The sequence below is a fragment of the Oculina patagonica genome, chromosome 7 (assembly GCF_052425735.1).
Source record: "Oculina patagonica isolate OP01 chromosome 7, crgOcupat, whole genome shotgun sequence".
Lineage (NCBI taxonomy): Eukaryota > Metazoa > Cnidaria > Anthozoa > Scleractinia > Oculinidae > Oculina > Oculina patagonica.
This window is the reverse complement of record NC_135764.1, coordinates 18492956-18769153: the sequence shown is the minus strand read 5'-3', so window position 1 is coordinate 18769153 and position 276198 is coordinate 18492956. Positions and strand designations below refer to the sequence as shown.

Here is a 276198-nt window from a genome sequence, read left to right as displayed (position 1 = left end):
ATATTTTTTTTTTCTTTATTATTTTTATTTAATCATCTAAAGCTCTATAAATTAAAAAAAATCTTAAATTCTACTCTTTTAAAACACTTACGACAAAAAATCTAAAAATTTACGGCGGAGTCAGCCAAATCCACCTTCTTCAAACATAAATCTATTCTAAACTCGTAATAATTTTTCTTATTTTTGGTGTTGGTTGGGGCCCAGTTCTCGGCGGGTCAGTTCTCGGCTTTTACGCGTTTTTTCACACTCCATTGAAGAAAAAGGTATTTCCTTCAAAGTAGACTGATTCATGTGTTTAGTATCTTGAGTTTGTCGTTCTTCGTTGAGCTCACACGTCGAGTTTACGCGGAGGTAGGTGAATTTTGCATTCCCGAAAAATTTGTTTGTTTACGGCTCCTTAAAATTCATGGATGTAGTTAATTCGTATTTTATCCGCCCCCACATGGTTTTTGGTGTGGTGATCACTTTCTGCTTTAGTAATTTGTACCGGTTTTTTTGGTCTTTTTGCGGCGTTTCGCCCCTGCTCGCTATCAGTTCGCTTGTTTTCTCTCTCGCTGAATTTTTCTTTTTACTTTTCTTTTCTCAAAATCTTGGTCCTCGGTTGCCTGCACTAGGCAACTAGGCGCGTTAAAATCCTTCTTTTCTAAAGTAAAAAAAGCCTCATAAAATAATTCTGGATGATATAAATAAATAGGTTTACAGAGTGATTTTTGATGTGAATTTGGCATTTTTTTACAGATTACGAAGCTTTTTAGTGGCCGAGAACTGGGCAAGGTGGCCGAGAACTGGGCCACAAATGGAGCTTTTATTTTTATTATTGCTCGGGCATTTTGGTCGTGCTTTACACCAAAAGCTGAATAATGTAGCTAGCTCTGGGAGAAATTTCAGTTCCTGCGGTTCTTCTGAGGTAAGAAATACAAGTTTACGTCAAAAGTGGCCGAGAACTGGGCCCCATACTGTACTTCCCCGTAAGCTTTTTTCTCTGTCCTTCCGCCGAAGCAAAAAAACACAACCTGATTACACATTAACCCAAAAGTCGACCAAGTGTGCCTGCAACGATTTCCTGTCAAAACTAAAATGAAAACATTGCGGTATGCGTCACCCATAGCGGTTTTGTAGCAACCCCAAGCTATCCCCGTCTTTTTGGCCGCGCCAGGAGACTACGCTCTAGGACGACCAAAGGGTAAACTATAAATCGGCCACGCCCGATTAAAGATTACAATACTCTGTTCCTAGGGTAAGATGGTGTATTTTTACACTAAGCTTTCTATGAATAAAACAGCCGTCTTACAAACAATGACATCTCGAAACAGGTAGCAATTCTGTTTAGCAAGTATCATTGGAGATTCCCTTCCTCACGCGTACGTACGCATATTTAGACAATTTAGAGACCATACAGAAAAATTGAAACCAAGCATGCAAGGGCCAACATTGTTTGCCTAAGCTTTACAGAAGTGCCCACTTATTGCTACTCGCATTGGGCCAAAAATATGTGTCCAATAAATGCGAAACGCATACTAGCCTGAAAGAACCCAGGGCGAATTGCACTAAGTGCATTTATCAGAATGGTCAGTAGTTTCATCATTGACACCCTAATCGGCTAGCGGCGAGAAATTGTTTGGGTATTAAAAGGAAGAAATAAAAAAGGGGCGTTTAGGTTCTTGCCAACGTTAAGACAATGTGTGGTGTGTCCACGAAATTTAGTAATGGATGAAGACAAAACTTTGGTAAAAATAAGAGTTGATCTTTTATTTTTACGTGAAATTCATAAATAACCTTTACTAACTGACACTAATAAATAAAAACATAATAAATTACAGAACACCAAAGCTAGATCATCAAACGAACAAAAGAACAAGTAATTTGTTTAAAACATTCCAAACTCGAGTATTCTATTCACTTATATTTCTCTCTCTTTCTTGTCATCAAATATTCACACAATGCTTGATTTACAATAAATATATATAAATTCATGATTTACATGGCACTTCATAAAACCTTTTTAAGGACCCAAAATACACGACGAATCCTTCTTAAGTATCTGTCATGCTACTTTACCAAACTGCGAATTTGTTTTCTTGACGTCGTGTTTATTAATAATTCTTCTCTCAATCTGAAGCTGATAATCATTACACCTGCTGCCTCCTTGTGTGAGTACCAGTGCTCTCTGGCTCCCTTGAGCCAGCACCAGGTCATTTGTCACCAGGGGAAGAAGCTTTTCAGACGATTTCGAGGCTGCCGCGGGAAGCGGGACTGGAGACCCGCGCGGCGTCCCGAATGGAGACCGTTTCCTTAATGCTGGGCTCTGGCTTCGACTCGTCGAGGGGGAACGATTTGTATTAGCAGCATGAGTTTGTCGTGAATTTCCCGCTGAAAAGGAATAAAATAAATCACTTTAAAATTTGTATCAGTTTATTCTGATCTGATCATATTAGCTCGTCTTCTACAGTTGACAAAACCCGCTCATTCTTATTTATGATACAAACAAAAAACCAAAGGCTGATAGAAATGAACAACTTTGTAAAACTTTATACCGCACTGACCAAATGGTTAGTGCATTGGAATCCGGATTGGGCAGCCTGGAGTCCAGAGAGGTCCTGAGTTGTTCAGAGGGCAACACACTTCACTTTTTCCTCTCCCCACCCAGGTGTATAAACGGATCCCGCTGAACCCAACCAGAGTGCTGGGGGGTTACCTGCGATAGACCAGCACTCCCTCCAGGGGTGGGGGGAGGGAATACTCCTAGTGACTTCATATTACAAAAACCGGAGAAAAGCACTGGCATTGATGAGCGACTTGGCTCCTTACTGGATTGCAACAGACTTAAACTTTTTGTTCTTGTTTATTCTACACGGCCGACCTTCTTCAGCAAGGGACTTTCAACTGTATGACTTACACACTTTTCATTTTACCAACTTTTTGTTTCCAAAGCAAACGCCGGGTAAGAAAAGTTCGAAGACCGTTTCTGGTTGGTTTGGATTGGTTAACAGTTTTCGTCTGCTATGTTATGAGCTTTAAATTCGTCAAAACTGTATTCAGCCTACTCAGTAATCGCGGTTTGAAAACGCTGCCTTAATTGACTTTCCAAAGTGGCACCACAAGTAGGAGTTGATCTTAACCCTGGAGAAGGGGTGTGTGTGTGTGTGTGTGTGTGGGGGGGGGGTAATATGAAGTATAGTTGGCATTACACCATTCATTGAATGGAAAGTAGAACTGTTGATACCGTTTCATGGTGTAATAAAAAATGAGAACCATTGGTAATTTAAGTGACTTTCTTTATTTTGAAGCGTTTTTGATATACATTTTTTTATTTTAAAAAAAAAAAGATTCCTCTTCAGTGGATTGTACGGAGCCATTACAATCTATCTTCCTTATGTATAACAACAACAACGACAGTACATCCGTCCTGTGACGTTCTTAACTGAATTCGTCTTTTTTTCGACAAAGACGGGCTGCTCACCGAAGCTAAATTCTAACGGTCCAAAAAAGAAACAGTTTACTTCTTCCTTTAGTATTACAGCCTACATGACGATACCACATGAAAATAAAAAAATAGTTCACGCACGTTACGTCTGTTCAGTGTATTTTATTATTTGACACTACTACTAATGTTTGAGTGCACTTCAGTGTTTAGTTCCTAGGGTCGGGTCGGAGAACAGCATGGAAACGAAAATTAATTCTTGCGTTGGAAGGAGTTTTCTCTGTTTCCATTGTCTTAGGATTCTTCAGTTGACGTACTGTTGTTACAGATTTTTGCACCTTGAAGAAAAAACAAACAAAAGCGTCATGTCGGATCAGGAAGCAAGTGTCTTATGAACCGTCTGGAAGTGAAATGCGTACCAAGTGTTTCACATCAAAAGTATCATATCAAAATTCTGAAAAAAAAGAAAACGAATAAACATACCAAAAGCAAGGCGTGGAACACGTGTACATGTCTTAAAACAACAATCTGAGTTGACATAGCAAGGATAACCTTCTAACACACAGCACTGCAGCCCTTTGAACATGCCTTAACGAGAGTGAAGGTTTTTACTTCTTTTTATATCTCTCAGTGGCTCAAGCTAAGAAAAGAAGATATGTAGCGTGGTTAGCCCGGGTTCGTTAAATCACAACATTAATTTTCACAGCATTAAAGCACATTTACAGTGGCTTTAAAGTGGCCGTGATGTGGTTTATTTGAAAAAGAAGGTCACTTGTTAGGCCTTCATGTGATGGTCTGAGCTTTGTGGTGTCGGATTAAACTAGGCGGTTTTTCACGCTAAATTAAATCATGTCAGTCAGCGTCGAATATTCATCGAACATTCTCTATGTACCAAGTAACTGCACGAGTATAAGGAAGGTATAGCTAAGATACTAGTGTAATTGACAAAAAATGAGAACAGAAAAAAAAACTTACCTCAATTCGAGGCTGTCCTGTTACCATCTCTACATGTTCATACAGCAAGACACAAATGGCAATCAGAAAAACTGCTCCTAGAAAGGGATTCGTCGAGATTTTTTCCACTTTGGTTCCTGTCACCACGTTTTCTTATCGCTTTGGTAAAATTGTCCAACAAAATATTCAGATGATCGGTAATATACATATTTCATTTACACTTGATACCTGTTTGGGATTTTATTGACGGATTTGCCGCCGGAAAACCAAAGAAAAGTGTTACTCTCAAACCAAGTGACCTCACGTCCGCTTTTGTTAGGAATATTCCTGAGAAGATTCTACCATCCTTTTGAAATAATGATGCTAAAGCCATTTATTCTCCAATATATATGAAGGGTTTCTTCCACAGTTTGTTTGTAGCGTTTTATTGGAAAGACAGAGTGAGAATAAAGTGCCTTTCTTGTTCATGAAAGCAATACAAGGACATGGTCAGCTGAGAGTGAAATTCTTGACCTGTGGATCTTGTGGTCAACCCGCCTCTGCCCACCTCTCCCATTTTAGAGACCCGCAAGAAAAGTGTCCCGTAAGATAAGCAACTGTAATTATAACAATAGAACGGGTACAGATAAAAAATACTGGACAACTGAACGTCCATTAATGCACGGAAGGAAGTTCCAAACAGTTTGAAGAAAGCCAAGACACTTAAAGCAAGCTAGCCACAATTATCATTATTACTATTATTTCAAGTTTTTTAAAAAATCCCATTGGGTTTCACCACTCGATTTCTGGAATTATTCACATCGGTAAAACAACACATTCAAAAAGTAAAAACAGGTCTTCGGATATCTTCAGGGTGAAAGAGTTAAAATCCTGTCCAAAATATCTTTTTAAAACTTTGAAGGAATTAACTTGAGGAACATTTCGTGGCAGCATTGCACTTTGTTTACGCCTGTTGGGGTTCTTTTAAATTTGTTATGTCTGAATATTTTTTTTGCCTCGCTTTATACCACTTGTTAGGACCCAAAAGATTCCCGGACTAAGAAATCTATCTCGGGCCGCCCAGAAGCCGTCGTTGTTGCCGTAACCTCACTGGCCATATCACTCTACCTTACTCACGTTGTTTTAAATGTTTTTCGTTTTCGGACACGCAGTCAGAATTGGCTGGAACTGTAGCAGTCAAAATCGTATTACGTGGCGATTCTGATACATTAATAAAATAATACTGAAAAGAAGAGGTTTATTTGCTGAAACAACAGTTTATTTTTAATTTGGAAAGATACAATTTGTTAATTGAAGGGTTTTTTTCCTTTACAAGTATGCAGGAGGAAGTCTATTTATATGTTTTGGCCATGTTTGGGTTATTTTCAAATCGAATCCCGATATGACTTGTAACAACTGACGGATGTAAAAAAATCCGGACACTTTGAGCACGTGTCCGACATCAGCATGCACAATAGAAATCAGAGCTTGCCTGCACGAAAAGCCATTAAACTAAATGCCTCAGTGAGGATATAACAATAATACGTGTGTAAGTCCGGAAGTTCTCTGAGAGCTGGCCACTGCAAATGTTCTTGAATCCGATCAGTTTAGTTCAGTATAAAAGGGTTTAGAACAATGTTGGCAAACTGCAACTGTTGTGTCTCTTTGATGTGTCCGATCATAATGCACAACTTAATCCTTTAATTGAAGCACTATAAACCCAACTCGAAGATATTGTTTTTGTTTTGTTTTGTTTCCTTTTAGAGCAATGTTTTTTGAGAAATCAATAATAGAAGCTATCCACCTAAGTTGGTTTTAGTTTATAATAACACATGTTTAGCCAGTACTGAGAAACTGTTCAACGGTGTTTGTAGCCAACTGTTTTACAGAAAATCTTTTTCTTTGCGTAGCTTGTTTTTTTTTAGGTTTTAACACATTCTTTAAAATTTCGTCAGTCCGTGGCATGAGGATTAAAAGGTTGATTAATCACTTTAATTTATGACACCCACGAACATTGTTTCCTTTCTTTCCCAACCAGAATAAAAACTGTTTTTAATAAAGAATTTCTTGCCCAGAGATTTAATAAACGACTCTAGTTATCAGATGATATTACTATCCAATTTTGTGAATTTGATTAAATTGTGGGTACAAATACAGTTGTTGTTGTTGTTGATAAGAAAGTGGCAGCTTCGGAAAGTTGTCAAGACAATCAAGACAACATGACGTCAAAGAAAAGCCATGCAGATTACTCGCTCACAAATCATTAGCCTAAAAAGGAAACAGTTTCCAAGCAAAAACAAAGAACCCGGTGGAGAGAGCGGGAAGGCGCGAAAAAAAAATTTTATCTTATTAAAGAGAGGGAGAGGGAAAAAAAAAAAAGGAAAATAAAAAAATTTTGAAAAAGATAACAAACGCCATATATTTAAAAAAATTTTCTCATCCAACAGTAAATAACTCATTCACTGAGTCATTGATAAACTCATCTACTTACCTTCAATAGCTGGTCGTGCCACATATCCCGGCACCCACCCCGCGTCTGGAAAATACTCCCACTTGGAATTAACTGACGGCCACATCTTCATCGAGCACAGCGGCGAGGGAACTGGGGACGACCTGACCATATGTGAGCGCGCTGAACCTTTGGCAGTTTCTGTGCGCGCAATGTGCCTAACAACAACATTGTCCACAATCTCCTCCCTGTATGTGCGCCAATCGCTCTGCTGAAGGTATGTTTGACACAGAATGCTATCTTGCGGATAAGTAGCAGTTAATCGTCGAAGTTTATCAAGAGTTGCAGCGTCTGAATACTTGAAGAAAATTTCCTTGGCTACTTTTATCACTTCACAGCCACCGCTGACCAGTGTGAAGCGTCTTTCCCTGGGTTTGTTCTCTTTCTTAGCCTGTCGTTTGATACTTTTCACCTTGTTGATTTCTCTTTCACCTTGTTCTGATGAAGAGCGGTCGTTTTGAGCTAAAGTTAAGCATTTATCCTCCTGCTCCAACAAAGACCACGCACCCTGTGCGAACAGAAATAGAATCATAATAACAGTAACTCTTTTTGCTTTTTTTATTACAAAAACTCTTAATATTTTGGTTATAATATGACGCTTACTGCGATTGGATGGTTAGCTATTTTATTTGAGAAAGCTCGTAAATCTTTATCAGTGAAAACCTTCACCTACAATTTCCAGGCTCTCTTTTCAGCAGTTTGGTTCTCCATATAGTTTCCATTTCTCAACTGTTTTCCTCCTGACATCACATATTAGGGAGCAGGTTGTTTTAATTTTTTTGGAGTGAGATTGATAAAGAAAAAAAAGGGAAATATATTTTAACTATTACAAGGCATATTCGGGTTATAGGGTGTACTTACAAAGTATAAAATGACTAAGGCAAGGCCGAGAAACTTCGAAATTGTCATATGGCTCTGGATCTTACAAGTTGAACATACAAAACATGCTAAGATACTATGTTACACTTACAAAGCACTGGCCTGGCCTTAGCCGGTCCACCATCATATAAACCCCAACACCAACAGTATCCTCTGCATGCTTCTCATCGACTATTCTCTCTCCCTTCTCATCGATTGCGCTACTAACTCGCGCGGGTTCGGAAGATCTTCGCGGGGGTTCGGTAGATCTTCGTGGCAGTTCGAAAGTTCGTCGCGGGGGGTCAGAAGATCTTCGCGGTGTTTCGGAAGATTGCCAGTACTCTTGACCTACACTAGACTTCTGTTTTTCTTCAACTCGGAAGGTCACTCGCCCTTTCGCTGATTTCGCCTTCGCATTTTCCGAGTGTAAGATTCCCTTTGCTGAAGTTTGACCAGTTATGTGAACTGCTGGGCGATCATCCGCGTTAAAAACGAACGACGCGGATTTTGCCTTTCTGCGCGCAGCTGGCGCATTTTCCGAGCTTTCTGCAGTTGAATCTTCTTCAGGACTGTCTAATCTTGAGGGGTATCCTTGTAAGACGATTGAGCTCAAAGAAATGTCATGGGCGTTTGGATTATAGTTAGTTGATGACAGGTCGTCTTGTATTTTCTCCATTCTGTATTTTACGGCGTGGTCGATGTACTCTTTGCAGTTGCTAAGGTCTAACAGCCTCAATACGTCACACTGTCCCTTGATTAAAAGAACAAAATAATTTGATATAGAGTTAAAGTTAAAAAAACTTATTGCTTACAGTTTTTTCTCCAGTCCATAATAAGAAGATGATTTAAAACATAACAGAGAGATAAACAGCGACAGTAAAATGATTGCCCTCTTTCTAAACCAATCACCCTTCATTTATTTTTCCCTCTATCCTTAACTTAACTGATTAGGTTAATATTGCTGATTGACCCTGATTAATACCAGAAGTACATAATGTACTTCTGTTAATACACATCAAATTTATATTCAATACCCCGGGTTCAATACCCCAAAACTTGCATGGAAGCTCCGTATTATCGCCAGAATCAACCCTTTCCGTTTCCCGGTCTTCAGAGTTCTAATAGTAATCTCTTCTCAACTTTTTCAGCACTGGATATCCCTAAAGCTCTTAATTAAGTCATCACTCTTCCCTCATCCCAGTCTCTGAGCCTTTACCTTTGTAATAAATATTATCCAGTGCAGCTTACAGGAATCATGAACGATCACTTCATCGCTGTTATAGTCCTGTAGTCTGCTCTCCTCTGCAACTTGCTTCACTACATCTTCAGGCCACGTGCTAAACACGTGATGTTCTCTGTAAGGAAATTATATCAACGAACAAGTCAATTAAAACACGAAGCACAAGTGAAGATGTAACCGATGACAGCGCGGGGTAACGTTTCAGAAGCTTTAGCCGGATTTAGCTACTCCAGAACAGCTTCAACTTTAAATTAAGCTTTTTAGTTTCTGTTGGTGCTGGTTTTTCAGTTTCTATTTTAGCTAATTTCGAGCTATATAAACATTAATTCTGTAGTAAAACGCTATAAAAACAAGTGGAGTTAACCCTTGGTTCATTTTTGGAATAGGTTTACCCTCTTTCGAACAACTAAACCCAGGGCTGTATAAATGAGTACCCGGGTGCATTTTGAAGGCATACTGGCAAAAATGCGATAAACTTGTATCCAATGCAGAAGGAGAAGCAATACCTCTCGAATGATATCGTAATTGTCTATTGACTGATGAGAGATTTGACATGAAACAGAATTTGTTAAAAAAAGAAATCATTCAAGTTTTTTGCGAGGTGTAGCCAAACGAACATACAATTTTCTTAATTCTTAATCCTCTCTTGTTCAAAATGTTTCTTACTTGAGAAGCTCCACCCTTCTTTGCATGTCTGCGTTAAAGCACAAGTCAATCTTGGCGGAGAAGAAATCTTCTCTTTCCACTGACAGTAGCTCGGTTCTCTCCAGACAAACCACAGTTGCGGCCCTTTTAAGCTCCCTTATAAAAGCCAGTTCCTGTAAACGAGGATAAGAACAATAAATATCGTGCTTCATGTAGCCTGAATTTACGTCTCTTTCTGGTCGCCTGCCCCCAGGAAGTGCCGTCTGGTGACGTCACTACCCGGAAACCGAGTAGTGTTTTTTATTGGTTGATTTAAGCAGGCGACCAGAGAGAGACGTCTAAATTCAGGCTAGCATAACTGGAGAGCTATGTACTGATAATATCAAAAATAAGATGGGAGAGATGTGTTTGGACGGCGTATCGGCTTTAGTATATATTTTACTCTCAATGTGCCTCTCTATACCCAAGAGTTTACACTACATAACCGTATTCAACCTTTTATGCGTCTGAGCTGCTATTGATGACAAATTTATTTTTTTTTTCTTTTCAAAACCAATAGACCAAAATTTATTACATAATTTATACAGTGCATATTCCATATATATCAGTGATGTATATCAGCGTCAAATGCGCTTTACGATTTATACGCATGAACGATAAAATGTCTTGCTCCGAAACCCAGCACAAAGACGGAATGGCTATTTTTTAAAAGCTCTTTTAATAATTAAGTAGTCGGACACTTCACACGCTTCCTATTTTACAATTCTTCATGCACATACCCCAAAGTAGTCCCCTCTCCTAAGCACAGCATTTTCTGTTGGTTTGGCAAATGCGCTGTGTTCATCATCATCTACTGTCACACATACTGAGCCACTGAAAATGAAGTAGAAACGCTGCGCCACGTGACCTTTTCGTATGACAACTCGACGTCGACCAAAGCTGTGAAAAAACATCAAATAGATCCAAGGTCACCATTAGCGGAGATAAATGATTTTTGTACTGCCTGGAAGTCAACTGAAGTCGAGGGTAGAGATATGGAAAGGGGCATAGTATTAGTCTTTAGAATGAAAATGTTTGCTCTGTAGGGCTAACTTGGACACCAACAGGGCGGAGGAGAAGTATTTGGTTTTAAGGATACATGTGATGGACAAAGAGAAAAACGCATTTGGGTGAAGTCCTGGAATGAAGTTACACACAGCTGACACAGTGGCATGGAGTTTACCGCACTATCGTTTAATACTCTGACTTCCTTAGAATCTTAACTTAGTTTTAACACTGTTGTAGGAACACCACAAGTTTCTTAGTTTATTTCCTTTTGTTATCTTTGCGATATAAAGCTCACTTTGATTTGCACACGTGCGTCTTCATGCCAACCTGCCTGCCCGCCTGCTTGCCTTTCTGCCTGCCTACCTACCTACCTATGCGGTACACGTGTTGGCAAACTATGAATAAGTGATTTTATAACGTTAAGACCTTTTAGTGCACGTGCAACCTGGACTTACCAGTCGTACTTCAGTGCTCCACAAATCGCTTCCTGGATCTTAGAACTGTATCTGCGAAAACCTTTAAGTTGTTTCATAAGTTTCACAATGGAGTGAATTTCCTGCTCTGTCCTTTCAGCTGGCTCTTTGCAAGTTATTTCTTTGGCCCAACCTGGCATTAGAAACTGAAAACAAGCGGATATTTTTTTTTAAATGATAGACAAACTCGAGAAACCGAACACGTATTGTTGCCTTTTGAAAATTTGGATGCTGCTTAGCTCAGTCGTTATTACACCGTAAACGGTAACCTTTTCGCAGCAATGGCTGCTTATATCTCAATCTTATTTAAACGAGTTCATTTTTCAAGTGGTATATGTTCTTATTTCGTAATACCCTCTCTAATAAGCGATCACAACTAAACTAGTCTATCTAGTAAACGAAAAATACCAAAATTGCAGTCAGGAGTTGACATAAATGCGCTTTACAAATTCTGACGCTGACTTATTTGAGCGTAAAACAATGCTCATAAACTCAAGGCTTTCGAACAAAGGAAGCTTGATCAGTTATAAACTACCTCATGGTGACATTTGTAATGCTCTGGATCAAACATTAAATTCTCCATAGCTCCCTGAGCGGCGGCGCTTTTCAAGCTGAGTGTAGCATCAGAAGTGACCTGCTTGTGTTGGCCTTTCTCTGCTGCGTAATGTACGATGCTTCGAAATGCCGTGTTACACGTCTGAATCTAGAAAGAAAACATAAGGGAGTGGTAATTTAGCCATAATTGGTTTATATCTAACCGCATGATTTGGGGAACGTAAGATCAATAACTAAGAAATAATTGCTTGATTGAGTATCCAGTAGTACAAGACAAATTACAGGAACCCAATGGGAAGTGAGGATGACCACTGTTGTCGAGGATGGTAATGGATTGCAATGCGCACATCCATGAAGACCCCATGTTCAAATGGTACCGGATCGCTTTGAAATTTTGCTAAAGATCTCTTAAGAGAAATTTTCCTGTACTACCAACTATCTCGTGAAATGTGCTCTTTCGATTCTATTTGTAAGATGTTTAAATATTAGGATAGAACAAAGAGGTTGTGCTAATCACGTTCCAGTTATAATGGTTTAACCAAAAAAAGTAGATTGGATATGCTATAGGTAATCAGGAAAAGTTCAGTACTGAATCGATAAACTTACCAGCCTTACAGCACGTCTAAATCGGTCCAGAGGCTGAAAAATAACAAAGTATGAATATAATTAATTAATCAATCACTGAATCATTTGTTCGATCGACCAATCGATCAATCAATCAATTAACAGACTCGTTAAAGAAGAAAAAAATTATATTACAAATAAAAAAAATCAGTTCCTTGAAAAGAAAATTCAAGGTTTTTTATCCGGTATTAAGGGATCCCGTAAAATAAAAAGATCAAAAGTGCGATATGTGCGAGTGTCGTGGACTTTTGTAATACTCAAGTATAATACTTTTTTGAGATGTTTTACCCCCTAGGTTCTCGGAAGATAAGATATATTCTATCTAGAAGTCGACATCTCTGGTAATGGGCCTTGAGATATGTCCTTCGCTAGAAGGCTATTTTTAGAACATTTTTTGTGCGAACCAGTAGCCAATCGCAAGGAGTTGTACATGTGATTAATGTTCTACCAACCTGGAGCTTTGCTTTTCTTTCCTTCCGAAGATTTGCCTGTGGCACGAAAAAAAAAATTAATTGTAATTTAAAGGGGCTCTGTCCTATGGCTATTTTCAGCATGCATTACTAGGAAGCTCAACAACTATATGTAGACATAGGTAACGAAACACAAGATTAGTGTTTGACTTTGTAGATATACAACCGCCTTATTGTTACAAAAAAATACGTTTATAGAAACTAAATTTCGCGAAATTTTTTGTCAAAATACTGGTCTGAATTAACAAACAGTAAGTCTCAATATTGGCAAAACTGATTTTAATTTTCTACAGCAATAGTTTCCAATGAAACTAAATAAAACCATATAAGGCATATAACAAAACGAAACTAAAAAACAGTTTGGCATTTTCCTTTCCAACAAAGTAGAGCTAGTTTGACGACTGTACCAAGATAATTATGTAGTAAACTAACGGTAACGTTGATTATTCATAACGAATTATCTAAAAGGGTATTAAAGTTCGCGTCGTTATTTTTTGCGAGAACCTTTTTTCGCGGGTCTTTAAATCGCGAAAATAAGTAACAATAAGGTAATAGGAATCCTGTTTTAAATGAGAATGACTATGGACACTGGAAAGGATGAAAGGTTAAAGCTGATGTTCTACTGAAAAAAAAAGCTTTCTGTTGGTATTTATTTCGGGTCCAAGTTTTTATTTTATGCATGGAATGAGAATAATTCTGGTGTGTTTTTTTAAGCTTTGCCCGGCTCAACATAGAACGTAACGTAACCGAAGAAAGCACCGGCTCAGTGGCAGATCTTTTCGTTGTTCTAGGTAAAGTCTGCATACGAGCCTAGTGGCCCAGTGCTGTGTGGGTCAGACGTAGCCTTGGGCAAAGACAAACGCAATTACTGGGAAACACGACATTATTCAGTAAGAACTGATAAGACGGATCAACACAAAGCGTTAATATAAACAACTTAATTGTCGAGAGCGTCGAAAGCTCTTATATCAACATAGACGCGTGAATACTCTTAATACTATTTTGAGTTGTTTTGTTGACATTTTCATCACTTCAAAACTTGATATTGGAAGTTTCTTTTACCGGTGTATATTTAACTAGCCGTATATTGTTGATTTAAATATTCACTGCGGTACAGCGATGCATGAGTAGATCCTATTTGGTTACCAACAGAGGGTTTTCATAAATTCAGTAGGTACCCCAGTTTGTACCCGTTTCCTCAGGAGAACCCGGCGGCCATATTGCGAAACCATTTGACTAAAGGAAGCAACCCTTCAATTTCCTCATGTTTCATGAGTGAATTGTTTGGATTTGTTAAAAGAAAACCGTCATCGAAAACTATAAATCTAAGCAATAATAACTTACAACTGCCTTCATCTTCTGTACAGCATGGAATATCGACCATATGAAACAAATATGAGTGTTATTTCATGCACCACCAATATAAAGCAATTATTTCAAGCATGCACAAATCTATCCTCTTTAATTTGTCCGTATCATGACCCGTTGCATTCCGTTAAAGTCTGAAACAATATGTGGGCCAGACTGGAAACGTGACAAAATCCACATCGCCATTGATTTCGATGGATATTTACCCTCTCAGAAAACACCATGCATGATATGTTCTTCTCTTTAATTATGAAAAGGATTGAACCAAACAGTGTTCAAAATTGTTTAAATAATTGACGAACTAAGTAGTCACGCGATTTGTCTGAAAAGTTCACGCGAACAAATTAAGAGTGAAACACGTTAGTTCGTGCTGGTACAATAGTATTTTGACTGAGTATAGATAAACCAAGCTCTTAGCTAGCCGGATTTTAAGTGAAGTGTGCAGATTTTCCTGCAGTATTCAGGATGAAATGTTTCAAATCATGCTCACGAAAAAGCGCTGTTGATCAAATCTTCCGGCGGTTCGCTTCAGGGAATCGTGCTTGTTGTTGTTAGATACCCATAGATACGGCAAGGGATGATCTTTGAGTAATTTGCTTCTAAAAGATTGCAAAAAACTTACCTGCTTTTGCTCGTATTCTCTAAGCCATCTTTTAGGTACATTCATCTTCATGTAATCGACATGTCGTCCTGTTTTGTGCTTTTCTAAGCGATGCCCGTTATACCAGGCGGGTTGTGAAGGCCTGCGATCATCGAACGAAGGCTTGGATGAGACAGATCTTTTTTTCTCGGGTTGCAAAGAAGTTCTTCTTGTCGCACCGATCGCCCAGGACTTGTGCTGAAGTCTCTTCCTAATATCTACAAGAGCATCTCCTGATTCACACGGACTCGCTTGATTTTGCATCTCACAACTTGAACGCCGATTGAACATGAAAGCGACATCAATACTTTTGCCTCTACGCATTCGGCGCTGCGCTTCAGTGATTTTTGGATTTTCCATATTAATCAGTGTTTTTCTTCGCTAGTGAACCATAACTTTGTACTGTTCATAAGCCTATTATGAAGGCTTTTCCAAATGCCGTTTCATTGTCTTCTGTTTTGAAACAAAGAAACTGTTTGGGTTAAAACTAATTTGCTGTTATTCCTATTGTTTACGTAACGTGGTTTTTGAACTCGCGTGGTTTCTACGCGACGCACCGTTAGACTCGCGCGCGCTTGACGTAAAACTACGAAAATCTCTTCTTTAGCCATGCAGCAGGCGCGTAGGAGGGGGGGTTCGAGGGGTTCGAACGAACCCCCTTTGGAGGTCAATAATGGAGGAATGAAAACACAATTGTTGATTTTCAGCTTTTGGCAAATAGTGAGGGAATGAAAAACAAACTTTGAATGTTGCAGCTTTTAAATTAACCTGCACGAAACCGGTAAAAGTATCGGGAAAGTATTACATTGTTAAGAGAATGGGCTCTCCCATCTTTCTCAAGCATATTAAGTATGATACACCTGTCGATCTGGACGAAATTGTCAATCTATTTCAAGGCCTCCACCCGAGGATGATGCAATTGTCAAGTTTGCTTTACGAATAGTCCTGTAGTGAATTAGTTAGTAAGTGGCCTCAATATATCCTAGTGACCTAGTATTATATGTAGTAAAAATAATCCCGTCGTTGAAAAATATTTCCTTAACAAGCGTTCGGGATTTGATAAATGGAATATCAATAGACGACCTGTTATTTTACACTCCATCGAGTTTGAAATATTGACGTGCACAATGCTGAAAATAGCATTTCCGGGCCTCTAGATTTCAAAATATTCTGGGGGGACATGCTACCAGACCCCCCTGGAGGCTCGCGCCTTCGGCGCTCGTATTTAATAACCCCCTTATAAATATTCCTGTCAATACGAACACCCTTCCAAAAACCCCAGCTACGCGCCTGTGCAGTGATTCTTTTTATTATATTCCATGAGATTTATGAAAGCTTTGATTAACCTTTTCAGTTTATCAGCTTTTCAGCAGATTCTTTTTTATGTGCGATCTTCCCTTCATAAAAAGGTCTCTCTATATAAACACGGTTGGCGGAAAAACTGCATCCTATTAAACACTATAAAGTATTTTTTTGTAATCTTCTTAATTTAGCAATCTTCTTATTTATTTAAAGTAAATTTTCGAAAATTTTTCTTCTTTTATCGATCACGTATCCCAACTTGAAAGAATCAGTTTTTTTTATCAGATATCTGTTTATGCAGGGGGAACGTCAGTGAAGGAAAGGTTACACAAAGAAAGGAATCGTGATTGAACAAAAAAAAAGTGATTGTTTTTTTTTATTTTCTACGAGGCAGAGAAAATCCACCCGCTCTTTATGAGATCTTATCAAAGAAAAATAGCCGGGATGCTTTGTCGAATGTAATAAATTCAATCACTGTTTATCGCACACGATTATTATAAGAAGGAACCAAAACGATAAACGCAAACTAAAACATTTACGCAAAGAAACTCAAACCAGTAAGACTGAAGCACAAATAGCTTGTTTTAAAAAATTGAAAACAATCTAGTCAGAGTGGTTTTGTAGTGACTTTCATAAAACCAAAACTAAACTAAGTATTAATAAAGCTGGTCAATCAAGAAACACGCTTGCAAGTAGAACAGTGAACCAATCACAACTTGAAGTTGAAACATGTGACCAGTGACAAACGCGGGAAAAAACGCACAAGGCAGGAAATATAATTTGCTCTGATTGCATCGACCACATTGCAGAGGCCCTGCCAGGGTAAATATCGACAAGCGACATGGCCCAAAAAGTAGCGACAGCAAATAAAATCAAATCGCGACAAACGACAACCCTACCTGCTTGTAAACAGGCCCTAAAACTCCCACTAATCCAAGAAATGCAGTCAAAGCCCGGGTTCACTAGGCACCAGTTCCTGTGGGGCACGTCAGATCGAGGCAAGAACTTTGGCGCGTTTTTCATGCGGTGTGATGTGGTAGCGCAGTGCTGTTCTTCGAATGTTTTGTCGTCATTTCAAGATCTTTCTTTAGAGAATATTACTGTTGTTGGTAGTCAATTGCCTTAATGGTGATCTGTCGATTACAGGGGAAGTTATCGTAAAACATTGCAGGTAAGTTTGCTCGAATATAGTTAAAACTTTACTCGAATCGAAGGCAGTGTTTATCATGCAAACTAAAATATCTTGTCGATTAGCTCAAGTTAACTTTAATTTTTGCTACTTATATAACGGGCAATTTAAACAATGTACGAACGAAACAGCATCGGCTTTCGTCGCATTATTGTTGTTAATTGTACCTATATTTAAATGAAGCATAGGCTTACATTTTATCTGATCGATCGATCGATCATATTTATATAGTGTACATATTTTTGTTTTGTGCACGTGTACAACAACCTTTAGCTTAGCTATAGCTACATTTTATGTCTAGTAAGCCTATCTTGATTGTTTTATACCGCAGAGATGGAAAATCTAAACGATTTAGGCGATTACCTAAACACTGAAATCGTTTGCACCCTTGCTGGTCTTGGATACTCGGAGGGAAGTGATTACTACAAGAGCCCAGACTGTCTTGGTAGGTTGAATATCTTGAAAGCTTCTGATAAATAAATCGCTACAGCGAGGCCGATGAAAGGCTGGGCTCACAGGGGTTTAAGATGGATGTTGATGCAATTGTGGGGGAAAAAATTGTGGGAAGTGTTCTAAATATTATTGTTTTAAGCATTTTGAATGATAAAATTGCCAGGAATCTTTCATTCAGCTGAGCATAATCTGTTACAGTTGTAGTGTAGGTTCATTAACCCCCCCCCCCCAAAAAAAAAAAAAAATTAAACAACAAGTGTGTTAATCTTCACTTACATCTGCTTTCAGTGTTATGTGCATAGCGGCTATCTTTCCACGTGCTAAACAAACGAGATGGATCAAAATCCACCAATCCGGCACATGCAGCCCACTCCCATGTCCTTACAAACTTGTAGGCTCATGTGCATGTTTGGATTAAGCAAACACCGGTGTGCATCGGTTTTGTTTGACTCATTTCAAACAGCACATCAAAAGATGATGTCGAAAGATGGATGTTAAAAGAAAGCCACTATGCATGTACCGTAAATGATCTAATAAACGCCCACTCTCAAATAAACGCCTCCCCTGAAGTGCAAATTTTGTATTAGACGCCCCTCTCTAATAAACGCCCTGTGTCTAATAGACGCCCCCCTCCAAGAATCATCTAAAAAACCAAGGAAATGCTCCATAGAGTAAAATCACACAATTAAGTTCGTTTTTTGCTTGACTTGGACATCGAAGAGGCCAACAACGCCAACATGGTTGACCCTGATGACGATAAAGAATCATCTCAAAAACCAAGGAAATGCTCCATAGAGTAAAATCACGCAATTACCGGTTAGTTAGTTTTTTGCTTGACTCGGACATCAAAGAGGCCAACAACGTCAACATGGTTGACCCTGATGACGATAAAAACGTCATTATCGAACTATGAACAACATCTCTAGGTTTTGCATTAGTGCCGATTAGATAGGTTTTGCATTAGTGCCGATTAGATTAGTCTCCTACTCACCAACTCTGTTGTGTATCTAACTCCGCTAGAAAACTACCCATCCTATTTGTTTTGTTGACGTTGTTACTGTTTAGTTGAAATAAATGCCTCTCTCTAATAAACGCCTGATATCTATTTAACGCCTCCCCTAGGACCCCAAAAATTTTATAGACGTCCCGGGCGTTTGTCAGATCATTTACATTAACACTGAAAGTTGGTATAAACACCCAAAATATGTCTTAAAGTACATCTCACCACCTTAAGCCCCCCTCCCCATAACGTTTTTGTTGTCGAGTTGTGCAGGGAATAAATCACACCTCAGGTTGCTCAGACAACCAAACTTTTATGCTGAGTTTGCATTTACACTCTACAAAATGTCTTCTCATTTCATGAGGTTCTGCTTGTCATGAGACAAGCTGATCACATGATTACGGTCACGCTTACAAAGTCACGTCACAGTTGGTTAAAGAAATGAACTTCTGGATGGGGGTTTATAAGAGAGGGGCCCTAAAAGGGAGGGTACTCAATAGATCGTTTATGGTAACTTTGTTTTTGTCTTAGTGAAAACACTGTATACTAATACAGTTAATCAGTACTCCTGTTTAAGAACACAGCCTTTAGCTGTTACCTTTCTGCTTTTTTTCCAGAGAGTCTCAAGGACTTGGTCAGGTTTTTACGTCGCGATGACACAACTTGTGAGATAAGGCGCCAGCTGGGATATTCAGAAGTCTTACAAAATGTACGTCATTCATGTCTATAAATTAATCATACTTTTAAACTGTAAGAGTCATGTATTATTTTTCTATCTGTGATGATAAATTCAAATATTTTTCTCCATATATACAAGTATAATATATTACTCAAGAAATGTAGTGCTACCTTAAAATAATTATTTTTTAAACTCTTTGATTTTAACACATAGCTAATGATTGGTTATCTTTTCAGGATCTTGTGGCAATTCTTAAAAGTTGTTCATCCAAAGAGAGAGAAATATTTGATATGGTTATAAGGTATGTACTTGTATGCAGTGCATATACCAGTAAGTATTTTAACTGAACAGCATGCAAAGAAAGTCCTGTCCGATATCCTGGGGCTACAATGTACAACAACATACAATGAAGGTTATAAATTACACATAAACTACATGTAAACAATCATGTACCTCACCACTATTACCTGATCATGGTGATGGCCAGCCACAGAGGTAGTACAGATGACAATGGCTCATTTCACATTTCCATGCTAACTATTCCTTTTTACATACATGTGTGTTTGATCAGCTGCATTTTTTAATGTTCAACAAAATATAATATCACCAGTGCAGCTTGCATGTGATGCTGTACGTGTTCATGCAACCCTCCAAGTTAAGACCATTTTAGTCGCCATGGCGAATAAAATTTTGGACCTGGCGACTAAATTGGAACTGAAGTCGCCAGCCTGGCGACTAAAATTAAGAAGAAGAATTGAAAGCGTAAGCTTAATTTAGGAAAGGAAAAAAATAAACTTGGAGGGTTGTCATGCATGTCTTGTACAATATAATTTTCTTAAATAATCTAGCACATTTTATCTTTGCTTTTTTAGACTAATGGTGAATTTGACTCAGCCAGCAGTGCTTTGTTTTGGAAATAATATTCCAGATGAGAAAACAGGCCAGCATTATTACTTGGACATTGTAACTCAACTGCAGTCATACAAAGAGGTATGATGACACTAAGACTTCCATTCCTAAATTCACTTTGGTAACAAGCTGTAAAAACTATATTCATAAATTAACCTTGGCATTAGGTCAATACATGTGAGTCGTATGTTTTGTCTGTAATTTACTCATTGTTCTTGTTGCCTCTTGTAAATGCAGGCATTCACAGAAAAGGAAGTGATGTCAGTAATTGGTAGAGAGCTTGGAAGGCTGCTTCAGATGGTATGGAGTGCATGCCAAATTCTTTTGTCTTTTCTAAGCGGCATTGTTTGTTTGTTTGCTTTGTATGGAATTTCTTAACAGGTCCTCTTATAATCAGTACAGGTCTGTTCAAGCCTAGTGGCCCATCAGGCCAGAGCTTACCCTTATTGCTTATGGTTTCCATAGCAATAAGCGACTAGGAGTATTTTTACTCCTCCCTGGAAGGGATATTAGTCCATTACAGGGTTACCCCCAGTAGTAAATTTGCCAATACTGATTTATACATCTGGGTAGAGAGAGGCACTATGACAGTAAAGTGTCCTGCAATTGAGTGCCGCAGCCAGGGCTCAACCCTGGACCGCTTGATCTGGAGTCCAGTGCACTAAAATATAAATAAATAATAAAATATTTTTATATTTATATTTAGTCCACTTCATTTTCATGAGTGATAAGCATTTTATCTGTGGTTAATATTTTTCAGGAATGGGATGACAGGCTGGAAGATGACTCTCTGTTAATTGAGAGAATTCTGTTATTAATAAGAAACATTCTTCATGTACCAGCAAACAAGCAAGTGGAGAAGGTAATAATACTTTTAGAATTCTTTTGTGCCTGAGCTTTAGTATTACCCTAAGTCATGGTGCAGGGAGCACTAAGACATCAGTGCTATTAATTGAAGGTCAGAAGGAAACATATTATTAGTACATGTATTACTATAGACTGACAGTGTAACATAAAAAAAAAATTAACACAAGTTGTCGTTATTGTTTATGACAAGAATGTCACTGCACTATTTGGGAAGCACATGTAGCCTGCTATAATAATGATTTTTTTGCAGTTATTGTTAGTAATAATAATTATAATAGTGATAATAATAATAATAATAATAATAATAATAATAATAATAATAATAATAATAATAATAATAAGAACAATAATAATAATAAGAACAATAATAATTATTATCAATACACACGGCCAAATTGAAAACCGCCTATTGAAAACACGCGCTTTGCGGGCCGCAAATGACTCCTAACGGGCTGTTAATGCATTAACGGCCCTGCAGCTGATTGGTTCTCAGTTCATCATCCGATTAACTTTAACCAATCAGCGTCGCTGACGCGGGAAAACCATTCAGGTGCGTACGCGTACAGCAAGAATCTCGAACAGTTTTTCGACAAGTGAATTGTGTTCGGTAGGAAAAATCAAAGTCTATTTGTTGTAAATGGGACAAAATACAGCCAAAAAATCGGATTTAGAAGCAAATGCACAAGGCGAAGAGACAGAGAGAGCAACTCCTTGTTGTCTTGTGGGAAACGAAACTTCGTTCACTTGAATTGTGTATCTCCGGTCGAGCTAATTTAGCGAAAACAGTTGCAGGAATTTTACACCGAAGTTCAATCGGAAAATGTAAGTTTGCAAAGTATTATTATCCATGAATCAATCCATTCCTCGTTATTTTCAGAGACACTGCAGTTAGCTCTTTTATACTACAACTACACAATAAGACATAAGCCTCAGTAGCATTGTGTAATGTATAATTTTCATTGCGACGAAGTACTTGTGTTTATATTTGAATTGAAAATCATGATGCTAACTTCATTAAACTGAATGTGTTACCTATCTGGATGTCATTTGGCCTTGTTTATTGATAATAATGATAATAAAATGACCTTTTGAGGGAATATTGTTTATTTGCTCCCTTGTAGTGTCATTTGTGGCCCTTGCGCTTTGTGCTCGGGCCACAAATGGCACTACGCTGGCGCAAATAAACAATATTCCCTCAAAAAGTCATTTTATTCCCTTATTGGGCAATATTGGATATTGGTGGGTGTGACTGTTGTTGTTTTAATTGTTATTTTAGAGAACAGATGATGATGCTAGTGTTCACGACCAGGTTATATGGTTAGTTGAGAACTTTCATGCTCAAATGTCTGTCCTCAATAGCACTCTTTTCTCATTTTTATGAACTGGCATAGACCATCTCAATCAAACCTGATTGTTTAAAGCTTTTAAACCCAAAGTTATAAACAGTGGAATCAATGGCAACCATTATTTTATGGCTCACTTTACAGCCAGAACACTCGGACCGTAAACACCAGTCCTTTTTTCCCGCTTTTTTCATGACAGCCAATCAAAGGCTTGTGTCAAAACGAGACTGCAACATTTTTTGGTCAACATCATAAGTTCAGCGCTGTTCACTTGAAAGCCATGGCGGAAGAAAAGTCAGAAGTTTGCGCTTGGTTTAAGTCGTTGTCACCAGGACTAAAGCTAAAGAGATTCAGTATCCTCAGTTCAAAAGTAGGGGATTTCGGTCAAGACGATCTCTCGTGTACCTGAAATCAGATTCTTTTCCTCGCCCGATAAACTTCTACTTGCAGAAAGACGGATACTTGAAGCGGAGATCAACATCAGTACTGAAAATAACCGCAATCCCAGAGCTCTTGAACCCAGAAACCTGTACATGACACCAGGTGCTGGCATCAACAAGCCATCTGTGGACGAATTCCGGGGATTTTCCTTGTTACAGTCATCGCCAGTATAAACGTGGAATTGGATTTCAGCAACAACACGACTCGCGTCGCCCACCGCATCCAACACATTCTTCAACACTGTCAACAACAACGCAATGGGCTGGTGTCTAGACATTTCTTGACTTTATAAACGTTACTTTTATTATGTTGTTGAACTTGAGGACACAAACTCTAAATATATAAGCTTAGTACTTTTGTCAGCTTTGTCGTGTTATTACATTCGTCGAGGAACTAAATCATGAACTATCTAAAATTGAACACAACATTATTTGGAATGATCAGTTTGTGATCTACAAGAGAAACTCGGCGCGTTTGCAATCATTTGTACACTGGTATACCAACACACTGGGCTGAAGTTTAGAACTGTTTTTTCCTTTAGATTTGCATGAAAGCTGGAAACATTTCTTGCGTTACAGTTGTGTTTACTTGAGTACAAAGTGTAAATAAAGTGCTCTTGTTGTGTTTATATTGTTCTTAGAATTTTCACTCAAGTTTGTTACATTCTTCAGAGATGAAAAATTATCGAATGCAAAATTTATCCGGAATCCAGAACACTTTTGCAGTCGTTTTATATACTTTAACATTATTTTGCCGATATTTTTATGTTTCGACGAATAGTTTCTCACGGTTTGAGCTAAAAATAACTCTGTGTAGTGCCGTGACTGTCAATTGATGTAAGCTTTTCCGTTGTTGAATATTCCTTGTTGTTGATTTAGGTTTAGCCTACATTTGCCTTCGATAAAGAAAAGAATAGCTGGTCAACAGAACTGCAACGCGAGTATAAATGATCAACCAAAAATAAAGCTTACCAGTAAAATTTGCAAGCGGTAAAGCCATTTCTTTGATTTCGATTTTACTGAAAAAACTGCCAAGGCGCTCTAAAATATTGCATTTAAACTTTTCCAGACCTTTGCTGTGATTGGGTGGTTTTGAAGAAGTAAAGATTTCATTGTTTTAGGGAGGCGCGCTGATTGGATAATCGTATAAAAAACACTAAATAAAAGTGTCAGGTGTTCATGGTTCGAGTGTCCTGACTGTAAGGGTCTATATGCAGCCCTTCAACACCCTTACAGGGCAAGGGTGATATTTAACACAAAGCTACTCACCAATTTTCACATATTAACACACCCTTTACTCCTGTCATAACTATTTTCACTGCTTGTCTCCTTTATACAGTCGAAGCTCTCTTAACGGACACTCTCGTAAGCGGACAGCTCTACTTACGGTCGCCTTGTCTGAAACCCCGTTTTTACTCCCATACAAACTCTGTATTTTTACATTCTCGTAAGCGGACATTCCCGTAAGCGGCCGCGGACACTTTCAGAGATTACGACTTAGATTTTTTCTTTGTTTTAAGCTCCCGTAAGCGGACAGCCCAAAGAAAATCCTATTGACAACCTCTGTATCTTGTTTTTATAAATCAACTTCACATCGCCATTCGTCACAATGATTTTAAAGTAATTACAGAACCATATTTCAGTGTTTGTTTTCTTGTCATCCACGTCCGTCCGGTTATTGTTAGCTGGGCAAGCTCCCGTAAGCGGCCATCTTTCCCCTTCACTTTAAGTGGCCGCTTACGAGAACCCTTCTCGTAAGCGGCCAGCTCCAGTTACGGACACTTTTTTCGCGTCCCGAGGGTGTCCGCTTACGAGAGCTTTGACTGTAGTTTAATTCAAGATCTTGTTTTATCCAAGTGCCCAGCCCAGTCCACTGCAGGTTTAATTAAATTTTGAAATTCAAAAACATACATGCTGTATATTTCTAAAATTTATCCAGGTGCTTACATGTATACAGTGTGTAAACTCATATGACCTACAACATGTAGGTAGAAGTTCTTGACCGAAACTAGATATATAACAACTACAGCCATGTTTCTCTTATCTGTGCAGGAATCTCCATGCTAATGGAATAGACGATCTTCTGCTCTTTATAGCAAGCTCTCCAGATGAGGTGAGTTATTGTTAATGTGTGGTGCCATAAATATCCATACCCACCCCACAGAAGGTAATTGGAAATTACAAGGGGGTGGGGTGAGGCCTTCCAAGGGGGGTAGCCGTGTCGCAATGTCGCTTGTTTTTGAGGACCCATGTCGCCTAACTAACAGCTGTAAATGTCACTGGACATCGTTTTTCCCACTATTGTGTTGCTGTCTTATTGTGTCCCTGTCACATTTCAGTGCTGTAATGATGCTGCTTGTCACTGTTAAAATGTTCCTGTATCGCCAGTATTCAGGGTCGTGTCGTTTGTCGCTTTAAACCCTTGGAAGGCCTCTGGGGTGGAGTCTCAATTTAAGGCAAAATTTTAAAGGAACTTATGAAGCTGGATAGTGGGGGTAGGGGGTTTAAAAAACCTTTGCGGAGGTTGTGATATTTAGAAAATAGAAATAGAAAATTAGAAAATTAGTGGGTTTCATGATTCTTTGGGGTGCTTACATGTATTCAAAGAGGGGTACTTAACCTAGGGGATACAATATTCAATATATTCTACTGTCATTTGTGTGCTTTTTACAGAGGCGATGGAGTATGCATATATTGGAAATTGTTTCACTAATGCTAAGAGAACAGGTGGGTTTTAAAATATTGTTAGAGTAGTAAATGTACACAAGTTTGCATGACATAATTATTCCTTAGAGATCATAGAAAGAAACAAAAACAATTGTTTGTTAACATACAACATATACTGGTACTTTTGGTAATTGCCTCTCCTTGATAACTGAAATATTTTGCAGTATCTCCTGTCATTTGCAGTCATATTGTGGGCTGCTTTAATTTAAGAATAACTGACATAGTACGGTATGCTGTATTTATGACAAGATTACTGCCTTTGTTCTAGAATCCTGAGAGTTTAGCCAAAGCTGGCGAGGGGAGATCAAGGACTGAAAAGAAAGACGATGAAAGGTAAGGAAATAAGGTCTTGAGGTAAAATAACCCTTTGATGATTTTCCAAGGGAACAGAAATGCTGATTGAGTGTTTGTAAAATTTTGCAATGGTGGTTTTTTGCAATTACTAAAAATGATTTACAGTGATTAAATGTGATTAACCAACACACTAGAGTTGTAGCTATTGGACTCGACTGAGTAAGTGGCCTAGGTCTGAGCGGTGTAGAAATAGCTTCCTGCAAGTTAATGCTGGGGTAACCCAACAATGGACTAGTATTCCATCCAGGAGGAGTAGACATCTCTAAGTTATTTCATGCTACAAAAACTAAAATTTTAGTGCTTCTCTAGTAAGCCACATAGGCTTGAAGGCAGACTATACACCCTTACATTTAACCCAACAAGTGAAGAGATTTAACAAAGAATAATATCAGGCTGTAGCTAACGAGCCTGGATGACATTTACTATTTACATTCAACAAGATACCAATTTGTAATAATAACAGTATTTTTTCTTTGTGTTAAATTCCTTTCACAGGCAACTTGAGATCATTCGCCAGCAAGAACTTGTAGAGAAACTTAACAATGCAAAAAAGTTTTCTGGCAGGTAGGCAATTGATATTGTTACAAATTTTATTGTGCAGATTCCAAACTGTCTCACAAAATTAATGTCCATATATAAATTTCTAGAAATATTGCAACAATTGATGATCATGTCACATTGGAAAATAAATTAATATGCGTCAGCTTTTAAATTTTACGTCAGCTAGACTAGTATTATTACTAGCTGCATCAGAGTAGATACATGTAGTCATCATTGGTAAGAGTAACTCTCAATATAACCCTGCAAAAGGCTCAGAAATAAAGAGTCCAACCACCATAAACCTCAAGTTACTTCACATGATTTAGTGCATCAGTTAAAATCGTCAGGTAATGATTACCTTATTATAGGAAATTAACAAAAAATTTTATTAACGTGAATTTCAAAAATTCGCTTTAATTTTTTTGATGATGTAATGTATATGAAATGATTCATATATGAACTGCGGATGTATATGAGAGTGATAAATGATCGTCGCAGTGAATTTCCAATTTAAGCAATTGGAATAAAGAAGCCTGAAAAAAAAATCAGGACTTCAACAGTTCGACCCGGACCTCCGCGATACCGGTGCGATGCTCTACCAACTGAGCTATTGGCCACACATTGGGAGCGAGGTCAATTGTGAGTTCACAATTGACCTCGCTCCCAATGTGTGGCTTCAATAGCTCAGTTGGTAGAGCATCGCACCTTCGCGGAGGTCACGGGTCGATCCCGTTGAGCCCTGAACTTTTTTCAGGCTTCTTTATTCCAATTGCTTAAATTGAAAATTCACTGCGACGATCATTTATCACTCCCTAATTTTTTTGATATTAATTAATATAAACAGGTTTACTATAAGCATTTAACCAGAACTTTTCTTCAATTCGCGTTAATTTTATTACGCGTACATTTTGTTCGCGTTGCTATAATGCTTCATTATATACTCCTATAATAAGGTACATTGTCAATAATGTTGACACAGTTTTCTACCCATCTTAGGCATTCCAGATTTGGAGGAACATTCTATGTGCAGAATATGAAATCTATAAATGATCAGAATCAACTCATATATCACAGACCTCTTGCTGGTGAGTGATGTTACTTTTTTGTACTCAGTTGAATTTACCTGGATGCAAGAGTGGATAGTAACAAACACCAAAAAACATACCTTGACAAAATTAACCTCTTATATGAAAAAAAAAAAAGAAATTAATACAGGGAATGGCTGGTTGCCATATTGAGTTGTTTGAGTATATTAGCCCAACTTGTATGAATATGTAAGTATGGAGCCCCCAAAAGCCCTGCACCTGTATTACTGTTCAGGAAGTTGCTACAGCTGCTACACTGTATATATGTGATCTTTGTCGAATAACCCCTTCTTTTTTCAGGTGTGTTCACGGCAGGAATACTTTTGTCTTAAATATACATGGCACTTAGTTGGTGTTGGCTGTATGAAAAAAAAAAAAACATTTATCAGCCAGTTCATTTCACCCTTTCTTGGACTAAGTTCCATGTTCTCTGAAGTCATCACGATACTTTAACCACACATGTGATAGTAGGCCACCCAACTGACCGCTGAAAGGTGGTAGAGGCATTGCTAAGACAAATGGTAACATCCATTCCTTAAACTAACTGTTATTCACATCTTAGCTTCCTCCTTTGACTCTATCTGCCAGAATATCCATTCTTTTTGTCAATCCATTCTTTTCCAATAAAGGCATCCATTGTTGATGATGGAACAGGGTTTCTGGGTCCGGTTTATGAGCACTTGGTCTTCTTATCAACTTATAAGAGGGGCTTGGTGAGCAGACAATGATTGTTAAATCCCTACTGAACAACTGCCCTTCTGAAGATAGAATATAGTCATCACTTTCGGTGCTGACTAGGTTCTAGCCACCTCATAGTCATCATATATAGGTCTATAACATCTGCTACAGGACCTAGTGGAAGTTTATTCACTTACTCCACAGATAGTTTTTGCAGATTATATAGTGTAATATTCTACCCTGGGTATTGTTATTAATGACATGGTAATAAGATATGGAGAATCGCTCTGGCCTGGGACAAGCCCAAGACCAGGCGAGGATAGGAGCTGAGGGGGTCAACCCGACTTACTCGATTAGGGGGGAGGGTGGGTAGCCAAACTCTCCACTTTCGCGGCCTCGAGTAGAGTGATGGGGTGGAGCACATGTAACCCCTTTTATAGTCTCATTTGCATAATCCCCAGGGTATTAATTACCAATGCAAATCGAGTTTGCATAGTGTAATATTCTACCCTGGGTATTGTTATTAATGACATGGTAATAAGATATGGAGAATCGCTCTGGCCTTCCCCAAGCTTACCACCATTCTCATCCTTAACACCAAAAGATGTTCACTTTTCTCACATTCGGAACTCAAAACATGACTTTACTCTTCCCAATCCTCACTAATTGTAACATAATTAACTTAAAACTAAATAATTATACTTAACGCCAATAACACTTGACAATTCTCAATTTAGAAAGCAGTGTTCCAGTGTCCAGCTTTATACTAAACATTCGGAAAGGCCTGAGAAAATCCCTTCAAATTATTAAGACGTTTGTATGACTGTCCTGATTCCAAGGGCAAGTCTGCCAGTTTTGCTGCCGCTCCCGCCGGATTCACAACTTGTCTAAGCTTGATGTAGTGTAGAGCCGTTTTACTACTTCTCCACCCCACGTGATCCATGATTTCGTGGAGGCTTACACCCTCGAGGGCTAGGGACACGGCCGCCCCACTACGAAAGCCGTGAAGAGTAAAATGGTCGCTAGATAGTTGTTTACTTAATAAGGAAGTGTAAATTTTCAGACTTGCCTGAGCGGCCGCTGACTCTAAACAATGAGGACCCACCAAATTTGATTTAGTTACCGAGCGGAAAAGGAAGCCCGGGGACAACCTTATACCCAGAAGTTTACAAATATTAAAGTACATTTCCAGACCCCGAACTGGACAAACTGATTTATTGGAACCTCGTTTAAACGCAAAAACATTGGCATCTCCTGACCTCAAAGATTTCGTCCAAACATGATTAAATAAAAATCCTGAGTCATCGGGAAAACGTAAAATATCAGATACCTTGACTTGCAATAAATCTGCTGCTCGATCACCCGCAAAAAATAAGGCCTTAAAGAGAGCTTGATCTCTCGCATAAATAAATACTTGTACCGCACTCAGCACCGAGCTATTCAAAAGCATCTTTTCTAAATAACCAGAAATAACTCTTAAATCACTTAAAATAATTGGCTCCGCTTGACGAGGCGTAATTCTAGCCCTAAGTTGTTCCTCTCGAACATCTGCAAGGTAAGTCTTTACTGAATGACAAGAAGCTGGGTTCCCCACACCAAGTAAGGAATGCCACTCTGAACCCCTGCCATGTTCAATAAATATTGCACGAAGTTTCCCAATTAACGAGTCAACTGTTCCAAAAGCAAGTCTCTTTGGACAAGCACAAGACATCCCTGTTTGAGACACTGCTGGGCAAGCCGATTGGTGGACCTTGGTTCTCCCGCCGCGATCTTTCCAAACAAGGAAGGCTTTGATATCAGCAGGAAGAGCAGAAGAAAGAGATTTTGGCGTCGACAGGCTCGCAAGGAATTGGCCAAGCTCAAGTTCCAAAGCTGATTTCTGTTTAACGTAACGAGAAGAGGATTGCTGCTGAGACAATTGCCGTAGACGCTCTGCAATGTTGCCTTCATCAATCTTACATTTCTTTGCGGGCGACTGAGCATGATCCCCAACAGATCGCCTCACATAGCCACATTGCTGGCAAAATTTGAAATGTTCGTCATTCGGGTAGCCGCATACAGGACACGCTACAGATGGAGTATATAACTTCGGGACCCTAGGCAGAGTCTGCAAGGAAACGAAATGTGGAAAATGTTACTTAAGTCCACAAGGCCTGGCACAATCTAGAAACGAGATATCCGGCATGCCCACATATTAGTCGTACATGGAGTCGGTATATAACCAGACCTCGAGGGGGGTGAGAAGGACATTCATGTCTCCCTGCTCGCCGAGGCACAGCTTGTCGGAACAACGAGCCATAAGTTCTGGCCACCAAAATAATGGAGGATTAAACTCCGGAATTATTACTGTAAAGGGGATCTTGAAGCCAAACAAAAACTTTAAAACGGGACCAATCAGGCCGAAAGGAGGAAAAACGTACGGATTAGACATCTGGCTCACAGACCGTAGATCCTGAGAAAAAAGGTTTACTCCCGCGGAACAAGGGCTAAGAAAAGGGGTAAAGTGCGGCAGAGGAATACCATTCCTACCCATAGGAGCATTCGAGTCGAGAGCCATTAAATCAAAGGAGTGTCCGCCTGATCCCCCAAATGCCTGATCCACCGCCGCAAAGGCCGCGACCGACAATTTAACATCAAGGGATGACAGTCTTCGAGAAGGCGCATCTGCCTGGTTCTCCCGGGACGGAAGGTACTGCAGGTTGAGTTGAATGTTGCGTGACGACAAAGCGAAAAACAACTGCTTTGTAACTTTCGTCAGCTGAGGTGATTTCTTACTTCCCTGCGCATTCCAGGCACCAATCATAACTTGACTATCAACATAGGCGTCAAGTCTAGCGTTACGAATTTCTTGTGGGAGCGCCTTGATAGCATAAACCAAAGCCAGCATTTCCTTAGATGATATAAAAAGCTCTCTCTGGTCTGGGTTCCAATAATCTCTAAAGCTCTGATCGCCGGATGGAAGATGTAAAACACAAGCCCAACCATGACCAGACGCGTCGGTAGAGAGAGAAACGGTGTAATGTTTTTCTTCTTTCCAAGGGAGATATTGTTTCCAATTATCCAAGAAACGCCAATAGGACAACTCCTCCTTAAGGAATTCGTTCAAGGGTACCTGGCCATTAGCAGGAGCTCTCGCAATGGCGGCACTCATTTCTCTAATAAACAGCTTTGCCATTGGCACAGCTAACGAGAAAGAAATACACTTCCCCTGGAAGCGTTGCAAGGTCTTGAGAGCCACCCAAGACTTACAAGCAAGAATGTCCTCCCTCAAAGCAGCGAAAGACTCGATCTTGCGAACAGGTATCAGAAAGGACAATTTTTCAGAATCGACAACAAGACCCAGGTACTCGAGTGCTGTAGTCGGAGTTAAAACGGACTTCTTTATGCCAATGGTATAGCCGAGCTCTACCAAAATCGAGAGAACAACAAACAAAGCTGCCCTTGCTGCAAGTAGACGATATTCCCTTGATCTGTTAAGGGGGAGCTGCGACCAAGGACCACTGGAAGTCAAAAGTTCGCCATTTAAACGGTCATCGATATATAAAGAGCAAGGGATCCCTTTAGCTCTCAGGAAGCCCGAGGCAGCAAGACCAATAGTGTGATAAATATAGGGCGAAATCTTCCATCCAAACGGCAAAGTCGTACAGACCAGCCATAAACCCCCAAAGCTAAAATCAAAATAGGTCTGGGAGTTCTCGGAAAGGAGCACGTGGTCGTAGCCAGATTTGTCGTCGCACTTGGTCATAAACGAGCCCCTGTATATAAATCTGGGTACGTCCGCCAATTTATCCAGAGAGAAGGGTATATCTCTCATCCAAAGATTCAGAAATCTGGCGTCGATGCAAAGTCTTGGTTTGGACGGTTCTACCGTTAAAGGAAGCACCAGGTAAGGGGGGTCATCCACACCAACCTCCCCCCATACTCTGAACGCTCCTGTAGAAACACGGTTAATAATCTCTCGCGATATAAAATCCGAGAACTTCCTGCACGACTCATGGTTTGGAAACCGTTTCTGTGGCGGCAAATCTGAGGAATACCTGGCTCGCTTAAAGACGCCAGAGAAAGGTCGAGCAAATTGGAGAATGTCCACTTTGTCACGAATCCACCCGCCAATACGATCAGCTAGGGGATGGCCCTCGAGAACATTATCCCACGCCCCAACGTTTTGAAGTAAGCCACCAACCGAAAAATGATCGGGATCTCTCAATTTAAATGCTTCTAACTCAGGAGCCACGCCCGAGAGCACGTCCTTCCAATGTACTACCTCCGTCACTCCCTCCTGGTCAGGAACCCCGTTTATATCCACCCAATTCGAATTGATACTCGGCTTGATTCCCTTAACCTGATTTCGAAACTCTACCCAGTGACTTGCTTGTTCCAGAATCCCTTCATTGGAGACCACAGATTTTCTCTTACGACCCACCATCTAGGTAAAAAGACGGGTTTAAATAAGGATTTACCTTAAACCAACCGAAACCAGATAAATATAAAAGCAAAGAAATCTATATGAGAAACGGGGTTCCTGACCAGGAGAGAGCGACTTCAACACGTCTGAGAGCAGAACGTCTGGTGGCTACCGAGATAAACGGTAAACCAGCAGGAGTCACTCACCCTGATCAAGAGCTATTTGAAATACAGCCAAAGAAAGAAAACGGGACAACGAAATAAAGCAAAATACTGTGACAACAAACATGACAGACATGGATATTTATTTAAGTAATCCCGAAAATACAATATTCATTAGACCATCCTGGTATGTTCACAACTCGACTTACAATTTCGGATGCTTCTGCAATCAACTAGAAAAACGACCTCTCTTTGCCAGATTCCCGGTCTGCCGATAGGGGCAATACCTCTGATAGTGACCAATTTGGTTACAAGCGAAACATCTAACCGAGGCTCGACCACCACGCCCACGACCCCTAGGCGCGAAGGGTCTAGGAGCTGCCACTCGCATAGCCTTATCAACTTTAGAAATCGAATCGAGAACCTTTTCATGATCTTTGTCGCCCAATAGGACTTGAAGATACTGCTGGAATTGAGAGTCCGGGACCCTAATTTTATCCTTCATAGCCTGCAATACCGCGTTGAAGAACCCCGACTTGGGATGTTTCGACTCTTTCGCCACAATCTTCAAATTGATAAGGTAATCCAAGGCCTTCTCCTTGCTGAACATGGGCATCTTAATGAAACTTTGCAGTTCCTCTAAAGCTGACTCAACAGAAGCCTTCTGGGAGTTCTCTAAAGTCTCCAGCCTCCGCATGACGCGTAACATGTCATCCTCTTCCTGCATAATAAAGTCAAGAGGATACGTTTATTAACAATCTTATTCTCCAAACGTTTCCCTTCCATATGTTGTACATTCAGAGCAACACGAGCAAATAAACATCATTAAACCATTATAACCATAGAAAAAACATTATTATTATTATTATTATTATTATTATTGTTATTGTTATTATTAAAACATTAGCATTAGAATTAAAGAAGGCCAAATACGTTCCGTCACATAATTACACCATACAAGCATCAAATAGAACAAAAACAGACTTTCACAGATAAGCTTTAAAATTATAAGTGCCATTTTCTGTTTCTATTTGTTTCCCTTCACTTTTTACCACGCCAACAAATCTCACGAGCACCCGCCAAAACAAAAATTTAACACGCCGAGTGGCCTAAGGCATTTACAGGAAAAACATTTTCACGCATGAAGAATTCAGAGACAACATCAACATCACGAGGCGGAGCAAACCACACAGGCAATTTAAATTCAATATCAACACAAAAGATAATTCACCTCGCCAACGAGCCTCTCAGACACATTCAAAAAACCTCACAGGTATTAACAGAACAAAAGAATCTTCCGCTACACAATCAATACCAAAAACAAATTTACCGCACAGGCAATATTAGACAAACATTTCACCGCAAAAGAAAAAACCACACAGGCAATATTAGAAAATATTTCGCCGCATCGGCAATATTAAATAAACATTTCAACGCACAGGGAAGCCACACAGGCAATATTAAACAAACATTTACCGCGCAGGCAAGCCTCACCGGCAATATTAAACCAACATTTTCGCCACACAGGCAATATTAGACAAACATATCGCCGCACAGGCAAATATTAGAACAACATTTCACCGCACAGGCATTATTAGATAAACATTTCGCCGCACAGGCAATATCAGATAGACATTTCGCCGCACAGGCAATATTAGATAGACATTTCGCCGCACAGGCAAGCCACACAGGCAATATAAAAAGCAACATTTCGCCGCACAGGCAATATCAGATAAACATAACACCGCACAGGCAATATTAGACCAACATTTCGCCGCACAGGCAATATTAGATAAACATATCACCGCACAGGCAAGCCACACAGGCAATATAAAAAACAACATTTCGCCACACAGGCATTACTAGATAAACATTTCGCCGCACAGGCAATATTAGATAGACATTTTGCCGCACAGGCAAGCCACACAGGCAATATAAAAAACAACATTTCGCCGCACAGGCAATATCAGATAAACATAACACCGCACAGGCAATATTAGACCAACATTTCGCCGCACAGGCAAGCCACACAGGCAATATTAGAACAACATTTCGCCGCAATAAAAGATAAACAAATTCACCGCACAGGCAAGCCACACAGGCAATATACTATAAACATTTCGCCACGTCAGCGAGCCTCACAGGCATTAAGTTAAAAAATAGCAAAAAACCAAGCCGCGCAGACAAACCTCACAGGCATTATCAACACAAATATCAGCCAACCAACCAAGGACTTGAAGAGTCCAAAAAGCGTAACGTTCAAACCAGAACAAAATAAAACCGTACCTCATTCGCTTGTAACACCGGTTGAGCCCCAGCGGCTGGTTGAATTTCACCCGGTTGTTGAGCCGGCGCCTGCACTGGCGGGTTCACTTGAGCTGCAATTTCTTCAGCACCGACAGCGTTAGGAACTTGATCTGCCTCAGCCATCGAGTAAGTCGGGTTGAACACAAATGCCAAACACTTCACTTTCGCGGCCTCGAGTAGAGTGATGGGGTGGAGCACATGTAACCCCTTTTTTAGTCTCATTTGCATAATCCCCAGGGTATTAATTACCAATGCAAATCGAGTTTGCATAGCAGTTGTATCACATTAAACATTTCTTCAGGAATGTTCAACAATGTAATAATGTTTTCTTTGTTACCTAGAGGTGAAAAATATGAGTTTTGATCACAATAAGACAGGACCAAAGAAGAGGAAAAAACAACTGCCAGCTAAAGAAATGGGAGAAGAGAGAAGATCTACATTGAGTATTAGGTATACTTTGTCATGTGGTGTAGCATTTAATGTGCAGCTTGCAGTTCATCATTATGATAATGCATTGAACCGCATATCTTTAAATTAATGTAAATGAGTACAAGAGATACCTGACTGGGCATTTACCAAGTTGTTTATTGCTCTTTTTAGGTTGTTTCTAAAGAACTTTTGTAAAGAGTTTTTACAAAACTGCTACAATCCTCTTATGAACATAGTAAAGGTCAGTAATTGTCACTCAAAATATGGACAGTCTTTATCCCTGATAACGTTTGGTTTGTACATGTTGCTTTAATTCATGTATCATCTAAAATCTGTTGTGTTGTTTAGGATAACATCAAACATGGAAGATCACAAGAGAATGATGAAACCTACTTCTTGTGGGCCATGAGGTTGGAGTCCTTGTTGTACTTAAACTGTTTTAACAGCAGACATGACAGAGTACTTTTTGGGTTAAAAATATTACAGAGTAGACAGTCAATTTATGCATTGACATGAAAGTATAATTAAGCCAGGGCAAGCAATTGTTATATTGAAACTAGCAAATACTAAAAATCTGAATGCAGCATTGGAGCCCAAACATTCAACAGACATTCCAGGCTTGATTGCAAATGTGCAAGAAACATGACCCAGATATCAGACTACTACAGGACCACTTAACAAGTCATTTTTAACTCTTCACTAGGTTTTTCATGGAGTTCAGCAGGCACTATGACTTTCGAGTGGATTATGTCAGGTAAAGTAGAAAACCTCCCTATCAGTGTCATCAATTAAGCAACTCGCCTAAAGGAAATGTCTTGTCAGTTGTCTATTAAACAAGTTGTTATTTGTTGTTTTAGTGAGACACTGAGTGTGGTGACCTTCACTGACATGCTAAACATCATCGTTAAATTTTATGATGGGATAGAATCAAATAAAAGTGAAGCATTTATCTGGGGACGGAGGTAAGAATAATGAAGAAACGGTTCGTACTGTCTGTGTTCTTCAGTCTTTACACGGACTGTAAGTAACTCCTGGAGCTTCTTATGTAAAGCGTTGTTTCATTAAATATAAAACCCTTGGGACATTATTCATTAAATATTTCATTAAATATAAAACCCTTGGGATGTGCTGCGTGTAGCCTGGTGTGACTGTGTGACTATGTAAGATCATTTCTAAGGTTGTTCAACCATGTACAGAATGAGTATTACAATGTGCCATTGTTTAGTTACTTGGCTAAGAACCTCAAAGTTAACACCCTTTACACCCAGAAGCAAACTACATTAGCACCTAGTGTTTTTTTATTGCAGTGTACTTCAAACTAATATTTAACACACTTCAAAAATTTCTTTAGGCTTCACCTTGCAATCCAAGCTTACAAAGAGCTGCTCATGAATGTAATATTCATGGATAAGTCTGAAGATGAGAATCTGAGAGAGAATGCTAAGATCATTAAAGGTAAACACGGACACGTTACCTCATAACTTTTTGCAAGTGATATTTCAATACATTAAGTCTACTTAACATGGACTGTGTGGAGATGTAAGAAAAGGATGGGTCCGGACATCTGTGAGTCAGCGAGCCATGCGAGCCATTTCAGTTAGCCCAAATTAACACATTGTTTAGCTTAATAGCACTCGGGTTAGCCAACATTTCAGTTACCCTACTGTTGGGTTAGCCTTAAGTTAGTTTAGGTAGTTTGAGGTTAGCCTTTTACTGGAATAAGGGATTTCTGGTTTGCATGCCTCACTGGCTTGCACTGTGTTCTAACTCATAACCAGTGGGTTAGTAACCTTGCCTCATATAAATTACAGTAAAAACTGAAGGACAAAGCATGCACTACAGGAAAGATTGTAATGAACAGATGCTGTAAATAATGCTGACAGCATCTTAAACATCAGTCAACCCTTCAGTTCTCTTTGCACTTGCTTGAAACTTGCTAGTTGTATCTTGTGATGTATTTGCACCATTTTTCTATCCTTTATGCCCATTTGATTAGATGCCTGTCTAGATTTAAAGAGCAGGTACTTTCTTGAGTTAAGATTGCACCATAATATGCGTACAGTGTAGTTTTAACAAGTTTTTTGTCCCTGATTTTTTAGGCAACATTTTCTACACACCTGAGTACAGAGATACATTTCTCTCTCTCCTGAGGAAGTTTAACATGTCACAACAGACCAAGTATGAACGAGTTTATTGCTAACTATATTGAAAGTAGTGCTTTCTGATATGCACATCTAGAAGGAAACTTTAATTTTTTTATGTGTTAGTACTTCAGCATAGCTTAAACATTTAAGAAAAATATTACAATCGATTTAGGTTTTGAAGAAGACCTGCTTTGGGTTCTTTAGTATTCATCATCACTTCAAGGATGTTTAACTTAATTTTATCAATAACTTAAAAGTGCTTGAAATTGTTTGATAGATTAAAACCTTTTCAATGTTAATGAAGTATGTAATGTTCCTTTTTCTCCAGGGGCTACCTGAGAGACTTGATTGAAGCTTTTCATATTTTCTTGAAAATGCTGGAAAAGTACTGTGCTGGAAAATCTCACATTGTGGTACAGGTAAGCTTGGATTTCAATCATAATATTAGTTTACAAATTGTGTATTTATGAGATGTGATATCACCTTTTAATTTTGATATTCAGAAAAAGAAGAAAGTTTCAAAGAAGAAGAAAAGAAATCAAAACTTAGGTAAGTTCTGTTAACAGACGTTTGGGTCATTGCTTGAATAAATTTGCATAAATCACACAGAGGGGTAAACTTAATCAATTTGCAGTAATAGATCATATTGGTATCCTCGGTATTGGACTGGAACTAGCTTACAATGGAGGCTAATGCAGGTAATCTTTTCTAATGCAAATGACTTGAAACTCTTTTCTGTGATATTCCCCCACATCAGCCTCAGTCAAATACCGAGAATACAAATATGCATGGTCTATTGTGCTTGTTTCTAAGAAAAATTTATCAATTATATTTGACTTATTCTTTTTCCAGCAGCTCCAGTAAACTTGACGGCAGAGGAAATTGAGCAGAAGTGGCAAGAATTGGCTTCTGACCTGTCAGCCACACTTCAGGGACATGCTGGGGAGATTCCTGAGTCTGCTGTCCCTTTTGATGCTGCATCGGAAATCCCTGTTGATGAACAAAAGTGAGTCACTGTAGACTAGAGACCACCTGCTGACTTGTTACCCCAAATCTAATCTCTACTAGGATAAAAACATCCAATTATATACCACATATCGTTTCCAGTCGCTGATAATATTGACCCATATTTCTCTGTTTTTATACCTAAATTGGGGGTATGAATGCTGTGTGTGGGGTTCAGTGGCCAGGGAATGCGGTAGAGCTGATAAATGCAAAAGCTCTTATTTCCATGTCGCTCATGTAGCATCTGTTTCTTGCTTTGCAAGTCACAGTACGCTTTGTTTTTGTTACAAATAATATTGATTCCCAATCCCCAGAATATAGCATTTTCCAGGAGGGTTATAGAACAACTTCTTCACTAACCATTGTTTTATTTTTAATCCCAGGACAAATGCTTTATCCCAGATTCAAGGATTGTTGAGAAATCATTTGTGTGGTGAAGCAGTGGCTTTGCTGAGAGCAGCTAGGTAAAGAATGGTCGCGTCATTACAGGCATTCTAATAATGCATTTATTGATTAATAAAACACATGCAGGCGAATTAAAGCATTGCAATTTAGTTGCATAGAAACAAAGCAGGATAGCACTGGAATAAACAGAGGAGTAATCTTTTTAAATAAACTTAGTTTTCCCAAACAAGGAGAAAATGAACAAAAATATCATATCTTCGCTATGTACCTCCAAATTCTGAGAATGTTAAAATAACATCATTAAGGACTGATTCAATCTGTTTTTCAATTACTGTACTTTATAACATATTTGTCATCATCCCAGCTTGCTGAATTTGTGTTTTTTTTTTCACTACAGAGATGTTTGGGCAGATGATGACCATTTTGGATCAGCTGGAATTAGTGCTGAAGATGAGTTCATGTGTTTGTGTGACATTATCAAAATGGATCTTCCCTCTGGTGAGTGAATGATTATTTCTTTTACATGCACTTTTAACATAAGATACATTATAAAATTATGTGCTAGGATCTTTGTAACATAAGTACCCTTAGACATAATTCAAAACTGCTGATCTGGTGGTTTTTGGTTGCGACATGTTTCTGGATAATAAAGTATTAGGTATTACTGACGCATATTATTTTATCTTTTCAGTAGCCATTCCTGCTGAAAATGAAGAAGATGAAAGAGAGGAAGAGGAAGCAAACCCAGGTCAGTGCAACATAGAGTTGGTGCCACTGAACAAACTCTTTGGAAAACAGCATTTGCTCTGGACAATCTTCGCTTTAAAAAACTGGTACCCACCTTCCATGAGCACTTTTCAACCCTATTATATTTTGAGCTGTGGCTGCTCATGCGTATCTGTGATAAATGTTGTTGGTATTTTTATCATTAAACAGAAGAGGAAGAGGTGGCGGCTGTGCAAACGCGTGAAGTGGAGTTTAGTATCCAGGATTTTCTGAACAAGTAAGTTCAAAATCAGAGTTATCTGTTGAACATTGCTAATGACTTAATACCCTACCCCTGTAATACCTAAATATTAATACCACTTAATATACGTACTAATGTAATACCCAAAACTATTTGACTGTACTTTGCCCAATGAAATTGAACAAAATGTCATTAAGGAGACAAATCTTTACCTAAAACAAAAATCCAACATTGATATGTCAGTTCTTCTCCATTGTAAGGTATCCAAAATTGCTTGCACTAATCAGTTTTAACTTCATTTTCATCACAAACTAAAACTGACTTTCGAGCTATTTTGTTGGAAATATACCCAGTGTGTCATCTGCATCTGCCATCCATATGTCACCAGTTTTTTAAAGGTTCCATTCAAATGTCGTAAAAAGATGGACTAACAGGCTTGCATTCTCTTCCTTGCTAGACTGGCCACTCCTGTTGTTCTTAAGCCATATTGCTGGCTGTTGAAACATTACAAAGAGAACAAGGAAGCAACAAACCATGCCATCATTAAGATGCTTCACCGTGTAGCTGTTGATCTAAAGACTCCAGCCATGCTTTTTCAGTTGTCACTGTTTTGCACTTTCCAGAAAATTATCTCTGATCCAGCAGCTAACCAGTATAAAGTGAGTTGAACTTTATGTTGTATATTATAATCCAACATGGTTATTACTGCTCCTAGGATTCATGAAAAACTCCTGGGATTTTAATACTTTCACCCAATGCCCAAGAAAACTCCTTGAAAATTCTCGTTTGTCTACCTACTCCTGGGAAATTCTGTAATTTTATAGTTATATTAAAAAAGCAAAATGTTTTGGCCTAATTTTGCTAATTTTTTATAGTAAATTGTATATCGAAATGTTTTCTTATAGAAAGTGCTGTTATAGCTCAATTATGAAAGTGCTGTCATAACTCAGTTGTTCAGAGGAATAATTTTTTACGCATTAAATTTCTGAGTTCGGAGTCCTGGAATTTATATATTTGTGCCCTGGAAAACCCTTGGAATTTTATCGTCTCTGAGTAGTACAAAACCCCGATCCAAATTTTGCCACAATAATTACATACAGAATATATGGTGTATTGATCATATTTTTTCTTCATTAATTTTTACTTGACAATGTATGAAACACTCTTGATTAATAGAGGGTTACAAAATAAGTCAATCAAGGAACGGACGAACAAACAAATGGCAAAGACTGCACAGAAACAGCAAAATGTAGATATGCAATAAGTTTAATAAAATTATCGTTAACACTGTCAGTAGCTGTCTAAAAGTACTCTCGAGGGATCTTTTGTTAATGCTTATAATTTGTTTTTTTTGCACAGGAAATGGTGAAGTTTTCTCGGTATATTGTTGCCAAGTTCTTTGAATTGTTACCCAAGAATCCAGTGCTGCTAGCTGAGCTTGTGGTGTGGAAGTTTGCTGGAGACTGTTATGAGATTGTGGAGGGTTATGGATCACTAGCACTGAGGTATGAAATAATCTCTGCAAATAACAGGGCTTGCACTGTATGCAAAAACATAGTGAGCTCACCTTTATTCCTTTTCTGTATTCTCTACGTTTTTTTTGCCTTAAAAACCAGGTTAAATTTTTTTTGCTGTCTTTAGTTCCTTTTTGTACATAAACATATGCGGACAGTGAATCCAAAAGAATAAAACAAAAATGTCTCTTACAAAAAGGGCAGAGGGTCAAAAGGTCTGGCTTCAATAAACAAGTTGTAGCCCTTAAATTTTTAACAGCTGAAAGTTTGCAATAAGAAACTACTTTTTAGTAGCAAACAAGATGATCGTGTTTCTCCTTCTTCCAAATGGCTTGTATTTTCTGTACTGGCATTAGTGTCTCAGATAAGACATGGGCAGGTTTATTTGACGAATTTTGGTGTCAACCATTTCTGATAAGTGGAAGCTGAGATGTAATTGACAAAAGGTTTAGGTTTCAGCAGCTGTTTGAAGAGTCAGTGATTGGCCATGGAAGCACTCTCCGGATACTACAATCACCACAACACATTAAAAAATCTATCATCTTTTTATAGATCTGCTAGTCAAAGTGCGGCGGCCTGGACATTTGAAGAGGAAGAGGAGTTAAGAGAGCTGTATGAGCAGTACAAAGGCTCAGACGGTATGTGTTGGTTGTTTTTCTCTTCTCTGGTTTGTTTGTGATCTGTTTTACTATTTGTTTCCTCAAAGTCACCTAAAATTTGTATTCTATCATTAACCAGTGTATACTTTTTATCAGACCTTGTAGATACAATTATGGAAAAGATGTCTAATGATACCAAGAGCAGGCGACAGGTAATGTATTGTGCTACATGAAACATGTTAAACCGACTGGTGCTGTCTCGGGAATTTGAAAAGCTGTCAGTAGTAATACTGTCTTAATTTTGCCTGAGGGTGCTTCAACATTTAACTCACTCCTTCCACACTGAAATTACAGAAAAGTAACAACTTGTTTAAGCATTCAAAGCTTTGGTGAATAAGGAACAGGGCTTGAGTTTGTCCACAGATTGCACTTCACCTCACCTTTTCCGAGGAATTTTTTATGTTATTTTTCAGAGGGCACATTTCGCTCCTAACAGTATAACAATAGTTGGAATACCTCTTATTAGAAATCCGCCCAACCAGATAGGCTTAGAGGGAAAAGTACTATTCCCACAAGGTGCACACTTTGTGTATTTGTTGCAGATGCCCTTAGGGATGGTAATGTTGGAGTATTAATTAGCACATAGGATTAAGTCAATAGTTGTATCACTTTAAAATTGCAGATCATGAACAAGCTGGTGTTAATGAATCTGGTTACAAATAGAAAGGAACTGCACAAGTATGTCTCGTTCTTTGCTGTCAGTTTTGAGGCTTAACTTAGGATTTTATGGAGTAATCTCAATGCAAGGGTCGTAACCATAACTCTGTTTTACCGAGTATAGAGAGCACGTCTTATTTTTTGAATTGTTTTTAGAAAACCAGCAAAGAAAGGAGTTTGGCCTGAAGAAGAAGTTGAACAACTGAGAGCTTTGTATGAAGAATACAAGAACACGGAAGAAGAAGGTAACATGGTAACTTTTGGTGAGGTGCTGTCAGGAGACTGGTGGTGTACCATCTTCTATGATGAAACCTGTTACAATGTTAAAGCTACAAATGTCTGAAATGTTCTGTTTCAACCAGTCAGAGACGAGAAAGTAAACTGTAGGAAACAATTGCATGTGATCGTCACTGTAATAACTATAAATGATGCTTAAGGTGATTCCACTGAAATAGAAGGAGTATTAAAAATTTTCTGAAACTTGGTCCAGGTAACAATTATGTTATGAGCATTAAAAAAATGAAATAAAAAATGGGGGTCACCATGCTCGTTTGAGAGAAAACGACCATTTATTTCCTTACCGAGCTTAGCCTGAAGGGAATCTCGTAGTGTTCTGTGTGCGCGCGCGCTAAATGACGCGAAAACTTATGCGCAGAAAGGATGCGCAATGCAATACCGTGGAATCACCTTAAAGTAGTCATGCACTAAGCTGCGAGACGTTGTTTCCAGGCATGCCACTCAATACATCAACTGAACATGGTTCAAAATCCCAACTGTCAATATTTGTTGTCTCGTGCCTTTTAGGAACCTTTAATACTAATTAGCTACCCTTTATTGCGTATGGTTAATCGTGCAGTTTTATTACAGTTAACAGTCCAAAAATATTTCTAGCAGGAACGGTGTAACAGGTTCTACTGTAACAATAAAATGCAATCACTATTGCGAAATTAAAGAGTAGTTTTTAGTTAGTGAGAATCTCGAGTACTTGACAACTACAACACACGTTTAAATTTAAAAGTTTACAAAAATGATTTTTTTCTCAGATATTGTGGAGAAGATCATGGAGCATATGCTTAATGCGTCAAGGACAAGACGTCAGGTAGATACTGATCTGTTTGAGTAATGTTATCACGGTCAAACTTCTTCATACGGACACTTCTAAAAGGACATTTCCCTACACATTTTATTTCAAGTGTTCTCTATTATACGGACAATGGACACAAAAACTTACTGCAGGTGGCCAAAGTTCCTCCTAACGTCTTATTATTAATTTGTATTCATTTGGGGCACAAATTGAAAATAAGCTGATCCCTTTGTAATGACGTCATACACGTATCTCAGACCTCTATTATAAGGACGTAACTCTGATACATCCAGTGTGGTTTGTTCCTTCGGTGTGGTTTGACTGTATACATCAACAAATCAACCCGTGTATTGTTACAAAAAAAATCGAAACAAAAAGAAACCCAGAAGTATTAGATATCGTGTCTGTGGTTCCTGATCGTTATCCAATCCATTTTAGTAGGTAGAGCTCTGGTGATATAAGGTGATTTTGCACTTTACAAAATTTTCCTCAAATTAAAGGACACCTCAATAACAGTTTACTGTTGTAGGAAAACACTAAACAGGAACAAGGGTGGTAATACTGCGGAAAATTTAAACAAGAAAAATGTAAACTTAATTCTTCTAGATGCGTGCCACAAATAACTAGTGACTCCATGTATGATATTTTTAGGTTGTTAACCAGCTTGTAAACATAGGGCTTGTTGAAGACCGGAAGATGCTTCGGAAGAAAAAGAAGAAGGGAAATAGAAGGAGAAAGAAGGATGATGGATTTGTAGTGGTAATTAAGTCATTGGTTATAAATATTAGCGAGGCGAGCCTTTCTCCTTCAACTAGTGTAGTGGGGTGCTTCTACCTGTAACCTTTCGCTTTTCACACTCATTTTTATCTACCTCAGGTAAATTTGAATTGGTCCAAGACTGAAATTCTTTGCCACAGTTTCAATCACGGTTGACAGGAGGGCAGTAAACACGTTGTCACTGTTAATTCACTGTTTAAGTCGTGAGATAATTTTCTGTTATTAACCTGATAAAACACAAGTAAAATGAAATAAAAGTTTCACAAATATTCATTGACTAATTCCAAGTATTGGGACATAAAAAAGATCTACATTTCCACCGCGCCATTCCTCAAAGGATCACGTCAGTCCATATAAACCTACCTGCCAGGCCTAGACATGCAAATGTTGCTTCAGTCATGTGTCCAATCAATTTCAACTCCGTTTATCGTGCTGATATCGACTTTTCTCTCTGCTTATTTGTTTTCAGGATGACGAGGATGAGGGCAATGAAAGTGAAGGTAAGTATCTGTTCAACTGTTGGGAAAGTACAAGCGTAATGTCCGTCTTGGAACTGTAACGCAACGAGCATTAATTTATCAACTCAGCAATCTGGACTTATTTGAATGGCTTCAAACAGTTCAAAATGTGGTTTTGAGTCCGTATGAAGGTTCTTACAATCAATCACTTTAACATTGAGCGAGTTTTGATTGAGTGTCGAAAATCCAAAACCAAAGTTAGCACTCTGGCCAATCACAAAGGGTACCGACAATCTAGTGAACCAATCAAAACTCGAAGCAAATAGTTTTGAACTTACTTCCGATTGGATGAGAAAATGGCGCAAGTTTTTTTAAACCAGTTACTACGCGTAGTAACCTAAAACCAAAGCTTTAAATGATTTTCAACACACTGAAGTAAAAATCGCTCTTACCATCAGTACTGTAAGCTCTGTTCTTTGGCAGAACGCCAATTGTGTCATGATACACAAACATTTCCCCCAGTGACATAAGTGTAAGCCAATTGGGCGCGTACATGAGAAAGAAAAACAGAGGTTATTGTGCAAATGGGATACATTGTTAACTATGATGATTATTTTCGTTTGTGTGAAGGTGGAAACGGTAACAACGAGGAAGGTTTTGATGTTCCGCCAAGTTCCTCATCTGACGAATCAGCTTCTGACGAGGAAGAAGAAGCTGATACTGACGCCAGTGAAGGAACACTGAATAACATCATCAGCAAGCTCAATAGTGCAGGTATCAATGCTTACAAGTTGATTTACTAGACCATAGTTGATAGCGAGAAATGGAAAGGAAGCCCAGCAAACATCAAAGGAGCAAATAGAGGCCAAGACTTGTTCGATCTTGCACATCGTTTGTTTCGCGCTCATACACTGTGCATGAATAACGTAAACGCAATGTTTCTATTGGTTAATTGCATGAACACACGTAACCACCTATTGTATTTTGTCAGGTTTTGTGCAGGGCCAAACCCCAAAATAGTAAACAAAAACATGCAGCAAAGAAATTTGACGGTTTCCTGAGCATTTCCAATTCCCTCTTTTAACTATGACTAGACAGAGTAATTTGTCTTCTGAAATCCCTACAGTAAGATAGCTGCTGATAATGATATCAGCTACGGGGGGACAAATACCGTATTCCAATCATTTGATGTTGTTTTTAGGGTTAAGTGAGCAGCTAAAGTGGATTCAGTCCAAGCTTCTCAGGACTGCAGATGATAGGGAAAGTACAGGTAAATTGACTTTTATCATTTCTTTCCACTCTACCACATGGAGACGCAAAGATCTGAAATATGGACATGGCAGTTCGGTTTCGCTCGTTGTCAATTTTCTATCAGTTCTGATCGCTATTTTCTGTTACTGTATTCCGCTTACGTTGATCATTGTAAGGAACCCTACGCTTTTCATCAAACTTCAGTCGCGATTCAGCGACTACAGGAGACGATCGAAATTCTGGCTACAGTTGACTTAACAGCTTACTGTATGTCCGAGCCTCCTGCTAATTGGAAAGGATAAAGTGCATAGGATCCGACTTCGAGTTTGGACACTATTTTTTAGCAACAATCTCTGAACGGGTTTATCCAATGTTTATTTCATTGTTTTTCATAGACAAGGAAAAATGGCAGCCACTGCCACTGGTGACCATCACAGAAGAGAATGAGGAGGCACTGGGTAACAAGCTGTTTAGACAAGCGTTAAAGAAAGTTGGTCTGAAGCCTCCAGCTAATGAACAGGTAGGTTGGATTGACAAAAGGGCTGAGCACATCCTGTCTGGTTGAAAAAAAAAATAGCAAAAATTTGATACAAAGAAGTCAATCTTCTATGTGCGCTTTGCTTTACGAATGCGGCGAGAGATTATAGTAGCGAATCTGGCCAATCGCGAAAGCAGGTTTTCTATTGTCCTCTAATTAAATGACTTCTTACGGAAGTACTAAGCGAACTGTCATTTACCACAACATAATTGATTCTATCCCCAGGAAACGTTTTGGCGAATCCCAGTTATTCTAAACCCAGAAAAGCTGCGAAGGGCAGCAAAGGACCTTGATGGAAGTGGTGCCAGTCTTGATGGAGAAGGTATCAATATTCAACTCTTGCTACCGTTTGCACCTGTGAATGGTAAAGTTTAGTACTGATACGAAGGTCACTTGCAGTGTGGGACATCTGAAGTAGGTGATGCATCAGATAGTATTCAGCCTGGACAGCGGTTTATAAAGCATTATAGACTTTGACTTGTAGTCTCAAACCCCCTTTTCAATTTTCCTTAACTGATTTCTTCGTGATTGAGCGATCGCCAGTGGTCAAAAGGGAATCCGCGAGCCTAAACAAACAAAGAACCGTCTTGGAGCCGGCCAACTAACTACCATTAATGGAGCTTACAGAAAATGCTAAGAGTGACGTTTCTGCAAAACCCATAAATGTCCAGTGACGGGAAGTGACCGTCCTCGGTTTGATTGTCTGTATAACTATTATTTTGTTCTCTCTCCATTCTTAGGTAGCAATGCAGAGCCTGTAACTCCATCAGTTAACAGTAAAAGCAAGTCACGCAAAGAGACGTTAGCTGCACTTGCTGCTGCACAGAAAAACAAAGCATCAGCATCAAGCAGGAAACGAAAGGAAAGAAACCGCTCTGCAAAGAGGAGAGGTGGAAAGGATTGGAGAAAAACTGCGAACGAACTGGCACCAGACGACAATATAGACAACGAAAGGTATCGGGAGTTACATTTTAGTGGTCAATCGCTTCTTTATTCAACTATGGTGTCACCTATGATGGCAAATACCAGAATTCACTGTAGAGCTAACTAGATTGTTATAGTAACTGTGAATCCTTAAGTGCAGAAACGTAAAATACTCGAAACAACTGAGCGTGTGTGATTGAAGCTACTCTGTGTCTATTAGAAATCCACAAGATATTAACGCGATATATCTTGCGGAAAATCAATCATTGTAAAGAAGGTCTGCCAGAGAACTATCATAAGCGATCCCAGAAAACGTTTTTTGACCTTCTTGCCATGGCCGTTGGGCACTAAACAGTCAGGCAGTATATTGTCTCAGATTTTGGCAAATGAATGTGATGTCTTTCTGTCAACAGTGACGAGGAATCACGTGACAAAGGAGGCATGGATGACAAAGAATCAGAACTGTCCCCACCCTCTGGGGAACAAAAAAGCACCAGCAAAAGAGATTCGTCGAAGAAGGGTAAGCGCCGAGTAAAGGCACTGGACGACAGTGATGAGGAGGGCACTGGAAACGAACTTCAAAATGGAGATGCTAAGTCTGGTGAGAGTGGAGACGATGAGAGGGCAGACAAAGAGAAAACAGAAGATACCACGAAGGCTACAACATTACACAGTGATGATGATGACTTAGAATACAGCAGAAATATATCTGATACTGAAGATGTAAATAACAATGCAGACAAAAGTCAAAGTGAGGCTGGGAAGAAACGGCCGAGAGATGATAACGATGATGATGGTAGTGATGACGATGACGAGGAGTTTAACTTGCCACTGAATTTTCACAAGAAAGCCAGGCGAGTTCTTGTTGATGATGATGAAGATGAAGATTAGAGAAAATGAACAATTGAATAACAAGACTTTAATTACCACAACAGTATCAACAGTACTATGATACGATTCTTGATGTTGCCATTAAATAGCTCTTACACAATCACTTGATGTGTTCTTTTTGTAAGACATTAGAACGCAGTAAGGAGAGGTCACGAGTTTAAGTTCCCATCCCCACCCCCCTCGCAACTCACTTAACTCTCACAGTTTCTCGCCCTAACTATGAGCAGCCCTCTTATTTTCTCATCCGTCGAGCGTGAAGCGAAAAGAAAAGCGCGCTGTTTTTTTCCACTCGCGCGCTCTTTTTTCCCTTCACGATCGACGGACTGAGAAAAAAAGATTGGCTGCTGGTAATCTATACCTTGCTCTCTCTCTGGGTGTACAAATGGGTGCTAAATAGCGGGAAGGAGATATACCCCTACTCCTTTCAGTGCGTCGGCCACGTGGCCCGCGAGTAAATCGTTAATTCTTCTTCTTTACGTTTTCAAGCCCCGAGAGTGCGGAGTGATTTTCGTCCACGTGGCCACTCCCTGCAACATTTGACGTGACAAAACGGCAGTAAGTATTGATGTATGTAATTATGTAACTGAAACGGCGACATAAGACGGATCAAAAAAAAAAATAAATCGTTAGGTCGTTGTGTTTGGGTTAGAGAAGAATAGCCAGTAACCAGGAAATGGCCGATTGCTGTACAATGAGGTAGTGACCACGTTGAAACCGTTGCGAGCAATGTAGCAAAAAAAAAAAAGTAAAGGTCTGCTACAAAGGATACAAAATAGGGTGGACAGGTGTAATACAGTGGCGGTTCCGGGCAGCATTGCAATTTAAAATATTCACATGATTTTATGTGCCATGTGCACATACCGTAATGATTCGATTTAGCGCCCTCCTTCCAATAAGCGCCCCCTTCCGAATAAGCACCCCCCTTCGAATGTGTTTTTGTAAATAAGCGCCCCTACTCCAATAAGCGCCCCCATTCTTATTAGCGCCCTCATTCTTATAAGCACCCCTAATATTCTAATAAGTGCCCCTATTGTGGATAACTGGCCCTATTGAAGTCACTGACGTCAACTAGATAAACTCCTGACCTTTCACCGTACAGTTCATGTATATATTTACTGTTAAAATTAAGAATTATTTTAAAAGTAACTGAACTTTTAACAATTTCTAACTGTTACAGTTCCTGTTATTGTTAGATACATTTGGTTGTTTCTCAAAAAATTAAATAAGCGCCCTGTCCCGAATAAGCGCCCTGTCTCGAATAAGCGCCCTCCCTTGAGGTGCCAAAAGTAAATGAGCGCCCCGGGCGCTAAATCGAATCATTACGGTAAATACCTTTTGTTATTAACTGTACATAGTTCTACCTGTTATCAGAAAAACCGATGACTCACAAATCGTGAAGGACATCAGTTTCTCAACTTTTATTTACATGGGAATTCACGAGTCTGCTAATGATTGTTTCTTTAATCGTGTTGTGTTTGTGAATTAAAAATGCAACTTCCTCCGTGAATTGCTAAGTTCGCCACCGACCGCTAAAAATAAGCGCCTACCGCATGCGATTCTAAGAACAATGTTCGTTGTTGCCCTTCTGTTCCATTGCAATATTGTATTTCAATTTTAGGTCGTATTTCTTTGTTATTGGCTTCTAGTCGTTGAAGAAACTGTAACACAAGTTACAATACATATTACTGCTATACATCATGTAGCAGTACTGCCATTCATTGACAGACCAGTAAATTCCTTTAACAACTGTTCAACATCCTTTCTCGTTTTCAATGTATTGGCCTTCCCTTGAAATCTTCCTTTCTTCCCTCCACCTTTGCCTTGCAGGAGGGTAGCAATCCTACAAGAAACAACAAAGCTCCGTATTCATACAGCATGTCAAAACAAACCTCGTTTCCAGGACTCTAGATTCGCGATTCTGAATTGACTGTCTGAAAGTATGGGTTTAGAGCAGTTTTCAATTGAGTGTCGTTAAACCCAAACCAAAGTAATTACTCTGGCTAATCACAAAGGACACAGACAATCCAGTGAACCAATCAAAACTCGAAGCAAATACATGTAGCTGGCACGATGCGCGGGAAAACGTGCGCGAGCGAGTCACGATTGGTTTTGGTTTTACTACTGATTGGCGGAGAAAGTGGCGCGAGATTTTTAAGCCAATCACTAAGCGTAGTAATGCAAAACCAAAGCAACGCAATTTACTTTCGACACTCAAGTGAAAACCCCTCTATCATTTGTTTGGAACAACCTTTCGGAAAATGTTCACGTGTGTCAAATTTGCATGTTAGGGCATTTTAATTTTATCATGAACCCTCCCTAATTTTATATTCCTTTGCAGTTTTGGAAAAAAGAGCAAAGCATACGAAGTAACAGCAAACAAAATGATAATCAACTAATTTTTTCGCTTGCTCGCTGACGCAGCACAACAGAAACCAATAGTTTTATTATTATATGGACGGCAATGGTTTAACTGCTACGTTTTCGGCTAGAACGAAAACGGGAGACGTTCGGATACGTGTGTCGGGTTCTTAGATCAGTAAAAACTTGTCCGAATACTTACTTAGGTCCTATCTGAGACACTTCCTTTTCATCTCCATAAAGAAGGAACTGCCCAGGCCCTTTGTCAGGTCCAACGGTCACAAGCACGGGAAGAGGCTACAAACAACAAAATATAGCTAGTTTAGTATTTGAAAGGCACCATAACATGGAATCACCGAAACATAGCCTCTGAAAAGAAATGTTTTTATTTAGGAGTAAGAGCACTAACTTGATCTGACAATTCATTCACCAGTGCATTCATGTAGTCCATGTCTCCATTTTCTCTGTAACAAAATAAAAAACACATGTGGTGTGACCTGAGATCGGGCGATCTGAACGCAGGTTTATAATAGCCAATGGCGCAGGAGAAACAATTATGAAAAATGCTCAATACTGTTCTCTGAAATTGGACATGACAAGTTTCTGCATCTATTCAGGGATTTCGGCGGAAAGCCACGTTTACAACAACAACAACAACAACAACAACAATCTTTTTTTTCGTTTTAATAAATTCTACTTGAAACATTGGTTTCTGAGTTGACAAAGACCTTGAAAGTTGATGTTTTGCAAACATCTGGTCACACATTTCCTTTTTTATGTGCGCAACAAAACAAATTTTAAACTTTTACATATCAATGAATACGATCTAAAACGAAAAAGGATACAAGCCGCAACACAGCAGCGTCTTGCATGCAGCTGGAAAACTTACAACTCAAATGAAAAGAACGAAAAGAATCAAAGTTTTCTTAGGAATTGGACTGCATTCGTACAAAATATCGGTACCGTACATATTATGCCGCAAACTTATTGATTTTTTAATCACCTGTGTATGTAAAGGTAGGTTTTTGCATCACTGGTCTTCTTCAGGTGATAAGCTTCTAACTGTGCAATCTCTTTTAGCTGAGACTTTGTAACCTAAATGTCAAGGAAAAACAAGTTAATTTAACATCAGCTAAATTTCTACTAACAGAAGTCCTTGATACATCTTGACCGTAAAGCTATTTTCCAATTAAAAGCGTTAGTCTCACCTTATTTACAGACTTGAGAGAATTTTGAATCCGATCCACAGCTACAGCATGGTCATCTGGTCCAACACTAAACCAAATGACATTTTTATTATATTTACTGATAAACTAATTACACAGTTTTTATTGGTTATATTTATAACGGCTAGCTAATAGAAACAAGATTACCCACAGAATAGAACCTGTTCACGGTACCCTCCATTTTCTCTGGTTTGTCAAGAATATAAACGGTGAGGGATTTGAATGAATGCTAAAGCTCACACGCTATAACTAAGAATAGTTGTGAGAATCATTTATGAGTACAGAAGGAAAAGAGCAACTACATTATACTACCACAATTGCCATTCAAGATCGAGCAGATCGCTTTTCACACCACAGAATAAAAACATGTTACTTCTGAATGTTTGCTTCATCTATTCTATTTCTCCATAAGGGGTCCTGTGGGGGGGGGGGGGGGATACTCATCACTTCAAGACAGTGTCCGTGTTGATCACCATAATAAGATTACCATAGACAGCTGGGCAGGTCCCACGGATATTCAGGCCTTTACTGCCTTGTAACTTTTCAAGATCACTTGCACCGTCCCTCACCTTAACAGTCTTGTCAATGATCTCTCATTATCTAAAGCCTTCCCAAGGTACTTTAAAACTCTGTCTCCTGCAATAAAGAATAGCCTGGTCCCCCCTCGCATTGATTCTGTTTCAGGGAAGAGCTTGATTACCTAAAGAAAAAAAATAAAATCTAATAATTATTTACAAGTAAAGAAAAACATTGTAAAGTCTGTAATCCAGTTACGTGTAAGCCAACTGCCATCTTCCAATAAGTGTTCTCATTACATGAAAATGACTTTCAACATTGTATTTCATTTGTTTGATTCATTGCTGACCATTAACTGTGCCTGTTTCTAGCACCTTCAGTGGGAAGTCCTAAAGTTGCTGGAGTAGAGAAACCATCTACAAATGAACTTAGTCCAGCAAACCTTTTTGTAGGAAAGATGGATTTCTGAAGTTGATTAGTGCTGTTAGAAATAAAACTTAAATTTTCCACTTCTGTATTTGGTTGGGAACACTAAAAACAGTAATAAAATTAAAAAACTTTTAAATTAAGTATTGAAAGTAAACACAACAATAACATTAAAAATTCCAGTCAACACCTGTTAAGATTAAGAATCTTAAGATACGATATTTAATGCTATCTTTGTAATTCTTGCACTATTTTCTATTAATAATAACTACTTCCATTTGTTTGGCTAAGTGCATTTTTCATTTATTTTACTCAGACAACTCTATTCAGTTATTGCTCTCTAACAAGTAGAAATTGCTATCAAGGGACCAAAGGTGGACTGGAGGGGGTGGCCTGGGGGTGGTGGAAGGTAAAAAGTTAAGAAGGTGGGAGCACCCATGAGAAGCTAGAGCTTTTAACCCCTGCACCCTGTCCCCTGTCCCACACTTCAGAAAGAGTACACCATAAAGATGCTTGATGCTAGTGTAAATAATCAGATGAGATAGATCTTATTCTCCACAAAGCTGGGGGTCTCATGAGTTAGGCAGAATAAGAAAGAAATGAGAAAATTGACAAACCTGGACTTGACTAAGATTAGTAACATGAGTACCACAACACATATTCCGGTCAATACCTGGTAATTATAAAGCAAACAAAAACAAGCCATCAAAATGTTTACTTTATAATAATTATTAGTAAATGACATTCCACAACTTTGCAACAACATCAAATTAACACTGACAATACACATAATTGTATTGTCAGTGGTACATAGAAAGTTATTGACATGTGATTTTGTATTTTGCTTTTTGTGGAGTTCCAAATAAAGGCAGTACACATACCCTACTCAACTGAAGAGCAATAAATAAACCAACATGCAGTCTCCAGTTTCAAGATTATTGGAACATGAACTCATTAAAGGACAATAAGAAAGGCCACTTAAATAACACTCGCCTGGTATTTCTATCACCCTCACTGGACCTACATGATCATCAGGAAGACCTCTGGTTGTTGCCTGATGGGTAAAATTCAGTTTAATTAATGTGTTGCTAAAAGGTTGAAAGAATTACATGTAAAAATTAATAATGATAAGTGGCACATGCATGCATATTCAGTCAGCATTAAACACAGCTTTAATCTGAGAAAGCCACCAGTAAAATTGATCGGAGGAACAATGTGGCTCATCAGTACCTGCACTCAGCTCTGGTTTCTGTAGCAGAAAGTAACTGGCAATATTGTTACCCTCCCCTCCTACCTCTGCCTGGACAGGATTGCTTGTCCACAGCAGGTTATTTTACCCCTCCCCCATCCAGGGACGGCGGAGCAGTTTTCCAGGTGGGGGGGCTGACTAGTGACTTTAAGTGGGGGGGCTTAAAAGACTCTTCTCTTAATAAGTCTTTATTTTTTCGGAAAAAGTGGGGGGGGGGGGGCTAAAGGCCCCCCAGCCTCCCCCCCCCCCCCGGCTCCGCCGTCCCTGCCATCCTGGGCAGCATTTTCTCAGCTTGCCTCTGTCAGCAATCGCCAATACCCCTGGAAACAAAGAGACCCCAAGAATGCAAAGCAATGACTCCAGCGAGGCTTGAACCTGTAAGGTTACTTAATCTGGAATCTAGTGTACTAAACAGTAGGCAACCATTGACAGTCTCTCATTAGTAAAAATAAATCAAATGTTCATGTAGTTGTGATTAATCACTTACATGTTCCAGTTCAGGACATGAAGCACTGGGATACACATGTACATTTACAGGTGTATTGTTTCTAATAATCTCATTGGCTTTCGTCTCTATCCACTCCATTTCTTCAGCTGTCAACTTTTTGCAGTTAAGTTCTATATGGGAACGTAATTTTCCCATCTCCCTGTAAATTGATCAGTTAAAATGAAATTGGTTTAAGTCACACCCTCTTTCAGTGTTTGTGCATAGCAGCTTTCTACTGAGCATGACCTTCTGAACTTGTGGGCTCAGTGGTATGCATTGGTTTTGATTGGCTCATTTCAAACAGCGCGTCAAAAGACAATGTCGAAAGATGGATGTAAAAGATAGCTATGCATGTAACACTGAAAGCAGGTGTAAAAATTTCTTTATGAATTCTTATTGAATCTCTCTTGCTGAACCTCACTAAAAAAATACTACTGGTAACTAAACAATTACCAGAGCATGTTTCCAGTAAAATACATACCAGGAAGTTGTTTCATAACCAAACTTGTTTTCAATTATTGCAGATACAAGATGCTGTCCTGAAAATGATCAAGCCAAAAAGGCAACAAATTGCAGTCAAACACACATTCTATAGTCTGTAGAATCCTAGCAAATCCTAACAATCCTTGACTGAATGGCACTAACAATAACAAAAGTACACCTGAATGTTGCTGCATGTGATCAAACCTTCTTGACCAGTCGACAACAAGATCAACCTCAGTTGCTTCTGGGATTGCTTCGGGAATGAAATGGATAGCATTTGCTCCTTGTCTTATGACCCTCATTACTTCAATGCCATTAATCTGTTGGGCAGAGAAGATATTAAGTAATATAACCTCCTTCATAAAAATCTCACATGGGCATGCAACTACCCAGGGCAAGCAAAATTTGAGAGCTATAGCTCTGAAGGGTAAGCTGTTTTTTTTTTTTTCATGCCCGGTATTGGCTATAAGCATTTTGCCAGGTACCGCTAGCCCTAGCCTTTGTTGCAGACGAATTAAACCCTGGTATAGCCGTCTGCAAACAAGTGACCAAAAGCTTGTTACACCCCCATGTGTTACCTGCATGGGTTTTCTATAATAGCCTCTGATTGGCTCTCACATATAGCCATTCTTTTGTGCACAGTGATTGGTTGAGTGGATCTTGTGAAACCATTGGTGCACTTTTGACAAATGCCAGATAACCCTTCAGGGGGTGTGTGTGTGTGGGGGGGGCAAACTTTTTGTCGCCAGTTCACAGACGGACTATACCAGGGTTTAGTTCGTCGTCTACAACACAGGCTAGGTTTAATAGCCCAAGCAATAATATCATTCACAAGCCCCCGATTAATAATGTACACTAGCAACAACGCATTTATCTATACATTTCTAATCTAAGCCTATAAAGTGAGGTAGGACAGGAGGGTGGGAGCTGGGGGAAAAAGGGGGAGGCTGGGGAAGAGAGGGTGGGAAGTGGGAGAAATTAAGAAAATTGTGCAACATTTCACTACATTGTGCAATAGAAATGGCACAAAGAGGAGAGAACCACTACAGAAAGGGGTGGGAAGCAGGACTAAAAGGTACGGGAGATGGGAGTAAAATTAATGTGAGTAAAGTGCTGCAGGAAGTTAAGGTGGCTGAATACAGTTTTTATGTGGCTCAAAGGCGCACACTACGATTTTATGCTTGACGTCATTATTGCTCGCGCAGCCTAAAATGGCGCTAGCAACTCTAAACAGAAATGAAAAAGAGTTCCATCTGTTTTACCCCGCTTTACAAAAGAATACTTCAAAATACTTTCAGATAGGTCTCGAAACCTGGGACCGAAAACAATACGACAAAAATGTGGATACACAACCGACAGAGAAGTTCAATTCTGTCTTTCATTATCGCTCGCGAAGCATAGCGTCATATTAGCGCGCACGCGCAATTTGATTCGCTTCGGAGGTTGCAAAACCCAGATTTTGATCCAGATTTTCTCGAAAACCTACCGTACAACATATTATGAAACTTTCACAATAAAATTCAAGGGGTGAACCACGTCCACGGCCAAAATTTTGAAAAAAATCTGTAAGACAGATTTTGAGCTATTTTAAAAATTGGCAAAATATTACATTTTCCTATTTTGCGAAAAATCTGTCTTACAGATTTTTTATATTATGCATGAATGATAAATCAAAGCCAATTTCTCATTTCTGAAATTTTGAGGTAGGGTCGTACGGGTAGATTTTGAGAAAAACGCCATTTAAACTACTAGTGCCAGTCCCCTCGGAAGCACACTGCCGTTCATTTAAGCTGTTTATTAGCATTTTATTTTCCAAATATCGCATTAGATGGTTTTAGGATGTAACAAACAGTGAAAAGAGAAAGACAAAACTTTTCTGGAGATTGTACAAGAGAGTTTAAGGTTGGACTGATTTGCCCTTTCAAAACTGTATTAAGCCACCTTAAGCCCTCCCCACTATAAAGAAAGATAATGCTTTGGTTAAAACTCACTGTTCCACGATCATCAGGCTGTTGATGTGATCATCCATTTTGAAAAGAAAAGAAAATCATTATATTAGCTTAAAATAACTACAAACAGCACTCTCAGTCATGAAAACTTAGCCAAACAGAGTCGCAAGCAGACATAAGTTTCCAACTTGCCTCTAGTAAACTTATGACCAAGTTTGGCCAGGACTTGCAAATACTATGTATCCAAAATCCCTAGTTGCCCATTACAGCAACTTACATCCCCTTAACTGATGAAGATCAAATTTACACCCAACAATTGACGCAGCAAGTTTTCTACCTTTTGGCCATCCAACTCAAGTAAACAAGGCCTTGTTACTTTGAGAACTAAATGACAACATGGAAGCCAATATAAATCAATCTAGCCAATCAAATTAACCCCTTTAAAATCCTTTTGTTATGATATACTGGTAGTTTAAAATGGTTGATTTGATTGGCTAGATTTAAATGTTGTTAAAATCTAGCCAATCTAATCAAAGGCCCCACCAGCTAAGAGGGACAGACAGCTCTGGGGACCTAAACTACATAAAAGCAGGTCAACAAGCGAGGGCTAAATTTACAATGTGGGGAAATTTGTGTGGCTGACGTTCTATATATTCTACTCCTCAAAAATGAAAGGGAATAAAAATATAGCCTAATTATTCTTTACCAAAATTTTTTCACATAACATTTTGTCCGCCAACTCTCACCAATGCACGGCATATCCAATTGAACGTTCAGAAATCCAACCCAGTCAAACACCAATCGTTCAATTGAGTTTGGTAATCGAACATAATCAAACTAACAGTAAAATTTGATCAATCAAACAAAATTGAACGTTTTGATTACCGAACAGTTGACAACTGTTCTCAATTGGGTTCTCTGTTGGTCAATTGGGGGGGGGGGGTACTCCTTGGAATTTTTGGTGGGGGTGTGCCACCCGCATCTCCAAATCCAGACCCAATTTCAGACCAAAATATGCCATTTTCCACAGCCGTTTTCAGACCATAGCATATGCATCAGTGCTGAACGGAAGTCAACGTAAACATGATGAATAGGTAAAAATTAGCTGGAATGATATATTTTCTATTTCTCTTTCTCTCAACAGTTACTCGCCCCGGTTGCTGGGAGAAAAAATATAAGATTATAAGCTTTTGTGAACGTTCCCCAGATAACCATACCCAATTTCAGACCAAAATGTTCAAAATCTATACCCGTTTTCAGACCAAAACGGCTCAAAAACCATACCCTTTGGGGTGGCACATACCTAATATATGGGAGTACCCCCCCCCCCCCCGCAGGTAACCAAACTCCTGTTTGCTTATATTGCGGACATTTGGATGATGTACTGTCTTCCTGATGAGTCCTACATGGTTTACTAATCGATCAAGAGACGGCCAGAGTCCAAACAAAATAGAATCGGATTGAGTTCAAAAGAGTTTGATTGGTTCGAAAATCGAACTCACATATGCTTCTTTTAAGACATACCAATTGCGTTTACTGGGTATATAAGGTTTTGAGTAATATCTAACAATAAAAACTGCTTGTTATAGCATATTGTAGTGTATTGTTAGTGAGCAATATTGTAATTTGTAAATGTAGTGTATATCTTTCAAATAGTTTTTTATTTATTGTTTTTTGCACAATCAATAACGTCTTTTTGTGTTATTTGCATCATTAAAAAAAAAAAAAAAAAAAACAGATGTTCGATTTTGTGTTCGATTTTGTTCGATTACCGAACCAAATCGACCGACTAGTGTTTTTGGTTCGATTTCGTTCGATTGGATAAGCCGGGCCCATTTCACTGCACTCACCATATAATCAAGCAGTGTAAGCCGAAACCAAGAGGTTAGAAATTCAATGAGGAATAGTTCCGAAGAAATGATATGCAGAAGAACGGTAGGTTGGCTTTAAAGGTTTCAAAAATCAAAATTTCTGTTTTTATGGAGCCGAACCCGGGCCGGAGTGGAGCAGAGGTTTATACGTCCCCCGGGTACGTCCTCACATGATCTGCATGATGCGATCGCCGCGAAAGTCTCCTGACCAGTTCAGCGACTTTCGGGACAAAGTAGCCGTCTTTTTGTGTTACAGGTTACTTACCTAATATGTTATCACGTCATAAGAACAACAATAAACCTACCTGACCTCCTCCTTCAGGAAATAACACAGTGTCCTCGAGGATGAGCTCGTAGGCATCCTTGCCGGCGAGTTTGCCGGCTCTACAAGATACCACTTTTGTCTTAAAATTTCTAAGAAAAGAATCGTGTTGACACGCAAAGACCATGCTTATTTGTCGGTGTATTAGCAAATTATTCTTCAATATATTTACGTGTAGGAAGGAATAGCTGCGACGAACTAACGGCAAAAGAATCATACAAAACTCGAGCCAAACTTTGCTCTTGTTTACGGTGTGCCAGCAACTTTCCAGCGGTTGCCGCCATAATTTATAAGTTGTAGGCATTTAATTTGAATTTCGCCGCTCCTTCACAACACAGGTCCCATGGTGTAATGGTTAGCACTCTGGACTTTGAATCCAGCGATCCGAGTTCAAATCTCGGTGGGACCTCATATTTTTTTTTTCCTTTTTTTTCTAAGGTAAATCAATATTTTTTTAGTCATGTATATCGTGGAAACATAATTTAACAAGATAACAAATATTACAATTACTTTCTGGGACGTAGGCGACCACAGAGCTAGAGGGATGTCTGAAATTCAGGCTAGCCACAAGCTAGAGAGCATCTATCTTCCTATGTAGCTCTATAAAAACTACTGAAGAGGAAATACTGGCATCATTTCTTTATTTTTATTTTATTTAATCCTCTAAATAAAATTTGATAGAGGCATCAAAATCGGGAGTCCCCTTTTCACTGTTGGTTTATCAAAAAATATGACCCTAAATTATGTTATTATTTTAATATAATAAATTTAAAAATAAATTTAACAATTTATTAGGGCACTGGGGTTGGGAGCAACATAATAGGAGTAGACACTATTTCAGCTTCACTGTACAACAGACAGCATATACAAGCCATTGGGTTTATTTTACAGGTTTCAGGCGTGCATCAGCATACAGAAAATAAAGGTTCTTGCTACTGTAGAACCTGTTTTTTTAATACATAGCATATACAAGCCATTGGGTTTATTTTACAGTTTTTTAGGCGTGCATCAGCATCAGAAATAAGGCTTGCTACTGTAGAACCTGTTTTTTTAATACATAGAAGTCATATGGTTATAAACCATATCTACTTTTTCCAGTAATTGCCATGAAATATTTTTATCACAATGAAACATGTATCAAGAGCTGATCAACCAAAGAAATCAATGCTAAAAAAATCCTGGCAGAAAATCAGGGTAGGGACCTAGGTCCATGCTCCAGCAGCCTGTCATAATTGGTGGTGGCATTTTTTTCAAACAGTCACACTACATTACCCATGATGCAACTTTGCTCACCAGGGCCCAAGGCCTGTCTCTCTCAAGAGCAGAAATATTTCATTTCTGGATCATTCATAGCCACCCAAGTACCAGAAATTCCATGTTCCTTTAACAAATTAAGATCATAATTATAATACACAGAATCCTCAAGGTAATGATCTTTATTTGTTGCAGCAGCCTTAAGACAATATGTATTATTATGTATATCAAGCTGATCACAAATTACTTGCAGTGTAACCTTGTTATTAATTTACAGTTCAGAAAGTAACCATGCTTATAACTTCAGCACTTGGCCGATCTTGAAAACCACTCACCAGATTCCTTCCTGACTGACAATCCAGAGGCCCTCAGACTCCCAGTTTAACTGGAATTTAGAAAGTTGTTTTTTGGGAGAGATGCTTACAGTCAAACCGGATGTTCTTTTGATGGGAACTTTGCAATGTTGCCGCGCAATGTTCCAATATTGATTGACAGTTTGCTTGTCGCAACTTGCAACTTTCAATTCAAATTTGCCTGAGCAAGTTGCCAAGTTCCGGTTTTCATTTTGCCGTATAAAACGAGGTTGTACCACCTTTGTTTCAAAGAAACAGAAAATAATTGCCCCGTATTCGACTGTTCGTCAACAGAATGTGAGAAATAAGCGACAGGCTTAGTTTCATTGCTAAGTTAGGAATTACGTTTCAAAATTACAAACGTAAGCCGTAACTTACGGAGCAAATTTGAATTTTTAAGCGCAATTCCAAGTTTGGCGATTTCAACTAAGCCTGTCGCTTATTTATCGCAGTCTGTTGATAAGCAGTCGACATTAGGACAATTATTTCATCCTTCTTTGAGACAGAGGTGGAATTATTATGTTTCATACGGGAAAAATGAAAACCGGAACTTGGCAACTTGCTCAGGCAAATTTGAATTGAAAGTTGCAAGTTGCGACGAGCAAACTGTCAATCAATATTGGAACATTGCGCCGCAACATTGCAAAGTTCCCATCAAAAGAACATCCGGTTTGACTGTAAGGGCCCACAGATGGATTTCTCACGCATTCCTAAGGTGCTAAAAGAACATGCCCTGTACAAGCTACTGTCGCTTTCTGTAAGCGCCAGATGTGCAAAAAAATTTCCTTTCAAGCACTTCTTCAATCTTGCTATATAAGATGAAACAATAATAAAGTCAGATTAACTTGAATCCAGAAAAAGCAGTTTTTTTCATAGTTACATGTTTCCTTATGGACAAATCAATATTTTAAATCCCTCTAAAAAAAATTTTCCATTATGAAATGAAACCCATAATTACATAGAAACAAAAATTAATAAAGATCGTGACACTATGAATGATTTTCTGATAACATGCAAAACATCAAAAACTTTAGATTTTTTCTTTATAATTTGTCCACGTGACCATGGGCGTGGCCCAATGACATCATATTTGTGTTCTGGACTGAGTAAAAGGTTCAACCATACCTAAACAAGAAAAATTGCTAAAAATACAGTGAAACCTCGATTAAACGTACCTCTATATAGCGAAGTCTTCGATATAATGAACGATAACCTTCACCCCCAGTAACAGTAAAATATATGGAAACAAACCTCAATATAAGAAACCTTGTTATAGCGAACACATTTTGCCAGTCCCTTGGCCCTTTGTTATATCAAGGTTCCTCTGTATATAACCATGAAAGTCCTTAACAACGGGTCCAAAAATATACGTCAGTGGGTCCTTAAGGTCCAGGATTTGAACCCAGGCCACATTGGGGTGAGGCAAACAATCGAGTGCACCACTGCACCATCCTCGTATCCCCAAAAATACACATTTAATTTTTTGAAAAATTTAAAAGAAATTGTTCACAACAATTCCTTTGCCCATAAGCTGAGAAACCATTCCTTGTGAAACCTGTGGATAAAAAAAGATTGCATTTATTTAAAGAGCAGATGCCATCAAACTTGTCATCAACATTTCATAGCTATAGTCTGCTGAATTTAAATGTTTCTTGAATGTAACCCTTCCAACTCACTCAAGGAAGAAGGCTACTTTATTAAACAGAGGGGAAGTACTAGTGGTGGGTTATAACCTGGGGGTGGATTTACGTCCTGGTTTTATATGACCCTGTTTAAGAGGACAAACAGAATGGTCTGATTTTCGTAAACTATTCATACATTGTCTTAAATGATATTCTTACAATGCAACGATTTCTAGCCATCTCCAGATTTTTGTACTCTGGGGGTTGGCAGGTATGCTACTTTACAAATGGATGTTCAATAAGACTGATGGTCTAGTAAAATCCTATATACAATGAGTAACTAGTACATAACAAGATTAAGAACATGGAGGTACTTACATGGCAACCCTTGATCCTAAGAAGCTTCAGCTTGCAACCTGGTGACAGGAATTCTCTAATGCTCTGATCAGTGACGTAGAAGCACCAGCTCACATCTAACTCTGTCAACTCACAAGACTGCTTTGCCAATGAAATGACACTCTTGTCTGTTACTCCATAGCAGCTACTCACATGGAGTTCTTGAAGAGTTGAGCATCTCTCACTCAAGGCCATAACACCCACATCAGAAATCTGAAAAGAATTACAATTACAGATATGAGCCAGCATTAGCTCTACAAAGATTTTAAGAAGAAATTCCCATCATTTACAAGATGTGGTCTGTCATTATGCATTTTACATATCAGAATCAAACAATCAAGTTGTCAATCAATCAATCAATGTGTAAGTTTATATTACACGGATCTTAATGCCTCTGTGGAAGGATCATTGCACAAATTCATATAAAATACTAGTAATTCCATTTTTATTTAGAGCTTTTTATGGCTGGGAAAATATAAAAATTAACAGCTCTATTTCACATCTTTCCACTGAATAACCAACTGCAGCTTAGTTTTATAAGAAACTAAAGGATATTATAGCATTTGCAATTGTACCCTTAATGTCAATATCTGTCTGGTCTGTTCTATTCCATGGGTTGGGTGGTGAGGTGAGATCATACACATGGATGGATAGCGGCTGCTATAGGCGCCTTATATGCTGATGTCCGGTCTCATCCCATAGATTTGAATTGTAATTAAAGCGCATTGATCATGAGCTTTGTAAATCAGGGCTGTCACTAATTTTTCAAGTAGGTGGGGAAATGAAAAATGTAGCCGGGGGACAAGAGTTTTCTGTTTGAGGTCGTTGTTGAGGGGAGGGGGGTAGAGTAGGGTTTAGGAAGCAAAAAAAATTGTTCCTAATACAAATTTGTTTTTATGCACTTTTTACACCACGGTAACTTACTACTTTCTCTTTCTCTATATATATGGCATTTGACAAGAATCTGACAATTTTTTTGAAAGTTATCGTTTATTTTGGGATTTGAAACGGCCTGAGTTGTAACTAAGGGCGTGACACAAAAGAGAAGTTGAGGAGGACTGGGAATGAGTGAAAGTAACTCGTGACCGAGACCAAGAACAACACGGCGTCGGGAACGTGTTGGGAACGTCAAACTGGTTTGTTTTTGTTTGTTTTTCTTGAACGAAAACCACGGCTTTGAGAACTTCACACAACGAAACTTTCTGCACTTATGTACAATGCACAGACAAGCCAATGTTTTGTCATACAAAGTACATGTAATAATGCATACAAGCCCTGTATGAGTGATCTGTGTTTATTAACATGGAGCTGATTAAAACAGCATTAAAACAGGCAAGAGGACACATGTATAATGTTGCAAGTTTACAGTTAACTGATCGCCTATTTTATTTGTGTTGAAAGTGTTCATGGTGGTGGACAAACCCCCCCCCGACCCCCGACTCCCCACCCGGACCCGGCCTGGCGGTCCACTTCCTCCCGCGTCGTCCCTCTCCCCCTCGGTCTATCTCGTCGGGCACTCACTCACTCGTCCTGGCCGTGCGCGCGCCGGGTCCTGGGAGTCGGCTGGGCGGTCGCTGGGTCAGGGTGGCTGGGGGCGGTGTCAGTGTAGTGTGTTCTGGGGGTCCGGGGTTCGGGCTGGGTGTCCTGGGGGTGTCCGGCTGGGGGTCGTGACCAGTGTTCATAGTTCAACTATGAAAAGTCCACGTGTGACTATTACTGGGTCACATGCGTCTTGTGCAATCTCCTTCATGCATCATCCCGGCGGTCGATTCGAAAGAGAAATGCTGAAGCCCAAACTGTTGTTTCTTCAGTTAAACATAATCTTACCTTGAAGCACAGCCAGAAGATAAGAAAGAATCCAGTTTTATTCGTTTATCCACTTTTGCCTTCCGTTTTTCGATGACATTTTCACGTGGAGCCGGAATCTCCGACAACAAGAGGATCCGAATGAAACTAACACTCAACATTTACGCGTTTTCAATCACAGCCTCGCATGAAATGTCAATCCCTCTCTTTAAAAGGTGAATAATAATTTGTTTTAATAAACTATTGGTTTGTTTTTATTCACAATTTTGTTATTTGATGTATTTTTCACTTTCCACGTTTTGGTTTTATATCAAAGTAGCCGGGGCTCAAACTCGTTTCAGCCGGGGAAAATCCCCGGCCCCCTGCCCTTAGTGACAGCCCTGTAAATGCGCTATATAAGCACCCATATCATCTGACTACCTGGCCAACCATTTACTGGTAAATAAATGAAAAAGCATCAAAGATCACTTGCGTACATTGAAACAGCTACTTAGATCCAACTCGGCCAATTGTTTGCAGTACCTTGCTACTTTTTTAAGCGCAGCATCAGTTACACCCTTACATCTGCTTGCAGTTAGCACAGACAGCTTGCTACAGTTCCTGGCGATCACAAACAAGTTCTCTTCTGTCACACACGGCCAACATGAATCAAGATGGAGAATTCGCAAATTGTTGGCATATGTTAGCATATGTTTCAATCCATTCTCCGTCAGAGTAGCTTCATAAGGAACAAAATCCAAACAGATCACACTTCCAAGATACTCATTCACTTGTCCTCGCCATTTTCGAGAAAGTCGTCGACACAGACACAAAGATGTCAAGTCCAACCAGCCAAGAATCTCGAAAATAATTTCATTTGGGAAAATTTGGATTATATCCGAACGTGCGAAACAGCTGTTCCTTACATCCATCTTAGTTAAAATGACTCATTCAAATTTTGATCGCTGTTTATGGTTAGTTATGTAGACGCCATTAACTCACCGTTGTACGAAAGCTTATTCACTCAATCTCCACGGCTTGATAAGGTAAATACGTCTACTATATAGGCTCTTTCTACTAGTGTGATGGTCTGTGATGCGTGATCTAAACTGATTTGCAACCTTTTTACCGGGATAGAGACAATCAAATCCCTAGATCTTGATCATCAGTTGTTCCCCTTTGCATTCTTTAAAATTTTCCGTTCAATTCGACGCAAAAGAACTCAGAAGGTACGTGCCCAGTACGTTCCTTTATGATAAATCGTTCCCAAAACGTCGAATACAAAAAGTGGCAGGCGATCGTGCCAAAACAAAATCGACTGCGGGATAGACTGGGTACAACCTTCGAACCCAGTCCACTTCTCCCTGGGTATGATCCTCCATTGAAAACTAAATATCTCTTCCAAGTCAAGCCAAGACAGTCATTCACAAAGAGGGTCCTGAAGGGGTAAAATGGGAGCTGGGATTTGCCTCTTTTTGGGCTGGGAAAATGGGATTCGTGCACTGGGACTGGGATTTTACCACTGGGAATGGGACAAACACTTTGAAAAATGGGAATGGAATTTCTCTTCTTTGTGAGACTTGCTAGTCTCTGACTCTATAATTTCACACAAATACTCGAATTATCCCACTGTGATGACACAAAAAGTCAGTATTTTTTTCAGGCTTTACGCTGCGGTCTATTTATACATGGTTGTGTGGAGATATGTAATATATCTTCGAGTGTTCAACGCGAAGGCTCACGATTGAGCGCAGCGACGAGTGAGCTATCGATTTGATAAATTTCATATCTCCAAGCAACCATGTATTATTTTGTTTATTCTATAAACCTACTAATAACGAGGTTTTTGATGATTTTCCGAAGATTTCCGACTAATTACCGAAGATTTCCGAAGATTTTCAAACTGTCATCCGAAGGTCATACGAATAAAACCAACCTCGTTCCCAGGGCTTTTCCCTTGGTGATTTAGAACTTTTCCCGCCCGTTTCAAATCACCAAGGGAAAAGCCCTGGGAACGAGGTTGGAATATTGGAAGGCTGGTACAACGAAAGGAGGGCAGGAATGTTTCCGAAAATTTTCCGAAAATTTCTGAACATTGCTGAAGATAGCTGAAGATTTCCGAGAGAAGGTCCGAAGATGTTTCAAGTAATATTGATAAACTTTGGCTCATTTACCTTTAAAACATGGCAAACTTGTCAGCACGTGATTGGTGATATGGTAATTTGAGTGATGTTCCGACTGATCATTATGAATTTGATAAAAGTCTTAGTGGTGTGGACAGTGAATATGACACAGAAGAATTCTGTCTTGATTTTGATTTCGAATCTACAGAGATGATTAGTGATGCAGAATCTGTAATACTCGATGAGATGAGAAAACTTCACAAGATACTGGTGCCATTAATGTTTCGCTTGAAATAAATTACGCAGATTGCAATATACAGTCAATATGATAAGAGGTCCAATGTGCATGTGGCATGGAATGGGAAGAAGGGGTGTCTTTACCCCAGAAACGATGAAGCCAAATTTACAGACATTATATGCACAGGTTTTTAACCTGTACTTATGGAAATGGGATTTCTTGTTTATGAACTGGGATTTGGACCAAAATTAGCCTGGGAACTGGGATTTGAAGCCTGGGAACTGGGATTTGGACCAAAATCGGGCTGGGAACTGAGATTTAGGACCCCCCTTCAGGACCCTCCACAAAGTCTGCAGTTCTTAAATAGTGTTATAACAAGTAACAGAAGCATATGCATTGATATGCTTCTGCAAGTGAATGCAATTTCATACCTGTAATGCACCTATCAATGGTGCAGGGGATTTTGACATCTAAAATGGTCTGCTGGGTTAGAAATTTAAGAGGAGATATGTGAAATTTGACATTCGCTAGGTGCCCAGGGGTGGGGAATTCTACTCTCGATTCCAAAAAATGTCAAATTCCCCTGGGGTTGTTGATAGGTGCATAAGGCCCTGTAACGGCTTCGGAACTTGATAGTCACATAAACATAACTGAATTTCACAAACATGAAATGACAAACTGCTATACTGTGCATATCCTTTTACATAACACATGCCTAATACTTAAGTGAACTGATTAATTAATCGGAGATAAATTTCAACAGGATTTTCACAAAACGGATTTGTCCTTCTGTGCGCCTGGCCCTTATTTATTTTTTGTCACTTGTCTGTCCTTTATAATGTACATCTGGTTTGAGTGACCGTATTAACAAGGTGAATTTATAAAGGTTATACGCATTGGGATTTCACAATACAGCCCGCATTAACCGGGTGGCTGTATAAACGCGCTAAAAAACGTAAACAGATTTAAACGCGCTAGAAAACGTAAACAGACGCCTGCTACGCAGGCTACATTAAACATTGTTGAAGGAGTTTTCTTATAAGAAAAGGTATGGGCGTTTCCCCGAGACAAAACGTGGCCGCATTTCGGTGTTCTCGTTATTAAATAACGAGGAGACCATAAGGCTGCCTTTGTCCTTGAATAGACAAGATTAGATAGCGTACTACATGAACGTTTGGCGACAAATTTTCGCGCAGTAATAAATTGCGAAAATTTGGTGTCGCGAAAAAAAGATTTATTTAATAAAGGAAATTGTTAAAAATATTAGTGAAAATTAAGTGTCGCGAAATCGAAATACTAGTATCGCCCTTCAAAAACCCTAATCTATTAAGTTGTCGCGAAGGCAAAAACGTTATCTGGGCGAGATAAAATAACTAAAAATCGACACAAAGGAAAGATTGCTGTACAAGTAGGATATGAAGTTTGTTTCAATTCAGATTTAGTATATTGGCCAAGGGATATTGAAATAGTAGCTATCATTCATTGCCATATCTAGAGCAGTTTTCTCAGTGCTGAGTGTCGCAAAACCAAAACCAAAGTAATTACTCTGACCAATTAAAACTCGAAGTAATCAGTTCATGTAGTCGTCACGAAGCACGCGAAAAAATCGTACGCGAGTAAACTCACAACTGGTTTTGGTTTTACTTCTAATTGGCTGAGCCGGAAAGTTCCGCGAGATTGTTGAGCCATTCAATGACTGTAGTAATGTAAAACCAAAGTAATAGCAAATTACTTTCGACACTCCACTGGTTTGGCTGGACTGATCCACGACTTAACTTTTGTACTCGTAACAATAACTGTCATGGTCAATCATGAACAATCATTTGAAACGAAACCATGTAAAAGCTAACCTGTGTCGAATGGTTTTAGTTTGCTCATGATTGGTTTAAAAAGGTATGTTGGCTGTGTTTTACTAAAATAACCTGCTGCACGACCAGTTGCAGAGCTTACAAACACAAGGCCAAAGCAAACATGAGTGACGGTCAAATCGGACTTTCACCTGGCCAGGGCTGTATGAAGCCTGAAAAAGGTACCCCTTTCGGGCGGAGCCTCCCCGTATAGGTCATTATAGGGAGTACCCCCCCCCCCCCCGGGAGTCTGGTGCAAGTCATCCGCTCTACTGTTCTGAGACCTGGCCAGCTACAAAGGCTAAACACTCTCATTTTATATCAACAAATTTTCTCTTGACTCTTGATGTCGAGTAATCCTTCTGTAGGCTTTAGATGCAGGTTGAAACAATTTTATAGACCGAAATTATCAGATCCACCGCACGCTGAGGAAAAACTACCAACTAGTGTCGAAACTAGTGCAATTAGGCTGAAGAGAGTCACGACAAGACCAATGAACAGACGCAGAGTAAGCCTATCGAGGCTTAACATCACCTGGCTGGTACCAAATGACCGTCTGAGTATGATGTAGTAACGAGTGGCATGAAGTTGGACGGGTTACACCTGGTGATTTTTTATAGGTAACATTGTGTGTGACAGATACAGCCTGGGGGTTGACCAATGAAAACCTGTGGCAAGCAGGTCCCAGCTGGGTCCCTAGCACTACTCCTCTCTTGAAAGATCTGTACACCTTGAAATGGTTTATGATACTTGTCTAACACTCAAAGCAAAGTGAAATTTTCCCGAATACTCGGCGCGAGAAGGGCCGAATAGTCCGTGACACCTGGGGTCGGATTTTGATGTATTTATTCCTCGTCACCCCACCCTTCGTCGCTTCCCGATTGCAAATAAAAACTATAATCTGCGTCACAATAGTTGGGACACTTCAGGTCAATGTATGCGTTCTTGTTTGCATCTCACCTCTCCTCTTCCTTAAACACTAACACTGGTGTCTTGAAGGAGTTATGTCATGGTATTTTAAAGTTATTTTTCTAATTACTTTCAAATTGAATAAAACCTCAAAATAACAGTTTTACAAAGCCCAAAATAAACAAGGATGGCCTCCACTGACCAAGATAAAGACAATTAAGATCGACTAACTTGAAAAAAGTGCCAATGTTTTAAAGATGCGTTGTCCGTGACGGAGCTTCCTTTAAGTTGTTCGTATCACGTTCAAACGAGGGAGAGGGAACAGTGTCCCAGCATGCATGCAGGTGGTTAAACAACCCACAGGAAACAGATTTGAGGGTTTGTCGTAAATTTAACCTTTTTCGTACCGGCTTCTTCACATGCGATACCAAGGTTGTGTGCGCCAATAATTGCAACGGATATAAGCTATGATTAGCTTGTCCCCGTTTTGTCTTAAATATCATGGTTAGCGAGTGTAATTTGGTCCAGCCTTGGAAAGGGAACAGAACTACCCTAAAGGAGCAGTGGATTTCGCTAACCACCATATCAAAGATGCTTGTTCTACGATTTTGATTCTCTTGTTACAGCAGGAGGTTTGTGTGTAAATGTCCCTTCGTATCTTCAACATACACAACGTACCACCGCGTATTTCTTGGCGAGCGCGACCAAATCACTGAATAATTATGCTTGTGTGTGGATCGGCCAGACCAAGCAACGATAACGCCCTTCTCCCTCTTGGTCCGATCCAAACACGAACAAATTCAACAATCACTCATACTGCAGTCTAACAAATTACTCAACAACATTGTCAATGTATTGAATTTTAATCATGCATTTTGCTCTCATTTTGAAGAGGTATTGGCGCTGTGCAGTAAATAACTGATGACAATCTAAAGCTTCATGAGATATGGTCAATTAGATAATTTTCACTAAATATTCCTTTGGATAATAAATAAATCGTATGGTTCTTTTTCACATTAACATGACCAACAGTTGGTCGACAAAAACAATTCTTCTCTTTCTTTCATATTTTTTCTTGAAAACTGGACGGAAGTTCTCAACAAATTACAATAAGCTTAAATATTCTATTTTACACGTCTTCCGAAAATATTAACTCCATGTAAAAATATTTCGTACAAAATTAACGAGACAAGTAGTATACAAAGCCGCACTTTGCGATAGAACCCACTGTAAGCCATATCAAAGAATTCCTAGGAATGGTCTACAGGACGACTCCCTCCCCCCTCCCCCCGTGTTAATTTTGACGTCCTTTATATACAGCAGCTGATTAGCGAAATATGGCTTGTTTAATGCTAAGCTTTGAAAACTTCTCTCTCTTTTCTATTTTTTTTCTTTTCTCGGGCTGACAAGACTGTACAAAATAAGCTCGAAATACTTCAAATAATAAATAATTCACTTAGCTGTAACAAAAAACCTTCGTAAACTTTGAACCTAAATATACATACAATTACGAACAGAGGAAAAGGTATTTAGAAGTTTTCAGTCAAGGCAGATTTTGGTGAACGTCTTTAGCAAGTGTCCTGAGTTAAGATTGTTCATTGCGTGTAGTAACTTTCATTTCATAAGATGAGTTTTAACGAAAAGATCAAAACAACAAATATATCATACACGACTGGGCATGAACGAAACCGCGATTTAGCGAAAGGAAATACCGCAAAAGCGGTGAAAATACCACAGAAAGATCAACTTTAGATCAAAAGCGAATGCATGGTGTATGGTTTTTACGCTCGCTAGGCAAGAAGTAAAAGACTTGAATAGTTAGACTGAATCAAGATAAGGACTAGAACATGAAAACCCTTAATCGTTTTTAGTTTGCTATCTAATTAATCTAGCGTGACCACTTCTATTCTCCGTCGCCCGTATTCTGTGAACGGGTCTCTGCCAAAAAAGTTCATAAGATTCCTGTCTTCGTAGTCGCTGACATAAACACAGTCGTCCTTCATGACATCCTGCTGAATGGAATCCCGCAGCTGACGAGATTTTCGCACGAGGTTCTGTAGTTGAAGCGTGCCCATTTCTGACAGCTTCATTCGGATCTTGTTGAAGTCTGACCGGTAGCCAGTTTCCAAAAACCTGGAACAAAAGAAGGAATTTGCTATCAGAGAAGACAAAACGACAACATAATGAAAAGAGCGCGCAAAAAGATTAACAAAGGCTTCTATTTTTTACAAAGGTTACTAACAATGCAAGGCGGCAAGGAGCAAATCATAACCCTGGCGGTGCAGGACCACAGTCTGAGAAGGAAACCACAAGTTTAGTGGCGGTGTAAATAATGAAACCCACAGGCAATGATAGAATTTATTTCCATAGTTTGTACTTGAGTTTCACTCAGTATAATGGGGGATTATTTGGAACAACCATAGCTAAAACGAATGCAACAAATCTCTAATCTAACTGTATATTCCCGGACTTAGCTGTGACCAATATCCTGAATAATTTGGTAAGAAATTAAAACAACAGGCGTGGTGTCAATCTAATCAGCCAAAGGAATGTACACCTCTCTTTAGTTGCGGGTTAGGGTTAATTTTCATTGGTTAAGGCCATTTTCGTGTCGCATGGCTAAGGGTCTTTGAATCCACGGGTACTGGAAAAAATTATTAAACTAGACGTCTAAACAAAGCCATTGTTATTTTCGTTTTATTATTCTGGCTGTTGATTTTGCGCGAAGTTCGTGAAAAGAAGTTGGGCGTCTGTCTTGAAACCATTAAACCTTACACATAACCAAGATACACACGCGTTTTCAAAACCAAATCAACAGCACACAGTTTCTTTACAGAAGATAAAAACAACAACAGACCAAGTTTAAAAAGTTAGGCAAAAGGCGGTCGCGCAGCTCATCACGCGCGGGACGCGTCTGCCTCGCGCTATAACACGTGTTTTTAATTTCCTTCGCCCACTCCACACGTAATCTGAAGGAAAACGTGTTTTAAATCCTTACCTTTGAACCAAGTTGGACACGCAATCGGAAGAGAAGTGAGAGGAAGATAGTTCTGATGATAAACACGCAGGTCTCAGGGGTCTCATGACGAAATCTCCAAGAAGTGTATGTAACCAACTGTTTTCCTTGAACCAGGCCACAACAATCTCCTTTCTTTCAAAGTACATCTTGAGCCGTGTGAAGTCCTCCAGGTTGCCTTTCTCCAGAAATTCCCTGAGAGAAAACGGAAGTAAATAAAGCTGTGAGCACATTTAAAGTTTGTTTACATGAAGTACAACTGAGTGAGGTTTATGCGAAAATTTTCGAAAAGCTCTCAAACGAAAGCTCCTCGGAGATAAAAACAGAATTTTTATGCTGTATTTACGACAAAAGCTTGAGAAAACGGTGTTTGGCTTGTATGAAATAGGAATAGACAACTGACGCAGTAGTTTCATTTCCTTGACGACATAGCATAGTTCTCATCCGATATCATTCCTGTTTGTCTAAAGAGTTGTTATTAACGTAAACCTCATAGCGATGAAAGATTCAGTCCGTTATTGCTATCCTGATTTTCAATTCTTTAAGAAAATCATTTTTCTCTGTTTTCTATTTTGCCCCTGTAGTTTTTCGCACTTAGAAGCTTGAAATATCGCCAGACTAATCTATTATGACTGGGCAGGCGTTAAGTTTGAAATCAAAGTCAGTGAAACCTAGCTGAAAAGTTTATAAAGAACAACATTTTATCCCTCAAATATTTGAAACATGACAGCGTACGCAGTGAGGACGTGATGAGGAAAACATTTTTTAATCCTACTCTCGCTAATATCGAACTATTCAGATAAGGACTTATAGCGTTGTTACGTTTTAATATTAAAGAATCGGCATTGATAAAAAGACGTTCTACTTGAATGAAGAAACTGAATGGTTATTTATCGAGTTCACTTAATCTGCCGGGAATGCGGTTCTTGTCACCATAACACTTAGCTCAATGCTTTCAGACTAATATAGTTTACGTAGCTCGGGGCGATTCAGTGTTATGTCAATGCAAGGTATGGCGGTCTGATGGCGATGTTGGGCTTGTGGCTTTATTATACAGATGTAATATCGCTAATTATGACTCGATTATTGTCAGAAGTTCAAATATCGGGGATCATTAAAATGTTCAAGTGCTAAGCACTCGAGAAGGCGCTTGGACGGGTTTTGTGATACTCGTTGTTTAGCACACGACCGAAAGCAAATACGTTTAAGTGACGAACAACTCACCCACTAGGGCAATATAAGTCTAAGTGTTTGTTGATTATGTGCGAAGGCTCGATACTGACGGAATACCGCGAAACCACTTGATCTCAACGAAAAAATTCAGCGTGAAGAACACAACAGTAACATTTACGGCAGGTGCTATAGATTACTAAACTAGCCGACTTACTGAGAAAAGGTTTCACGAGCAATTGAATGAAAATCAAGACATGGTAGGCGGCCCCTGAACAGGTGTCAGCTAAGTTCTGGTGTCAACTTCCTTCTAACTAACGAAACTACTGGAAAAACGTAAAGTGAAGTGTTATGCTCAGAACTAAAAGCTATTGAGTTGAAGCACTTATATGCCTTGTGAATAAACATAAAGAACGCCTCCACGTTGCTTCAAGTGGCTCATTAATTAAAATACAAACGACACAATCTCAATACCGTGAACATCAGCACCATTTTAGAAACACTGTTGCTGTTTGCGGTCTTTATTGCTGACAGCGGCTGGCTGAAATAGCCATGTTATATTCAAATTCACTAGACACAACAGCCCTTCTTTGTCACCCAAGGAATTTTCAACACAAGTATTTTGGTGAACAAGAAATTAGCCCGCGAACAGGCGCTGTCTTTCCACCCTATACCCTACAACGAAGCCTGTTCGCAGACTAACAAAAAGTGAACAGTATGGCTGTATTTGTCTTGCACATGAGTTTTCACTTTTGACAATCCACAATGGAATGTTATTGGGTAAAAATGAGCTGCCTAATCTCTTGAAAATTCAATTTGCACTCCAGCTGTGCCAACATTGCTCAAATGCAATAAAAAAGCCATCAAATTGTTTTGACGGTGGTGAATAAGTTGGATTGGTCAGTGAATATGGCGTCCCGAGAGGCCCAATACTGTTACTAGCCACAGGCAATGTTCCACAATGAACTTCACATAGCTAAACCAGATTGTGATATATGCTAAAAGAAGGAAAATACGCTTGCTAAAGAAGTTATCTGTTCTGCTATTTTTGTCTCCAAAGTTTTATGGCTGTGGTTTTTTTTAGGTTGAGCGTACTTATTCAGATTCCAATATCATTATTGAACAAGCCAGACATAAAATATTTTTCAATTTGTAACTATTATAAACGAGAACAACAATTTTACATTTTGAACAGAATATTGGAACTTATAACGTTCATTTACAGCCTGACAGCCAACAAAACTGTTATTTGGATAAAACAAGAAAACAGGAGGTTTTCTTGCCTTCAAATAAAGCTGTTTATTACTGGTGCGCCACTGAAAGCTATGTGCGATGAAAGGAAGCTGTAGTCACAGTCTAGTGGTTTCCTCGTTATTTCAAAAACAACAAGATACTGCTCTCGACTCAACAAAGTGCCTTTCTTTCCAAATATATAAACTAAGGTATGGCCACGATCTAACACTCCTTGATCAAAACAGCACACCATGGATACTCTCATAAATGCAAGAATAACAGAACGTTTTGAACTAATAAGATATTACAATTCAAAGCTTTTCATGTATTGGCTTTAGTAGTAGATAACAAACATTTTCCATTGCAAGAACACTATTTTCGTACTTTCACACAGAAATGTTACAGACAGATTGATCGAAATCTGACCAGCAACTTAGATTTCCTTGTTCAAGTACATGTAAATGCACTACAGCCAAACCAGTCAAACCAGAGAGAACCCCAGGAAGAGCAAAACCAACCAACACATGTTGCTAATTTAAAATACTAATTTGTTGCCAGGCGACATAGAGGAACAACAAGTTGATTGTGCTAATTTCACTGTGTCGCACAGCTGAGATGCTTACTTTCTGAGTTGCTTTTATAGAAGAATGAATTGGGTGATCAATTATTATTTACCTGTAACATTTGTGCCGCCTCACAACAGAAGACGGCCTGTGTTCCTTTCTGTAAGCCGTGTCATTCTGGTTTTGCCACATCCAGACTTCATGGAGTCTTTCAATGTACGGCTTTGCTTTGCTCATAAAATCATTTACAGTCAACTCAATCTCTTCTGCATGTCTTGCAAGCTGTGAAAAGTGTCAGTATTTTTCAGTTAATAGTGTAAATAAACTGAACAAAAGAACTATCTAGCACCTAGTGCAAGTGTACACAGATTGAAATGTCATAACAACATTTAAAAAAAAAGATCCTGGAAAGAGACCTGGTTTTCAACTAGTGAAGCAACAACAACATCACATAACTCTCAAAGCAAAATTGGTTGTGGTGCCACAATATTCTGATTTGTTAAACGTTCACTTACTTCGCTATTGACATACTCAAGGCACGCTCTGTAATCCTCAGCCACCATTTCACCTTGCCGCGGCACACTGAGCTTGATACTCTTGGTATCCAACCAGTTCTTGAAGTAACCACAAAAACCAGCATATGCTTCAACAGTTTGGAAACCACCTTTGAGATGACCATCTATGTACATTGCTGTGATCTGGTAAACATGCAAAGGAACAAGTAATTAGCACCATTAACACAGTAGACATTATCAAAGGGACATACCTACTAGGTGACTGAATTTTTATAAAACTTTTGAAGTCTCCAGGACAAACTCACTTCTTATCTCACTTCTAAAGAGTAAAGTTAAACAGCTACACATATCTCACTCAAAGAAAAAATTTAGGTGGACAACGTTCATTTTATATTGTTTGTTTTTTTCAATCAAATCGAACAGTAAGCACTGGAAAAAGAATCAACTCAAATTAAATTAACACCACAAATAAATTAACCAAACTTGTACATCAGAGACAACAGATTTCAAAGTTCATAGCGCATACCTGGTGTAACATGTAGCTGTGAGTTACTCTTGGCATGTGTTCTGTCAATGCTTTTAGTGCCTTTCGATTTCCAGCATCCCTGTCCTCTAAAAATTGATACCATTTCTGTTGCCGTGAAGAGTGTAAAGAAAGTTGAAAGTGTTCCTCAAGAGCTTGCCGATTTCTCAGGCATCGCTTAAGAACATAAGTCTGCATTTGCCTAATTCCACCGTGTTTTCTAACAAAAAGTTTGTATAAACTAGTCCATTCATAGTAATTAGAAGGATAGTCTTCTTGCATGTCTCTGTCTGCAAAGGAAAACAAAGACAATTACATCAGGAACAAACTTTATTGACTTTGCACATGGGAAAATAAGTCCTGACAGTTAGCAGTTCAATTGCCTGTTTATTTACACAGGGACCATTCAGTTAGAGAGAAATCAAATTTAATGTTCCTGTCACTCTGTGCTTCATTTTTGCACACAACAATGCATGCATAGTAACTTCTGCACCAGAAGGATTCATCAAAAATCGGTTCTAATAACTTTCTCAGGCAGGCAACAAGATTCATAGAAACACATTTGTAAGGAATTCAGTGGATGGCAAATTTCTGGCCTGGCCAAACCTCAATCTCTGTCCATTACCTATTGCATTTAAGTAAAAACCAAAGTCTTTATTCCTTTATTACTGGCCACATAACCACTTCTTACAGTACTACCACTCAGTAGCTACATGCAGTAGATACAGTGATCAAGATATGTAGAACTTTTCAGAGTAATGATACATGGAATCTAGCATCCTTGAACAGCATCAGATGGTGTGCTCATACTACACACAGTTTCATTTGACCTAGATCACATTGTGCACCTGGCCCCAGTTGTTCAAAATATGGTTAACGCTAACCACCAGATAAATCACTATATGGTGGATAGCGCAGAATGTTTTGTTAACAGTTACCCATGGCGATTTACAGCTTATCAGGTGGATAGCGTTATCTACCCTTTGAACAACTGGGCCCTGATACATACTCAAACAACTCTGTCTGTTTTTGAGACAGACGTGTTATTACACGCACAGCAGCCCTATAAGAATTGACTGCTATTTCAGGCACAAGTTTATACAACAATGAAAACTTACCTCTATCAGATTCATGGTAATTTGACTCTAGTTCATCATCTGTCAATCCCCATATAGACTTTGCTTGGCTTGCCGTTAAATGGCTTACACTTTGAGAAGGAGGAACAGGGTTCAACAGATACCAAACTATAACAGATGTCTTAAGTTGACTGACTGGTCTGAAAAAATTATGATCATTCTTAAGTACTTCAGCTTTGTAGAACATTTCATAGAGGTAAATGTAAGTATACTCCGGCCATCTTGTTTTGAGACCAAAATCCACCTGAAAGGAAGAAATAAATCCACAGTCAAGACCAAACAAGACTAATCTTCTGGTAAGCTGTTAATGACTTCATGATAATAAATGACAGATATGACATTAAAACAATCAGGCTAACAAGATTCCAAGACATGCCAAACCACACATAAATATGGAAAAAGAGCTGAGAAAAACTTGAATAAAGGTTAAATGTGATTGTCAAGAAGCACTGCCATGGCTTCCAGATAGAATCTGCTCACGGTGATAGGTCCCATTCTGGAAACCAGATTGATGGTTGATTGACAGGTTCAATGGGGCTCTTCTACATAGGATTAGTCTGCCTGGGGCAGCTCAAACAAATTCTGCTCTTAGAAAAATAATGATAAAAAATTGACATAATTTGCTTAGACAGGAACAGAAGTGAGCTGACACACACGTATACTCAAGGTGAACAGTTGTGCTGTTGTGTATCATAGAAAACACACATGTAGCAAGAGAACACACCTGAATATCTAAAGGAGTAACGGCATGAATGAAATACTCACAGCTTAATGATAACCACATAATTTAATCCCACAAAAATTTGCAATGCAAGACAAGCAGAAAGAGAAAAACACATCACTTTTCATTTGCTGTAAAAAGTCTACCCATGATGTTATTTAGGATCCTTCCTATGTACTCCTAACATCATAGAATTTAACTGATTGTATATGTGGCAGGAAAAAAAAAATCAGTATTGTCAAAACTGAAAATTGTTTCTAGTACATACCATGGGTTATTAGTAGTAACAACATTCACTACCCAAACTTAGAAAAATATTCAATAATCATGTCTAATGCCTGTTTTAAAGCTGAACATCAATCCTGAAGAAATTAAATAATTTAGTACTTTTAGGCTATGTTACAAACTAAAAATGAATACTGATGAAATCCTACATTCTCCTTAAAAGAATTTTGGGGGAACAAAATTAAAGATATTCAACTTGCATGATATTTTGGTCTAGAATAATTTTTTGTGATGAATGGAAAACTATGCCAAAGGAAAAAGAATTAATATCCTAATACAGCCACTGATTCAGCATGATGCCCAGAAAATATAACAGTGGTACAATTTTGTTATGCCACTGTACAAAAACGTTACTTGGATTTGCTCTGAACTTTGTAGGTCTTTCCATCAAAAGCTTGATTTTCTCCTAGATTCTCTGTTAGTTTCCCTTGAACCTAAAATAACTTGTGTCTTGTTCAGTCGAAAAATTGGAATTTTCAGCCACTGAAAGCGCAGTAAGTCAATAATAGCCTTTGGGAAAACCCCTAATGAACTGAAAACGGTTGCATGATAGAAGCGTTTCTTTTCGTTGCAAACAAAATATAGATTATGAAGAGAAAGATTGCTTATAAGATAAATAAGAAAATTACCTCCTTCCTTTAGAGGAAAAAAAATTATCTACAATTAGCGACAAGCAGGGAATTTAAAGAAAGAAACAGTAGATGTATTTCGGTGGCCAAACATGGTGCAGCTGCTATAGGCCTGGCCAGAGCAACACAAAACAATCGATTCCGGTTGCCGATAATATCGCGTAAATTTCCTTTCAAAAAGCCTCAATTTATTTATTCATGTCCTCTTGTTCAAAAAAGCTGTGCATATTTCACCACTTGGACAAGCTCTTGTACCATGCAAAATCAACACTGTGTTTACAAAAGGCACTGAAAGTCCCAAGCCAATGTGTCGGGAGCGAAAGTGAATTGATTAGAGTTGAAACGGGAGAAGGGTAGAGTGCCAAGTCCGAGCAATGACAAACGCGCGATAAAGTATCACAAGAACACAACTATTCTCTCGCAGTATTCAACACAAGCCGACTATTCAACACCAACCACTTGGGTTCAGTGAAATCGATCTCTTCATTACCATTTCAATAACCCACCAACATTACATGAAACGAGGCACGCCGACGAATAGAAACACCCTCTTTCCTCCCAACCCGGATATGCCAGGCGATGAATAGGTTCAGGCAGTTTGATCGCTCCGACAGCCTTTCTCGCTCCTCCAGTCGACAGATTCTATCGTTTTATTTACCCTTAGGCTTGAAAGAAAAATATCCAAGAGAAATAAAGCTCGAATTTCTTGGCAGCTTTCATATCTTGAATAATATATTAGACCTTAATGAAAGCACTTGCCCTCTTCGTTACTCGAATGTTTATAACGCACGAATTCTACAAAATATCACAAACGTAGCGACAAAGCAATAAAAATAGAAACATTCCTTTCTCAGTAGTGCTTGTATTGTAGAATTCCGTAAAATTTAGACGAAGAAAGGCCGCCTTTCTGTCAGATATTCTGCCCGAACGGGTACAACTACCGCATGGCATTTGGAAATCGGAAATGAAAAACTCAAGCGTTTCGCTGCGTACTTCTGGGCGAATAAAACAAAGGAGAAAGGAGAACGGCACCCCAACACTCTGATATATCATTTTCTGTGTATTTCCCTACTGAAAATTTGCTGAAAAGCCTCGAAATTAAGCCTCCGAACAAAGATCTTCCGTTCTATAAACGGGCGAAGTGAAGGACTTGTACCAAAGCGAGAATTTCTCATACTCATGAGGTAGGGGTGGCGTTCTCTTGCTTGATCGAAAAGGGCCAAAGTAACATGGCAGAATTGCAAAGAAACTCGAAACGAAACGAGATAAATACTAAAACAATGACTCGCTTCGTCGACACTAACAAAATAATTCAAAAATACCACTCACCCTGCATCGATGACGCCATATGAGATTCGAGAGGCACAGTCGGTGAAAAAGTCGGCAAGTTTTGCCCAACATTACAAGACTCCTGAAGTCCAAATACTCCAAAATAAGAACAAGAACCTCCTCGCTTAAATGAGTCAACAACGATGGCGGCAAAATAATCCTAGACTCCATTTCCTCGGGCTGAAATATCCTTGTGTTGGTTGATAATCTATGTAGAGGCGGTACGCAGTAAGTAAACCTCCCAGAGCTGGCGTTTCGGCAACTATGGGCGAATTTTTTCGCTTTAGGTGGACAAAGATTTGAGTCCAACATGCTTGATGGCATTCTATTCTCAACGGACCACACTTACGAAGGGACCCAAATGACTGCGGCCGACATAAAAGCTCTAGATAAATAGAAAAACATAAAGGATACCTCCCTGCTAATGACACAATATCTCTAAGACTAAGAAGGAAGCTTTGTTGTTTTTATATATTCTTTTGACACGTGCATTTCCCGTCGCATTACGCATGCTCACATCGGACATGACATGTTCCGAACCAATCAGCGTGGCCGGCGCGTGTTTAGAATTCTTGGTAGCTGGGCTGGTGTTCGTAATAAAACATAATTATCACAACTATCTCCACGAAAGGGAAAATAGAACGCAAAAGCTAGCGGAACAAGGGACTATAGCTAGCGGAACAGAGCACTACAGCGTGGAGAACCATTGACCTTTAGGGCCTGCTGATTGGCGTCACAATCTTCTTGTTGAATCGAGAAAGAACTCGAGTTGAGAAGATTACCGGAGTGGGCAACATATCTGTGACATTCGCCCCGAAACATAATCCCTTTATAATTTATTTAATTTCCCTCATGTTTCGAGACACAGTCAAACGCTGGCTGTAGCTGAACGCGAGACAGGGCTGTTTAGAGGCAGAAATTAATAGTTCTCGGTTTTAACTCAACTCAAACGGGTAATTTGGTGTGGTTATTCGGAGTAACGCTTTCGTTGGTTGCGACGCAACGAAGCAGCGCCTCTGAGCTTCAGTGGTTTGTCATGTATGTTCCTTCTGGTCAAAATTGCTGTTTATTTGAGCAATCCTTTATTAGACTTTGAAAGAAGGACGCTGAAACATTTAATTTCTCTTTCGATTGGGTTCAGGGTCAAATTTACATGTTAAATGTGGCAAAGCACTGGAGTGCAGTACACAGAACAGAACCGAGCAGAAACCATCGATGACGTCAAACATACACAAATCCGAATCCACGCAAATCGTTATTCTAGGAAACATCGTAAGAGAGAGAGAGTGAGTCAGCTCGGCAAAGAAAGAACTCACAAAAACGAAAGAAATGAATATTGCGCCAATGGTTGAAAACGAATGTAAATGACAATATAACCACCTTTTCGCCTCAAGGCCCTTACAATTGAAAAATTCTTTCCAATATTCTTGACAAAAGTTTCTAACCGCACTTGCGATGTTGCTCAGCTGAAAGCTTGAGCGATTCGCGCGCGCTAAAGCAAGTCCGCACGCGTTCACTTCGAACATCTAGTTCTAGCGAGGAAAAAATTTTCTTTGCAAACAGAAAGCGAATTTGTCTTTCATGATTCGCTCAAAAACACCTGAGCCAATCACGCAGCTGACGGGCCTTCCATTGTGGTTTTGTTCTTTGTTCAGCTAATAAATGAAAAGTGAAATTTTAATTACTTCCCTCGACGTTGTCACTCGTTATATTGGAACAGTGTTCGTGGAAATTTGCCTTGAGTTAGCTGGCCGACCAATGACATATTGCATCAATTAGCTAAACCGACTCGCTCGCCACCAAAACCGCCGGTGTACACCTCTACTAGCATCGCAGCCAATGAAGCTCTCACGTGGTTTCGCTTTCCACCATGGGGGCAGCTGCGCTTGCAGCCTTTCGCTTGAGCTTTTGTCACGAAAACGGGTAGATGGCCGCCATTGAAAAGAAAGAGAGAGGAAATAATTTGTGAAATTAAACATGGCATTGAGTCGTGGGCTCGGCTGGGAACAATGGTATTATCATTGAAATGTGAGGGTTAAATCCTTTTATATGCAGAACCCTGTTTTCAGGGTGGCTAAGCCAAATATGCAAATGACGTGTCAGACTGGTCGCACAGTTGATAAACTGGCCTCCAAAACGGACACTACACGCCCTCAAATGATGTTCAAAACAACGCAACTGCTGTGCCATGTAGGATGCAGACAAAGCCATCGAGAATTTGCATCTAAAAAGCTCGCTCGTTAGTATTGTAAACATGGCTATAATTGTGTTATACATCACTCGGTCCGGTCTTGAGAAATAAGCGCAAACGCGGCACGTTCTATTAATATTTAACGCAAATCACGTGACGTCATCCATTTGATAAATGCGTAATGATGCTGGCTATTGAGATGACTAATGGCCGACCTCAGGGAGTCGGACATTAGCAATACGAGCACCAACTTATTGAGACTTTTGGTGATATTGGTCTGCACAGCTGCCAAATGGCTTCGTCAAACACGCCTTACCATTCGCCTTCCGACCATCAAGTTTCAAGTACTTTGTTTTGAGCTTGTTTCCCGGCGAAGTAGGAAACTGCTGCCCACTAAAAAGTGTTTGAGATGTATCATCACACAAATACTAAAGACGGTCCTTTTTCTAATTAAAAAGAAAGAGAAACAAGGTAAAGGCGATTATCACGACAAGTTACACAAGCCCGTTTTGAATATGAATAGCAGGTCTTTATCAACAGAACGAAAGCACTTAGCAATCTAATACTCTTGCGAAGCTTCTCGAGTGAAAATAAAACACTGAAAATCAAACATCTGAAAGGTTGTGAACTCATATGCAAAGCTACATGATAACAATATACCACCAATCACCGAGCTTCAGGCTGGTGCTGATAAAACACATCAAAATATGATTATTCTTTTCTTAGCTTGGCCGATATTTTGTTCTTTATTTAATCGTCAGGTGAGAGAAAGAAACAAAAAGATGGCTTGATTGCACTCTTTGCCTTTTCCAAACACTCGTCCAAAACCATGGAAACCACAATTAATCGTGAAAGAATGATTAAATGGAGAAGTTGCCTGCGGCGTTCAAAGAGCCTTGCTTCTATAAAAAGTCCGACAGAATATCTATCATTTGAAATGATTCATTTACAAGCATGCCTCTCTTCAGGCAAAAAACTTTCATCGTTTTAGCGTGGCTTCATCCACGCGTTTTAGTCTGCTGCCACGCTCTCCGCGCGGGACTTCCGATGATAATCAAAGGTTTAGCGAAGCGGTTAATCTCGAGAAGCTCAAACGGAAAAGATATAAGACACACCCCAATGTGACGACTTCCTTGCCAGCAGATCGTGCGATGAAGCTAAAACGAAAGTCAACGCAACTGTAAACACCAGTTAATCAAGTTTTTTAATTGTTTGAAGAAAGACAAAAAGCTATGACAACAACTTCAGAGTTCTGCTGTCTTACTGAGATGATACAAGGGCGCACGTGATCGCATGTAGTATCCGCTTATCTTTATTTTAAGAACTGATTTGCGTTGAATATGGTGTTCATGTCCGATCTCATTAAATATATACCCATTACAGCGGTTGACTTTGGTATCAAAATATGAAATATGTGCAGAGAATATTCACCGGTTTGTTAAGAAAACCACACGTACGACTTTCACAAACACTGCTTGTTTTTATAGGCGGAGCAGCATTGCACTTTCCCGTACCAAATTCAACGGGTCGGTTTCCACATGGAAAAACATTATCATAAGGTCTTCACTGTGTTCGATTTCTAACTAAATCAACATTTTTGCCAATACAGTACTGATATATTTGACTTTCTCTGGGCAACGTACTCGGAAATTCATCCAACATTGGAAAATATTTGTTGGAAAGTTCTGCGAAAATAGCTATGTTAAGCCTTTTAAAAAATTCGTCTTTATGTCCCTTATCCTTGAAGTAAGTGAAGGAGCAGAAAAGTTTTTTATCGAAAGAAACTTTTTGTACACTACAAAGTGCTTATCAAACGAATTGTTTTCTCTTATAGTGTACAAGTTTTTTTTACTTCCAGTACTGGATAAAAACAATTCGCTTTCACGTAAAGCATAACTAAATAAATTTTCGACTCTTCATGGAGCCTCAAGGGTTTCGCTCTCTACATTCCCTTGGTAGCACGTAGTTCAAGATGTGGATAATTAAAAAATCCGGCTATCAGGATGCCGGTGCCCCCGCTAATTTGCCGACTTCTTGTCATGCAGTAAAAAAAAAAATAACCCTCTTCCACGCTGTTGCAAATGTGTATTCCACTCTTTGCTAATTATTGCAGTTGTTTTCAAAACTAAAATTGGATGCAGCACAAGTCAATAAAAAAGCTAGCAAAGTTGGATTTCAAAGAGTAAAAAAAAATCAGCGATATAAGAAAAAGAACACAGTCTTTGTTACTTGTTTCTCGTGTTCCGGATCCGATCCCATATTGTCACTCAGCATTCGCAGAATGACTGAGAATCTGTGTTTTGTCATTTCACATTGCATTGGATATGGTTTTAATCTAATAACTGATGCCAGTGAAAGGATTAGTTGTATTCCGCTGTTGGTATGTTATATGGTTTTAATCCACTCATCAAGAACTTCATCCCGCCGACTTCATTCCTCACCGCGCCCGTCCCTCGTGGAACCCCCGCCACGAGGAACTGATCCCGTGCAGTCGGGATGGGCGTTTGCGAGCTCTCCGCACAAATTGTGATCCGAAATTACGCAGGTAAACAGATCGTCAGACGCGGGTGAAATTGAAACTCGAGGATTTTCACTTACGATTGTCAATCGGATTAAAAATATCATAAGTGGAGCTACTCTTGATCTCTCGACCTTTCTGCCGACAGGTACACACATCGATACGGCTGTAAAAAGCTAAATATGTATTCTTTTTTTGTTGACACTCGCCAAAAAAGGAGAAAGTAACCCGGCTAGAGTATAGAGGACAGATGCCTCTGCAAGCTGATATTTCTTCTTATCTTGATAATTCAAGTATCCCGAGAGGATTCAGAGTTTGAAATACCATGGCAAACATATTTGTGAGATATATCTAGATACATGTATTAATCTTTGCCTTAAACAGCGTGCTTCGCATTCTGTCGTTTTTCGCAAGATACTCAACCACTGATAGTGACATCGTGTTTGACGGTTTTCCTGTGTGGTTGTGTGAAGTCTTGCTGTTCTTGAAACATTTTTGACATTTCAACACCAATACGCGAAAAAACACTACGGATATTTTTGTCCATGATAGAATGCTTGTATTTCAAGTCTTAATTCTTTCAGCGGAATTATCTGGATAAGGCAAACAGCACGTACCGTATTCAGGTTGGAAATTCAATTGTCTTCGGCCTAACAATGTCAACAATATGACTTACATTCCAAGACTCCTTCATTCCAAAATCTCATAAAAGAAAAACATCCATAGAGACAAGTACAAAAGGAAAGCGCCAGGTTTAAAAAAAAGGATTTGTTTTCTGAAAAAATAAAGTAAACAGCTTTCATCGTGACGGTAGCTGTTCAAATATTTCTTTTACGAAATCACTGTACGTGCGTGACGCTATGTTACTGGATGCCCCCGTTTCCGGTGTCATTACTTCCGGTATGTGCAATATTCCGTGGTTCTTATTGTACAGCGGAATAACCGTGACGTGACGTCATTTCAACATGGCGGACAAATGTGGTTTGAATGTAAACAAAACTCATCATCGCGAAGTGGAGAGAATTTCACTGATTTCTAACCCTGAAAAACTTCGAATCTATATTTTAAACCGCACAGAACCTGCAGTTTTTGATGGAGCAGCTAGGCAATGGACGTGTTCGCAATGGACACCGGCATTTTTGGCTTCCGAAGTCGGTGATCTTCGAACTAGGTTTCGATTTTCCGCCAGAGCGAACTCGTCCACGAGTGAAACTCCTTCCAAGACAGCCATTATGGAAACAGATTGCGAATTTGAGGAAGGGAGCTTTGGCGAGTTTATTCAATGGTTGAATGGCTACATTGAAAGATCGGGAAGATTGTCGCGTTTCCAAAGGTAACTAAAGACCAATTATGATAGATGATGATTTAGTATCCTGCTGTTAATTAGAAGGCACGTTTATTTTAGGCCGGGTGTGTCTCGCCATATAATAATAGAGGAATACAGGTCCAATCTCAATCATGACTGCTCTTGACCTTGCCCATACAACACAAACAAACAAATTATCTTCTGACACTCAGGAATACAATGAACCTACAACCAAAAGACGGCTTTAGGTTTGTGTATTGATTCCTCTTGGGTTAATTATTTTAATGATCGTTGAAATATTGACCAAGTGCGGGAGATCAACAACACCGCTAGCGTATAGGAAATGGCTTTCAACAACAAATGCAAATTGATGTTGGCTGACTTGTTACAGGAGTGGACAGATAGACAGCATGACGCCATTAAGGGTCAAGCAAATTGAGTGTGTTTTCACCAGGTGTCGTGTAATGCTATTGTCCAACTCGCATTAATCAATCACTTCAAGAATAAGTTCTGTGTAGAACGTGACTGGTTTAGTTGTGTTTATGATTTGAGGCCAAGGCCTGATGTTATCAGATGGTTCCCCACGAGTAAGCACTGAAGCCCAGAATTTTCGACCTAAGTGTTTGCTTTGTGATAGGAGTCTATATATAAATTCATATTTTCTATTTATGTGCACTGCATTAAAAAAAAAACTTTTAAGCTTTCTTAAAAACTTAAAAGTTTCTATTTTGTAAGGCTTTATGAATCCAGTGAGCATGCATGTAACAGACAGGGAATAAGATGCTTCCAAAAGAATATAGAGTACAATAAAAGAGTGCAAAAAGAGGCAAGAACTGTTATATATCATTTGAGAATTCAGAGATTCCAAGATCTTACAAATTACAATTAAAATTCCACAACTCAGATCTATCTTAGTCTCTTTTGGGCAAACCCTTAAATATATTCATAGAGAATGCATTCATGTTTTCATTTCAGTAAAAGTAGGTTTTCTTTGCTCATTCTTGACAATGATGGCCAAACAAATGGTTATTGCTTTAAAAAGGGATATAGAAGAAAACAGTTTTTACATACCTTGCTTTCATAACTTCATGCTTGGTAATTAATATTTCTGTACAAAAGAAAGCAGAAAGCATAATCAGATAAGTAAATGAAAGCATTGGTAAATTTGACACTAAAAAATCAAACTTCCTTTGGCTTGTAGATTCTGTCCTTGATAACATCAAATAACTGAGACTGTGATGATGGTATTAAACTAAGCTTCTTTCTGCACATGTATAGAATATTATCAGAGTAAGCAGGTAACCCATGAAACATAATCCGAGAACAAAAAATAATGTACCCTCACTGACTCTGAAAAATACCTATAACACTAGTAACATCAGTGATATTCAGGCTCAGCAAATGTATCTCAATCACTATTACCAGAAAAACATCACTGCATGTGCTGATGCATAATCTCAAGCAAACTTAGAGTTCAGTGTTGATTCTGGTCATTTCATGTTTTGAAAAACCCAATTGACTACACTTTGTGTTGAACAGTGCTAATTTTGATAAATCAAATGTCATTTTCCAACCTAAATGAAGATTATTCTCTATGAAATGACAGTCTTATGTAAATAATAAATCTGGCTGATTGTGTGCCAGTTTTTGTGTTTGCTCCCCCTGCGGGCCCCCCCCCCGCCCCCCCGGGCCTCCCCGGCCGCCCTTCTCCCGCGCTCTGCGCGGGGGGGTCCGGGGGGCCGGCCTGGGTCCGCCCGTGGTTGTCCCCGCGGTTGTCCTCCGTCCCTGCTCTCCACAAAACCTTGGGGCCTATTTTTGTTGTAGCCGTGAAGTAGGGCATGTTAATACATATATTACACAGAATGTAGTTAGCAGTGATATGCTATCTGTACCTTTTATGATAAATTCTGGTACAAGTGCTTAAGGAGTGAAGGGTTCTGACCATGATAGGATATTATCAGGGAGAATGAACAAAACACAGGAACTAAGTAGACAGATATTTTCCAAAGAAACACTTCAAAAAAGAAATTTCACTTGCCAGCTATGTACATGAGTGGACCACTGTAACAGGTTTTCCCAGCTGTTATTTCAACACAACCAATCATAGACAGATGTAAACAATGCATCTATCCTTTTTTTATAGAGCCTGTGAAGTTTAATGTGGTTAAAGTCTTTGTTAAGTGTTAACTGGCTAGTCATTCTGTTGTCTGTTAAATTGAAGAACATGCGAAGACAAATACAGAACAAACAAAGTTGGAAAATGTATGTGTGTCTGTGGAGTGGGGTGGAGGACCATTTTCTATGGTTGGTATGACAATTAATAAGCCTCTTTGCACTGTGTGAGTTTTTAAAGCCTTGCTTATCTCCCCAGCACTACACACCGGACCAACAGGGTGTCAGTCACCCAGCACTACATACTGCCAGTACTAATTTAATTGTATGATATGACTTTCTAAAACATCACATATCTCCTTTAAGCACTGTAGGCTGGACAGGATGAGTAGGGCCATGTCCAATTTGATTGTGTTTAAAAGCTTCACATCTCCCTAATGCTTCACATATGTTGACACTGCATGTTGGATTGGACACAAGTATTGGCTCTAAACCAATTAAATTTCAATCTGAAACAAATGTCAAAATCTTGGGAAAAGTCCCTGCTAAAAATTTTGTGAACCACAAATGAGTGCTCCAAGTGTATTGAGAAACATCTACCATAAAAGGAGAGAAGGAGGCTGAGGAATTTTCACAACACTTACTGATATAGAGTACAAGTGTGCTATAGGTTGAAAGTGCTTTAACATTGTATTGTTAAGTAGCACTTTTGCAGCTAGGCATTGGCTACAAGTGTTGAGACAGTGGGTACCAGAACAATTTTGACAGCATGTAACATATTTGGTAAATACAGTTAATAATTTTTTCAAGGCTTTGTGTGTGCTGCAAAACATTCTACACAAGGAGCCAGGTCTGGCTCTTCTCACCACAAGTTGTCAAATAATCAGTCACCAATAGAAACATCTACGCAAGTAATAATATTGATCTGAGCCATTTCTATTAAAACAGATAAAAATGTGATATTTTGGTTCCATGAAATTAAAACTATTTTAAAGTATGTTTATTGGTAGAGTCCATCATGTGTAACAATAAAGAGTTTTAAATGTCAGGGGTGCCCTGTTGAAGTGTGGAGTCTTCTTTGAAAGGTTCAAAGATGCCACCAGACATATCTTAATTATATAAGTCTTGGAGTTTTGTATTTTCAAAAAGCAGGTAGCTGTTTGGGTCTCCATGGCTCCTTAGAGATATTTTAAAGTAATGTCCCTTGCACAGGGGGGGGGGGGGGGGGGTAAAGGAGGTACAATAACTGCAAGGCCACACAGAAAAAGTTACAAAAACTGCAATGCCACATCAAATTCTACCAAAAAGTTCCACAAACTGCAAACCTGTTAGTTCACAAAACCATAATACTGCAGGTTGAAATAAAAATTTCCCACAAAACTGCACCAAAAATTATGCAAAATAGCAATTATGCAAAAATGGCAATAAAATGAACACCTTTATATTACAGACAGTTCACTTGGTCCCTGAGACCAGAATTCATATAAATTTCACCTCTATAATGCAAACACCCAGCTCTGCTCTTTGGTACTGAAAAAGAGATTTGATTGTGTTGCCTTTAATAGCCACCAAGCCCAGGTTTTTCAAAGGATGGATAATGCCATCTACCATATAAATTGCTAGCCAGTGGATAGCATGGTTTCTTTTGTGAACACTTATCCACAAGATAGGGGTTCATTCAGCATAGAGCGTTATCCACCCTTTGAATAATTGGGCCCAGAATGTTAGCATATGATACTGTACATATAATGGATAGGCAGTTAATATTACTGGTATTTTGTTTAATTTTCAGACACAACTTTTGGTGCTATGCAGATTACAAATACATGGCTGAATTATTCAAAGATTTCCCACATCTACGCCAGTCTGTTAACTGGGGCTGTTTTGGATTTCCTGAAAGAAGTGGCGACGAATCAACCATCTGGATTGGAAGTGCTGAAGCATCAACTCCCTGTCATGTCGATACATATGGCTGTAATTTAGTAGCACAGATTTATGGCAAAAAGAAATGGACTCTCTTTCCACCTGGTGAAACATCCAACTTGTATCCGACCAGAATTCCTTACGAGGAATCCAGTGTATTCAGTCAAGTAAACATCACTAATCCAGATTTTACCAGATTTCCAGCCTTTGCAAGTGCTGTCCGATATGAGGTATTTGCATGATTAGGTTTATGCTTCTGTTATTTGTTGCAATAATAAGGAGAATAAGTTCTGATGAATAGCATGGCCTGACAACCTGTGGCAGGGTTCAATGAATTTGCAATATTGTTGGAGACATTTAGTGCCAACTGTGGTCAGTATCCTGCTATTTTATTTAATAGAGGCTCAGTGAAAAGAAGCAACCAAAAATAGCATACAACATACAGTTATCTGAACTTCACTCAGGCTAGTTTAATAGGACTGGTAATTTTTACTGTATGCAGGAATTCAGGAGTTTCATGCAAGGTCACTTGTGTGAGACTTACCGAAGTTCTACTGTATTTCACATGATACAACTGTATTTGAAAAGTAGCAACTTATGGTCAGTGCATACATCTCCAAGTCCTTTCATAACTATATGCTTCACAAAAAGTAATGAACTTAAAACCTTGAATTCTGGTATAAACTGTAAAATAAATCTCTTTCATGTTATACATGTAGAAGGAAAAAATCTTTATAATTTTCAAATTTTCACTTGGCATGGTATGAACAAGTTACTAGTATTTTAAGGTAAGAATGTATGCTTACCAAATTGATATTAATGTTTTGTCACTGTAGGTAACTCTTAAGCCTGGGGATGTCTTGCTTGTTCCTAAGAAATGGTGGCACTATGTGGAGTCATTAGAAACTTCCATAAGCATTAACACATGGATTGAATTGGTATGTATATGTACAAGTCAAGACATATGCAATACACTTTAATTTGTGAGCTAGTCCTGAGTTTCGTTACTGATTGTCATCTGCCATTTTGACTGTCAGTTCTTAGTAATAGAAATTTGGTGGTAAATCAAGATTCCTAGCCGATAACTTTTGCTATATTTCTCATCACAGTGTACTAAAATTTGTAAGAAAAGATTAAATTTGTATCACTCTTGGAAACCTTTTGTTTTTCCATAAACTATTTTGTTAGTAATGTTGGGTCAGGGTGTATATTGGTCAGAATGTTGCACATTCCATTAATCTCAAGCATTAATTAAGAAATATTTTAATTAATATTTGAATAACATCTTATTTTGTTCTTCCATTGCATTTGTGTGTCTTGTCAGTAATGTTGAACACAGTTGACTACAGCAAAGCAAACCTTTTGTGTGTGTGCATGTTTTTACTTGTCAGATTCTGAAAGCACATGCCCAGATTGTATTTAATACTCACTGGTTTCTGACTCTTCAGTATAGTTTGCTACAAATTTAGATCAACTGATTAATTATAACATCAGCTACTATTTTAAAACACTTGATGTTGGTGAATTTAGCTTATATTCATAGCAGTTTTCTGGTTTTTGTTGACATGAATTTATTTTTCAAGCTATTATCCTCTTGATGGTACATTATTTTTAGGTACAATTAGATGTTTATTTTTATACAATGCAAATATATCTAATATCGGAACTTCAGTGTGCATCACGCCAGAGCATGCCATAGGTGATTTGCCAATCAAATGGCTTTAGTAGGGACAATGTTGTATACACTATGCTGTACTTCAAAAAATTTGTTTATCCTAAATACATGTATTATTCATGAATTCTGAGCTAATTATTTATAATTTTGATTTGTTGAACAAAGGAAAGTGATCACATTGAAAGGGTTAAGGAAGCAATGATCAGAACACTGGTAGGTAAAGAATACACTGTGCACATCAATATCTGTTTTCATCTTTAAACTGTTTTTGAAACAATCAGCGAAACCATATTCAGTCACTTGTAAGTGGGACAAATTAAGTAATGTCAAACCTTTCTGTGAGAACCCTACAACTCCATCTGAGAGACACAGCATTTAAAGGTTAAATTAAAAAATAAGATCCTCCCATCTGTACTTTGTCAGGTGTGTGCTTTGAAGAAAGAGGATGGAGCTGCTGAAGTAACGTGGGTGAACCCATCTGAGGTAAGTCCTATTAATACCTTTAGTTGTAGTCTTAGTAAATCTACATCAGTATTCTTGCTGCTATTTTTAATTATAATTTCTATAATTATTTTATTAAAGTCTTTTTTAGAAGTTTTTTCATGTTTTATCCCTAAGATGGCAAAGGTCTTATTTTATTTTATGACCTGTTTACTTGACTTGGTTTTAAACAAGCAAAGAGAAATTAGGAATTCATGACAGCTGTCAATCTTAGTGAAGTAAAAAAAAAATATTTATTATTATAAATTAAAAACAATTTAATTGTCAAACCTGCACTAATTGCCTCAGCTTCTATAACAGCCACATCTGCAATTGGTTTGGCAGTAAACTGTCCACAGGGATGCTGTTGTAGAGGGACTTAACTGTTTATAAATAATGTATTAGTCAATTCCAAGCGAGATCATGACCCCCCAGGCAAACCCCCGGGCATTTGACTTTTATCAAAATGTCTCATCGAATTCCCCACTATGTGGGCTAGTTGCACAGTCAAATGCCCCACAGGTCGGGGCTGAAATCCCATTGTGAGTTGGTTTTCTCGTTAACACTTGGTTTAAACAGACACTCATGCCCTATTAATCAGCCAATTCTAATAGGAAAAGATAAGTTGGAACTACTCTACATTAACGTAACCAAATACTAACTTCACGCGCTAGAGATCGCTAGTGTTTTATAGTACACATTTTGTCGACGGTCAAATGCCCGACCATCCAGGCTTCTGTTCGATCAAATTCCCCACTATCTGAGCCTCAGTAGCGGTCAAATGCCCAGGGGAGGGGGGATGATCTCGCTTGGAATTGACTGATACATAAAGTACAAAGATCATGATAATCAATTTACAAAATCACAGTCACAAGGGATATAGTTGTTACATTTCCACTGGGTCATCCACATAATTTATGCTTACTTTTTAATTTACAGGAAATTGGAACATATCAACAGAACATGGGTTACTTACATCAGGCACTAAGTGCTGTGAAGCAGAAGATGGGTGATACTTTGATGGCTGATAGTGAGGACACAAAATGGACCAGTAACCTGGAGGAAAGACAACAAAGAGACACTGATAAGAATAAAAGCATTTCACTGTCTACAGATGATCTTATAAACTGCATAACAACTCCTGAGGTCATTAGTTCAATGACTGATCAAGTCCTCAAAAGATATGGGATTTCCCAAACAAGTGACTTGCCACTGGAGTCCAGGCCAGCTCAGGCTAAACAAACAGTGCCACTGTGTACAGATAATGCTGACAGGCCATGCTCTGGCCTTAAACGTTGTAAACCAGATGACTCAGTGAAGTCTGAGCAGCAAGCTTCTGAGTTATTGACGCAGTCCGAGTCATCTGGTGAATGGAGAAATCCAAAGCATCTGCCATGTAAAAGAATGTGCATAGACAAGGAGAGCAATAATGAATAGTTAGAATTAGTTTGATAACTGATGTTGTGTTAAGTTATTGTTAATTAATTTATTTGGTAACTTTTTTCTAATAAAATGCTTAATTTAATATACTTCAGTCTATTGTTTGGTTATGTACTTTTAATTCTATGTTGCAAAGTGCTAGGTCGTTAAGACTATGCACAATAAAGCACAATCTGGAATGGCTGTAGAAATATTTAAGAGGCGATGTCAATTTTAAACTGGGTTTTAGTGAAACTTAATCTTGTTTTCTTCACCTTAGCTGTAACATTTTCAGGAAAATATAAGAGTAAAGGGCATTTCTGTTAAAATTAGCATGTATGAAGATTATTGTTACATTTTGTAGCTTGAGGAAAATTTGTGATGGATGGTAATTTTTTTACACATGTTGATTTCAAATCACTGTAAACATCCCACTTAAAAATGTTTTATAGCACTTGGTTTATATTTTGACAATTTATCATCAAGGGCTACATGAGCCACTAAATTTCCCTTCAATGATGCTGAAGGTCAATCATTTCAGTATACAGCTGTTTTGAGAAAGGTTGACGGAACAAGCACACCCGACAAGACTGTAAGGTGGTCCTGGTATTCATGGGAATTTTGCATATTGACCTAGAGGAATGTACAAGTTTGTATTTTTTTGCAGGTGAAGAATTTGTTTTTCCTCTCAGGAGGCCTTTTTCTGTAGCTTTACTCTTTACTTTCACTTGTTTTTGAGTTTTGAAAATTCTTCTAAAATTCAGCTTGGCTAAAAGTACCTTGTTTTGACTGTTTCCACATGTTCCAGAACGTGCAAGCCTGTCAGTAACGCAATCAGCGGCGTGTTCTTTTCGTTTACCCCTCCTCGTCGTCCTCACTTTTCTATTTTTTTTTTCCCCCTTTCTCAAACAGCTGTATACCCACCAGTGAATCCATTTCCAAATCAACATTCCGTGATAACCACTGACTAGATAGTTTGCGATTCCATCAGATTGTTTAGCGCACCAACATCGCTACCAGTTTCGTACTGTAGACTACTGTACACTTCATTATGGTTACTGTAAAATTAATAATGTGTAAGACAAGACAACAAAAACAACATTAAAGCAGATGTGTTTATTCACACTACAGAAAATACAACAGTAACAGGACAGTGAGAGGCAACAGCAACTTCAATTTTAAGGAAAATCATCATCATCTTCAGCCATCTCTTTGGCAAGTTCAAGATCTTGTTTTTCTCTTTCTCGCTGTTCCTAATGAAAAGAAAGTAATGCATCTTCATTCAATGCACAGACAAATTATTTCACCACAACTTCTGGTCTCCTTGCAGTTTATTTAACAAAATTATTCTCTACAACACTCTTTTTTGCTTTGAGGTCTTATCAATTAACAATTTTATCAATGGGAAGTAAGGTAGACAGACTGCTAATACCCAAAATAAGGTTTTGGGTATAAAATTTAATGGCAACGTCATGCCTGTCCCCACATCATCCGTTTAATTTATAATGTATAGATCTTGTATAAAGGAGTGGAATGTTGCTCTCGTGTAGTAAGAATAAATTGTTTAAAGCCCTACAGAATATTAGCAACTTCCATACCTCTAGTGATTCCAAATTCTTGCTGTAGGACTTGGGTGGAAATCGCATGGCCTGGATTGAAGAAAAAGCAAGCTTTAATTATTAATGTGATAGCTTAAATTTAATAAGTGATATGACTTTGATGCACCACCAATGTAATAGAAAAGGAAATTGAGGACCTGACTGAGTACACAGTCAAAAGTGCTGTAATACATCTCATAATGTTGCAGGTTTCATCATTAGGGATCATTAGATAGCAGTATGAGTTTGAGATTGAGTATAAGGACAACTTCTGAATTTCAATCCAGTTATGTTTCCAGCACCCTCAACCCATCCCTGTTGGTGACCAGTTGAATAGGAGACTATCAGACAAGTCAAGTCAACTTTATTTAGGCAGGGTGGCCCAATCAGCACTTGGCTGGTATCAACAGGGGCCCTGCGTAAATTATGACTACATTATAGAAAAAAATTATATGTACAAGGATTAAAACAGGAAAAAAGTGCTTAAAAAATAATCAAAGAGCTCTTCGAGCCACGACTGAATTTTTTGCCAAGTTTAAAAGTTTAGTTTTCATTCCTTGAAAATTTATGAGCAGCAGGTGATTCAAACATTTCTTTGATGCACATGATAACAGATAAACAGCGGAATGTCTATTACATTGATATAAGATATTTTCGTCTTTCGTGACTAATATGTCTGAGTAGCACACTCGTCTGGCTCTGACTGGGGAGTGAGGGCCACAGCCTCCCAGGGGATTTTTTTTTCTTTTTTCCTTTTTTCTTTCTTTTTTACCCGTAGCCTAAAATGGTTTGTTTATTAATCCTCTGTGGTGCATTGCGATATTACATCATGTGCCGTTAAGTATACGCGTACTCCGAGTGACTGTTTTTTTTTTCGGCCGCCGAAACATTTTGGGTCACGTGGGTTACAGCTGTCAAAGAAAAGGTAAACACACGTGAGCACATTCCTTTGCTTGTTGTATAACCTGCAATCAGGCATTTTTTTTCCCTTGCAAAGACGAACATCTTGATTCTCGCTCGCGCTTCAACCAGTTATCAGCCGTCAATCTTTCGCTTTCGTTACAACATGATTCAGTTGAAAGGTTTTTTATAACATTTCTTTTCCCGAAGATAGGTGTGAAATAATAACGACCGACGAGAATGTTACAGCTTTAGCTCGTGTAAAGCCCCAGTAAAGACAAAATCAGCAAGGTAGTTCTTCTAAATGTATATTTAATTTTAAAATGTTCAACCACTAAATAATTAAACAAGTCATTCTCCGGAGACTTGACATGTCTGCGGTTTTATGCAAATTCAGGTCTTGTCACGAAATTGTAATGAGTGCTGTTTTGGGATCATTCTTTGTTGTTAAACATCGTTATACATTAAACATGCTTATTTAAGTGAAAAATAATTGCTCCAAGACTGTTGATGTCGTCTCCAAACAGAAATACATCCAAAAACTGCACATATTACGATTGCAAGCCCAATATTTGATTTGCATAAAGCACAGACATTCAATCCCGCCGCATGTTCAAATTTTGGCGCGTTGCAGATCGACCAATCAGAAGTGTTTTCATTGTTTCAACGAGCTCTAAGGAATGTGCTCACGTGCGTTTACCTTTTCATTTGACAGCTGTAACCCACATGACCTAAAACACACGTCTTTGTCACCAACGGCAACTGTTTCGTGCTGTAAATAAGTATATCAGAACATATAGACTGATTCAGGTACAAATGTAAATTTTGTGCTGTTTCATCTGAAAAGCTTTTCCTTTTGTTGCGAACAAGCAGCAACGCACTGGTTTCTAGATAGTAAGATAGATCCATCTATAATGAAGCTTATGTGAAACCCGATTTAGTTTTCGAATGTTCCTACATGTATGATGCTTGCTCAACAGATATATACGAAAGAGATCGATCGTTACATCGCTTTTACGGCTCTCAATTTCCACTTTTTCGGCGGTCGAACACTTTCCACACATCATTGTCAGTCATATTTTGTTTCTTTGCTTCTTGTTTTTCTTGTAAACCCCTTTAAATTTAAAAGGCCGCCTTTATACGGCCGTCTTGCTACACTCTTTCTTCTAGTATATCTGCTGGTCAGCGGAGTTGCAATGAGATCTTTACAGATGATGGACTGACCGACTACCAACGAGTGCCATTGGGCTAGCTAGCTACTATACTCCTAAATAAATTCAGTCGTAAAAATGAGTTATAATTATTTTAAAAATTGGTGTGAAATGTGATCATCGAAAGCATAAGCACTAGGTTTAAAAAGTCATACCCATGCTCAATCTGGTACTGTGATCTAAAGGTCCCACATGTCTTGAACAAAAGAACAAGCAAACCATGGTGGGCACACAGACACTCAATAATTATTATAAATGCGGTCAGGCAAAAAAAACGGTAACAGAAAGTACCTGGCTTGCAATGAAACCTGATCAAGAATTGTTTTACTGGCATAAAAAAAAAACATGCCAGATTCTATTTCTTCATTTTGTCATTAGCTACGTTAATCATGGAATTCTTTGCATACATACCCTGACAGATTGATTATAAAGGTCCAAGCAGAAGCTAACTCGCTGGTGAAAGGCTCCTTGTGGCTCATTAGTGGAGTAGATGTCCACATTTTCCTGCAAGAATAGGCAAATTTACTCATTATGCATAGAAAATTAAATTCAAAATCTGCCTCATGTAAGATAGGAAAAGTACTCAGATATAAAAAGGAGAGTTTCTCTTGTTTAAAATATTTTTATTATTTGAAATCAAGTAAAAGAATTATGACAAACAATACAATGCTACAACGTTTATGTTAAAGTGTATCCAAAGAAGAACTTAATAGAGAAATAATTTTCATACCTTAGACTGTACATGACCTTTCTCGTGATCTATTGTAGCATCAATCACACCATCACGAATTGCCTGCAAGAAAGATAACCATTTGAATTTTTTGTTAAATTTTGCGCACAATAAGAAAGAGTAATCTGTAGAAACTTCAAAAGTGATTAGTTCATTCATTTTTTGGTGTCTTTCCATTGGCTATATGGCATATAAATTATATTATACCATCTTTTTTACATACATGTTGGCTCTTTATTGACTTAGAATTTCATAGAAAACCAACAGAATCGATCTCAAAAAACTAACAAAATAATGAGCTGTCTGTTACCTTGGCAACAATAAATTCAGCATCTTCGGGACTGTCTAGCTGAAGCTTCTGTGCAATATCAGTCAGGGAGATACGTGAATATGACAAGTTAATCATCCGAACTCCAGCCTTGATCACATTGTGACGCAACCTGGAAATCAATATATAACAAGCCTAATTAATAATAATTGCTGTACATTCTCTGTTGACAGTATGCCTGTTATAAGCACAAAAGAACAAAACAACATGAAGTGACATTATGAAGAGGCAAAACATTAACCTGATGATGAGTGTGTAAGTTTTCTCTGAAAGGAACTTCTCCTTAAACTTGTCTATCACTTGGTTAAACAGCTTCAAGTCTCCATTCAGCACAGCTGTGAATTAATGAAAAAAGTATTATAACCAGTTTTGGTTTGGAGATATTCAGATAATATTAATCTTGACTTAAGTTAATAAATAAATGTGCATGAAAGCGACATCTATATTAATTTCTGGCCGTATATTATATTAAATTAGTGAACATTGTTTGTTAATTTGATGTTTCAAAGTAGTTGTGTGTATCAATGAAAAAGGCAATCATAGAAAAATTAATAATCTCCTGCCTCTAAGTCATTAACACAGCATTTCTGTTTCTCCCCACCCAAAGTGTACCTCATCAGCAAAATACTTCATACACTCTGACAAGGGGAGACAAAATAATGGCCTAACTGGTTCTATATGAGTATAACTAAAGGTGTATTCCATTACAATTGATTGGAGGAGCCAAGAGGTACCAGAACTAAACTGTGGTTTTTGTAGCAAGAAATAACTAGAAGTATTGCTATTCCCCATGGGTGGAATGAAAGACCATTTTAGGTTAACTTCCCAGTATTAATTTTTGTGAAGTTGCTAAGTAAAGAGAGCTTGGCACTACTTGTTAAAATTTTTGAAGCTGAATCACTTGTGACATAGCTCCTTTGAAAGTTGATAAAATCATCCAGGATTAAAAGTAAAACAAGGGTTCCGTTTGTCATTGTCTTCTTTTGGCTTATTTTAAGTAATAGTTATACATTGTCCCATGGTTAATGTTGAAGAAAAACATTAATAAAAGGCATTCTATAACTAATAAAACCAAATTTGAATTTGACACCAATCCTGGATTAGCTTTAAGGTCGCGGGGGATACCTACAGCATGAATAAATTCATGAAGGGAAATTTTGCTTGACCTGCATCTTTTAAAACGCTTATTTCTCAGCTGTTATGGGTGCGATTAAGCTCAAATTTTACAGAGACATAAAGAAATAATGAAAGATTGTGAATGTCGTCTTTTATTTGGTAGATTGCATTTAACGTCGATGTTATAGCCTCGTGAGTGCCAAATTGGGAAAAACATGATTTTGTGGCAGAGTTTGCGGAACGAGTAGGAGACAGCACACTGAGATCTTCGTCAAAAACTAATCAGTCAATACCTCTAGAGTGTCATAACAGAAGCGGATTTTTTAATTTAAAGTTTGCCAGCAAATTACGGCGGTTTAAGTGCGCAAATTTGAATTTAATGTCTTCTACCTCTTTCTAAAAGTGCTCTTTTAAAATTCCGCTTCTGTTATGACACACTACAGTATTCATAGTTTACCTATCTGCAGTGGCAAGTCATGAAGTTCTGTATCCGTGCTGTATTCTCTGCCACAAAATTGTCGGAAAAGTCAAAACTTTGAGATTTCCGAAGGTGTCCCGACCTAAATACGATCATTTTGCCAAGGAGAGATGTAATTATGGTAATTATATTCCACGCTTTTATGGCGAGAACAATGCGTTTTTAAACAGGACACGATTGTTTATGCCGAATATTTTTGTGATTACTCTGAGTTGCAGAAATATTCAAATTTAAATGAAAATAAGCTCAAAGACTTCCTACAATCTATATGAACGTATATCGCTAAGTGTTGTTTAAATTGGTTAAAATATCAAAGAAACAGGAATTTTTTTACAAATCATGCGCACGCGCCCATATTTTTATCCAGTCATAAATATCTCGTAAAGTTGTCGATGTCAGTCGTTGTACTTCGTGCATACGCTTTAAATAAATGCATAATGATGAGCCTAAGGTGTCCCCCACGACCTTAATCCAGCTTTGAACCGTGTGGTGCTTCTTTTATACAACTGTAAGTACAACAAAGTAAAAGCTTAAAACTAATATCAAATACTGTCAGTAATAATACAGCTATATAATTATATGATGGGTAATAAGTTGTTATTATATAACTTAAACTAGTAAGAGAAATGCTCAAGATGTTAGTTAATTTCTGTTATAATACCTAAGTAGCAGGGTCAACTCACCTTGTGTAAGCTGGAAGTATGGAACAAGAGTTTTTCTAAGGAATGGTTCCCTGAATGTGGCTCTGTCAGGTATTTCACCAAGAAGCAGTTGAACAACAATAGCAAACTTTTGTGCCTAAAAAAGAAGTACCACAGTAGGTATTTACATTTTACTGTTTCTTATTGTATGCAACTTTCTTACCTTGTGCAGAACATTGTAAATTAAATTGCTGTTGTAGTATGTTTTCCCACTCACAATAATTTATCGTACATTAGAAACATCTTGATGACTGTGTGTGGAAGTGATCACAGGTAAAGTGGAGTGCTATTAAATTCACTTGCTCTTGGAAGCCTACCACCCTAGGTGGAAAATGATCTCCAAAGAATACAGAGGACAAAGAACTGGGTATGTATTGTTGAATGTACTTACAGTTTGCTTGAATCCATAACCAGAATGCTGTGGAGCCTTACGTATTGCCTGCAGCAGATTCTTATGAGCCTCTGAATAGTCCAGTTGAATAGCTTTGATAATACCTAATAGTTAAATTAAAAACAAGAGTAAAGCTGTATCAATATGAAGCAATTCAACTAGTGAGGTAGACTAAGCCCATGACTTAGATAGCCTGTTCATACTGGTTACACTTTACATGGAAAAATCCCTTACAGACCACAAATCAACCCTTAAGCCTGGGCCAAACGAGGATGAGAGTTGATGAGAGTTCAAACTCTTACTCTCATTTGGCATGGAACTCTCTTACACTCTCATAGATTCTTGTGTGCTTTCATCGACTTTGAACTTGGTCAAATTTTTTGTGAGAGTCGATGAGAGTTTGACAGTCTCTCATTTTCATTTAGGCCGAGTTGATGATAGTCAGTGAGGGTTGACAAAACTCTCATAAGAGTCTCCCCTCCCCTCAACTCTCATCCTTGTTTGCCCAGAGCTTTAATTTCTTCATCCTAAAATTCCTTCTGATTAGTTCCAAGCTACAGTCATGTGAACTGACCAGTATAATAGAGAAATCTTGCCCATTCATTTGTGCTTGCTGACTCTGGGAATGATGACTTGGAAACAAGCTTCTCTGCCTAAATAAACAACATAACATTATAACAGTCCTAATGCTAGCATTAAAGAAAGTTTACACCGATGAAAAAAGTTAATACGTTTAATAACATAAAATAACTTTGCAAACAATGCAGATTAATCTGAGAGTTACATCTGAATCACAATCAACAGTGTTAAGACACACCTACCGGTAACAGTCTGGCGGCTTAGCTCCTGAATTGTTCGATTTTTGATACAAGCACCAAACTTTGCGGGATTACAAGCATTCGTATACTAATCAATTCTTGATATAGTGCCAACGCCAATTTACTATTTTCAGCTAGTAAACAGCAATGAAATCTTCAGCCGAGAGGCCCCTCCCCCACAAAGTACTTCTTCTTGTACTTTTATAAACCTTTTATTGTAAGTTTTTATTCATAAATACAGATGTGAATGCTTTTAATTAGCCTTACAATTGTCATTTTTTACCATCTGTTTGAAACCAATAATTTACTAGGAAATTATTGAATGGGAAAAGATTTTTCGTTCCCCGCCCTCTGCTCCCTGGCGTCTTTCGTTTTGCGCTAGCGTCCAGGTCTCTCGCGATCGGTGAACCGTTCGCTAACAGAAGAAAAATAGAAAAATATAGGGCTGTGAACAGTCTAAATTACAGCATTTCATTCTGAATTTTGTACGTGCGACTTGATATCACTTCCTGACATATTAGTATTTGTCTTTAAACCAGGACAAACAAATATTTCACGAAATTTCATTGATTTCAATAAATTACGGTTTCCATGGAAACTGGTGCTTTTCGGGCTTGGCACTATATCTGAAAAAACTTCTGTTGGTGACCACTTTCATTGTGCCAAGTTTCATGCTTGTATCAAAAAGTGCACAATTCAACTAAAATTTCGAGCTAAGCCGCCGGACTATAAAGAGCTGAAATGCATTAAACAGTTAGAATACAGTAGGAAAAGTGTGAGAAGAGACACTCAAAATGATAGCCTTTGTAACCTGCCAATGCACTTGCTTGACTTACCTGATCATACAAGTTTAGATGAAGGTAGTTTCTTAGGAGAAGATTCAAAAGAATGGCCTACAAGAAAGAAATGCAAACACCATCAGGCCAATATTCAGTTGCAGTATACAAAACAAAGACATCTGAGTAATAGCAAACTGTGTAGATCTGTTTGGTAAACTTCATGTTCAGGCCTTATATTATTACTGACAGTAAACATCTGGCTTGTTGGTTTGAGGCTTTACTCTTTATCAACTACAGTGTATCACCCACACAAGTCCCAATCTTGTGAATATTTTGTAGATTGATCATTATAAAATAAATTTAATAAATAAATGTAAAATTATCACAAACAACAATCTAACATCCAAGTTAACACTTTACCTGTCCTTGATCATCATGCCTCAGAGTGGCTGTCCTAAGTCTGGCAAGTAGAAAACTGAAATGAAGAATATCCCATGTAAATTTGTTAGTATGTACAGTGTACACACAATGTTTACCTGTATACAAACACTGTACAAATCATAACTACAGCACTTGTGGGTGTGTTGCCATTGTCCCTAATTTCCCATGCATTGAGGATCACATATTGAAACAAAAAGCCTTGCTTGAATCCACCTACTGTACCTTCTGATTTCCTTTAGTCTGTCAACCAGTTCATAAGCACGGGAGTGGTAGAAGTAACATTTGGCCAGTAGAGGATCTAATGTCCTTCTGTTGTGTCCTAAAGATCGTTGCATCAGTAATTCTGAACATTGAATTGCCTGAAAGAAACAACAACAACAAAATCACTATAATGTTGCTGATTTGATTGACAGAAAAATAATGTTCAAAACAAAAAAATGACCTTAGAGAACACACAAAAAAAATCAAACAAAAATCAAGTAACTGAATACAAGAGAGACATTCTTACAAAAGATAGACAACTGTAAATTAGTTGATAAACTGAGATAGGTTTACATTTTTGTAACGGCTTAAAGTGTAAACAATGCCTGTAAGTTGTTGAATGATACATGTATAACTGTTTCACAGCCAACAGTGGTGTGTGACAACTTCACTGCGTGCTGGTAATGACACTGGACACAAACAGCATGTAGCAAAGTGGGAACTCTACTCTTAAATGTTATTGAAAAAATAGTCAAGTCTCAGTATAACCTATGCTATAGCCTGTGGCTGACAAAAATTCACAGAAGTGTAGTTGTCAGGTAGCCACCTAATTGAATGAAAGCTTCCAAACTGTTGCTTGGTCAAAACTTACCTCATTGTAACACTCTGTATCAATCAGATGAATTAAAACTAACAAGTGAAAATAGAATTCAACTTCTGGTAGTGCAGCAGCAGCTACCAGTCTGGCACTGCGTGGTCTGAATGGTGTTCCAGGCTCTGATTCCATTGGCTAGAATGATCATGAAAATTATAATATTATTAAATGCACTTGGATAACTGTCTTTTCCAAAGGGTGTCTAACCAATTTTCCAACAGAACTTTTAAGATTACAAAATGTCTAAAATGGTATGACAGTCCTGTGACATCTAATGTATTGTGAAATTTTACACAAAAAAAAACCAGAACCGACAGTGAACAAGATAAATGTCGTAGTTCAAAGTGAATATCAGTTCAAAGTGATTTCAAACTAGTTTGCTTTGTTTAAGAATACAAATGAAACTAGCTTGAAATCATTTTGACCTGAAATTCATTTTGAACTACAACATAAATGCAGATATCCAGGTCAGTTCACATGTTACTTAATTAATATATTGTACTTTAAAATGAATTTTGAACAAGTTTGACTTGTATTTTCCTTTGTGGATTGTGGTAATAAATCTGGAACAAAGGAAAATACACATAAAGCTATATTGTAAGAACTGACTCATTCAAGAATAAAACAACAACTGCCATATTAAAGAAGAAAGACATTGGTTGTAATTATCTGTTTTATTTTTTAACCTAGTATGAAAATGTATTGTACTTAGCCCTGAAGAATACCAACCTCATCCAGAAAAGCCAACAGCCCATCTCTTGCAACAGATGCTGTGAATAAAGTGGCAAAACATGAATTGCTTGAATTGCAAAAACAATTGGGATCATTTTATCACTTTACTACTAATTTTGAACATTTTTTACTTACAATTTGGAAAGAAGCCACAAATAAGCTTCCTGAGGATTGCATGAGATAACTTCTTCCTGGTTGTTGGAATGGACCTCAGCACACGAGTAAGAAACCGAGGCTCCTTGGACGACACTGACTTTTCTATGTACTTCACCTGCTCTTTTAAGTCTGCATAAACAAAACAAACAATGACTTATTCATTCAGCAACATAACTGGATGAAAACATATAATGAAAAATCATTATTTAAAAGCATTCAAAAATGACATTTCCACATCAGTGTATGTGTAAACAATTATTTTATTTTGTTGGTCAATATAACAATTTGTGATACAGTAAAGTTGTTCTTTCTCACTTTCTTGCATGACACTTTTACTTTGACTTATTAAATAGCAATTTAGTAGTCTCTTTCACAGCCTTTATTTGGGTCGACACTCTCAAAAACTGCTTAAACCCAAACCACATACCCTTCCTTTAGTTGTGACACAGAAGCTTTGACACCTATTAGCAAGTCGTAGATCTCTAATAGATTTACTGACTATTTTGCATGATTTGCTAACAACCAGCTCCCTTACTTCTTTGGTCGATTCGCCTATGTCTGAGGTCGCCTATTTCTATAGGCTGTTTCGCTAATGTAACGTATATATTTTGAAATGTAAAGATAGAACATAACAGAAAAGTTTCCTTTCCTACGTGTATTTTGACAGTACCATCAAATTCACTGATGGCTGTAAACAAAACTAAACGTGTCTCCATGTTTATCCAGTTTGATAGCCTACCTATGCCTAGGAAACCTAGGAGCGAAAGGACTTCGACCTAACGTTGATCGAAAGTACAACCTAGAATATTTTTAAGTGTAAGCAAAGGATGACTTCATTGCCTCTCGCGAGACGAGAATCTTGTCTCGCGAGAAACGAGATGAGGGATGGTAACTTACTTTTGAGCGGTACTGTATGTTAGCAATTTTTGAACGCAAAAAAGGTGGGTGCGAACTTGTTTAGGAGCGAAACCTTCATCATCCAAATTGACAGAGATTTCAAAATCTTTTCAGTGTTTTCTTTTCACTAGGAGAGATGTTAGCATACCAACCTTATACGCTAGCGAAACGACCTACAGCTTGTTAGCGAAATGACTTAAGACGCAGGCGAATCGACCTAAGACGTTAGCAAACTGCTCGTTAGCGAATCCACTCATAGGCGAAACGACTGCAATTTGCTGAGATATTTGATTTGTGCTGGTCATTAATTTGTAAATGTTCTAAATTTGTTATGTAAGATTTGATATGAAATGATAAGTCACATGGAAAACATGGTTAACTTGTTTTAGTCACTTTGTGTGGCTTTTTTTGTCGTTTTCACAATGATCACAACTTGATTTTCTATACAAGTAAATTATTTTTTTTTCCCCATTCCTGAATCCTGTCTCATAAAACCACCAATTCACGTGTCCCTTTCATAATTTCAATCCCCAATCTTGCTCCCTTTCCCATCTTAATTCCCGGATCTCGGCCTTGAAATAAGCCAAATCTCGGATCCCGAAAAACCATATTAAGCTTACTGTGTGTGATTAGACAAGAAATGCAACCAAATTATAATGAATGTTATTATAACAAACGACAATAATAAATGTACCTAATAACATAAAAACTTGTTAACACCAATTTTTGAAATGCATATAGTAAGAAAAATTTATAAGTAAGTCTTACTAAAGCTTTTTTTCGACCTTGAATTGGCTTATCATACCTTCTAAAACAAGTCTCTCTTTTTCTTCTTTCGAAACTTCAGCTTTCGGCTCCTCTGTTTCCGCGGCATCGTTCTGTTTGGGTGCCTCTTTCATTTCCACGTCTTGCTTTGCCATTTTAAGTTCGTTATCAGAACAACTAGTGTCTAATCTTTTGACTTTTTCTTCTCTAAACACGTTTTTATGCGACGTCCGCCATGACACTGCACAAGAAACTGCGCATACTCTCTGGGGGAGGCCGCTGACGGCGCTTTTCTGACGGCGCAACTTAAGATGGCGGCGATGGCGGCCTTTTTTGCGCGCGATGTGCGCGAACTGTTGTTTGGTTTTGCTCAGTTTTTACTCAGTTTATAATGCATTCTGAACTGGCAGAAGTTATTCCTGGTATCGGTAAGATATATGAAAATGTTTCTGTGAGAAATGTGCAATTGCCTCTGTAATGAACTGGCCTCTAAACAGTCCAGGCGTGGTGTTGCAGCCCTACTGCAGACTAGAAATTGCAGACTAAAAGTATATCTTATATATTGTGTTAATACCATTACCATTATTGAGAGATAACCGTAAAAAGGTTAACTGGAGTGTTATTCAGGCTAACCAGTGTGCTATTCAGGCTATCCGGAGTGGAGTCTTGCAAGTCTGCAGTCTGCATTTGTCAGACACCACTCCAGGCGTAGGCATCGACAAACCGAAAATCAATAACAGTCAAAGGCAATCGATATCAAATCTTGGATTGATACTGAATGCTAATAACAATCAACGAAAATCGATGAAGGAGGCTACAGTGTCTTTATATTTACATAATTTTGTTAGACTGCAATCTACGGGAGATTGCCATAAGAGAAGTCCAGGAGCGATTGCAGAATACCTGGCCGTGGCATAACACGGTATCCGGTCACCTCGCCACCACAAAATCTCGCCACCAACCAACTCGCCACCAAAACTGGTGTATTCCTCGTTCTTTAATCCATAAGCGGAGATGACTTCGCTTGATGGTGAGTTGGTTGGTGGTGAGGTGACTGGCATTCCATAACACAATAGGCACTTTCGTTATTCAATGAGATGCAAAAAAGTGGCCAGGTATTCTGCAATCTTGTCTAAATCTAAGATGAAGTTAATAGCACAGAAATGAATGGACTATAAAGAGCCTTTAATATACCACAAAATGAACTGAAATGTGATGAACACTTCGCTTGGACTAGATAAATGGATAACAAAATGCTCAAACAATGAATGCCTGTCCTGAAAAACAGTATAGAGTAAATGTTTGAACCCAGGAGTATCAGTATATTTGTATAGTGTGATCGTCCAGGTGAGAGTATTTCTGAAAAGAACTGTTGTTGGTGACTGATGTTTTGATGACCTGAGAGGAAGTCATCTTCAGAGTCAAGTGACTCTGAAGTGATTCTGACTCTAAAGATGACTTTGGCTCAAGTTGTTGAAGCATCACTCAACAGCAACAGTTCTCTTCAGAACTACTGCTCTCATGAATATGCTTAAAACAACAAGACTGCAAACTGTAAGGAATTCAAGACAAGCTGAATTACTGATTGTTATTGATTTTTGCCAAACAACTTACTCATGTGAGTTTGATTGCTATCGATTGCTGATATCAATCAATAGGTGATTGATATTGGTTGTATTGGTGGATTTCTGATATTGATTTCTGTCCACTGATTATGCCTGGAAACACTTTAAATACACAGCTCTTAGTGATTTACCTTTATAGCTATTCTTCATACATTCTAATCTAGGCTCTAGCCAGTGATCCCTCCTTATCTCATCCTCCCCTACCTTGGTGCAAATCCATTGTCTCTCAAGACATGGTGGCCAGTACTTGCTCGTAAGCAATTGAAAATGTAGCCACTCTTATTGGCGTGGTATTACAGTAAGTTCTCCAATATTTCCCCCAAGGTTTTTGGCCATCGGGAGGACATCTGCTACAAACGAATTCAAATAACATTTTTGTTCTGTTTCCACAAAGGTCTTGGCACCAAACTAAAGGGCTCTGAAGATGTGAAAAAGGGTTTGCTTCAAGAGGAAGATCCTCTGCTGGTGGAAAAAGCAACACTGCCTGTACGTGCAATGGGTATAGCAATATTTTAGCATAAATTGCAACAATTTTATTTGATGGTAGCCGGCAAATAAAATACCCTTTTTATTCTCTTAATTCTCATCACTTCCTGTATATAATTTTACTGATTATGTATAGAGAGGATATACATGTAATCACCATTTTAGAGCTCAAGCACAGCATTTTTGTTCAGGGCTGAAGGTCTAATTCAAGGGTGGTGCTAATTAGTACTTTTTCCTCTGGTGTATGGCACTTCAAGATGCTACATACCTCAACTTATATACATGTGACCTGTCCTTATTAATATGCTCATGTTTATTTTTGTCTACAGACTGGTGTGTTTGCTGTGCATGTTTTTGGCTGCCAAAACCTGTACCTGGATGCAAACTTTCCTCCTGAACACTTTGGAATTTATGTTCAAATAACAGTTGGTTCAATCACAAAATGTACATCACTACAGTCACCTTTCAAAAAGGGTCGTGTTGTGTGGGATGAGATCAAGAATTTCTCTGTCACTGTAAGTTAATCATCCAGGAAGGCACACCTTTAGATTGATGTGAGGTGAAGGCCGGGGTATTTTATTCACCAGTAGTGATTGATACATACAGTGTTATTCCATGTATGTAATAAACTTCGAGTCGTATATAGAGATTCAATTTAATTCTTATTCGTGCCTATTTACAACAACCTATACCTTGATGTCGATCGTGATGAATGTCCCTATGAATGTCGAAGACTACACAGATCTTGTAAATATAAATTAGTTAGTTTCAAATGTCAATCGCTCAGATCAAAGTTCACCACTGTACAAACAAAACATTGCATAACAAATTGCTAAAAAAACATGACAATTCATGTGGGTCCGTGTGGAAACGTGACAGTTCATGTAGGTCCAAGTGAAACATACACGAAGAAACTGACAATGTGCATAACATAAGACAGAGCTGTGCTCCAGCAGAGCCCAGGTGCCACAGTCGACTTACTTAAATTGTCTTTTGGCAACTTGTATAACTTTGCTATCTTGAAAGCTTTTAAGAGCTGGGCACCCAAGAAATCATACATAAGAGCTTTTGGGCACCTTGCAATTATACTAAGAGCACAGCTTTATTAGAGTGAATAATATTAAGAGTCATATAAAAACCAAACCTAAGCAATCACTCCAGCCAATCAAAAAGGACACATGCAATTTGGTGGACTGATTAATACTTGAAGCAAATGCATGAAGCCAGGTCGAAGCACAGGAAAAAGTGTGAGCGAGTCAGGATTGGTTTTGGTTTTGGTTTTGCTTCTTATTGGTTGAGAAAGTGGCACAAGATTTTTAAGCCAATCACTAAGCATACGTTGTTAGTAGTGATGCAAAAACCAAAGCAAACCCAAATTACTTTATTTTGATACTCAAGTGAAAAGTGCTCTAAATGAACATGGCTTTTATATTCAATCAATAAATGAATATTATAGAAAGATAAATTCCCTTCCAAGTACGACTATCTGAAGAATATGTAATAAACAGTCTCTAAATCTGGCAATAAAGGAAGTGTTTTTTTTTTGTATTCAATGTTTTACAGTAGATCCCTGTCAGTTTGGTCAAGTCATAACATACCAGGGCCGCAAATAATTTTTTTCACGTGAAAGGACATATCTCCTACTAAGACACCATCATGGTCGGCCAAAGCAAAATTGTGGTCAGACATCACACAAAAGGTTGAATTTTTATTCATTGTTGCTGTAAAATGATTTATGATCAAAAAATTGTCTGGACATCATGTCCGACCACACTTGCCATTTCATCAGACATGAGCAAATTTTGGTCCAATTATGTCCGATGACCAACTGCTATTTGCAGCCCTGACATACTGAGTTAATATTAAAAGCAAGTGGCTATACCGACAAGGTGGATATACATGCAATATAAACCAAAAGTAGTCCTGTAAATTCAAACACAGTGCAGTATAACTAATTGTTATAATTTTTAGAATATTATCATATAATGGCGTATCTTTCAGATTTCTCCTAAAGTGACCAGCTCAGTAAACAAAGTGACCATTGCTGTTGTTGGATTTGACAAACTTCAGCCAATCCCAAAGCACAAACTGCTTGGCAAAACTGAGTTTCACTTGCACAAGTTAGCTAAGGTGTGTGATTTACTTGGTTTCAGTTCATTTTTCCATGCATCTTGCCCCCAGAGTTTTCAAGGCAAGTTTTCCACTTGCACTCTTATTTCGCTTCACACACGACAAACTAAGAAAAATAAGGGACTCCTCATAGCCTAGCTAGCCAGGACAAAACATAAACTGCTGTATTATTGCATATAATATACCACGGTTCTAATAAATATGTTCCTCTCACTTAAGATCATGTATGCCTTTAACTTTTAGAAACAGTGGTCCATGGAGACATTTCAGCTGCAGAACAGAAAGAAACAGGTACATTGTATAGTGAAGAGCAACTGTAATGTTTTGTAGCTTTAAGCTTCTAAAGAAAAAAGAGCAACTATCTCCCTTCCCTAGAGTAACACAGGTTGCAGTCCTTTGAGATGAATTGCGGGGATAATTTTGCAGATTTGAAAAATATGGCAGATCGTGGATCAGCTGTGAATTTTGGCTCTGATTCCAGACACTATCTGTCTTGGAGAACTTCAATGGGATTATGCATTCTAACTTTCAGATCAGGGATCATTTGTTAGGCTTTGTTGGCGTTTTGTCTGCAATGGTATTATTTCTAACTTATAATTAACGTTAATATTATTCATGTAGGTCTACCCATGATATGTACACTGTCAAAGGCACACAGACTGAGACTGTTTCATTTTATTAAGTCTTTCTTCAATGTACTGGGTTTTTTTTCATTTTTCATTGCAGTACGCTGGAGATCTCCAACTAGAGCTTGCTTTCGCATATGGTTTATATGGTTATGGCTTGTGTGAGCAGGTAATACGCAATATACTGTAGGTTTATGTGGCTCTACACAAAACTTGGTCCTACCCTGGCTCTTAGGCCAAGAAAATCGTAGACCTCTGGCCTCACTTTGCAAGGAACAAGGACACATTAAAAACTGGATGAATATCAGTGTAGGAAAACTTGTAGAAAAAATGCAACGATACAAATAATGAAAAAAAGACATTTTTTTGGAGGGGACAAAAGCTTAGCTGTGATAGATGAAATGCCATAAGATTACAACTTGGCATTCTAGGTCTATGTAAACATTAATTTTAATTTCCACTCTAAAGTTGTAAGTTGACTGAGGCTTGGGCCCAAACAGGTTTTTAACAGGCCCCAAGTTCACAAAATTACACATCTTGAAAAAACGAAACCAATGAGATTAGACGTCAGTGAGGTATTCTGGAAAATAAGATTTATTTATATTTTCTTGTAGTCAAGAGTATATTTCTTTATACAATATAACATATCCCCTTGCTAGAGTCCTAAAGTTTAAAAGTAAAATATAGTTACTTAATCAAATGTGTACTTAATATAATATCTTTTAGCTGGAAAGCCATCATCCACCCAGATATTATGTGCAACAAAGTGCATTTCCACACATGGAACTTACGTCCAGCACGTCAGGGAACAGTTCAGGGTAGTGTACATAGAGTAGATAACTTTGTAGTTCAGATTAGTGTACGTAGGATAGATAACAGTGCAGTTCAGAGTAGAGTACAGAACAGTACATAGATTAGACATAACAACAGTTCTGGTTTTCATGTCTGAGTGGACATCAAGAACAATACTTATACCGATCTTGTGAATGAGCAATTCAAACATCATCTTTTTTGCAGTCTCGAACACAAATCCTTATCTATGAACTATATGTAACATGTATTGTTTTGTTTATTTACTATGTATTGAGAAAATCTATGCAGTTGCACGCCAAAAAAATCATCAAGGGTCATTCCACCACATTTCTCATAAAATCAGCATCCAGGGAGCAGTGTTCACTTCATTTTTCAATGTATTAATTTTGTTGTCATTGACTTTGTTCAGAATAGTGATTGTGCCCAAGAAAGTGCCACACCCAAATATCATTTCTTTCAAAGAGAAGATGACCAACTTGGAGCCAGAATTCAGCCCGTACTACTGTAAGTTTTCCAAAATTGATAGATTATATCAGAGTTTTTCCATGTGGGTGTAAACAGAGATTCCAACCCTCCTGATTTGATCGAGAGTCTCCCGATTTGATGCGTTGCCGCCCACTCTCCCAATTTTTTTTTCAGATTATTTCTCCCAATTCATCATGTTATTCTGAAAACAAGGAAAAAAGTGCTAATCTATAAATACTTTTTTGCGATCTGAGTGTAACAACAGTAAAGAAAAGCACCAAAAATGTCTGTGAAAAGAAAAGATCTTATAGAACATATCAGAAATGATGTCAAAAAGCCAGAAATGGCCCTTGAGAGAACCTAAATATGCAAAATTTCCCAGTTGGACTTGCCTAAAGACCTACCAAGAGGCTTGCAACTTCAGCGCTTAAATTACTCCCTATTTTCCTTCAAAAAGGGTTGGAATCTCTGTGTAAAATAAAGGTTGGTGTGATGGTTAAAGAGTCATACAAATTATAGTCAGACCTCTTTAATATGCCACCAAAGGGGCAAAGCTGAATGTCTGCATTATGAATTCTGGTTTCTATCATTAAATTATAGACAGCTGTTTGAATATTCAGTTTTGCTAAGTACCATTTGGAAACACGAAGAATTTGTATGGGATTGTTTTATACACTTATTGACACATGCGACAGCATTTTTGGTATTGCAGTAAGTTACTTGAATCCCAACCTAAATGCTGTAAATTACTTACAGAAACCAAAGAAATTCATTAAGTGTATCCGACTGAAGTTCTCCAGACTACATTAACTGTATGTACCATGACTGTTTTCTTGTATTTTCAGCTAAAATAAGTTTTACACCAATTGATAGCAAATCAAGACCCCTGCTTCAGCAAAAAATGACAAGGTAACAGCAAAATCTCAGTTATTATTGGTAAGGAGCCAATCACATTGGAAAACAAAAACAAAACATGACATAATTTGACATAGATTTAAATTCATATTTTTATGAATAAGCCGAGATTCTTGTAGGTTTCTTTCATATAATGTGTCATTTTTTTGTGGGCACACAGATTAAAGTATGTTGATAAAGATCATAGTCACATCATTTCGGTCCCAAGCAGACAGATGGCATAGAGAAAACCCAAACTACAGGCAAGGGTTCTTTTAGGCTTTCAAGAAAGGAAAATGAGTTAGATTAACAAGACAGAAACAGTATAATTATTATTATTATTATTAATTGTCGTCATCATCATCATCACCACCACCAGTGTTATGACACCAGTAGTACCATCCTCGGAGACCCAGGGGCAGCAAGTCGGGATGACGGGATTTTCGGGCAAAAGTTGACAACAAGTTCGGGAGAGCCCCTGGATACTTACTCTTATCTTAATCAGCAAGGAGGGCCAGCAGAGCGACACTGGCGTCTTCTTACATGAAGTTGTTTTTCTCATCGGCTTATCGTAGTTGCTTGGCCCGTGCATCAAATGATTTTTCGTGGAGAGTCTGAAAAAAATTCATTTAGGTCTAGAAAATCGCAAACTGTAGAATAGCGCAAGGAAACAAATAACTTGTTAATAATTTTTCAAGGTGGACCTATCGCATATATCGAGAATTTTTATAGCTATACGCGATACACCACTTCTAGTTTCTTGACTGTTTACAATTGTTGTTTTTGATATTTTAAGGTACAACAAACTGGTTCGGTGAGAGTAAGTGCCCAGGGGCTCTCCCGAGCTTGTTGTCAGCTTTCGCTCAAAAATCCTGTTGTCCCGACTTGCTGCCCCTGGGTCTCCGAGGATACAGTAGTACGAGCATGCTATTGTACCCTGTCTGCTTTATGGTGTCTCTTCACTGAGTGTGACACTTTGACCTTCATATTAAATTGCTATTTGATGAAATTGCTTATTGTTAGGTTGAGTCAGCTGTATTGTGATTACTCTCAACTTACTACAAGGAGTAAGAGAATCAGTTATTTACAGAGACTGCTACAGGAGAAGGTTTGTTGATAATTTTATTCACATACAAGATGATTTAGGAATAAGCTGTAGTTTGGACACAAAACAGTATAAACAGACTTGATGGGATTATGCATGAAAAAAATACCGACTGTGTGCTGAATCACAACTGATGATACTTGTAGGTGTAGGCCATTTTTACAGCACCAAACAAACTGTTAAGTGTTTTGCGAATTGAACTTCAAAAAGTACAAAATGGCATGTACAGTCAAGTTTGGTTCTGGAATTACAGAATTAATTTTAAGATAAGCAATTTCCCTTCTACATGTGATGACCTAAACTGTTGAACGGAAATAGAGCACTCTACTGAAGCTAAATTCTTTCAACACAAAAAAAGCCTCCCAAATTCCTTCAAAATTTATACTAAGTGTTACATCCCAGTAGCAGATCCAGACCTTTAGCTAAGTGGGGACCCCAGTCATTTTTCCTCGTCCCTACGGGCCTCTACTTGGTCTATAAATAAGGTGGGGACCCGGGCCCCCTGGCCCCCTCCCCTAGATCTGCCACTGCATCCTATTTTTTTAACAGAGGAAGTCTTTGTTGAGTCAAATCTTTCATTGATAGCTGCATAAGTCAAAATAAATTTCTTGTTAACTCCAACATCAATTTCTGACGGTTCAAATCCAGTGTAGGAATTCTCATGGACCATGTTTCATGGCCAATGAGTGCACTTCCTTTTTCTACATTTATTCCACAGTCTTTGTTGTTATATGTTTGACAGTAATTTTCTGTCGGTTTTCAGGACATGCATGGTACAATGGCAGGAGACCAGGACAGTGACTCTGAGGGCTCGTCAGTGGAAAACCTGGGTGACGTCACTCAGTTTGGTTTGACAGGCGCACTCGCGCAGATGGCAAACTTGACATTCATGGCAGGAGCTCCTGGTAAAGCTCTCTGATATACCTCTCAGTCCTTTGATAGAACTCAGAGGAAATCAGACTTGAAACTTTTACTTTGCTTTGTACCTTATTCTTACTTATTTTCGCGGTACTTAATTTTCGCGCTTTTCAAACAAACCGCGAAATTAAAGACCCGCGACATTTTTTTAACGTTTTTTACGTAAGTCACGCAAAATATTCCCGTTCCATTTTCGCGAAATTAAGTTCCCACAAAAACAAGTAACCATAAGTAATACGTCTTGCAACGAACTCTAACAAAGGAAAGCAAATCTGTTTGTTTGTTGTTTTTTTTAATGAAAGGTGATGTAACACGGGGAACAGTTTTTTTCGTGCAACATTGCTGCATTGCAAGTTTGGAGGCGTTTCGTCGCGTGTTACCATCCGTATTGCAAGTTGTGGAAACATGTTTCACAAAGTTGAATTCATGTTTACTTTGCACCACATGTTGCCGCAACTTGCAACACAGGTGGTAATGCGCGCAACAACTATTCTCACAGAAATGCAGCATGTTGCTTGAAAAGAGGAAAGAAAATGATGCCCGTATTACTTGGCTTTGGCTTCCAAATAATAGTTTTCCTTTCTAACATTAAAAGACTCGAAAAGAGGCGACATAAGCCAGAAAAGAATTCAGTGATAGTTAACTACAATTCCCTTGCTTATAACTGGTATTTATCAGTTGAAAAAATCCGTTTACTAGTAGTTTTCATGACTGTTTGGTAATCTTGTTTAGAACTCATACAGGAAGCCGAGAAACAGATCTCCAATGGACCTTCAGGTGCTGGTGACTCAACAGAGGTAACTCAACAAATTTGTCTATCAACATGGAGCCCTGTCGAAATGTACGTGATCAGCATACATGGTTTTTTTTATGGATAAAATGCGGTCGCCCGCTATCTCTCTGAACAAGCGGCGTCATTGATTCTTACAACAAATAACAACAGGTCACAACTACAATGCCCCTAGCTCTAGAAAGCGGTAGTGTTTATTATAAGCGAATAAAGCAGAGTTAATGTCTTCCTGCAATAAAGTGGTGTTGATCATGCAGGGGTGTTTACATGTAAGAGGGAGATTGGCGATGAGATAGGCATTGGAAACTTGTGGGGATTGGGTGGGGTGTGGGTAAAGGCTGTATTACCAATAAGTGTTAGTTTTTTTTTTCAGACTGATAATCAGCTGAGTAAAGACGAGCCAGGTAAAACCTAAATGATTCTGTTCAGTCATTGAAAGGCGGTGTGATCTACTAAGAATGTTCTCTATTTTCACTCCTAAGAGAATATTGAGCACAAAATAAACAGCGGTTTCAGCCTCTAAAAACGGATTTATGGCCTATATGACGGGCATCCCCACTACGTTCATTTGCCCACTGACGGAGGTAAAAAAAGAACGACCTGGGGGGATAGTTTGCTTTCCATAAACGAAGAAAACTCCGTCATTGCCAAGCGCTAAATCGGTAACACGGGAAACACTGCTTTACTTTTTCGGTTTTACACTTAGTGTAATCTTGATATTTGATGTTTTTCTTTTCCCTTTAAAAAAACCGTCGTTACCTTTTTTATTGACCCTCTTAGCCAAATATAATCAATATCAGTCTTGATTATTTAATGATGTCGCCTTAATCTGAGGGATATTCCACCTCGTTTTTAAGTGATTCTTGATTATTTTCTTTAAGGTGTGGCATTGGAGATTCCAGCATTACCTGGTTTATTGCAACACTTCAAACCGGTTTTGACTCCCTCAGTCTCAAGTGCAGTGGATGGCGGTGAATCATCCGGGCTATCACCTCAAATACAACAGGCTGACGGCAAGGTAAGAAGCCTGTTTTGGAACTACAATCCCAGACATAACCTCTTGGGAAGGTTGCACATATACACCGCAATTTCAAAAACTTCGACATAAATGTAGTCTCTAGGTAGCTACACAAGATGTTTGGCCCCCCCTCTCCCCCATATCAATGTTGAAGTATTTCTGAACATTATGATAGACAATATGCTGTGATTGAGGTCTGTAGGTAGACCTCAACATTGAATGAGGGGGGAGGGGAGCGCAAACTTGACGACCTTCCCAAGGGTATTGACGGGGATTGTCTGAGTCGGGCATAGAGCATAAAATATTCCATAACCCAAAAACTATGTACGCTATAAAGCTGAAGTTTGGTGTGGTCAAGGGATATAGTATATTCTTTCTTTTGGTCAAGTTGTAAGCTGAAGCAATAAAAACTTCCGATTAGGTGAAAGACGGTTTAAAAACGGTGTTGTTATTGCGTGACATGTTCTGATGTTTATAAACATTTACCTGTATGGAGTGTGTAACTTATTTGGTTAAGACGTCAAAAACCGACGTAAAATACTGAAAATACTGAAACTGTTCTCTTCATGTCTCATTTCTCCGAACTAACATTGAAAGAAATGTATACAGCCAGTAAGGAGAATTAACATAAACATCTTCGGAGTAGAAGGGTGGAATTATTCGTTTTTGGGATTTAGTATGGTTAGTTCAGTTTTATTGCGCTCTTTAAAGAACACTAGAGACAATGTCATAGTTGTTTCTAAGTGACATTATTATTTACCGTATGCGAACGTTGTGAACAGTTTCCGTGACTTCTCGCAGGCGAGGAATAGTAAACTTAATTACACTGTAAACATTTCGTCTGACAGTACTCCACAGTTCTCCATGAGAAAATCGCGCCAAAGAACGCTATTTTAAGATATTTAATGCAGCTTTTCTTAAATATAAGTTAGGCAGTGAAACTCCAAGCAAGTGAGACGAAGCTTTTATCTTGAAGTTACGTTTTTGAGTGATTTTGAACAGTACTCCATTGAAAACTCGAGTTTAAAAGATAATGAGAATGATAACATTTCATTACCTTGTTTTGATGGAGTACTGTGCGTTTTCCCCTTCATAAAGCAACATGTACTTCAAGTTTCATGCCAACGAAATATTTCTTTATAAACATTAACCACGTCCGCGTACTTTCCTGTTAAATCAACTCCGAGCGCTGTAATTTCGGAAACATTAATGGAGTACTGTTGTATTTTCCCGGAGTACTGTTGTCTGCGATACACAACTTGTTAACAAGGTGTTGACAGCTGACAATAGAGATAACATTTATTATTCGACGTTGTCCAAAACTAAGCGAGCAAAGCAGTGTCTACACGGTACTAAATTTAACTGCTCAGCTGGTGGAATTGGTCGCCAAAACCGTATGAATTTCCATCTCACATTTAACATCTCTTAATTCCAATGTTGTGAACACAACAATAATTTCCAACCGTCAATCAACTCGTCCAACTCCAATTTTATTTAATGAAAAATTAATTATGTTTACTTTGGAGAAAGTGCCTGCTAATACACAACATCGTCTGAAAATTTCATCCATTAAGATGGCTTGTAACACTTTCAATTCAGTCCGTAAAGACCCCGAGTTGTACTACCACACCCAGTCATTTCACAGACAATCCCAGACATAACCTCTTGGGAAGGTTGCACATATACACCGCAATTTCAAAAACTTCGACATAAATGTAGTCTCTAGGTAGCTACACAAGATGTTTGGCCCCCCCTCTCCCCCATATCAATGTTGAAGTATTTCTGAACATTATGATAGACAATATGCTGTGATTGAGGTCTGTAGGTAGACCTCAACATTGAATGAGGGGGGGAGGGGAGCGCAAACTTGACGACCTTCCCAAGGGTATTGACGGGGATTGTAGTTTGGGTAAACATCACTGTGAATTACATGACAAAACCGGTCTCTCTTGCAGTCGAGTACGACATTTATTGATTTGCCACTTAGGTCTTTATGGCTGTACAAACGTAATGTGTGCGTAACTGTCGAGGGTTCTGTATATTAGGTTTTCCGCCAAAGAGTCCAGAAATTTTCTTTTTTCAGAAATCCGTTTCGTTTCGGCGGATAACGGGTATATTGTGGCGAGCGCGAGATTATCAACCTGAGAATGTACTGAAAACTGCTGAATCCGAAGATATCCGATAATCTTCCAGGACTACTAGTCGGATGATCCGAAAGTTGCCGAACATGCGTGTAAGTCACCCGAACTATGCTTGACTCGGGGAATCCTTCAGTACATTCAACACTGTATCGATATGAAGAAGACACTTCATGTAAGCGACACGTTTTGTCGTGTTGCAGGTGGAAGTGACGCCAGGTGACGATGAACATGACACAGATGATGAAGCTAATATCATGGCTGCTATTGCTTCCCGTGGCCGCCGCTCTGCTGTTGTGGTATCCAAGCCATCGCAAAAAAGGAAAGCAAGTATCGACAAACGAGAGACCCCTTGATTTGGCAAAATGCACCCTTGACACGTTGTCCAGAACGAATCAAACGCGTAAATGAGACTATAGCAAGATACTTAAAAACACTGACGTTTGACATAAAAGATATGCAATTCTGTCTATTTGTTCTTTGGATGTGATTTGTTTAAATCATCTTGAAAGTTGTTGCATTTTAAAATAAAAATGATCACTTGAAACACAAACTGTCAAACTTCAGAGCTTTGTGCAGATTTCTGGGAAGTCAAATATGAGTAGTTATTTGCGTTGCGTCAATCTTGCGTTTCAACACCCCCCCCCCCCCCCCCCAAAAAAAAAAATCAAACCGAATTGATTGGCAGTGCAGCAAAAGGACAAGGTGGTACTGGGGCAGCCAGTTGGACGAACACGCTAAGTATCACGCGACACAAGGTACGTCACGGCTTCCGCTCAGTTTTGGCGCCAAACTTACGGATTGGATGACATATGCAATCTTCTCTTTCCAAATATTCTTTTTACTATTCACCGCGTATGATTCATTGAACATTTAACTTGAAAAATGTAACTGTTTAGTCATTATTCACTCCATTTTCACGCGATGTTTTTTAATCAAACGTGAGACATTGCTGTGACGTGTCTGGGGCGCGGGAAACATGTCATTCTCGGATCAAATTTTCCCGGTGCGGATCTTCGTCTTATAATTTGCGGCTTCCTCTTGTTTTACGTTGTGGTATTTTTTTAGCTCATTATCTGGAGATTCTAAGAGGCTTAATCGCTATAACTTTCTTTGCAACGTTTTCTACACCAGGAAGTTCTAAATCGTGCTCACTGAAACCTCTACTTACCTTTCAACGCTTGGAAGTTGAGTGGTGGCACGTGCTAAGATATCTCCCCACTCCGGTGTTTTTGGTGAGCTCTTTGCCAGGTACTTCCATTCCATTCTTTATTGTACCTTTTTTTTAATAAAGCGTAACTGCGTGTTACTCTTTTGATAAAGTGCGAGTCCTTTTGCTCGTAAAAGAGAATAGTGATGGTGACGTGTGTTTGTGTGCTCCGGGAAAAGTATTTCTGGGAGTCGGGAAGCGTGAAAAGTATAGCTATTAAAAGAATACAATACTTTCGAATTCTGCTGACAAATCTGTTATTCCCGCATTCCTTTAATATCAGTCAGAAATGTTGTAACCCAAAAAACGTACCAGTCTTAGAAAGGTACCTGTCCAATGTTTATTTTAAACCAGACGCCATCCGATTTAATCCTCGTCCCCCTTTAAGCCCGGACCAAACGAAGGATGAGAGTTGATGAGAGTTATTCTCATAAGAGTTTTTGTCAACTCGAATCGACCATCACCATCTCGGGTCAAACAAGAGAAAACTCTCATCGACTCTCATGAAAAAATGAGCACGTTGAACGTCGATGAAAGCGCATGATAGTTAATGAGAGTGCATGAGAGTTTCAGGCCAAACGAGAGCGAGAGTTTGAACTCTCATTAACCCCGGCTTTACAATCCTCTATTACAGCATGTGGTATTCTTATATTTCCTACATTTGTCAGCGGGAAATGCTTTTCATTAGTCACGAAGCGCTAACAATTTAATAAAAAGAGTGAATCTTTGCGCCCTTGACCTCGAAACAACTGGAAGAATTTTTGTTTTTGATATCCTAAACGTGAGCGTGAAAACAATTTAGACAAAAAAACCTTAGTTAAGCTGAACGTGTTTCTGGCTCGCTCCTCACAATAAAAGAGAAATAAAATAAATAAATAAACAAGGAAAAGAAAACAGACACTGGATGATTGCCATCTCTGTTGTTATTCCTTGAGCTAACAGTCAGGAATAAACTAGGGGGGGTGGGGGGTTAGGTCACGGCAAGCATCATGCAAAATCTTGAAAAAGATTAAATTTGAAAACGATACGTGTGAAATATTAGCGATACAACCATCAATGGGGATTTCAGAAGATTTAAGATCAAGTTTTCAATTTAATTGATTTAAACTAGAATTTTTCCGGCTCAATAATGATTTTCAAGTTGTATTAATGTTGTCAGTCTTTCTGACCGCCTGAACTGCTCTACTTCTTGTGTGTATTTCTGCTGTTTTAAACGTGTTGTTTCATTCTTTTCATCATTGTACATTTGGAGCATGCGAAACCCATATCGGGAACAAAATACATTCATCGCAAAATTTTAATGACTCCGTTTTCGGTTAGCCTTGGGCTCAAGTTTAATCCTCTCGAAAATAAAAGGATTGTATTAGGGTGTTTGGAAGTAAGCTAGGCAGAAAAAAATAAGTTTAAAATAATCTAGTGTTTTTCCTGTAGGTAACAGGAGTGACGGACCATTATCATCATGCATGTGACCCTGTCGGTTTGCGGCACGAGGTAATAAGATGTGATATCTCACATGCTTCAGTACTTCAACAATCAGTATCCATTACAACGTGCAGAAAGAATAACTAGAAAATTGTTTACACTTCGCTATGGAATCTTCAATCTTCTTGCTTTGTTTCAATAATTCGCTGAGTGTGCATTCTCCGGTTTTCCGAAGTTCCACAATGGCGGAAAGACTTGGTTTTCCGAAAAACCTCGAGTTTATGTGCCATTACAGATTCATTTCAAAAAGCTCAAGCGATATACTCCGCGGCACCTTATTGAATGCAGGCTTTTTTCCAATTACAGTTCGTGTATTAAAAGTAAAGCCCAGAAAAACCAAATAACCTGCGAACGTGTTTGTTCGTGCATGAGGTCGCAACCAGGGTTTTACTAACACCCAATTAGAGTAGGAGAATGGATCGGTAAAAGAGGGCCGGGATAGAAAAAGGTCAGGCAAGTTTAAAAAAAGACAGCAAGAAGCCAAATTAAGTTATTTATAAAAGATAGTAGTCCATTGTTACTGAGGATTTTGTTTTTGGAATATATTGTAGCCCATAAAAGTATATGCCGGTAGGAATTCGGGGGGGGGGTTGTTTCTGCGCGCGTAGTAGTATTGCGCTTTTTGAACAAATCTAAACAGGTTCATGTAAACTCTTGAACTGGTTTTACGTGGACTACCTCGTGATGTAAAACATATGTGTGTAAATTGATTGTTCGGTTTGGCACTGATGCCAAAGATTCTAAATTGGGGTCGCGTTGGTATTTGAGTTTTTGCTGGGAGATGTAGCGATAAGTGATTATGTCAGAAAGTGAATAAACCAACTGATAGAAATGCCGAGATGGTCAGCATTTGATTGTTTGTGTTGCTTGGATAGTTTTTAGCCTGGAGTGAAATGTTTGAATATCTCACGCTGCGTATACCTCAGTGTTGACGTTATAAAACATTTTTCCAAAATATCTCCTGAAACGTCGTTTACTGAAAGGGTTTCGTGTTAAATTACGTGAACCAGGATTTCCGGCTTTTCCTATCTTACATATTGCGGCACGTATACTCGCGTTTAAATTAGTAAACACACAAGCAGCGTGTTATTACACTGCTAACGCGTTTGAGTAGCGTTGAAGAAGAGTTTTGATACTCGTGACTTTGGTAAAGAATTCTCATCTGTTTTGTGGTGGAAACTAAGAAAACTACCCAGAGGAATTGCCCAATAGACATACTGTAAGTAAATAGACAGATTAATTCCTTTTGTAACGCGTTTCTTCAAATAGTTGTTTCGTAGCAATCCAAAGAAGCAGTTTCTGTTAGATCCTAATTATATTGTGCTGGAATAAGGTCGTCGAACGCATGTTGTTTATAAAATACAAGTAATAGGGGTGGGGGGGGGAGGGATGAGGTCTTCCTCGCGTTATAACATGTACAGTGCTGTGTGATGTTCTTGTTTCTTTTTTTATATACTTCAAAGTTTGTAAAAAACTCTGCCTGAGTGGTATCAAGGTTTTACCATCTCAACTTCTACAAACACTCGTACATTTTGTGACTCACGCGGAAGATAAAATCTAGAATCGTCATGTTTTGATTTGTGATCTGTTCTTCCGTTCACCGAATTTGTCATCATTACCAAGAAACAGAAGGAGCTCACAACCAACACACGTGACTTGTGATTTGTTACGTCAATTCACTTCCTTCTTGGCCGGCTGGCAACTCATTTCAAGTTTTTGGTTGTGTAACCACATGCCCAAGTTCACTAGTGTTTGTGCATTAAAACTTCATCTGAATATGTGGGCCACACAAATCGACCAGCTTATCCGACCAAACTGATTTACGATTACTTGCAGCAAAACACTGCCTATACGTGTACCGTAACATGTAACATCTCAACTTCCGCGCCCTTCACTTAGGGCGCTTTTAGTTTATCTCATCAAATCCGATTTGTTAATTTGTTTTCACTTGGTCGCCGACATGACGCAGCATACCCGTAACCCATGAGCATTTGGATTAAGGCGGTTTTGCGTTACCATGACAACTAATGCATGTCATATGGGTCAAATCTTGCGTATGGCACACGTGATAAATTTCACGAGAGAGTCCCCCCCCCCCACGGGGTATTCTTGTCGCTCTCTAAAGCGCACTTAGAGATAACATATTGACTAAAATTTTAACGAACTGCGTGGCTAAGCCTTTCGTCGGTGGTAAAAAGCGTTTTATTTCACCGTGTTGCAATGTGGATACAGTGTAGCCTCTAAGATTGCGTGACGAACACAAAGGGCATCTGCGTAGCGGACTACACTTAGAGATCAAAATGTCGGCAGCTGTTTCTTGTTGTAATCACGACTTCAATGCAGTGTGAGTAGAAAAATTGTATGCGTTATGAAAGATTTTGTGACGAACCCAGTTCCATTGTGTGTAATAAGATTGCGTGCGTCACTAAAGCATGCGTGACGAACCCAATGCCACTACACTGGCAAGAGATCAACGTAACGACAGCTGTTTTTCTCACATTTGTGATTTGTTATCACCGGTTTCGGTATTAAATATAAAGTAGTCTTTGGGCTCGTCACGAACTATCGCGTGACGAACTCAAAGATCGTATACACGCGGCTCAGTATGGAAACTACAATTTGAGCAGTAGTCTCCTATGCAGAAGTTCTTTTGGCTTGTGACGCAAAAAGAACGTCTGCGTATCAGGCTTTTCACGCAGTTAAATCAGAAAAAAATGAAACCTATAACACTACTTGTCATACACACCAACTAAGAAACAAAGGGCGGTTCTGTATTGTTAAGATCGTTGTTCAAGGACGAGCAGTCAAATTGTCTTAATTAAATTACTGTTTGCGTGTATAAAAAATATCGGCTGCCTCTCTTGACTGCAGTCAACTGATGCCTTATAGGTGCTTTACAGAGCAACGTTCATACTCACTGAGCTCACTGAGTTCAGTAGGATAGGATTAGGGGATTTTAGCTCGCAAAAACCCCGGGCCGCTAGGATACAGTTCATGCCTTTATAAATTCTGTTTCCGTATTGTCCCAGAGGTGTTCGTTCTGTCATACTGAGTTTTGGTGGTTCCTTATAAATAAGGTAGGTAAAATGTTAAAATCGTCATAAAGGTAGCAATCTGAACACGAAAGCCAGAAGAGGTTTTCCAGAAAGATCAGATGGGTCTGAGTGTTAATGAACTACGTAACTAGTTTGCTTGGATTATTCTAAAACATTATTATTATTTTGAATTGGTAAAATTCAATAGTAATTTTCTTTTTCTATTGCAATAGTGTTATAACACAAGTTTCAGCGTTTGCATTTTGCACTCTAATACTAGTTAGCAGAACGACTCGATGTCGAAACAACAGTTCATTAGTTTCTACACTGTTTTCGTCTTAACGAATCCAATACCCAGGTCATCGATATAAGTTTTCGTCATAACTGCAGGAATTTCAACACGATATTACCTATTTTACAAATCATACTAGAGATATTGAAATTAATCTTTGACGTTGAGAGAGAATCTGCCACTTTTATTCACAACGGCTCAGTCCTAATTTATATTTCTTTTTTCTGTTGATTAATTGTTTTACTGCACATCAACAGCTTTTGAACATTTTCATCGATATTTAACTGCAAGCAGAAAATTATAAAATGGTTTGTTCTGCTCGATAACGACACGGCTCACTTTAATTCCGACAGTTAACAAATCAATTCTCGTGCAATCTTCGGGACTTTTCGGTAATCTCCGACAATTTTCTTCCCAACAGATGATCAGGTCTTTTCGACCTTTTTGTTAGCACGACAGAGGGCGTGCTTTTAGTTTTTTTCTTTAGACGTTTTTTCAATGCAAAGAATTTTCAAGTTGTCATCCTGTAAGTACTGTAAATATCCCCTGTCAATTTTCCAAACATAAATTCTTTTTTTGGCAGAACTCGGCACGTGTTTAACCGCAGTTTGGAGTAATTAATAATACACAAGGATCACTTTCCGGAAAGGAATGAAGAATTGACGTACTCCGTTTTCAAAGGTCAAGGTTGTGGTGAATTGTTCTTGAATGTACGTGTAGAAAAAGTGATTTTCAACAAGGTCAATTTTTAATTGAATGCTTTAGAAGCATTCAAATTAAACTCCAGTTACAATAGTTGGTCAAGAAAGTTCTGATAACCTCACTCAGTACCAGTTTATATATGCGCTGAAGGGTTCGTCAGACTCTTGCCAAAAAGCGATCTATTGATCTGTTTTGAATTCCGGCTTTAGTCCCCCAAAATAGAAAAACCTCTTGGTTTGATACCGAATAGATCCTTATCACAGATCAAACACCCAGTAAAATTTTGCCCTTGATTACCATTGTGCGGTTTGCTATATAGAATTTCGGATGTGTGGAAAAATCATTTAGATCCAGCAGGTCTTAAAAAGGAATCTTCCGATTTACTGGCAAAGAAAGACTGACAAGTTTGTTTTGTTCAGAGGTACAGCCTATTTCTTTTACTTGGCAATTTTGTATGTTCAGAGCTAACTTCCTGTTGTTGTGTTCTATCGAGGAATGTTAGGGTGAAGGGGTGTGTGTGTGTGTGTGTGGGGGGGGGGGGGGGGGTGACAAATATGAATTCCCAAAGGCTCCGAGTGAACTACACTATTTTGTGGCAGTCATAACCCCTGGAAAATAAAATGTCTAAGAACGATTTTTGCCTTAAATCTGTTGGGAACTAATGCAATCTTCGCTTCGGAAATACGATGGAATGTATCCCTTTATCTCTTTATGTGAATTAAACTCAACACTTTTTTGAGGGGTGGGGGCTCGGCGAAATGAGGAATGTTTGGTGGTGAGGGAACGGGAGAAATAAACAGAACTGGGGACAGTTTAACAATATTATCGACCTTTCCGGATTCCGTTTGTGAAACCAACGCATTGACTTAATTCATGGGTAGTTTTGTTGTGCTCCTCTAGTGCTTATTGTGTCTTTTCCTGTCTTCCCTTGGTCAACCGTTGCCAAAATCAGAGGTAAAGTGATAGCTGTGTTTAAAATGCTTGGAAGTTTGCCATTAAAGCGTGCGTCGATCCTTGCATCGAATCAATCAATCAATCAAACTTTATTTATGGAGGGTTATCATCTGTAATAGTTTTACACACTAATAAATTTGTGGCCCTCTCTAATGTACTAATCATGGTATTCATTGTGAAAAATATTCAACTTCATAATTTGCCACTTCCTAAATTGTCGTGTGCAGTACAGAATCCGCAGTATCGCTTACCAGGTACTGCTGTATCGGTGAGTTTCCTCAGCTAGTGCAAACTAGTAGGTGAAATTACATGTTAACTTAGTTACCTCCGCATTGCTTCCTTATAGCTTCAGTAGAGTGCTATTTTAGACATGCTTTAATATACATCTGCTATGGCGGCTCTAGCTATCAGTCTTGGTCAGTGGAGAGCAACTATATGTTACACTTAGCTCTAGACACTAAAATAGGTGTGGATTCACCACTTTGGAATCATGCTTAGTTAAGTTATGGCAACAAAAGAACAAACATGATTTCGTTCCAATTTCACAGTTTCAGTATCCCCAGTAACCGTTCAGTTTTCAGCTATGTAAGAATCCCAGTAAGTAGACTTTCTACGACAAATAGCTGTCAATTTACCGAAATCCAAAACTGAAGTGTAATTATTATTTCTCTCGTAACTGAACTAGCGCTTGCAAGGGAGAACTGAAGAAGCCTAACAGTAATGTAACTTCCGTTTCTTATATAGGTGGGTTAAATAGCTTTAGTGATGCCTGCGCACTACTACATTGGGTAAGAGGGGAATTCGCTCCATCAACAACAATCAGTTCTGTTTATTATTTTCAGGCATTTATTTTGCGGACTTATCTCTGTTCACAAGGCGAGCATATAAGAAGTTTATAGTTTCGCGTTTTTCCTTTGTTGAGTTGTCAACAGAGCTAGTTTGCGGTTTCAACCTGTCCTCCAATCTATCTCGATCTACAACAATAAAAAAACCTGACGGTCCATGTAATGTAATAAGTAACGCCGACGCATTTAGTAAGACTTACGTTTGCTTAATATCTAGAGGGCGTAAAGGGCACCATTAATATGATGTATATGCACTTGAAAAAGAACTACGTGGCACTGGAATTAAAGTATCGCATGTAACCGCAAACCATTGAAGAAGAGCCATTGCCAAGAATCTGAAGAATATTGAAGTGTTTTGTTGTGCTTACTGATAATTATTGTTACCGCTGATATCAGGTTTAGACGCACCTGCAAACACTAAACGTCCTTTGCGCCTAGCGATTTCACTTGGTGCTTCTGAATGAAAACAAATGTCCTGTTTTTTGTTCGTTTCAAGTCACTTGCCATTTTCTTATACATTTTCAGTTAAGGGGATAAATTCTTTTGAGCAATGTTTAATACTTGTGAATAGCTATTTTTTTAACCAACATTTTAAAAGGCGTTCTTCAAGAACAGTTGCATGAAACTAGCTTTCTCAGTTCATTTTCTGTTTAATTCAGTTTATTTCGTTTTTCTTTTGGTACGAAGTTGTTGTACGCACGATAATGCAAGTATTTCTTGGAAGTTTGCGATCAAGCAGCCCGTAGCAATTACCACTGCATTGGGCGATAGTCACATGGAAACCTTAGGTTAACTGCACCAGTGTGTCATAAGGTACCGATAAAAAATTAAGCATTAAGCTTCAAAGGGATTAGTAAACACTGGAAATGTTTAAAATTCTTTTGCTAAATCAATTTCACCAAAAATGAGCAAACGTTTTACCGCAGGGCTGTCAAAACAATACTACAGTCGCAACACAAACTCTTTGTTAATGTCATCTGCCTCTTGGCGCTGCCTCGTCGACAAGTGTTCATATGAGTTAAACATCAAAACGTACTCTTAGCCTGTCACTATTTGAGCCTTTTGCACGACTGTTAGCCTGCGTTGCAGACGAACAAAGCCCCGTTTAAGTGCTCTAGCTTTGGATGCAGAAATTCATTTGATGTCACTTACATTCTCATATTAACTTCATTATCATGATCTCAAAGTTCAACAAAAATGTGAATACTCTGGAAAAAGCCCAAGAACTGACTGAGATATGTAAAAAAAAACTGCACTTTAACACCTGCAAGGTCAAGTAACACACGAGTTTCCGGTGACGAAAACAGATGAAAAAGATTAATAATAATGGGAAAAAGTGATGCAATAAATATGCTTGCACGTGATGTAATAATGCGATAAACCATTCGCTCTTCACATGTTGCATCTCGTATCAAATAAGAGTAAAATTTCTTTTTAAAAAGCTATGCAGCAGTGCTTTCGTGTTGTACTGTTTATTATGCTGTACAACGGGTGTTTTGGTGAAACCCTAGTGTGTCAATTCAAATAAAAAGCTGTTGAGAGGCACATTTAATGTGGATTAAGAAACGAATAAAGAAGAATGGAAAATGGGAAGTAAGGCGACAAATCTTTTAAAATCAACAAATGTGCCTTGACATTCTCACCTCATAATGTGTTAAGACCTTGAAGCTCTTTAACTGCTGAGAGATGTTTTCTTTAAAAAAAAAAATAATACTGAATAAAGAAGTAAATATTGGAACACGCAAATATTACAGTGGTATGTTGTTTTTAGCCCGTTTAAAGTTAGTTACTGGACTCTTGCTGTTCAAACGCTAAAAAAAGTTTATCAAAGTATAAATAGCATATTGATACTCCTGTTGAATACAAAGGAACTCAAATTTACCGAAACTGCAAGAAAATCGTAAGTTTCTGACTTTTTTAGTTTTTGTAACTGACAAATTCAAGATAATACTTTAATCTACGAAAATACTGAGTCTGTTGGGACGTTAGGGGGACTAGCTGAGCGAGAGGCAACAAGAGTCGGCATCAACTGCTGCTGCTGCTTCACTTATGGGCAGAGACTCGACTGACTGAAAACTTGAAGGTTCGTCAACTATATACGCTAAACTGTATCGGTGACCTCGAGACAATTCTGAGGCTTACTTAAGAAAGTGAAAAAAAAACCACAAACCTACATGAAAAAGCAACACGAAGAGCAAATGTCCAGAACTAATAGAACACGGAACTATAACCTGAACTTTGATGGTGGCCCAAGTCAATGTCAGAAAAACAAAACAAATGACCACCAATGGAGGTTATTGTTCAGAGCTAAGAAGCTTTTAATTAATAAACTAAGAAAAACAACTTGAAATCTTTGGGCGGCCTGTCGGGTCCTTAAGGAACGAAACTCGCACGATAGCTTCCGATGATAAAGAATTGATGATAACAAAGTAAAATTACTCAATTCTCAACTAATATTAAGCTACACAACAAGACACTTTCGTTCGAAATTCGTCAAAACCAACAGTTTTGGAACTGAGCTCAAACAGACTAGCCAACAAACCACGGTAACTAAAAAATCTCTTTTTCGTAAACACCGCAAGCACTTTACATAGAGCGCGCGCAGCGTTTAAGGCAGATCGTGTTTAAACTTGTTTTGTAATCCAGTTGAACCCGTAAGTCGATGTTTTAACAAAAAAAGCAATGGCCAAAAAATATCGGAAATCCTATAAGATTATTCAGATTCCAAATTCTATTTCTGCGGTAGCTAAGATAAGATCTTTACTGCACACTCACAGATCGTGCGTATAAGCATAACTCTTACAAACATACTCGGTCCCAGGCTCCCAGGCGAGCGATGGTACAGTCCAGTTTCCATTTTTTTTTTTTTTCATTCCGGATCATTTCGCCTTCTGCCAATACATAAACATGTGTGATACGGGCCATTCCTTTGATCAGGCAGATAAAACTCCAGCTCTGTTGCTTAACTTTGAAAATGCAGAAACGTAATTTGAAAACCAGAAAAATAAAACTCTAACATTAGTTGTCCCGTGAGGAGGAGCTGGAACAATGCTTAGCGTTGCCATGGCAACAACACCTTGATCACGAATTCGCGCCAATCAGGTCATCACTAAAGTCCAGATTATTCTGCTCTGCTTTATTCTTCACGTAGATTAACTTTATTTTCATTTTGGCATGTGAGCAGCTGAATTCCGGGCGTCACAGAGCGCGTGCGTGCTACTAGTTTGGTGTCACGTTTAAAACATACTTCATTTAGTTCATCCGTGAGAGCGAAGTCACATCCGTTGCGTGGTGGTGCTGTATTCGGATCCGCGCTATCCCGAAGAAGAATAGTCACAAAACAGTTTCATTGTAATCTGTACATACTGTCGCTAGCAAAAGGTTGGTGTGATTTGGTGTTTGTTTTGTCTAGACTGTTCAATGTAAGTGGACGTGTACCAAGCGCGCTTGGGTGTGTTATCTAACCGTTCAATGTTTGAGGGTTTACCAAATTATTACGCGGTTGTTTGGACTGAACAAATCTATTCTTGTACAGTTTTGCCTCCTACGCGTCATTCTTTTGTCTTTTCTCGTTTGATAGGGCACTAATAAAGTTTCGATTAACTTTTAATGCAATGCTGGTGTTTCGATTGCTGAAAATTTCTTTGGTGAATGATTTAAATCTTTATCCAGCAAGTATTTTTAGCCCAGGCTGTACCTTTTTTAACACCAAAATCTCATGGATTCTTTTTAGTTGTAAAATGGAACTGCTATATTGAGCACTGGCGACAGAACGTGTATTTCACTCGATCGTACCTCTTACGAAGTGTAAACAATTCTCTTAGGGAATTAAATACCTCTTTCACCGAGCCGTTGACAGTTTCTTGGCATGTATCATTCACATGAGGCTTGAGAAAGGCAGCCAATGTGAAAAAACGAACATAAAGATAAAAAAAATTAATTCACGGAACAAGAGGAAAGCAGTTTGAGTGAGAATTGCTGTGACGAATCTTTATAATAGGAAGCAGTTGTCATGTGGTCGGAAATGTCGCCATTTTTAGGCTCAACCCCTGGTCAAACATATTGGAAAATTTCCAGTGTTGTTACGATAGATCCGGGGGCACGCCACATGCTGCTGACTTTTTTGTTAATCTTTTCAATTAATGAGATCGAAACAGGATGTGCTTACTTTAAATAATCTCTCCAAAGAGTGAGCGTAATGGCTCTTTCTTAAGTAAGTATCAAGCTGTTCACGAGTTTGAGCAAAAGAAATTTCACTAGTTAGTGTTTTATACAGTGGGGGAGGGGGGTCTAGTCCTCCCCCCTTTAATGTTGAAATAAAAGAAATTTCACTAGTTAGTGTTGTATACAGTGGGGGAGGGGGGTCCAGTCCTCCCCCCTTTAATGTTGAAATAAAAGTGTGTGCTGAAAGCCACATTCACTTACTTTTCTCAGAAGGGAGGGCGGGATGAGTCGGCAGCAGCGACTGTAATAATATGGTTTATTGCGCTTTTTCCTGTTCCATAATGAGGGGCGGAAAGCTTGATTGAATTACAGTAAAAAGGAAAATGTGTTAACACTGCAGACAAGGCAGAATACCAATATTGGTGTATCATGCAGTTTGTTGACAGAACAAATGCCTCTCCGCTGCAAATGACCCTTAATGTTATAGTAAGATTAAAATTTAAAATTATTTCCTGGGAGTAATGTTCGCTTTTAAAAGGACTCGTTAGTCGGCACTCGCTGTTATTTCTTCTTCCCACGCAATTTAAAGAATCTCATTTGATGTTTTTTAAAACGTCTGTTCGCACTAGAAGACTCGTGATCTGCTTAGGCTGCCCAAACTAAATAACCAGAAATTTTGATGTGTTAATAGGATTATTCAGTTTTAATTAAAGAGAGTAAAGACAAAAAAGAGCGAAAAAGGTGCCAGTAAATAGTCATCTGGAACCGAGTGCTATGGCAGTGCAACCAAAATGTCCATTTTAACTTCCCTAGTTGAGCAACTACATTGTGGTAAAGTGATAGTCGTGAAGACTGCAGGGTTTTTTCAATAATATTGACCTTGCCATTTGTTCAGAAAGTGCCCTACCGATCAAAGGAAAATACACAAACATGTTTTGCATTCTGTGGTTTTTTTTATCGATATATTAGCTTTCAGTTATTTTCGGAAAAACTGAAATATTTTCTGCTCTTTTCTTTTCGTTGTATTCGATACTGCGCGTTACTAGACTTTACTACTAAGATTAAAATTGAAAGGAATTTTAATCTCTTTAAGTTCTATTTTGAGGTTATATGACTTGTGAAGTGGTGGAGGCTTTTCCTTCTTGACTCTCATTCAAGTGGCTTTGAAGTAGAGCCAAAACCGTCCTATTACAACTGACAGAAACAAACTCTTATCTTACTGGACACCAATTATCCCATAGTGCACTTGTTTTTGCGCGGGAAGCTTGCACTGGGGCGCGTGGGAGCTGGCGCGCGCATGGCGGTGAGGTTTCTCTCGTCACAGAAGCAGTGAATCTCAAATTTCTGGATTTATTGTATGATGAAAGGAAAAGCTTGTGTAATGGAAAAAGCTGTCGCGTATTTAAACAGCAAATCGCATTATGACAGTAAGCACTTTAACACAAACTCTGCGTGTATATTCACGCCATCAACAGGTGTTTGTGTGTGTTTATGTAAAAAAAGATTTAACCATACTGCTTTTTTTAATGAATTTTGTGATGGTTTAATTAGAGGAGAGCAATCCAATAAGCTTGGAATGGTATTTATTTAAAGGGGTTTATCGCATTTTTCACGTTTTAACAGCTTTGTCGCTTTTTAAATTGAGTTTTGATAGGCGTTTATTAAGTAAATAGTGCAATTCGAGTTTCAACTCGCTGAATGATGGGCCACATGTGTTTTTATAAATTGCTTGATGAAGCCAACCACATTCACTTCTCACTGAGCGCGCGCATTGGTAAGGTCCCCCTAACAAACAGACAGGCGAAAAAATACGCGAGCTGAAATAACAAGCAATTGGAACTTGTAAAAGGTATGACGAAATTTGGACAGTATTTTAAATATTGAATATTATATTAAGGGTGTAGCGCTTGTTGATTTAGAAATGTGCTGCTCATCCAGAAAAAGTTTGCGTTTAAGTATAGGAACTTGTTGAACACCCACACAGAGGTTGTAGAATGTCTTTTCAATGCTAAATCAGCCGTTTGTGTGTTTTTATTTCTCACAAAATACGTTAACGAAAGCCCTCCGTCAAGACGTTCGCTGTAGAAATTACATAACTCCGTGGCACGAGAGCTTGTAAAGTCAAGTGGTCTGCCGCCAAGACATCGCTTAATAACTTCAGATTTGCACATCAATGGTAGTTTCCTGTGTTAACGTAAGGTTAATAGCAGCAATCAAGAGCAAGCATGTCCTCTTCGCATTGTTTTCGTGCAGTGGACATAAACACAAAAGGCACTGTCTGGTCTTGTCAGACAATTGTCTTTTTTCATGTGTTGAGGCAAAAACTGTCAACAACTCAGCCACTTTGTCCGTACGCGAAGGCTAGCGAATAGATGGTTGTTGTTTTGAAAATACAACGTTTTGGTCGTTTTTCACTTTTCGCTTGTTTTTCGTGTCCTAGCCGAGTCATTCGGTGCTTTTTTTCTGCTTGTCACCGTCACAATATTGGATTGATAAACAATTGATGTTCAAGGGATAGATCTTTGAAAACAAATCAATTTTGCCAGAGTCGTGCAGGAAAAAAATGTCATTAATCGATTCAGTTTCAATTCTTGGGTTTCTTGAAATGTAAGAGGACTAAAAAGGCAGGTACAGCGAGGAAAAGAGAGAGAAAAAATTCCCCCGCAAATGCCGTGGATTCCATTTTTTGCAATTTATTTGCTTGTTTTGGGGTAAGAAAACCAATCTCGTAGGGGGTCATTGCTGAACAAAATCAATGTTTTGAAACAATTTTTCATATCAGGAGTATCATTATATGATTTGAGTTAGCTTATGTCCTTCAATACTTATTTGACGTAAATCCACTGCTCACTGGCACCAATCAACAACAGTTTAACACCGCTGTTCTCTGTAGCTCACTGCTCGGCCAAGGGAATCACCGTGTCTGGTGTTATGAATGAACCTTTGAAAAGCTTACGTGACTGTCTGATGTTCTCACTGCATGTGTCGAGTCGTCTAAACTCCTCTGCTTTTCATATGTTTTGCTTTTCAATACGGCAGACGGTGACATTATACGCGTAGTGCACAAAATCTACAACCAAGTATTACTAAGGCTTCTCTTCAAAATCAGTGTTTAAAACTTAGACTTTTATCTGGTACGTCTTGAAAACGTTCCAGAAAACAATGAAGCTAAATTAAGTTCATTTTATTCACTCAACTGGATGAAAAAGGAAAATTCGTTGTTTATGCTCACCTCTAACGAGCTCGTGAACTACCTTATAGTTACTTATTTTCGCGGGAACTTAATGTCGCGAAAATGGAACGGGCATATTTCGCGGGACCTAAATTTCGCGATTTGGCTAAAAACTCAATTTTGCGAAAATTGTAAAAATACTGGTCTGCGTTAACAAACAGTGAGTCTCAAAATTAGCACAACTGATTTTTTTCCACAGCAATAGTTTCCAATGACACGGAACAAAACTATTATAACAAAACGAAACTTAAAACAGTTTGACATGCTCTTTTGTTACAAAGTAGAGCTAGTTTGACGACTGTACCAAATAATTATGTAGTAAACTGACGGATACGTTGATTAATCAGATTAATCATGACTTATTATATGGAAGGGTATTAAACTTTAAGTTCGCGTCGTTATTTTTCGCGAGAACCTTTCTTCGCGGACTCAAATCATGTGGCAGATTTTCCGTAATTTGCCTTAAATAAAAGAAGAAAAGCGTAAACAGATGGATGCTGCATCGCAGCGCTGCGGATAGGGTGCGGTCACAGGCAGGGCTGAAACCTGGAGCGTAAACATTCAGAGGATGACCGGGAGAAGTCCTCTTCTGCAAGGCGCAAATAGTGACAATTGTTTTCTTCTGTTGAAAGATTTAAAATTCTTCGAATTGTTGCACGTAGAATATTACAAAATCTTCTAGTATAACTTTCTCACATTGTGATACTGTAACAAAAGATAAACTACCCCTAGATACCAAATGCTAGCCGAGGTGGGGAGTGTTAATATATTAAAGATTAATTTTCTCATTATAACTTTCTCATTATCGAAAAGAGAATTTCTTAAATTCCAACCTACTTCAGAGATGCTACCAAGGCAAAATGTATAAATATACCGAAAATTACAAACAGATTTCTCTAAGGATATATTACTCCTGAACAGTTTCTAAAACACTTCTTTAAAAGTTTACGTACCGTATATCGGGGATGATGACAATTGCACCAGAGTATTACATGTACATTTGCATGTCAGAAGCTGTCATTGTTTTGCTGGTCAAAAGTTCAAATTTCAAATTAATCAAAAGAATGTTGGATGAAGGCACGCATTTTGTTGTGTAGATTTATAACATTTGATACTAATTATTTAAAAAAAATTGTTGATTTCCCTTATGGTGTTATGAACACAAGGTAAAGCCTGCAAGAAAAGCTAATATGTCCAAATTGCTACTCGATTTTGTTTTATATAAGTATAACACGTCCAGTCCTTTTAGCTGCACCTTTCGTAAAACGTTTTTTTTTTTCCTCTGGGAGTAGTACGTAAGTCTTATTTGTAACTGAGAAGTGTTGGAACATGAAGGCATGTTAGTTATGATAATGTTTATTAAAGTTTATATAGCTTATTGAACCCTGTTAAACGTGCCTCCGAGCACTACACTCCAGCGAGATTCAGTGCTTAAGAAATTAGGAGAAACATCGCTTTATAAATCTTCGCAGGAATTTTTAAGCAAACAAAGGTGATATTGATGGGATTTCGTATTGCTGAAGTGCTTTAGACCAAGGCTTTCAGCACTTTCTTCAAGTTAACCCTCGTGGCGTGTGAGCTGCGCTGACGTGAACTATTGTTTTTTGTTTTGTTTTGTTTTTTAATTTTATATTTCGCACCAGAATGGCAAAACAACTTAAGTTACGCCCGTTTGAATGCGATGTCACACACAAATCGCAAATACCAGATTTGTATGAAACTCTAGCTCGATTTGTACAACTGCTCCCCGACGTTATTAACAGGAATAGAAATGTCTGTCAGGTTGAGATAAAAGAGTAGAGTAAATTACGTCAAACTTCTTTTATATCTTTCAGAGAGACGAATAAATCTAGCAGTATGGAGAAAGTGATTTTAAAGCTCATTTCACTCCTGCTGGTTTTCTTAAGAAATACGTTGGGAGAAGACCAATCAGGTATGTTTTGTTGTTTTAAATTGGTCTGGACGCATGCTATTTGTCTATGCGATCTGTGATACTCATTTTACACCACAACGCACGCCACAGATTAATTATTAATTTTGTTTGTTAATCAGGAAAATGTGATTCTCCTCTCGGCATCTCACTCCCGGACGGTAGGTGGAGTGCCTCTTCTACGTCAGACCGCGTCATGTTCAGTGCTCATCGCGGGCGCATGAACAATTCTCCAGACACTGTGGGCTGGTGCTCTTCAACTGCTAAAGAGGAGAAAGCGTTTATAGAGGTGATGGGTTCATGTATTTTTGTACAGTTTTGTTTGTCTGTTTACATAAAAAGTGACCTATAATTTAACACATGTAAAATTGGTCAATTATGTTCCCCACTCCGAGGTTGCCTCTTTTTCATCAAAGATTTCTATGAAGTGAGTGCATGGATAAGTCTGTCGTATCGTATGCCAAGTAAACCTTTCTTAGTTCTACTTCAGCTGGAACTTGAATAATTCAATGTAAGAACTCAGCCGGCAGCAATAAGAACCAACTCCGCCGCGCGTTCCCCCACCCTTTCTCTCCGATCAGCCAACCAAGTCTTCGAGCTGACAAGAGATGGAATGATTGTACTCATTGTCCTTAATGTCCGCTTATTTACAGGTTGACTTGGGTCAGAACATGCGCGTTACAGCTCTGTCCACTATTGGAGTACGAGTAAAGAACGAATCGACTGGGAACTACAGCTTCATGTACGTGTCACAGTATTTCCTGGCCTACAAACGAGAGGGAGACAAAAAATGGAGGCGTTACCATAGGAACGACGTGTCCGTTACGGTAAGAATCTACGCGTTTTTTCCAAACGGGAAGTCAGTTATTTAACTCTTTTATTTTTATTTTCAATGTCATTTCTGCCGCGAGTTTGTTGTTACATCAGGGTAATGCCCATTGCTGATGTCTCATCACTGCTTCACAGTATGTTAACACTGTAAGGAGAAAGTAGATATTAAATCACTCTTGGCTTACACGCTTGTCTTCCTCTCCTTTATCTATTTCACGGCGATATTTATACTGTATTTTCTTTCTTATCGCAGCTTATTTCAGTTAATAACTCTGGACTTCACAAGCATTATTTACAGACCCCCCGTATCGCACGCCATGTCCGACTGGTTTTTGACAAAGGAGTAGGGGACAGATGGTGTCTAAAGGTAGAAATACACGGCTGCACTTGGACCAAACATGGTAAGAGGTGACGCATTATATTGTCGTAAGGAAAACGTTTAATACTTAATGACTGCTCCCGAGGGGAAACAATGAGATTCGAAAGAAACAAGTGGTTATCCGAGGAACCAGTCATTAAGTGATTTATTATATAGCACAACGAAGAGTTAAAAAACGTCGGTGTTCGGTCAACATTGATTCGCGGGCAACAGTGCACTGTTACCCTCTGACTTCATAGATTTTGCAAGTTGTCCGTATCTTTTCGCGGGAAATAGTTTTATTGTTAGATGTCATGTGACCTCGAAGGAGCCAATGAGAGCGCGCTCTGTTGAGGGAAATTCCAGCTTTGATAACAACAATCAGTTATTATCTTGATCTTATTAACAAAAGTAGTTTTAAGCTGTCAAAGCGGGTATTTCCTCTGTCTATTTAGCTACCACTTGTCTAATTTCTACAATCTCCTTGTTTCTTCAGACGGCTTGATATCATACCGCATCTCCCAGGGAAATCTCCGCAAGAACAGACCCGGGTGGAAATCGTTACGCGACAACGGCTACGATGGCACAAGGCTTGCCTTCGGGGCGAAGATCGGAGTACTTTACCGCGGACTGGGTCAGTTAACTGACGGAGTGATCGGCCGCAATGCCGACTGGAATGACACCGGTAACCCAAACTGGATTGACTGGATTGGTTGGCAGGACTCCCTGACCGCTGACCCAACTGTCACCTTTGAATTCTCGTCGCTTCGAAAGTTCTCCAGCGTCCGTTTTCACATCCTCAACCTTCCGGGCTACCACGAGAAAATGTTATTCAGCAAGGTTGTGCTTTCCTTCTCTAGAGATGGCGAATATTTTGCTTGGAAAACAATTTATGAACCGAGCATGGCCAAGAGGACAGGAATGTGTAACAAAGCGTTTTGGATTGAAGTTAACCTCGATGGAAGCATTGGCAAACATTTGACGTGCGATTTTCTCTACTATGGCCGGTGGGTTCTAATTAGCGAGGTGGAATTCGAATCAGGTACTTAGTTTCCTTGTTTCTTTATATTTGTGAGTTCAATCATGGGATATTTTTGATGGCGTCTCGCTCTTTCCTGGGGAGGCGCAGTGTTTAGTGCGCCGGACTCAGGATCGAGCGGTCCGGGTTCGAGCCCTGGTCGGGGCACTGCCTTGTGTTCTTAGGCAAGACACTTTACTCTCATAGTGCCTCTCTCCGCCCAGGTGTATAAATAATGGCGAATTTACTAATGGGGGATAACCCTGCGATGGACTAGCAACCCATCCAGGGGGGAGGAGAAATGCTCCTGAAAAAAACCGGGATAAGCTCCGGCCTGATGAGCCACTTGGCTCAACACCAGGCTTTACCTTTTTTACCTCGCTCTTTCCTGTACTTTTTCACCGTTTGTCTTCATATTAATGATCTGTTACTGTTTTTACTGTTACCCACTGGCTTCGTTAATGAGGTTTTTATATCGTTTTTTCTCAGTTGAAATATCTCCCAGTGATATTCCCGAAAGACACAACGTGACAGTTACACCAACAACAGCAAACAACAGCATTTACGTTGTTAATACAACAGACGGGATTGTGGTCGAAGGTAAGTGGCAGGATCGTAACAGTTGATATTTTGACCAAATATATAGAGTTGTTCATGACTTGTGTCGGTTGAACTCCCTTAACCACATCGTTTTCGCAAAGGAAGCACATGCATCGAATGCGAAAAACGTTCTGAACACGGGAAAAATGAAAGGAAACGATTCACCCGCTATGCATTTGCGCGTGTCACAAAAACTCAGAATATTTCGTGCTCTTTCGGTTGTGATAAAAACTCGCTTTAATATAAATTAAAAATTACTTTTAAGGCAAAAGAACAACCCAGAACTAGTAGTTAGGAAATCCAGTACTTCTTTCATCTTCTTGATGCAATCTTATATTACTTTTCTTACACAGAATCCAGTAACGATAAACCTTCAGACAAGACCTGGGATGTAGTCATGATATGTGGTCTAGCCGCCGCAGGGGTGGTAGGAGCGTTACTGCTGTGCGTCCTAGCCGTGTTGGTGTGGCGTCGTAGAAGTCGACGCACTCGCGCTGCTGAGCAAGCGTTGAACGGCAGACCAATCAGAATAATCAATCCCAGCAAGAAAAATTCCCTGAACAGGCGGAACGACCCTGGTGCACAGGTGATGCGCTTTGAAAAGCTGAAGATGCTAGAGAAGGGAATGGAGGAGGACGAGGAAGAAGATGAAATGGATTTGATGATGGAGAAATGCAATTTGAACAACGCTAGGCACTTGGGATTGAGGGAAGAGCTGCTCAAGGGTTAGTAGATTTATTTAAACAAAAATTCTCTTACTATTCAGCAAAGATTTGGAAAAATAGTTTTGCATTCACGTTATACTACCCTTACTTTCTTCGACATTTCTCTCTCTCCTTTTCAAATTCTTTTCTGAACATTCGCCAGTTGTTAACTATTGCAAAACAAGAATACCTTTGTAAACCAAACAGAAAACGTATATGGCCCGGTTTACGTTTGATCAAGACGTGCATTGACTTACGTCACTTTGATCAAACCATGTTTTGTACATTGGCTTTTTTACGAGTGCAATAAGACCACATTATTGCTAGTTTTGGTGACGACTGGCAAATGCAATTCAATTCCAATTCACATTCAAAATTCCTTGGGGACAACTTGAGCACCAAGATGTGTTGTGACACAAGGCGTGACCTGTTTGGCGTCGTTTGTTATTAATTTATTACTGCCTTAATTTGCAGCTGACGAAGGTGCTTCCAGGAATCTCCGTCCTCAATCTAGAGAAATTTCCCTGGAGGAAGAAAAGGCCGAAGTTCTTGCTGAAATGAGAAAAATCAGCGAGAGCAGCGATGAATGAGTGCAGGTTCACAAGACACGTAACACCTGTAGCATTTTTTAGTAAAGATTCATCGCATTCAAAAGGATGCGCACTTTATAACTGATATCTGCATGGGGCGTTGTTTGGGATGTATTTCTAGCATTCCGATATAAGAAAACACACGGCCCCCACAACTACTAAAGCAAATCGCTGATGAAAGTAGCGATCCTTTCTACCTCTCAGAATATGGATATTTTGTGGGTTTTTATGCATTCCGAGCCCGAATGAATGAAAAAGCCAAGTCTAAAAACCTCCCAAGTCAAAGCTATTTATGTCAATGAAAGCAGTTGCTGACAAAATTAAGTTGCTGACAAATTCAAGTTTATTTAGGCCGTTTAGTTTTGAATTTTTTTGCTTTTGTGAAAGTTTCCCTTCTGGCAAAATTATATGCATCGGTATGTTGCCATAGTAACTGAAATACCCGTATGTGGTATTGCTGCACGTTAGTTTGTACATACGCTTTCTTAGTGCGGTCCGTAGTTTTCATAATGAAACTCAATCAGTTAATGTATAATAGGACTTGAAATAAGTCAAGAATGTACAAAACGACTTTAGTAAGAATGTAGAAAACGCGTTATCGTTGATTGAGCCAAGTTTCATTAAAATATTATCAGGAGCAGTAAATATTTATTTGATTATTAAGTTGGAGTTCGAAAATTAGCTAGGACTTAACACCGAAACATGTCTCTGGGATGTATTTTTTTTATTAATGTCGACGCCACGTAAAACATTTCTCCTCCTTGAATGGTCGATTCAGAAACACGCTGGGAATGTTGTAATCGATAAAAATTGGACAAAGAGGGATTTGCTTTGATTACGCAAGGAAAATTGAAACGCTTGTATATATAAAGATTACTTTAAACATTGTAAATACTGTTTACACACTGTGGTGAACTGCTATAAAAACAATTAGGACCTCAATTTATCAATTTCAATCTATTGTACAATATATTTTATGTATTTACAAATATTTTTTATTAGTCTGTCAAAACTGCTTGAAGTTTTATTAAAGGCTTATGCCATTCCTTGCTTAACGTTTGTGATATTTCATTAATTCCCCTAAATTTCTATTCTGTTCGTATCGAAAAATGACCGCGTACTTTTATAGTGCACTAGTTTGTGCTTGTACCGCGCCGTGATGGCCAGGGTGGGGTAGACGGCTTGAGCTCTCTTATATGAAGAGACAGTGAAATGGAGTTCCTATTCCTTAAATATTAAAGGGCGAACATTTGCTCACAACAAGAGATCTAGGTGGCTGATCCACAAAAATCAATAATAATAATAATAATAATAATAATAATAATAATAATAATAATAATAATAATAATAATAATAATAATAATAATAATAATAATAATAATAACCATTGTACGTTGTCAAAATATGGTGAAACCAATCAGGTTTTAAGGACTTGCCATAATCCTTAAACTCAGCTTTAAATTAAGCAATGCACTTTGGAAAACTCGAAACAATGTTAATTATATCAGCTAAATCTTGATCACGATTGGGACAATTTAAGTCCTGAGTCACCCAATCGATGACCTTTCCTCAATCTGCAACGTTCGTGGAATGCATAACTTATTGCGTGTGTATTTAATCTTTAATATATATTTGGAGTCATCAGAATTCATTCCTAACTATGTAAAGAAAATCAATTATTTTTTTTTTTACTTTTAATAAGAAAAGCCAAAAATTTTCTTTTAACCTCATACTAAATTATGTATGAATCATCCAATTCCTTGCAGCCTTGAAAAACTATGTTGGCTATGTTAAGGTTTAGTGAATGTGAGACTGCACTGGAGCAGTCGCGAGAGTACTAAACAATCAGGGAACTGACAAGAAGCTGGAAAGACTGCCATACTAATGTTGGTAAATATCATAATGCCAAAAAGCTTCCATTGGTGGTGTCAAAAAGAACAATTTAATAACCAGCCTGTACAAGAAATCAACTCAACTCAATCCACTGGCTAATTGGGAATAATAAAATGAAAGCTATATTCTGTGTACCCATAGCAAAGAAATACCCCATGAAAGAAAGAGACAACTGAATAACAAAGTAAACAGACTTTCAGTGACCAAGCTAACGTAGCGATTTTCAATGTTGGACAACAATCGTGGTCACAGAGAATGCGCGAGGATTTTGATATTTTGTTCATACCAGTTTTAACGATCACTTCAAATAGAATGGAAACGGGCCAATACTAAAGAGGGGACAATCCAAGATACTATTTCAGTAAAGATCCTTATCACTTGAATTCTAGAAATATCCAGTAAAAATAGTATAGTAGTGCTGTCAAGTACCGGCAGTATTCAATTGAGTGTTCAGTTCCGGGGATCCACCATGCAGAAGTGACAGGGCTACAACGAGAGCACCAGAAGACAAAGACAAAAGATAGCAATTATTTCTTTTTACCCGGTGATTTAACCAAAACAGGAGGGGTCTAAAGACCGAAAGGAATTAATTTGTCTGAAATTGTTGTGTTGATTTTAGAGTAGGACACCTGACAATCAGCCTTGCCACAAAAGAGCAAATATAACTGAGCGAACAAGCACACTGGTACGTATAAACAGCTATTACCACAGAAACACATTTGGGGAGAAAAAACTTAATTAGCATACAACAGTTATGGCGATATTATAATGGCTCAAAATATTTATTCTCCTTACCGAATCTGATTCATTGAATGTTAATAGTTGGGAGAATTTGGTAAAACATCAAGGCAATATCTTCAAGTTGAAGAGTTTCTTTGATTCCGGTCGCCTATAAGGAACACATTATCTTTACATTTGTTCTTTCTTATTAGTTTGCAAACTTTAAAAATACATTTGTTAACATAAATGAAAATTGATTTGTTTTTAATTCAAATCAGCTGGTGGCGGGCGTCTATTTTGTGCTTCAAGATCAACAAAATAATTTCATTTATTCAGTCGAAAAAACAATTCCTTTACGGGAGAAAATAACGTAATTTCAGCCACAAGGGCATCGATATTTGTGACCCAATGCTACAAATCAAATGCTACACACCTCACAGAGAAGTTTATTTTATTCCCACAATAATACCTACTTTTTTGTCTTCGTTTATTTGCAGTTTAATCTACATTTCTACTGTTCACTAACGAGTTTTCTTCTCTTCAAGCTAAACGTCTCTTCATAGGTTTTACATTATATTAAGAGGACAGTGATTTGTGTCAGGACAGCAATACTGACCACTTACATCAATATAACCACTTCAATTCTTCTTTGATCAATATCTAAGAATATTTTTCTCCTTGAATTAACTTGGGTTTCCCCAGAATTATTTTTTACGGAATCGGTGATACGCAACTCATTATTATTGCAATAATTACTTCAAAATTTCTTTCATCTTTCTTTTACGTTTTTTACCGTTTGGTACAAATGACCGAAAACTGTTTCTTTTTTCTAGCACGCTGCTAACACTCGTATTGCATGTGCGATTTCGCTATATTGCGCGCCGGACAAGTGAAAACGGAGATGTATTTTTGTCAATAGTCAGCCAGTCAGGCGGCGGCATACATTGAGATGTTACTTACTTATATCACCCTCAAGCGGACATATACTTCCTGTAATAAAGCTACAGAACGAAGCTCAAATGTAATTTTCTCAAGTTATTTACAGATAATTCACACGAAAACTTCAATTAAACGCGGACTTTGCTGGTTAGCACCTGAAATTGATTGCAAAAGAAGAACTTTTACCTGCCTTTTGGCCGGCAATTCACAATTTAATTAAAACCCACCTTTTAATAATTTTATTTAAAGGAAAACGAAACTTCTATAAAAATAAATTTCCTCGTTTTTAAAGAAAATGTTTCAAAAAGGAAAATAATTCTTTCATTTTCGTACTTAGGTTTATAACTTAAATCGACATAAAGAAGAAAACGTCTATCTTCTTGCATTTGACACTCTACCTGAGAGTAAAAAAAAAATAACTTTGTTCGATTGATTGTTTTTCAGTTGGAAACGAATTGGAATTAAATTAAAATGATATGTTTATTTCTTTTCGTTCGATTTCTTTCCCGGTATACAAAGTACTTTGTAGATTTTCGGGCAGCATTCAGTTTCCTTATCAGTTTGTAGCGGTGAATAACCCGACAGAGTCATCCATATAGTCGCGCGCGAACTCAGAAATGGGATCAGCAACGCAACAACAATCATCACCAGAAAATCAATGAGGGCAAAGTAGCGAAAAAACGTGTCCGTGCCATAGCTGCGGATCAAGATGCCTCCTATCATCTGCCCAAGGCCTCTACCCAGACCATAGTAGAGACCGTGCAAGATGCCTTGAAGTGTAGCGCCAACACGGGGAGGGGTACCGACATAGGACGCCAGAGCACACCAAACAGACGCCGAGCACAGGCCACGGAGAAACTCAATGGGTAACACAAGCCAGGGACTATTTATCGCGGAGAAGTAGTAGAACCTTAACGCGTAAATTAGAAGACCAATTGTGAGCATCTTTATGTGGCCAAAGCTTTCGAGGAAGTAGATTGAGCCGTAATACAGCGCAATGTTTGATATGCAGTGCACTGCGACCAGAGCACTAAACAGCGACGGCGACGCGCCAAGCTCGACCAAGTGAACGAACAGAAAGGTTTCCGCTGATCCCAATGCGACTCCCAGGAAAAGAGCTATGGTACCAAAGATGGAGTATTCCAGTTTGGTAAATATCTGTAGACCTTTCACCAGAGCACATTTCTCATTGACATACTTGTCTGCGTCTTGGAAGTTAAAGCGGGTTGAGACGAAAAGAGCAACAGCCATGAGAACAGCATTCACATAGAAGAAAGGTCGGTAAATGTCAAATACGTCCTCTGGGCATATATCCACCTGTTTGCGGTACTGATGCTGAACTACGGAGCCGGTAATGAAAGCTGTTATCCCCCAGCCGACTTCACCCCACAGCCGTTGCTCTCCGTAGTACTGTGGTCGATTTTCCAGGTTTTGAAACGTAGCGACATCCGCTAATGTGTTGGAGGTAGCGCCAATAAGTTCGCCGACTATAGTGATCACCAAAATAACAATGAACACCACTTTGGCATTTTTGTAAATCTTCGGATCCATTTCGGTGTAAAGGTCGAACAGCCAAGCTTCTTGCCACATCTCGGTATTTCCAATTTTAGTTGCCTTTTCTGTATTGTTGTGAAGATGAAGGTGGAATACAGTTGCGTTCTGGCCTTCTGTCATGTTTAGTTTGTTGTGTACTTCGCTCAAACAATCCACGCTTACAGGAGGGACAACAGCCACTAGAAGATTCATCACAATGTAACTAAAGAGAGCCACCAGCAGGACTGATCTGACCTTGTTGTATTTGTCTGCAATGGTTCCCAGAATGGGCGCACTAACAAACAGGCACAGTGGCTTCACAGCCAGTATAATACCAACAAAATGAGCCGGCAGCAGCAGAGAATGTTTAAAATACAGCGATAAATACGGTATGAGGCTTCCAAGCGCGGCGAAATAAAAGAAATAGAATACCTTGTAGACAAGAAGGTTTCGGTTGATTTCAACGGTCGAACGAATCCTGCCGAACCAAGCTGGCTTCTTGCTGGGCTGTTCGCTTTCCAACGGTTCAGGCGCAATGGCTTCTTCTTCGGGATTGAATAAATCCCCATAGTTTGTGCCTTCTTCGTTGGGTTGCAGTAACGTCCCTTTCTTCAGACATTATGTAGGTTAGAGTACTAACATTTTTGATTTTCCGCTTTCCACTTTTATACACGAACGTCAATCGCCCATGCCAAAAGCGCTGTAGATTGAAACCCGCGTCTGTGTATAGTTTGAAAATGTTTCGCTTGGGCAACTATGCTGAACAGATGTTTTTCGACTTTAACTCTGAGAAATTTGCATGAGCCAGATAAAAACATCCAACCGCCTTCCGCGGCGAGCGATATTTTGATGAACATTCAATGGCATATTTCACATTTCTTTCCGCCGTACTTAAAAATGATTGACAGGCAATATTTTAGACACAGGTGATCGCGATCGGATAATCAAGGCCCTTTGTGCGTCAGTGTGCTATTGTTATCAATGTGTTTGTGCTGTAGACGACCTCGGGTGATGATAAACGATCAAAATAATCTTTATTTTTTGAAAATATTCATTTCAAAGTCGCTAAACTGGCTGAAGTTTCCCGTAAAGTTCCTAGTCAGACTCTAAAAGACGTTCGTGTAGAGAAATAACGGTTAAAATGTTCAGATTTGAAATATAAATGGTCTCTTTTATGCTTTTCAAATGAGTTTTTAGAAATCCAACGACAATTAAGTTTGAATATTTATAACTTAGACATCTCAAATAAATATATATTCAAGCTGTGAAGACAAATATTCTCATTTCTTTTTCAACATAGCTTCGATTTCTCAAGGCCGCAAAAACCTCGTCAAACAAAATACTTCAGACGTACATAAATGAAATATTAAAAAAAAAATAAAATAAAGGTTTTTTTTTTTACGCGACTGGCTTATACCCAAATTGTGTACGGAAAATGAGTTACACTTGTAGACGCTTTGAACAATTAAAAGGAAGTACAATCCATCCCAATGACATTACAAACAATCATTTTCGATTTTGACTCTTTTATTAAAACATAAATTTGAAGGAGGAAAAACACTAAATAGGTTGATCATAAAATTCAAAAACATTTTATTAAACTTGGTAACCCGCGGTGAGATATTTAATTGACGACCTGCATGGCAGTTTTTTTTAAAAAGAGAAATTATTAATTTATTATACAGCAGGGTTAACCTATCTGTACCGCGCACCCAGGCAACACGTAAGAACAAAACATATTTTACTCATTTTCGTCCTAAAATCTGCCCCACTTTTCTTGAAATTGAAACGTTACTAAAGATGTCTAGAACTTAGGACTTCTGAATCAAATACATGTATTAAATAAGACTTAACAACAAAACCAAAGAACGAATACGATCTGTTTGTCAAATTAAGGTTCGTTCGCGGTCTTCTCGAAAATCAGTTGTTGATTAGCTGTCCCTTTTGCAAATGTAGGCAGACACTTAGCCTTACAGAAGAATCTAAGTAGGATGGGTCAACTGTTTTACTCTGTATGATAGAATCATGTTGTTAAACTCGAGCCAAAATTTTGGACAACACAAAATAGATTTTCTTAGACTGTGCACCCCGCATGATGTGAAACAACATAACGCGGTATTGTTATGCTACTGACATGGGCAAGTACACGTCACATTTACAATTTCATTATTTCTCAGATCAATATATTATTACCATTATATTACAAGCCCTTGAAAAGGGCTGATAATAAAATGGTGGTTTTCTTTTTATCAAACATAAAACTATGGAAGAAATCCTTTTTTCTACAATTTCACGAAAATGAGTCGGAAATATACAAATGCGGCTAACATAAAAACATAATTGTCTAATTTAACCAAAACACTTTGCAAGTAAAATAAATTTAAAATGTCCCATATATTTATGATATTTAATCTTTATGATTGGTTACCAATGATAACTCGATAACCCCCGGGGAATGTTCTCTATTATTTTCTGAAATGGACAAAATGGACTTCAAGTAAAAAAATCCTCGATTTTTTCAAAAAAAACTCTTCATTTTGGAATCGTTTTATCCATCAGAAATAATTTGTATTGACTAACTTAAACTTGCCAGGGGCTGCTATTATTCCTTCACAATAACCTACGGTTGGCGTCAGAACGACACAGCATACAGGGGAGCTTAGTGAATCCGACTCCTAAAGTAGAACAAGTAAGCTGGAGACACAACAAAGACTAAAACCCCATTTACACGCGCAAAAAAATCGGCACGGCACGGCAAATTTTTGGCACCGTGCTGACAATTTTTGGGCACGGCACTCCCAATTATCGACGTGTAAACGTACCGGTCCCAAAAAAAATGTGGCACCAGTGCCCAATTTTTTAGGGGTGCCGAGACTACCTCCAGGAGGTAGTCTCGGCACGGGTAAATCGAGGCACCGTGCCGAAAACAAGTGTGACGCATGCGTTGTTTCTACGAAAACGGCGCCACTGCGTCATTCTCGCCCCAAGAGACTTTTAGTCACGTGGTCGGCGAAAAGAGTACAAAAAAAGAAGTTCTGGGGGATAAGAATGCCACCGAGGCAGAAGATAAGAGAAAGCTCCCGCTCTAAAAAAATCACCGTAAGTCAGCCACTTCCACCATCACCGCAAAGAGCCATTTATTTTTCAGACTTTTCAATCTTCTTCTTCTGATTTCGTCAACTCCTTTCAGATGTCGATTTGTTTTGCCCCTGAACACTCTTCATTATGTTGAATGGTCGACAACTCGTTCCTTTCCGATAAAATTCGCGTTTTGCACTGAAAGCACGATGAACTATCACAGCAAAACATTTTTCTGCCATTTCTCGGCAAGGAAACCGATGGAAAGTAGGGGTGCCAAGATAAAAATTGGTACCGTGCCTAGCAGGAGAGAACCTTCTTGTTTTGGTCGTGTAAATGGGCAGTGCCGTGCCAAAATGGTTTGGTCACGGTGCCAAAAATTTGCCGTGCCGTGCCGATTTTTTTGCGCGTGTAAATGGGGTTTTAATGCTGCTTGTGGTGTTTCCAAAGGAAAACAAGATTTACTAATTTATGCCAATTATGCATGTAAAAAATTGTGACAATAGAGCCTTTAGTAGGATATTAAAATGTTTGCATGGGAATTCTACACGTACAAAGCTGGTTAAAATTCAGATGCATGTATATCTGGAGATAAAGATTATTCCGTTTAAAGGGTGCGTGACGTTATGACGCGACAACATTCGTTCGTTTTGTTCGCTCGTATAGACACCTGAATCAGTAAAGAAATGTTGACCCATTGAAAAGCATAAACGATGCAACCAAAATGTTTACTGGGAAATTGGAAAAAAAATTGTCGTCTGTGCAGAATAAACATTATTATAAGACAGGTTGCATAAATCATGCGCTGTCGTCTACCCAAAATCCCATTTGGTCTTAGGCCATCCCCTTTTTTTTTTTCTCTGTTTAGCGTCGTCCGACCGACCCAGATTTTCGCGTTTTCAAAAAAAAAAAATTTATACAGAAGGTATAAAAGGCAATGACACATTATTTTAAATAATGTTTCATCCTTTTTACGCTGTTCTTGTTTGAGTTTAACCACGACGTCGATTTTTCCTTCCTCCATTGCCGCCATGTTGACTTTGTAACCATGTCTTCTTGTTTCCAGGCTCCACGGACATTATGCTGAGGTACCGGGCCTCCTAGTTCCAGACTCCTTATCCACTTTTTTTTTTGAATTTTTTTTTTAATTCCGACCGACCGACCCAAAATCAGAAAACACATACGACGATAAACGAAAAAAAAAAGGGGTGGCCTAATATCATTCATGGTTTATGCTTCTCACAGGGTCAACGTTTGTTCAATTTGGTGGATATTCATTCATTTGGTATACATTAATAATAATAATAATAATAATAATAAAAACAATAATAATAACAATAATAAAATATAATAATAATAATAATTATAATAGTAATAATTTTTTTTATTTTTTTATTATACAATAACTTTATTTCACGCCATTATTAAAAATACAAGCACCGATAAAAAGGACTAAGAATGATAATAATAATAATAATAATAATAATAGTAATAATAATAATAATAATAATAGTTGTAAATTATGTATGTAGGCAACCAGATTAGTCAGTTCAGACTCCATGCAGAGTCATGACCAGTCTTGCCACCAAAAAACCTCATTTTCACAGATAGAAATCAATCACTGGATCATTATTTTCTTTTACAAATTTATTCCTTCTTATGTGCATAAAATTGTCTGTGCAGAATTGTGCGCTTACAACAGTGTGCAGCTGATCTTAACATTTTCCAAAAACAGCTCTGTAGCTTTGACTAGTGATAAATATGCAACTTAAATCACGCTTTACATTTCTTGTTTACAATGAAAACCAACACAAATCCACTATTCTGAGTCTGTGCTGATCAGTACCGAAACCAACATGAAAATTACAATGTCATTTAGGTGTGGTTCTTGGTACAAGTTAATGATTTATACATCATATAAAATATATATGCACAGGAGAGGATGAGTGTCATATCAGAAGTACATTACAACACATTAAGTCCATCTTGACAGATGTCTAAACTATACCACAAGACGAGTCTGCAACAAATCAGAATAGGAAAAAAACTAAATGAGTTTACAATACAGGGCCGTACCTAGGATATTTTGTCTGTGGGGGCAAGTTTTCCTGGCAGGGGCAACTTGTTTTTTTTTTAGTTTAGTTTTCCTTTTTTTTCTTTAGTTTTTTAGTTTTCCTGGCAGGGGTAATTGTTTCATTGTTAGATGCCAATGCCAGGTGACTTCAAAGTAGCCAATGAAAGCACATGCTGTTGGGAAAAAATCCTAGTTCATAACAATTTGCTATGTTAACACTTATCCACAGGATAGTGATTTATCCACTGGATAGGACTATCCACTATGATTAACCTGGCTAGCCAGAGTGACAAAAAATGCCGATTTACATACTAGTTATGCAACGCTTTCGAGTGGTATACTATGGAATATCCCACGAGTCACTTGTATTTTCTCGGTATACACACGAGCCTTTAGGCGAGTGTGTATGCCAAGAAAATACAAGTGACAAGTGGGATATTCCATAGTATACCACGAGAAAGTGTTGTGTAACTATTTTATACCATGTCATAGAAAATACGCTTACTATATTTCGTCGAGAATACAGTCGCAGCGCACTATGGGAAGGTTGGGTTGAATACCGTCGAATATACAATGGCTTTCCTGTATTCTGATTGGCTGTATTTTCTATGGCATGGTATAAATACACATAATGCATGGCACATAATAGTTTGTTAAGAACTTTAAGCAACTTGTTTGTTCAACATGCAACTAACTGGTTAACAGTGACTGTCTATGCATGTACATTGTACCCATAGGCAAGTGAGCTGACGAGTTCCTAAAAACCTTCAACAAACTATGAGTTCCTGTATGCTGGTTAAAAGTACATCATATATACATGTTGTGGTTTAATTTTATCTTTGCTTTATAATGTTTCAAACTAGTTTGATTTGACCTGTTTGTTTCAGATTATTGGAATGAATATCAGACAATGAAAAAACCGGTTTGAAAAATTTTAAACCACAACATACAAACCTGTAGGCCCAGGGGGGGGGGGGGGGGGTACTCCGGCTACACAGCCAGCGGCGTCAGCCGCGAGTGAGCCTGCATCGATCTCTGCTAATTTTTTCACTTCTACCCCGGAAACCGCAGGAACACTGATAAGTCAATTAAGTTTCACCGAAAATAGAAGTTTGACAGGAACGTTGACAGCGAATAAGCCTGATAGTTTCAGATTTATCGGGAAAATTTCCAATGCAAACTTTCCATAATGTCGGTTGCGAATGCTACACCGAAGAAATAAAGCAAGCGTCGAAAAAAACCTCTTCTTCCTTTGGTTAGAGATTTCTGCCGACTGTGTGTGTGTTCATTAAAAGTCCACTGATGGAGAGTCTGCTCGTGTAATCGCAACAGAAAATTTCTTTCAAGCGTCAAAGCAGAAAGGTTTCGCCGGTGTTATCCTCGCTTAACTGTGCTAATATGTTGGTTTACAAGTGACAGCCTCCGCGAATAAATCCGATTGAGTTTGCCAGGCTTGTGCACGGAAAATAAGAAATATGCACGAGCTGAATTCGTTTGTAGCTAAAGCGCTGCGGAAAGGGAAATCGAATGCGAAAAAAGCGAAGACCGAATTAAGCGAAACGGCGAGTACATCTCGGTTCATCAACAACCTTTTAACAGCGTATCCTGCTCCTTTTTTAGGTTAGCAGAAACAGACTAGAACTTCGCTGAAACATTAGAAATACACACACTCGACTCTCTCTCCATAATATTGTTGTTTGTTTACGACTGATTTGCGACAACCCGCGTCAAATTAAACTGAACGACTCCATGGGGATCTGATCGCACCTCATCAAACGAAACAGATTGACAGTTTTCTCACCTTTCTCGCCTTTCGGCCAATGGTATTTCACTTTGCTCAGGCAAAGCAGAAATGAAAAATATACAGAGATCAAAGCAGGCTCACTCCCCGCCTTATCGCTACGCTCGCCACTCGCGTGTGCCCCAAGGTATATTCGCGCGTGCCCCAACGTGAGCCTGCTCGCAGGCTAGCTTGTAAATGACGGGGATGATCGAAGCATTTTTTTGGGTTTAAAATTTTCGATTACGGGAGTTTTTTGGGTTGGAAAATCTGGCAAGTATTTTTTTGGGTGACTTGATTAATATAGGGGATTTTTTTGGTTATTAAAAACGAACTAAAGTGCCCTGGCACGGCCTTGGCGTTTTTATATGGTATGATGAATAAACAAACACGAGCGTTCAATTTTTATGGTTTTCTTTGCGTTAGATTACTGCCCCTCCTGGCAATTTAGGGGTAATTTGACAAGGGATTTTTTTGGGTAATGTCGCAAGACTCAGGGATTTTTTTGGGTCCTGAGTTTTGCCTCCATTCGATCATCCCCGTCATTTACAAGCCGGAGTACCCCCCTGGGCCTGTAGGCTCGATTTCAAGCCATTTTGGGAGTGGTGTGAAACGCAGGCTCATAAAATGGCTGGAAATCATGCCTAACACACCTGTAGCCTACAGGAATAAAATTAAACTAAAGAACTCCTGGTTAGTTATATAAGTGAGCACTCGATGAGGTTGTGTAATATTTGACAGTGCTCACCTGGAAATATAAAATCCAGTTCACAATTAATTGCTGATTCATTTACCAGAACTGTCTCTAGGACATATGCATCTGTCTGCCTCAGGGATATCCTTCATCACTGATTCAGCATGTCTGCCACAGCCTTGAATTGCATGTAAACAAGGAGAAAAATAATGAGAAGTGAAGCAGAACACAATTGAACTTTCTTAGGAATATTTTGATTTCTCCTGTATTATAGAAAAATTTAATCTTAATCTAGGTTTTAGTAATATTTGCAAATAAAAATCAGCGATAATAATTTCGAATGACGTTTTGATGAATCGTTCATCATTTTTAAATTCTAAAAGTCAGGTTCTTATGAGTTCTTTATATATTGAGAATGCATGTGAAAGTCTTGTTGCATATGATTAAAGACTCTACAATATGGAATGTAGGAAGTGTTAATTAAGAACTGAATAGCTTGGCTTTAATTGAGTCAGACTGAGTGTACAGTTTAGATTTCATTTCTTGGATGAGGAGCATTTCGTAAATGTAGATTAAGCATTCAAATTTCCCGCAACATTTCTTCAGGATGGTAAATTGTTCGTTAAGATCTTTGTTAATAAATTTTCCTAATTTTTATCATATTTTATATTATAGTTTGATACATATATACATGCATAGTAGGTCCACATCAGCCCTTTGGCTGCCAATTACCAACCTAATTTTGAACCTACTTATCACATAAAGCATGATGATGATGATGATGATGATGATGATGATTATGATTATGTAATGTTTTTGATATGTACCGGAAAATGTGACAAGCAATGTTGAGAGTTTCTGAGTCGCTTTAAGTTTTGAGAATTGTTCTTTCCACCATCTTGGTGTGCACATGATCCATGATATTTTGTGTCTGTTAAATCATTTAATATTTATTTTATGCACCTAAGTTGAATTGGTGTTCAAAGGAAACATCAAAATTATGTGCAAAAATACACACATTTGTACAATCTTGGGTCTATACTAAAGGAAATACATTATCAGACTTTCGGACCCTGAACACTGTTCTTCAATAAAAAGAGGCAGTGAGCATGTTTGCGAGTAGGGTGCAAATCAAATTGCTTGATCAATGAACGCAAACACACGCCTGATCGATCGATACTTGTCTTGTATCTTCTTGTATCCTGCTTCTGCGACGCCGTCGTCAGTTCGTGCTTTATTTACAAATGACTAATCCACAAAATTAGCATTTTAAGGAACACACTCTTGTTGTCTCCTCTGGAAATCCAAGATCTGGAACTCCCCCATGCCCTCGGAATTCTAATTCAAAGAACCCCCCCTTGCCCTCGGAATTCCAAAAAGCCGTCCATCGTGGTGTATGGATATTTTCTGGAACTGCCCATTCTGCTGTTTCAAGTATATGTGACGCGTGAATTTGGTTTTTCTTTGATACCCTTTTAGGAGTCAGTGACTTCAAGCAATGTTTAACTTATTTGATTTGAGAATTTTCTCTCTGTTGTGGTCCAAAAGAGGTTATGATTTGTCACTAGGTTATATAATCATTAATTTTACACTTGCTTTCAGTGACAGTGGCTAAATATCTTTGGACATCCATCTTACATACAAAACAAAGTGATCTGCATGTCGCACAGTTCACATATCAGCATGCTTATTTAAACGTGTTATATTCTCGCCTACCCTTGCATCAGGAGCGCGGTCAAAAGCACGGTAAGCCTGGCAAAACCCGGCCTGGCCGGGCTTTCCGACCTTTATGCCACGTTAGCCGTTGGATCATGTATGTTTATTGAAATTCTTTCCGCCGTGTGTGTGACGTCCGTTACACGAATTCTTGCCTATAATTTCGCTCAGGAATTGAAATAATCTCCAAACCCTTTAGGTTGCAAATTATAAGACTGTTGTAGATTGTGGATTTTTCACAGTGAATTTCCCAGGGAAATGTTATTCAACATTTCTTGTTGGCACTGATCTAATTGCAAGCTCAGTAAACTGTTCATGAAGTTCATGTGCACAGTTAGTAAAATACCGAGGTTAATCGGGAATGCATTTAATTTTTTCTACAGGCTTAAAAGAACAACGAGGAAATCTTCAATTCTAAACTGGACAATCTAGAGAGAACTGAACTTTATCATTCATCTCATGCATCAGAAGACATGCTAGCAGCTAAGTCTGTTTCTTCCTAATGTCTGAGTCAGAAACCATTTAGCCACAAGTTTTGAAGTGTTGAATTTATATGCCAGTTCAAGGAATATTAATGTTAAGACATTGTTATGAATGCGCAAAGGAATTTAATGAAAGTGTTAAGTCATCCGAAAAGTGTTGACCGAATAAAAATATATATATGTTACAATTGAGTCAGAGAGTGTTTGCAAAAAGTTAATTTTCTGAGTTTAAAGCATGCTTATACAGTACCGCTCAAATGTAAGTTGACAGTCCCTCGAGCCTCGATCCTCGAGCCTCGAGACTCGATCCTCGAAACTCGAAAATTTCGAGTTTCGAGTCTCGAGGCTCGAGGATCGAGTCTCGAGTCTCGAGGATCGAGTCTCGAGTCGAGAAAAATAATGAGCTTGTCGCTTGAATGATTCCTCGAGAATAAAATTGCTCAAGCGGGCCGCACTCTCGAAAGTTGTACTATGGAAGCCAGCGTGCCGGCTACTCATCTCTGCTGTAGCAACGCGCGCTTGGTCGTTTAATATTTCGAACCGTCCCAAAAAGTTCGAAATAGGAGCTCGAAACCGTCGATAGTGAATGAATTGGGGGAAAATCGAACCAGAAGTAACCGAGTTGGACAAATACAACCTGCGTTCAGGCGATCCTAGGGCAAACATGAAACACGTGTGCAATGTCACGCATACGATTGTTTGTGTTATGATTTAGGATACAAATATTAAACCTTAAAGTTCACTCAGTCATTTAGTTTTCTTTTGAAAAACGCAGTTACGTGTGTATGAAAGAATCTAAATCGGATACTTGCGTGCGGGGTTGTGTTACATTTATTTGCGCTGGAGTTTATTCGAAAGGTTTCAAATTACTTTTGACATATGCAAATTTTGCCAACTTTTATAACTGTGCCGCTTTAAAAAAGAAAAATTTGTATATCTTCTCTAAAGCTGTAATAATGATTAACGCCGATATCTGTGTTATAAATGAAGACAAGTTTCATTCAAGAGAATTTAGGTTTTAAGAATTTTATGCCAAATTCACAAAAAATAAAACACGCTCATTTCAAGCTAGACGCGATGGCGCGACATAAGTCTCTGTCTTGCCATTTATTTTCGGAAGGCTTCACGGCTTCGATGTTTTTCACGTGAAATGTTTCGTTTGCCGTCTACAGAATTTTTACAACTTAAATTTAAGAACCGGTTTTATTTACGGAAACTTTTGTCTGAATTTCAGTGGCGACCAGAAAGAGACGTCTGAAATTCAGGCTTCTGAAACTTGCTTGCGCGATTTTGTCGGTTCTAATTTCTACGGCTCAGCTTACAAGATTCGTGGAATTTACATCGTTTCGCATCGAATGCTTCAGATGCTGAATTACAGAACATTTTGTGAAAGAAAATAAATTTGTAGTTTTATTTGCGAAAACTCAGGATGAACTTGTAAACCAATAACTGAAATATCTTCGTGGTTGAAAACATGCACTTACGGCGGGTTGAAACATTGACAAGGGAGAGCACAAGTTTGAACTACAGATTCTTTTCACGTCCTTTTCTAAATTTAATTCGGCGATCACGGCTTTCAAGGACGAGTTTGTTTCAATACTTTTAGGTAAGTAGACGGAATTACGATCGGCGCTAATATATCGTACTGTCGAATGTTACATGTCGGGGAAGGTTTATATTTCATGCGCCGAAGGTGGACGCGAAACACTTGTACATGAGGTGCGAGCGGCTTTTATTCTTTCCTCGAGAAATAAATCGTTTCCTCGAAAGCCTTTCGAGTTATGAATATTCGAGACCGCCCTGTTTCTCGATCCTCGAGACTCGATACTCGAGACTCGATCCTCGAGACTCGAAACTCGACATGGTCGAGTTTCGAGTCTCGAGGATCGAGTTTCGAGGATCGAGTCGAGACTGTCAACTTACATTTGAGCGGTACTGTACAGTGAAACCCTGATATAACGATCTTCGATATAACGATATTTCCGATATAACGATGAATACGTTATGTCCCGGCAATAGTAAAATGTATGGGACGGAACCCCGATATAACGATTCCTCGATATAACGATATAATTTTACTGCCCCCTTGGCATATCATTATATCGGGGTTCCACTGTATTGCTTGGCCAGTCTGGCTAAAGCCTGGCTTTCAGGCCATATCCTGACCACGGTTTCCCTGGTCTGGCCAGGCCGGGCTTGCCCTGTGGCCGCGGCTTCCCCGGATTTTTTATCCCTTGGCTAGCCCGGCCAATGCCCGGCTTCTGGCCGCGCTCACCCCCGCTTTTAGGCCGGGCTTTCATCCCGGCTTTCCCCGGTCTGGCCGGGTTCCTGATGCAAGGGTAGCCAGAGCGAGGCGTGGAAACGAGAATTAAGTGTTAGTAAAAATTCAAATAAGGACGCTATCAGTAGCAACCAACACTTATCACTAGAAGCTACTCGAAGTTCGAACTAAAGGGATTTTATAGAACCAGAAAACACAAACAATTGTAAGTACGTTTGTTTCGAATTCGCGTTTATAAGAAAGCTTGTACAAACAGTGACTTGTGTATTTCGAATATTGTGTGGTTCCAGAAAATATCCATACCCCCACCACGGAGGGAATTGGAAATTCCAGAGGGGTGGGGGGGGGGGTCAAGGGCCCAGGAAAATCGGAAGAGGGGGGGTTGCCAATGAAATTACGTTTCCAGACGGTCAAGTTTGATGCAGTGCAAACTAGTTTCAAAATTGTTTCTTACCTACTCTATAAATTTTTTACATAGCAAAAATAGCATCTTGGGTTCTTGAATCACAATCGTTTTACATTTAAAAGGGGTTTTCTTTCTCTTGAAAGCACACTGAAAGCAAATAATTTCACTGAAATCATCCATGTTCGTTTGTGTGGATGCGGCCGCCATTACTTGTTACCAGTCTCCCAAAACTTGTCACGTGGTTTGAAAGAAATGCACTGGTGACAAGCGCTGCTTATTTCACGTTCGATCGAAGGTTTATTAGCGATGAAAATAGTGTAATGATGTCAGAAACTTGAGATTAACTTGTTTTAATTTGTTATTTCTGGCTATTTGTTTGTAATTTTACTGTTAAATTTTGCTTTCTCAGCGAGCATTAGTGATCACGTCTATGGTGAAACGTTTATATCAACACTTTTCAAATCTGTGTTCTGATTTAGCCGTTTTCAAAAGCGATTGGAATGAAAAGGGATGGATGGTTATACATACTACTTATTAACCGAGAGTGAGGTCATTACAGGGGAATCTCAGACCGAGGCCTTGATGTATTGACCGAGCGACAGCGAGGTCAATACATCAAGTGCGAGGCCTTTAAGCACTATATGGCCTTTATATGGCCTTTAAGCACTATTCAAAAAAAGAGTATAATCAAGGGAAAAAACACTGGAGGTAAAACTCGCTCTCGCTCTCTGTGGCTCTCTTCGCCGCTCATACTAAAGAAGTATATATTATATTTTTCTTTCAGTTATTGAAAAGATATTTATATTTTGTCAGCATTTTTTGTTGTTTTTGCCCCCTCACTAGTAGCTTTTACTCCCAACTAAAAAAACTGTCGAGCCGAGAAAAATTTTCATAATGCCCGGTCATTACAAGAAAATAATGCCCGCTCAGCAGCCAATCAGAGCGCGCGTACTATTGTAGCCATATAATAAATCAAGGTAATTATTTTGACAAGTGACTACCAGATATTATGTCTGTTTACTTTTGAGGAAATTTCTGTATTTTGTCTTCAACAGTACATGTATGTATTACATGTATTTTCCGATTGATCGGTTATACACTGTAACTGTTTACAAGAGAGGTGGCCTAAAATTTAGAGCATTGTACAATAATCTTCAATTATCTTTTTTCCAGAGGGGATGGGGGGGTATGCAATATACTTTTGGAAATTCCGGAGGGGTGGGGAGGGGGGCTTTTCTTAACAAAAACGGAAATTCCGGAGAGGTGGGGGGGTCTTACATGAAATTCACTCCGTGGTGGGGGTATGGATATTTTCTGGAACCACACATTATAATTGCAGTTGACTATGACTCTGATTCACTACTATTGATCAAATGTAGTGCAAATAAAATTCAGAGTTCTTTAAATCACTGGTGTATCTTCGAATCTTTAATAAAAGTACCGCTACAGACGAGAGCGTGAAACACAAACAAAGCAGATTTTTAGTTGAGTGAGGCACAAGGGAAGTTTGGTGAGAAGGTTTTGACGTCAAAAGGACATGGTTGTCAAGGGCAATTTGCTGTGTTTCCAATGGTAACAAATTTGCATTTTAAACTGTCTACAGCGTCTTGCTCGACAAATATCCACTTCAAATATCAAGTGCAATACTATATTACGCTTTAAAATAATAATAATAAACACAGAGTCCAATATAAAAGGAACAAATAATGAAACACGTTGTGTCTTAGCTACTAAACCTTGACGGTAACGGATTTGTGTTAAGAGTTGAACGTTGTGTTCAACAGCACGTACGAAACCACGATGTCGAAAGATGAAAGTCAAAAGACAGCCGCTATGCACGTAACACTGAAAGCGGTACGATCCTCGAGAAATTTCAATTTTGGCTAGTAAATTTATTAATGAGCAAAGTTCCTGGGCGACTTCAAGCTTGTTAAAGCAGGTTAAAGTTTAATAAACTTTACCCTCGTCCTGGACTAAGCCGTGTCAAGTCATCCTCACCCAAAAGATAAACTTCTTCAGGTTCATCAAAATTACTTACCTTTCCAAGTTGTCTTTTGACAATTGTCACACTTAACCTTGAAACACATCTTGATCGTCTTGAAATCGAAACTGTTCTCACAGTGCAGCAGCCTCGACAGCCAAGAAAACGATGAAAGATCAGATCATGGGACGACCATGAGACAGATCATACACACTGCATCAGAAGTGACAGAAGCTTCTGGAAAGCGCTGACTCATCATCGCGACGCTCGCCCCAGGGTCTTCTCGGCGGTGATCCCAAGTTTGATATACAAAAATATGGGCAATACAAGCTGTGTGGTAAATTCCCTACATATTTAACGTTTTCTTAAAAAAATTAATCGGCAGCCTCGAGAGCCCAGGAAATGATGAAAGATCATGGGACATTCTCATGGCGCTGACTCATGCTGGAGATATTAGCTGTACAAGCTACTCTGAAATCCAAGGGTAAAAAAAACATGATGATGATGATGATGATGATGGCGCTTACAGCTTCACCCCAAGGTCTTCTCGGCGGTGCTCCGAATCGAAGTTCCTAAAGCATCTGCTGTGGTTAAGTTTTAGCCTAAATTTCAGACGTTTCCTCTGATATGTACGGCGTCTTAATTTACGACATTTATTAGTGGACATCAGACACATAGTCATTGGTCTCAAGCAGAACTTCACAAATTATTGTCACAAGCAAAATATTCCGGTCAAGTTTTCCCAATTCCTCGGTTCATGTTTCGCCGAAGAAGACAAAATAACATTAATACTACAGTGAGTACCCAGTTTCTTCGCGGTTATTATTGTTTTGCGAGGATATGCAAGAAAGACTAGTGTTCTCATTCTAGAACATTTGCCTTTTTCAGGGTTTTTCTTCTGAAACAGATTTACTGATCAGGGCCAAGTTGTTCAAAGGGTAGATCACGCTAGGTAACGCTATCCACCGAGTAAAATCGCTATCCAGTGGACAACTGTCATACAAAACCTGCCTCACTATAACGTTTTCCACCCTTTAAACAACTGGGGCCTGGTCGTTTACTCCCGAGAAAGACGTCGTCTCCCTGGAGTAAGTAGCCTGCGTAGCGAGTGCGATACAAAGAATAAACGGCACGCAATGCATGCAGAAGCGATGACGTTTCATCAGGAAATTTGTCAAAAAATTAACATAAATAAAAGTAGCTGACAACTTGTGTTTTAAATTATTGTTTTTCAATATGGAGTGAGGAAAATTGGCACAAGTAACAATGTATGGCACAGTAGAGAGTTTGGTCACAAAATGAGACAGCGTGGGAGCATGGAAGTGGTGGTGGGGGGGGGGGGGGGTGAGAGAAACACTTACAGCTTGCATTATCTGACATAAGAAGAAATGTTTGACTTAGTAATTGCGCAAATTAGCATTGTGTGGATCTGTTGAAATTCAATGCAGTCGAACCTCGCTATTCGAACACGGTTAATTCGAAGTCTCCGTTATTTCGAGCTTAGATCGATTTCCCTTGGATTTACCCTTATGTTTAAAGTCATTTACTATCAGCTATTTCGAACTCGGCTATTTCGAACTGAACCTTCTTTCCCTAGATCTAAAATCAACCCCGTTCTTTCGAACTTGTCAAGAACAGAAAAGGTCAGAGCACAGATAGAAACGTTTTGCATTTTATTTGAACTCATGGAGCGGTTCACACTTGAGTGTCGAAAGTAATTCGCATTTGTTTTGGTTTTGCATGACTACGCCTAGTGACTAGTTTAAAACACTCGCACAACTTTTTCAGCCAATCAAAAGTGAAGCCAAAACCAATCGTGACTCGCTCGCGCACGTTTTCCCGCGCTTCGTGTCGGCTACATGTCTTAATTCGAGTTTTGATTGGATCACTGCATCGTTTGCGTCCTTTGTGATTGGCTAGAGCTAGTGATTACTTTGGTTTTACGACACTCAATTGAAAACTGCTCTATTACGAATTGATGTCTTGACAATACTTGACTTACGTGCAGTATCCATTACCGCTCAGTAAGGAATTCCAAGAAAATGTTATTCAATTACGCACAATGACAATACAATAATACAATGTTCTCTATTATTTTCTAAAATGGACAAAATGGACTTCAAGTAAAAAAATCCTTGATTTTTCAAAAAAAACTCTTCATTTTGGAATCGTTTTATCCATCAGAAATAATTTGTATTGACTAACTTAAACTTGCCAGGGGCTGCTATTATTCCTTCACAATAACCTACGGTTGGCGTCAGAACGACACAGCATACAGGAGAGCTTAGTGAATCCGACTCCTAAAGTAGAACAAGTAAGCTGGAGACACAACAAAGACTAAATGCTGCATGTGGTGTTTCCAAAGGAAAACAAGATTTACTAATTTATGCCAATTATGCATGTAAAAAATTGTGACAATAGAGCCTTTAGTAGGATATTAAAATGTTTGCATGGGAATTCTACACGTACAAAGCTGGTTAAAATTCAGATGCATGTATATCTGGAGATAAAGATTATTCCGTTTAAAGGGTGCGTGACGTTATGACGCGACAACATTCGTTCGTTTGTTCGCTCGTATAGACACCTGAATCAGTGAAGAAATGTTGACCCATTGAAAAGCATAAACGATGCAACCAAAATGTTTACTGGGAAATTGGAAAAAAAATTGTCGTCTGTGCAGAATAAACATTATAATAAGACAGGTTGCATAAATCATGCGCTGTCGTCTACCGAAAATCCCATTTGGTCTTATCATTCATGGTTTATGCTTCTCACAGGGTCAACGTTTGTTCAATTTGGTGGATATTCATTCATTTGGTATACATTAACTTACGAAGGTGTTTTCTTGATTACGAAGCTTTCCACGAGGCCGAAGGTAACTTCAGTGACAAAATCGACTGTATATTGCCGAAGGTAAACAAGCTGGAGGACATAGATACAAAACTGGAAAGGACGGTGTTATCGCCAACGTGAAAGCATTAGAAGAAAAAGTGAACCATTTAAGCGTCGATTTGCAAGAGATTAAAGACGCACAAGCCAAACATGGCGAGAAGATTAAGGCGTTAGAAGAAAGCAGTCAGTTCAATGACGACAGATTGAACACCGCAGAAGCGAACATTGAAAAGGCCAAAGTGGTTTCAAAAGAGTACACGGATGCAGTAAAAAAAGATTTACTCTATCTCGAAACCTACAGCAGGCGTGAGAATTTAAAATTCGCTGGAATCCCTGAACAACTTATGGAAGTCGAAGGCAGCGAACCAGCAACCGCAGAAGATACACGGAAAGTGCTGCAAGATTTTCTTCAGGAGCAATTGGGGATTACAAGCCCTGAACGCATAGAGTTTCAACGAATCCACCGGCTTGGAAAGAAAAAAGAACGTCCAAGAATGATTATCGCTAGATTCTTACGCTATGGCGACAGGGAGAGAATAATTCGCGAAGCTTTCAAGTTGAAAGATACCGATTACAAAATCTACGAAGACATCCCTCAAGAGCTTTTAGATGAGAGGAAAAAGCTGCTTCCAGTTCTGCGCAAAGCCAAAAAGGAAGGAAAACGCGCCTTTTTTAGTAAGGCTCAGCCCGACAAACTCATTATTAACGGACAAATCTATTCACCATAAACAGTTTATTTATTTGGCTAAGAAGATGTTATGTTAATTTCTGTCGCTCTTCCAGAAACTGTCAGCGTATCTGTATAAAACATGTGCGTAAGTTAACTCGATAAGGAATAATAATTACATTGTTAAAATAGAATAGCTGTCCTGATTAGGCGACACAATTAGCTTTATCGTGATTCGATCTAGGATGGTCCATACAGTTCCTCTTCTGGGACCCGAGGTAAGTGCTGCTTTATGCAGTTTTTTCTTGATTATTTCTGTCAGTGTTTTGTTGTATTTAATAGGTTCTTTTGTAGTTTTGTTCTATTTTTTTCGTCTGTCTGCATCTAATTTCCACGTTCAGATCCGGTGGCGTGTATCTAAAACAATTATCTCACTTTCTCTCAAAGAGACAGGTCTTGAATACTGTAGTATCATATCATGATCGCATTCAACAATGCCAAATTTAAAATCGTTTCGCTTAATGTTCGGGGTCTTCGCTCTCCAACTAAAAGGAAAGCAGTTTTGACATGGTTGAAAAATCAAAATGCGGATATCGCTTTTCTACAGGAGACATATAGTACCAAGGCAGTTGAAAACTTTTGGAGTTCCCAATGGGACGGCAATCTCTTTTTTGCGCATGGCACCGAACACGCCCGTGGAGTTCTAGTCTTAATTAAAAAAGATTTGGAATTTGAGTTGAAACAATCAAAGTGTGATATCAATGGTCGATTCATCCTCCTTGAGGCAATTATACAGGACTTCAAATTTTATCTTTGCAATATTTACTCACCGAATAATTCAAAGGAACAAGTCGATTTCTTCACTAACGTTAAAAATCTTCTGCAGGAGAATATTTCGGAAACGAATCCGCATATTATTTTGGGTGGCGATTTTAATATGATTTTTGATACTAGTTTAGACTGTTTTGGAGGAAACCCAAAAATTAAAGATTGTGTAAAAATAGTTAATGATATCATGGTTGAGAATGATTTAGTCGATATTTGGAGAATTCGTAATGTGGGAAAAAAACGATTTACCTGGAGAAATAGCTCTTCAAAGCTTCAAAGGCGACTTGATTTTTGGCTTGTGAGCGATAATTTGCAGGATGATGTCAAGACATCTGAAATAGGCCCTTCTATCAAAAGCGATCATTCGTCAGTTTCTCTTGTTATAGATAGTGTTGCGGAGCAAAAACATGGACCCTCCTTTTGGAAACTTAACACCAGCCTTCTTGAGGATCCCGAGTATGTACAGATGATAAACACCGAATATTATAATTGGCTGAATGAGTTTCAAGAAATTTCAGACAAAAGGGTGTTATGGGATTTAATCAAGTATAGGATACGCCAAGTCTCGATTGGATACAGCAAGAAAAAACAGAAAGAAAGGACAACTGCTTTTAAGAAATTGGAAGAGGATCTTAAAAAAGCCGAAGAACGTTGTGATCAGGATCCAACAAACCAAAATATTCAGAATCGAGAAGAATTAAAGCAAAAGTATGAGTCAATGTACGACTACATCACCCAAGGTGCGATGATAAGATCTCGTGTCAACTGGTATGAGCAGGGTGAGAAAAACAATAAATACTTCTTAAATTTGGAAAATTTTAAAAAGGGAAGGAGTGTCATAAGAAACCTTAATATAAATGGAACAGATGATTTTACCACAGACCCCAAAATAATAATGAAGGAAATTCGAGAGTTTTATTCAGACCTTTATTCGGAAAGGGTGTCAGACGAGGAGGCTGCCGCTGCATTTTTAAACAGAGCCGATATACCGAAAATAAACGAGGACCTCAAATTATCTTGCGAAGGTCTTTTAACTGTGAATGAGACTTACAACGCTCTTTTAACCTTTGCGGATAACAAAACCCCAGGGAACGATGGGTTACCAGCAGAATTTTATAAGCGGTTCTGGCCCCTACTTGGGAAACAGCTGACTCAATGTTTAAACTATTCCTTTGAATACGGTCAACTGTCGAGTTCCCAATCACAAGCTGTTATCACCTTGATACAAAAGAAAGACAGAGACAAGCGCTTTGTGAAAAATTGGCGACCTATATCTCTTATGAATGTGGACGCTAAAATTGGGTCTAAATCTATTGCAAGGCGAATCTGCAAAGTGTTACCCACTATTATTCACTCGGATCAATGTGCATATGTTAAGGACAGATTGATATCAGACGCCCTTCGCACCATAGATGACGTTATGTGGTACACAGAAATCAATAAAATTCCCGGCTGGTTAGTTGCTATTGATTTTGAAAAGGCTTTTGACTCGGTGAATGTGGAATTTTTAATTAAGGCATTAGAAGCATTCAACTTTGGCCAGACTTTTATCAAATGGATAAGAACCTTTTACAATGGAGCAAAAAGCTGTGTTATAAACAATGGGTTCACTTCACACTATTTTGATCTTCAGCGAGGAGTACGACAAGGGGATCCACTCTCCCCGTACCTGTTTATTGTTGTTATGGAAGTACTGTCGATATCCATACGAAAAGATGTGGAAATAAAAGGATTAGTGGTAGACGAGAAAGAAATTAAGCTCACTAGCTTTGCGGATGATCTTACGACGTTTTTGAAGGACATAGATTCTCTACACAAATTAATGCATAAGCTTAAGCTTTTCGGTAGCTGCTCAGGCCTCAAACCCAACATCGCAAAAACGGAGGTATTACGACTGGGTCCATCACAAAAGGATGTGGACATATACAGTATTCTTAATATTCCTAAACCGTTAGAACCGCCCAAAATTCTGGGGGTCTATTTCACGTACGATAACCGACTTAGGGATAGGCTTAATTTTGAAAATCATATTAAGTCGGTAAAGAAATTACTGGCTCAATGGAGGAGAAGAAACCTTACTATTCTGGGCAAAATCCAAGTAATAAAGTCGCACATAATCCCAAAATTTTTGTATCGTCTAACCAATACAACTGCCTCAGAAACTATTGTAAAAGAAATCAACAAAATAATGTTCAATTTTATATGGAATGGGCAAGATAAAATAAAACGTCTCGCAATAATAAACGATATCGACAAAGGGGGATTTAGGATGACTCACCTCGAATCGGCAATTGAAGCTCAAAGAATTCTGTTTTTGAAGAGATATGCTAATGATGAGAACCGCTCCTGGAAATACATTCTAGATTCTTGTTTAAAGAATGTGGGAGGAAGCTTTCTCCTGAATTGTAACTTCGATGTTTCTTCTCTCCCCGTTACTATTCCTTGCTTCTACAAGGAATGCCTTAAGTCCTGGACTACCTTGATGGAGTGGGATAACGAAACTTTAAACGGAGTGTTGGAACAGCCAATATGGAACAATAAACTTATTTGCATCCAAAACAAATCGGTCTATTACCCAGAGCTGATAAAGATGGGAATTTTAACAATTAGGAATATGCTAACTGAATCAGGAAACTTCCTTTGTTTTAATGAGTTGAAGCAGAAAGAAACAACATTAACAACGGCTAATTACTTTCTTTGGTTGGGAATCGTTCACTCCCTTCCTGGCGAGTGGCGAAGGATGATTAAGGCGGGCAATATCGGTTCATTTTCTCAACCTACACAGCCAAGGAATCTTTGTTCCGATCAGATACGTGTCAAGCTTGATGAAAATAATGTGTTTGAAATTCAAGCTTTAACTAGTAAACAAATATACAAAAAACTTGTGACCAAGAGAACAACAGAGCCAACAAGCAAAGCCAAGTTTACAGCTATCTTTTCCGAAAACAATTTGGACTGGGCAAATATCTATAAAATTTCGTTCAACTCGACACTTGATACGAGAACTAGAGCGTTTCAACTCAAAATACTTCACAGAATTCTTTTCACCAATTTATCTCTTTTTAAGATGAAAATATCCGCCACTCCACTTTGCACCTTTTGTGACTTGGAGAGCGAAACCCTTGAGCACCTTTTCGTGGACTGTGAATATGTGAAATCATTCTGGGAAGCTTTCACTGCTTGGGTTAATTCCCTAGGCATTGTTCTTAATCGACCAACTGGCCAAGAAATAATGCTCGGAATAACAGGAAATAACGACGATTGTAAGCTAGTTAATCACCTTCTAATCTTAGGGAAACAAACAGTATTTTATTGTAGACAAAAGAAGCTCTCACCAATGTTTTCATTGTTTCAGCTGCGTGTGCAGCGCATTATAGAAATTGAAAAGATAATAGCCACTAAAAGAGATAAACTATTAATACACCTGTCAAAATGGGAGAAGGTTGTACCTTTTTTTTAACTAGTTAAGCTTAGATACTCCGGTCTATCTGTTTCTTTTCTATGAATTGATGCATATTGTAATCAGTGCTTAATGTGTTTTTCAAAAGTGTAATTAGTGTAGTAATCAGTAATTTGTTAGACGCTTATTTATTCAAAAAAAAAATAATAATAATAATAATAATAATATTAACAATAATAAAATATAATGATAATAATAATAATAGTAATAATTTTTTTTACTTTTTTATTATACAATAACCTTATTTCACGCAATCATTAAAAATACAAGCACCGATAAAAAGGACTAAGAATGATGATAATAATAATAACAATAATAATAATAATAATAATAATAGTAATAATAATAATAATAATAGTTGTAAATTATGTATGTAGGCAACCAGATTAGTCAGTTCAGACTCCATGCAGAGTCATGACCAGTCTTGCCACCAAAAAACCTCATTTTCACAGATAGAAATCAATCACTGGATCATTATTTCCTTTTACAAATTTATTCCTTCTTATGTGCATAAAACTGTCTGTGCAGAATTGTGCGCTTACAACAGTGTGCAGCTGATCTTAACATTTTCCAAAAACAGCTCTGTAGCTTTGACTAGTGATAAATATGCAACTTAAATCACGCTTTACATTTCTTGTTTACAATAAAAACCAACACAAATCCACTATTCTGAGTCTGTGCTGATCAGTCCCGAAACCAACATGAAAATTACAATGTCATTTAGGTGTGGTTCTTGGTACAAGTTAATGATTTATACATCATATAAAATATATATGCACAGGAGAGGATGAGTGTCATATCAGAAGTACATTACAACACATTAAGTCCATCTTGACAGATGTCTAAACTATACCACAAGACGAGTCTGCAACAAATCAGAATAGGAAAAAAACTAAATGAGTTTACAATACAGGGCCGTACCTAGGATATTTTGTCTGTGGGGGCAAGTTTTCCTGGCAGGGGCAACTTGTTTTTTTTTTAGTTTAGTTTTCCTTTTTTTTCTTTAGTTTTTTTAGTTTTCCTGGCAGGGGTAATTGTTTCATTGTTAGATGCCAATGCCAGGTGACTTCAAAGTAGCCAATGAAAGCACATGCTGTTGGGAAAAAATTCTAGTTCATAACAATTTGCTATGTTAACACTTATCCAGAGGATAGTGATTTATCCACTGGATAGGACTATCCACTATGATTAACCTGGCCAGCCAGAGTGACAAAAAATGCCGATTTACATGTACACATAATGCATGGCACATAATACATGTAGTTTGTTAAGAACTTTAAGCAACTTGTTTGTTCAACATGCAACTAACTGGTTAACAGTGACACTGTCTATGCATGTACATTGTACCCATAGACAAGTGAGCTGACGAGTTCCTAAAAACCTTCAACAAACTATGAGTTCCTGTATGCTGGTTAAAAGCTGTACATCATATATACATGTTGTGGTTTAATTTTATCTTTGCTTTATAATGTTTCAAACCAGTTTGATTTTTATTTCCATTTGTTTCAGATTATTGGAATGAATATCAGACAATGAAAAAACCGGTTTGAAAAATTTTAAACCACAACATACAAACCTGTAGGCCCAGGGGGGGTACTCCGGCTTGTAAATGACGGGGATGATCGAAGCATTTTTTTGGGTTTGAAATTTTCGATTACGGGAGTTTTTTGGGTTGGAAAATCTGGCAAGTATTTTTTGGGTGACTTGATTAATAAAGGGGATTTTTTTGGTTATTAAAAACGAACTAAAGTGCCCTGGCACGGCCTTGGCGTTTTTATATGGTATGATGAATAAACAAACACGAGCGTGTTTGTTTATTTATTTATGGTTTTCTTTGCGTTAGATTACTGCCCCTTCTGGCAATTTAGGGGTAATTTGACAAGGGATTTTTTGGGGGGTTATTTTTTGACAAGGGATTTTTTTGGGTAATGTCGCAAGACTCAGGGATTTTTTTGGGTCCTGAGTTTTGCCTCCATTCGATCATCCCCGTCATTTACAAGCCGGAGTACCCCCCTGGGCCTGTAGGCTCGATTTCAAGCCATTTTGGGAGTGGTGTGAAACGCAGGCTCATAAAATGGCTGGAAATCATGCCTAACACACCTGTAGCCTACAGGAATAAAATTAAACTAAAGAACTCCTGGTTAGTTATATAAGTGAGCACTCGATGAGGTTGTGTAATATTTGACAGTGCTCACCTGGAAATATAAAATCCAGTTCACAATTAATTGCTGATTCATTTACCAGAACTGTCTCTAGGACATATGCATCTGTCTGCCTCAGGGATATCCTTCATCACTGATTCAGCATGTCTGCCACAGCCTTGAATTGCATGTAAACAAGGAGAAAAATAATGAGAAGTGAAGCAGAACACAATTGAACTTTCTTAGGAATATTTTGATTTCTCCTGTATTATAGAAAAATTTAATCTTAATCTAGGTTTTAGTAATATTTGCAAATAAAAATCAGCGATAATAATTTCGAATGACGTTTTGATGAATCGTTCATCATTTTTAAATTCTAAAAGTCAGGTTCTTATGAGTTCTTTATATATTGAGAATGCATGTGAAAGTCTTGTTGCATATGATTAAAGACTCTACAATATGGAATGTAGGAAGTGTTAATTAAGAACTGAATAGCTTGGCTTTAATTGAGTCAGACTGAGTGTACAGTTTAGATTTCATTTCTTGGATGAGGAGCATTTTGTAAATGTAGATTAAGCATTCAAATTTCCCGCAACATTTCTTCAGGATGGTAAATTGTTCGTTAAGATCTTTGTTAATAAATTTTCCTAATTTTTATCATATTTTATATTATAGTTTGATACATATATACATGCATAGTAGGTCCACATCAGCCCTTTGACTGCCAATTACCAACCTAATTTTGAACCTACTTATCAAATAAAGCATGATGATGATGATGATGATGATGATGATGATTATGATTATGTAATGTTTTTGATATGTACCGGAAAATGTGACAAGCAATGTTGAGAGTTTCTGAGTCGCTTTAAGTTTTGAGAATTGTTCTTTCCACCATCTTGGTGTGCACATGATCCATGATATTTTGTGTCTGTTAAATCATTTAATATTTATTTTATGCACCTAAGTTGAATTGGTGTTCAAAGGAAACATCAAAATTATGTGCAAAAATACACACATTTGTACAATCTTGGGTCTATACTAAAGGAAATACATTATCTTTCGGACCCTGAACACTGTTCTTCAATAAAAAGAGGCAGTGAGCATGTTTGCGAGTAGGGTGCAAATCAAATTGCTTGATCAATGAACGCAAACACACGCCTGATCGATCGATACTTGTCTTGTATCTTCTTGTATCCTGCTTCTGCGACGCCGTCGTCAGTTCGTGCTTTATTTACAAATGACTAATCCACAAAATTAGCATTTTAAGGAACACACTCTTGTTGTCTCCTCTGGAAATCCAAGATCTGGAACTCCCCCATGCCTTCGGAATTCCATTCGTAAGTATCCCCCCATGCCCTCGGAATTCTAATTCAAAGAACCCCCCCTTGCCCTCGGAATTCCAAAAAGCCGTCCATCGTGGTGTATGGATATTTTCTGGAACTGCCCATTCTGCTGTTTCAAGTATATGTGACGCGTGAATTTGGTTTTTCTTTGATACCCTTTTAGGAGTCAGTGACTTCAAGCAATGTTTAACTTATTTGATTTGAGAATTTCCCCTCTGTTGTGGTCCAAAAGAGGTTATGATTTGTCACTAGGTTATATAATCATTAATTTTACACTTGCTTTCAGTGACAGTGGCTAAATATCTTTTGGACATCCATCTTACATACAAAACAAAGTGATCTGCATGTCGCACAGTTCACATATCAGCATGCTTAATTAAACGTGTTATATTCTCGCCTAGCCAGAGCGAGGCGTGGAAACGAGAATTAAGTGTTAGTAAAAATTCAAATAAGGACGCTATCAGTAGCAACCAACACTTATCACTAGAAGCTACTAGAAGTTCGAACTAAAGGGATTTTATAGAACCAGAAAACACAAACAATTGTAAGTACGTTTGTTTCGAATTCACGTTTATAAGAAAGCTTGTACAAACAGTGACTTGTGTATTTCGAATATTGTGTGGTTCCAGAAAATATCCATACCCCCACCACGGAGGGAATTGGAAATTCCAGAGGGGTGGGGGGGGGTCAAGGGCCCAGGAAAATCGGAAGAGGGGGGGTTGCCAATGAAATTACGTTTCCAGACGGTCAAGTTTGATGCAGTGCAAACTAGTTTCAAAATTGTTTCTTACCTACTCTATAAATTTTTTACATAGCAAAAACAGCATCTTGGGTTCTTGAATCACAATCGTTTTACATTTAAAAGGGGTTTTCTTTCTCTTGAAAGCACACTGAAAGCAAATAATTTCACTGAAATCCTCCATGTTCGTTTGTGTGGATGCGGCCGCCATTACTTGTTACCAGTCTCCCAAAACTTGTCACGTGGTTTGAAAGAAATGCACTGGTGACAAGCGTTGCTTATTTCACGTTCGATCGAAGGTTTATTAGCGATGAAAATAGTGTAATGATGTCAGAAACTTGAGATTAACTTGTTTTAATTTGTTATTTCTGGCTATTTGTTTGTAATTTTACTGTTAAATTTTGCTTTCTCAGCGAGCATTAGTGATTTTGTGATCACGTCTATGGTGAAACGTTTATATCAACACTTTTCAAATCTGTGTTCTGATTTAGCCGTTTTCAAAAGCGATTGGAATGAAAAGGGATGGATTGTTATACATCAAGGTAATTATTTTGACAAGTGACTACCAGATATTATGTCTGTTTACTTTTGAGGAAATTTCTGTATTTTGTCTTCAACAGTACATGTATGTATTACATGTATTTTCCGATTGATCGGTTATACACTGTAACTGTTTACAAGAGAGGTGGCCTAAAATTTAGAGCATTGTACAATAATCTTCAATTATCTTTTTTCCAGAGGGGCTGGGGGGGTATGCAATATACTTTTGGAAATTCCGGAGGGGTGGGGAGGGGGGCTTTTCTTAACAAAAACGGAAATTCCGGAGAGGTGGGTGGGTCTTACATGAAATTCACTCCGTGGTGGGGGTATGGATATTTTCTGAAACCACACATTATAATTGCAGTTGACTATGACTCTGATTCACTACTATTGATCAAATGTAGTGCAAATAAAATTCAGAGTTCTTTAAATCACTGGTGTATCTTCGAATCTTCAATAAAAGTACCGCTACAGACGAGGGCGTGAAACACAAACAAAACAGATTTTTAGTTGAGTGAGGCACAAGGGAAGTTTGGTGAGAAGGTTTTGACGTCAAAAGGACATGGTTGTCAAGGGCAACTTGCTGTGTTTCCAATGGTAACAAATTTGCATTTTAAACTGTCTACTGTCTTGCTCGACAAATATCCACTTCAAATATCAAGTGCAATACTATATTACGCTTTAAAATAATAATAATAAACACAGAGTCCAATATAAAAGGAACAAATAATGAAACACGTTGTGTCTTAGCCACTAAACCTTGACGGTAACGGATTTGTGTTAAGAGTTGAACGTTGTGTTCAACAGCACGTACGAAACCACGATGTCGAAAGATGAAAGTCAAAAGACAGCCGCTATGCACGTAACACTGAAAGCGGTACGATCCTCGAGAAATTTCAATTTTGGCTAGTAAATTTATAAATGAGCAAAGTTCCTGGGCGACTTCAAGCTTGTTAAAGCAGGTTAAAGTTTAATAAACTTTACCCTCGTCCTGGACTAAGCCGTGTCAAGTCATCCTCACCCAAAAGATAAACTTCTTCATCAAAATTACTTACCTTTCCAAGTTGTCTTTTGACAATTGTCACACTTAACCTTGAAACACATCTTGATCGTCTTGAAATCGAAACTGTTCTCACAGTGCAGCAGCCTCGACAGCCAAGAAAACGATGAAAGATCAGATCATGGGACGACCATGAGACAGATCATACACACTGCATCAGAAGTGACAGAAGCTTCTGGAAAGCGCTGACTCATCATCGCGACGCTCGCCCCAGGGTCTTCTCGGCGGTGATCCCAAGTTTGATATACAACAAGCAGCTATTTCAAAAATAAATAGTGTTTCGTTTCCTGATTGCGGAAGGGTGAGAATAGTGTATCACTTAAGGAGAGGTGGGTTTGGGGTTTACTTTAATTTGGAGAAGGTCCTAGTGTATGTTGAATTTGCCAATTTATGCACGAGTGCAGAATAAAAATAAGAACTTCATATTCAGTAGTAACTTAAATTTCCATTTTAAACCTACTGTCGATTTTATGTAAAGGAGACATAATATAAACTACGTCCTGCTGCAGTTTGGCTTTCAAGAGTTCAATACAATAAATATTCTCTTTATAGAAATAGCATATTCTTTCTCTCCAAATTAAGTTTAGTGAAGGGAGCTTGCCTTTATCGTTTTTACTCATTTTTTTTTTATTTCTCAGAACACTTTTTTCTTAAAAATGCACCCGTAGCATAACTTTGAATTCACTTGGAAAAATAACTTACAGAAAAATTTAAATATATTCCTATCAATGTGGGGAAACATGAAACACAAGAGTAAAATGCAAATCAGGTAATGCAATTAATTTAAATGGTTTATTTTTTGAAAAAAAATCCTAAAAAATAATTCCATAAATAAATTTTTGTGACTACTATCTCTGATAATCAAAACAAACTTTTCGTAGATGAAACCTTTTGACAAAAACTTGAGGTTACTCCTCTGAGTTGATCATCTCATCATAAATCCAAATTCAAGACAAACCAAAACCCTTTCACAAAAAAAAAAAAGCACACTTTTCGAAGCCATTTCTTCAAATGAAATCCTTTTCACTTTAAAAGACACGAAAAAAAAAAAATTAACTATAAAAGATTTTTAAAAAATATATCGCTCCCGGTCGCTTCTTCAGCCTTGCTTGGCACTGTTTGCATTTTGGCGATACTGTGGAGTTTCGTGCGTGGCACCATATTTTCTTTTCTCTCCTGCGGTAGTAATATTGAGCGTTACATCAACTAAGGAGATTTCGACGGAGTTGCACACCTTCTATTCGCTGTCTAATTTTTGGCAGATTTCTTCCTGCTCGAATGTTTTTGCGACGCCGACGTGACACTAATCACCATTCCAGTATCCACGAACACCGTGATCGCTTTTGCGTCGAGTGGCGTGAATTTTCTTAATAGATAGGGCATCTCCCACATTTATACATTCCTCTGTTATGAAGTGAATTAACTTTGTAGTCACCTGCAAATATCACTTCTCTTTGAAGCGCACTTAAGCTCTACCGTGCGAGCAAACACGAGATACGCCAAGTCATCCCGTTTTTCTTTGCGCTTGGAAACACTGGTTGGTGGAAATTTACTTCCGTTTCAGAATAATATTAAACGCTACGAGAGCTTTCTCTAGTTTTCTTACAATACATCGCTTTAGTCAAATTAAAACCATTGCAGTCGTTAGATATTTCTGTTTGCACGATCTATTTTTTTTGGTCATGCTGAGGAATATATTTCCGATATTTGAAGAAAGGACTGTTTTTACGAAATTAATTGCCATCGGTCATACGTATTTACTTTTGGTTACGACCGCTCTTGTGATTGGATAGCAGCCCCGCGTGCAAGCAAACACGACAAGTCATCCCGTTTTTGTTTGCGCTTGCAAACACTGATTGGTGAAAATTTACTTCCGTTTCAGAAAATCGCTAGAATGTTTACTTAACAATTAAACGCTACGAGAGCTTTCTCTAGTTTTCTTACAATACATCGCTTTAATCAAACTTAAAACATTGCAGTCGTTAGATATTTCTGTTTGCAACGAATCTCAATATTTTTTTATCATGCTGAGGAATATCTTTCCGATATTTGAAGAACATGTTTTTACGAAGTTAATTGCTTTCAGTCAAACGTATTTACTTTGTGGTTACGACTGTTCTTCTGATTGGATAGTAGCCCTCACTGTGTAAATAGTTCACATCGAAGCCAAAATAATACCGTATCGTTTCTGAGGAAACGAAACAAAAATATGGGCAATACAAGCTGTGTGGTAAATTCCCTACATATTTAACGTTTTCTTAAAAAAATTAATCGGCAGCCTCGAGAGCCCAGGAAATGATGAAAGATCATGGGACATTCTCATGGCGCTGACTCATTCTGGAGATATTAGCTGTACAAGCTACTCTGAAATCCAAGGGTAAAAAAAAACATGACGATGATGATGATGATGATGGCGCTTACAGCTTCACCCCAAGGTCTTCTCGGCGGTGCTCCGAATCGAAGTTCCTAAAGCATCTGCTGTGGTTAAGTTTTAGCCTAAATTTCAGACGTTTCCTCTGATATGTACGGCGTCTTAATTTACGACATTTATTAGTGGACATCAGACACATAGTCATTGGTCTCAAGCAGAACTTGACAAATTATTGTCACAAGCAAAATATTCCGGTCAAGTTTTCCCAATTCCTCGGTTCATGTTTCGCCGAAGAAGACAAAACAAGCAGCTATTTCAAAAAGAAATAGTGTTTCGTTTCCAGATTGTTTAAGGAGAGATGGGTTTGTGGTTTACTTTAATTTGGAGAAGGTCCTAGTGTATGTTGAATTTGCCGAATTTATGCACGAGTGAAGAATAAAAAGAGCTTCATATTCAGTAGTAACTTAAATTTCCATTTAACACCCTACTGTCCACTTTATGCAAAGGAGACATAAACTACGTCCTGCTACAGTTTGGCAGAGTTCAAGTAACACATAAATATTTCTCTTTATAGAAATAGCGTGTCTTTCTCTCCAAATTAAGTTAAGTGAAGGGAGCTTGCCTTTATCGTTTTTACTCATCCAGTGAAAATTAAAATGTTTTTTTATTATTTCTGCAGAACACTTTTTTGCTTAAAAATGGCACCTGATAGCATAACTTTGAATGTTACATGAATGGAAAAATAACTTACAGGAAATATTTAAATATATTCCTATCAATGTGGGGAAACATCAAACCACAAGAGTAAAATGCAAGATCAGAGTAATGCAATTAATTTAAATGGTTTATATTTTGAAACAAACAATCCTAAAATAAATCAGTTCCATAAATAAAGTGTTTTGTGACTACTGATCTCTGATAAAATGCAAAACAACACTTTAATCGTAGATGAAATTATTACCTTTTGACAAAAAGCATGAGGTATATACTTTTCTGAGTTGATCACATGCTCAAATCAAATAAATGCCAAATTCAAGACAAACCAAGACCCTGGTCGACAAGAACAGAGATCAGAACACTGTTTCGAAGCCATTTCATCAAGATCAAATGCCTGTTGTCACTTTACAAAGACACGTAAACAATAACATTAATACTACAGTGAGTACCCAGTTTCTTCGCGGTTATTATTTTTTTTGCGAGGATATGCAAGAAAGACTAGTGTTCTCATTCTAGAACATTTGCCTTTTTCAGGTTTTTTCTTCTGAAACAGATTTACTGATCAGGGCCAAGTTGTTCAAAGGGTAGATAACGCTAGCTAACGCTATCCACCGAGTAAAATCGCTATCCAGTGGACAACTGTCATACAAAACCTGCCTCACTATAACGTTTTCCACCCTTTAAACAACTGGGGCCTGGTCGTTTACTCCCGAGAAAGACGTCGTCTCCCTGGAGTAAGTAGCCTGCGTAGCGAGTGCGATACAAAGAATAAACGGCACGCAATGCATGCAGAAGCGATGACGTTTCATCAGGAAATTTGTCAAAAAAATTAACACAAATAAAAGTAGCTGACAACTTGTGTTTTAAATTATTGTTTTTCAATATGGAGTGAGGAAAATTGGCACAAGTAACAATGTATGGCACAGTAGAGAGTTTGGTCACAAAATGAGACAGCGTGGGAGCATGGAAGTGGTGGTGGGGGGGGGGGGGTGAGAGAAACACTTACAGCTTGCATTATCTGACATAAGAAGAAATGTTTGACTTAGTAATTGCGCAAATTAGCATTGTGTGGATCTGTTGAAATTCAATGCAGTCGAACCTCGCTATTCGAACACGGTTAATTCGAAGTCTCCGTTATTTCGAGCTTAGATCGATTTCCCTTGGATTTACCCTTATGTTTGAAGTCATTTACTATCAGCTATTTCGAACTCGGCTATTTCGAACTGAGCCTTCTTTCCCTAGATCTAAAATCAACCCCGTTCTTTCGAACTTGTCAAGAACAGAAAAGGTCAGAGCACAGATAGAAACGTTTTGCATTTTATTTGAACTCATGGAGCGGTTTACACTTGAGTGTCGAAAGTAATTCGCATTTGTTTTGGTTTTGCATTACTACTCGCCTAGTGACTAGTTTAAAACACTCGCACAACTTTTTCAGCCAATCAAAAGTGAAGCCAAAACCAATCGTGACTCGCTCGCGCACGTTTTCCCGCGCTTCGTGTCGGCTACATGTCTTAATTCGAGTTTTGATTGGATCACTGCATCGTTTGCGTCCTTTGTGATTGGCTAGCTAGAGCTAGTGATTACTTTGGTTTTACGACACTTAATTGAAAACTGCTCTATTATATGGGAATTGATGTCTTGACAATACTTGACTTACGTGCAGTATCCATTACCGCTCAGTAAGGAATTCCAAGAAAATGTTATTCAATTACGCACAATTACAATACGCACTGCACTGTGGTCAACTGTTCGCTGGCTCAAATACTCATGTACAAGCTCAACTGTCCCTTTTCTGATCATTCGAAATTGAATTTAAATGTTCTGTATGTTTTACTGAGAACTGCTTGATGATTCTATTACATTAAAAGCTACTCAAAAATTCGAGAGGAAATACACTCTATGTATGTATGTATGGTACAGTCTGTTTGCTGCTGAGGGATCGAGAGGGAATTGAGATTTGAGCAAGCTATCATATTCGACAAAAGCATTAAAAAAACAAATAACAATATAATAACAGGACATTCAATTGCAAAGATCTTCGTAGCAACAGCATCTGCTGATTTTTCTGACATATAATCCATGTTATTTAATCCGTCCCTTTGTCCATATTGTATTTCATTAAAAATATTTCCTATTTTATGAATTTTTTTGCTACCCCGGCTTTTTCGAACTTTTTGTCCTTTCTGCTGGGACTTCGAAATAGTGAGGTTCGACTGTAGATGTGATATGGCAGTTATGGAGTCACAAGGATGCAAATGATACATTTTCTTTACATGTAAATGTTTTCTGTTATTGCAGTAATATTTTATTTTATTTTATATTGTTAGATTTCTCGTTGTTGTTGTTTAACAAAAGTTGCGTTATATTGTAGCGTGACATCCGTTGTAGGATATACAATACGCGCGAAAGGTCAAAGGCTGTCTTGTTTCTACTTGTTTACACCGGTCCTTCGTATTTAAAGAATGAAGAGATTTTCTGATTTGTAAATCTAATAGAACTCGTCAAGTATAAGTTGTCACTTTCGTTGATACCTTGTAATAGTCCTATCCAACTGCCCGGGATTTTTTTGCTTTGTATCTACGCAGCGATTTCTTGTTGATTTCTGTTCACATAATCTAGGAAATGTACATTAGATAGTAGTTCTGTTACATTAGCTCGTTGTGATCGCCAGATTTTTCGAATGTAATGATTACGTTTATTTTTTAGAGCCATATTTATCCAATAACGCTCAATCCAGACCCGAAAACTCCATTTAACAGCAAGAAAGAAACTGAGTTTGCCGAGGATACAATTTGCAAAGAACGGTGTAAAAACGTGTCAATTTTTTTGTTTGTTTTAGAGTTATTTTTTCTACTCTATTGGTCGTTCTTTGTTTTACGTATATTGTTCCAAAATAGCAGCATAACAAAAATTAAAAAAAGATGAAAAAACATAGAAATAATTAACGCTACTAAAATTTTTATGACAAGTTTTTGTACGTCTTGTACAGACATAGTTAATCACTAATTATTTCTCCTTTTATGTGACATTAGCTATTTGACTATTTGCATTAGTCAGTTTTAAAATAAATGCAATTGGCAAAATCTTATTAAACTTTAAAAACTAATTGCACTGTCATGTGTGTTTCCATCAATCTTTCAGTGACATTTTCCATTATTACCGCAATTTTTCAAGAACACAAAAAAGTCTTCGACAAATATCAACGTTCACTCATTCATCCTGCCGGAAAGAGCTTGGCTTGGATTGCTGCTGAAATACAACAATAACGCAAAATACCTTTTTGAATTTTACAAACTCACGTCGTTAAATTCTGCGGATCTACAGTTCTGGAAAAAGCAAAGAGATCCGGAGGGGTGGTTAAAAATACGAGGGAAACATGTCCAAAGAGCTTATCTGTCTTGGAGTCCTCCAAAAACCTGAAAACTCAAAGATTATAATCGCAAACATAACTTTAAACATTATTTTCTCCATAACAACTACATTGGAAAATCTTTTAGTTCTAGTCACAATATGGCGGAGTTCTAATTTGCAGTCACCTTCCAATATTCTGTTATGCGGCCTTGCTATATCTGATCTGTGTGTTGGACTTATCTCCGAGCCAGTTTTCACTGGGTTACAAGTTGTACTTCTCAAGAACACTGAATCTTATATCATGCGTGTTACCGACTGTACTTGCTATAATCTCTTCGTTCTTGACAGAAGTCATCCTTTTCACTGTAACAGCGATAAGCATTGACCTCTATTTAGCGATATATTACCATCTACGATATGCAGAAGTGGTTACCGAGAAGAAAGCAAAGATCGCCCTGTTTTGCTTCTGGCTGATAACTGGTCTTCACTCAATAACATGGAATCTTGGTTTTGTAACATTTTCTCAAGTGGTAGCAGTCGTAGGAACGGTTTGCCTTGTAGCATCGTTCATTTACTTGGATTAAGATTTACCGAGTGATGCGACACCACCAAGCTCAGATTCAAGATCAGATGAATACACAACGACATCGATTTAATATGGTCAGGTTCAGAAAATCCGTGGCAAATACTATGATTATTTTGTTTATTGTTCTAATTTGTCATCTTCCTTATCTGTTTTGTTCTCTTATTCTTGCCTTTAACGTTTATGATCAGTCTCCAACCTACATGTTTGTCATGTTCATTAATTCTCTTATGCTTCTGAATTCATCGCTGAATCCATTGTTGTACTGCTGGCGTTATCGCGACATTCGCGCAGCAGCTAAACAAATTATTTTAAAATTGTGCTGTCAAACGCACGGGCAGTAAGGGCTGAAGTAGCAGCAGCGTCGATCAGTCCTTAATCACGACACTAGCTAACTAACTGCACTAGCCTGCTAATCTAGAGTGCATTCGCGTTCGTTGTGGGTTAACCCGTACTCCCTAAGTTTAGAGGTAAGGGGGATATAGCCAGTTTGACGATCATAAGGTTTCTGTCAGTTGGCAACTGAGATTACGATTACATTCAATCATCAGTAAGACTTAGAACGTGACATTTTGACATGTAGTCAGTTTTGGCGAGCGCATATTTCATCTTTTAACATGGTTTCAGTTTGTTTTTAAATAACTTTGCGCCAGCTTATTTTTCATATGAATGGACTGAATGTGCAAATGTTTAGGCCACAATGTTTTGCATTCGGTTAATGTATTTCACCAAAAAACAATTTATTCAGCTGCATTTCAATAAATTACACCATTTACCAGTAAACTGATGGTTAAATTAAAATATAAAGTAATTTAGCTCCAGGTAGGTGGTGTTATATTCGTACGGTGATTGGTTGTCTCTGCATATCAAATTTTTGCGTTTATAATGTTCAGGTCATTATGACCTACTGAAGACAAGGTTTAGCTTGCTACAGTGACAAACATTGCTCAGGGTAATGAAATAAAAAACGTAGAGTGCGATATTGTAAGTCTTGTCATAAATGAATAAAAAAAAGAATAAGAAACATTGCTTTTACGGGTTCTCTTCTTGGCAAATACACTACAAAAGTTATCGTATGGGAGAAGTTTTAGCTGACATTTCCCGCCTTTATATTAATACCTTTATAAAAGCTCACCGCCAGCTTTTTCACTTTTTCAGACGTGTGCACGACTGAAGAGCAACTGAAGGCACATCTAAGACAATCAAAAAATCTTTAAGTATGTTGTGGTACTCTATTATCAGTAGCCGTTATCTTGAAGAGAAGTTCCATGTTGATCAGTCTTTATACCTTCCTTTATGAGTTAACAAAGAAAACACTCCAATTAAAAATGCACCTTTATTTCGATATGAATTACATCTCGGAAGAAACATAGTTAGCAAACTCTGGAAGAAAGGGGTCTCCAAAGAAAACAGATATATTTTTTTAAATGTTCCCTTTTCACCTTTCCTGGGGGGGGGTGTTTGGGCCCCCCGTTATAAACCAAATTTTTAAATACTGGCGGGTTTCCTTGGGGTAAAAAAGGTTTAAAAAAGCTGTCTCTGAAAAAACCAACAATTTAAAAAAAATAGTTCACATTAAAGTCTTATCAAGTCACATTGAAGTAAGGTTTAATTCGCTTACAGCACTTTCAAGTTACATTTAGCTTGTCTCGCTGACAGAGTTTTAAACCACTCAGTAGACTAACAGCAAATCAACACACCTATGCATTTCGTCTAATGACATCATAAGCAAATGTGATTCTATCTCCACTGCTGACATTAGTTTAACTAGCATTGCAGTAATTTCTTGAGATGAGTATCTTTGCAAAGGGGGATTAAGGTTTGAAAATTAATATTGGAATACTTTACTATTTTACATGTTACAAAATCTAACAAATGCAAAGTTTGAGTTTAATTTCTTGCTAGGACCGGAAGGCCAAATTCGTCTACTTGTACTCCATCCTGAAACAATCAACAAGCAGAAAGACATTACAAAACATTATTATATTGCCAGAGCTTATTAAAATGAAACGGGTGCGTGCTGTGATTGGCTAGTAGCCCCGGCCAGATTTTCCTGTAACACCCACGGGCATTGTGAGCGGCAAAACGCGTGGACGGGGGGGGGGGGGGGGAACAGTGCCATATAATAAACTCCTCACTAGCTCCAGTCAGAACGGGGAGAACATCGCCCTTTCAAGGTCATTCATGAAAGGACCCCGCTTCACCCGGTTCATACCAGGAGACCTCAGGCGACATTTTCCTTGCACTGTCCTCACGCTCAGCAATTAAAAACAAGTCACTACAATCTTCAAGCAGACCAACTAACCTGTACCATTGCTATATATAAAGGAATGCGTATGCATGTCATCTCCAGTTCAACACTTAGTGTATTACTCCCTTTAACTTCCATTTCAGATTAAAACAGTTGACATCACTTGAGGCATAAGCCCCACCCTGATCCTGTTGTTTAAACAACAAATGTAGCTGGTACAGCAGTAGAACACAATGATGCAATAGTTTCATGCAAGCTGTGTTACAGTCATACTTACAGGGCATCAAAAATACATGGAGATATACTACTTATGCGACATGTAACAAAAAACTGTAAGATCTTTCAATTCATTCATGAATAAACCAGACTTCTTGCTAATGTTGATTATTAACTAGAAGTTGAGTTACCATGACCAACTTCTACATTTTGTAACTAAAAATGCAACGCATACATGTACACTTGTATGCAGGAGTAATGACAAAGTGTACTTATGAAGTGTGATTTGCTGTTACACTGCACCTGTGTTCTTGTTCCTCCTGTATCTTTCTCCCCTGGTACAGTATCTGACGGGGCCGGAACTTCATCTAAGTAAGAGGTGTCTTCATCGAGGGCGAGATCATCTCCAAGGGCTTCTAATTCTGTGGATAACAATTATGAGAACATTTGTTAATATTTGTAAGCAAAATGTGGGGTTTGAAGAAGTAAACAAGGGCACTTCAGCCTCCCACCAATTTGGCCCAGGTTCCAATCTTGGAACTGCTGTCATATAAGGGTTGAGTTTGTTGTTGGTTCTTGTCCTTAGTCCAAGGGCTTTTCTCCAGGTTCTCCAGTTTTTTTCCCTCCACAACACTTCTAAATCCCAATTCATCCAGGAATCCAAGGGCAACAGGTTTGTCAGTCACACAACTGTAATTAATATGTGCACCCCTTCTTAAACAAAATTAATTTGATTTACCGGTACTTATTTATTAACATAAATATAATTGTTCTCTAGCAACAGGAACCCACAGCAAGCACTGTAAACCATTTTTCATCTCTCTAACCGCTCAATTTACCTTCAAGTATGACAACGGATATTGGAAAACAAACTGTCCAGTTAAGCTGTTCAACAACTAACCTGCTTCAAGGTCAGCCTCATCAATGTCCTCTGGCATTCCATACGATCTGCCCAAAGTGTCTTGAACTTCGTTAGCAACCTCTAGCATATCTGCCATGTCATCTTGAAGGTCCTAATAACATTCAGGACAGCTGTGGTTACTTGTTGTAGTTGTAATATTTTTATACCTAACATAATTGTAACGTCTTGCTGGAAGTACTTCTTTAAAACATGGTACAATGTATTATTAAAGTTGTCACTTGAAATTAAACTCTTATAAAAAAAAAACTGCTAAAATTGCAAACCTAATAGATTGCTTGAAATAGAGCAAAGAGAAACCTTTGAGGCAAACTGTGTTCACTCAATTATACCAGCAAGCCAGAAGCTAGACTGCTTTACATGCAACTTACATGTATGGCCTTCCCAACTGTTCTGAATAAGTTTACTGTACATGTAGCTAAGTGTTTACACTTGTAAACTACCGGTATACCTCAATTTCATCAAGATTGACTTTCTTGTATTCCTTTTTCATTTCTTTCAGTCCCAGCTTCATAGCGTCAACCTTAAAATAAAATGGGAAATGTAATGCTGATCTCCCCTGAACTAAATTCATGTTAATTCCCTTTTTACTCGTGAATGCATAATGAACGAGTATAGTGGGGGAAGTTGAGCCATCCGTCCATCCTTCCATCCATCGTTGTTAACATTATGCAAATTAGGTATGCTCACAGGCGCTTAGCTTTCTAAATTTCGTTTCCCTCGGCTGTGAATAAAAATACAGCTTTGCAAAGGTATCATTTCAAAGAAATAAGTGTAGAAAATACTTCACCCCTGTAAATGAGAAACAATCGTTTCCCAAACGATGAAATATTGCCTTTTCGCATATAAATCGCGAACATTCGGAAACGATGACAGTGACTTTATGTATGTGTTATTAAAAGACTGGAAGGTTTGAGCACGGCACGATTTATTAAAGAAAATCAGTAAAGAGTATCGAAACTTTATACAAGACAGATATGTATATAATATCCGTGGAAAAAAAATAAGGAGGAAAAAAGAATTTTAGCCAGGGTACGAGAGTGGATCCCGGATCACCCGCTTTAGAACGCAGAGCTGTACCACTGCGCCATCGGTTTGCTAAGCAATTAAAAGTGATGAAAAAGTAATTCTTATATCTAAGCGTCCTGTTATATGTTCACCCTCTTTAAATAAAGTTGATTATTATTATTAATCCCTATAATGAATATTTTCCATCGATACTATACTGTTCAAAGGAACAATTCAAATATATCTAACGCATTCACGAGTAGGTCATAGACCTCTTTGATTAATTTTTTTGACCATTTTTCAACAAAGTATCAAAAACATACTGTATTTCTTCAAAACTAGTATGTGAGGTTTGGTATACTCAATGTAGGAATCATTTGTGACTCAGTATCTTTGTATGAAAGAAATATTATGACACTTCTTTATTCCATAGACATACAGGTACCTTCACAAAATTTCCAAATTATAATAAATATTTTGGCATTTTGCACTGTCAGTTCTCAGAACTGGATGTAAGTTGCAGCTCAGTTTTGGTACAACCTGGAATTTTCCTTTGTTTCACATACACCACAACAAAGGCAAATACCAATTTGTACAAAGAGACTGTGAAAAATTAAACCACAACAAAAGCACCACATTTCGGCACTAGATATTGATTTTTTATTTGCGTTGGGTGGTCATTTGGACTCAAATGCTAACTTAAAGATACTTCTGATTTCAGTATTTCTGGTAAGGTCATTTGAGTGAGTACAGGGGAGTCTCAACAAAATAGAGTTTAGTCAATGCAGGCCAGTGCTGTCAACAGCTACAAACATGTACAGAAATATTAGTGCATTAATTATTGATGTACTGCCATTGTAAAAAGTGCATGGTAAAAACCTACCGTAGTTTTAGTATCTTTCATTGTTTGTGTTGCATAATTTGTCTGCTCCATGTTGAAAGATTGCTGCCGGAGATTTTCAAGTTGACTTTCATACCTGAAAGTTTCAAAGAATACACTTACCATGTTTATTCGATTGAGCGCCCTGGGCGCTTATTAAATTTTTGGACCTTGAAATTTTCACCATTTCTCGCAAGTAGGAAGTTTATTTTACAACAAAACAATGATAATATTTAATAAAACGTGAAGATGTACCAAGCCGAATTTTAACTGTTGATTGAAAGTTTCTGCAGAATACTAAGAAAACTCGGTCTTCGAGGAAGTCTCTTAGTAGTACTTAGTCAGTTTTAACCTCAATTTTGATAACAATCAAAGTACAAGTTTCTCTTGTGCAGTAATTTTTGAAGGGGGTTGGGGGTGGGCGCTTATTCGAGGCTGGGCACTTATTAACTTTTCCTACCTACAGGGTGGGCGCTTATTCAAGGTGGGTGCTTATTCGAGGTTGGGCGGTTAATCAAATAAATACGGTATATGAACCTAAATTATGAAGTTTAAATAAAACAGTGAACTGATCCAAGCACCGCAAAATTTTTTCACTGGATGCAATTTTTTTGAAGAATGTGGGGAACCTTCAGTGACAAACAATATTATGCAAAACCTTTTTCTCTAGGTAAATCAAATTCCATCATATTATTACTGAATGGTAGGAAAACTTTCTTCCAGAGTTTCATGGACGTCATGCTAAGTTATGACCCAAAATTTGTCATGAAAGAGTGCACCCAGAACAACTATGAAGCCATCTTTTATGTGACTTCAGGATGTCATGTGCAGTGCAAATTAAGACCAGAAACTGACCTCCTTTTATGCCTTCAACCACTACTTCATAATTGTAAAATACTGTAATTAAAATAATAATTATAACTTTTTCTATTTTTCATTATTTTTTGCTACTTCATATTTTAAAATATCCATAAAACCTTATCAATCGATGAGCTGTACTTACTGTTTCTTTTGCTTCAGTACTCTAAGAGCTCTTTGCTTTATCATATTCTTAAATCAAGAGCACACAAGAGTGAGTTATTTCACAACTGCAGAATACCATAAAATTCCGGTTATAAGCCCTGGTTTTGGGGGGGGTTTTTGGGGGGGGTTTTTGGGGGTAAGGGAGGGGGTTTTTTTTAAAAACCGGGGAATTTTTTTTTTTTTTAGAGGGGGGGGGGGGGGGTTTATAAGGGGGGGGGGTTTAAAAAAAATTTACGGTACAGAGATGAAAAAAAAAAAAAAAAAAATAATTTCCATTATAAAATAAATTAATTATAATAAAATTTATAAATATTTCAAATTTATCTTTTTATATGAAACAAACAAATTAATTTCTTCGCAATCTTTTTCATTTGTTGTGGCTTCCAATTTTGCCATGTTTAAAAATAGTTTCATCGTACAGCGAGCCAAGCACCCACCCCTACTCAAATATCCCAAAATATGTCCTTTGCATACACTAGTTTGTAAGCAGTTCTTAACAGTGTCAGGGTGTCCATTATTGATTTATGACAATGCATAAGTATGCAGTTCAGACAATCCTGCTTTGTGGTGCTTCTTAGATAGTTCTTTAGTTGTCGGAGGGTAGAAAATGTATGCTCTGAAGTAATCAATGACATCAATGACTAATCAGTAACATTAATGAGTAATCAAAGACATCAATGAGGCCTTGCCAGGGTAACTTCCGACAAGCGACGTGGCCCAATCAAAGATCTCTTCGAGATATCGACTTTTTTGCATGAAGTTAGTATGAATAGAAGGTTTATCCTGGGCATTGTTGTTCGAACATATCATGGAAGAATTCAAACGTCTTTCAGTTCAAGCCTTTTTTTTTATTTTCGTGGAGGAAATGCTGTATTTGTCAGTCGCGACGGCTGGGTGCTTTGCGACTCATATACTTTGGCTTGGTTAAAAATGGTAAACTTTGACGTTTGCCTTTAATCGAAATAGTTGTTTCCTTTCGAGTTAGAAAGATTTCTACTCGGCTTAATGCAGGGTTCTCGATAAAGGTTACGCACGACAGAGTTACCTTTTGTCTCGTCACGCAATCTTAACCCCACATTGAGAAGTAAATTTTCGTTTGGATATTACCAAAAGCCGCTTCTCCTCGCGTTATTCTTTACCTTACGGCTACACATGCCATTTCTAACGACCACATTTCCAGTAAAACAGTTGCTGTTTATTTTTCTAACGGCGATACATTATTTTTTGAATACATTCTTCATATATACCCACACCCCCGGCCCACACCGAAAAGAAATCCCTTGAATTGAGAACGCAAATAAATGATTATTTACTTGTGTTTAGCGTGACTAACGCAAAAGATTGTCGCGAAAACAAATCCTTTAGGTTGAATATCAGTGCCGCTTTAGTATGTGAAAGACTTGTATTAAACAGTACAAATTTCTGTTCTTAATCATTTTAGGTTAGACTGTGAAAGACTTAAACGTTGCCTTCATGGGCTGAACCACTCACATTCTCGATTAGTTGTGTCATATCTCATTTGAGATACTCATGCATAAAAATAATTGTTATATAACGTTTATACATGTGACAAGTCACGTTTTTAACACGAGTTCGCAAGTGTTGACGCAATACTAATGAGAGACCCTTTAATCACCCACAGCGGGATATGTGACAAGTCACGTCTTTAACACAAGATCGCAAGTGTTGACGCAATACTTATAAGAGACCCTTTCATCACCCACAGCGGAAAGAAATCCCTTGAGAAATTCAAACAGTCCCTTGAGAAATTAAAAAAGTCCCTTGAGAGTTAACAAGAATGTGGTTCCAAATTTTGCCCAACATAACTGCTATTCTCCTACTTTCGCTTGTAAACAAGCAAAAAAAGTCGAAAAAAGGAGCAACAACACACAAAATAAAACTGCGACAAACGACAACCCTTATGGAAAAACTTAAATTCCGACAAGGACAAGCAATTTTGCTTCAATTTAATAACCGACAGCGACATGAAGAGCGATAAAACAGCGACACGGAACATTTTTAAATTTAGACAAGCGACACGAGAACCCCCCCTGGCAGGGCCTCATCAATGAGTAATCAATTGGCTTCAAATCATCTTGTCTTTGATTAGCCATCCCTTATTCATTGATCATTGGCAATAATCAATGACTAATCAGTTGATTACTCATTGATTTCCCATGGATTACTCATTGATGTCATTGATCATCGATGAGATAAGTATAATATATTACAGGGAGTACCACCACCCCTCCCCAGAGGAAAAAGACTCCACTCAGTCATACTCGATAAACTTTTGCTTAACATATACTTTCAAATAGTTTGCGTACATGAACTAAAAGAGAACTTCGATCATATTTACTAACAAAGCAACTATAATATACAGACTACATTCTCTACACGTCTAAAAAATCTTAAGTCAGAATAAAACATTGCAAAGTCAGAATAAAACATAAGCTTATATTGCAAGAATAGCAAGAATTGTAGGTCAACATGGGGAAACAAACCTTCGATGGTCCGTCCCTCATTTTCTTCATTTGATCTTTGTATTTCATGAGCTCAGCATCAAGTTTGCTGATTTTCTTCTCTATAGACTCTCCTCTACTGTCAATCTAGAGATAAGAAAATTACCAAACAAAAACAGTGATGAACGAAGATGTTGCTGAGATCGACATGCAGCCTGGCAGACATTTTGGGTTCGATTTTGAACTACTTACGTTGGAAATAGCATCAGTGAGATTTGGTGGTGGTTCCTTAGGCTTTCCTCGGCCAAATAGCCTATTCATTTTGCAGCAAAATATACCCTTTCTTCTCTTGTTGACGAGAAATCTACTTTGCCTTTAGCCTATTTTCAATATTTCCGTCATGAAATTTGCAAGGCTCCTTGATCACGTGATCATATTCCAAATATAGATTGACAACAATGACGTTATGGTGTGATTTTTACCGTGACGTAGCCTACTAGCTATTGCTTCTTACGAGCCTGATCATCACAAAACTTCAGGAATTCAACATAAAACAAGGATGGCAAAACTCGTATTATTTCTTGCTAAAAGGATAAGACCCTGAAGAAGAAAGGCAGTGCCTTTCGAAATATTGGCGTTGAAAATATATTCCTTTACCGTTTAATCAGCCTTGCTTTTTACTTTATTTAGAATTTCATAGCTGATTCAGGAACCTCAATTAGGATCCGGTGCTTTTGTTTTGTCACTACCTCGAGATCCCAACAATTCCATTCCCATAGACTCTTGGTTTTAGGCCATCGTAACTTGATTAAAAATATAACACAAACAGCGGTGATAAACATGAAAAATCGCATTTTTATAAACTTGACGTTCGTAGTGCTAATACATTTTCAAAGTAAGACCGTTAAAATTTTGGCAACTATTTATATATTGTTATGAAAGGGGTCTGGAACCGAGACTGAGACAATTTATCTTCAGCATATTAAGTTACTGCTGAAGATCAATTGTCTCGTCGACTTCATCTCGGTTCCACCCCTTTCATAACAATATATAAATAGCTGCCAAAATTTTAACGGTCTTACTTTTGAAAATGTATGTAGCTTAGCATACGAAACGTCAAGTTTATAAAATGCGATTTTTCATAATGTTTATCACCGCTGTTTGTGTTATATTTTTAATCAAATTCCATTCCCACATGAAAATGCACTCGACACTGAAAAACCCCAGTACCCCACCCCCCAACCCGGAGCCAAAAAAAGGGAGGATAATGTCCCAGGTACAAGAGGGTGTAACCTGCGATCAGGCGTTCTTTTTGACAGTGTAGCGTGCGGCCGTTTCCTATTTCCACGCATGGAGTTAGTAGACGGCTGTGATCAACAGAACCTACGATCGATTCATTCCAAAAACTAACAAAAAACCCGTGGCGCTTATACAATTTTCGCACCACAAATGCGGCGCTTATTTAAAATTTGGAAGCTTGCTGGTCATGTTCCGATAGAACTGTCGCGCTTGTTAAAGTAATTTGTCGAAGTAAATAGAAAAAACAGACTGCTTGCACAAGTAACTGGAAAAAAGAAGGGCGTTTGTGCCGGCACGTATTACAAGAATTCTGAAAAGAGAACCCAATGGGCGAGGGGTGAAATATAATCAATTTGACTGAGAACATCGCTTTTGATGAAATGAAATTCCCAATACTGTTTTAGAGTTGTTTTGTATTGTTTTTTTTTTTTTTAGTTAAACGGAATTCCTCGAATAAGCGCAGAAGAGAAATAAACCACATATTTGGGTTTATAATGGCAAAAAGAAGCATACTAGGCAAACTTATTTTCCTCACTTGGGAACAAACAGGACGCAATGCATGCAGAAGTGAATGAATGACGTTTTCAAAAAGGTTTGTCAATAAAACTATCGTATCGGTAAATAAAAGACAACTTCTGTATCGAACAAAAGTTGCCTTATCTTGTAGCGTGACATCCATGATATGCGATGATATGCGATACTTCTCGCGAGCGAGCATACAAGGTAAAACGCTATCTCGTGATTGTTTACACAGGCCGACCACACAGACCCGAGTAGCCCCCGAGTGTATGGATACCCTTTAAGGGCCAAGACTCCGCAAACATTGTAAAGACACAGTTGAACGACCTTAGCAACCACAGTTGCCCGTATTTGTCAGTCGGAAAATTGGCCAGGACCTTCAAGAGTGTGAGACCAAACCACAGCTTGTTAACCAGCAGTGCGTAGTGCACCAGTTTAAGTGTAACCTGTGTAATACAGGGAGCTATGTTGGCTACACGTGCGGGCATTTTTTTGCATACCAGCGTGGATGGCCATACTGAAGCACGTCATCTTCTATCCTTTGTTTTTACCTGTTTGTGAAACATTTATTCCTGTTGTTAGTCCTATTTCGTTCTATTGATCATGCCCTCCCTCCCTAATCGCAGATTAGATAGATAGCAAGAGACACCACCTGATGGAATTAGTGTACTCGTCATGACGTCAACGCTTAGAATCATTCAACTAACAAAGTGGAAACAATAGAGATGTGAGGGAGTTTGTTTGTTTGCTCTAGCGTGACAAGTAAACAGTGGAAATAAGTGCAAAGTGCAACTGAGACGGTGATCGCAACACGCAATAGCTCGCTACATCTTTGCAAATTGAAAGTCGCTAGTCATGAAGGTGATTTGTGCAGGAATGAACAAAACTGGTACAAAATCAATCACCAAAGCTCTGCGCCATCTTGGATTTACGGTGTTTGACTGGGAAGAACAAACCTTTGACTTTCTGGATCACTGGGTCGATGTTTTCCAAAATGGCGTCCAGCCAGATGTCAAGCGAGTTTATCAGAATGCTGATGCAGTTGTTGATATACCTGGAAACTTTTTCTGGGATGAAATACTGGAAGCTTTTCCTGATTGTAAAGTTATACTAAGTATAAGAGAAGAGGATTCGTGGGTGAAAAGTCATGTGAATCAACGTGAAAAAGTAGAAGCTACAAGATCTCACATAATATCCATGTTATCGCCAACGGCGAGAAAGCTCTATTACGTTGCGAATTCCCAAGTTGATGCTCTTTTTGGCTCTCGTAATCCCAAATCCACCTATGTTATCAGAAAGAGATACCGTATCCACAATCACCATGTAAGGTCCACTGTTCCCGCTGACAAACTGTTGGTGTATAACGTTAAACAAGGATGGAAACCATTGTGTGATTTTTTGGGCTGCGAGGTTCCAGCAATACCCTTCCCACATGAAAATATCAATGGTGAAATAGCGAACATGCCAATGGAAATTACCAGGGCGGGTCGGCAGGTGAAATGGGAACTGCAGAGAATGGTTTTGTTAACTTTTTGTGTATTTATAATGGTTGTAGCTATAATTATGGCCATTTGAAAAAATTATTGACCATATCTACAATTTTTTCGGAAGTGTCATTACAATTTGTTGAAAAATAGGTTGTGGTAAAAACGAAACAGATTCGAGACAGTAGTGGCTATTATAGTGATGTATTCAGAATCTTGACTGTGAATACTAAATGGTTCATTTTTAAAAGGGCTATTTACTTTATTTCTTCTACATCTTAAGAATAAAAATAAATCAAAATAGAGACATTTGTGCACCGAGTCACATTTCTTGGTACAGTGTGTACTGCGATATTTATAGATTAACTGTGCGGTAAGAAAGGAACATGGGGGTTTTGTTAGACCCGGCAACTATGTTACATGTTATGTTTCAACTAAAACAAGTAACCCTGACTATACGTTAGGGCTGATAGACTTTAATTTTAAATATTTCGTCATGCACGGCCTGACTTCTTCAGGGAATGATCTCCACTGAATAAAAAACGTTGACATTTAAATACCAAGAGTATCAGCCCTACTTTTTTAGTTGTTTATTCTCAACAATTTGCTGACTAAACCCCCAGGTCCGCTACCTTTTCATTGTTCAGTTGGCCCTGGCAGAGATTCAAAGTGTTCAACAACTATGTTACAGTAGTCTGTTGTAATTTTATTTTAGGTTATGTTATCAGTGGGACTGGATAGTGACTGGACATTACGACTTTACATCAAAGTGTTTAGCATCTCCGGGGAAATGGGGGGGGGGGGGGAGCGTTAGCGTCAACACCTTGTCGAACATCATAGACTGTCCACTGATAGCTTCTCTATTGTGGTGGCGTCCAGTTTTCTTTTACCGCGTTTACGAACGAAGAAAAATAAAGGGTTGTGAACAGCCAACGAATATCAAATACGGAGGAGCTTGCTCGCAGGCTACCAGATTAACATTTGAAGCACTGCTCAACAGGAAAAATCATTCAGTCGATTAAGTGACAACAATAGAAGTGTGACAGGTGTGAGTCTTGTGTCGTAACTGCACTTATTTAACTACCGTGACAGAACAATGGAAACATTATTCGCAATAAACGCGGCCGGTGAACCAACACGCTATATCTTTGCAAATTGAAAGTAACTAGACATGAAGGTGGTTTGTGCAGGACTGGGAAAAACTGGTACAAAATCAATCACCAAAGCTCTGCGCTATCTTGGATTTACGGTGCTTGATTGGGAAGAACAAACGTTTGACTTTCTGGATCACTGGGTCGATGTTTTCCAAAATGGCGTCGAGCCAGATGTGAAGCGAGTTTATCAGAATGCTGATGCAGTTGTTGATATACCTGGAACCTTTTTCTGGGATGAAATACTGGAAGCCTTTCCTGACTGTAAAGTTATTCTAAGCCAACGAGAAGAGGATTCGTGGGTGAAAAGTCATGTCAATCAACTTGAAAAAGCAGAAGCAGCAAGATCTCACATAATATCCATGTTGTCGCCAACGGCGAGAAAGATTTATTACGTTGCGGATTCCTACATTGATGCTGTCTTTGGTTCTCGGAATACTAAATCCACCTATGTGTTCAGAAAGAGATATCGTATCCACAATCACCGTGTAAAGTCCACAGTTTCTGCTGACAAACTGTTGGTGTATAAAGTGAAGCAAGGATGGAAACCGCTGTGTGATTTCTTGGGCTGCGAGGTTCCAGCAATTTCCTTCCCACACGAAAATATCAATGGTGAAATAGCGAACATGCCAATGGAAATTACCAGGGCGGGTCGGCAGGTGAAATGGGAACTGCATAGAAGTGTTTTCGTTACTATTTTCGTGCTAGTAAATGGTTGTAGCTATAATTGTGGCCATTTGGAAAAATTATTGACCCTATCTACATTCTATTTAGTCTCCTTCGCAGCCGCTACTTGGGCTCGTCTTTCAATGGTCATATGTATACGATGAATTCTTTTTACTTATACACTTTTTCGTAATTATACCTGTCAGTGCCGTGGCAAGGGTAAAATAAGTGGGGGGCACGCGAGCGCTGGAGGCGCGAGCCGCTAGGGGGGTCTGGGGGGGGGGTGCACCCCACAGAAAATTTTGAAATCTAGAGGCTTGGAAATACTATTTTGAGCGTTCTCCAAGAGTTGTTTGTGATTTATGCAAATTGCGAATTATTTACTTTCTACACTGTCACAGCAAACCAATGCACATTGAAGAGAGTGTAACACTTGCAACATCAATTACAAAATAGAAAACCGACTGTCTCTGTATCTTGAAACCAGCAAATGTTTCGCTACATCTACGCATCGAAAATGCGTGTGGTCAGTGCTACGAAGAGAATTCTAATTTCGACCAGTTGCTAAAACTGCGTGCCAAAGAGAACTCAAAAAATGTGGACTGGTTAAGGCGCAAAGACGATAAATACACCTCTCCACTCATTCAAACTGAAATACTGAAGGCAATAGCTCTATGTATGTTGCGCGAAATATCCGAGAACATACAGAACGCTACTTTCTTTACCATTATGGGCCTGATTACATGAGCCGGGCTGGCTCGGTTTGCAGAGATCTCGGCACGTCTATTAAACGCAACAACAATCAACTTCGCGATTACATGACAACCGGGCCAGCCCGGTTAGCCGAGATCCCGGTATCGCGATGCCGGGATCTCGGCTAGCCGGGATGAAAATTGTTCATGTAATCGCGTTCACCGGGCCAGCCCGGCTAAGCGGGCCAGCATTAAATTTCTCTTCTGAGCACAAAATCCAACGAAAAAATCAATGCAACTCCTTCTAAATAGGATGCAGAGGTAAAGTAACCCATCCAGATGCATAAGTGCAAAAAATTAACCACCAAATAATTTTTTTATTGCCGGAAAAAGGTGATTAAGATCATTCGTGCTCTGATCATTTATGCTAAAACCGGGCTGAAAGTCATCTCGGCAAACCGGGCCAGCCCGGCTAACCGGGCTCATGTAATACCGGGCTGAAAGTCATCTCGGCAAACCGAGCCAGCCCGGCTCATGTAATCAGGCCCTATGGCAGACGAGACAGCGGACATTTCTAACAAAAGAACAATTAGTTGTGTGCATGCGCTGGGTGGATGAGAACTTTGCAGTTTGAATGACAAATCACGCTTTGCAAATTGCAAAATTTGCAAATTGAAAAATTTGTAAAAAATTTGTAAATTTGCAAATTGCAAAATTTGCTAGATAATTCAACTCTACTACATTCCACCGAGATTAGTTATTACGAATACATTTCCTTTGAATACATTTCGTTGAAGTGTTCTGTTCTTTTGTTCCCTTGACATTATGATTTATCTTTTGCATGATTTTATAATCCGTAAATTGTAACGCAAGATTTTCGTTCACTCGAAGGCCTACTTTATCGTTAAATGTAAAAAAGTTCCAGTGAATCAATGAGAATAAAATTTTGCGATTAATTTGTTTACATAATCGAGCTTCCGTGCTGAAAGTTTAAAGAAAATCTATCGAGCCGTTTTATAGATTATTCATAAAGCGCTTAAAACCGACAATTATCTGAAAATTACAAAACGAGTGGCCGAAAGAAAAAAACAAAATTCTCAGAATTGCGTTGTGGAAACTCAACAAAACTTTCACGACTTCGAAAGATTACTTTAATACACATTGTGGCGTTATTTGAGATTAACTTCGTATACGTAGTGTTTGTGTCTCGGCTCATTTATTATCGCTACGCAAAAAGTACAATTTGAAACATTTTTGCGATTTATTCGAAATCAAACATACAGAATTTTCTAATTCTTGAATATTTTATTTGCAGTACATCATAGTTTAAGATGCTGATATTATTTTTTAAGCGGCAAATCTGATTCACGCAAAAATCAGGTTTTACTGATTTGGTGGTTTTCTGTTTATCGTTGCCATGGAAATATCAATTACCTTAAAATATACATCAAAGTAAACTTCAATCTAAAACCAATATATGGTGTAATTTTCATATCGATCCGAGTCAGGGAAGATCGTTTAAAGGCCAATTGCAAATAGCTATGGCCCAGAAGAAAACTGTGTCGAGCCACCTTAAAACTGAACTAACCGTTCAAGTATATTAGGAAAGCGATTTTATAAAGGTTTGTGTTTTGTCGTGCGTGGTTTGCCGTTATTTGGGTCGTCACGGAACGCTTCTCCTCCCCTTGAATAGGGGGTCATCTTTCGGTTTTGTGCCTTAAAAAGAGTATTAATATTCGCTTTCTTTATCCTTAAATAGGGTCAGGGATTAAGAACCTTCGCGGCACACCCCTTTCCGAAATGTATGAGACTTTATTATGCATGGTATTAAAAATCCCTCTTCTTAAAGGGACTGTGTCACCGCTAGCTTAGTTGATTTTATGTTACTAAATATTTCCAAATCTTCGCTATGAAACTAAATGTTTACAAAGAAATTAATTCTATGATTCTAAATAACAAAACCACAGCTTCATTGCAGCCAAATGTTTCTCCCGGGCGATATAATTTAAAGTTACAAGCAGGCGAGATTAACTTCGAAAACTGTTCCGCCGGACCATATTTCAAAAACCCATATCGCAATCCGTTTCAATCTTCGACACTTTTGGCCATCCGTACCTTCTTTTGCATTTGGTGTGTTTTTTAAATATTCCTTCACTGTTTTAAGAGGTTATTTTATATATTTAAACGAACTTGATGGTCATGTCCTATGTTTAAATTTATCTAAAATCCGTGACACGGTCCCTTTAAGTGGCTGACGAGAGATGAGCCGTATTGACTAAAGCCATTAGAAGAAAGCTCTTTTTCCGTCCCATGCCCCTTCGCCCATCCTGGCAATTTTAAGTGGCTGATGGAAGATGCATTATGATGCGCCTAGTTTTAATCCAATCAGAATGCGTGACCTTCAATACCCTTCCTAGGCCGCTAGAGACCTAGATATACGGATTTCGAGTTGGATTTTCGAGTTGGATTTCGAGTTGGATTTTCGTGTTAGGATTTCGAGTTGGATTTCGAGTTGGATTTTCGAGTTAGGATTTTCGAGTCAGGATTTTTTTGACAAAGCAAAACCCATTACAAATATTTAAAGATGAACCAATAGTACGCTCGCGTGGTTGAGTATCTCGTCGCGCACGTAACTCCTCGTTCGATTCATGATTTGAAAACAAAAGTAAAAATAGCTCATAGCACATAAACTGATAAACTAGCAAAAGCAAACAGAGAAAGCATTTTTGGGGTAAAATGTTTTTCTAATAGCTCCATTGCAAAGCAATTGGACAGTTTCTTCGGTCTCTTATTTATACAGGCGTCCAAAAATTTGCATCCGACACATTCACCCCACTTTATTTCGATACAAATAACGCTAGCTTTTTAATGTAAGAATAAAATCCTACCACATTTTATAATTTCTGTGCTGACTACAAGTGCAGTTACGATATCCAACCTTTCTTAGACTGAAAATGATTATAAGAGAAATTTTAAACAAAGATTTAAATTAAAGGCTAATATCCGGTCCTGTCACTCGACGTTTAGTTATGTTAATTTCTCAATCCTAGCAACCAAAGCAATCAAGGAAAAATCCGGTGACCATTTGCAGTGTGGTTGTTTCTTGAAAAAAATATATTCTTTGCGCTTCTTGTATTTTGGAGATTTGGTACTTTGACTTGAACAACCAAGAAAAAGTTTTTTTAAAAAAAATGCCGTGATGGAAGGAAATTTGGATTGTGAGTAGGGTCTTTTGACGCATGGGATGTTTCGCACCTGGAAATCAACGCAATCGTTCTAGACTGAGCTTACAGCTTATGGGGATTTCTTGACTAATACATCAGGAGTAAAGCTGTGAGCTTCAACCAAGAATATATTAACGGAAATCTGCAGTCAAAAGAAACTGAAAATGACTTGCCAAGTCTCGCTGCAGTTGTAATTTTCTCTTCAAAATATTTTAAGATGGGAAAAATTCTAAAAGGCGGACACTGGAAAGTAAACAAGGAGCAGTTGAAAACATGGCTGCCGACAGCATATTATTACTTTTTCTATGGTGCACTGGGCTCTCTCTTTCCATTTCTGAACTTGTACTACCGAGCAGTTGGAATGGACCCGTGGCAAATCGGAATCCTCGGAGGAATTCGGCCCCTTATCGCGCTCCTGTGTGCTCCGATGTGGAGCTTTGTGTCTAATAAGTATAAAATAAGAAAAATTATACTTGTCGCCTCGCTAGTAAGCTGGATTGCTTTTACCATTCCACTTATATTTGTGCCGCATTCGTCTGCAAGTGATCAGTGCCCTTATAAAGGAAATTCTACATCAGAGCTTAGCCTTTCAGATGAAGATTCTTTGACAAATCACGAAGGGAGAAAGTTAGAACCGTCAGAGAATATTTCACTTGAAAAAGATCGCCTGTTTTCATATCAGGAACCTAACGAGTTGCAGGAACGGGAGCCAAATGGTCGCAGTGTCCAGGGACAGAGAGCGCACAGAAAGACTTCCAAAAGAAATGTTCAACAGCCTGACACGAAAAGAGCCGCATCAGGACATTCACGAATTGCTGCATTGAAAGAGCCGTTTGTCAATAGTTTTAGTATGTCGGGAATGAAATTCCAGGTCGTGACCAACACCAAAGCTGAAACAAGTCAACGTAGACCTTTTGATTTTAAATCCCGAGGTGCGCCCTACCACAACAGCAGAAAGAACCCGTATTCTGATGCAATATTCACAGAGTTGCTTTTTATTGTATTCGCAGGGGAAATTCTCCAGTCGCCAACAGATGATCTGAACACTCATTTCGATGGAACTTTCTTGGAACATTTGGGGGTTCTGTATCAGAACGTGATTAACAACAGTATCTACAGTTCTATAGGTATTGGACTCATTGCTTTCGCCACAGGTTTAACTCTCCGTTTTGCACCTAAAATAACAATCTGTGACGTTGAATACGCAAATTACCATATTGCCTTCATTATCTTCACACTACTCATGACCGTCGCCATAGCAATCTCGATCAAATTTGATTTCACATACAGAAGGCGCCGTCGCAGCTTCGAAATCAAGGAATCATTGCGGCAACTAACATCAGTAGGCAACGTCACGTTTGTATTTATTGTATTTATCATGGGGATGCTTCGAGGGGTTTTGTTTAATTTTGTTTATTGGAATATTGTGGACATAGGTGGCTCAGATCTCGTGGTAGGCTTGACGGTTGTCAGTCAGTATCTTTCCGACACAATCATGTCCCTGTCGGCTCCAATCCTAATGACGTATATGGGATATATCGGAATGGTGTACCTCGGCCTTGCCTCGTATGCCCTACGATTTCTGATCTACTCTTGGCTGAGCACCCCTGATTCCGCATGGGTTACCCCACCGGTCGAGCTTTTGCAAGGAATCTCCCATTCCACGGCTTGGTCAGCATTCCTGTTGTACATAACCAACTACACGCCGAGATCTACCTTCCCTACGGGGCTGTTTCTACTCCAGGGGTTGTATTTGGGTGTAGGAGGTAGTATTGGAGGGATCGTTGGCGGGATTTTAATCCAGGGTTTTGACACCAACGTTGCCTTCCGTCTGTTCGGCCTTGTCAGTGTACTAACCTGTCTGCTATTCGTAATGATTCAGCCGTCGGCCGAGCACGAGTATCTTCCATCTCAGGCAGACACCATTCCGTTCCTTACAGATGAGGATGATTATTCCAGCTACAGTGAAGATGAAATTTTCGATTATAGCCAACGTGGAATTGTTTACATTCCTTCCAAAAACGTTAATGAGGGAATGCTGCAAGTAAAGAAAGTAGTTTTGCCTTCATACAGTTCTCCTTTAGTGCCAATTTGTATGTCGCTGGCACAGAAAGAGTCGAAATAATGACAGCTGAGTTCAAATTATTCTAAAAGCTTGACCGAGGTTAAAGGAGCTATGTTCCGTTATTTGAAGTCGTTTTTTTAATGCACAGAATTTCTTTTAATTTGAAGGAAACCTTAAAAATAAAGTTTTGAAAGGTAGACAAACTCCAAAGAAGTAAAAACAAAACAAAAATAAAAAAGGATCGTTACAAATGACAAAGATTTTAATCTTTTAATTTTAAAAGACGGATTGCAAACGAACGAAAAAGTTGAAAAAATGAATGGCCATTTTCTGTGACGTAGCTCTTTTAATCAGTCAGTAAGCTGCAGTAAGCTGATTACATTGCAGTCCAATGGATAACTAGCTTTTTAAATAGTGCAAGTAACAACCAAAGTAGAACAATTTCTGTAAAGGGACCCGAATATCATAAGGGGAAATTTGAGGAGACACTGTCTTTTGTTAAAGTAATTTCATTTAACCCGTGAATCAATATCTATATCAATATCAGTTAGTGCGTAATAGTCAAAACTAAACATCAGAAAACGATAGAATTATTAGTGTCTAATAGTATCTAAAAGTGCAATACCTCATTCACTGGTTTAGTAAAATCACTCTATTTTATTTTTGCCAAGCTTCTATTTTTCGGTAGTAGTATTGAATCATAAGAGTTAATAAGCAATACGAATACAGATCACATTCTTTAAACGTAATCGTAAAACAAATTTGCCAGGCTCTTGTTTTCTTAATAAAGTAATATAGTGCTTTTCTTGTGGGCAAAGGCCACTTTTTTTAACAATTTGTTTTGAATGAAAAGTTACAAAGTGCACGAGAATTGATAGCCTAGAGAACAGATTTTCCAGAAGCAGAAATCAATTTGTCCTGATAACCAATCACACTGGGCCTGTTAGACACGTGACCTTGTTTGAACGTTCTTCTTTAATATTGGAGAATAGCATAGTTTACTTTGGATAAAATAATGAGAGGTAAGACACCAGAAGTCTTTTTCTGGGACCACAAAGCAAATTCAATTCCCTTTTATAGAGACTCTAGGAAGAAAGATGCTGTCTGACATCACACTCAGGAAACACGATATTTTTGGTTCAGGGCAGTAAGAGCTGTTTCCTTTGTAATTCACCAAACTATTTATGCAAATCGGATTTTCAAACTGTATATTGTCCCACAACGGAAGTCCTTAAAAAAAATTCAAAAGTTCAATTTATTTTTGTAGCCGTGAATTTTACATCAGTCTTTGCGGATGCTAATATTGACCTATGAGCTAAAAAAGTTAAAAACAACTCCGCAGCATAAAATTATGTTAACACTCAATATATTTCCACATCTTTAAAAGAGCTCACTTAAAACTAAGTGAATGAAACAATCGAGCCTAAAGTCATTTTTTTTACTGAGGAACAACATCGAAGCAACACTAGTAACAGTAACTAAAAATTGTAGACGTTTTCAGTTGGCCATTCCAGTCTGAACATCAGTAGACAAGTGCATGAAATAGCTTCTGTAACCGAGGTATGGTTTTGTTTTTACTTTGTGTGGGATTACTTGTATTTGGAATTGTGCTGTGGGAGAGGAAAATATTTCAGTTTTGAAATTTGGCGACTTTGTCGGTTCAACAATTGCCTTTGACAAAATGCATGAGATCCACCGTAAGGCTCATTTATAAAATACCTTTCTTTTTTAATTACATTAGAATCTTCTTAGTCTGTTCAATTTTGTTCTTGAAATTTAGCCAGTTCCAGTGAATAACAGTACGTTGATACTCGAGAGGAAAGGTGAAGTCAGTAGCCCTGATCAAGTCTAGAAACTTTGAGCGATTAATGAAATGGGTTGCGTTTTGAGCGACTATCAGTTGACCCAGGAACGAAATAAATGCCACCACTTTGGGAAATGCTCGTTTTATTAAAGGAAGACGAGAAGAAATATTCCCACGAGAAATAAACGACCGCAGTTTACAATGTTGGTTATGAAGGAACTAGCCATTAAATTACGAACCTGGCCTCCAAGCAAACCGATAAACAAAGGATCTTGTATTGACAGAAAAAAGCTTTGGAGAGAATGGCGACCAAGCAAACTGAATACCACAAAACCTCAAGAACAAAACACAAAACTGTGGAATATATCCAAATAAAACAACTTGGTAAAGGTTTAACTGACGTATCATGTGGAAAAGATTATTAACTGAAAATTAGACTTGCACTTTTTCCCACTCAATATTTGTGTGTGTTATAAGCTTAGTATAATCCCGGTAAAATGTCCTTGACGTATTCGATTAGTTTTTTCTTTAGCGCATTCAAGTTTTAAAATATCACTGGTAACTATAGTTACTATGTTTTGAGATCGATATATAATACTGATTTATTGCGTGCACATGATCACAAGTTTGCCATGCTGCATGATCTCCGAAACTTATGAATAGACAATCCTAGATTACACATGAAGTTTGGAAGAATACACAGCTAACTTTTTCTTACAAACTACAATTTGCTTAATTTTATGAGGTTTCGATGCTACATTAAACGAAGAGAAATAGCGATTATAATTAAACCGTGATTAAACAGTAAAACCTGACCAAAATGTATTGTTAAAGATCACTGAAGCAATCACTTATATTTTTATATCTGACGCTTCTAAAATTAGTTTTGTGTGACCAAATGTAGTGTCTTTATTTGGGAAAACCAAGGAAAAGATCGAACTTGAATTTTTCCTTTACATTTTCACTAACAACCTGCCTGTAAAGATTAAGTGCGATAATGTTTGCGGCTGCTGAGGTTTCTCAGTTTTTGAGATATTGCCGACCCTCAGATAAGACCCCCTCAAAGACACAAAATGCCTTAGTTCGAGGTTACATACATCAGCGCTCCATTAAAGACGACTAAAAACATTCCAAAAATGCCTTTCAGCTTTCCTTAATTGCCTTCTCTGAATATTCTATTAATGCTTATTTCATTCAATTTGGTGAGATATTGTGCTTTTAAGGGAAAACGAAACGTTTTACTATAAAATTCAGTGCGGCCCATATCATATTCTATCTACAAAAGGGTCGACATCAAAAAAAAGTCGACATCCTCAAAAAGGAGGCAAGGAGCTACAGTTGACTTATTTTCAAAGTAAAACCATCTTTCGAGGGCTTAGTCATAATTTGTTAAAATAATTGGCATTGTTAAATTGGAACATTTTTTCTACTCGAAATGACTCGCATGAAAAACAAGAAGCGGAATATATCACCAATTTTAGTTGTGTGCGCCCTTCTGTTGTTCCTCTGTTTTTGTCCCTACCTTTCGGGGCTGGCATTTGTGCCCAGCTCTCCGGGGTACTCAAAAAAATTTATACGGGGAGGTTCCGGCCCGAGGTCTCAACCTCTACCCTTTCATGTACCATTTTCGACAGAAAAGGCACCCTTTCGTATACTTTCGATTGGAAAATAGTACCCCTTTCACGATACCTAATACTAGGAATCACTATTCATCCACTATTCACTTGGATAAATCCTTAAAATACTAAACAGAATCGACCGCTTGGTGGCCGTTGGGTCGTTCGAAAACCTAAATGACAGTCTTCCCTTCCCTTATGCTTCAACTCGTGAAATCCCTTTCCTTTTATTATATACCTACAGCCTGAAAAAGGCACCCCTTTCGAGCGGAGTCTCCCCGTATACTATAGAGAGGGAGTACCCTCCGGGTTATAAGAAGCATTTGTTTGTAAGGATTATTTGCTGTTACCAATAAAGCAGCGAAAAACGCAAGTTGGCGTGTTATTTGAAGGCGCAGTATGGGCGGGTAATACAAAAATCGAAACCATTTTCAGGTGTTTGTATCCACACATGACTTTACTACTCACAAACGAATCCAGATGTTAAATAGACATCAATTTATTGATTAAATAAGCTTTAGTAGCTATTGGATAAATATTTAACGATAGTTAATGAGGTTTTGCATGAAGCCCCTGCTTGTGCAGAATCAGTGAGTAAGTAAAAAAAAAACAAGAGCTGGTTTACAGTATGAAGTAGAAAAAGCTGCTGTAAATGTTGCAGTCAAAGATTTTGTTTGGTCACAAGCCTATAGGGACGTTAAGATACCCCGTTGTCTGTGTATAGGTACGGATAAACTACTGGTACTCGTACCAAATCATGCACGGGTAAACCACGTTTACCCCGGAGAAACGGACCGATAGCAGCCGATGGCTACTACACATATATCGTAACTATATATGAAAATGATGGTATCCCATCCCTGTCTGTTCCCGCAATACAAATCGGGGTATCTAAAGGTCCTTATATATTATCTATAGACGAGTACCGGAATTGGACCCTACGGAATATTGGATAGACTGATCACGTGTTATTTGTTTGCTTATGACCTCCCTTTTTATTTACATTAACATTATATTTACCATTCACTCATGTATCCCTGTTGTAAGCCAACAGGTAAGGGCCTACACCGAACTGGAGTTATTTTTTCTTTTTCTTAAAGAAATGCAAATAAACAGTTACTGTGTAATAAATTATATCTAGTAATTCAACTTCCTTATCCGGGTTCTTCATTTTTGAACAACGCTTTAATACAGTAAAAATAAAGATAGTTCATTGGCAATCAAGACATGGCCGCAGTGATTGGTAATCCGAAAAGCACCATCAGTGTGGTTTACCGTGGGAGGCATTATGGTTTTTAACTCACATCAATTCGTTACAGACAATTTTGCACCATTTTTTTACATGCAAATAATTTATAACCAAGTGGAGTAAATGAAATGATTAGAGTTATTTTCGTTCATCGGGTAAGCCTCTCCCTCTCTTCTTCTGTTCAATTCACTAGTTGATGTACGTCGGTCCAACAAGCCAAAGTTACTTCGTAAAGTATCCGTAGATGTTGCACGGCTACGAGAATCTTCGGAGAGGGTCGCTAGGGACTCGGCATGGCTTCGGCTTGAATCTTCAGGGAATTCTCCTAAAGGAAGATTACTTTTATCATCAGGGCGCCGTCGGAGAAGATCTGGAGTTGATTGGCTTATTCGTAACCAGAAACCATCTGTATAATCTTTTGCAACATTTCCGGATGAATAATTCTTTCTTTGTATTTTAGTTACTATCTTACCCTTACGGAAAATTACACTGTATAATTTTGGTGAGAAAATCGGGAAAAACACAGCTGATGCGACCAGGGGATGACTTAAGGTGATCGCTCTTCCTCGAAGCAAGCTCTGTTTATCCATCGTGCAAACGATGGCTAAAACAATGAGATGCAATGTGGCAGCCAAATAAATTGCCAACGCTAAGCCTTTGGTTTCTCTAAATTGCTTGGGAAGTTTTCGGGTTTTGAAAGTGTATACAGCACACAAAGCAAGAAGGGTCAGATATAATAAATTAGTGATCAACGCACACACGTCTGTCACATTACATTGGACTACCACTTGTTCCGGTGTGTAGATTCTCAAAACACTGTCTTGGTATCTGCGACAAAAACAAGAATCATAGTCGTATCAGTTTAATGTGCAGATACTGAGTATAACAGTACAATTTGTTTTCGCCAGATACTTACGTGAAAAAGCCCCAAACTGTGGAGAAAACCACACTTAGTCCCATGATGAATCCAATCAGTCCCAGTTGGGAGCGCGTGCTGACAAATGTTGGATTCATAGTTTCACGGAGGGAAGAGTTGAAAAGACGATTCACTCTCAGAGTTTTCGAGAACATCACAGCATAACACGTGACATGACCCAAGCAGGTGTACCCTCTTAAGCTGCACACACGTTTATCTGTATAAAGAGAAAAATTATTACAACTAGCATTCTCAGTGTGCGTCTTGCCAGAAACAATAGAGTTGGAGTTCTGCCAAATTCGTTCTGTAGTTTTTTGGGTGTAATGTGATGCAATGGATGACCTTGTTCCCAATGCCTCGTGTAGTCATCTAATAAGGGGATGTGTCATATAGGCAAAGTCTTTTTGGATACACGAATGTAAATCCCTTCATCCACAAAATTAATGCTGGGTAGTTTAAAAATTGAACGGGCCCTGCAGGAATAGCAAAACTGGGTCCACCGTGCAGGTTTCCAGTACGGGATAGAGCGCAAGCTGTGTAAATCTTTCACTTAGCATCCAGTGTTAAGAATGATAGCCATATTTTATTGATATTGGGATTAACCTTTGGGAAAAAAGTTAGTAAGGCTTATCCTTGTTACTTTGAATTTCATGAGCTCAGCAAGGTTACTATCCTTTATCTAAGAGAACCGTTGCTTGTTCATGAGGGAATAAGCGTCTGCTTCTCAAATCGTGGGCTGACACTAAAATTTATTTGCTCCTTTGCCTATTAATTAAGCTTTTCAAATAATAACTTTCAGTTAATACGGTTATATCATAGCTGACAATGGGTTCATGACCAGTTTTGGAGAAATTACCTGGTGATATCAGATCTAAGAAACCCTCTCCATATGATACCATGATTCCAACCAGTAAAACACAGCTAAGCCCGCGACTGGATGCTTTGATGACTGGGTGATCCCTCCGAGTGACGAACAGGATCAGGATAAACAATGTACAGACGAGTCCAGAGGCTGAGAACAACATAGTGAAGAGGATTAAGGATGGCGACGGGTCCACGCTGACGACAGGTTGAGGCAGGCATTTTGTTTTGTTGATGTCTGGCTAAAACAAGTAAAGGATACACAAATAAGTCGAAGCCTTTTACGTCACTTGTGAGAGGTACGGTGGTCGGATCAAGCGGTCAGAGTGCAAGCCTTATCCTGGGTCATTTTGTTGTGTTCTTGGGCAAGACACTTTACTCTCACTGTGCCTCTCTCCACCGAGATGTATAAATGAGTTCACAGCGAATTAAAAAAGTAAAACATAATTCAAGATGCTCGTTTTGAATGGGCGCGCGGAATAAAATTTAGTGGTGAACAACAAAAACGATAGAGTGTTTTTGTCTTGGAACTATCGGTCTGATAGTTGCCCCTTGGAAATTTGATGCTCTTTAAACTAGCATTTAAGCCCTCGAAGCTTCGCTTTTCGGACTAATATTTGTTTTCAGAACATCACATTTCCGCAGGGCAACTATCAGCCGATTGTTCCTCGTCAGAAACACTCTATTGTTTAAAAAGAACAAGTAGCAAGTGCTAATTTAGCCTTCATGGCCAGTAAGAATTCTTCCTAAGAGCGATCATAAAATTACATAAAGTTTATAAGAGTAAAGTCTAGCTTACCATAAAACCCCGGGCACACGGCGTGCACTCTGTTTGTTTACTATTCGTAATCTCATTGGGTTTACACGGATCGCATCTCCAACAACAAGCCTCGATAGCTATTTTTCGCTCTCCTCTTTTGCAGGAACGACTGCAGTAGGTACGAGGCAGTATGTTTGTGTCCTCAAATAGCCTCATTGTAACAGGACCTGATCCATTTGTCTCAGGACCCCAGCGGCCTAACTTTACGAGGCTCCACGATTTTCCATTTTCATCTTTCTGTGGTCTTAGTAAGTCATATTCAGCTGAAACATCCCCATTTTTGTCGAATTCAACTTTTCTTCCATTTGGAGTCTCAAACGTTACGTTAAGAATAGTATCAAGCAGTGTTTTTCGTCGCTGTGATTCTAGTTGCAAACATGATATGGGATTTGAAGTATTCTTGCAAGAGTTTTTATGGATTTTGTCAAGTGCGTTGACAAAAGTATACACAGAGTTTATTACACTTTGAATGTATGTATCTGCGGAAAATGTCTCTCCCTTATAAACAGAAACAAAGACATTTTCGTGTTTTGACCTGTTAGTTTGCAGCCTGATTTCTGAAATCCATGGATTGCGACTTACGTTGTTTTCGTTTCTCCACTTTTCAAAATGTGTTGCCTTTTCATTCCGAGGAGAACATAACACCATGAATTTCGCCATTTCTTCGTTTCCATTTAAATAAACCGACATTTCAGACGAATCTCCTCCAACGAGCCATCGAAAAACGCTTTGCTTTCCGAGATTTTTCACTGCATTAAAAAGTAAACTTATATCGCTTTTGGAACAAAAGAGAACAATAACTTTGGCGTTTATTTTCTGAGTGATTTCCTTTACTATTTCATCAAATGTTGACAGTGTATCACTTTGTGAAAGTGCCTTTGATGTACCAATGCAGATGCCACGATTTTCCGCTTCTTGTGTGAAGTATTTACTTCCTTCTCTGCCAAATTCATCGTCCGAGTAAACGACAGATACATATTTTGTGCCGTTTGAAAGTAAAAGATCAACCAGGGCCCGTGCACGCACTGCATCAGAAGGGACTGTTCGTACAAAATACTTAAAACGGTTTTTGTCGCTGAGAAGTGGACTGGTAGCACCGTAGCTTACATGCGGCACCTTAAAAAGTCCAAGGAGATTTGAAACCTGAAGAGCAACACTGCTTGAGTATGGTCCTACAACTCCAACGATTGGCGGCGGTTGCGACATTGAGCACGAGGGAAGAAAATTAGACGCCTTTTCCAAAGCAATAACGTCTTTTGAACAATAATCGAGGATTTTGAATCCAAGTGAAATCCCTGGAAGGATATTTGAATTCCTGTTTGCTTCATCAATGGCGTAAATCATGGCTTCGGTAAAATAAACCGCATCTTGGGATCGCAGATCGCCGCATTTGTCATGACAAGAGTTCGGGCAATACGAATGTACGGGAAATAGTCCACCAAGAATGAGATCCCCTGTTTGGAAAGCTTCACTCCGGTTTGAGTGATGACAACTAGCCGATGACAGCATTAAATGCAAAGCGAAGACGATTCGAAAGGAATTGGCTTGGTAAATCATGGCTAATCAACAATAACGCCAACCTATTATTTGTTCCAAGCTTATACGTATGCGGAAACTTATGTCTTCTTGGTTCTAACAAAAGCCTGCCATTGCCATATGCCTCTAACTTTTCGATACATGCTTCTTGCCGAAAAACACTACTTGAAGTGATTGCAAGAAAAAATAAACGTCTTTTAAGAATTGTTTACGTTTTTATGACGCCTACGTATCCGGAAAGAAGATTGTGCCACGGCTGTGGCATATTGAAAGCGGTTACTTTGATCGCAAATAATGATACTGCTTCCCAGCATAATCGCTTTTGACATATCAGCAAATTACAAAGGCCCCCTTGGAGTTACTTTTAAATTTTTTTCCAAATTTGGGGGCGATTGCAATTGAGAAACTTTTCCATCAAGTACTGATTAATTTTGAATCGCAGTTTTAAATTTTCCATCCTTCTGAGGCTATAATTAGATGCGCAGAAATCAAACTAATTCCAGAAACATGCGGATCTAATCTGTAAAGTCGTTTTTCCGTCTTCAATAAAGAAAACAAAATTTCAATCAGGATAACACCTGCTCTTAGACGAGTAATTAAAACCGAGATCCCGTGATTGGATACATTGCATTTAGCCGTGAGAGGAGACACTTGAGCTGTTTGTTTTACAAAAGGAAATCTTCATTTACGATATGCATGATCAGGAAGCCGAAGCTATAAAAATGGTTTCAGGTATTTCACATTAATGTTTACGAAATTTGGAGTTCCACTTGAAATGTAGAGAACGTAACACTAAATTTTGATGTACATATGATGCCGCCCTATGAAGAAAAAGACAGGTCACAAATTGGTTTTCTTGCATCAAATAAATGTAATTGTTATTTTCATTACCTTTAGACAATCATAAATAATTTTTCCTTTTTTCTCAAGGATAAAGTAATTATATATCTTTTTACAGGAATAAAATAGAAAGCTCTCTTAATCTTTTGATTAATCGAAAACCCGAAATCAGGATGGTATTGTCATTTGAGTATTGGGACATGCGGTATATCGAGATGATTACATGGCCAGTTTATGTATTTTTTCCTTTCGTCATTTGAGATATTCGGATCACCGCCCGTGAAAATTTAATAAAAAATAATTTCTGACGGATCTTACTTTTACTGTGCAGAGTGAAATTTAATCATTTCTAGAAAACGATGTTGTCAAACTGAGATAATACAGATCAAGTTTTTACTATTTGTGTGTGAGAATTTTAATTAGCAGCTATTTTTACGCATACGGAATTGTAAATGTTGGGTCCATATAATTTTTGACGTTCGCTGTCATTGTTCGGTCGCGAAAAAAGCTGAAACAGAATAAACATTTCCGATTACGGAAAGTTTAACTGGCCGGACAAAGAAATCAAGGAATTCCGGCAACCAAACTAATTCAGAGTCACTGCAAAGAAAGGAGTATTAGTTAAGACAGCTCACTGTGTGAAGACAAAAATGGTCCAGACACTCTTTAAAAAATCTTAAATATGGACATATTTTATTGAACGCTTAATTTGAGTGGAGGGTAACTGAAACGATAGGTGGTGTCAAAATTGATAGTAGTACAACCGTTTGAAAGGAAAAGGGCGCTCCGATGCACCGACGTCTGGAACACATTTGCGAGGTTTGTGTGTAAAAAGGTTTGGGAAAGGAGAGGTGGAAAGGGAGGGAGAGGCGAGAGTCCTTGAAACTGCAATAAACAACCGTCAAAGGGTTCCTCTCTGTATTTGTATTTATTTATACACGTTTGTTTTACTCTAAGACAATATCAAATAAAAAATGTCACACTTTAAACGTTTACTACTTGACTTTGGCCTTGTTGATCACACACGGGTCATGTTAAATAAGTTTATGAATTGCCTCCAGTGGAAAACAGTTGTTCTTCGTTTGATTGATTTTTAACCGATTGTTTCAAAACAAATGTTATTAAAAAACTGCACATCATCTTGCAGTATATGTTGTTAGGGTCTAACAAAGCTTATCGGCTCTATATCCTCCTTCTGCATGTTCGCCAAGTAATGGGATAAGGCGGCTTCACAGCGTCTTCGAGTGTTTCGAATGTTGCTTCTTCATCATTTTACTCTAAACAGGACAAACATAGGCACAGTTGATATAAATTTCCTACTGAAGTGAAACACAAAAAGTAAGTAAAATGTTAAAGTTATTGAATTTATTTGTATCCTCTTAATCCTTAATTCTCTTGGAGAATAGGGCCATGTTTATTTATATGGGGATTCGTAAATCCAAATTTTGCAAGGGTTTTCTTGCAGCGAAAGTAGGACTAAATCTGACACTTACAAGCTATTACAAGTAGACAATTTTCAAGTCAATATGCTTTTTTTCTGAGTAAACTTATTTCTCTTTTCATTACAAATACAAAATAACAAAGAGAAAACATAGAAATAGAAGCTAAAACAGCCACGCAATTGCTGTTATTAGCAATTAACATACAGTGCTAGTTATCAGTTGATAAGTTAAGGTACAGATTTAAAATGACAGAATGGAATTGCTCTGAATGGAAGTTTTGGCGCCTCGACATTGCAAAGTGACTTTAAATAATGACAGGTTTATAAAGGTGCTTCCAGAATGGAAATAACTAAATAATAATAATAAATACTGATTTACTTAAAAATAGATATCAGGAGAACTTAAATACATGTTATAAGAGTATGCTACACCAACCTTTTTTTCCGGTACTGTCTTTCTGTCTTCCAAAAGCTGCTTGTTTGGCAGTGAACTCTTTGCAGTTTTATTGTATTGCTGCGATGTTTTATTATGTTTACTCTTGGTATCTTCCTTTTGATGTGTCTTGGAGCGCTGGGAAATAGTCTTAGATTAGAATGACTATATAGTATGTCTTTTGCATATGTTCTTTCCGATAGAGTGACTAGGAAATTGAAATACACTTGCTTGTTGTGAATTCAAAGTAGTCACGAAGAATCAATAGAGGTGCTCTTTCTTACAGCACGCTTAATTATGGTAAGTTCATTGTTATTTCATTAATCAGACACTAAAATGGAATATTTGAGTGCAGGAGTTTTGTATGTAAGTAGCTATAATAATAATAAACATAATATAAAACAAACTAGTGAAAATGATGATGATGGTGTCCGCCCAACTGAGGTAAAACTGTAACTTGAAATCGCATTTAAACGTCGTTCACTTGTGCTCGTGGTGTAATGTGTAATTGAAACTGTCAGTAAAATAAAGCCATATTGTTACCTGGAAGTCACTTGGTCTTGTTATTGTGGACTGTTTAAGGATAAAAGTAAGTCATCAGTCGGTAAGTGCTTTGTCAGTTTGTCATTGAGTGTCATAAATTATGCCTGAAAAGGATATGGAGTCTGCAAGCAATTTTCAAAAACAATAACTGCGCAAAAGAGACAAAGTTGCAAAGCATCGTATCGTACACAGACTTCTGGTGATTAACAAAAGTGCCAGCGCAAATGGAAGCAGAAGAATTGCAAGTGATTGTAGCTTACAAAGATTGCTTATTAGTGCAAGCTTAATGTGACTTAGTGTTTTTATTATCCAACTCCGCCTCGTGGAGTACAAATAACACGCGAAACGGTACATCTCATAATTAACAATTATCCTGCGCAATAATATACATACAAAAATTTCTGCATCTTCATTGGCTGAGAGCACGTCAATTAATCCCAAATAGTGCAGAAGGTTGAAGTTGAGTGCAAAAAGTTGAAATTGAGCGCAGAAAGTTGAAATTAAATTGATTGACAGGAAAGTCGGAAAGCGCGCCAAAACAAAATGGCGGCCGATGTCGGAGTGTTTGAGAGAGCAAAAATCGAGTAAAAACATAACGATTCATGAAAAGTTTGACCGATTTAACGAAAGTTATAAGTATATAAACCAAAGTACTAGGAACTGGACGTTTGTACAGCACAAGAGAGGCTTTGCAAAACTACTGAAAGCTACCAATCGTGGATTTTCTTACGCGACGGCTCGTAAAGAAGAAAGCGTGAATTAATTACAAGCGTGAATTGAAGTTGGACATTTCAGCCCAAACCAATACAACTGAATAAGGATAAAAGCACCTGATAATGCATGACAGAGAGATTTAAAATTCCCCAGCGGTATCTGGATTTTACAAAGCCTGGCATCTACGTTATGTTCAAGAACGAATCGAAAAGGTAAGCCACTGAACACGTTTTGTTTGTCATCCACTTCAAGTGAAATTTTTGTACAGGTATGTGTGTTATTAACAAGTGATCACATGATTTTTCTCGTACAATTTGGGATAAATCAGCACTCGTTAATTTTTCAAAGAATACAAATTGCACTCGCCCTACGGGCTTGTGCAATTTGGTTAGCCTTTGACAAATTTACTCGTGCTGATTTATTCCAAATTGCACTCGAAATCATGTAATTACCTATACAAATCGCACGGAATATCGCCTGATACTTAGCCGACGGTGCCGAGGCCGAGTTGGCTAAAATTAGACGATATTCAGCAAGATTGAGCAGGATAATTGTTTTATTATTCAACAAATTCTCAACAAACCACATTTCGCAGATTATTTCGATTTCGCAGATTTCGATAATTTCGCAGATGTAATTGTGCAGCGCTTTACAAGATTTCGGACGAATCTTCGCAACCTACGTATATATAGGGGAAATGGTAAAAGGGGGGGGGGGGGGGGGGGGGGGGAAAAAAAAAAAAAAAAAGAGAGAAAAAAGAATAATAAAAAAAAAAAAAAAAAAAAAAAAAAAAAAAAAAAAAAAAAAAAAAAAAAAAAGGGAGAAAAAAAAAAGGGAGAAAACAAAAAAAAAAAAAAAGGAAGAAAAATAAGAAGGAAGAAGAAAAAAAAAAAAATAAAAAAAGGGGAGCGCGCGCATCTGTTGAATAATAACGTAGGATATCTGTTATGTACGGATGAGAGATTACGTTAACATTTTGACCATATATGTGCAGCGCGCGCATTTGTTGAATAATAAATATACTTGTACCCCGCAAGTTCCATGTAGTTCTCTTATTCCTCCTTACCGCGCCAAAGATCTAAAAACGTGCAAATTCAGGACTTTAATTTGGGAAAGAAAACGTTGGATAATAAATCTTTTATTACACCTTTTCGTGTGTAGGCTCGCTAGCTGTACATTTTTACTCTATATTTCATATTTTGTCTCGCCCTACGGTACTACACTCTGAAATGTCTTATAGGATATAGACATTGGGAATTCGTGTTAGTACAAAGGGTCTGAATATGGAATTAATATTTGTTTTGAAGGTGAAACAAATGAGGAGTCAATTTACAGGACCGAGCAATGAAGAGGATGTTTACGAACATTATAAATGCCTCTTTATTGTGCGGACACCAATCATCTAACAGGGAACACAGTAATGAAACACAAAATTATTCAATATCTGTACCTTCTAAAAGACAACCAATTTCAATACAACACCCATTAAGTTTGTTTACGAGTTTATTACTATTATTACTACTTGTCCGTTAAAGACTACCATATGCTGGAGAATTATCTTAAATGACCAGTAGCATGACTATTGAAAGAGCTGTAAATTTAGCAAAGCTTTTATCGAAGAGAATAGCAGTGCCAGCGTGCCTTTGAAGAAAGCTAGGCGACAGTGAATTGGTGCATCCTCTAGTACATATATATAGGCATTTTAAGTGCTCACTGACCTTTTTAAATGACATTTGTTGTTGTCCCAACTCTGCCCCACCACCCATGGCCTGCAGCCCTGTTAGTCCTCCACCCATCATGCTTTGTAAACCTCCTTGTAGACTGCTACTTTGAAGACCGCCTCCCATCATGCCTTGTCCTTGTAGAGCACTTACACCACCACCATCGGATAACATTCCACCTTGGACTTGCTGTCCTCCTGTGAAGGCGGATGTCATGCCTTGCATTCCTTGAACATCCTGAACACCTTGCATTCCTTGTAAGGGTCCACCCCCTTGGAGGGATCCATCAGTCATGCGGCTTACCGCAGATTCACTCAATCTTCCACCGCCTCCCAATGCCGCTTGTCCTAACGCTTCCTGTCCCATTGCACCTGCCTCCATCGCCCCTCCAAAACCCGTTCTTTCTGTTCCTCCTAGAGGAGCTTGTTCCATTGGTGCTGCCTGACTTTGTCCACCCAGTTGTTGCGCCCCTTCAAGACCTCCAAAGCCTCCTATGCCGCCATTCAAATCTTGGGTTCCACGTGCTCCTAGACTACCGAGTTCCATGTTGCTTTGTTGGGAGGCTCCTCCTCTCATCTCGTTTGGTAACATTTTGTCTGCTTGATGAATGAGGCTTGAGATTTCTTTGAAGGAATTTTATAAACAAACAATTAAACGGGTCATTCAAACACACCGTTATTAAAGATGACTAACGTATTTTTTGTTCGTAGGAACAAAAAAGGAAAACCACAATTTCCATAAATTTTATGAACGGTTTGTTGAACCAACCTGGTTGTACAAAAGATGATTGTTCGGATGCATAAGGTGTAGCATATGCTTGAAAATCTCCTTCGTGGGCAGGGTTTTAATGTGTCCATCATCATGCAGGCATGCAAAAGGAAGACACGTTCAACAAGACGTCCAGTTAGAACATGCATATTAATCACAATTGTGCAATTCATTTTAAAATATAGCTATTTAAAAAACTTGTTGAACAGAAAGACTTTTTTTGGACTTTACAAATCGAAATACTTAAGAACAGACCGACAAACAACGAGCTCAAACAATTATATGTGTCAATAGCGATAGTGCTGCTGTCCATACTTGGCCCGTATACAAGCAACTTGATCGGAGATCCGGTATCATTCTTCTCTCAGCATTGTTTGAACTTGTTATGTTCGAGGCTGTCTGGTGCATTTGAAGCATACATAAAGTTTTTAAACTAATGTATTGCAAAGGAAAATAGTGAGAGGACTGGTCAAACGGAGTCGCAAGTAGACGCAATGTGAAAGCTTACTGGCAACTCCGTTTGGTCAGGACTTGCGTGCATGAGAGTTAACTTGCGTACACTGGCTTAATGGTCAGGGTCAAATTTGCACGCATGTCAGCGTAAGTTTTTCACCGTTTGGCCACCTAACATAAGTCATTGCAATGTTTGTTGTTTGCCTTAAAAACCGAATCGCAGCGCGTTAGTTCTGAAATGGCTTTTTGACAACTTGCCTGCTCTTCCGATTAAACTTGCAAGTCCACTTAGCTGCCAAACGCAAGTTTCTACGCAAGTACAACTTGCGTGTACTTGCAGCACCGTTTGGCCATGCCTTAAGGTCCTTCAATACCTTCTACTTTTGTCAACCTGATATGATTTTGTTATGATTTAGATAAGGTAACCTAAGATTAATTGAATTACTTAAGATAAATCAGTATATTAATTGGATCTTTGTACTTTCTTACTTTAAATATAAGAAAGCTCGTAAAACCCCCAGGATAAGACTGACAGGAATCGTCAACGACCTATGCCCCTCCCACAGGTAACACGACAGTACACTGATGTGCTAACCTTGGTTCTCAGAAGGATTGACTACTCCTTTTTGTTGACCTCCTACAAAGGCCATTGATTGACCACCTCTTCCTTCTTCTGGAGAGCTAGAGATTCTCTGTTGCATACCTTCTTGTTGTGCCTTTTTTACAAAAAGAAGACGGTTAACAGATTGTAGTATCAATGAAGAACCCCACGCGATATTCCAAGAACAGCAACGGATTCCAAACACTGACACTGAATAGGTGGCTATTTCTACTTTTATTTCATCTACACATTTTGGAATGAAATGGTCCCGGGGAATGGACTTCTTTTTTGTTTCAAAAGATCATGTCTGCATTTTTTAATAGTTGAATGGCCTTTTTAGAATATGTTTTCAGAACGACTTACAGCTCGAGAACAATCGAGTTCGCCAACTGCGCAAGACATTATATTTAAAATATGGGCAACTGCTATCATTTTGTTTAACGTTAATTCTTTAAAAATAGTTTTTATAGGGCTCTTCAATGATGGAACTTGTGAGACATCGACGTCAACGGCATTGACAACATTGGGTATACCAACGCACTTAGTAATGCTGCGTTAAAGAATACATGCACTTGCTGACGGAACAATGGGCTCGAAATTTCTTTGCATTCAAAATTTCTTATTGGTTATGCAGCTCGCACCTTCATCTTGCGCGTGCCTATTTTTTTTTAATCAACAAAGCACTCGTTCATTCTTACATAATGCATAGGAAATGAATCGGTTTGTTATTTATTCATAATTAATTAAAATAACTGCAACGAGCCCCCCCCCCCCCCCCCCCTTGTACTGCAACGACGACAACAAGGCAAATGTATTCTCTTACCCCTGCAGGAGCTCCACCAACCACTGAAGCACCGCCATTGCCAATTGATGCAGAACCGCGTGATGACTGGGACTCTGCTGCGATTGCACGTTGGATCTCATCCAGCTCATGAGCACTTTCAGAGGCGACCTGGGCTTGAATGCTTTGTTTCTGTCAATTTTACAAGAAACAGCTTTGTGTTATCAACGTTAAAAGTGTTTTTGTCAATGTACGTGGTATGCGATATTAATCTTTAACCTCACAGTGAACCGACATTTTTGCTTAAGGCTCTTACCGTAAAAGAATCAAGAACTGTCCGTTTTAAATGCGCACAGTACTTTGGAAAGGAACAATGGTTAAATAGAACGCATGGTCCAGTTGTTGGCTACGCTTTGTAATGAACAGTTTGGAGGCATGTTTCTTTTAAAAAAATCTCTTCAAGTCATGTTGTCCTTTGTTAATAAACATTACCTCTGCAGCGTCCTGTCTTTGGATGTTTGTGGCCCAGTTGACACCCTTTCCTCCGTCTCCCCACCCTGCTCCCCCACCTCCTCCTCCACCGCCATATCCCTCTCCTGTTTCGTATTTCTTTTCCTCTTCAGCCTCCATGGCCAAACGATCCTCCAACCTGGTGTCTTCCTTGTACGCATTGTTGTTGCCTGCAAGGTCTCCCAGCTCACCCAATCCCATCATCTTGCCCATTCCTCCTGGCTTTCGGTTCACTTTATGCTCTTTTACTCGCTTTATGTGAGGTCCTTCGTCGACGTCACTTACTAAAAAGCATAGAACCAGAATAAAATTAGCAGCGAGTTAAATTTAAGCAGTCGTTAGCTGTTTTTAATATGTCCAACAACTGAACAAGTACAATGCAAAGACCCTCACAAAACGTAGCAACACTTCAAAAGGGTAACTCATTCCAGAAGGATTTAAAAAAAGCTTTAACGCATAATTCGTAAATTTTATTAAAGGAACTTGCGACAAACACGCTTCCTTTTACCAATATCCATGATCTGCAAGGTATCAGGGCAAAAACATTACACGGTTTAGTTTTCAGTGAGTTTTGTTTTTAATTGACAGAGTTAACACCTTAACTTTCCAGTGGCAGTGACAGGGATTCCCATCATCCAAATGACTGGAGGTTTATTTTTATAAATTCGTAGTTTAGGATTATGTTTTCTGTATATTAGGTATATGATGTTATTTATTTATTTTTAATTATTTTTTAATATTGTTAATATTCTTAAACCGTAATTTTAGGTAGTATTGGAAGATGAAGAGCCACTCTTAATATTATTATTATTATTATTATTATTATTATTATTATTATTATTATTATTATTATCATTGTCATTGTTATTATTATTATTATTATTATTATTATTATTATTATCATTATTATTAATGTTATCTCGTAAAAATAAACGATGTTCACGAAATATTCGCCACATAAAAACGGCCTCCATACGCCTTGTTCTGTCGTTTTTTTATCAAGAATTATTAGACCAACACGGGACGAATAACACTGAGCAATCGTAATAAAAAGTAAAAAATTTAATAGAATAAGCCAGTGAAAACACAATGCAAATACACGAAAACTCTCCTGACCAAGACGCGACGAGTTTGGTTTTGCATCTAAATCGAATAAATAGGTGGCGAAAGTTTTTCAAACCAAACATAGAGCGTAGCATAGCAAAAGCAACAGCAATTTTAGATTGCTTCCCACTCTTAATTAAAAACGACTTATTATCTTATCTGAATATCTGAAACGAGCTGTCAAAGGAGAGAAAATGTCTGCTACTTCTTTAGAGAAATTAAATAGACATGTAAAGCGTGCCTAAATTTGCATGTTTTCTGACAGGCAGATCTGGCTTGTCTTTCCCAGTCTCATCACTGCTTCCGTGACTCGGTTCAGCCGACTCTTTGATGCTTTGAACTCTTGATTCGGCCTTATGTCCGTGCTTCACCGCATCTTGAGCGGCAAGACTAGCGTCTAACTCAGCTTTTTGTACTGCTTCTTTAACTAGAAATACAAAACACAATTTGTATTATTGAGACTTGAAAAACAACGGTTTCTCAGTAATGAGTAATGAAATCAGTCTGCCATTACAGCCTTACCCTCACAAAGGAAAATTGCCTTCTTGGCAAAAAAAAAAACGACAACGTAAAAGTACTTATCCACAGAGAAGGAGACATCAAAAACATTGAATTTGACTTGTAAGGAGTAAAATTTTGGGGTATTGTACATTTTTCTCGCTGTAAATCGTCAAGATATCGCTTGAGGTTGGACGTATTTGGGACCAAAACACATTGTGTTTTCTCGAACAACAAAGGAAAAAACAGCGATTATGTGAACGGTGTGAAGTGTCACCTGGAATGCTATCTGGGTGCAACTTCGTTATCAGGGTTCATGCATAAACTCGACCTACATCGAAGCCATAACAATAGAAGCATGCACCTCTCGCCGACTCATTCGATGCGTCCGGCATTTGTTCTCCACCTGGTGATCTGTATTCCGCATGCATCGTTCGAAAAAATTCACTCACCTTTGTCTTCCAGATTTACCGACTTTGGAGTCGCCGGATGTGCTAAGAACGAATTAAACATGAAAATATTTGTATTTTGTTGGTGTATCAGAGCCGAATTATCTAGTGATCGATAATGAACACGAATTTTCAAATGAACCCGTTAACTTAAGCAAGCAGTTCACAAATTTCATGAAGTATTTGGTGACCTTTTCATCTCAACGAACAGTCCTCGAGTTCCTTGTCTCTGAAAAGACAAATTAATTTTGCATGCGCAAAATATAAAGATAAAAGTATCAAGGAAACGTACCTTCTTCTGCTCCAGACTTTTCCGTAGAAGTTTCGAGAGGAGCCGAGAGAACTGAAGAAAAAGGGTCAATCAGAACTATTGGTTACAACTCAAAGGAACGAAATAAAATAGCCTGGATAACTGAGACCTCGACCACTCCAGATAAATCTAAAGAAGCAAACAAGCGAGCAAATAGACAAACAAACAAACCAACGAACAAACAAACATAAACAACTTCCAGGACAACAGATAACAGACAAACCAACTTACGAATGTAAAACATAAAACAAATTTTGAAGGGTCACAGAAACAAACTTGCTTCTATATGTTTGGGCACAGAAAATTTATGTCGAAGATGTCTTCAGTGTTCGTTAAGTTGGTGATTTTTAAGATAACTTTGGCTCTATTGCCACCAAAATTCGTCCAATTCTGTACCTAAGCGCCTGCTGTATCGATAGAGCGGAATTTTGGTTTCCTCAGTATTTGATTGTTCCATCGGCAAATGTTTGATGGTAAAACCATGGATCAGTTAAACTTCTTCAATTGAACATTTGAGACAAAATGTCTTCAAACATAGTTAACTCCTCTTTAACATTGTGGTGACGATATTTTGTTTCCACACTTAGCGAACACAATGACTGGCTCATTTTCTTGTCAAGTGCAATCCAAAAACACTATCTATCCATACCTGGAAAGCGACGCAGTTCCATTGTTATTATTTTTTAACAAGAGAGTAAGTAAAGTCACCTCGTTTTAAGTAAGAAAACAGGAGTTCTCGAATTATAAAATACAATGTAACACCTGTTGCACTCTCACTTTGCTTTTTCTGCTGCAATTCAAGATTGTTACTGACACTGGTCAATTTACATCCGGCCCATGGCATATGCAGACTTACGATATATATCTAAAAGCACACCTTTGTGTTGCACATCATTCAATGCATTAGAAAATAAAATAACTGATACTCTGGTGGCCATAATAGCAATTTACATTCTATCCAGACTGCTTCAGCCGTGTTGTTTCAGCCGTGTCGCGGTATAATAATTTTAAAAATGACAGCATACATATGAAGAGATTTATAACAGCGAGAAAATGGTCTCGCAGTCAGTTAAAAGACTATTGAATTAGTTTTTGTAGCAACATTTTCAATATTCATTGTTCAGTTCTGGGATGGTTTACAGGAAATCAAGTATGACAACACAACATAACCTCAACTGAATGGAGTAGGAAAACTGATAAATTGACATTATCTTCCTAACAGTAAAACATAATAATTACAGATAATAACATAAACAAATTAAACAAGACGCAACTAGGTCCGCACGGGAGACATAACTTTTGTTGCGACCTGAAGCACAGCAGGGAGATAAATACATATATCACAAACATATCTCACAACAAGTCAGCTGTATGTATATTGTTATCCAGACTTTGTTGAGTATCTGCTCATCGTTCAACTTACCTGTGTGCGACAAACATAACGTAAGGCACGTTAGAAGAAGTCTGTTGTTCATTCCACGGCCTTTCCTTCCTCGCTATTGTTTATTTATCGCAAATTTGTACCTGCTAAGAAAACGATAGAAGTTTATCACCAAAATTTATGAATGTTCTGCGAAATAATGACAGGTTTTACTGAAAAACATTTACCAAATATTAAGCGACAACAAATTGCATCGGTAAAAAGTTCTAAACGTTTCCGCTTCTTTAAGGGATTATCCCCTTTTTCGATCCTCTACACCAAATTGATTAAGAGAAGCAGGTCGTTTTACTTTGTTTGTAATGACTGTTCATTGTTTATATAATGATGCTTGTTTTCGCTACGAACGTCCACAATCTACGTTTTATATCTAAATATACATTCGTGTGGCCAAACCGTCAATAAAATAGAGACTTACCGTTCAAAAAAATAAAAATCCGAAACAAAGAGGGCTCGTAAACTTTTCCTATTTGGTCATTTCCGATAAATGACGTCATAAGAACCAAGAAAGTCTTTAAACTTTATCAAGATTAAATATTTACTACTGCGCTCTGCAGCTTTTTGAGTTCACAAAACATCGGCTTAAGAGCTAGTGAAATTAAAAACCCCAACATCAACTTTATGATTAAATCAATTGAAATTAAGGCGATAATGGTTAAAAATTACTTTAATTGCGGTAGTATTTCTAGTTTCTTTGCTTCAGGAACGCTTTAACTGTGCTCATTGTTTCGTGATTTCTCACCTGCTGACTTCGAACTTAAAAACTATGACCATTCTTGCAGATAAACTGCTTTATTACTTCGCATTGGAGATACTTTATTGTGCCATACATGCGAAAGAAGGATCGCTTTTAGTCAGTGAATGACAGGTGCGGGAATCAATGCGTGAGATTCAAAAACAAACAACAACAGAACTTTTTTGGCTTTCCATAAACGGTTCCTTTGTTTTCACGAGTATAAATAATAATAAATCACAAGCTGAAATTATAGCTTGCTCCCAATCGATCCATAGCTTATTGGTGGTGTCTGCACCTCTTGGTCACATGACCTTATGGCGGAAATGTGGCATACGACACAACGCGCATGTTCAAATTTCAAGAGCTGAATTTCGAATAACATTTTGAACATTCTAGAAACTATGTCTCTTTGTACACAAAGTCACTAGTATGTTTGCTTCTCCCTGATCATGTTTTATTATTTTCTTAGATATCCATTGTTTTTTTTTTTCGTTTTAGCTCTTAGCACGGCACTGCAAGCTCGTTTCAAGAGCCTGCGTTCCCCTTATCCAGCGGTCGGGAAACTCAATGGCTCTGGATGAATCCAAAACCGGACCCAGGAAATCCTGGTTCCGGTGCGATTGTGGATGAAATGAACAAGTTTTTAACAGCCAATCAGATTTCACAGTGTTTTTGGCGGGCTTTCAGACTAGCCCAGAGGTTCCGATCCTTGGCGCAGACCAGAAGGATCGCGGCCTCTGGGGACAAGATTGACGGCACTGTTGTCCTGCACAACATCTAAACAATCACATCTTTAGAAACAAAATTTTTATTTTACAACTTTGATACATTGATATAGTCCCGAACGAAAGATTCGAACAGTTACGCTTTTAAAAGCATTGTGGGACTGAGATTGAACTATTTTCATCAACTGATCAAATGGAGGATGATAACGTATTTCACTCGCTTTATTTTAATGCAATGTCAACACTGAAGCATCTAACTCTGGAACCACCTCTGGTTTTAGCCGAAAATATACTTCCTCTATTTTCTTTCGTCAGAGCTCCCGGCTCCCGGTCCTCAAGATAACAGTCTTCGAACTAAAGTCTGGCCTAACATGAGTCCGATTAGTTCGTGGACCATTTTTTCAAAACTAGCCTTTTACCTCGATCTGTACCACCAACCGGGACAATTTATGCAATTGTCACCCAGATTTGTCAAAATCACTGCCTATGTCCTCCCCAGAAAGCAAAACGTGTTTCACGAAACGCACTCTCCGGGTGCCCAATGAAATACTTCGTAAATCACGACGGCGAAGCCGACGACAACGTGAAGTGGAAAATTAATTTTCACCATAACTTTGCATGTTTTTAATGAAATAAACACTTTTTCAAACTCAGCAAATCTACATAATAGCTAGTATAAATTAATTTTCCACCTCACGTTGTTTTCAGGCTTCGCCATCGCGATTTCTGAAGTATTTTTGGCCTCCTTACTACCGGTATATTTATTATGAACAATGAAGATTACTTACTTTGTCCTTTACATTTATTAAACTGCCTTAGTTTTGAGAACGTTGTTCCAAGAAAAATCCATTGAAATGCAGAAATGATGTGATTCTAATGTGGTACAAGGAAAACTTGAAATATCTTGGGCTCAAACGCATAGGAGGCGTTTAAAAGTACGTCTACCTGAGGTTTGGCGCCTATTAATATGATGACAACAGGTTGAAACAAGAACGACCTGTCGCTTTAATGACTGTAAGGTATACCGTAATAGAATCTAGTTCATACGCCTCCATTCATAGCACATCAAATGAAAAAACGAGGGACAAACCAAGATAGATTTTTTATAACTTAGTTGGAGCAAAACAGGAGCCATTTTTAGCTTACAAGGCAAATGAAGCTCAAAGGTAACCTGTAGGAAGAGAGAAAATCAGCGAGTGGCTTGTGTTGGTGGCAAAACATTACGTCATTAAAAAAACTAGGACGACTAAAAGTAGCCGGTATGTCGCAAAATGTAAAAGGAGAAATGACAGTGTTTAAGACTACTGTTCCGTGTTGAAAGCGACTAGACTTCGGTTGGACGAAGGGAAACGTTTTGGTAAGTAAAAGGTCTTCTTTCTTTTGTATAACTGGGATCATTTTTTCATGGCAGGTGTCGCGGTTAAGTATCAGTTTTCTCTCTATTTACATCCCGTCGGCTGAATTTAATTCAAAACTATCAATGCGTGAGTTATGCAATGGATCGTCCCTTACTTTTGAAGATTTGCAGTCAAAGACTAACAAATAGTTTTTACCTTAATATGGAATACAAATGCTGCGTGGTTTTAAGGACGAGGAGTAGGTTCAAACGGGGGTGTTAAAATGAATTCCTTACAGTGCACGCACACGCCTTTTTGTTACAGTGCACGCACACGCCTTTTTGTTAATTTAATTGATGCTGGTTGTTATCATAAGCTGATTTTCTTTCGGTTTAGGATAAAATATCAAGCTTCACGCCATGTTTTCAAGGTAATGAAGTGGGTGGTAGTCACAGCAGTTATAGCATGTCTGGAGGTGGTCGCCGCGGGTAAGCTGAACACTTAACGCCTCATTGATCTTCTTTGTTCAAACATGTTTCCTACTTGTGTTTGACAAGATTGTCAAGTTTCGACGGGTAGTAAGACAAGATTGAAAAAAATGTAAAAAAACAGTATTGCCTAGTCATAAACATCAGGAACTTAATTATCATCCTTATTTCCATGTATGATCACTTCCTTCAAGCTGTTTCCTTGAAGTTGGTATGACAAGCTATGGCACAGTAAGGAGAAAGAAACGATTGCTCACTTTAGGGGATGAACACTCTAAGATACTGGGTGTTAATTGTCCTTGTTTCAACGGGTTTGGACCTTAACTGTTAAGCTACAGTTTTAGTTAAGCCACATAATACAAAATTTTATTTATTACTTATTAAAGTAATTTCCATGGTTAAAAATTGAAAGGGAAAAATGAAAAAAAGAAGAAAAATTATAACAAGACTGAAATTGCTGAAGGAACCATAACGAACATCGACTAATGTATTGGGGCGGATCTAGTTTCTGCAGCTATTTCAAAAATCGTAAAGTGGTGTAAAAATGATAAATCTCCTATTAACCAATCTCGTTCAGGACCGTACTAAAAGAATGTCAGCCCTCGGTTCGAACTGTCAAGACTTAGGGCCGAGGGCTTTCAGTACGGCCCTCGCGCTTGGTTAGTAAGGTATCTGTGCACTATGTTCTTTTTAGGTTCTATAAGAAGGGTGCAAAAACGTGAGATAAAAATCGACAGACGAAGCCCGTGGGAATATGGTAAGAAGATATGATGTTCAAAAGGAATGACATTCTTTCACTCCCAGCCCCCTGGACTAAGTTCGCTACAATACAGTAAAAACCTGAGAGCAAGAACCTAACATTTTTAAAGAACCTGTTAGGCAAAAATTTGCAAATTAGATACCATTTTAATAAGAACCTATTCTATTAATTTAGCCTCAAATTTGGAAACAGGTTCTTATTTTCTAAAATTGATTAAAAGTGTTTACTTTTGGGAAATAAGTTTGGGTCAGTTTGGACAAAGCTTTACTGTGCACGTATATCGTGTCATATTCTAAATGATTAGTGTTTCATTTTTACATAAGCTTTTATGTAGTGAGCAAAATTTATACAAGGAATAGGCCGAATACCACTTAATTCCCTATAAAAATATTGAATTTTTTTCATCAGAAATAAAGAACCTATTAAGAACCTATTTAGACTAAATTTGTGTTAATAACCCTTTATGTAAGAACCTGTTTAGGCTAGCCTAAAAATTAATAGGTTCGTACTTGCGGGTTAATACTGTAGTATCTTTGTGAATGGATATGGCGCTTAACATAAGTTGTGATGGTGAGAGCAAACATCAGCTTGTATGTCTAGCAGAGTTATGGTCAGCGACGTAGTTCCACATACATAACGTATCTACTACCTTGGGTACAGTAAATTGCTTATTATTAATAATGGTAATCGGTAAACAGCATTCTGGGCGTAAAGAGGTTGCCTGTCAAAAGGTTACCATCTGGTTGCGGTGTCCGCCAGGGAAGCTTCCTTCTGGGTTTCAGGGAAGACCCTTTACGGCACTAGCAAGTTATTTGGTCAAGCAAGAAGTACACAAGAACTGTGTCGTTCCTATCGAAACAGGAACCAGGGATTTGTGAAAGACTCGAAAACAAACTTCAACAGTAAGATTTAAACAGCTCTGATCGACTTGAGACCTAAACTGACATTCGAATACATAAATTATAAACTCTTAATCTTGTTTCGAAATGAGGCCTAGTGAGCATACCTCCATATGAATTAAAATGGTTTACACTTATCCAGATATACCTCATTAACAACTTTAAACATTTCTGTTGCAGCTTTACTTAAATATCTTTTGGGAGACCCAAAAGGGAACCGTAAGTACACCTTAAATTATGCAATTTCTCGGTAACAGTCGATTAAAACATTTACTGACTAGAAGTTTAGCCGGAAGAATTTTCTCCTAAATTAAATTTGTAAGTGTGTATAGTCATTTATTGCATGGAACACATTAAAGCAGGATTTTATTTGCAACTTGCACCATCACAAAGTTTAATTGAAAGCCTAATTGCTTATGTCCTTATTTCCAGCAAACACAGCAAAGGCCTTAAAAGGAGAAAAAAGAACAACAAGACTACATCGATTATGTTCAGGAAAAATTCAGTTGCGCGATGAATGGACAAAAGATAAATCAATTTACGACAAAATCATATGTGGAATGTTTACTAGAAAAGACGAGTACAAGAAACACGAAGAACACGTGGCGAGGCTTATATTGGGACAAACAGAGAAAAAGACTTTAGATGAACAAAAGAATGAACTAATTAGAGCTGTCAATCGAATGGTACATGCTGCCGGTCCTATTCCTATACTGAAGTTTAAAGCCGGCTGATGATTGTGAAAATGTTTAGTAATTATCAAGTTATTACAGGTGTTATGTGTTGGAGCATGGAACTTCAATAGTTAGTGCAGATTTTTGTCTTTGGTGAGCCGAATTGATACCACTTTAACTCTGGTGAACAAGTGTTTTGTGGCAATACATCTCTTCTTCCGGTCGAATGAACGCACTGTAAGCCAATCTGTAAATTAGAACGCGAAACCCGAACTTTTAATAATGCTAGTACTATGGGACTTAACATAGGTACAAAAGTGATGGTTCCTCAACCTGTACGTAATTAAGATTGTGTCCTTGTAGTATAAGAACGCTTTTTTAAAAAATGAGAACAAAACACTGAGCCTTGTTTTTTAGCAAGGAGTACTCTTCGATGAAGAGTACAAAAGAAGAATTTTGTTTTAGCACGCTCATTTAACTTCGCACTTTGTGGATCGGCAGCTTTTTCACGATGGTGTGATGTTATTGTCGTCTGAATAAAACAAAGGGACAGATTCATAAAATGCTGACACATATGTCAGTATTTTATGTGTCTGTCCTTTTATTTTATCCAACACGGAAGGTGTGTCGGACATGCAGGCCTAAATCGGTTAAAAAAAAATTCGACCTCATTTCTTTTATTTTTTTTTATTTCAAATAGAAGGGGACCAATTTCGTTTGATAAAAAATGTTTAAAATCTGTTCAAGCCTAGCTGCTTTTTTAACCCCTTTTTTTGGAAGTTAGGTGGGGCCCCTTTTGGTTTTTGGAGTTGCTACCTTAGTGAATTTCGTGGTACATTAAGATAATACCCCCTAGTTTACGATTTTTGAATTTCGTCACCTATCATGATTTGATTTTTGATTACGCATTGACGTTACAAATATAAATTCGTTAAACAATAACGCGGTCAGTTTAAAAAACACAGGAAAAGATTTTAAATCTAGAACCAGGAAGAGTGCTTCAGACATCTTCTGTTATATAATTACCGTGTGATTCACTGGTACAAAACGGCATTAGAGAACTACACTAAGATAGATACTAAATATACGAAGAAGAAGAAGAAGAAGAAGAAGAAGAAGAAGAAGAAGAAGAAGAAGAAGAAGAAGAAGAACAAGACGACGACGACGAAGACGAAAGGGAATAGGAACACGAGAAATATGTAAGAGATAGATGGTGGTAATAATGATGAAAACCACTGGCTCGGGCTTTTTAGTTTTTTTTTTTAGTAAGTTCAGGGTAATGATGACATCGCGCGTACCTATAGAACAATGTCTCATTTATCAACGCTTTCTTTTAACTTATTGAAGGGCGCGACACACCATGCTGAAACCAAACAAGTCTTAACTAAAAAAGGGTCGATTAGGAATTTACCGTAACTAAATTCGGCCAAAGAAAATCCGGCCTATTGGAGCAGTTACTTGATATCGCAGGATATCAGGAGAGTAGGCTAAGCTTCTGGTTCGCTAATTGCAAATTTGGCTACAGAAACTATCATAATAGGCCTTATTCATATTCTCGGTATTGGAATGGAACTAGCTTGCAATGGAGGCTAAAGCCGGTAATCTTTTCAAATGCAAATGACTTGAAGCTGTTTTTAATGATATTCTCCGGCATGAGCAAGCTAGTTCCATTTTAATACCGAGAATACCGATATGGTCTATTGATAAACGTACAGGTCTACGGAAGCTTTCAAAAATAGCCATATCTATTTCTTTGTGTACATTCTTACCCGATGGAAAAAGAAATGATTCAGTTGCAGGTTAAATGATCTGTTTTCGAGTGCTTTCATTCTTTTAATAACTTAAGAGTAAAAACAGTTCTAAAAGTGAATTAATTTTATTATAGATTTACATTCAAACGCATGGCATTCTTAATGACATCCCTCTCAACACCCGTGTTCAAGACTGCCAATTAACATTAATTAACAATGTCAACATCGTCTTATCGCCCTGATTATTCAAGTACCGATTATGATTTGCAATTTATCACCAAATATTCCTTCGATTGTGAATAATATATTTTAGCTACAGTATAACTGGTCAAATACCTAGACTATGACGGATTCACGGCTAAAGATTAAAAAATATATCTGAAATGCAAAAAGACTTTAGGGTTTATTATGTCTTTTTATGCCTATGTGCAATGAGCAAGTGTCCTGGTTTTTAACTGTTTTAATTGGTGTGATTCAATGTAGTCAAAGCGATTTATCTTTAACCTTCTTTGAGCTTTTCTTGGGCTTTGTTATTTTATTTTTCTGGTAGTGGTGTTTGTCCTTTCTGCTAGTTTTGCTTTCAAACTCTCTTCTAAATAAGCCATTAGGTGCATCACCCATACTTGTCATACCAGGATTACTCATCCCGGCGAACCCATTAATACCTCCCATTCCTTCTAATCCATTCATCCCATTGTTCATTCCTTCCATATTCGGCATACCTCCCATTCCAGCAAAACCTCCAGCTCCATCCATATTTCCAATGCCGCCCATATCGCCTAAGCCCCCTGGCATGTCATGCATTGGTCCCATACCACCTAAGCCCTCCGGCATGTTCTGCATTGGTCCCAATCCCCCCATGCCTTCCGGCATGTCATGCATCGGTCCCATACCTTCCATACCACCAGGCATAGATTGCATTGGTCCCGTATTTTGCGGCATATCCTGCATTTGACCCATCCCTCCCATCTTGTTCGTGCCAGACATGCCTCCCATGCCTCCCATGCCTCCCATGCCTCCCATCCCACCCATTCCATTCATAGCAGCCATACCGCCCATTCCTACCATTCTTCCTCCCATACCTCCTCCACCTCCTCCCATATTTGGTCTTCCTCCCGTTCCGCCATTAGCGTTTTTCCAAGCACTGGTAAATTGGTTTTGCATCTGTTTTTCAATTCCCGCCATCGCCTGCTGTTGCATTTGTTTCATTGCAGAATTCATTGCAGAATTGTAAAACATCTCGGGAGTTGCTGCATCAGTGCTCACACCTACGAGATTATAATGATATGAAATTACTACTTAAAGTGACTTTAGCCCGCCAATTTGTGTCACAGATATGTAGGGGTGTAGAATGGCAACTCGAAACTCGAGTAAACGTAGCCGATTTTTTTCTCCTTATTTACGTTTTTCGCGCTGGTTGGTCACGAAATGGGGGTTTATGAAAATAGCACTACTACAAATCGCCAAAATCCGCTATCAAGCTATCTTAATTCCGAGATTGAAATAGCCAAATATGCGCTAGGGTAATAAGTTATTCATAATTCATACTGTTCTATGGACAATTCTGCACCCCTAGGTATCGATCTTAAGCATTTTAGGCCAGAAATTATGGTATAACTGTTTGGTTGCCATGTAATAATGGCTATTTTATCCATTGGTAATAGCCACTGAACTAATCAACATGCTGTTTTCAAATCTGAAGTACGCATGTGATATTATTATTAAATATAATCAACCCAATGACCGACTATTGAAAACCGCGCAATCTGTCAACAATCAATAGTAGGCTGTTTGTGCGTGCGATACATTGTGGCCGGCATTAAAACTGAAACGTATTAAGCAAAACCATCAACATATCAGTTAATAACGTTTCATCGATATTCTATGCTAAATAGAACGGCCACTGGGTTATGGTAATTAATAATTGTATTGACTTTAATATCAGTAGGTGAATCAGACCTTCCCCCTTTTGCTAACTTTTAGGTGTTAGAAACCTCAAGCTCGCAGTCTGATTGTTAAATATGAAACACCTGAAGATGTCATAAACTAGTATGCAATAACCAATTGTTCCACTCAATCTCGCCGTACATGAACGTAACGCCGATTTGACCCTAAATCGCCTCGTCAGCTATAAGCTCATGTACAGTACCGTTTCGTGGAATAATTGCTATGTATCATTCTTTCCTGATGCCTTCTCGTACATTTTTGTTACAATAAACAATTTTTTTTGAAAAATTTAAAGGGTTTTTATTGCAGTATCTCTTTTGGTTTCATATTAAGCAGAATCTGCTATTAACTCAATGGCAAACCTTAAGAATTAGAAAAATGTTTAATATTGAAAACTTGTGTTTAAAACCTGACACAGTCTAGCACTCGTTTTATTTGTTGGTGACGTCACATACAAAAACTCTCCTCAATTTTTTGTTCAGGAGAGGCAACCGTGGTCTTTAGGAAGAGAAGAGAAGACAATCTCGAATACTCCAAAAGGAATAAAACATAACCTTCAATAAAATAGTTTTTCCTGTCGGCTAGCTGTCCTCAAAAAGCATGTTCGAAATAACAAATGTTTAGCAGTTTTTAATTAACACAGTCTTTTCCTCGTACCTAATTAAGACCTCCGCCCAATCTCTGGGTAAAAATAATGAAGTGTCTCATGCAGGTAATACGGAGGCCCTCAGCGCTTCCTTTCATGTTGTTTACCTGATGTTTTTCCTCGCTTTTCAGTCACGTCTTTCTTTGATGCCACAGATGACTGTCTTTTGTTTCCTTTGCCTATCTTGTGGCCGTTGTGTTTCACTTTATCTTTCTTGTGAGGCTTTTCAATTTTTGCTATTTTTGTTTTTCTGTCATAAGTAGCATCATAGCCGTCGTCCATTTCGTTCTCTGGGCCTTCGTTGAAGTGTTCTTCGAAGGCAGCACGTTCACGGGCGGGAACTAAATATGGCTCATCATCATCGTCGTCAAAACCCTCATCATCAAAGTCCTGCTCGTTGTCAAAGTAGCGAGGTCTGTGAAAAGGACGGAAATAAGGCATCCGCTCCCGATCTTCGTATCCTAATGGAACTTTATCTCGTCCAACTGCAGATTCGTCGATCATAGGAGCCATTGGCCCCATAGGCTCCCTTAGTTCTCCTCCAAATCCTCTCGTGAAATAAGGGTTTACTCCATGAAAGTAATCATCGTTGCTCCTGAGAGTGTCTCGTTCATACGCATTGTTGCCAAAGTTTTCCATCTCGCCCATGTCTGCCATGCGGTTGCCATACATTCCTGCCATCCCCATGTCTCCCATCCCTCCGAACCCAGCCATTCCGCCCATACCTCCCATTCCACCCATACTATCCATGCCGCCCATACCGCCCATGCCACCCATGCTGTCCATCCCTCCTCCCATTCCTCCCATACTTTGCATGCCACCCATTCCTCCCATACTTCCCATGCCTCCCATACCACCCATTCCTCCCATTCCACCCATTCCCCCCATTCCACCCATTGCTCCCATGCCTGGCATTCCTTTGGCAGCCGACATAGCAGCCTTGAATTGGTTTTGCATTTGTTCTTGTATCACTGACATAGCTTGCTGTTGCATTTGCTTCACCATCGGGTTGTCTGGCTCTTCAGAATCGTCTTTGTCTAAAATAATGAGAGGAGACCAAATTTTAAATGTAACACCTATAGCTTTTAAACAAATTAACATAAAACCTCAAGACTCAATTTTGCTAAGAAATATGTACCTGCTTCTTGACTTGGCGCTTCACTGGGTTCTATGGAAAAAAAATGTTATCTGTAATCATTGCGATAAGAACACTTGAAAAGAACACTCATTGTGGTTCGTAGAATTGGCAATGTATTTATCTTTATCGCTACTGCAATCGAACAATATACGACTTTTCTCAGTAATAGGTTGGTTGTTTGTAGATTAGCTCTTAGACACGGGTTGTGGTTAAGTAAGAAAATAGAAGAAAGTAGACCTCACCATCTGGGCTCTGAGGATGCGGCTCTGCATCACTTCCCGGGCCACTCTTGCCATCGTCTGACATTCCAACTGGCACAACTGGAGGTGCTTCTCCCTCGGCTCCACCCGGAGAAATCTTCAAATCAGGGGGAAGTTTAGGGTGGTCTGGTCCAGCAGCAATAGCCGCATAAGGATCTGTTTTGCCTTTGTCAAATGCTTTAGGATCTACGCCAGAACCACTTCCACCCTCAGAATCCTCGAGATGTGTGTCATGACTGGATGAGATATTTCCACTTGTTGTATTTGGTAGAACTGCGCTTACTAATTTGTCGATTGCTTTGAGTGTCGATGTAGTATTCAAGTCTTGAAATTGGCTGGCATTCTTAATTCCATCTCTAACTTTGCTAAGTGGGACGCCTGTTGACACTCCTGCATTGTTGCTGCTATCCAACTTACTACCTTGGTTCAACTGCGAAGCAAAATTAGTAAATTCCTTTCTGTCAGGACTCACACTACCAGGCTTTGCGGTTTTGAGCTTATGAAAGAGTCTTAACAAGTTTTTATGAATGCTTGTCTGAAGACTTTTGATTTTACTTTTGTCTTTGAGGACAGGGGCGTTGTTTGCTTCGTCCTCGACACAGTCGTCTTGTAGGGATGACTTCTTTAAAACTCTTTCAGCATCATCGGGATGTGGGATATGAGAATCACTGCTTTTCTGATGAGATTTACCGGACAAACTGCGAACTTGATTAGCGCAACCTAAAAATTGAAATAAAGACATAAAATAATATAGGATCAGATAAATGAATACGAATGGAAAGCGTTGTTGCTTGGACAGGCATGCTCTTCAATTGAAAGAATAAATCTTTGTTCGCTGCGTGGCAAAAACGTTATTTAAAGTGCCAAGTTAAGTTTATAATAAACCAAACGTTTCGGGCTCAGCCCTTCATCAGTGCTAAAGGGCTAAGCCCGAAACGTTTGGTTTATTATGAACTTAACTTGGCACTAAAATAATATAATAAAATCAGGTTTATTTTCAGTGCTTTTGAATCCCCCTTTCTGAATAATAATAAATATGTCACGATAAAATGGTCCTATTTGACGAAATTGTTATCATCCGTTTTGAAGACCAATGTATCTTGATCAGTGCATGATGTGGCCACAAACGCAAATGCGTTCAGCGTCAAATACAATTAGGCAAGTAGACTACAGCGTGAAAAGAGTTAAAATGCTATTGATATAAATGCTTTGAAGGGTTTTACATTTATTTACATCTATTGATTTATTCACATTTGTTGCAGCTTGATAAATATATAAGACAAGCTGACGATTCAAAGGGAGATTTGTGTTCCTAATAATGTGTTTCGGCGGATCTTCCCGCACAAAACTGTACATCTACTAGGAAACTTTTCATTTAACGGCAATATCGCCTTCATCCATCAGGAGAGCAACACTCTGTGTCAGTGTGAAGGCCTCGGATATGAAAGCATCTTAGGTGGACTGAAGTAATATATTATATACTTTTATGAAAAAGGGTCTTAACTTCAGAAAAGTAAAGGATGCTTAGCCATAATTACTTAGCCCGTTTTATCTTTTTGGTAGGCTGTGAGATTAAACAATAATTATGTTGACGTTATTGGGGAAGCATGCTGCCGGAAAACATAGAAATTTTGTTTCTTATTGTAACTCTACAAATATAAATACCTTTTGATGGTCTGCCACAAGAAATGTCTGCAATTAAAAAAGAAGTATGGTTTATAGAACGTCTTAAAGCATCTAGAATAAAACGCGACTACTCGAATGCTGCTTAAACTGGACTTAACGGATTTTGTTCCCCTGGCTTAAGGATAAAAGTGACGGGAAGTGCGATGGATTTTGGGGGTATGAAATAAAAACGTTTTTTTGGGAGGCAGTTAAACTAGTTTTTAGGGACGTGATTTTCCTCAGTAGAAGTGCCTTTTTATGTCGTTATGCATTCAAAGGTATGTTTAGGGACTTAACCATGTTTAGCAAGCAGAATGTGATACCGTAAAATTCCGGTTATAAGCCCCCCCCCGCTTATAAGCCCCCCCGGTTATAGGCCCATCAACCTGGAAACAAAAAAATACATCCGGTTATAAGCCCCCCCGGATATAAGCCCCCATCTACCGGATGACAGTACTGAACAGGGCTAAATGTTGCTTTTTTGTGAGTTTTTAACTTAAAAACGTATTTTGATCAACACTCCCGAGGCTCGTTTCGAAACGTTTTTTTCCTTCCGCTTATAAGCCCTCTCGAATATAAGCCCCTCCGCTTATAAGCCCACCCAAAAACCCTTACGAAGTTGTATAAGCCCAGGGCTTATAACCGGAATTCTACGGTATTCGCCATATTGGTATCTTTTGGGGTGTTAAACAACGGTTTTATTTGCGTACACCCTTTAGGTTTTCCTTGTGTACCCCTCGCCCCCGTCCCCTATGGGTCGTAGCGTATTTTAATCGCTCACTTTAAGAAGAAACTGTTTCTTAGTCTTCAGGCGATAAAGAACACCTGCTGCGTCCTTTAACGCACCAATACTTTTGTTTTCAAAATAACTGGTACCGGTTTTTCACCTGTAAACAAGATGACTGCTAAAATCAGCGAAAGGAGCATTGGACGTTTTCTTGCCATTCTTCAATTCCTCGCATCTGCTAGTAAGGCTAGTAAAAGAAAAGAACAACGTGCCTTACTAAAAACCTCTCAATAATGTTTCCATTATACTACTAAAGATCACGTCAATAACATATAAAAATGGGACTTAGATATGAAAAGAATAAGCGAAGCAACCATTAAGCCGAAGAGTATATCTAGAAATATTGAAAACAAGAATACATCTTGAATACAAGAATATATTTTGAATCGTAAAATAAATAACACTTCAGATTTTTACCATCGGGGAATAAGTAAATTTATTTTCGGTCTTTGCCGTAATATGGTCATTTCCCTTGCAATGTTTATGTTTTTACAGGTTTACCTACGCTTGCGGAATTGCTTTTGTTGACGTGTTTCAATGTTTTTTTTTAGCGTTCACAAGACTAAGAATAATATCTCAATTTCTCGCGTTTGTCCTCGCACTGTTACAAGGAATATACCTTTCTTCAGTGTCAACGAAACTTGATTTAATTCTTGCAAGAGATTATTATCACCACAGACGCTCAAAATGCTACCATATCAAAACAATTATCTAATGGAAAGTCATTATAAACTACAAGCGCAGTGGTAAACGGGATTATCTCAAAAATACACGTTTTTATAAAACTTACCGCAGGCTGAGGTACTGTTGACGATATTGGTCAAAGAAATCTGCGCCCAAGTCACAAGAGATCAAATCTCGGCTGCTGATGTAAGAATAAAATATTTTTGTAACCCAGATCATAAAATTGTAGTTATTTACCAATTAAATATTTACATAAACAGTCCAAAATGTTTTACTTACGTCGCTAGGGACACTACAGGATATTATGGATTAAAAAAGCGAAACTTGCATCTAGTCAAGACCTAAGGAACATCACCAAAGTAGGCGTGAGAGAAAGTTTAACTATAATTTACCTTTAACACAAATTAAACACTACCAGAATAGAGGGTTAAAGGTCGTTATGGTCTCCAGCGCCAGGTGAAAAACAGCATTGACCCCTCAAAGTGTTTTTGAGGTCATTAAAGCCAGGCATTAATTCAATTGGGTCGCACAACTAGAACCTGCCGATCTGAGTCAAGTGATCCGCTAAATGTAAATTTGACGCCTCAAAGAACTTACCTAAAATTGCGACGGAGCTATAAGAACTTTAAAAAACCTTCTTTTGTCTACGACGTTTACACAGGCTGCACAGTAGGCGTTGTCGTGTCAATTCCGTGGTGGAACGTTTTTTAATGACTACCACTATGACTACGCAAATGTCAGAGGTCCACTGACGGCTTGCTGTGCCAAACAGTTACACTGCCAATCCTTAGATATAATTCCGTTTATGTTTATAAGACTGCTTTTTAATGTTATGTTAATGCTCCAACAGTCGCTAACTTTGGAACATACTTGGAAAATATTATACCTTGGAATGCATCACAAACGGCCTTCCGTGGTGTATCAAGTTTTACACTCTGAATATTTTCATTTTTGTAAAAGTCTGCATTATACCAATTCTGTAACAAACCGAGAATCGTCCATCGATGTAGAAAGGAGGGAGGGCTAAAAGGATAAGGGGACTTTAACCGGAATAATAACAGGAGACATTCCGGACCAGCTGGGGTGCGTCTTCCGTGTTTTGGACGCGAGACACCTTATATCGGGGCTTGTTTTGAGCTATCAACTGGATGTGGAGGAAGGATGAAGGTGGATATCCTAACATCCTAAACAGGTGGAGTAGCAGTATTCCTAGTCGCTTCTTGCTTGAAAAACTGCACATAACCAGTGGCAATAGACCAGCATGTTCACGAACCTTAACAACTTAGCGTTATGCTAAAAAAACTGACTTAGATCAACGAAAAGTCGACTAAAACAAAACACATTATATAGCAGAAGAACGTTTATTGTTGTCTTTATATTACAAATCATCTGTCTACGGATTAATTTTAGTCGGATTAATGGACTTTCGTCGGTTTTATTATAGGTTATAAAAATAAATATAAGCATTTACATCTTATGTTTGGCGGACTGAATGTTTAGCTGTTCAATCTCAAGTGTCATGCATGTGCACCTTTCAGTTTTTTTTACTTATCTCAAAGTTACACGACTGTAAACACCAGAGTTATATTGACGTCTACTGGGCGTTTTGAAAGAAGTAAAATTATTAAAGTTATTTACCGTTTGCTAAGCATTTTGATTAATTCAGGAAAAACGTGGATTGTTCTTCCACTAAGAGTTTCTGTCAGCCAACGATAATCATTGCTCATTTCTATACTTGGATTATAAGTTCAAGTTGGTTTTTACAATATCTGTGATCACAACAACGCATATTTTTAGCTTCTGTTTATGGCCATTCATGGCTATTCTCATCTCAGCTGTAATTCCTCCAAAAAGCCACCTAAGATTGTCGTTGATATAAAGGGCACGTTTTCCTCGTATAACACATGCACCTATAAATAAATTCAAAATCTTGTTTTCAGTTCTCCTTGACCGGTGGTACAGTGTGTCCAATATTTATTTTTTGTTATCAACCTTCCTTCTTTTTTGTTGTGTAAAGTGATTTTGGCTTAGAGGTTTGGTAACCTTCCGAAGGGTTTTCCGGGGAGCTGCAAGTGAAATTGGTTTTAAGTGTAATTTTGAGTGCTACTCCCATATGCGATGATCACCAGAGCTATCTCCGCTTGTTTCAACGGTGGACAAGTTCCTATTGTTAATCATTTTGTCTTCTTGAGACGGCATTATGCTGATTCCACTAGACTCTGTACTTCCAGATCGTTCTGAGCTCATTGAGCTGATTCTGCTTCGAAGGCTTAAGGAACTCTCCCCCATTGCTTTGGTCTCAAAATCACCTTGACTTTGGTCGTGATAGAACTTTTTCTCTGCTTCTTCGTCGCTGTCCTTGAAATCGCCATAGTCTTCCGTGTTATAAGAGTCATCTACTCCAGTTTGTTCTGGAGTTTCGCGAATGGCTGCTTCTTCATCAAATGCCCCATCACCCCCACCCTTAACAGTACCAATTGTATGTCCCATTAATGCGTCGTACATCTCATCCTGCTGAGCAGCCACTTTTTCCTCAAGATGAGCTGCCTCTTCAAACTTTTTCTGGGATTCCGAAGTTTGTTTCTTATTGTCTTCTTCACCAGTGGATGGGCTGCTTGCAGTATTTATCGTCGATTGACTAAGTGGAGATTGAATTGGACTAGCAACTGTGGGCTGACTGGTGATCTTTGACTCTTTTGCGTCGCTTGCTTGACCTGCAGTCAAGGGGTTTTTGGTTTTATTTAACATCTCATGAATTTTGTTGAAGAACTCTGTCTCTGCTTTATAGAGTTCTTGCCGTGCTAAGAATGCCTTAACCAACTTTTGAGCTGTACCAAAAGCTTTTCTCGCAGCAAGACGTTCTTTGGACAAAATGATTGGCTGAAGATGTTGTTTTTGCTGCTGTTGTTTTTGTTCCTGTGCTGCATTAGAAAAGGATAACTGTTTCTCCTTTTGCTGCTCTTTTATTGGATTCACGTGTTGTGCTGCATTTGATTGCTCAAGAGAAATATGTTGCGCACTTTGTTTCAGAGTATTTGGTTGCTGAGTCTGGGATTGGCTGTTTTGGTTTACGTTTATGGTACTATTTTTTCGTGGGCTTGTTGAATCTTCGGTCAAGTTCTTTAAAACACTAAGATGGGCAGCCTTCAATATGTTAGTTATGAACGAAGTGTAGTTTTCCAGAAGAGCCTGAGTTTCACCGACTGGTTTTGATTTGCCGAGGTTTACTTTTGACTCCACAGAAGAATTACCTGCTGCGGGGGAATTTATTTTCATAAAGTTGCTTTGCTCTTTATTTCTTAATTTCTGAAATGGAATATCGCTGATGAGAATGCCAGCTTTATCTTGAGTGTAGTTTGCTTGTTTCAGTTCCTCTAATAGGAGATCTTTTAGGATCTTTAATTGCGTGGCATCGTTTTTTGATTGATTAGCTTTGATACTAGTTTCAGGGGTTCTAGGGACCATGTTGTTGGTATTTGTTTGTTGATCGACAACTTTAGTCTTATTTCTTTCCATTTTCTCAGCTTCCCGTACAGCCATTTCAAGTAGAGCTACAGCATTGGTCAATTTAGTGTTATTAAGGTGACCAATGTCCGCTGTGGTGGTCGTGTCCTGTCCAACGCTATCCCAGACAATTTGCTTGGCTCTCGCAAACGCTGCTCTCGTTAAATCCGGATTAAATGGCTTCCCATGCTCAACGATGCTTCTCAATTCTGGAAATAATGGAAACGAATCCGTCACCATGACTTCGTCGTCACCTTTTAAGGAAATGTTGGCAGACTTAACCGCGGGTTTTGTCAGTTTTTGTTTATTTGACTTCTCGTGATGTTTTGACATATTTTCGAGCTGGGTATTGACTCTTTCAAGAAATTTAACTGTTTCCTTTAATGTATTTTGTGTATTAAATAGCTGCGCTGTTTTGTTTTTGTGACTTCCATTGCGCTGAATAGGTAGCTTGCTAAATCCCTCAGCTAATTTCAAAACAGAGGCAAGGCCGCCTAGATGTCGATGGCGATGTCCACGGTGGTGGCGACGAGTTGGAGGAACTTCCGGTCTCATGAACACTTTGATAACGTTTGGAACTCGTCTTACAGAAGATGCAAGATTTGACGCTTTTCCACCAGATTCCATCTCCCGCATAGCATCGGCGAGGAAGTCCCTTTTATCATCGTTTTCCTTTGGTTTGGCTTTCCCTAAGAAAGAATGATTTTGGGTTTGAAACAGTTTCATTTAAGTAGGCTCATAACGGTTTTCAGCACTTTCTAGCACTAATACTTTGACGAGTCAGTACTACAGATACTTTACAGTTACTGCAGCAATTAAAATACCCAAAAAAATTCTAATCACAGCTGAACAAGTTGTGGCCATTTTCAATACGTTACTTGTAACCATAGCAACAGTAAAATATGTTAAAAATACCCATAATTTTCGCTTAAAGTGCTTATAACTCAAAAACAAGCTCGGTGACCCCCATTTTTTATGATGGAATAATGATCGGCATGTTAAGATACAACCTTTTGGCAAAGTTTTTAAAAATTCTGTATTGTGGGTTCAGGGCCAACTTAAATTTTCGAAAATTTTCTGTTTACCTATATGTGTATTGTTTGGGGCTTTAGTTCCTTTTTGTGAGTTGGAGTCATCTCCCAAATTAATTTTGATTAAGGCAGAATACTTATTGGTTTAACAGTTTGGAAAACGAAAATTTCATATGCTGCTTATTATTTTGTCGATGATTTATTGACACAAAAAGCGGCATAAGCTACAGGACAATTATGCAATCAATTAGTGTAATTAATAAAGGCGATTGCAATTATGCGCGATAATCAGTAAGGACGGTTAGCGAGATTCATCGAAAGGACCGAGCATGCATTATTTCTTCTCTAACCTGAATGGGAAGCACAGATTGTTGGCAAATAAAGAATTAAGAAGAGCGACAATATTCTCATGTCTGCGTTGTCCGTTGCGCCTGGCCTTGTGGTCACATTTGTCGTTTATTATCCAGAAATGTACAAATCTACAGAAAGAGAACAGTTAACGCAGTTTTAACACAATGAACTAAAAAATAAAACACAACGAACTTAAAAAGTAAACTGAAAATAATATAACAACGACAGTCAAAGCCATCCATGTATGGAATCGGCAGGTGTTTAACACAAGATTCGTCTCGCTGTAAAAACATCACCTGTTATCCTAACAATATTTTCCTTACTTCAGTATCATTAAGATAAAATAAAAATCACTAGAGGAAGGCAATTTAATTTAAAATTTCTGTGTCATGTGCAAGTGACTGCTGCTAAAATGCAAATTTGAATATCTCAGATTTTGTTATCTCAAACACTTATGGTTTAACTCAATGATAATCTAATTTGTCTTATAGTGAAATTATATCGCTTATATAGTTTCCATGCGATAATGCATGTCGCTAAAATAAAACAGTAACTTACTAACCAGACAAAACAAATAATTTTCCCAGGTTATATTATTAAGCAAAATGTGCCTGGTCAGAATGACGACAGAGTTATATTCAATAACAAAATAACACAATTAATTAACTGTAGGTTGTTATTGTTCAGTTTATAAGAGAACATATTGTTCAATTTCAACATTGACCTTACCTTTAGCGCTGATATTCATCGGTTTATCATAAAAGTCTCTTCCCGTCCGTTAGCCATGTTTTTCAGACAGGCTAGTTGTGATGATGTAATGTGGACCTCGACTAAGGTCACGCTGCCCCAGTAATGACCGCTGTACCCTGCCGTGTTCAACATGACCTGAATTGCATTTCAAATCTTCCATATAGTTTTACCTGCATACAGATGGGTGAGTTCACACCAGTGAGTTCTATTATTTTGCTCAATTTGAGTTCTTGTCATTCATTGAATCCGTTAGCGATACAAAGGCGAGAAGTTAATGTATCCGATTTTGAAGAGGTTTATACTGGTTTTCGTAGAATTAAGAGACTAGGAGTATTTCTACCCCCTCTGGATGAGATGCTTGTTCATCGCAGGGTTCCATCCAGCATTTTATTCACTGGTACCCCATTTTACACCAGGTTGGAGAGAAGCACTCTGAGAGTAAAGTGTCTTGCTCAAGAACACAACGCAATGACGCTAGGACTCGAACCCAGATCGCTCGATCCGGAGTCCAGAGTCCAACTATCAGGCCACAGCACCTCCCACAAAGAGACTGGAAAGGAAACTATGCTTACTAACAACCCTGTAACAAACAGGTTTACGAGATCAGTTATTGGTTAAATTCTCGTCATTTTCTACGACATGCACACAGAACACAACATTAAAATTCCTTTTTTAGTTGGATATTTTGGTGTGCTTGATGTATTTCTCGTATCCTCTCAAATAGAGAGAGGAACATGAAGAACATATTAAAGTGCTACTAGTATGAAATTTGTATCTTCTCTAGTGCAACAACAACAAGTGCTTTATATTTAACAAGTACTCTAAATGAGAAGAAAAATGCTGTTTACTGTTTTCCTATATCTCTTTTCTCTAATAATAATAATAATAATAATAATAATAATAATAATATTTAATATTTATATTGCGCATTTTCTATAAAATAATCAAATGCGCAATACAAACATTACAATAGATACAAAAATAAGAACCTATTTACAATCTTTAGAAAATTAAAAACGAAACCTACACTATTTACAATTAGCTATAAGAAAAAAAATCTTAATATAAACTAACAAAATGCCTTACTAAATAAAAATGTCTTAAGTTTCTGTTTAAAATCACTTTTAGTACATGTAGATCTAATGCTTATGGGAAAACTGTTCCAAAGCCGTGGCGCTGCCGCCAGGAAGGATCGATCCCCCATGGTAGCTTTTGTGAAACGCTTTGGGGTGCTCAGAAGAATTCCCTTGTTATTTCGCCGTAAATCATAGCGGGATGGCGGTAAAACAGAAATTAAATCGATGAGATATTTAGGGGCTGAGCCCTGGAGTACTTTAAAGGTGATCAAAAGGATTTTAAACTCGATACGTAGGCGGATAGGCAACCAGTGAAGTTGTTTAAGGAGCGGCGTAATATGACAGTGTTTAGGTGCGCGGAAGATCAATCGCGCACTGACATTCATGCACGTTGGAGTTTTTTCATGTGATGGTCGGGAACTCCATAGAGTAGACTGTTGCAATAGTCTAACCTACTGGTTATAAATGCATGAATCAGTTTCTCAGTACATTCACAAGTGAGGTATTTCCGTATGTGTCGGATATTATACAGATAAAAGAATGCACTACCACAGGTCTTTGTTATATGCGTTGCCATATCCATGTGCGAGTCGAACCAGGAGCCCAGATTTTTCGCCGAATATATGGGAATTACATCAACATCGCCAACCCTAATACTGCTAACAGACACTTTAGATAGCTGCTTGCTCGTGCCGATCACCAAGAACTCAGTCTTTTTTATCGTTCAACATCAACTTAACATTAATCATCCATGAACGAACATCAGCGATGCATTTCTCCATAGCATCTAGCGCCTCAGCTTCACACGTACTCTCTGATGGGGGAAACGACAAGTATAATTGAGTATCATCTGCGTACGAGTGTGCAGACGGCAGGTGAGATTTAATAATACTGAAAAGTTTGCTAGCATAGATGGTAAAAAGCAGGAGACCAAGGCATGAACCCTGAGGCATCCCACATTCTAGGCCAAACTTTTTAGATAGAGCACCATTAATTGTAACCTGCTGCGATCGACCTCTCAAATAGGATCGAAACCATTGAAGAGCTGACCCGCGTACGCCGAGCAGTGACTGAAGTCTATGTATAAGAATGTCATGGTCCACAGTATCAAAGGCGGCGCTGAGGTCAGTATCAAGGCGGCTCTAGCAAAGTAATGACGTCATAGACTCAACCAAATTCTGATCAAATATGGAGAAAGTGATATCTCTACCAATTTGTACCGGAACTCTCTGATTCTTTGCAGTCATTCTCTGCTAGTTGTGTTTCACAATATGAACTTAACAATTTGGTTACCATGGTGACATACTAGATTCCAGATACCCCTGTAGCTAAAGGCTTTTCTGGCCAATTCTGGCATTATTTTTTTATATATGCGCGCTTTACTTGCCTGATTGGACAAGCATATGAATGTATTAGACAGATGTCTTGTCCAGTTTTTATTTTTCCGAACAAGGGGGAGAAGGCGCTTTTCTTTGACGCCGGGTGCCTGGAAACGGTACAAGTCTGTGTAAATCAAGCCGTTGCTAAGAACGACGTCACCAAAAGTTTTGTTTTTTCTCAGAGAGATTTAAATATCAGTGACTGCATGCGTGTGAAATGCGGCGGTTTTTGCGTTTGATGTTTCACGCCGCTGAGATGTGTTTTTGCAAGATTTCTCACCTAATGTTTTACGTGACTGAGAATGTTTTGGCGGCGTGGAATAACAAGCGAAAAATGTGTCACGGATGACATTTTTAAATGTCACCTTAAAACAACTAAAAAATGGTATATCATTTCAGAATCATTTAATTTGCAAGCCTTAATTTTCGCAACCCTTAATTTTGCCAGACTGGTCACCGTTATCACTGTTTGTTGTTTTGATTTCCGGCAAACTTCAAAGGAGCAAACAAAATGCAAATAGCTATTGCGTTTTGTGCACTGTCAAGACCAAAACATGCGAACTAAATAGAGAACTTTGTCAAGTTATTCACTACACCCCCTTAGCAACCATTCGATTGCTACACTCGGTTTCCCGGCACCGCTATGCCGCATTTTTTAGTCGTGTAACAAATAAAGTTTCTCCCCCCCTGTTCCGAACTAAAAATATTAAAATGTTAGAAATAAATTGGCGGGGACAGGAAATGAGTGAGTTACCATGGTAACATAATTTAATTATAACTGTAGGTGTGTCACCTATAGAACTATTACCTTAATGATTTAATTTAGCGCCCGGGGCGCTTATTTACTTTTGGCACCTCAAGGGAGGGCGCTTATTCGAGACAGGGCGCTGATTCGGGACAGGGCGCTTATTTAATTTTTTGAGAAACAACCAAATGTTCAAAACAAAACTTTAATAAGTATTAAAATAACAATAACAGAAACTGTAACAGTAACAAATTGTTGAAAGTTCAGTTACTTTTAAAAGAATTGTTCATTTTAGAAGTAAATATATACATGTACGGTATGGAGAATGTTAATGAGATTATTTATTCGACGTTTATGACTTCAGTTGGGGCAGTTATCCACAATAAGGGTGCTTATTAGAATAGGGGCGCTTATAAGAATGGGGGCGCTTATTGACAAAAACAAATTCGAAGGGGGGGTGGGGGCGTTTATTCGGAAGAGGGCGCTTATTGAAAGGAGGGCGCTAATCGAATCATTACGGTAGTCCGCCAAGTTTCATTGGTCTCTGTAAAAAATAAACGAGATAACTCAAGTTTTGTACTTGAAATAAAATTGGGTTGAGTAGATGACGCCATCAATCCCATAAATGATTGTTTTACTATTTTTTTAAGCTTAAATATCTCCGGAACTAAAATAAATATTTGGAAACGGCAAACGTCATTTTGAATCTTTTGTTAAATACTTTATGAAACGCCAAAAAGCAAGGGATGAAAATTTGATCATAGTAGCACTTAAAATAGTGTAAGGATGTTAATTGAATCAAAAGCTGCTTCCCTGCTTTTCGAAACGAAGGAATGTTTAGCTCACTTGTAAGTCACTACGGTGTTTATACTTTTGATGGGTGCATGAGTAAATGAATAGGCTGACAAACAACTTGCGCTTTCTAAGGCAGTAACGAATAAAATGTTTTTCATTTGCGCTGAGAAATTTATGCTAAAACATTAACAAATTTTTTCGTAGTATTTTTTAATGGTATCTTTTAGTTTCATGAGATTTTGAACCGTATTCAGTTTGCAGGACGCATGGGCCTGCAACATGGCACAAATGCAAAAGTAAACCGTCAATTTGTATTTCGTGAATCTGGGAGCTGTTATCATTTTTATACTGCAACTTTTTGTCACTATTCAATGACACTGAGAAGAATACAATTGTCTCAGTATATGCCTTCTAATTTTTATTATACCAAGACATGCTGCATTTCGGAACAAAAGAATGTTTAGTTGACTAGTAGGTCTAGTTAGTTTCCGGACTTCGATGCTGATGGTCTTCACGAAGACCCTTTCACCGATGAGGATTGAGTTATGGCATAGAAAATGGCTTCCGAATGGGAGTTCTGTTATTATGAAAACATTTTCCTTATTTTGAATTGTTTCAGTTTTTTGGAATTGTTTCAGCGAGACCCACTCGATGTTGGTCTCGCTAAAGCCGTAAGATTTTATTGTTCTAATGTATGGACCAACACAACTGAACGTAATCTTGATAAACTCCAAGCGGTTCAGAACTTTTCGTGTCGCATCATTAGCGGAGCCAGAAAATTCGACCATATTACACCAATACTGAAGCGTTTACAATGGCTTCCAGTCAGAGACTAACTTTACTATCGTCAAGCAATTATGTGCTTTAAGTGCATGACAGGGAGTGCCCCAGGTAACTTGACTGAGCAGTTCATTAAACGCTCCGACGTGTCAAAGCGCTCTACTAGAAACGCACAAGCTCTTGATATCCCACTATTCAGATCTGCTAGTGGACAGAAAACCTTTTACTATCAGGTTGTTAGTCTTTGGAACACTCTGACACCTAAAGTTAAACTTTGCCAATCCCAGAGAGAATTTAAACAATCCTTGAAGCGTCTACTTTTAACGGAATTCTTATGTTAATTAATTTTAATTTTTATTATATTCATAGTATATTTATAATATGTATTTATAGGTTTAAGTATATGTATTTATTTAACTCTGAAAAGCCTCAACAGGGATGGGTTAATAAAATTTGTATGTATGTATGTAAGATTTTCCTCAAGTAAATAAAAAGATCTTTTTTGAAGCAATTCAAATTCGGGGTTTCAAGTTTTGCCTGTTTGAGTGCCTGGTACCTGAGCATTCAGATTAAGAACGATCCCCTTTAAGAACCTGATCAGCCTGATTTCTCAACAGACATCCATTATATAAGAAGAGACATTTCAAGCTGTGGCTACTGTCGAAAGGGAGATATTAAAAAAATCAATTTGTCAAGAATCCAAGCTTTTTCACATACTTTATTTTCATAAATTCGTTAGACGAATTTTGGTCACAATAAAATATAATAATTTTCACAAATTCATCAAATTGAATTTAAGTCACATTAAAATAAATATCAGGCTTTAGCTATACTGGCATAAACATTATGATTTCTTTGCTCAGACAGAAGTTTACAATGTTTACTTAACCGCAAGTCGATGTTGGAACTTAGTTATAAAGCGCAATTTTCAAAGATTTGACAACTCATGAATAAACTGAGACTTGGCGAGAATGTATACTCTTATTATTCACATAATGATAATAAAAAAATACCACATGCGTGTCCCAAATTGGACGATATACCATACGTCGTTAATTTATTATATAACTGAGTCGTTTTTTTGTCACTTCTCTTAACAGGCCCGTCCTTAAGTAAATTAGAAAAAGGATCAAGGCGAAACAAAGCTGCAGTAAAATGATTCTTTCACGGTATAGAGTTAAGCGTGTCTCTGGTCGCGAAAAGTATGAAAGAAGTGATTCTAATTTATAATGCAGCGCTGATTGACATAATCCAGGATAAGTGTCACAGTTTTTTTATTTATGGTATCTGTTATTTTATTTATTTATTTTTGATTCACATGTTTTACTTTAGCTGGCTGAAAGTATAAATGCAGGATAAATGACAATGAGAGTTGACAACAGTTGAAAAGAGCTCAAACCCTTGCTCTCTTTTCATCGCAAACTCTACGACACTTTCATCAAGAATAAATAGTTCAAGAAAGTCTCGTCATTGAACTTTTGACATTTTCGTTTGATACAAGCTAAACTAGCAGCAAAAACAAACCAAAATAACAACAAAAAATTCCTTCACACAACTGTGAGGAATAGAAACATTGATTAACTTTTATGTTGTATTTGCATAAATGGACCTCAAGCTCGAACACCTGAGACCAGTTATTAAACTCACACATCTTAAATCTTTTCAATCTGTTATTACAAGTGCTATTCTTCAATTTATCTTCTGCGAAAACGTACAGGTTCAACAGGAGTTCATAGTGTAATTATTGTTAGTTCTTATGCTTCAAAGTTTAGATCTGCACTTGTCTAACGAATTCCTTTACCACTCAGTATCAGTCGACCTACACGGACAGCTAGAGAGAACCTTCCCCAAATACGCCCATTCACCTTTTAGTGGAGGGGAAGGACCCTCGATAATTGGTCTACACATGTCTCTATCTCCTCTGAGAGTATTATGCACCACTGCTGTTCTCTTGTCACCTCGTTCTTGCTTGTGGTTTTGAGGGGTTGTCATGATCTTGTGGGGTAGCCAAGGACCTGATCTGTTAAAAAGAGTGGGTAGACGAAGATGAACTAGATCGGGCTCTCTAAATGCCGAAAAACGTGGTTGGTGAGGTCGCAACGGTGGATGAGCCATAGTCCAGCTCCCTCGCCTGTGACCTTGATGGGACCATGGCATCCAATGTTTTTCTCTGTTGTCTTCATCTCCATCACTCTCATCCTCGTGGCTGAAGTCACGGGGAATAAATATGTTGTGCTGATAATCCCAAAAACCTTCGTCACTATCTTTATGAGCCATTACCACCAAGGGGTTCGAATGATGTTTATATCCCCAGAAATGGCGCCTGTGGGGAACTACAGGATGATGGCGAAATCCAAAATGACGGGGAAATCCAAAATGATGTGGAAATCCAAAATGAAAGGGAAATCCAAATGGATGTATTTTTCGGTGGTAAGGGCGACGTTTATTACTTTGCCGTTCAAAGTCTGGTGGAGATGTAAGGTTCTCATCTGCATCCATTAGTGACGACCTTTGAGGAGGTTCTGATTGGGAATACGCTTCGTCAGTATCCATAAGAGTGCTGCTTGGCACCGTCATACCTGTCAACACCTTCTCGATGTCTTTGCTTTCTGTTTTCATTTCTTTGTTAATAGTCGCTTTTACTTGATCATTAAGGACAGTCATCACCTGGTCCAGCTGCAAAGCAGGGCTACCAGACATCTGTGGGTTGCCATAATAAACAACACCTTGAGTAACAGGACTTTCCTGTTGACTAAAAGATTGAGGGGTATTGGCTAAATAATGTTTCTTTTGACATGTCAGAACTGTCGCACTTGTCTTTCCATTGTTAGGGTCCGCGTGGCAATCTAATTGTTGCTGTGTGTGCTCGTTTGCAGCTGAAGCTATCCTGGAGTCTCCTTCTTTGGCGGAGGCAATTGGAATTACCTTTCCACCTACTGAGAGAGACCCATGAACTCGTTGCATCGGATTCAAAACGATATTCAAGGTAGGAACGTCTTGAGATTGCATCGTCGTATCATACTGTTCCCCTCCTTCCAGAAATCCTCCAGTGGGTTCCGCGAGGAGGTTTTCTTGTTCTCTTTGCTGTTCTGGTTGTATGGTGGGGCGCGAAACCTCTTCCATTTGAAGACCATCAACATTTCCTGTCAAATCCTGTCCTACGTTGACAAACCTGTGACCATGCTGCATTAATGTTTCTGTATTTTCTGTGTTCAAGTTACTGCTTTGATTTGCTTTTGCATGTAAGCCCAATTCCTGTTTGGATTGGTTTTGCAGCCGGTCTTGAGAGTTAACAGTGTTTTGAAGGCCATCAGCTTGGGCCTTTTTTAGTTGCTCTTCTATTCCTTCGGAAATTTTCAATGCCGGAACTATGTCTTCCTGAAGAAGTGGAAATGGTGCTATTTGGTTGGCATTCATACCATTTGTTTTGTTATTGTTAGAGGAGGTGCGATTCACAGTTTGCAAAGACTGAAAATAAATGTTTTTGTTGTCATTGGTCCTGTCGTGAGATTGCGTGGAATAATCTTGCTCAGCAGGTTGACTCTTTGCTGAATCAGAAGTGCGCTCGTTGGAGGTAACGTTACCATTCTCGGCCGGCCAATCAGAGGGATTCGTCTGCGGTATAAGCAGGGTGTTTTCGTTGGGCATTGAAGCTTGGGTTGCAGTTGGACCTGAAATGATAACTGTTACATGACCATTTGCGTTTGTGATCTTTTTCCCTGCATCGTTTACAATAACATGGTACGTCTCTGGTTCTTGAGGGTTTGTGCTTATCTTTTTTATAATGGCAGATGGCTCTTGTGTATTCAGAACCTGTGGCACCGTTTGATGTGTTTCATTTGATGACTTTGGAAGATGTTGCACTTCAGACTGCATTTGCTGGGTGGTATTCTGTTTTTGTTCTGATTGTTTGATGCTTTTTATTTCCTGGATGTGTTGATCAGAAGTACCTTCTCTGGGTGAAGTCGAATTTGTATCATCTATATGGTCCGTGGAACCTTCTACATTCTGAATGACAGTTTGGTTTCCATCATTGCTGCTGTCTTGATGGGAAACGATTGGATTTGAAGAGTTAATTACACCAGGAGGTGCATTATGACTGCTCGTGTGCGTGTCTTTCAAGGAATCTTGCTCGGGTTGAGCATGGACTGAGGCGTTTTCTTTGTTTAAAGCTTCATTCTTCTGACCATTTATAGTAACGTTGTCCTGGCTACCCGATGCAGAGCTTACACTGTCATCAGATTTTGTCTTATTAATTTTTGCGATATCAACCACTCCCTGATATATCGGTTTTCCTATATTATCTTGAATAACAGCACTAGCTGGAGTTTGTCCATGGTCAGAGTCTTGCCACTCTTGATTATTTGGCACAGCATACAAAGAGTCGGAGATTGAAGGGTCAACCTGTCCATCTTGGTTAGATTCCATAGAACTTATGGCACTTTGTAAAGCTTTGTAGCCTTTGGTTGCGCTTGCTGCTTCATTACCTTTAGCTGTATTTAGAAAGTTTGAGATGTAACCATTGACATTATATGGGGTATTCTCTGTTGCCGTATTGTGGCGCGGAAAGCCGTTAGCATCAGCTGAACCCTGGCTACCGAACCACAGAAAATGGTTACCAAGATTAATAACCTGGCGCGCCGTGACATCACGATGTCGCTTTCTGTGTTTTCGTAAGGCTCGACTTTTTCTTGGGGAAACTGTACTTGAAACCAAACTGTTTTTACGATGATTCTTTGTTAAATGTTGCAGAAGAGTGCTTCGCTTATTCCTGTGCTCTTTATCTTTGTAATACAGTCTCCCTTGTGCGCTTTTCTTCGAAAACTCTTCTTTGTCGGTATCAAAAATAGCCCGGTTAGCAGAAAAGATAACAGACGAAACGGAAGATGAATTCAGAGCTCTTGCAAGACTTTCATCTTGCTGGATCTCCGCCTGACTTTCTCGCATTTGCGGACTACTTGGTCTTCGGTCTAATAAAGCGTCATTTGAGGTTGGTTCTACGAGGTTTTCGGAAAAAGTTCTACCCGCTGGGGATTCTTCGCGAAAAGTTTCATCAGTAACTTCACCACCCAAGTTTGCGCTATTGGTCAAGGGCTCAGCTCTGGAATCGATTACTTCTGAATTGAGCTTTTTTAGAAGCTTATTACTTTGCCTTCCTTTTTCTTGTTCTTCTGCAATGACCTTATCCAGCGTTACGTTTAGAAAGTAACTGTTAGTAGAGTTACTTTCTAAATCCTTCGGTGAGTATTCAGACGATTTGAAGGTATCATTTGGCTCAAGGTGAAAATGGTTATCCTGATAAGAGCCTTTGGACGGTATTGAAGTCGGTAACTGTAAGTCAAATGATTGTTCTTTCCTTAAACTGGTGACGTTGATTTCAAGTGAAGGTGCTGTCGCTTGCGGCGAAATCTGCTCGTTGCTCTGTGTTTGGTTCGTCTGCGGTAACAAACTCGTGGACGCTGTCTTCGTGTCTTCTGTCTTCAGGTTTGATTCAGAGGTTGTATTGCCTGATGCATTATTTTGTGTAACTTCAGAAGCCTGTTGATATACTGCTGTGTTAGGAATTGAGGCATTTTGTATTCTTATGCCAATTCCTTGAGATGCAGTTGGCTGCTCCCCAGTATGATTTGCAGTTGTATCAGATTTATGAACCAACTGCACATTTGCCAGAGTTATGTTCATTGTGGTATTGTGAGTCATCACGACAGCTTGTGTGCTCTTTGATACCATATTGTTTAGTTCTGAACCGTCAACCGCCAAAGTCGCATTTTCTGGAGCTTTTCCACTTTTTGGCAAATTCGTACTTTGTGACATGACAACTGGACTATTTGCTCTTCCTTTGGTGTTTTCATTGGAAGCCTGAAGATCTTTCATTTTGGTACCATTTTCTCCAACTGTATTAGCAGATGCTATCTTCACAGAAGTTTGTAAAACTTGTGAGCTATCTTTTGTTGAGATTTGTTTTGGCATATTTGCTACAGGTGTAACGTTTTGTGCAATTTTGATGCCTTGGATTTCCCCAGTTGTTGTTTTCTCTTGGTTTCCTGCTGCTTTTTTCATCTCATTAGATGCCCACTTAGCGCTATCTTCGTCATCTGAAATTCCTAAGATTCCATAATCAGCAATCAGGTGGGGAGTTTGAGAGGTTGTGGGTGTACCTGCTTTGTAATTACCAACATATCCATCCTTGTTTCTGTCGTCATGCGGTTGACTCATTCTATTGCCTTCGGAGATGCCACTCCCATCGGCGACCTCGGAATGTTTCCTTGCTTTATCTTCAGTAGCAAACCATCTGCTTGCTAATCTTCTCACAAACTCAGTGTTGGGTTTATAAGAAAGAGAAATTTTACGCTCTCGTTTCAATTTCTCATTTTTCTTCAAGGCATGAGATAAGTCTCTTTTTTCTAGCAGGCCAGTATGGTGATGTGAGTAGGAACGTATTGGTGGCTCGGATTCTGTAAAATATTTAAGAGAAAGACATTACAATCTGTCATGTTTTAGATATTTTCCCTATCCTAGCAACTTCCAATACATTCTCTTACATGAAACCTTAATGATGTTTTCGCAACTTCCAAAGCTATCATTGGGACGGAAGTCAGAAGATACCTGTAAGACGCATGAGCAGATCCTCTCTTTTTAAGCTCGCACAAAAAATTCAACAACAACACGGCGGTCATTGGGAGAGTTCAATCCTGCTCCTTTTTAATAGCGGTTGGAGACGTTTTCTCAGTTATGTCTTAAAAGCGGGGAAAATGTTTTCGAAAATGCTTTTGTTGTTGACACGCGTTGTTGTTGCGAAATCAAACCACGACGGCAGTGGCAATGAAAAAGTGGTGATCTAAATTTCCAAGTGACGGTTTAGCTTGGTGTAAAACCTGTGGAATTTTTTGTTTTGGAGCTATTGTTTTCCTACTGTGTATTGTTTCGAGGTTCTTTGCTGGCTTGGTCGCGAAAGCGCCAAATTCTGTTCTTTTTGAGAGAACGTGAACTACGACGACGATTTTTTCGGATTTGCGTTTACATTTTCAGGGAAGATAGTTCTGACCCCTTTGGAGACACTGAACGCATCCAGCCAGTGGTATTCTATAGAAAAATTTAATTCATCCTTTAATTGACGTTGTCCTCGGCATTGCTGTTTACATTACTTAAAACACTTACTGAGCTTTCTGTCAAATTTCTCGGGAAAAGACGGCCAGCCGCCGCACCGTTGAAAAACCGCTGACTAGAACGTGAATTGACTGCTTTGCAAGTTGTGATAACATCCCCCACCACTGCACGTATCACTTTAACTTCAACTTCAACTAATGTTAGGGTATGTACGTAAAAGGCCAGGAACATTCAAAACTTCTACCAGATCAACTCGCGAGGGAATTTAGACTGATAAAATTTAGTTCCTTGACGATTACATGTATCTCAAAATCAGTTGCGATTTCATTTACGAAGCTATAATAATTTTGATTCGGAGATCGTGAGAAAAGTTACTAGCTTTGTTGTAAAGATAATAGTGATCATGAAGGAGAATAAACAAAGTATTCTAAATGTTCTTTTATATTACCTTGTTTTCTTTATATGTATTGCATAGAAGCTGTTCTATTGTGTCTTAAGAAAAGTAATTGTTCTACAGATTAAAGACACAACAAAAGTAATGTTGTCAGTTGAAACACAAAACATAAATGCGTACCTGCTGAGACTAACACGAATCCCTTCGCCAAAACAAACGCCAACAGGGTCACCACAATGTTATGTTCCGCTCTTTAAAGAGTAAACAAAGTAAGAGCAATATAGAAGAGAGATTCGCCAATAAAATAGGAGTCTTAAAAAAACTGGTAACTTAAAAGGGGAGAAAAAGATTTAATTAAATTATCTTAACCAAAGTTTCTTCAACCACCTGCTTTAAAAACTCAATCAAACATGTGTCACATTGTTCTGTTAGCCTTCACAATAATTGGCCCGCAAAGTGAAGAATAAAGCCAAACAAAGTTTATATACCTTCCGCTATTTTACAGTGATTCAGTTTATAGATTCTTTTAGTATTTCAGTGCTTTTTACAAAGCAGTGAAGTAAATCTAAAGCTATCGTTTTTGTGTCTTCAAGAATATTATATTCAAGGCACCTGAAAATGTCAAATACTCTTATGAGATATGTAGGACGAGACGATTTCTAAATATCATCATCTTATATTTATCATTTTGTATTCACCTCACCTCATTTTGTAGCCATAAATTAAAAAATTCCTTTCAATGAACCAAACATTTCAAAACATTTTCGATTCTAGCTTTCCGGTTGTTGAGATGCATTCTATTTCCATGATCTCAACAGCTCTAACGTCGTGAAGTGATAAATATTTATTTCTTTGAGGATCAGTGATCTTTTGCTAGAAATACATAATTTCACTGGCTGGTGTTCTGTTGTGGGCTAGCCGGTTTTGAAGAGGTTCGATGCAGGAGACTGCCTTTTCTTGCTCACTTGAGAGCAAGGTAACTTAAAAGCAGTTTTCAGTGACTTATTCCCTCTATTTATAGCGATAGTTAACTGATTGTTTTTACTTCAGGGAACAAATTCATGCTATACAATGTGTTGCTTGTTTATCAACTTTTCGGTTGACGCATGGACACTCAGTACTACCACGGACAAGTCAGTGTGAAAACGGGACGAACATCGATTTGACCGTTTAGAAAGTCGTCTAAAAGCCGTCTTAAATTCACACTAGACGAACTAATGGTCGGTTTTTTTTACCTTAAAGCGACTTGGTTCTACAAAAAGCCTGTTGGTTTGTGGGTTATAAAAATGTCGGCAGCCGCGAACTGTTCGCGAGAGCGTTAAAAAAGTGTCAAGAAGGAAATCTATCGGCAACTGTATTCATATGACAATAGAGATCGATTTAGGGCCCTTACTTTAGAAATGTTGGCTCTAGAAAAACTGCAAACGCAAGAGTGTCTTCAGGAAGATTCATGACCAGTTCAATGCCAGTATGTGCGCTGAAGGTTTCAATAATTCTTCTTTCTCTGTAGATCAGTTTTCACGGAAGTACAGATGGTTTAAGCATGCTTTATATTAGATTTTACCTGATTTGGAGCTTATTTGCACGTGCATTGTAACCAAGCCGGAGGTGGCCAGTGCTGGCGCCAGGCCCCTTTCCGTTTAAAATCTTATCGTGTTAAATTTGTCTGTCTTGATATGAATTAAAGACGACCAAAAAAGACGACTTGTTCGTCTTGTTTTCACACTAGACGAACAAATCGTCAGACGACTTGTCCGTCTAGATGATTTGTTCATTTTCTAGTGTGAAAACGGCCAATGTGTACGTCTTTTGTGACGGCTCTGCAGCCACATACTCCTGCGTGCAGCTCAGCGGGTCTAAAGTATTTTTTTCCGTCGGATAACGCCTGTCTTAGTAACGAGTTGATCGTATTGGTCACTAAAGAAAGGCTCAGCTCCTTGTGGCGTCCGTCATATTAAAAGCCATTTTGTTCCTGGTAACGGTCGCACAAGCCACTGTGATATGAGAATCGCCACAGTTTACTTAAGTGTCTAAAGAAGCGAATTAGCAGAGAGAAATTAGCTTGTGTCTGAGCCAAAGCGATGGAGTGGTAGCCGAATTAAAACATTTAGCCGTTTACCCGAAATAAAATAATATAAAATGTGCAAATTTGGTTTAATTTGGATATTAGTTTGGCTACCAGTGTTGGTGACGAAAATCCACAGTTATCTGCCGTTGTTATAAGGGAGTTTAAGGAGACGGCAACGGCAACGGCAACGGCTACAGATACGTCGCTAAATAAAAGATTTATTCAATAAGGAGTACAATAGGTCTGCGTTCGTTATAATCTTTGTACAGTCCTTTGCCGTCCAAAATTCTACGTTATGGTGTGAACATGAACCACCAGTATCTATTTGAACGTTGTCTTAAGACATTCAGCTGAGAAAAGTCCTGACACCGAACAGCAACAGTGTAAGGCTGCATAACAACTAAATTATAGGACCTAGTCAATCTTCGAGAAACAGTGCCTTAGTCCACGACGGACATTCCCGGCGGGTTTGCAGAAAATTATATTATAATATAGTATAATTATATTAGAACACATCAGATTTAACTAAATAGCTTTTAATTTTCGATCCTTTTGAGTGCGAGATACAAAATTACACGATTGTATTTAAAGAACATATCACAGTTTTGTCTTTCAAGACACACTGATCTTTGATAATCTCCATGCACTATTTTTGTTCGTATATATTTATAGGCCAGAAATTAAAAAAAAATGGCCTGTTTCTTGAATGAAATTCGATGTGGATTAAAGAGATCAATGTTTTTTTTGTTTGGCTTTGTGTTGTTTTATTACTGTTTTCCCATGACAAAAAAGTAATGTATAGAATATGTTCGTTTGATTTGCTAACATGGTTCGAACTATAATGCAAAAAATATCTTGCGAATTTTCCGCACAGACCATTTGTCTTCAAACAAAGCCATTTGATTACTGTACTCCGAATCTTCCTTAACTTAAAATCGTTTTCATAAAAATATACAAAATTAAACATAAATATTGTTTGTCAGGGGAAGGAGCTTGTTTGTGACAGCTCATCTTCGGCCAAAGGCTTAGCTAATTTTTATTTTCCACCTTTATTGGTTTTGTTAACTTTACCATGGGATGTCTTAGATTTCTTATGAATCGTATTCAACGAGTTGCTTGTTCCTTTCAAGACCTTTTCTCTTCTGAACGCAAAGGATCGTTCATTGTTCAAATCTTCAAAATTTATCGAATCTCCGTCCTTGGATAAGACAGAAGCCATTCCCATCGTATTAGAGCCAACTGGCAAACGTAGCCCATGTTCAAAGTTACTATCAAGTCCAAGGCGAGATAACCTTGATATGGAAGGGCTTCCTGCTGATCGAAACTTAGACCGCAACTTCAACAAGCGATTTAAATCCGGGTTAGTTTGCATTGGAAGGTTTACACCTCTAGCCATATTGTCACTGATTTCTTCCATAACCATGTTATTACCCACTGGTTGACGCAGGTTATTACCCACTGGTTGACGCAGGTTATTACCCACTGGTTGACGCAGGTTATTACCCACTGGCTGACGCAGGTTATCACTCACTAGTTGACGCATTGGCAGACGCCTTTCATCGGGTACGCCCCCCTCAATGATGTTGTCGTCCTGACTTGAAATACCTTGTTCTTCTCCTTCACCTTCAGTATACATCCGCTGAGTAGGGTTTGCTGTACGCTGTAGCAAGGATGACGATATTGGTGAGTCAAACCCGCCAGCTCTTTGCAAAAGCGACCCTTCCCGCTGGGGTGCTTCCAGAACAGAAGCTTGTATTCGGGAGCTTCTTGATGTTGGCGAGCTGATAGGTCCGGAAGCCATAGAAGACATCCGAAGGGGGCTTCCAATAAGGGGAGACCTGCCAATGGGAGAACGTCCTCCCAAAAAGGACGCAGATTTGTAAGGGGAATTACCTATTGGCTGACTGGGCATCGGCGCTATAGCACCGTTGTCTAACATTTGTGCATGAATAGGCTGCTCCGACGCCAACGGTGTTCTCATATTACCTTGAAACATATTAATGCCGTTTAATTGCCCAACACCTATACCTTGATTGGGTTCTGGTAGGACTGGGGAGCTCTGAGGACCGTTGTTGAGTGGAGAAAAGCTATTTTGTCCAGTCAAGTCAGCAAATCCTTCGTTACCCTCGCTTTCTTCGCGGTTGTTTGCAAGAAGAAATTCTTGCATCATTTCATTTAAAACTGAATTCCTGTCGGAACCTCCCAAAGCCTGGCCAAGTATTTGACGCATAAGATGCGAGCTGCCTTGGGTTGGCATGGGCCCAAATCCATTAAGTCCTTCGCCATTCAATGCATCGTTAAGACTTCCGACATCACCAGGTGTTCGTTGCCCATACAACTTTGCCTTCAATGCTTTTAACAAAGGAACCATTTTTAGACCATGACGATGTTTTCGACGCAAATTTTGAAAGGGATTACCATCCCAGTTGTCAGAGAGGCCCCCAAACGGGGGCTCTGTAGGACCTTCCATATTATCTAGGAAAGACATGCGATTGTTTAATCCGCGATTTAGCTTGCTTATTAGCACCTTTTTTAACCATGGTATCATTTTTGTTGGCCATATCATTGCTTTTTTGGAATGTTGCTTTTCTTTGCAAGCTTCGCTCTCTTTAGAAATATTGAACAGCTCGCACAACATTTGACGAATAACAGCTTTTTGTTTCTTTTCATCTTGGTTAGTTTTCGAATGGCGAGTTTTGTGTACCTCTGTGGTGGTCTTATTGCTATTTTCAGTTTTATTTAAAGTTTGGTTTTCTTTCTTGATTTTTGACAAACGTTCCGTGTAATCCTTGTGTTTTCCTTTCTCTGCTTCAAAGTTTTTAATTTTGGAGAATTTTTTAGTGCTCTCTTTATCTTTTTCTTTCTCTTCTGTAGAATTTGTCCCATGTGACATAGGACTGTTGCTCTCCTTGTCTTTTGTCTTCTTGTAGTTTTCCGGCGTTGACAGGCTGCTGTTGTTTTCCTGGAAAAACTTAGTCAGTCTGTTTGTTTTTTCGATGTTTTCTTCGTGTTTCCCTGCAGACAAAAATGTATATATACTGGTTTACGGTGTGCATATATATATATTTCTTGAAGTTTTGATCAACTTTTTATTGTTTACGCTAACATGCGACTGGATGTGGAATTCTTACCGTTGGAAAGCAGTCCATGAAACGAAATCAAAACAACTGCTGTTAACAAAAACTTCATTCTAACTGTGAACTGCAAAATAAAAGGGAGAGACAAAATAATCAATATATCAATCGATAGACGATGGTTATTACCTTCAGTGCCACAGCAGTTACCGTGGCATATTTAAGCGGTTTTGTATTTGATAGTTCGACTGTAGTTTGTCCTATTTTGATCAAGATCGGTTACCTTACAGGGGGTAAATAAGGCCCGGTTCAGACGCTGCGGATTTTTTCATGAGCCGAACCTAATTCCTTGAATTGAGTACATGAAAAGATCGGCGTCTGAATCAAATTAAAACGGCTATTTCAATTTGAAACGGCTCACCCGTTCTTCCCGCCTGGCTTGGCCGAGAATTTCGCCTGTGGAACGCCTTTGGAACGACTTTGATTCAGACGCCGTACTTTTCATGTGCTGATCCTAATTCATAAATTATTATAATGTATTTTGACTGTTTTTTTTGGAACTGTATTAGGAACGGCCTCGGAACGGCCAAAAAGTACGGCGTCTGAATCGAGAGGCGTACTTTTGTCAATTTGGGTCGGTCAAATTCGAATTGAGTTCGGCTCATGAAAAGTACGGCGTCTGAACCGGGCCTAAGAATGCGCAGTCCTCACTGTTTCGGGAAAGTTGGTAGTCAACTTATAACTTATACTTCAGATATTATTATATCTAAAAGAAAATCTTGTATTACATAACACATTAAAGCACTACTTAAATTCAGGTTAACAAAATAAAATAAATTTACCACATATGGGAAATTCCTTGGCAAAATTCATTCGAAGAGAAGAAGTGAACTGACTGATGAATTCAATCGTCCTTCCCTTGTTTAATTTCTTAAAATAAACTCAGTGAAAATCGTTCCATCGTGACACGAGGAAGTACTTTTTCTCACCTTCAATTGTCGGTCCAACGACCAGTCATACAGGCCACTACATGTTATATATATTATCGTTATTTTAAAGGGAATTCAATGAGCACCAAAACCATTTTGAAGCCATTATTTTTTTTAGAACGTCTGCGATCGCAACGGCAATGATGGTATTTGCTCTCAACTAAATGATGTAAGAAATACCGCATTAGTTATGCATGGGTTAGTTGGTTTCTTTACTTGGTTTGCTTTGGGTTTATTTCTGGATTTAAGATGGGCTAGAAACGCGTGCTTTATCTTCAGTTGGATAATTTATACCGAGATGTCCTTATTATTTCGAAAACCTAACAAGACCACTAGCCAAACACGCTGACACTTTTTTAAAAAAAATGACAACCAATTAAAACACCTTGACCAATATGTTGGCAAGACAAAACCCAACTTTCAAGCTATATTTTAATTTCCAAAGTAACCTATAGTTGTTTAATATGACAAAAGAGAGGTTGTTTTGAAATTGGATGTGAAAGTGATTTCTTAACATGTTCAGCGCATTTGTACCTACTCAACCGCCACGATAATGGAAAGACATGTCGGACGGGTCATTAAGCAACCTGCTTAACCTTTTTACTTTCTTAGAAGCAGAAAGGAGGCCATTTCGTAAAAGAATATACTCAGTTGTTTCTTAACTTAAAGCTTAAGTTAGAAGTTGAAACATAAAATTAGGTGTGAGTCTTTGATTAAAAATAATATTTTTAGAAAAGGAAAAAAATACCACGAGCAAGTCATGAAATAAATGTCAAGAAATGCTACGACAGGTTTGTGAACACAAAAATTGATCAGGTATTTCTTTTTGGTTTTCCTGCACCACAGAAAAAGTCCTTGGAATAATATTTCTATTTGTGTAGCTAATATTTAGTGATAAATGTCATGGGAACCAATGTTACAAGAATATTTGGGATTATCCTATGTTTGTTGTAAGCTTAGGCCAGCGGTCTACACTAAGCGCATGCTCATTGCAATAAAACGAGTTCTGTACATCTGTCATCTTGTGTATGTTGTGTTCTTTGCACTTCATGGTGTCAGAAGTGGGATGGAGCACTTACAACCGCCTGAAGCTCTTATACTAAGTGCGGAGACGGAAGATGTCCTGGGAGCTGTGCAAAGTGGCAAATGTCTCGATAAAAAGAAAATTCAAGTGCTGCTCCATTGGCGTGGAAAGAAATGTGTGGATGTCTATTGAAATTTCAAAGACAAAGGTGATCGTAACAAAATAGCGGTAGTGGAGAAGAAACTCAAGGCTTATTGCGCGCCATTGACAGTAAAGCACTTTAATCGCCATTTGTTTTATTCAAACGCAAACAGCAAGACGGCGAGATAGTCAACGAATTAATTATTATTTTTGTAGCGGCGACAAAGAAGAATCCTGGTTAACGTCTATGCTAATTCTGGGCCTCAGGGACCCGAGTTCCAAGGAGAAACTGATGAAAAGAGATCAGAATCTAGACAGAACATTGCAAGCAGCCAGTATCTCCAAAAAAGTAAACAACACATGAAGAGTTTAAAGGATGAGAGCAGCAAAGTCGAGAAGGTGGATTCAGTAGACGGCTCTGGTCGTTAGCATTAACGTGGGATGGCGTGCAAGAACTGTGGTATTTTGCATGGCCTTGGGGAAAGATTTATGCCCTGCAGCTGATCAACAATGCCACAAGTGTAAGAGGATGAATCATTTTGCAAGGATGTGCCGAGCCGCAGGAGGACAAAAGAAGTAGGTAAACACAGTTAACCTGACTCTGAGACGACTATGTTTATTGGTGCAGTCAACTCGGGGAACCAAGACTGGGTTGAAACAGCAGATTTTGGCAATGTTAAAGAGGTGTTTAAGTAAGACACTTGTCCTTTGTAATATTCTGCCAAAAAACTGTGTATGTCAAGATCACAATTAACTATGCCTTTGCTACCTCGCCAAGACTGGAAACTTAGAACCAGTTGGAAAATGTGATATGTTGGGTGCGGGGGCACAAACGTCAAGTTTTATATCAAGTGGTAAATGGCAGTTATACACCCCTCCTAGGTGGGGCTTCCTGCATAAACACTATCGCAAGTAGAAGTGTCCTGGATGAATTTCCAAAAGTATTCGAAGGGCTGAAATGCCTACCCGTGAACCTCTGTGTCACCTGTCATCCACCCACCAAGACGAGACCCGTCAAAGAAAGAGCTACGCTGCATGGAATGTGTTGGCATAATTAAAACAAGTGCCCTTAAATGAACCAGCAGATTGTGTTAGCAGTCTTGTGTGTGTTAATAAACCAGATGGGTCCATTCGGGTGTGCCTTGATCCAAGGGATCTTAACCGAGCCATTAAGCGTGAACATTACCCACTTCCATTAGTGGAGGATATCACAGTCATTTGCGCAGGAGACATTGTTTACAACCTTGGATGCTAAAAGGCTTTCTACCAAATTCAGTTGATACCCAACTGAGGGCTGTTTTGCAGCGTGCCCGAGACAGCAATCTGTGAATAAAGAAGTCCACGTGTCATATCGAGCAGAAAGAGGTGAAGTTTCGCGGTCAAATTTTTACAAAGGATGGTTTGAAGACTGACACAGAGAAAGTAAGAGCAGTAGTTGAGATGCCAAGGCCAGATGACAAGGCTGGTGTTCAGAGACTGTTGGGCATGGTAAACTTTGTTGGCAAGTTTATTCTTAACATAGACCTACTGCACCCCTACGGCAGCTGCTGCATCCAGCTACTGCTGGTAAATTCTTACCACTTTTCAAAGGTAGCTTTTTTTTTTATTAGAGCTCAATATATTTTTTGAATCTGGAGACCTAAAACGTGAATATACTTAAACTAACAAAAAGCCCACTGCATCGTTTGAAGATGGTCATAGGTATATCAGCAGTTTGTTGGTTAAAAAAGCTTGAGGTATTGAACCTTAACATTTATTTTTTCTGTGTTTAAATTGGAAATCACTTGTAAACTATTTTTTCAAGTCAGCGGTTTGAAAGAACTATTAAAATTTGTTTACCACTGATAAACTAGAGCAAAGAATACTTAAAAAAGAAAATGAATCTGTACGTTTAGTTCAAATTCTATCAAATAACGCGACATTAAACTTTTTCTTCATAATTAATTAGGTTTCAATACCTTAAAACTGTTAAACCTGATAAAATTAGAAGCGCCGACGCAAGTTTCTCTTTTGTAAATAGTCGATGCCATTTTAGCGACACAAGGATTTTTTTTCACTATCACATGTAAAAAATGTCTGTTTTTAAATTTAAAAAAATCTGCGTGCAACCACCCAGGATCGAACCCGAAACCTAGAACTCTGGCATGCTAACAGTTCCTCTCACACCACTACACCATCACGTTGATCCGATACCACATCTATAATAGCCGACTCTGTCTCTATCCCTATCCCTAGCCTCAGCGTGGCTCTAACTTAGGAATAATAATCGCCTTATTAGGCCTAATAGTATTGTTAGTTACAAATATTTGATGACCACATCTCTACCGATTAAAATGGCATCGACCCGTTTATCAGCAGCACCGACCGCATTAACTGTAGCTTATATTGTAGCTAATATTGACTCGATCACGATCGCCCTTATCCAAGTTGAACCTTTAACAAAATATATTTCAAGATACAAGAATAAAAGTCTTTATTAAAATGAAGAACACAGTCATTCCAAATGTTATATTTTGTATAATAGCTTCAAGTGATTCCCGTTTTTCTTAAGGCAAAACAATAAATCTTATGCCATTGATAAAGGTATTTAGAGTTTTTTGAGGAGACTCCAGCATCGTTCTCTGGATAAAACTGTAGGTTAATCTGTATATCATAATTATGTATATCATTGTGAACTCGTACTGACTGAACTGAAGTGAAATATCGAAGGGCTGCAAGTAAAAAAAAAATCTGTTATCAATACCTACTACCTGATCTAGTGCATGTTAATTAAGATGAAACCAATAACGAGAACTTGCCCTAGGTATTCGCAGTACATTAAGGCGACTGGTAATGAACGTGACTCACTGCCTTGCGCTTTGTTGGATCAATGCTATCACCCTGTACCAGATCGCTCTAAAAAAGAGACATCTAAAAATTGGTTTCCTTGAACCCCTTCCAGGAAATTTTATAAACTTTGCAAAAAGTCGGTGTTTCTCAACATGTTACTTAATTTTCAATAACATTGCTATGGTAACCTGTTACATGAAGATTATCATATTTTTTTATCAATGTGCAATCTACTGTATATGTTGTCAGCCACCTAAACTTGGCTAGTAAGCCAATACTTTCTAACATATATGATAGTGCACTTTGTGTTCCTAGACGTATTAGTGCTTTGATTATGTCCTCTTATGATAATGTGCGTGACGTGGCCTGTGGTGATTTGCGCGTTTGTGTGAGAACCGTCTTTTAAGGATTTTGTGCTTGGCACGACGATACTTCTTCGTAGAAGTTGAAACTTCTTCGTCTACAGCATGAACTGTCTTGGAAAGCTCGTGGATTGTTTTCATCAGTTTTTTCACTTTCTCTTGTAGTATCCATGACTTTATTGATGGTACCGACTGCTTTTTGGAATAGTTGTTGTCTGACTTCATCAACCTCAGCATAGCTTTGATAGCAACTTCTACGCTTTTCCTAGCCAGTGGATCTTTCACTTTGTTGAAAACCGCTCCTAGTACTCTGGAAGCTTCAAGGTAATTAGCATTATCGGTTTCACCAGTACTTGTTGTTGAACCTTTTGTATCTTCAATTGCAGTGCTTGTTACTGATGGTTTTGCTGCAGCTGTGCTAGTCAAATCCATACCTACATTATTGACTTCCTTTTCCGCATTTGTGTTGAGAACTCGGCCACTTGCTTTAACATTTCCAGGGATTTCTTGGTTAAGCAGGGATGAAATAGAAAACGTAGGTAAAGCTGATACTGTAGCTTTGTCGGTATGTACTTCGAACATCCCTTGAGAAGGAGAGCCTGTCTTTGAAACGTCTATGGTCGGGTGATAGTCCGAAATACTCGGTATAGTTTCGCTCTTTCCTATTTCGCCCACTGGATCTATTTTTACACGATGAAACTCAGAAGCAGTTCCTTTTTGAAGGAGCTTCAAATCGTCACTGTTTAACGTCTTTGTTGTTTTTTGGGAAATTTCTAGCGGGCTGTTTCCTGGATCAGCGTTAACACCTGCAATTTTGACGCTGCTGTTTCCCTTGGGCTCTGGACCATTCTCGATACCTTTTATTATGTTCTCGATGTTCTTTGTGTCAACATCGAGTAAGGAACTGTCTTTGTTATCACTTTTTTGTGTAGAGTCAACGAGCGATACATGAGCCCCTTTCGTGTCGGAAAACGTCAGCGGGAAGGAAAGATTAGTGTCAAAATTATCAGACAATTTGGCTTCTTTTTCATCAGAGGGATTTTTGTTGTTTGACGAAGGATGGCTTCGTTCTTTGAGAGTGTTTTCAATTTTTCCAATTGTAGATGAGTCCAATTTCAGAGTTTTCCTCTGAGTGCTGTTCATTTTGTCCATTTCGTATATGTCTTTTAACTTGTCAACCAATAAAGTCAACAAAAGCTTTGTGACAACGTCCGATTTGTCATTTTTCTTTTTTCGTTTGCTCTTTGAGTGATGTTTCGATCGAAGAAAGGGTAAATCTTTCAGGTTGTCGAGATCATTAGTTGGCAGATCGTTAAAATCCATATTTTCATTCGGTGGAAGGGGAAGACCCAGACCGGCACCTAGACCTGGCTTTCCTGATTGCGATTGTGCAACCTTTTCTTCAAGTAAAGGATTATTAAATGCACTTAATTCAGAATTTCCAAGCATCTGAGGCGACATGGCGTTCTGTTCGAGTGGACTGTTGGCATTGCTCAAACCGCCCATAGATGCCAAACTTTTAAGATTGCCAAACATTAAGTCTGAAAGAACATCCTTTGTTAGTCCATTGGGTCCTGTTAATGGGTTTCTCGCTATATTTCTGACATAACTCGGTTCAACTGCCAGCTGTCTCCCTAGACCACTTTGGAGCGCCCCTCTGCTTATTTGTGGAACAAAGCTGGAAAGCGGTATCTGTTGCCCTTTAGCGGTTTGCTGAATCGATGGTGACTGGGATAATCCGCGCATCTGCTGGCTAAGCTGGTTCAACTGGTCAATTTGATTCTCAACCTGTTGCGCAGTTACCTCACTCGTTTCTCCCGGGAGCCCATTGAAGGCCATCATCGATGGATTATTTCTGGATGCTGTGCCCGATAACGACATCTGGCGGATTCTCGGAGGAAGGATAAATTGTCGTGCAACCTCTGTTGTAGAATTATCATTTTGATCTAAAATATGGACATAATATACAGTTATTGAAAAAGTAGAGACTGAACAGATGCCGATGGAATAGGCACCTGTGAGCTCAAGTTCTAAATTTTGTTTTATTTCAGTTTAACCAACAAGTTTAGTACGAGATTGATTTTGTCACTGAAATATGCATAACGCGTTTCTTCAGAGTACCGAGGCCTTCAACTAGCTCTGTACCAAAAAAACTACACTAACATTTACATCGCCATTAATAAAAAAAAATGGGTAAAAGGGCAACGTGCCTGTTGTTATGGATGTCCCAGTGGCAAAGTATAGTGCCACAATCGGAAAGAGTATGAATCTGTTGCCTTTCATCGTTCAGTAAAGTAGCATCATAGCCTTCGTCAACTGTAAGAAAACCGGAAAAAAAACAAGAAAACATTAAAAAACATTAACGAGTAACTTGTGAAAAGAAGCATATTGGCTTCCTTTGTCTTTAACTATATGCAGTCTTCAATAAAGTATTGTAAGGAAGGTACTCGTCACTGTCTCAAATTTATGGTTGAACTATATTAGTCAATTTAATTTGTAACAGGTATTTTTAAAGAACCCTCTTCAAAGTTCACTCCCCGAGAACGACTTATAAGCAAACAGGTTAAATAAAATTTACATCCGTCCCATGGCTGTCAAGTGGTCAAAGGCTACTGAATTGAAATGAGGAAGTTCTTAAATTTTTGTGCTCTGTTCATCACACGAACAAAATTTTTTCCGATAAATTAGTTTCTTTGCAAACTCTTTATCCGTTGTTAACATTTAGTTTAATAAATCTTAAATTTTGCCTCAACATTGAACCACAAACAAGGTCAACGAAGTCCTTCGCGATAAGGTGAATGCCCTTTGTGTAAATCATAACATTACTATTTCTTACCTTGCCCAACAAAAAAGCTTTAACAGAGATTAAAAGTTGAAATTAAGCTATGTTTGTTACAACATTATTCCGCCATAAAACAAAACCATAACAAATCCGGGAAATATTTGGTTTCTTGCTCTTCAAGATGTTGGTGGAATGACGTCATACTCAATTTCGAAGGACTTTCTTCTTAAGTTTGGCAATCAATAATTAACTGCCAAAAGGTCTCCGTCGTCAAGGACGAACAATGGAAAACTATATACCATTTGACATTTTCATTAGATGTTAAATAGGCGTGAATGTCTGGTAACTTAAGTGGTGTGAGTGCTTTCTAAACTTAACCAACAATAAAATACCCGCAGAACATGGGGATTTGGATTCGCTACTGAACTTGATTTCTTCATTTTGCTCGGTTGCACCGCAAACGCTTATGACATTTCCTCTAGTCCTGCAGATTTTGTAAAAGTTTGGCTAAAAAAACGTAAAACAACATGGTAGCATCATGTACATAGGAGTGAAACACGATGGCGCGCATAAGCTCGTTAATTTCATTACGGAACTTTTGCATTGCGTTGTAAACATCTGCAGTGAAAATCAGAAGGAACGTTCTTAATAAGACTAGGAGCCGCCTTGCAACGAGGCGTAGCGATACATAATGGAGTTGCAAAAGTTACCAGGCACTTTTCTGATCTTTCTAGTCCAAACCTTTGCAGCTGTTTTCTCTGTTAGTTCTGACGTGATTCTGTAACTTTGCTTCTGTCACTTTGCCTTTGGAATTAAATTGCTACTGTTAAAGAATGTGGTGGAAGTGAAATTGGTTATGGAAATTCCAAAGTAATCAGATGCTGATCCAGGTGAGTGGTTGCCCCCCTCCCCCCATGAGCAGAATTTTTTTTATTTGTTTCACTCTTCATAAAAAAGTAATAGAACAAAATTGTTTTATAAGTAGTCGTTTCAATCCCACCAATTTACCATTTGTCAACTTAAGAGAAGATAATGTACATTTCGAGACAGTTCAATATGAGCAACAAGTGGGAATAGCGGGGAATGCTGGAAATGGCGTTTTGGAGAGTAAAATCGAAAAATTTTTTCCCAGGTGGGAATGCCCCGGTCTTCCCTAGACGATCGCGCCTGCGGCGTTCACTATCCAAGCCGATGCATCGAACCTATTCAAGGTGCATACCCCCCCCCCCCCCCGCTTTTCAGGATTCCTGGATCCGCCCCTGGCGATCCAGAACTAACTTCTCCCTATCACATCGATAAATAGTAAAGCCGGCACGAGACGGGAAAAACATTGAAAGAAATGTATGAAACCCGGTAAAGAGTTTTGATACTTTGAGGGCTGTACGTTAATTGGATGTGGTGCAGTCTACAGCTGTGGTGTAGTTGTTACAGCTACGTTAAGTAAATTTTAGGCCAACCTTTATTAACGCTAACGTGTGACTTCTAGATCAAGAAATGATTGACGGTTTGATTGGAGCTGAACAAAAAACACACATATGGAAGAGTCACATGATTTAAAATTAAAACAAAATTGGATCAGTGCAAGCTTTAGACATTAATGCAGTAATATTGTTTTCCAAATGAGATGTGATTCCACTTTAGTAAATTTTAATTTGTTCTGCCTTGAGAATGGTTTGTACCTCTACCAATATCTCCTGCACTTTATTATGCTTTCGTGGAATTCTCTACGAAGGGACATATTTAACTGGCTATCTATCAAGTAAATACCCTTGGCAAACAATTTATATTTGCCCGGCCATAAATGAAACATTTTGTTTTATCTCTACTTGGAAAGACTGAAAGCCCTGGCATAAAGAGAACTGGCGAAATAGATAACATTGATAATGACAGTTTAGGTCGGAACATGCGATGACTACGCTTGTCAGTAAGTAAAACGTTTGTGACTACACTAATTTAGTTAGCAATAGTCACCAAGTACGACGATCCAGATGTTATTGCCATTGTGTCTGGTTAAGAACTATTTTACACTCCATTTCACAAGTCGTAGGGAATCCAACACATTCACGTACCAGGAAGCTTTCCTGAGCCCAAAGTTTACGAATATGTTATGATTTTAATTGAACAATACATTTTTTTTGCATTGACATTTTACAATATCAAATTACGTTCTAGAATTCCTGTTTCTGTCTACAACTTTCCGAAGCATCTGAGGGATCTCTTTATCCACGATTTCTCGATCAAGTGTTAAAGTGAATCATTTTTTTATTTGTAAATTAAAATGAAATTCACTTGTCAACTAACATATTCGCTATAAAATTCCTCTTGTCCTCTATTTGGACCGTTCAGCTAGGCACGTGCGTTCTTCTGCCCAACTTCTGCGTGTAAGTTTGACGTCGAGTGAGCCCTTCCTCCAGACACCCTATCACTAGGGATTTACGGTATCAAATATTGTTTAGTTTTGCGATTGGCATCGATTTGTTTTATTTTAGGAGCAGGTTGGTGGGTTTTATTTGCCTCTTTGACTGTGGTGGAGGCTCCTGCCTTGGCCTTCTCGAGAAATATTTTGTGCTTTGATCGGGCTTTCTTTTTGTGTGAATTGGTTTCTCCTCTTCTGGAGAAATACGACCCCCCACCCCACATTCTCCCCCTCATTCTACCCATTCCATTCATCATCATCCCCATCCCATTCATCATACCATGCATTCTATTCATGCCGCCCATTCCATTCATTCCAGTCATTGGCTTTAGTCCGTTTCCACTTTCCATAAGGTTAATGACTCCGTTGTTGTTAGATCCACCGAATGATAACCCAGGGACGTTAGCCATTCCACCTCCAAAATCTGAGTAGCCCTTATTCCCTCTACCTCCTCCCATGATTTGAGAGAGTCCACCAAACATCATTCGCTCAAACATTCCAGGTCGCATCATCTGTCCGCCGTTACTCCCTCTCTGATTCATTGGTATATCTATAGGTTTAATTTCGTTTCCACCCATACCATCCTGCATATCGTTTTGCTTATTGCTCTGCATATCATCCTGCATATCGTTTTGCTTATTGCTCTGCATATCATCCTGCATGTCGTTTTGCATATCAGGCTGCATCTCATCTTGCATGTTGTCCATGGATAATGTCGGGTTGATTTCACCATCTGATGATTGTTTTACTATTTGCGTTTGGAGTGGAGTAATTTTCCGGCCATTAACTCTGATATCATTGGTTAACTGGCTCATGATAGCCAGTAGCTTTTGTTGTGACAAGCCTCCTTCACCGTTAACATAAGATGCCAAGTTTTGGTGATTGTTACTCCAGGGTATTCTTCCTAAATTATCGGCTAGCTTGGTCTTTATCATAGAGCTGCTCGCCTCGTTGAACGCCAAGTGTTTACGAGATGGAGTTTTCTCTTTGAGCTGTTCCTTCTTTATTCCGAAAATTTTGTGTTTGTCTTGGGATATAATTTTTCCATGTGACTTCGGGTTGACTCTATTTCTTTCGGCATGATGAGAAGGTTCTGATAGAGAAAAAAGGAAACCAAAAATGATTGGGTTCTTTGGTTTTGATTTGCTATTTCGTCATAATTGAAGACGGGCAGAAAAACAAACTGCAAACAAACAATATGGTACTACAAGTTCAACTAAGACTTATCTCTAATTGCAAGTTCCACGGGGAAGTTAATCTATATTAGTAGTCACTTTGTCGTGTTGTATTGAAAATCCACAAATCTGATTAGTTCTACCACTGTAATGTATTCGCTGAAAGAACATGATAGCGCGTGCGTTGTCCTTAAAAGGGAGAATTTATTCTTGATATGAAGTTTTGGGATTTGGACTGCAATTCTTAAGAGCGTCTACCAAAACAATTAGACTACTCGCCCTCAATATCTGTAAAAGATAGTCAACGAGAAGCAGTCGAAATGTTTCATAAATCGTACTACTTGAAATAATGTAACGGAGTTCTAATAACTGTCGTAAATAAAAAACAAGTATTCACGTCTCGCCTATTACAGCCCTCGAAATCATTCTTGTTGTAATGAACTAATCAGAACCTTGTTTCCAGTGAAGAAAAAGGGAAAGAACCGGGTGAATTGTTCTCTTTCTGAGCTCTGTTATTGGTACATGTGACTCAAGCCACCTGCTCCAATCAAACAACTAATGTAAATACAGTGTCTCTTGATAGTCAATCAAAAACGTCCCTATTCTGAAAAGATCTAGACATTATTGGTTTTTAGTACATTTAGCTTCAACCTTATTTTAAACGAGACAAATGAAGCTTAGCCTAAGATGGCCGCATTAAGTTTTTTTAAAATGCACGTATTGCTATTCCATGTGTAAGCACGAAATATCAAGGGGTTGTTCTTGTTTCACTGCACTTATTACGATCTATATGTCAACTAGCAAAAATATCAAGAAACGTCTTTTTGTTTATTGGTACTTATTACTATTCCATGTCACGACGGTAACCATATACCGAACACTATTAAAATATGGATCATGACAGTAAAAGCAGTTTAGTATTGACCTGCTGTTTGAGACAGGCACAGTATTATTTCCAGAACGACAATGAAGGTACTTGCATTCATCACAAATGTAATTTCGAAAGGCGACACTCTGGAAAACAAAAATAGCAGAAATTAAAAAAATGGATACAACCAAAGTAAGAAAGATTTGGGATCAAAAATCATGTATCACTTAAGTAGTAGTCTGGAAAAAATCAACTTTTTCATTCACATAATTTCGTCCTTCCATAGCGAAGCCATTTTGTAACTTTTTGTAATCGCCAATAGCTGGAGTATAAATTTATTATCTTTCTAGCACTTTCACAAAAAATAAAGGGTAATATATCCGTTTGCCTTTCATCAAAGATAACTTAGTAACAACTTGATTTCTTGATTAACGTTTAGCAAATGTACAAACCTTCTGAAGAAACATTTAATACACAGAATCTAATTGTCAAAAGAAAACAAACAAGAGCAATAGTATTCGTGTGAATTGTCACAAATTGTCTAGGATCAAATTCACGGCTTTTAGTAAGACACCGAAGTAAAAAAAAAAAAGGAAAAGAGACATTTTTCCCACCTTATAAAATGGTCTTCTCGTGAAAGATTATAAGGTTATTTTACTATGGCTAAGAACAAGAAAATAAATAAACAGTTACTGAGTCATCTTTCTTCGTGTTACGTACCTGCGGTTTTAAGTCACTATCACATTTGACAAACTCTTGCAACAAGACCTACTGTAAAATGATTTGATCAGAGCAGATTTTGGCAGAAACGTTTTGAATTTTAGTTTCTAGTCTTGTTTCCCTTTTCTCAGACGAGATGGAAACGCCATATATAATTAATCACCGAGAAAATGTCGAGTGCCCAGTTGCCTAATTTCAACAATTTGAAGAGACCTTTACAGGTGTGTATTTGTTTTTGACATGACCTTTATGCAAGAACAATCAGGGATAAACTTAACCAGGTTATACTTATAGTGCCATTTAGTTTAAATTTCCGAGTACTACTCTACCCCTGATGACGCGTTCTAGTAGTATTTGGGTATTGGGCTATCTAATAATTTGAAGTTTTTAGCTGCGTATTATCTTGTAATCGTTATACCTTTAAGTGGTCCCCTTCTATGCCCGATCAAACGATATCGTTCTACTTCAAGTATCCTTCATCACTTGAAGCGAATAAATAGCTAGTTCTCTCTACAAGGCGCGCCTGCAGGAAATTATGGTAGTTGTATTCAGCAAAACACGCGACATTTGGCAACGTTGAATACATCTACCATGACTCCGTGCAGGCGTGTCTCATAGAGGGAATTGGCCACAAGAAAGAATATTTTTGGGTCGATTCCTTGTTTTTAATTTAACAATTTTAATTATAAACCAAAAATATTCAGACGCCTCTACGCATATTGACGTTACAGATAAAAAAATGTATCACGGGGCTATATAATAATGTTTATATAGATAACAGAAGATTAAAAAATATAGAACGACCCCGCCAGGACTCGAACCTGGAATCCCCTGATTCGTAGTCAGATGCCTTATCCATTAGGCCACGG

At 38.5% G+C, this 276198-nt stretch overlaps 24 protein-coding genes, 3 long non-coding RNA genes, 2 other non-coding genes and 2 pseudogenes across 48 annotated transcripts in view; 11 read left to right on the top strand and 20 right to left on the bottom strand.

The window, feature by feature from the left end:
• Window positions 1–1748: 1748 nt before the first annotated feature.
• On the bottom strand, window positions 1749–15294 carry LOC144659474 (uncharacterized). The gene is made up of 11 exons (XM_078519918.1): window positions 14766–15294; window positions 12758–12793; window positions 12288–12320; window positions 11662–11829; window positions 11109–11272; window positions 10386–10545; window positions 9628–9779; window positions 8938–9076; window positions 7834–8472; window positions 6846–7371; window positions 1749–2370 (listed from the first exon to the last, which is right to left on the bottom strand). Exons 1-11 carry the CDS (start codon window positions 15141–15143, stop codon window positions 2045–2047), a joined length of 2721 nt encoding a protein of 906 aa, XP_078376044.1. The 5' UTR covers window positions 15144–15294; the 3' UTR covers window positions 1749–2044.
• Window positions 3059–6674, bottom strand: LOC144659475 (uncharacterized). The gene is made up of 3 exons (XR_013571911.1): window positions 4397–6674; window positions 3905–4061; window positions 3059–3759 (listed from the first exon to the last, which is right to left on the bottom strand). It is a non-coding gene; the product is annotated as an uncharacterized LOC144659475 (long non-coding RNA).
• Window positions 15295–17112: 1818 nt separating the features above from the next.
• Window positions 17113–49022, top strand: LOC144660654 (protein timeless homolog). Of its 3 annotated transcripts, none has more exons than XM_078521336.1 (42): window positions 17113–17256; window positions 17606–17719; window positions 19345–19436; window positions 19643–19707; window positions 20279–20396; window positions 20553–20615; window positions 21076–21177; window positions 22459–22499; window positions 25018–25078; window positions 25639–25692; window positions 25961–26025; window positions 26542–26610; window positions 27583–27671; window positions 35564–35672; window positions 35823–35892; window positions 36000–36061; window positions 36355–36405; window positions 36509–36613; window positions 37003–37106; window positions 37751–37829; window positions 38124–38214; window positions 38299–38344; window positions 38651–38801; window positions 39184–39264; window positions 39603–39703; window positions 39897–39953; window positions 40142–40208; window positions 40630–40831; window positions 41532–41677; window positions 42239–42324; window positions 42442–42497; window positions 42968–43023; window positions 43159–43247; window positions 44046–44101; window positions 44738–44845; window positions 45333–45363; window positions 45952–46095; window positions 46523–46591; window positions 46968–47092; window positions 47336–47432; window positions 47851–48064; window positions 48448–49022. In XM_078521336.1, the coding sequence occupies exons 2-42, from the start codon at window positions 17608–17610 to the stop codon at window positions 48923–48925; spliced, it is 4062 nt and encodes a 1353-aa protein (XP_078377462.1). In that variant the 5' UTR covers window positions 17113–17256; window positions 17606–17607; the 3' UTR covers window positions 48926–49022. The 3 variants fall into 3 exon arrangements, with proteins under 3 accessions (XP_078377462.1, XP_078377463.1, XP_078377460.1); XM_078521337.1 differs by having other exon boundaries at window positions 38648–38801; window positions 39900–39953; XM_078521334.1 differs by having other exon boundaries at window positions 38648–38801.
• On the bottom strand, window positions 32787–35447 carry LOC144660656 (uncharacterized). Its single transcript, XM_078521339.1, has 2 exons — window positions 35202–35447; window positions 32787–33636 (listed from the first exon to the last, which is right to left on the bottom strand). Exons 1-2 carry the CDS (start codon window positions 35442–35444, stop codon window positions 33145–33147), a joined length of 735 nt encoding a protein of 244 aa, XP_078377465.1. The 5' UTR covers window positions 35445–35447; the 3' UTR covers window positions 32787–33144.
• Window positions 49023–50281: 1259 nt separating the features above from the next.
• LOC144660655 (alanyl-tRNA editing protein Aarsd1-like) lies at window positions 50282–60075 on the bottom strand. Its single transcript, XM_078521338.1, has 13 exons — window positions 59796–60075; window positions 57662–57679; window positions 55849–55990; window positions 55669–55726; window positions 55188–55347; window positions 54445–54505; window positions 54069–54124; window positions 53079–53209; window positions 52492–52558; window positions 52287–52378; window positions 51693–51747; window positions 51486–51580; window positions 50282–50765 (listed from the first exon to the last, which is right to left on the bottom strand). The coding sequence occupies exons 1-13, from the start codon at window positions 60027–60029 to the stop codon at window positions 50621–50623; spliced, it is 1314 nt and encodes a 437-aa protein (XP_078377464.1). The 5' UTR covers window positions 60030–60075; the 3' UTR covers window positions 50282–50620.
• A 74-nt stretch (window positions 60076–60149) lies between these two features.
• On the top strand, window positions 60150–60221 carry Trnaq-uug (transfer RNA glutamine (anticodon UUG)). The gene has a single exon. It is a non-coding gene; the product is annotated as a tRNA-Gln (tRNA).
• Window positions 60222–60677: 456 nt separating this feature from the next.
• LOC144660657 (uncharacterized) lies at window positions 60678–66218 on the bottom strand. 2 transcript variants are annotated; one of them, XR_013572128.1, is made up of 4 exons: window positions 65720–66218; window positions 63420–63650; window positions 60855–62974; window positions 60678–60756 (listed from the first exon to the last, which is right to left on the bottom strand). XR_013572128.1 is itself a non-coding variant. In XM_078521340.1 (3 exons), the coding sequence occupies exons 1-3, from the start codon at window positions 66152–66154 to the stop codon at window positions 62912–62914; spliced, it is 729 nt and encodes a 242-aa protein (XP_078377466.1). In that variant the 5' UTR covers window positions 66155–66218; the 3' UTR covers window positions 60678–62911. The 2 variants fall into 2 exon arrangements, 1 of the variants encoding a protein (XP_078377466.1); XM_078521340.1 differs by having other exon boundaries at window positions 60678–62974.
• Window positions 66219–71183: 4965 nt separating this feature from the next.
• LOC144659729 (uncharacterized) lies at window positions 71184–94784 on the bottom strand. 6 transcript variants are annotated; one of them, XM_078520226.1, is made up of 11 exons: window positions 94641–94784; window positions 93956–94047; window positions 89513–89620; window positions 88546–88582; window positions 81460–81667; window positions 78478–78739; window positions 77363–77649; window positions 76837–77019; window positions 76434–76603; window positions 73338–73550; window positions 71184–72472 (listed from the first exon to the last, which is right to left on the bottom strand). In XM_078520226.1, exons 3-11 carry the CDS (start codon window positions 89598–89600, stop codon window positions 72223–72225), a joined length of 1698 nt encoding a protein of 565 aa, XP_078376352.1. In that variant the 5' UTR covers window positions 89601–89620; window positions 93956–94047; window positions 94641–94784; the 3' UTR covers window positions 71184–72222. The 6 variants fall into 6 exon arrangements, with proteins under 6 accessions (XP_078376352.1, XP_078376353.1, XP_078376356.1 ...); XM_078520227.1 differs by lacking the exon at window positions 89513–89620 and having other exon boundaries at window positions 81460–81844; XM_078520230.1 differs by lacking the exon at window positions 89513–89620.
• LOC144659736 (HSPB1-associated protein 1-like) lies at window positions 87114–95193 on the top strand. Its single transcript, XM_078520237.1, has 6 exons — window positions 87114–87501; window positions 91379–91739; window positions 92346–92447; window positions 93350–93397; window positions 93608–93667; window positions 94604–95193. The coding sequence occupies exons 1-6, from the start codon at window positions 87134–87136 to the stop codon at window positions 95099–95101; spliced, it is 1437 nt and encodes a 478-aa protein (XP_078376363.1). The 5' UTR covers window positions 87114–87133; the 3' UTR covers window positions 95102–95193.
• A 987-nt stretch (window positions 95194–96180) lies between these two features.
• On the bottom strand, window positions 96181–108235 carry LOC144659779 (26S proteasome non-ATPase regulatory subunit 3-like). The gene is made up of 16 exons (XM_078520283.1): window positions 108021–108235; window positions 106298–106447; window positions 106160–106200; window positions 105428–105565; window positions 104797–104933; window positions 104554–104608; window positions 104191–104247; window positions 103111–103189; window positions 102537–102640; window positions 102128–102242; window positions 100092–100185; window positions 99833–99962; window positions 99523–99585; window positions 99204–99296; window positions 96682–96732; window positions 96181–96336 (listed from the first exon to the last, which is right to left on the bottom strand). The coding sequence occupies exons 1-16, from the start codon at window positions 108133–108135 to the stop codon at window positions 96262–96264; spliced, it is 1497 nt and encodes a 498-aa protein (XP_078376409.1). The 5' UTR covers window positions 108136–108235; the 3' UTR covers window positions 96181–96261.
• Window positions 108236–108279: 44 nt separating this feature from the next.
• On the top strand, window positions 108280–121535 carry LOC144659737 (cation channel sperm-associated targeting subunit tau-like). The gene is made up of 15 exons (XM_078520238.1): window positions 108280–108408; window positions 110000–110091; window positions 110421–110606; window positions 112093–112221; window positions 112465–112512; window positions 112948–113016; window positions 113574–113665; window positions 114070–114164; window positions 114971–115034; window positions 116043–116127; window positions 116888–117029; window positions 117775–117839; window positions 118206–118236; window positions 118714–118850; window positions 121192–121535. Exons 1-15 carry the CDS (start codon window positions 108372–108374, stop codon window positions 121342–121344), a joined length of 1425 nt encoding a protein of 474 aa, XP_078376364.1. The 5' UTR covers window positions 108280–108371; the 3' UTR covers window positions 121345–121535.
• Window positions 121536–123642: 2107 nt separating this feature from the next.
• LOC144659803 (epithelial discoidin domain-containing receptor 1-like) lies at window positions 123643–144002 on the top strand. Of its 4 annotated transcripts, none has more exons than XM_078520320.1 (9): window positions 123643–123689; window positions 138740–138837; window positions 138957–139123; window positions 139488–139661; window positions 139919–140066; window positions 140520–141065; window positions 141531–141641; window positions 141995–142366; window positions 142820–144002. In XM_078520320.1, exons 1-9 carry the CDS (start codon window positions 123658–123660, stop codon window positions 142933–142935), a joined length of 1764 nt encoding a protein of 587 aa, XP_078376446.1. In that variant the 5' UTR covers window positions 123643–123657; the 3' UTR covers window positions 142936–144002. The 4 variants fall into 4 exon arrangements, with proteins under 4 accessions (XP_078376446.1, XP_078376448.1, XP_078376447.1 ...); XM_078520322.1 differs by lacking the exon at window positions 123643–123689 and adding an exon at window positions 124720–124899; XM_078520321.1 differs by lacking the exon at window positions 123643–123689 and adding an exon at window positions 132702–132889.
• Window positions 144003–145982: 1980 nt separating this feature from the next.
• On the bottom strand, window positions 145983–150047 carry LOC144659261 (major facilitator superfamily domain-containing protein 6-like). The gene is made up of 2 exons (XM_078519685.1): window positions 150030–150047; window positions 145983–148629 (listed from the first exon to the last, which is right to left on the bottom strand). Exons 1-2 carry the CDS (start codon window positions 150045–150047, stop codon window positions 146968–146970), a joined length of 1680 nt encoding a protein of 559 aa, XP_078375811.1. The 3' UTR covers window positions 145983–146967.
• A 2680-nt stretch (window positions 150048–152727) lies between these two features.
• On the bottom strand, window positions 152728–162765 carry LOC144659746 (uncharacterized). Its single transcript, XR_013571955.1, has 3 exons — window positions 162570–162765; window positions 155701–155824; window positions 152728–153118 (listed from the first exon to the last, which is right to left on the bottom strand). It is a non-coding gene; the product is annotated as an uncharacterized LOC144659746 (long non-coding RNA).
• A 2461-nt stretch (window positions 162766–165226) lies between these two features.
• LOC144659258 (uncharacterized) lies at window positions 165227–166132 on the top strand. Its single transcript, XM_078519684.1, has 2 exons — window positions 165227–165296; window positions 165426–166132. Exons 1-2 carry the CDS (start codon window positions 165227–165229, stop codon window positions 166130–166132), a joined length of 777 nt encoding a protein of 258 aa, XP_078375810.1.
• Window positions 166133–170833: 4701 nt separating this feature from the next.
• Window positions 170834–176375, bottom strand: LOC144659745 (uncharacterized). The gene is made up of 3 exons (XR_013571954.1): window positions 176181–176375; window positions 172555–172678; window positions 170834–171224 (listed from the first exon to the last, which is right to left on the bottom strand). It is a non-coding gene; the product is annotated as an uncharacterized LOC144659745 (long non-coding RNA).
• A 2019-nt stretch (window positions 176376–178394) lies between these two features.
• LOC144659257 (melanocortin receptor 5-like) lies at window positions 178395–184196 on the top strand (annotated as a pseudogene).
• A 330-nt stretch (window positions 184197–184526) lies between these two features.
• Window positions 184527–192394, bottom strand: LOC144659741 (charged multivesicular body protein 5-like). The gene is made up of 8 exons (XM_078520242.1): window positions 192219–192394; window positions 192009–192113; window positions 189485–189531; window positions 188485–188578; window positions 187045–187116; window positions 186576–186687; window positions 185978–186096; window positions 184527–185148 (listed from the first exon to the last, which is right to left on the bottom strand). Exons 1-8 carry the CDS (start codon window positions 192285–192287, stop codon window positions 185098–185100), a joined length of 669 nt encoding a protein of 222 aa, XP_078376368.1. The 5' UTR covers window positions 192288–192394; the 3' UTR covers window positions 184527–185097.
• A 2069-nt stretch (window positions 192395–194463) lies between these two features.
• LOC144661160 (uncharacterized) lies at window positions 194464–195776 on the top strand. The gene has a single exon (XM_078521866.1). It carries the CDS (start codon window positions 194640–194642, stop codon window positions 195357–195359), a length of 720 nt encoding a protein of 239 aa, XP_078377992.1. The 5' UTR covers window positions 194464–194639; the 3' UTR covers window positions 195360–195776.
• A 614-nt stretch (window positions 195777–196390) lies between these two features.
• Window positions 196391–198627, top strand: LOC144660301 (uncharacterized; annotated as a pseudogene).
• Window positions 198628–200881: 2254 nt separating this feature from the next.
• On the top strand, window positions 200882–205604 carry LOC144660089 (major facilitator superfamily domain-containing protein 6-like). The gene is made up of 2 exons (XM_078520647.1): window positions 200882–204626; window positions 204847–205604. Exon 1 carries the CDS (start codon window positions 201219–201221, stop codon window positions 203124–203126), a length of 1908 nt encoding a protein of 635 aa, XP_078376773.1. The 5' UTR covers window positions 200882–201218; the 3' UTR covers window positions 203127–204626; window positions 204847–205604.
• Window positions 205605–206905: 1301 nt separating this feature from the next.
• Window positions 206906–211961, bottom strand: LOC144659995 (metabotropic glutamate receptor 2-like). The gene is made up of 4 exons (XM_078520536.1): window positions 210312–211961; window positions 209508–209754; window positions 208652–208868; window positions 206906–208563 (listed from the first exon to the last, which is right to left on the bottom strand). The coding sequence occupies exons 1-4, from the start codon at window positions 211887–211889 to the stop codon at window positions 207840–207842; spliced, it is 2766 nt and encodes a 921-aa protein (XP_078376662.1). The 5' UTR covers window positions 211890–211961; the 3' UTR covers window positions 206906–207839.
• A 1656-nt stretch (window positions 211962–213617) lies between these two features.
• Window positions 213618–224953, bottom strand: LOC144659782 (uncharacterized). 7 transcript variants are annotated; one of them, XM_078520286.1, is made up of 13 exons: window positions 224891–224953; window positions 224458–224558; window positions 223017–223067; window positions 222728–222769; window positions 222019–222204; window positions 220656–220957; window positions 220206–220355; window positions 219377–219497; window positions 218329–218388; window positions 217558–218183; window positions 215126–215155; window positions 214586–214720; window positions 213618–213985 (listed from the first exon to the last, which is right to left on the bottom strand). In XM_078520286.1, exons 2-13 carry the CDS (start codon window positions 224507–224509, stop codon window positions 213938–213940), a joined length of 1803 nt encoding a protein of 600 aa, XP_078376412.1. In that variant the 5' UTR covers window positions 224510–224558; window positions 224891–224953; the 3' UTR covers window positions 213618–213937. The 7 variants fall into 7 exon arrangements, with proteins under 7 accessions (XP_078376412.1, XP_078376411.1, XP_078376413.1 ...); XM_078520285.1 differs by having other exon boundaries at window positions 224458–224561; window positions 224891–224949; XM_078520287.1 differs by lacking the exon at window positions 224891–224953 and adding an exon at window positions 224643–224744 and having other exon boundaries at window positions 224458–224561.
• Window positions 224954–226786: 1833 nt separating this feature from the next.
• Window positions 226787–230374, top strand: LOC144661449 (uncharacterized). Its single transcript, XM_078522224.1, has 5 exons — window positions 226787–227290; window positions 227667–227758; window positions 228453–228515; window positions 229598–229636; window positions 229850–230374. The coding sequence occupies exons 2-5, from the start codon at window positions 227704–227706 to the stop codon at window positions 230149–230151; spliced, it is 459 nt and encodes a 152-aa protein (XP_078378350.1). The 5' UTR covers window positions 226787–227290; window positions 227667–227703; the 3' UTR covers window positions 230152–230374.
• A 1574-nt stretch (window positions 230375–231948) lies between these two features.
• LOC144661448 (uncharacterized) lies at window positions 231949–239321 on the bottom strand. Of its 2 annotated transcripts, none has more exons than XM_078522222.1 (8): window positions 239249–239321; window positions 239076–239150; window positions 238386–238472; window positions 237499–237525; window positions 235816–236553; window positions 235574–235603; window positions 234543–235472; window positions 231949–233110 (listed from the first exon to the last, which is right to left on the bottom strand). In XM_078522222.1, the coding sequence occupies exons 3-8, from the start codon at window positions 238441–238443 to the stop codon at window positions 232326–232328; spliced, it is 2568 nt and encodes an 855-aa protein (XP_078378348.1). In that variant the 5' UTR covers window positions 238444–238472; window positions 239076–239150; window positions 239249–239321; the 3' UTR covers window positions 231949–232325. The 2 variants fall into 2 exon arrangements, with proteins under 2 accessions (XP_078378348.1, XP_078378349.1); XM_078522223.1 differs by having other exon boundaries at window positions 239076–239147; window positions 239249–239268.
• Window positions 239322–240064: 743 nt separating this feature from the next.
• On the bottom strand, window positions 240065–244724 carry LOC144660402 (uncharacterized). The gene is made up of 3 exons (XM_078521016.1): window positions 244585–244724; window positions 243855–243983; window positions 240065–243162 (listed from the first exon to the last, which is right to left on the bottom strand). The coding sequence occupies exons 2-3, from the start codon at window positions 243913–243915 to the stop codon at window positions 241073–241075; spliced, it is 2151 nt and encodes a 716-aa protein (XP_078377142.1). The 5' UTR covers window positions 243916–243983; window positions 244585–244724; the 3' UTR covers window positions 240065–241072.
• A 5358-nt stretch (window positions 244725–250082) lies between these two features.
• Window positions 250083–257686, bottom strand: LOC144659725 (uncharacterized). Its single transcript, XM_078520221.1, has 3 exons — window positions 257585–257686; window positions 257062–257132; window positions 250083–255835 (listed from the first exon to the last, which is right to left on the bottom strand). The coding sequence occupies exons 1-3, from the start codon at window positions 257587–257589 to the stop codon at window positions 251178–251180; spliced, it is 4734 nt and encodes a 1577-aa protein (XP_078376347.1). The 5' UTR covers window positions 257590–257686; the 3' UTR covers window positions 250083–251177.
• A 1783-nt stretch (window positions 257687–259469) lies between these two features.
• Window positions 259470–263153, bottom strand: LOC144660954 (uncharacterized). Its single transcript, XM_078521674.1, has 3 exons — window positions 263013–263153; window positions 262081–262150; window positions 259470–261964 (listed from the first exon to the last, which is right to left on the bottom strand). Exons 2-3 carry the CDS (start codon window positions 262136–262138, stop codon window positions 259986–259988), a joined length of 2037 nt encoding a protein of 678 aa, XP_078377800.1. The 5' UTR covers window positions 262139–262150; window positions 263013–263153; the 3' UTR covers window positions 259470–259985.
• Window positions 263154–265986: 2833 nt separating this feature from the next.
• Window positions 265987–270332, bottom strand: LOC144660380 (uncharacterized). Its single transcript, XM_078520989.1, has 3 exons — window positions 270205–270332; window positions 269579–269684; window positions 265987–269314 (listed from the first exon to the last, which is right to left on the bottom strand). Exons 2-3 carry the CDS (start codon window positions 269649–269651, stop codon window positions 267339–267341), a joined length of 2049 nt encoding a protein of 682 aa, XP_078377115.1. The 5' UTR covers window positions 269652–269684; window positions 270205–270332; the 3' UTR covers window positions 265987–267338.
• Window positions 270333–272243: 1911 nt separating this feature from the next.
• Window positions 272244–276198, bottom strand: part of LOC144660104 (uncharacterized) — a 10177-nt gene continuing 6222 nt past the window's right edge. The window contains exons 1-3 of one of the 2 annotated variants that reach the window (XM_078520661.1): window positions 275330–275865; window positions 274667–274755; window positions 272244–273659 (exon numbers count right to left, since the gene is read on the bottom strand). In XM_078520661.1, coding sequence (XP_078376787.1) covers window positions 272584–273659; window positions 274667–274727 — 1137 coding nt within the window. In that variant the 5' untranslated portion in view covers window positions 274728–274755; window positions 275330–275865 and the 3' untranslated portion in view covers window positions 272244–272583. Of the gene's footprint in view, window positions 273660–274666; window positions 274756–275329; window positions 275866–276198 lie in introns of those variants that run through there. The other variant, XM_078520662.1, reaches the window with a different exon arrangement.
• Window positions 276130–276198, bottom strand: part of Trnar-acg (transfer RNA arginine (anticodon ACG)) — a 73-nt gene continuing 4 nt past the window's right edge. Inside the window, exon 1 of the tRNA in view lies at window positions 276130–276198. This exon is cut by the window's right edge and continues 4 nt beyond it. This is a non-coding gene — a tRNA (tRNA-Arg).

What these genes read in the sequence shown, in the direction of transcription:
- LOC144659474 (XM_078519918.1), bottom strand. Translation starts at nt 15,143, where the DNA reads ATGGAAAATCCAAAAATCACTGAAGCGCAGCGCCGAATGCGTAGAGGC. An exon ending in ATTACAAATGTCACCATGAG is followed by an intron (nt 11,273 to 11,661) that starts GTAGTTTATAAC and finishes GCTTGTTTTCAG; the next exon opens with TTTCTAATGCCAGGTTGGGC. An exon ending in GGAGCACTGAAGTACGACTG is followed by an intron (nt 10,546 to 11,108) that starts GTAAGTCCAGGT and finishes GTTTTTTCACAG; the next exon opens with CTTTGGTCGACGTCGAGTTG.
- LOC144660654 (XM_078521334.1), top strand. Translation starts at nt 17,608, where the DNA reads ATGGAAAATCTAAACGATTTAGGCGATTACCTAAACACTGAAATCGTT. An exon ending in GAAAAGAAAGACGATGAAAG is followed by an intron (nt 26,026 to 26,541) that starts GTAAGGAAATAA and finishes TTCCTTTCACAG; the next exon opens with GCAACTTGAGATCATTCGCC. An exon ending in AGGATGATGGATTTGTAGTG is followed by an intron (nt 44,846 to 45,332) that starts GTAATTAAGTCA and finishes ATTTGTTTTCAG; the next exon opens with GATGACGAGGATGAGGGCAA.
- LOC144660656 (XM_078521339.1), bottom strand. Translation starts at nt 35,444, where the DNA reads ATGAGACTAAAAAAGGGGTTACATGTGCTCCACCCCATCACTCTACTC. An exon ending in CGGTGTTACAAGCGAATGAG is followed by an intron (nt 33,637 to 35,201) that starts GTACGGTTTTAT and finishes TTTATTATGCAG; the next exon opens with GAAGAGGATGACATGTTACG.
- LOC144660655 (XM_078521338.1), bottom strand. Translation starts at nt 60,029, where the DNA reads ATGATTCTTTTGCCGTTAGTTCGTCGCAGCTATTCCTTCCTACACGTA. An exon ending in TCATTGACAAGACTGTTAAG is followed by an intron (nt 52,559 to 53,078) that starts GTGAGGGACGGT and finishes CATTTGGTTTAG; the next exon opens with TGTTGGACCAGATGACCATG. An exon ending in TGAATGAATTGTCAGATCAA is followed by an intron (nt 51,581 to 51,692) that starts GTTAGTGCTCTT and finishes TGTTGTTTGTAG; the next exon opens with CCTCTTCCCGTGCTTGTGAC.
- LOC144660657 (XM_078521340.1), bottom strand. Translation starts at nt 66,154, where the DNA reads ATGGATGTAAGGAACAGCTGTTTCGCACGTTCGGATATAATCCAAATT. An exon ending in ATCTAAGTAGCTGTTTCAAT is followed by an intron (nt 63,651 to 65,719) that starts GTACGCAAGTGA and finishes AATTCTTTTCAG; the next exon opens with ATTTCTGATGTGGGTGTTAT. An exon ending in TTAGGATCAAGGGTTGCCAT is followed by an intron (nt 62,975 to 63,419) that starts GTAAGTACCTCC and finishes TTTTATCCACAG; the next exon opens with GTTTCACAAGGAATGGTTTC.
- LOC144659736 (XM_078520237.1), top strand. Translation starts at nt 87,134, where the DNA reads ATGGCGGACAAATGTGGTTTGAATGTAAACAAAACTCATCATCGCGAA. An exon ending in CAAGTGCTGTCCGATATGAG is followed by an intron (nt 91,740 to 92,345) that starts GTATTTGCATGA and finishes TTGTCACTGTAG; the next exon opens with GTAACTCTTAAGCCTGGGGA. An exon ending in CGTGGGTGAACCCATCTGAG is followed by an intron (nt 93,668 to 94,603) that starts GTAAGTCCTATT and finishes TTTAATTTACAG; the next exon opens with GAAATTGGAACATATCAACA.
- LOC144659729 (XM_078520225.1), bottom strand. Translation starts at nt 88,694, where the DNA reads ATGTTATCAAGGACAGAATCTACAAGCCAAAGGAAGTTTGATTTTTTA. An exon ending in TTACCATGAATCTGATAGAG is followed by an intron (nt 77,650 to 78,477) that starts GTAAGTTTTCAT and finishes TTTCCTTTGCAG; the next exon opens with ACAGAGACATGCAAGAAGAC. An exon ending in ACAGCTACATGTTACACCAG is followed by an intron (nt 77,020 to 77,362) that starts GTATGCGCTATG and finishes CATGTTTACCAG; the next exon opens with ATCACAGCAATGTACATAGA.
- LOC144659779 (XM_078520283.1), bottom strand. Translation starts at nt 108,135, where the DNA reads ATGGCAAAGCAAGACGTGGAAATGAAAGAGGCACCCAAACAGAACGAT. An exon ending in ATACAGAGTGTTACAATGAG is followed by an intron (nt 104,934 to 105,427) that starts GTAAGTTTTGAC and finishes TGTTTCTTTCAG; the next exon opens with GCAATTCAATGTTCAGAATT. An exon ending in GGCATGATGATCAAGGACAG is followed by an intron (nt 104,248 to 104,553) that starts GTAAAGTGTTAA and finishes TCTTTCTTGTAG; the next exon opens with GCCATTCTTTTGAATCTTCT.
- LOC144659737 (XM_078520238.1), top strand. Translation starts at nt 108,372, where the DNA reads ATGCATTCTGAACTGGCAGAAGTTATTCCTGGTATCG. An exon ending in TGCAGAACAGAAAGAAACAG is followed by an intron (nt 112,513 to 112,947) that starts GTACATTGTATA and finishes TTTTCATTGCAG; the next exon opens with TACGCTGGAGATCTCCAACT. An exon ending in GTGCTGGTGACTCAACAGAG is followed by an intron (nt 117,840 to 118,205) that starts GTAACTCAACAA and finishes TTTTTTTTTCAG; the next exon opens with ACTGATAATCAGCTGAGTAA.
- LOC144659803 (XM_078520320.1), top strand. Translation starts at nt 123,658, where the DNA reads ATGCATGTGACCCTGTCGGTTTGCGGCACGAG. An exon ending in CTGTCGGTTTGCGGCACGAG is followed by an intron (nt 123,690 to 138,739) that starts GTAATAAGATGT and finishes TATATCTTTCAG; the next exon opens with AGAGACGAATAAATCTAGCA. An exon ending in CTGCACTTGGACCAAACATG is followed by an intron (nt 140,067 to 140,519) that starts GTAAGAGGTGAC and finishes TTGTTTCTTCAG; the next exon opens with ACGGCTTGATATCATACCGC.
- LOC144659258 (XM_078519684.1), top strand. Translation starts at nt 165,227, where the DNA reads ATGCGCTGTCGTCTACCGAAAATCCCATTTGGTCTTATCATTCATGGT. An exon ending in ATGCTTCTCACAGGGTCAAC is followed by an intron (nt 165,297 to 165,425) that starts GTTTGTTCAATT and finishes ATATTGCCGAAG; the next exon opens with GTAAACAAGCTGGAGGACAT.
- LOC144659741 (XM_078520242.1), bottom strand. Translation starts at nt 192,287, where the DNA reads ATGAATAGGCTATTTGGCCGAGGAAAGCCTAAGGAACCACCACCAAAT. An exon ending in TCACTGATGCTATTTCCAAC is followed by an intron (nt 192,114 to 192,218) that starts GTAAGTAGTTCA and finishes TCTTATCTCTAG; the next exon opens with ATTGACAGTAGAGGAGAGTC. An exon ending in TGAGGCTGACCTTGAAGCAG is followed by an intron (nt 186,097 to 186,575) that starts GTTAGTTGTTGA and finishes TGTTATCCACAG; the next exon opens with AATTAGAAGCCCTTGGAGAT.
- LOC144661160 (XM_078521866.1), top strand. Translation starts at nt 194,640, where the DNA reads ATGAAGGTGATTTGTGCAGGAATGAACAAAACTGGTACAAAATCAATC.
- LOC144660089 (XM_078520647.1), top strand. Translation starts at nt 201,219, where the DNA reads ATGGGAAAAATTCTAAAAGGCGGACACTGGAAAGTAAACAAGGAGCAG.
- LOC144659995 (XM_078520536.1), bottom strand. Translation starts at nt 211,889, where the DNA reads ATGATTTACCAAGCCAATTCCTTTCGAATCGTCTTCGCTTTGCATTTA. An exon ending in CGTGTGCCCGGGGTTTTATG is followed by an intron (nt 209,755 to 210,311) that starts GTAAGCTAGACT and finishes TACTTGTTTTAG; the next exon opens with CCAGACATCAACAAAACAAA. An exon ending in ACAGTTTGGGGCTTTTTCAC is followed by an intron (nt 208,564 to 208,651) that starts GTAAGTATCTGG and finishes TTTTTGTCGCAG; the next exon opens with ATACCAAGACAGTGTTTTGA.
- LOC144659782 (XM_078520286.1), bottom strand. Translation starts at nt 224,509, where the DNA reads ATGAACAACAGACTTCTTCTAACGTGCCTTACGTTATGTTTGTCGCAC. An exon ending in AAAGACAGGACGCTGCAGAG is followed by an intron (nt 220,356 to 220,655) that starts GTAATGTTTATT and finishes TAAAATTGACAG; the next exon opens with AAACAAAGCATTCAAGCCCA. An exon ending in CAATCCTTCTGAGAACCAAG is followed by an intron (nt 218,389 to 219,376) that starts GTTAGCACATCA and finishes CTGCCCACGAAG; the next exon opens with GAGATTTTCAAGCATATGCT.
- LOC144661449 (XM_078522224.1), top strand. Translation starts at nt 227,704, where the DNA reads ATGAAGTGGGTGGTAGTCACAGCAGTTATAGCATGTCTGGAGGTGGTC. An exon ending in ACGAAGCCCGTGGGAATATG is followed by an intron (nt 228,516 to 229,597) that starts GTAAGAAGATAT and finishes TTTCTGTTGCAG; the next exon opens with CTTTACTTAAATATCTTTTG. An exon ending in GGGAGACCCAAAAGGGAACC is followed by an intron (nt 229,637 to 229,849) that starts GTAAGTACACCT and finishes CCTTATTTCCAG; the next exon opens with CAAACACAGCAAAGGCCTTA.
- LOC144661448 (XM_078522222.1), bottom strand. Translation starts at nt 238,443, where the DNA reads ATGGCAAGAAAACGTCCAATGCTCCTTTCGCTGATTTTAGCAGTCATC. An exon ending in AGCAGTCATCTTGTTTACAG is followed by an intron (nt 237,526 to 238,385) that starts GTGAAAAACCGG and finishes TTTTAATTGCAG; the next exon opens with ACATTTCTTGTGGCAGACCA. An exon ending in AGCGCCAAGTCAAGAAGCAG is followed by an intron (nt 235,473 to 235,573) that starts GTACATATTTCT and finishes TCATTATTTTAG; the next exon opens with ACAAAGACGATTCTGAAGAG.
- LOC144660402 (XM_078521016.1), bottom strand. Translation starts at nt 243,915, where the DNA reads ATGAGAATATTGTCGCTCTTCTTAATTCTTTATTTGCCAACAATCTGT. An exon ending in AATCTGTGCTTCCCATTCAG is followed by an intron (nt 243,163 to 243,854) that starts GTTAGAGAAGAA and finishes ATTCTTTCTTAG; the next exon opens with GGAAAGCCAAACCAAAGGAA.
- LOC144659725 (XM_078520221.1), bottom strand. An exon ending in ATTCGTGTTAGTCTCAGCAG is followed by an intron (nt 255,836 to 257,061) that starts GTACGCATTTAT and finishes AATATTTTACAG; the next exon opens with AATCCGAGCCACCAATACGT.
- LOC144660954 (XM_078521674.1), bottom strand. Translation starts at nt 262,138, where the DNA reads ATGAAGTTTTTGTTAACAGCAGTTGTTTTGATTTCGTTTCATGGACTG. An exon ending in TCATGGACTGCTTTCCAACG is followed by an intron (nt 261,965 to 262,080) that starts GTAAGAATTCCA and finishes TTTTGTCTGCAG; the next exon opens with GGAAACACGAAGAAAACATC.
- LOC144660380 (XM_078520989.1), bottom strand. Translation starts at nt 269,651, where the DNA reads ATGAAAGGCAACAGATTCATACTCTTTCCGATTGTGGCACTATACTTT. An exon ending in TGGGACATCCATAACAACAG is followed by an intron (nt 269,315 to 269,578) that starts GCACGTTGCCCT and finishes TCCATATTTTAG; the next exon opens with ATCAAAATGATAATTCTACA.